Below are 288,358 nucleotides of genomic sequence, written 5' to 3'. Positions count from 1 at the left end.
AATATACTAAACGTTAGTAATTGCCAAGCAAGAAGACAAAGTGTTGTTTGGTTTGGAGTCAGTCCGCTCACATATGCCCTGACACTTTAAATGAGTTCATTGTATTTTATGAGCATTAAAGCTTCCCCCTCCATCAGTCAACTCGTTCTCTTGGTTTAATTTTAATACATGCTGTGAAGCTATATCCCTTGAAATCATTGGCTTGTCTGAAGGTCCCCAGACGCTCCCTTCTCGGTTCTCTCTCTCAGTCCCACTCACTCTACTCCACACACCTCTGATGTCTTTACTTAGCTGGTTCTAGCCCACACAAACATATCAGTCACAACAGTGAGTTCTCTGTCACACATATTCATAATCAGCAGGAGAATATAGAATAAATTTCCTCTACTAATATATACACATATATGTATAGTGCAAATAATATACAAAATTCAGTGATTTTAACTACCTGACTTAGGATTTCCATTAGACCATAAGGTGAGGTTTGGTTTCTTTTTTTTTAATTGCCCACAAGTACTCACTCTGGCCAAGAAGCAGGGAATACAGCTTCTCCCCCATCCCTGACCACAAAGCTGGGCAAGAGTTTCCCATTACATTTATCACATTAGGTTTTCCATTACATCCATAATGTGATCAGCAACTGGCTAAACTTGCACGGACTGCCACACTCTCATAAAACCCACTAATACTAGATATCAGTGTCACTGGAAATTCTTGTGGTTGCAATGGTTTACATCAGGTGGTTCAACCATGGTGTTAGGCAGGTCAGTCAAAATCCTACTGTGATAAGAGAAAATATCCATTTTTCTGTTATACACAAAGTTTCTGATAGTATGTCCTAATAGGGAGTGGTGGGCTATGTTTAGTTACCTAGTTCTCTTGTCAAAAGGAGAGGGATGCCTAAATGTGGCATGTGTATACAAAACCGTGGGAAGGTTTGACTTCCACTCCATTTCAGACAAGAAAGCTTTAGAATATTTTTGTGGTTTTGGACTGGGGAGGAATACAGAATAAAATAGCCATGGAAAAAACAGAGTTTCATTGACTAAGTCATGGCTAAAGCTGCATTTTTTTGTCATGGTTCCTGAGAGAGACAAGGAGCTCATGTTTTTCAGAAAATTATCCATAACTGATGACACTTTGGGACTTTTACATGTGGGTGGGTTGATGCAATGCTAACCAGTTGAATCCATTTCAGAGAAATCCTTTGCTGCTGTCAAATGAAGTCCCAGACTGCAATGGAATATGACAAAGAGCAGGAACCCAGCAACGCCACCACAATGACAGTGTCCTGGAACAGCAAACTCTCCATGAGACTGCCTGGAGCAATAAGCTTTCTCCCTCCCATAAAGAAAACAAAAGGTCTTTTCTTCTTTCTCTCCTGTGCACCCCTCCCCCCCCTTCCCCTCCCCCCCCAGCTCCGTTCCCATATTTATAACCATAGCTTTGTTCAAAGGTTAGTTCTGGCACGGTGACCAATTGGGTCTCCATATGGTATTTATTTACTTATTCTTTGCTAAAATGCTTTTGGCACAACATATTTGCATGAGTTAGATGGTGTTTATAGAGAACCTGAATACTGGAGTTCATAGAAAAGGTCATTGGCTCATTCTTTCTCTTATTTTAATTGAATATTCCTTGCTGTTGTTTCTGCTGCTACTCCTTTTATTTCTTTATAGATACTGATTTCTTTTCCGGATTTGTTTTTGTTTGTTTGTTTGTTTGCTTTTTATTGTTTTGTGGTTGTTGTTGTTGTGGTTAGTTTGTTTTCAGCTTAACCACTCATGAGTTCTCCGTAAAAGATTCAGACAGTCTTATTACAATGGAGGAGTGTGACCTTGTCTACAGACTTGTCACTTGGAGCTAGTGCCCATTCCTTCTCAGCATAGAAGGCTTCCCTTCAGTCTCTCCGAAAGAGGAAAGTTGGTTCTGCTTGAGTTTTCTTATGAAGCACAGCATCATCAGAGGCTGCACTTCCTATTCACTGCCTTTAACACCCTATTTCCTACCTTTAGCTAACAACTGTGCCAAAACTGCTCTCATTTTACCTACTTGCAGTATTTGTGGAAAACCTCACTTAACACATCCTCCCATTCAACAGAGAGCTGTGGCAAAGCTCCAATTCAGAAAAAGCATTAGCTCTGTTTCCTCTCCAAGTGACTCAGACTATGTTCAATTGTGTAGGAAGTCTCTCATACCCAATTCTAAGTAATGCCCAATGGCACTGAGGTTTGATGCTCTGTGGTTGTATCTTCACAGAATCACAGAACCACAGAATCAATCAGGTTGGAAGAGACCTCTGGGATCATCGAGTCCAACCATTGCCCTGACACCACCATGTCATCTAGACCATGGCACTAAGTGCCATGTCCAGTCTTTTCTTAAACACATCCAGAAATGGTGACTCCACCACCTCTCTGGGCAGCCCATTCCAATGTCTAATGACCCTTTCTGAGAAGAAATACTTCCTAATGTCCAACCTGAACCTCCCCTGGCGAAGCTTCTTGGTCTTCAGCAGAGTTATGTGAAGAAATAATTTTTACTGGTCATCTTTTAGGTCATCTTCAAACATTAAGGTTCAGATAAGGAAGTTATGTTTCAAGTAGGCTACTTCGACTCTTTATGTGTATAAATATATATATATATGATATTACATATATCTTATACCATTTTATGTCATTGCTGGTTAATGTCAGATAACAATTTCCTCCAGTTATGCAAACTGTAAAATTTTCCTGAATCCAGATTTGATGGAGCACAGCCGCCTTCAAATGCTTCAGATTTACCCCAAGGCCTCTATCACAACAAGTTCCAAGATCAAGGCAAACCTTGATATGCCGAACAACAGAATTGGCTGTAACCCTTTTAAAATTTGACTTATTACATCTTTATTTCCAGCTGGATTCCTTTGCAGTAACAAAAGGCTTGTTGAGGTCAATATGGCCACCTTGACTGGCTGTTAAGGAAAACCCTGTGGTGCTTCTTCCTAGCCTGAATCCTTTACACTGATGACATTATCATCCATGGGCTTCTTGTATCTGACCCTAACTGACAGCAATATCTTTCAATTTCTATATTATATAACATAGAGATAATCCATGTCAGGAAGGAAAACCCTGGTTTTGAAGTGCTACCTGGAATTGAATGGCATTTCTTAATGAGGACATCATGCTGCATCTGATCTGAGTCAATTTAAGAGAAAAAGCTCTTCCGGTTAATAAGCAGAGCTAATACCCAACATGCAAACTATTATGCCGTATCTGGTGTAGGCTTCTAAAACCCAAATTGCAATCGTTTCCCAGCCTGGCTATATTTTGCTTTATTTTCTGCTAATATAAAGAATGCTGTTTGTCACAGAGACTTCCAGAATGTAACAGTGGGCAAAATGATTGACAAAATCACTAAATGCCTCTGAACTTGTTTTTCAAGAAGTCCTAAGCTGGATTGTCAGGGGATTACGTCTACCTGCTACCACAGGATGTATCACTTGCAGAGAATTTCTCCTGTAGCTTGTTTAAGAAAAAAAAAATCCTGTTAAATATCAGTACATATTCATTCTTTATATTTCATTCTGGATTTCAATTATCTGTGTTTTTTCACTAGTCAGTTTTGTCGTGCCATTAGAAAGGAACTATAAGTGTAACAGCAGCAAATTAAAAAGCAACAACCCAGTGTACATTGTTTGGAAAAAATCCCTCACTATGACAGGTGACAAAGTTTCGCTTTTGTATACATTATGTCTTAAATAAGACATACTTTGCAATTTTACATTACAAATTACTGCTGCGCTGGAAACAAACTAGAGAATGAAGCAGTTTGCCTATTCCAGTGAAATTAGTCCGGTACCTGGGTCATTTAACAAAAACATTCAGAAAATGTAATTAAACCAGAACTCCACTCTGTGAACACCAAGTCTGCTCTTTACAGTAATGTCTACAAGACAGGCATGTGAACACTCTTAATTACTTGCATAGTCCTATTGACTTCAGTAGGAAGAGTTGCAGGCACGGGTCTCTGTAGGACTGCCATTCATACGCCTGCTCCTGGAGCAGGCTAGTTATTAATTTTAGCAACATCTGAGGATACCTGGCATGGTACAGCAGGCACATATCACATTGTGATATTTGAGCTAGAAACATAACCTGTCTCTCTTCCTTAACTTAAAGCACATTTTAAAAACTTACAGACTTAATTTTAATTGGTGTTTCAGTATCATTCCTGAGAGAGGCAGAATGCAAGAAGTGAAGATGCATTTTAGCTGGACAGCCAAGTTCCTCTCAATGTTTTCAGGAGATGAGCAACTTTCAAACTTCAAGTTGACTGTGGCAGACAGAAAGCTTCAAGCAGAGTGAGATTTAAATAGGTCTTAGCGTCAGTGATCTGATGGTTTTAAGAGCCTGTGTCTAAAATGAAAACAGTAATATAAGTCAATTCAACATAGCAGTAAATGAAACTTTTGGCAATCCATATTATTCCATGACTTCAACTGGAAAAACAAACAACACTTAGTATATCAAAACAGCTGTTGTTCTATTTATTGGTGTAACTCATCAGAGGAAAGAAAGATCCTCTACCAGTATTGCCTTCTTGTGCTAGAAAATTGAAAAAATACAATTCTGTTATATACAAAACCATGAAAACCACATGAAATTCTATTTCCTTGTGACAATGGTACAGATAATAATTTTTCAGTAGTCAAAATCACTAATGCATCCTCATTCTTTTATATTTACAAGTAATCAATGAGAAGTAGAATAACAACCAGAAGTTAAGGTTAATGAAATCAAATGGAGAATTTTGAAGTCAGACCTGTTATTGATATGCCTAAATATTGACTTTAGCCCCTATGAATAGATCAGTAGGGTTTAATGTCATAATGGACTTGTCCTAACAAAAGACAACAAAATTCCTTTAAGAAATGCTTTCTTCCACCCAATGTATGCTCTTGAACTACAGTGCACTTTTTTAGGAAAAAAAAAAAAGAAATCTTGACCAAAATAATCCCCCAAGGTGTAAATCATGGCCCCTGTTGTCTCAGTGACTATCACTTTGAAGAACTGTCTTCATTTTAGCCAGAATTTTTCTAACTTCAATTTCCAATCTCTTAATCTTGTTACGAGTTTGGCTAATAGAGAAGATGGTCCTACAGAGTAATCTGCATGTCACTTCACACCGCAGCTTGCCCTCAAGGCCCAGCATCACCTGGGGCCTCTCCCTGAACCTTCTCTGTATCTCAGCTCCCTCTTGGACCATGGGATCAGTGGTGGGCAATATTGCAGCAGGCTCAATGTCAGGCTTACAGGTGCCGAACACAGCACAACTCTCTTTGCTTGTGATGACCACAAGCCACTATGAGTTTTTTCCATAATAGAGTCCCTCAGTTGTAAGACTACTTTTAATGAAAGAGCCATGGAAATGTACGTTGTTTTCTTGCATCCTGGCTATACCAAATAACCAATATCGCTATTTGCTGTCCCCCCCATTATTACAGAATGAGCGGCCATTTATCAGCAACAGTTATGGTCATTGCTCAGGGAAATTTTGAAAAGCATAAGGGTTTCAACCAAATGGCTTGTTAACACAAAATAAAATGCGTCAGAGATTTCTTAGCATATTGGATCAACGTGCTGCTTTATCATACAGCATTTTAGAATGTCACAAGTACACCAGTTATTTCCCCAGATCTATTCTTTTAACCCATGCTGACTGCTCTTAACAGAAATACCATCCTTTTATTTAGGGCCTATGCTGATTTTCCATTATCTTATGTGGCACCAATGTCCAAAACAGCAGGCTTAATAACCCCTTTGTATTCTGATCCCATATTTGCTTTACTCTGTTGAAACGGTTACGAGATATGTTAAGGAAAAAAGTCAATGTTAGTGCCTCGGAGGAGTTCTGAGCCATTTTGTTTAAAATTTGCTGGTATAATTTCTTTCAATATGTGATTAAACAATCTGATTTTCAAAGATGTTCTTTAATATAATCTTTCATTATCACTGGAACTGAGAAATGTTTAGCATTACATGACAGAAGTAGGGGCTTTTATCAAGTCTGTAGCAAAGATATTTATTGAATTGCCATGTCTTCTGCACTATATATAGTAATTTTACCAACTAGCAATGGGTCATTGCAGACTTCTTTTGTTTCTCAGGAGACTTTTTCCATAGACATCTCTCTGTGAACTTTTGCTTCCCTAATCAATTTTCTGTTTTTCCTGCCTTTTAACTTACATTCAGTGATGCTATTTTCTATTTTTCTAATAATTTTTATATCTTTGGGAAAAAAATGTTTACTTTCACCTCTATGCCTAACTTTTAAGAAATAATAATAATAATAATCCTTTTAGACTGTGAGTTTGTTGGGCAGCTAGTGAAATGTTTAATAACAAACAATATTCCTTTTCCTAGATGATATCACTTATAATTGTTTTCAAGTCTGTGAAAATGACCCTTTAACATCCATTTGTACATGTATTGCTGGTTCAGATTGTATTCTGTTTGCACATAACAAATGTAACCAAATCAAGAAAATTCACATCTAAAAAACTGCTGATTTTAAGTTCTGAGATCAACTTCTATTTTTCAAGGTGACATCTACCATAAAGCTCCCTGGACTTGGATGTAACACATATTAAGTTCGAAAATTGATATGTACAATCTTTGGAAATTCCAAAACCAGACTGTGGGACAATGGCAGCATGTCTTACCTGGACCAAAAGTCCCCCACAAGTTATCCATCTATTGAAAACTATGGATTACTCTGCTAAGTGCATTTTCAGCTTCTAGAGCAGTGCTCATAGCAGCTGGTGTCTAGGCAGAGGCCTGGTAACTGCGGAACATGGTAAGAACAGTGAAGAAAACAGCAGCTTTAAAAATGAAGGAAAACTAACAAAACATAATAAAACATAATTAGAAAAGGAATGAGATTTTATTAAAAACTTCACAAAGGAATGTTCTTCAACAGGACAATAGATACTGAAATATTCTTGAAAGTTCTACCTAGCAGCATTATTTACCTGAACAAACCTGCTCATCTGTTCTAATGCAAATGTATGAACCACTCCTCAGCCACTCAGAAAACAATCAAAAAATGTTCCAAGCTTACATGTGCAAGGCTCTTTTAAAACAGCTCCTTTGAAAACATAAAAGTTGTTGTCGAATTGTCAGTTGGAAACATACGATCATATGGAAGGTATGTAAGATTTTAAAAAAGAAAAAGTAATTGAGGAAAACCCAGATACAGACATTAAATTACTTCCTCACAGTGCCATGTGAAGTTGACAACATGCCAGGACTGGTTCCTTGAGAGATGAATAGCAAGTCCAGGTTGCAATTGACACTACAGGTTGAGTTTGTAAATTTTTCAGTCCATATTTATGTGCCATAAAACCAAAAAACTTTTTTTCACATCAGAAAAGTGTCACCTGATTTAACGTTACTTAGTACCTTCTTCTTAGCAAGGTGCTTAGTTTGTAGCATATTCGGTGCCCATCCTAAACAGGGTGGATGAAGAGAGAACACGTCCTCACATCACTCATAACAAATCCGCACCTGTGACTGATCTCAGTGGTTCTAGATTTCCCCAGTGGCTGATGGTGATACACCTGAAAGAATAGCTCTGCAGCACGAGCAGATTAATTTGTAAAAATCCTTTTCAAGGAATTAAGCCCATCACAACAAGAATTACGAATTCACACAGGTCTCCCCACTACTTGAACTCGGCAGTCATGCTTCTATCCACGATATGCTGTCAATGGTGAACTGACAGATGCAAGACTTCAGGCAGGCATGTCGTACCCATACAAACAGCAAATGAAGCCCTGCTGCATGAAAATCATTGAATTGATCTACAGGCAGGCAAGGTCACCACTTTTCCAAAACTTCTTTTGTGTCTTGTAAGTGGAAATGACAAAGGGAAAGCTTCACTAGTGACCTAGCAGTCCCAGACAGACAGGTCAAGGTCCAAGGGCGTTTAAATCCCTCCTGCACATATAGCAGGTAATCAACCAGCAGAGGTGGACTACCATCAGAAGGGGCCTGCACTCATCAGATGCTTTGATGCACCTCATCGCTTCTGCCACAAAAAACAACCATCATCACCATAAGACAGTTCTGGTGTGCCAGCATTGTTGCCAAGCTGGGTTTCAGGCTAGTCTCCCTCCCAAAGTGATTTTTTTGGTTCAGCACAAGGCACCTTCTACCCATGGGTGTTGACAAGAGAGCACACATGACTTACATAACAAATGAAGACAAGACCCTAGCAGAGAGTATGGGATGACTACCTGTTACCCAGCCAGCAGCACCACTGAGCCCTTGCTCAGCACTAAGCTCTGCAGGATGCTGTGGAGCCAGTAGGCTGCAGGGGCCAGCACTTGCTACCAGATCAACAGTGGAGATGTTGGCTACCCATAATCTCAGAAACTTCACTTGATGCCCCAGCATCAGGCATGTGCTTAGAGCCGCTGAACTTGCTTGAAGATCCAGTCTTTGCTGAGGTCTCTGTAAACTTTCTCAGCTTAGATCAAGGGAGGCATTTCTCTGAGGTTACTGGCTTAGCCTGTTCAGTATTTTAAAATACATACTATAATGAATTTTCCATCAAAGCTGTCAATTGCTATCTGCCTTAAGAAGATAAATATAGGAAGAGTGTTGCTATAGGAAAACCCTAACTGGTTTCCCATTTTAAGATAGGCACTATCTATGCTACAATACTTAAATCCTGCATCATCCTTCATGAGACAGGAATGTTTACCAAAACAAACAAACAGCAATTTCTCAATTGCCAGGAGCTCTTTGATGTTACACTCAAAAACTTGCTAGGGGGCAAAAAGGGCAGCACTCCTTATAAGGGCAGCCTAGAATTTCTTGTTAGCGTAATTAAAATCCTACAGTGTAACTAAGCAACAACAAGTAGTTCTAACGAGTAGTCCAGCTAGAACAATGCCAGCACTCATCGTTCAAATGATCTAATTATCACCAAAAAAAAAAATCTCCTTAATAATACAGTTTAAAAATCATCATACAAACCCTCCGACTATCTTCCCCTTTCTCTGATTTTATCCTGACCCTCACACAGTCCCTGCATGTCCTCAGGTCAGCAGCAGCACCTGTGTGACACACTTCTACACTTCGCCATGTCTTTATTGGTCTGGAGCTCATGTTACATCCCAATTTACTCTGTATGGTGTATTTTACACTTGGTAGATAGATACCTGTTGCTTGTTGCTCCTGTGGCTAGTTCTGCTCAGGACCCAGGTCCATGCCTCTTAGCTGACAGCAGTAAGTTGTTTATAGCCCTGGGGTCTCCAGTGCCAGCCTGTTCTCTCTCTCATATCACCCCACACCTGTACACCTCCATGCTGTGCTCCCATTCCCAAGGCCTCTGCTGTCATACCAGGCCTGCATATAATGACATAATAATGACATAATTATGATAGGGTCATAAGTTCTGTGTTCTGTGCAGAGTAACTATACTATAAAATACAAAATTATGACTAAAGTATAAAATATTTTTATACTATAAAGTATAAAATTACGGCTATTCTGTGGTTGTACAAAGATAAGCAAAAGTAAAACAAATCAGGCAACAGTTACCTGATCATTGGAAGAATTGTTGTTACAGCTAAATTAACTAAAACAAAGCTCCAACCAGGCCACTAAGACCCCACGCAAAGCCTGGCAAGCTTGCCTCAGTCCTGAGACCTTGCAAAGTTACTGCAAACTCTACAGACTTTACTGGGCTGTACATGATTACTGAGAGTTTCTTGTCAAGAAAGGAAAAAAAATACCCCAGAGGAAGAGGTATCATTCCAACAAAATGTTAGTGCAATGGGAAAAGTAAACACATGAGTACGTTATCAGGAAAATAAAAGCTGAACTGACACTGACCCGGTTGGTTGCCATTCATGCTCTCCATGGTGTCAGCAAGCTTATTTGCAACAGACAACCCCCCCCTTCCACTCCAAAACACACATTCACTCCCCACATTTCAGATTTTCCTGCTATATTTCCTGTATCATATTAATGGACAAAAGCAGAATTGGCTATGAACACATTTCTGAAACAGTGTCTATAGTGCAGGGGTCTATTCAGCTTCTACTCTACTAACACTCTATTATGAAATAGATTATATTCTATATATATTATATAGAACATATTCTCTCTATATATACTCTATAGATATACTCTATTATGAAACAGATACTTCTGAAAGTGCTGTATATCAACCTGCAAGTGATGAAAATACTTAACAGCTTTATAAAAGCCTCTTTTTGCCTAAAAGATAGAGTGTCCATGTACAGTAGCCCTTGTTAGGCCCAAAACATATTCTTGTTCTACTCTGTGCTTCGTAATGACTCTTGTCTCTTTCAGGCTAGAACAGACCATGTCATTTGGCTTTAGCAGAATGCAATGCCACACAGCACCATGTGTACAGCTTCACAGATCACTGGTAAATATCTGTTTGCATTCCTATAACTTACAAATGAGTACACTGTTATTTTTCTTTACATTTTTCAGAAAGTTCTATATAATATTCTGTACAAAAGGGAGTGCACTCATATGCATAAGCAAACATATGTATCTTAGATGGAGATCTTTGTAAAGTGGATTTTAGCCCAAAGTAAATTTTTGTAATCAGGTTTAAAAGCCTCCAGAATTGGAGATTATAATGGAAATAGTGCAACAGAGCATCTAATATTAGCACTGCAAGATCTCTTCTCTAGAGCAGGACTGGCATTTAGAGTGTGAAACTACAATGTTACAGCAATACTCCACAACTCTCATTTGTACTTTTAACACCAGTTTTGCAGTGAAAAATGGAAACAGTAAACAGCAGCTCAGAATTTCTACTAGCAGTATTAATATCAATGACTCCTGTAAAACCAATAGCATAAATCTTGCTCTTAGCATCATAGCACCATGTTTAATTAATCAGGCCTGCCATCCTCATTTGCCCTTCACTGGGTTTCACTGATGATTACCCAGTGGAAAATTCAGCCCCTTAATGAAAACAATATACTTTTTAACACTTTCTTTCCAGCAGCTGGCTTTTGCAGGTGGCAGAGACATTGTCAGCAAAGGAGGCTGGAACTCCATTCTTGGCTCCAGCCACCCTTCTGTGATTTAACCCTTCATATGGGTTACAAAGCAACTTGGAAGAGGTTTTTTTCTTTCCTCATCCAGTAAGGCTTTTCCTTCCAGACCTCTTTTCTTCTCCTCTCAGCTTTAGTGATAGGATTACAGCCAAATATTTATGCATCCTTGTGAACGTGAGGCAAGAGACGTATTAAGTGCTAAGTTATTCTAATTTATTCTGCTAACGGAACCATGTGAGGTAGCACAAAGCCCTCCCTGATTTTGAATTTTAGGCCAGTTGCAAGTTTTACTTGTAAAGGACACCAGAATTCTATTTTCATGTTGGTAGTGATACCCAGGAATGAGAGAGAAAAATCATCTAAGAAATGAAACACTTGTAAATAAAATACAATTCACAGACAGGAGCAGAATTTTCCTCTGGGTCATTATTAGTGAAACCCAGTGAGGGGATAATAAGGATATGAGACCTGATTAATTAAACATTTGCACTATTGTGTGTAATTATAGTTTTGTGAATCATCCCATGGACATCTGTTCACGCAGGACCGCAGGACCACAGGACCTGCCACACCGAGCTTTGCCGGGACCTCAGGCAGAGCCCAGCATGGGGTACCCATCCGGTGGGGTCCATGGCTCGTTCCCCAGACCATACACCACTTCTGCCTGCCCGGGCAGCACATCACAGCCTGCCAATCTGGCCACGTGTTCACGGCAGCTTCTTCCCAGAGGAAGTCTCCAAACTGGCCTGGTTTAGTGCTCCAAGCTGATCCGCTTATACCCATCAGTATGTGAATTTGCAGCGACACCTGCAAGTTTTCACATTTGGTTACCTGAGTGCACTCTGGCGTTCTCCTAGCATGTGGGATGTATTTCCATTTATCTTACACTTCAATCTACGTTCAAGCCACATACGGCTCACAGGAATTAATACGTCAGGGCATTTACTTGAAACAATTTTTGAAAAGCCTGTGCCACGCCATATTTGCAGTTTAAAGCCTTTTTGCAGTTTTTAGTTGCTAATTAACTTATCTTGGGTTTTGCAACATTCTGACAGAAAAGACTTAAGCTCCTGAACCATAGTAAAAACCTTGGTGCCAGCATTATCAGCTAGATGCTGTGGAGTTACTAATAGAGACAGCATCAGCCTGCCTAAAATTTGCTGTAGTAGAAATATTAAATTGTCATAGCCCACATACACTTCTACGATAATTCTAAGTGGCAGCATGTTTCCACTCCAAACAGTGACCGGGACAACGGCATTTTGGGGATCTGCTTCTCAAAGACGGCTGGGATTGACAGCACTCCAAACAGCCCTGTCACAGCAAAATGATTTCTCTTTCTGGGGAGGCTGAGAACAGCTTTGCTGCCTCTTGGTGACATTACATCCACCTCCCCCAGGATGGGAAAGGGTAACTATCGCGGAAGGCCATTTTCCAGCATTTCTGGAGAAATAAAGGTATTCATGAGAGAAAGTTCAATATTTTGGTTCATTCTTCAGCTTCTGCTTCCTGATGAAATCTGGGGTGTCTGAAAATATCCTGTGTTACTAGAAGTGTGGCTCCCAGCCAGAGCACCCCTAAGGGAGAAGAAGAAACTGCGGGAGTAACATGAAAGAAGAAAATCCTGTTTCATATATATATACTCTTCCATTGATAATTATCTTTGAGTGTTTTTACAGCACTTGTAGCTCTCCTTCCCCTACCCATGTAAGAAGAGATGTTAAATCAGAATATTTCTGAAAAACCCAGACAAAGCGGAACAACCCAGCTAAACAGGCTACTTCTTGCATGATACTTGAAAGGCACAAAAGGCTTCACAGTAACAGAAACCTCGATGTACATGACCAGAAGGGAAAAAGAGAAGAAAGAGTTGTACAGTAGAAAACTTCTGCTGTGTTTTCTGTTGTAAGAGGAACAGGTGTAAAAACCCTGTTAGCAAAATCCTGCCAGGCACTGTGGATCTCAGCATCTTGTATATGCAAACAGATAATTGGGTTGTGTTGAGTGCTACAGAAATCCATCTGTCACAGGTCAAAAACACATGCTGAGTTGGCTCAATGCAATTTTAGAAATTCATTGCTGTCGCTTTTTCCTTGCAGTAAAATACTGTTTGTCACAGCACCACCTCACTTTTGCATTAAATGATAACATTTGTATCAGGTTAGTGCCAGGTTTCCTTTCCGTATGTCTTCTTCAACCTGCACTCCACGTGGCCAGCCCTGGCATCCTGATGCAAAAACAAAAAACTTTTAACGCCCTTCAGGTCTGCCCACTAGTGTGACTGGTTCCTGTGTGGGCATAACAGATAGGAAAAAGCACCTTCTAAACCTTAGAAGATGAGAACATGCTGGTCTGAGGGCCTGGCACTGAAAAGCAAAAATAGACCTGGATCCTTGAGTCACATCTTCAGACAGACAAACACCAGATATACGGCATCTTTGCAAGGAAACACAGTGCCCAAGAGCAACTCCTGCATGTTTTCTCCTTCTTTCTCCACTCTTCCCCCAGACAAGATGGTTTAGTCCTAGGGGCCTCTTCCTCTGAACCGTATGATGCTCAGTAAAGAAATAAATCAGTTGTGAACACTGATTTTTTTTTTTTTTTAAAAACAACAACCCCTGTCTAGTTTTAGTAATTTGCTATATTTCATCCTAATTACTCCTTGCATTAGCCTGATGAACTGTAGGTATATATCTTCAGCAAAAGTAAGATTTGAATACAATATGCCTGAACACCTCCAGTGGGACAAGCTGCAGTGTGTTTCCAGTACAAGAGGGGAGCTTGACAGATACTAGCAGCACAGGCCACTTCTTAACATGACAGAATAAGGAAACCAAACAAAAGGGACAACTGGTGCCAATTTTGTAAGTCGATTTAAAGGGCAAGTAAATGCACTTTTCTCGCTTTCAGAAATGTTTATTCAGCCATCATTTTCAGGCAGTTTATCATAAAAGTCAGATTACACATGTGTTTTCCACCCGTATCTCCTGATGCTTTTCACAAGAAACTAACTAACTTAACTGATGCACTAGGAATGATCCTAGTTCCCTCCTTTATACAATTTCATTTAAAAAAAAAAAAAGAATAGAGGATTAAGATGTTTTACAAATTATAACAAGGCTATGCCAAGGGGTTGGTTCTCTGAACCACTGAAGAAGAAGGGACTGTTCTCATGAACAGATTGCCAGGGTTAGGTTTTGCCTTTCATTTAGCTGCTTGGTTGAAATATTCATCTCTAAGGCCAGCTACAATTCAATTTTGTTTGAAACTGACTAGGAAGAAAATACCACATTTTCTTAGACCTTAGTTTTCTTTGGTCTCAACCATAGATTAATAATGAATTTGTTGCATTTTTTTTGATGAGTGGAAAGCACGTCAAATAGCAACACAAAAACCTTAGTGCAATTTGGTGTCTTGAAAGGGGGCTGAGAACCTGGATCCCATAAGTCTGTTAACATTTACTCTTGACCAGTATTTGGGGCCAGTCACTTAATCGGTCTGTCCCTCAGCTTACTTCTGCAAATGATAGATATTAATATTCCACTGGCTCTAATGCACTAGTAGGCTCTCTGGATGAAAAGCATCAGGTAATGCATGTTATTGTGATAGCAATAATACCATAAACCTGTTCAATTGTCTCATGAGATAGGGTTGCTAATTTGCTAATTGATGCCTTTGGAAATACGTGCCTGAGCACAGTCAGCATGAAGCTCCCCTGCCTGATACATCTTGACATAATATGGAGCAGTGCTAAGTACTGAAAACAGTGTGATAATCAACTTCCTCACTTTTTCAAGGAGCTTGGACAAGAGAAATGGAGAGAAAACTCTGTAGTGATGCTACCACTGCAAATTTGCTATTGAGATCATTGGCTTTGCCAGAAACCTCACTGAATCCTATGTGAAAACAAACAGCAGGGAGTCCTGAGCCGCTTATAGACAAACCAGGGAGTAACCAGGGCAGCATTTTTTTCTTGTTTAAACCTTGCACTGTGCAGTGTTGCAATTGACTGGGTGACGCAGCAGCAGAAATCAATTGAAAACTCTAATAAGGGCATCAGATACGACTGAAGAGAAGCAAGTGAAAAAGATTGCAGATGACATAGCACTGCTGTCTGAATATGTGATGGGAATATAAGAAATGACTAGCAGTTCACAATGGTGTCAGCCCATTTTGGCCTCACTGATACTAGACCAATATGACCCTGTATGGGAGAGCCAGCACTTCAGAGAAGATGATCGGGTGGCCAAGAGAGCCACAGCCTCCTACCTGCAAAGATCTCCGAATGCAAAAATGCTTCAAGGCTTGACTGGAAAAGTGACTGGATGAAGAAGGGATAATTTTGGCAAAGAGCGTGGCCACCACAAATGCCGGTAGTGCATGCTTGTAGCGGCCACTGCAGAAACACTCATTGGTCAGGGTGGCAGGTCTCTCTGCGAGGTGGGTTGGTGCACCAACAAAGGCAACAGAGGGAGGTTGCAGCCCTGCTGTCCTCTCTGGACCTGTGCTGTGGAGATGGCCAAGCTGCAGCTCAGTTTCTGACATTCTGGAACACTTAATTTTTCTTTAAATTCAAAAACAATTACCCAAACTAGCTAGTACACAAAGCTGAATCAACCTTACTTACACAGGTGGAATTTCAATTAAATCTTTTTACTTAAGGACTCTGCTAAACTATAGAAATCCTTCTGTGCTTTCAGCAGATGGCCAGGAGTGACACACTTTTTCTTACTGTATTTCTTTGCTATCTACGCTACAGATCTTTCCTGGTCATAAAACACTTCAGGACAGGATACTCTTTACTGTCAGTAAAACATATTTATAGAAAACACAGAGAAAGAAAAATGGGGAAATATATATATATAACCTGCATCCAAGCTGGGGACACCAAGTAGTCATGAGGCAGACACTGTCCTCTTCACTGAACTCTTCTAATCCAGGTTTCAGTCTTCTAATTTTTAAATTTTATTTTAAGTATTGAAAAGTTTGAGAACAAAATCTGACAGAACCACAGATAAGGGAAATGGGACCCATATAAGATAAGGAGGCAGAATATTTGGCTCTATTTATCTCACAGTAGGGAGTGTTTTACCTTAGACAAGTCCTTTAAAACTTCTTTGGGCTGTGGTTGCAGCAGTCTTAAAATGAGCTAAAGGCACTTTATCAAAGGCTTTCAAAGTCTCAGAGAAAAGAAAAGAAGTGCTGAGAATTGTTACTGTTTCTCCTAGCAAAAAGATCTACACACAAGGCAGGAGAAACGCCGAGAAGCACATGTTGCCTGAGTAACATTCCTTAAAGCACCTGGGCATCCTAGCAGGCAAGTAATCCATCTTGGGCATAACACAGATCTTGATGAATAAAACGTCAAAATTCCTGTTCATTTCAGTAGGGTGAGGACATCACACAGGAGGTACCCCACCTTAGTCTCTGTATGGTTTATTAGTCCTGTTTCCAAAGCACCACCCTTACTGTCCTTTCTCAACAGGACCCTGATGTCTCCATGTCTGTAGGTTTAATCCAAATATTTTATAACTGGTCACATGTGGTTATCAACAGCTGATTAAACTGACACACTTGCCTTTTCTGCATTGTCTGTCCTCATGGAAGACATATTAGGTGTTTCTGGCAAACTTGTACACTTAGGACCTATCTTATCAATCTGCCCACTATGGGTTCCCCATTAAATCAGCAGGAAAACTCAAAATGAAACATCGTGTCTTGCAGTTCCCTTGAGCTGCAAGAAAAGACCCTTTGAAAGGTGATTACTGGTTTACATGGCATAGACCTTTGAAGTACACTCAGTCTGGAATCAATTCAGGAATTTACAGATATGGGTTATCAGCCCTTGCTTATTCACAATGATGAGAAGAGTTTAATTAATACCACACATATTATTCAATTCTTTGCTTTTAAACCTTACCTTTTGCCTATCAGCCAATCAATATGTATTTTAATCTTCTCCCCTTTTCAGGCATGGTTTTAACATCTCACAGAACAGAGTAGCAGACTTCACAATTGTTAATTACTATTATCAGCCCTTTCATTTTCTGAACATCAGCAGTTTCTATAAATTCCACTTTCATCCATGTGTTATATTATTCATTCTTGCTCACTACTTGTTTCTGAAGTATTTTTTTAAAAAAATGCAGAGAGGTTCTATTAACCAGTAATACAACATAATTTTTTATACAATTGCATTACTATTCTCAGAATTTCACATTTGACATGGGAAAACAGGTAAGAATAAACTTCAGCTGTACTGAAGTACAGATACTTCCATATCTATCTGCAAAACCTAAAATACAGATGAGGAAAATATAGCTATTTTCCCTGCTACAAATATAATTAAGCTGTTTATTTTGGGATATAGTCTAACTTTTTAACCCAGGGACTTCTAGGTGACAATTACGTCCACCAAAATGAAAGTCTTTGAAGGTCTGGCAGTTCATTGCCTACCAAAAAGCAGCCATATTTCTGCTCATCTTTGGTCAAATGCAGCACATAGTAGCAGTTAATATGACTTTATATTTGTCCGTCTCTCTGTTAATCAACAAAATCAACAGTTATAGGTAAATGTGGAAGAACAGCTCTCATTGACTTCTTATTTCCATTTTATTCATGCAGTCGAACTCAAACATAAAAGAGAAGTGGGAGCAGGGTCAAGTGACCCAGGAGGAGTATAGTGTTGCTGTCCAGTCGTGCAGGGATGGTGTTAGGAAAGCCAAGGCCCACCTGGAGTTGAATCTGGCAAGGAATATGAAGGACAACAGGAAAATGTTCTCTAAGTACATGAACAGCAAGAGGAAAATGTGAGCCCACTGCTGAATGGAGCTGGGAAACTTGTGACAACTGACATAGAAAAGGACGAAGTGCATGTTGCCTTCTTTGCCTTAGTCTTTACCAGTAAAAACTGCTTTCAGGAATCCCAGGTCCCTGAGACCAGAGGGAATATTTGGAGCAAGGAAGACTTACTTAACCTCAGTGAAGAATGAAGTGTTTGTACATAAGAACAATGGGGCACATGCAGGACAATGGGGGCATTGGGGCCAGCCAACATGAATTCATGAAAGGCAGGTCCTGCTTGACCAACCTGGTCTCCTTCTATGGCCAAGTGACCCGCTTAGTAGATGAGGGCAGGGCTGTGGATGTAGTCTATCTAGACTTCAGTAAGGCATTCGACACTGTCTCCCACAGCATCCTCCTAGACAAACTGGCTGCCTGGGGCTTGGATGGGTGGACTCTTCGATGGGTTAAAAACTGGCTGGATGGCCGAGCCCAGAGAGTGGTGGTGAATGGGGCAAAGTCCAACTGGCGGCCGGTCACTAGCGGTGTTCCCCAGGGCTCAGTTCTCTGGCCGGTGCTGTTCAATATCTTTATAGATGATCTAGACGTAGGGATTGAGTGCACCCTCAGTAAACTTGCAGATGACACCAAGCTGGGTGGGAGTGTCGATCTGCTGGAGGGTAGGAAGGCCCTACAGAGGGATCTGGACAGGTTAGATAGATGGGCCGAGACCAGTGGCATGAGGTTCAACAAGAACAAGTGCCAGGTCTTACACTTCGGCCACAACAACCCCATGCAGTGCTACAGGCTGGAGGAAGAGTGGTTAGAAAGCAGCCCGGCAGAAAGAGACCTGGGGGTGCTGATCGACAGCTGGCTAAACATGAGCCAGCAGCGTGCCCAGGTGACCAAGAAGGCCAATGGCATCCTGGCCTCTATTAGGAAAAGTTGTCCTGGTTTGGCCTAAACCAGGCCAATTTTCCTTTCAGTGATTTTTACTTTCAGCTAAGTCTCCTCTAAGTAACTGCACTTTCTGAAACTAACTGCATGTTTTGCAGACAGTGTCTGCTTCCAGGACTGATAACGCTCGAAGTTTGTAGTTATCACTGAGGCACCAGTAGGGATGTTGTGCAGAAAGGCTCTTGCTCTACTTGTTCTTAGAGAAACCAAGGTCACTGCTGAATTCCTCACTGCTTACGAGTGAAGAGTCGAAGGAGGGTTGCAGCTGCAGGGGGGAGCGGACAGGACAGGTGACCCAAAATTGACCAACGAAAGTATTCCATCCCATACACGTCATTCTCAGTATAAAGCAGGGGGATCATGAGGGTCTCGCTTTTTCTGCTATGGCCGGTGTCCAAGGAGGACTCCGTCTGTTTTCCTGCTGCCCCTGATCCCGATCCGTGCATCCCTGAATCCAGCTCTCGACCGTCGCTAGGCCCAGCCTGGGCCTTCCCGGAGCCTGCCCTGCAGTGCCGGTGGTGACGTGGCTGACTTCAGGGGAGCTCAATCTTGGTTTTGTATATATATTTGTATATATTTGATTATTTCTATTATTATTATTATACTCTTTTTCATTATTATAGTTTATTAAAACTGTTTTAACTTTCCAACCCGGAAGTCTCTCTCCCTTTTCCCTTTCCCTTTGGGGGAAAGGGGGGGGATAACAGAGAGCATCTGCCACAGGTTTAATAGCCGGCCCAGCTTTAAACCGTGACAGATTTATTGGCGCCCAACGTGGGGCACGAGAGAAGCTCCGACAGGTTGCTCTGATAAGTCGAATCCCAGCTCCAGTGGCAGGAGACCCGGAGAGCTCAGCCAAGAGAGTATCAGATTTCTTCCTTTGAGATTTACGAGGGGTTAGAAATTAAAACAGATAGCTAAAATGATAATGTCATTTGTGAACCTTGTGTTACCTCTTTTCTTTATAAAGCTTGTTTGGGAGTTAAGTGTAATAATACCTTACTTGCCATATGCCCTGTGTGTTAGTGCTTACATGTGGTTTAACAGGGCGTGTTGGTCGAAATGTGTCATTTCGGTATGGGTTTTGATACTGATTTATGTCGTGATAAACTGGGCAGTTATTATTCCGATCTCTTATCTCTATGATACAATGATGGGCAGCTTTAATCGCGAATTGGTAGCTGCACACACCGAGCGTCTTTTAACTGATTTTGATAGTATCTGCTCCTTTTTTGCCAAGCTGATCCCTGCAAAATTCGAACAGGGCGTGCTTTTATTTGTGTGTGTCCTGAATGTGTTTCTGGTGTGGTATGTGATTAGATGTCAGTGCAGCAACAGCGGTAGGTATCATGCTGCCCCTGTAACCAGGAGAAAACACTGAAAGAAATCAGCTAGTAAAGTAAAGGATGATGACTCAGAGCCTTCTAAGGCAGAGCCATCACATGACCCAGGTGAGGGCCCTTCTCAGTCAGAGTCAGGGCCTGACACAGATGGGGGTTTCCTTGATCGTCTTTTTAAAGCAGACCCATCACACAAGAAAGGTCCTTCTAAAGCAGAACAATCACAGGAGGACTCGGACTCGGACGTAGAGATAACCTACCACTCCTTATCCCTGAAAGAACTGTGAAGTATAAGGAAAGACTTTAGTCGTTATGACCGTGCGCCAATTATTACCTGGTTGCTCCGATGCTGGGATAATGGGGCGGATAGCATAGAATTGGATGGTAGAGAAGCCAGACAGTTGGGATCCCTGTCCAGAGACGGTGGTATTGATAAGATGCTTCCAAGAAGGTCAAACACTATCAGTCTCTGGAGGTGACTCTTGTCAGCTGTAAAGAGCAGGTATCCCTACAAAGATGATGTTATGAGCCACCTAAGCAAATGGATCACTATAGAAAAAGGTATTAACTACCTTAGAGAACTGGCTGTGCAAGAGATCATTTATAGACACCCACGGGACATTGTAGATCCTGTAAATCCTGATGAAGTGGAATGCAACCGATCCATGTTCCAGAAGGTTGTGAAGAGTGCTCCACCGACACATACCCATACATTGTCAATATTAGTCTGGGGAGAAGATGCTGTGGCACGACCTAGTGTGGGTGAAATGGCTAACTGTATGCAACAGTATGAAGATAGTATTTCTTCCCCACTGCAGGCCTGTGTCTCGGCTGTGGGAAAAGTGACTAAGGAAGACAAGGACTCATTTAAACAACGTCAGAAAAACTGTCCAGGATCGAGAATCAACTTAAATCTCTCCCTACACAGGCCCGCGTTGCAGCCTTTAGGAGGAAACGCCCTCCTACTGGACTGGCTCAAAGGAAACGGAACACGTCACAAGGTATCCTGTGGTTTACCCTGCGTGATTATGGGGAGGACATGAACAGATGGCATGGACAACCTACCAGTACCCTACAGGCACGAGTACGTGAGTTGCAAGCTAAAAGAAATACCAGAGAGAATTTTCCTAGGAGGATGGCTGCTCCAGTTACCAATGAGCAGGACTCCAGTCACGGTAGATGGGCCTCAGGTCCCTATTTCCCAAATATGAATAGGGGAAATGAAGGTCCAATCCCCGTGAGTTGCACGAATCCAATCTTTAATTAGAGGGGCCCTGCCTCCAGCCAGGAGGAGGAGAGGGACAACCAAGTTTATTGGACTGTGTGGATTCGATGGCCTGGCACATTAGAACCACAAAAGTATCGAGCCCTGGTAGACACTGGTGCACAGTGCACCCTAATGCCATCGAATCATAAAGGGACAGAATCTATCAGTATTTCGGGAATAACGGGGGGATCTCAAGAGTTATCTGTATTGGAGGCTGAAGTGAGCCTAACTGAAAATGAATGGAAAAAGCACCCCATTGTGACTGGTCCCGATGCTCCGTGCATCCTTGGCATAGACTACCTCAAGAGAGGGTATTTTAAGGACCCAAAAGGGTATAGATGGGCCTTTGGTGTAGCAGCTGTAGAGACTGAGGACATTAAACAGCTGTCTACCTTGCCTAGCCTCTCAGAGGATCCTTGTGTTGTGGGGTTGCTGAAAGTTGAAGAACAACAGGTGCCAATTGCTACTGCCACAGTCCACCGACAACAATATCGCACCAATCGAGACTCCCTGATCCCCATTCATAAACTGATTAGACAATTAGAAAATCAAGGAGTGATTAGCAAGACTCGCTCACCCTTTAATAGTCCTATATGGCCAGTGCAAAAGTCTAATGGAGAATGGAGATTAACTGTGGACTATCGTGGCCTAAATGAAGTTACGCCACCTCTGAGTGCTGCTGTGCCAGACATGCTAGAACTTCAATACGAACTGGAGTCAAAGGCAGCCAAGTGGTATGCCACCATAGACATTGCTAATGCATTTTTCTCTATTCCCTTGGCACCAAAGTGCAGGCCACAGTTTGCTTTTACCTGGAGAGGTATCCAGTACACCTGGAATCCACTGCCCCAGGGGTGGAAACACAGTCCTACTATTTGCCACGGACTGATCCAGACTGCACTAGAAAAGGGTGGAGCTCCAGAACATTTGCAATATATTGATGACATCATTTTATGGGGTGATACAGCAGCAGAAGTTTTTGACAAAGGGGAGAAAATCATCCAAATTCTTCTGAAAGCTGGTTTTGCCATAAAAAGAGGCAAGGTCAAGGGACCTGCCCGGGAGATCCAGTTTTTAGGGATTAAATAGCAAGATGGGCATCGCCAGATCCCGATAGAGGTGATCAACAAAATAACAGCTATGTCCCCACCAACTAACAAAAAGGAAACACAAGGCTTCTTAGGCGTTGTGGGTTTCTGGAGAATGCATATTCCAGATTACAGCCAGATTGTACGCCCTCTTTACCAAGTGACCAGAAAGAAGAATGATTTTCAGTGGGGCCCTGAACAACAACAGGCTTTTGAACAGATTAAACAAGAGATTGTGCATGCAGTAGCCCTTGGACCAGTCCGTATGGGACAAGATGTTAAAAATGTGCTCTACACCGCAGCTGGGGACAATGGTCCTACCTGGAGCCTCTGGCAGAAAGTGCCAGGGGAGACTCGAGGTCGACCCCTAGGATTTTGGAGTCGAGGATACAAGGGCTCTGAGGCCAATTACACCCCAACTGAAAAAGAGATACTGGCAGCACATGAAGGAGTTAAGAGTTGCCTCAGAGGTAATCGGTACTGAAGCACAACTTCTCCTGGCACCCCGATTACCAGTACTAGGCTGGATGTTCAAGGGTAAGGTTCCTACTACTCATCATGCAACTGATACTACATGGAGTAAATGGATTGCATTAATTACACAGAGGGCTCGAACAGGAAACCCTAATCGCCCAGGAATCTTAGAAGTGATCATGGACTGGCCAGAAGGCAAAGACTTCGGAATGCCACCAGAAAAGGAGGTGACACGTGCTGAAGAAGCCCCACCATATAATGAACTACCAGAGGATGAGAAGCAGTATGCCCTGTTCACCGATGGATCCTGCCGTCTTGTAGGAAAGCATCGGAAGTGGAAAGCTGCTGTATGGAGTCCTATATGACGAGTCACAGAAGCCACAGGAGGACAAGGTGAATCGAGTCAATTCGCAGAGGTAAAAGCCATCCAGCTGGCTTCAGACATTGCTGAACGAGAAAAGTGGCCAAGGCTGTATCTTTATACTGACTCATGGATGGTGGCAAATGCCTTGTGGGGGTGGTTAAAGCAGTGGAAGTGAAGCAACTGGCAGCGTAAAGGGAAACCTATTTGGGCTGCTGAATTGTGGCAAGATATTGCTGCTCGGCTAGAGAAACTAGTTGTGAAGGTACGTCACATAGATGCTCATGTACCTAAAAGTCGGGCAACTGAGGAACATCGAAACAGCCAACAAGCAGATCAGGCTGCTAAAGTGTTCCAAATAGATTTGGACTGGGAACATAAAGGTGAACTATTTTTAGCTCGGTGGGCTCATGACACTTCAGGTCATCAAGGGAGAGATGCAACATATAGATGGGCTCGTGACCGAGGGGTGGACTTAACTATGGACTCTATTGCACAGGTTATCCATGATTGTGAAACGTGTGCTGCAATTAAGCAAGCCAAACGATTAAAACCTTTGTGGTATGGGGGGCGGTGGTTGAAATATAAATATGGGGAGGCCTGGCAAATTGACTACATCACACTCCCTCAAACCCGCCAGGGTAAACGTTATGTGCTTACCATGGTGGAGGCGACCACCGGATGGCTGGAAACATACTCTGTGCCCCATGCCACTGCCCGGAACACTATCCTGGGCCTCGAAAAGCAAATCTTGTGGTGACACGGCACGCCAGAGAGAATTGAGTCGGACAATGGGACTCACTTCAAAAACAGTCTCATAGACAACTGGGCCAAAGAGCATGGCATCGAATGGGTATATCACATCCCCTATCATGCACCAGCATCTGGGAAAATTGAACGGTACAATGGGCTGTTAAAAACTACCCTAAAAGCAATGGAGGGTGGAACCTTTAAAAACTGGGATAAGCATTTGGCACAAGCTACCTGGCTAGTTAACACCAGAGGATCTATCAACCAAGCTGGCCCTGCTCAGTCAGACCTTTTACATACAGTAGAAGGGAATAAAGTCCCTGTGGTGCATGAAAGGAATCTGTTGGGAAAAACTGTCTGGGTTCTTCCTGCTACAGGCAAAGGTAAACCCATTCATGGGATTGCTTTTGCTCAAGGACCTGGATGTACTTGGTGGGTGATGCTGCAGGATGGTGGAGTCCGATGTGTCCCTGAAGGTGATCTGATCCTGGGTGAGAATACTTAATTCTGAACTGCATGATGTTAATTGCTGCATAATACTAACAGTGTTCATAAGTGTCTTTCAGGTTGAAGCAGTGGTGATGAGACTGGAGCTAGCTGCAAGTGGCATCCCGTAACCTCCTCGAGACTGACATCTTTAACCTGTAACCCGTGGGCACGAACTGTGACAAAGCTCATACCATCTCTCCTACCCTGGGAGACTCCTAGCCAGATGGAAACCCACAATCCTGAACTAAATGAACTTGATAAACTTTTTTGTATAGAGATGAATCATAAACTAATGTTATATATTTTAAAATGAAAAGTTAGTGGTGATCTGAGTATGACGTGAATGCTATGGAATAAGGGGTGGAATGTCCTGGTTTGGCCTAAACCAGGCCAATTTTCCTTTCAGTGATTTTTACTTTCAGCTAAGTCTCCTCTAAGTAACTGCACTTTCTGAAACTAACTGCATGTTTTGCAGACAGTGTCTGCTTCCAGGACTGATAACGCTCGAAGTTTGTAGTTATCACTGAGGCACCGGTAGGGATGTTGTGCAGAAAGGCTCTTGCTCTACTTGTTCTTAGAGAAACCAAGGTCACTGCTGAATTCCTCACTGCTTACGAGTGAAGAGTCGAAGGGGGGTTGCAGCTGCAGTGAGGAGCGGACAGGACAGGTGACCCAAAATTGACCAACGAAGGTATTCCATCCCATACACGTCATTCTCAGTATAAAGCGGGGGGATCATGAGGGTCTCGCTTTTTCTGCTATGGCCAGTGTCCAAGGAGGACTCCGTCTGTTTTCCTGCTGCCCCCGATCCCGATCCGTGCATTCCTGAATCCAGCTCCCATCCGTTGCTGGGCCCAGCCTGGGCCTTCCCGGAGCCTGCCCTGGAGTGCCGGTGGTGACGTGGCTGACTTCAGGGGAGCTCAATCTTGGTTTTGTATATATATTTGTATATATTTGATTATTTCTATTATTATTATTATACTCTTTTTCATTATTATAGTTTATTAAAACTGTTTTAACTTTCCAACCCGGAAGTCTCTCTCCCTTTTCCCTTTCCCTTTCCCTTTGGGGGGAGGAGGGGGATAACAGAGAGCATCTGCCACAGGTTTAATAGCCGGCCCAGCTTTAAACCGTGACAATAGTGTAGCCAGCCGGTCTAGGGAAGTGATCGTCCCTCTGTACTCGGCACTGGTGAGGCCGCACCTTGAATACTGTGTCCAGTTCTGGGCCCCGCACTTCAAGAAAGATGTTGAGGTGTTGGAGCGAGTCCAGAGGAGGGCGACCAAGCTGGTGAAGGGTCTGGAGGGTCTGACCAACGAGGAACGGCTGAGGGAGCTGGGGTTGTTTAGCCTGGAGAAGAGAAGGCTCAGAGGTGACCTTATTGCAGTCTACAACTACCTGAAGGGAGGTTGTAGTGGAGTGGGGGTCGGCCTCTTCTCCTGGGCAACTAGCGATAGGGCAAGAGGACATAGCCTCAAGCTTCGCCAGGGGAGGTTCAGGTTGGACATTAGGAAGAATTTCTTCTCAGAAAGGGTCATTAGACATTGGAACGGGCTGCCCAGGGAGGTGGTGGAGTCACCATCTCTGGATGTGTTTAAGAAAAGACTGGACATGGCACTTAGTGCCATGGTCTAGTTGACATGGTGGTGTCAGGACAAAGGTTGGACTCGATGATCCCTGAGGTCTCTTCCAACCTGGTTGATTTTGTGATTCTGTGGTAAGCTCAAAAGTGCTGAGGGAGCTCCTGATGTCACTATGAGGCCACTCTCAATTGTCTTTGAATGGTTTTGGTGACTAGGGGAGGTTCCCAAAGACTGAAACAGAGCAAGTATTGTTCCAATCTTCAAGAAAGGCAAAAAAGGAAGATTTGGAAAACTACAGGCCCTTTGGCATCACCTCAGTCCCTAGGAAGGTGACAAACAACTGCTCCTGGAAAACCATTTCCAGACACATGAATGACAAGAAGGTGATTGGGAATAGTCATCATGGATTTACGAAGGGAAGATAATGCTTGACCAACCTTCTTGCCTTCTACAATGTGGTGACTAGCTTGGTGGATGAAGGACGAACAGTGAATGGTGTTTACCTTGACTTTAGCAAAGTCTTTGACACTGTCTCCTGTAACATCATCATAGACAACCTGACAAAGTACAGGTTAGATAAGTGGACAGCGAAGTGCATTAAAAAGTGGCTGGACAATCAGGCCCAGTGCTGTTCAACGTCTTCATTAATGGCCTGGAGGATGGGATAGGGGGCATCCTCAGTAGGTTCACAGATGATACAAAACTGGGAAGTGTGACTGATGATACACCAGAGCATTTTCCTGCCATTCAGAGAGACTTCAACAAGCCAGAGAACTGGGCAGAGAGGAAACTCCAGAAGCTCAACAAGGAAAAATGGAAAGTCCTGTAACTGGGGAGGGACAACCCCAGGCACCAGTACATGCTGGCCACCCAGCTGGAAAGCAGCTTTGCAGAACGGGGTTTGGGGGTTCTGATGGGCAACAAGCTGACCATGAGGCAGCAATGCATTCTCACAGCACAAAAGGCCAACAGTATCCTGGGCTGCTTTAGGCAGAGCAGTCAGCAGGTCAAGGAAGGTGATCCTTCCACTCTGCTCAGCACTGGTGAGGCCACATCTGGAGGACTGTGTCCAGTTCTGGGCTCCCCGGTACAAAAGAGCATGGACATACTGGAACAACTCCTGTGCAGGGCAACAAAGATGATCAAAATACTGGGGCACCTTTTGTATGAGGAGAGGCTGAGAGAGCTGGGCTTGTTCAGCCTGGAGAAAAGCAGGCTCAGGGGAATCTTATCCGTGTTTATAAATACCCAACAGGAGGGAATGCAGATGAGTGAGCCAGACTCTTTTCTGTGGTGTTCAGTGACAGGACCAGAGCCAATTGGCACAAACTGAAATACAGGAGGCTCCCTCTGAACATCAGAAAACACCTTTTTCACTGTGAGGATGATCGAGCACTGGCACAGGTTGCCCAGAGAGGTTGTAGAGTATCCATCCTTGGAGATATTCAAAACACAACTGAACACAATCCTGGAAAATGTGCTCTAGCTGACCCTGCTCTGAGCAGGGCAGTCAGAACAGATGATTTTCAAAGATTCTTTCCAATCTCAACCATTCTGTGATTTGAACCCTTGCTTGCAATTATTTGATGCAAAAATTTATTAATTTGATGACTTCATTCTGTGACCCATGAGAATGATCACATCACTCATGTGGAGGCATCATGGAATAGATTAAGTCATCATCACAAAACAGGAACAGCGGATATGTTCATTCTCTCATTTGCTGTGGACACAAACCTCAGGTTTCACAATGACAAAGTTCCCCCTCCAACCTTTACTAGACTGATAGCTGTATGGCTGTCTATTGGTGTGTCTCATCATTGTTGCGCATTGCACACTATGTTTTTCATACATGTGCCAAGTGAACGGATTGATTTTAATGACCCTTATTTTTTCTGTCACCTTTGCAGTCCTCTAAGTTCCCATCTTGAAACTTTTTCATTAACATGTATATGGCATAATTTATTTGATTGTTTTAAAACAAGCAGCTGAGCTTGTGTAATAATGGCAAAATAATGCTCTCCTTGGGGACAAGACACCTCTTTTAAGACAAACCTCTCACAATATGAATAACTGGGGCAAAGAAAATGTGTTAAAATATCACTTAGAATTGTCTTATGTTGGTAGTCAGAACAAGAAAACTGTGGTATCAGGTTTACAACCCAGTTGAGTGACCCTGTGTTTCTGACAGAATGTTTAAACACTGCTCTAATTTAGGGACAATTCTAGAAACACTGAAAGCTGTGCTACCTGGATCTATTTTCTTCCTTCCTTCATTCTCACAGACAACTCCTTCATTCTGGAAAAGGCAGAATTTTGATTGTGAAAATAAATATACATACATACACAATAAAAGGAACAAAGCAGATATACAGGAAACTAAGAATTGGAAACTGGAAAAAAAAAAAAGCTTGTGGAAGCCATGGAGAAATTTCTATCATAACACTTTCCTCAACTACAGCCCAGATTCCAGTCTAAAGTCAACCCAAGTAGCTCGCCACATTTCATCTTTATGTCCCTAAGATTTGTCTCTTTCTGAGATCCCCAGACTTGTCGACAAAATCATAGTCTCTAAACTGGATGTGAATTAGACAACTAGTTTAATGAGAAAGAAGACTAGCAGCTGCTCAAAGAAATAAGTTTATATTTGACTAGCTCACATGCTGAACTGTAACTACTCTATGAACTTTGTAAGAGGTTCTTTATTGTAGACTCAGATAGAGGTAGAAACCATTTCAGTTATTAAAAGAAACCAAGTCTTTTTGTGCAGCACCAAAAAAAGAGGAAACTCTTTATAGTGCAATACTTTATGGCTAGGAAGAGGACTTCAGACACTTTTCAAATAACCCCAGACGTTTAATCTGTACCCTTCAGGAAGTCAAGCTGTGTGTGCACGCGAGACAGAAACATTTTTGCTGAAATAGGAAGAATCATACAGTTCTGCTCAGCCCACTGTAAAACTAACTGCTTCTGATAGAGGAAGGAACCTATTTTTCCTTTGCAGAGAATGGCATTATATGGCTTGTGAATCTTCATCCTTTTGTAGTCTGGTCAGAACCTGTGACCACAGGGGACCACTGTAGCCAAATTTCTCCCCAAAAGAAAATGGACAGTAGATCCATTAACAAAGGTATTTAATGCTATTTATGTAGAAAACCAGCAGCTTCTAAGTTTAGTTTAGAGGAAAACAAGCCTGAGCCATTCATAAAAAGTCCTATTTATCACCTCTTTTTAAATGTACTATTACTCCAGAGTCAGTTCAGTCAGGGTGTTCTCTGTTAGGTTTTAAGCAATTTGTTTGAAATTCTAGCAAATCCAGTATCCCAGTAGTAACATTTATTGATTTCCCTACCTTTCCCTGTGCAGTGATCAGCCAATCATATAGGTACAAAAGTGCAGCACAAACAACAAGTATTCCACAAATTCTTAATGAAGACTTTTGATTTAGTTACAGTTGTAAAGGTGTTTCACACTGGAGGAAATATGCATTTTCAGTAAATTACGATACCTTCAGAGACTGCAGGACATTAATACAGTTGAGATGACAATGAATGGACTTTGCAGATAGATAACATTTTTCATCTGAGAATGAAAACATTTCTTAAAAGTACTGGAAAAAAATGGGTAGAAATTCTTACTTAAAAGAATTTACAATCAGGCTCCTGGACAAAAGGATTCCATCTCTAAGGGTAAGCTGGGAATATTTTGTTTGTTTTTTGTTTTTTTTTTTAAAGTAGCAGTTTACATGAAAGATAAAGGGGTTTTTGCTTTTTTTCTTACAGGGATCCACAGCCAGCATTTGGTGTCCAAATCCTAATTTATTGCTAAAATCACACAAACTCCTTCCTTAAAAATAAATAGCCTTTTGCCACTGAACAAGGCTACAAGTTGCCTGATGTCCTCTGAAACTATCCAGAGATTCCCAGGTCTTCTATCCAGAGATTCCCAGGTCTTCTTTTCTTTCCGGTCCTTCACAATTACAGAATCACAGAATCACAGAATCAATCAGGTTGGAAGAGACCTCTGGGATCATCGAGTCCAACCATTGCCCTGACACCACCATGTCAACTAGACCATGGCACTAAGTGCCATGTCCAGTCTTTTCTTAAACACATCCAGAGATGGTGACTCCACCACCTCCCTGGGCAGCCCGTTCCAACATCTAATGACCCTTTCTGAGAAGAAATGCTTCCTAATGTCCAACCTGAACCACCCCTGGCGAAGCTTGGGGCTACGTCCTCTTGTCCTATCTCTAGTTGCCTGGGAGAAGAGGTCGACTCCCACTCCGCTGCAACCTCCCTTCAGGTAGTTGTAGACTGCAATAAGGTCACCTCGGAGCCTCTTCTTCTCCAGGCTAAACAACCCCAGCTCCCTCAGCCGTTCCTCGTAGGTCAGACACTCCAGACCCTTCACCAGCTTGGTCGCCCTCCTCTGGACTCGCTCCAACACCTCAACATCTTCTTGAAGTGCGGGGCCCAGAACTGGACACAGTATTTAAAGTGCGGCCTCACGAGTGCTGAGTACAGAGGGACGATCACTTCCCTAGACCGGCTGGATACACTATTCCTAACAGAGGCCAGGATGCCATTTGCCTTCTTGGTCACCTGGGCACACTGCTGGCTCATGTTTAGCCAGCTGTCAATCAGCACCCCCAGGTCTCTTTCCACCGGGCCGCTTTCTAACCACTCTTCCTCCAGCCTGTAGAGCTGCATGGGGTTGTTGTGGCCGAAGTGTAAGACCCGGCACTTGTTCTTGTTGAACCTCATGCCGTTGGTCTCGGCCCATCTATCTAACCTGCCCAGATCCCTCCGTAGGGCCTTCCTACCCTCCAGCAGATCGACACTCCCACCCAGCTTGGTGTCATCTGCAAATTTACTGAGGGTGCACTCAATCCCTACGTCTAGATCATCTATAAAGATATTGAACAGCACCGGCCCCAGAACTGAGCCCTGGGGAACACCGCCAGTGACCGGCCACAAGTGGGACTTTGCCCCATTCACCACCACTCTGTTCATTAGGAAAATATTAGCACAGTTCTAATTGGTCACCTTTTTGACCAAATGTCTAGCACTGCTTTGCAGTTAGCCTAAGATTGTGATATTTGGCTCACCCATTTAAAAAGGGGTTTATTTACAATGCCAAACAATAAATTCTTCTCAGTTTACTGGTAATCATCAAGTTCCCTCTTCTCTCTTGCTAATAATTTAACACACTCTGCCTTAACAGAGGCTCGAGAGCTCACCAAGCAACAGTTGGTTCTACCTGTTTGTGGTAAGTGCTTCTAGGTAAAATAATGAGTTCAGGGCAATGTGCACAATATGTGTAACAGCACACACACCACAGAGTGCTAAAGAACACATTAAGTAAAATAAAGCATTAACATGTTCAAAAAGCCAATACCCACACATTGCACGGACAATTAGACAGCAGGTTCCCGCAAGTCTCCTTATGGCTTCACCCCTCTGTATTGCTCAGTGCTCTTTGCAGCACGGTTGTGAGTCTCTGGAAGCTGGAAGGATTTATTTTTTGCCCTTGAGCCAGTGGCAGACATGAGAATTAAGTTCCCACAAGTCAAAGCTCTATCGGCTCTGCCTGCCAAACTATATTACTCTCCATAGTATACAAGAGATTCAGTGTAGATCTTGGAAGAAGACATAGAGACATAGAATTGCAAACTTCATCTGTAATTCCTACTGCGAAGTAGTTAATCTGGTTCCAAACACTTTCATGATATCTTAGCCACTAGGAGGAAGCTAAGTATATTTACTTAAACCCATAAAGGCAGATACGTAAATGGGCTGCTGCTTCTAAGAAGCTCTACTACAACTTTCTACAGAAACTCTCTGTGATTTACCACTCACATAGGATTCAAACACTTAGTTATTCCCTTAGGAGCCCAAGTGTGATGTCCCAATGTCATCTAATAAGATAGTATAAGAACCAGGAAGCTCACACACTGCACCAAAAGTTTCACATAAGCTAGGTCCATTTGCAGTTACAGGCTTCAACCTGGCTGGCTGATATCAACTTGAAAAATTACATTGGCTTGCAAAAAATGAAAAAAAAAGTTGTAACTCATGAGCATTTGCAAACTCATTTCCAAGACACAGAATTCTAATGCCTTCCAGAATGTATCCTGCAGTCATGAGAAAAATCCTGGAAAGCACAGAGCCCAAAAGCATAACAAAGCCCTATGGGACTAGACAAACAGCATGCAGACTACTTCAGCCAAAATAAGAAAGTATGTAACAGCTGTCTATATGAGGGCATTTATTTTGGAATAGTTACTCTACCGTGCAAAAGCACAATATGAAATACACCCCACCCATCGTGCACACAAGGTCTTGTAAGCTCACCAGTGTTTATTGCTTCCCATATTCCTCTTCAAAAGTTTTTGTTTGTTTGAGTCCACAATATACAGTATTTTCTATGTCCCACTTGCCAAGTCAGCAACTATTTCCTCCTGAGGGTTTTAGACTGGCATGGAGACTTAACACTGAGAAGTATTCAGAGAAAGAACATGAAGTTATTTTTTCCAAACTTAGGCAAAACCAAGATGAAAAGCCATTGGTGTGTCCTAAGGCAAGCTTATAAAAGCTATCAAAAGGTGCTTCTAAAACAAATCTGCCTTCTGGAGTTGGCTTTGTAATTTTCAAGGCACATTTACTAACTTGTGTGACACACCCGACAAAAAAATCTTGAGATTAATTTATTTATCTAAAGACCCAACAGTTCTGTCTTATCAGTCCTCTCAAGAGACAGTCTGAAAACATATACAAGAAAAAAAACTAGTTCACATTTCTTGTCAGTGTATAATGAATGTTACCACCATTTAGACAGTATAGGATTCCTACTCCAGCAGAGTATGACTGCTCTGTCTTGCACACTATTTTCTATAGCAGCACGATATGTCAGTGTATACTTTGCTGAAGAGAACTTTCTGTCAACAATCAGTGTTTCGTTGGCATTAATGTGCAGTAAAAGACAACGAAGCATGACTCAATTAAACCGCCGAATACTGCATTTAAATAACATTAACCCCTGACATTTTAAAAGAACTGTGCAGGATTTTAGCTGCATGACTCTCATTAAGGTCAGTGCTTTGATATATGCAGCTTCACACCCTAAATGTCTGACATAAACTTGTATCAGTAAGCCAACTGAGAATGAAGCCTGAAACCAGGATTTATCTTCTACTGCAAACATATTGCAACTAAGATTTCTCCCATGCTATTGTTTATGGCAACAACTTTTATTAACCTTCACATGGCAGAGCGATAGGAAAGGATTTCATACTTAATTCCTAGTTCCCTTGCTTTTTTTGATAATTACCTTGTGAACTGAGGATTTGGAAATCTTTTTTAAAAGTTTTTTATTCAGTAAAAATCTCAAATGCTGTCCGAATATCACAGGATGGAGTATAGCTTTGGGTTTCTCCTTGCATGTGCCAGCAGAATCCCACGCATTGGAAAGGCTTTACGTATGAAGTCATGATGGGCTGGCAAATCAATACAGCATACACTGAAAGTGACTGAAACTCCTGCCTGATTCATGCAAAAGTTGCCACGATTTAGACTGGCACTGCTATGCACATGTGCCAGATTCTTACATCTAACAGCATTTTCCCTGTAAAGCGTAAAAGGTGTATGCCTTACTTAACAGACTACTGTTCACAAGTACACAGTCTATGATACTTGTTGCCGGGACTTTTACGGCCACACCACTCCCGTGAACTAAACCATTCAAGCATCTATGAGTCAACAGTTATTTGGCTGCTATATGGCTTAGCTGTGTATCACGCAAAAACGAATGTAAATATGTTATGTATTAAATATAATTAGCATTGTTTTTTTCATTTTGAACAATCTCCCTGTTACCGTTATGCAGTGAGAGATTAAAAAATCTGTTTACCATGAAAAAGAAAGGATACTTACACAATAATGCTCACAATACTTGTGCTTCAAGTAAATACAATGTTCTTAATTTTTTAATTAATGACTTTCATTGAATTAGTCAAAACAAAATTCAACAACTTCTGAAGCTTTAATCAGGCACAGTAGAGCCATGAGAAGGCAATCTATATCAGTAATGATTATTAGTACTATTAGCTTATAAAGAGACAGGAAGTATGGTAAAGTAGAAGTGGTAAACAAAGAACTGCAGAAAAATTATTCAGTGGATCTCCCTACCTCCTGCTGAGCATCCCTTGGAAACAATTTAGTTTTCAGACACTTCCTCATATTTTTCTTTGTCCTTGTTCCATTTTATTAACCCGTCACTGGACACCAGAAACGGCAGACAAAGATTCAGTTTCATGTGCATTGCTGAATGACTGATTCGTAAAGTAAGAACAATTTTTTTTTAACATTAGCATCAAACTACAATACATAAAATTATATAAACTGCACAAAACCCCTACATGATGCTTCCCATGACAGCGATCAGATCCATGTTAGCTTGACAAAGAGCATGTCAACTTCCATCTTCCATTGATATTGAAGGATGATTTGCAGAGATCTAACTGAAAGCCAAGTCTACATCTGTAACATTGAAGTCACAGTAGAGGTAGAGAACCTATCACAGAAAGTAATTATACCAGTTTTAATCCCAAAACACTGTACATAAAGGGGTTACATAATTTAGTCTTAATATACGTAAAGATCACTGTAGATTCCACTGTTGTAGGGGAATATTCAGCAAAGAGGAAAGAAGACAAATACTTTCCAAATAAATAATGAGGTACATTTTTGGGCCATACAGAGAGCATGATATGAAACGATTGTCCAAAAAGAATCAGATTATGAAGACCAAAGTGAAGCCAAGTTAGGCAAAATCTAGTAATTTCATAATGGGCAAGATGAAAGTTGAAAAGATAGGGAAGAGTGTCCTAAAAGATTCATTTTGTGAGTTTGGATTTCAAGGCCAATCAACAAAAAGATGGAGAGATAAACACTGAGTAAGCTTGAAGTTCATCACCAGCAATGGGGGAAAGGTGCTCTTCATATAAAGATTTGTTCCAAACTATGATGCTGCCAAGTGCTTCTTGGGTTTTATTTACTAGAGAATAATCAAACAACAAAAAAACAACAGGAGAAAAATGCTACTAAAGCAATTTTGTATTTCAAAAGAGAGTTTAAACAATTTTTAGGAGCTAGGTTACACCACTGAACATGCAGATTTAAATAAAACTGAAATCCTTGGAAAACTTTTCAAGTATAGAATGACAGCAGTATGGTCAGATGCTGTTGTAAGTGATCAAATAATCAAACTGACCTAATTGACAAACAGGTTATATAAAATATTGCATTTCACTTAATTCAGCGAAGCTAGATTTACCAATGTTTCAGAATTTTGAGAGCCCTTTACACAGCAAAATGGCCCACTGTTGAGTAAGGAAATATGAACTATATACATGGATAGTAAGTCAGTTTCAAAACTGTCTGAACTGGTGGGTTCAAAGGGTGGTGATCAGTGGCACAAAGTCAACCTGGAGGCCAGTCACTAGTGGTGTACCCCAGGGCTCAATACTGGGGCCAATAGTGTTTAATAACTTCATTAATGACCTGGACAATAGGACCCAGTGCACACTCCACAAGCTTGCTGATGATGCAAAGTGGTTGATAGATCAGAAGGATTTGCTGCCTTCCAGAGGGATTTTGACCAGCCACAGAAATGGGCTGACAGGAACTTCATGAAGTTCAAAAAAAGAGAAGAATAAAGCCCTCTACCTGGAGTGGAATAACCTCATGCACCAGGACAGGCTAGGGGCCCAAGACTGACTGGGGACCAATTGATTGGGAAGCAGCTTGGCAGAAAAGTACCTGGAGGTCTTCATAGGCTCCATGCTGACCATGAGGCAGCATTGTGCCCTTGCGGCAAAGCAAGCCAACAGCCTCCTTGGGCTGCATAGGAAGAGAGTTGCCAACAGGCCAGGGGAGGTGATCCTTCCCCTCTATTCAGCACTGATGATGCTATATCTGGAGTAATGGCTCCAGTCCTGAGCTCCCTAGTACAAGAGAGACATGGACATACTGGAGTGAGTCTAGTGGAGCACCACAGACGACTGATAAAGTGACTGAAGCATCTGTCACATGAGCAGAAGCTGATAGCACTGTGATTTTTTTAGCCTGTAGAAGAGATGGCTCAGGGAGATCTTACTGACACATATAAATACCTGCAAAGCAAAGAAGATGGAGCCACACTGTTCTCTGTGGTGCCTAGTGACAGGACAGGAGGCAATGGGCATAAACTGAAACACAGGAAATTTCATTTAAACATAAGAAAAAAACACCTTTACTTTGAGGGTGATTGAACACTGGAACAGGTTGTCAAGAGAGACTCCATCCTTGCAGATATTCAAACCCAGCTGGACATGATGCTCAGCAACCTGTTGTAGCTGAGTGTGTTCACTGGACTACATGATCTCCAGAAGTGCCTTGCAAACTCAGCTGCCCTGGATTAACTTGGTAAAGGAATCCAAGGTCTTTTCCAGCAATGGAGGAGGCTCCCATAACTGTATATGAAACTTCACTGGCAGTAAAGCTGAATTTGCAAGTATGTGTGGGAGACAGGGGGAGCTTAAAAGCCTTTCTGTACTACTAGTGTAACACTGATTTCTTACAGTATGGAGTGATAATACAGTCAGGCCAATAACCAAACTCTTTGCTGAGAAGTATATACACACACATGTGCACACAGGCACACACACAATTTGTACTAACTGCTGTAAAATGTCCTCTTGCAGGGAAGAAATAATATATTCCACAGTCTCTTTTCAGAGATGAGTTGCTTGGTGGGAAAATAAATTAATATGAATTTTGAGACTGATCAGAAGGCAGATCTGTGACCAATTATTTGTTGCAACACATTTCAAAAATGTGGAGAATATTCTAGCCTCACCAAACATGGGCTTTATTCTAAGGAAACTGTTTGGTTGTTCTCATGGAACAGTGCTGATGATAGAGCTGAGGTTATCCAAGTGGAAGCAGTCTTCTTGAAATCCCAGGCCTAAACCATGAAAAGCTCTGAAAGTAAGGATCAAGGTCTCAAGCTCTGCAATTTTTGAAGCAAGCCAGAGAGAGCAGATGGTATAAAACAGTCGGGATGCTCTTTTGGCAGCTGCTGTTACTGAACTGTGTTGCCACATCCTACACAAGCATGATTTTTATTGTGTCCCCAAAAAGGGAAAGAAATGCTTTGGTGGGATCATTTGTAAACTACTAACAGGGGATCCTGCCAGCTGGATTTCTTCTATTCATTTAGAATTTATCACAAACTTCAATTTATCAGATGCCTAGAAAAGTAACACAGGAGTATTTGACTAATGATGATCCAGTTCACTACTCAACAACTTCACAATATGAGAAAGGGGAGCTTTCCTTTACAAATACAACATATGACATCCAAAAAAAAGATATTTTGAAGTCTCTTAAAAGTGGATGAGCTTAAGAAAAACAATCTGTAACTTGCAGTTCATCAATATCTGTAACTTGCAGTCCCATCTGGACCCGGAAGTTCCCGGCAACGAATCAGGCGAGGAGGGGCCGTAGCCGGAGGCACCGCGGGAGATTTGAAGGGACCCTGGGGAGCGCGAGCGACCTGGAGCACAGCAAACGAGCGGGGCAGTTTGCACGGCAGTTCGTGCAGGCACGGCGAGCAGGGTAGGCGGGCAGGAAGGTGCGGTCTCCCTCCCATCAGGGCAAGAGGACAGTCCAGGAATGGTTTCCACTCGGTGGGGCCCTAAGTCCTCTGCGGGTGCCAGAAAGGACATGGCAACCCAAACGGACCTGCCGTGGAAGCATGTGGGGGTGCAGGTGGCAGGCTGCAGGGAGGGCCAGAGCCTGGCCCTGGCACTCGAGGGTAACGGAGACCTCACCTGTGTGAGGTGTGAACAGGTCGACGACCTGATCTCCTTGGTGGCACAACTCAAGGAGGAGGTGGAAAGGTTAACGAGCACAAGAGCATCCCAGGAAGAGATTGGTGGGTAGTGCTGTTCCCTGCCTGCCCTGGGGAAAACGGATGGGCCTAATGCTCCCCAGGAAGAGGAGGATCCTCTTCCTCCTCCACACGGAGCAGGAGGAGACCTAGGGGATGGGGGGAATGGAGGCAGGTCCCTGCTCGGGGTGCTAGGCCAATCCCATCCCGACCTTCCTGCCCTTCCCGTGTCCCCCTGAAGAATAGGTATGAGGTGCTGGAACCTGAGCGTCTTCCTGAGCATCAGGAAGACAGGAATCTAGGTGAGGGACCTTCTAAGGGGCTACGTAAACAGAAGCAACCAACTAGGAGGGTTGCAACCAGCTCCAAAAAGGAGAAAAGAAAAGTAATCGTTACAGGTGACTCCCTGCTAAGGGGAACGGAGGGCCCCATATGTAGGCCAGACCCAACTCACAGGGAAGTCTGCTGCCTCCCTGGGGCTTCGGCGAGGGATGTTGCCAGGAGGCTTCCTGAACTGGTGAGGCCCTCTGGCTACTACCCACTATTAGTATTCCAGGTGGGTAGGGATGAGATTGAAGGGAGAAGCCCCAGGGCAATCAAAAGGGACTTCAGGGCCCTGGGGCGTTTGGTAAAGGGGGTAGGTGCGCAGGTTATATTCTCCTCAATTCCTTCGGTGTTAGGTGAAAATAGGGAAAGGACTATGAAAATACAACAGATTAATATGTGGCTAAGGGACTGGTGCCGTAGGTGGGATTTTGGGTGCATTGATCACGGGGCGGCTTTCATGGCACTGGGCCTGCTTATGCCGGATGGGGAACAGCTGAGTCAGAAGGGGAAAAGGGTTATGGCCCAGAAGTTGGCAGGGCTGATCAAGAGGTCTTTAAACTAGGTTCGATGGGGGAGGGGGATAAGACCAGGGCAACCGCAAATGAACCTAGGGGCAACAGGCCTGCGTCGGGGGCAAGGCCGCTAGCCCAGTTAAAGTGCATTTACACCAATGCACGCAGTATGGGCAACAAACAGGAAGAGCTAGAAGCCACTGTACAGCAGGAAGGTTATGATGTGGTTGCCATCACAGAAACGTGGTGGGGTGACTCTCATGACTGGAGTGCTGCTATGGATGGCTATAAGCTCTTTAAGAGAGACAGGCGAGGCAGGAGAGGCGGTGGGGTAGCGCTGTATGTTAGGGAGTGCTTGGACTGTGTCGAAATTGAGGAAGATGAGGATGACAAGGTTGAATGTCTATGGGTGAAGATCAGGGGGAAGGTTGGCAGGGCGGACATTACGGTGGGAGTCTGTTATAGACCACCCAACCAGGATGAGCAGGCGGATGAGGCGTTTTACAAGTGGCTGTCAGAAGCCGCCTGGTCGCTGGCCCTTGTACTCGTGGGCGAGTTCAACAGTCGGATGTCTGCTGGAAATACAACATGGCAGAGAGGAAGCTATCTAGGAGGTTCCTAGAATGTGTGGAGGACAACTTCCTCATGCAAGTGGTAAATGAGCCCACTAGAGGAGGGACCCTGCTTGACCTGTTGTTTGTGAACAGGGAGGGACTAGTGGGAGATGTGAGGGTCGGTGGCCGTTTTGGGAATAGTGACCATGAAATGTTAGAGTTTTCGATAGTGGGGGAAGTAAGGAGGGGCAAGAGCAGAACTTCTGCCTTAGATTTCCGGCAGGCAGACTGTAGCCTGTTTAAGAGGTTGGTGGACAGAGTCCCTTGGGAGTCGGTCCTGAAGGGCAAAGGAGTCCAGGAAGGCTGGACGTGCTTTAAAAAGGAATTGCTAAATATTCAGGAGCAGGCTGTCCCAGTCTGTAGGAAGACAAGCCGTCGGAGAAAAAGACCGACCTGGTTAAACAGAAAACAGGCTAGAACTTAAGGAAAAAAAAGAGAGCCTGTTTGCTCTGGAAGAAGGGTTGGGTAATTGGGAGGTCTATAGGGATGTTGCCAGGTTGTGTAGGCAGAAGATTAGAAGGGCCAAAGCTCAATTAGAGCTCGATTTGGCTGCTACAGTCAAAGATAACAAAAGGAGTTTCTACAAATACATCAACAGAAAAAGGAGGGTCAAGGAGAGCCTCCACCACTTGCTGAATGAGGAGGGTAGTGTAGTGTCAGGGGATGAGGAGAAGGCAGAGGTGTTCAATGCCTTCTTTGCCTCGGTCTTTAATGTCAAGACCGGTTGTCCTCAGGAGACTCGGCCCCCAGAGCCTGAAGTTAGGGACGGGGGGCTGTGTGAACCCCCCGTAATCCAGGAGGAGATAGTTAATGACCTGCTGTGCCAGTTGGACACCCACAAGGCTATGGGCCCGGATGGCATTCACCCCAGAGTAATGAAGGAACTGGCAAAGGAACTTGCCAAACCACTCTCTATTATCTACCGGCAGTCCTGGTTAACTGGAGAAGTTCCAGATGACTGGAAATTAGCAAATGTAACGCCCATCTACAAGAAGGACCAGAAGGATGATCCAGGGAACTATAGGCCTGTCAGCCTGACCTCGGTGCCAGGCAAGGTGATGGAACAGATCATCCTGAGTGCCATTAATGGCACATGCAGGACAATCGGGGCATCGGGGCCAGCCAACATGGATTCATGAAAGGCAGGTCCTGCTTGACCAACCTGGTCTCCTTCTATGGCCAAGTGACCCGCTTAGTAGATGAGGGCAGGGCTGTGGATGTAGTCTGTCTAGACTTCAGTAAGGCATTCAACACTGTCTCCCACAGCATCCTCCTGGACAAACTGGCTGCCCCGGGCTTGGATGGGTGGACTCTTAAATGGGTTAAAAACTGGCTGGATGGCCGAGCCCAGAGAGTGGTGGTGAATGGGGCAAAGTCCAACTGGCGGCCGGTCACTAGCGGTGTTCCCCAGGGCTCAGTTCTGGGGCCGGTGCTGTTCAATATCTTTATAGATGATCTAGACGTAGGGACTGAGTGCACTCTCAGCAAATTTGCAGATGACACCAAGCTGGGTGGGAGTGTCGATCTGCTGGAGGGTAGGAAGGCCCTACAGAGGGATCTGGGCAGGTTAGATAGATGGGCCGAGACCAACGGCATGAGGTTCAACAGGAACAAGTGCCAGGTCTTACACTTCGGCCACCACAACCCCATGCAGCTCTACAGGCTGGAGGAAGAGTGGTTAGAGAGCGGCCCGGCAGAAAGAGACCTGGGGGTGCTGATCGACAGCTGGCTAAACATGAGCCAGCAGTGTGCCCAGGTGACCAAGAAGGCCAATGGCATCCTGGCCTCTGTTAGGAATAGTGTATCCAGCCGGTCTAGGGAAGTGATCGTCCCTCTGTACTTGGCACTGGTGAGGCCGCACCTTGAGTACTGTGTTCAGTTTTGGGCCCCGCACTTCAAGAAAGATGTTGAGGTGTTGGAGAGAGTCCAGAGGAGGGTGACCAAGCTGGTGAAGGGTCTGGAGTGTATGACCTATGAAGAACGGCTGAGGGAGCTGGGGTTGTTTAGCCTGGAGAAGAGGAGGCTCAGAGGTGACCTTATTGCAGTCTACAACTACCTGAAGGGAGGTTGTAGTGCAGTGGGGGTCGGCCTCTTCTCCCAGGCAACTAGCGATAGGACAAGAGGACATAGCCCCAAGCTTTGCCAGGGGAGGTTCAGGTTGGACATTAGGAAGCATTTCTTCTCAGAAAGGGTCATTAGACATTGGAACGGGCTGCCCAGGGAGGTGGTGGAGTCACCATCTCTGGATGTGTTTAAGAAAAGACTGGACATGGCACTTAGTGCTATGGTCTAGTTGACATGGTGGTGTCAGGGCAATGGTTGGACTCGATGATCCCAGAGGTCTCTTCCAACCTGATTGATTCTGCGATTCTGTAATATTTAAACAGAGTAAATGAGGTAGACATCCTCCTTTCAATGTAAACATACAAGCTAGTTCTTGTGAGAAATGATAGCTCACTAGATTATTCCTATTAACTACACTCAGTTTGCCATCGCTATTGCCCCTGTGAAATCACATGAACCTACTATGCTTGGAGTAGTAACTGGAGGAGATCAGTCCTAGTCTCAGTAAGATACTGATTTCAGAAAGAAATTCTTCTTTTGTCTCTACATGTACAATACCACATGTACTGGGAATGATGGGAAAGGGACAAATATGCTGCAAATTTTCTTCAGTAGTTCAAGGTCACATAGCAAAGAATAGGCACTTTCTCAAACTATAGAGCACCATGAGAACGTATTTTAAAAAGTAAAGTGCATACATGCTTCTACATACCGAGAGAAAAATGCTTGGTAAAATATATTCTTTCATTCTTCATACAAATATAACAGATCTTTGATGTCGCATTTGGGAGAGCAGAATACAGTACTTGCAGTGCCTTTACCAGGAACAGTCACTGTCAGGAAAGAGGAGAGCCAAGAATTTTGGAGGGAAATGAAACTTCTTTCTTCAGTATTCAAGACTAAATACATCATCATAAAGAAAAGGAGTGTTCTTCCTCTATCAGCCAGCTCTTACAAGTGAGAGTTCTGCAGGATTTATTTGGTTTTGCATGGTTCTGTGTTAGTATACATACACACATGCACATCATGGCTGTGAGTAACAGACTTCTGCAATAGGGGAATACCTAAAAACTTGCAGCGACCTTTGATTAAAGTTCTTCTCATGTAAATTTCAGATTTATTTTAGCTTTTTTGAACCTGAAAACAAGGGTATTTGGAAGACTTTGGTCATTGTAAGTTGTGTATTGTCTATGCAAATATTGTTTTCCATCCAAAATGGAACTTCAGTAGTAGTCAGGAGGCTTTAAAATCAAATCCTACATTCGACATATTAGAAGAAATTACAAATTCCATAATGCATAATATTATTTTTCTAATGTATCACTGGCCCATAATGAGAAACAATCTATTATATAGATTTTGCATTCAATCTTTTTGTCAAAAACTACACAGCACATCAAAAGTTAATAGCACTGGGGAGTTCAGTGATTAATATGAAAACAAATGGTATATTACAAATTTTCTTTTGTTCTTCATTCACAATGATGAAACTGCTAGGATTTAACCTTTAAGGGTTAAAGAGTTTAATCAATGTCAATGTCTGATCTTCTGAAGGCGATAAAGAACAGTCTGTCTAGCGATACCCAACAGAACACCACTTTGTCAAGCCACAAAGAGCCCAAAAGCTTGTCAAGTAAGTTACCAGAAACCTCTTTGTGGTTAGAACTCAGCTCCTTCCTGCTTGACCTATTATTTGATATTTGACCACTTGGTTGCAAGACACTTGCTCTTTCCAGCTGAAATGTCACTGGGGCATCTTGTCAGCTCCCCGACATCTCGGCCTGACATACAATTTTACTTTTGTGTGCTACAAGGCAGAAAATGCAGGGCAATGGCCTTGCTTTAAATTCTGTCAGCATCAAAGATGGGCGTCACTCTTGGGTCCTACCAGCAACAAAAAAGGAGTCTATTTGAAGGTCAAAACAGCCATTACTGTAAAGTCTTTCAGCTTAAACTAAATATATTACCCGCAACACTGGTTTGGGAACTGTCCTTATAAAGTGCATAAACATATCATCAGAAATCTTCCCTGCACAATTGTTCTTCTTTCTTATGAAATGCAGACTTGATAAAAGGGTGAGTTTTCAGCGCCTGCAGGGACCAGATTCAGCAGTTAACTTAACTTGTTCAAATAGGCAAGTGGTATCATGTAGCTTTACAAGGAGCAACCTGACCTTCTCACATTGACCAGCAGTGACATTATTGTGCAGGAAGAGAAGCAGTCACATCATTTCTGTTTTGCACAACCTGCTTAAAGTTTGCAACTAAATGCTTGTCTTCAGTTGAGCTGACAAGAGAAAAGAGGGGGCTCAGTGAACCATGGCAGGGCTGCCATGAAATGACAGGAATCATTGGCATACATTTCAAATAGCTCTCTCAATCCTATTAAAGTACTGCAATCCTGCTTTAAAATAGACAAGTATGAAACAACTTTGATAGATAGAGACTAAAATGGCTTATTGATTTTTTTTTTAAGACTGAGGAAAATTACCCAAAATGTGTCATTCTTTAACATTTAAAAATATACTACATAAAAAATGAACAACTGCAAAAAATAAAAGTTTAAAAAATAACTGTTTCGGTATGCAAAGAATGAGAAGCACAGAAATGTGAACATATGAATGTACATTTTCATAAAAATGTAAAATTAACATCAAAAAATGCATACGCTAAACTACAATTCAAAGGTAGCAACAAAATTGCACTTTAATTGTATCATTTTACATTAATGCAATTTTTTCCTCCTAAAAGATTACTGATACAAAGAATCTGAAAATCCATTTTCCATTGTTCTTTTGGGACTGGGTGTGACAGTCAGGCTGAAGGAATAGACTGAAGACTGAGAACTGGCTCTGTTGTGCATAAAACTGTAGGATGTGTCAGGTTCATTTTGGCATTTGCAATGCCAAAAAATCTGGGATACAACTCTGGTCAGGCTGAATTCCTACCTTGAAGCCATGGTGATGTTTGAAATCCCTCTTGATTCCTGGAGTAAAATAAAGTAATAATTAAAAAACAAAACAAAAAAGAATCTACATGTACTGTTGAACAAGCAAGAAAAATAATTTCATTTAGCCTTTCACAAAGGTATGTATATTTATATAACAGTATGATACTATTTGCAAGTGTTTGCTTCTTGTTTCAAACACTTATTTAAAATACATGGTACCTGAATATATATATATTAATCTTTAATAAGCGGGAACAAAGGACATTAGCTAGAGTATTCTGCACTAGTGAGTGTTAGGAAAAAATACCCTTCTTTATTTGAAGTACTACAACTACTTACAGAAGTAAAACCTTTTACCCCTCTTCTTTACCATTTCTACGGTGTGTTTTTTTTAATCAAGTAAATGAACTTATTCTACAGTCTCCCTGGCACTGTTATTAGGAAAAATATGCCATGCTAATCATGGAAGCTATTCACTTACTTTTAAATATATTTTACCATCAATTGAAATCAAACACTTAATACTCTTCAAATACTAGCCTGCTAGAAGACGGACAGAGAATATACAGTGAATGTATTAAATGCTAACTTACTTTGATGGGGAACATGATTCAAATTTCAACAAGTCTCAACATTCAGTCTAACAGTTATAATGGTTAGACCAGTTAAAATCCAACATTAAATAATTTCCAGCACCAAAACATTGTGCATCCTAGTTTGAGAGATTATGGATACTACCAGTATATAAGCATTAATAATTTTTTAAATGCTAAATAAAGACACCTTGTATTCCCTTAAATATCCATAATAATAAACAAACTTAAGAAAACACAATGCCATACTGCTCTTCTGCCCCTTACCAAGGTATTATACCCAATGCACTATACAGCTGTGGAAATAACAGTCAATTATTTCATCAGGTCATAAAATAGGTGAAAGTTTCACATGCAAAGTATAATTACAGAAAAGAGAAAAGTTAAGATACTGAAAGACTGTTACGGTATATTTGAGGTTTTAAACACTCTCTCCTCGGCATTTCAGGAAGAGTATACACGCATATATAAATACCCACACACAGAGGCAGAAATGCATATATACAGAGGCACAGATTCCAATGTACATACTCATAGATATCCAGAGAGAGACAGAAGGGTGTGTGTATATTCATATTTCAACAAATCCAGACTCAATCATATGTATAAAGACACATTCATTAAAGATTCCCCTTTCCTCTGTTACTATTGCTGGAGAAAAATCAATGGTTGCCTCTAACACCTACTTCAACAGTTCCCTTTGATATGGACTCTTTTGATTTCCTGATTCACCACAAGCCATATTGCAGCTACTGTAAACAGCTAGGTTATCTTAGACCTTCAGTAAGAACCCATGCAGTAGCAAATTTAGATGACTTCTTCAAGTAAATAGTTAAAATGAGGTAGTGCCTTGAGTTTTTCTAAACTACAGTGCTAATGAGGATAAGATAACCACCAGAACTGCCAAAATATTATCTGTAACACTCCAGCTTTTCAGTCCTTCTGGGCTCAACACTATGCAGAATGGGAACCACTAAAAACCCAAAGCACATATGAGATTTATTGCATTTGTATCAGCACATCTGAAACGATATCTCAATGAAGGCAGTCACCTATCACACCGTTTAAGTCTGGTATTTGTACACTTCAGTCAGCTGACCACATAGCCAAAATTCTGAGTCATTCATAAAAAAATATTATGACAATATTGAAATATGCAAATAACTTGTGATGTTCTAAAAATAATTCTGTGTGTAAAAAAACAAAATCAGTAAGATATAAGCTATAAACAGGTTTCACTCTGGATAACAAATATTGAAGACAAATTTAAAAATATTGGTTTGTACTGCTTTCTACATCTCAATTAATCAGCATATCACAATGAGTAAAAATCACATGCTACAACTACATTCTCATATTACTCTTTTTCCAGATGTAGTGAGGGTTTTTTTTGAAGAATATGGCATCAAAATCCCAGTAAGGAGATAAGAAATCAGATTTCCTTTGAGAGTTGCAAAAAAAATGTATGAAACAATGATTGGCAGCAAGTCAATAGACTATGTTACAGTAAAAGCTTCACTGTTGGGCGAAAAAAGCTCTGTTTTAGTTATCCAGATCCTGTGCTGTACTTCGTACAAAGAACAGAATACTTTTCATTGAACAGAAGGGAAACTGGATCTAATAGCAATGTGATTGATCTAAAAAACCTCTTGGATGTTACTCACAAGAACTGTTTTGATCCAATATCATTATATATACTCATGATGAATAAGAAAATAGGATTCCATAGGTTAGAAGAAAAAATACTCAGAACTGTTATAACACTCATTGTTTGAACACATACCTGTATGCAGGAATTTTAAAGGCAGTTATAATTTCCCCAACAGACCTCTTTCAACATCATTGTATTTAGACACCTTTCTAAAACATGTATTAAATTGACAAACTCAAATGACTATGCCAGAGCTGTGATGATAATCCATCATATAAATACGCATTTAGGTAATTTTTAAAAGAGGAATTACGTGTCTTAAATAAGGTGACTGTTCAGGTAAATCTTTAGCATAGCACTTTTATTTCCCCAATAGCTGTAAATGATTCCTTCTAAACTGTTACACTTCATCAGGTAAATAGGTATTTAGGACACAATACATCTAGCAAAAATATGCTTTCAAAACATTTACGTAATATAGTAATTGCTCATGTCCTATGGTCATTTTTCAAAGTTTGATAGCCTAACTTCATAAAACATGTTTTCCCAAAGACCAAAATATGAAAGATTAGTCTATATTATGGAATAATTGCTTTCTAAACTATAGTTAACTCAAGCAATTCTTTAGAATTAGACACGGAAAAAGATTTCTAAAACAATTATTCTCTGCAGTTTTTCTTCTGTTACTAACTTATGATCACATCTAGGATATAGTTTACAGGTTGTGTCATGACACATGAGCTGTTTTACCAAAGTTAAAACTGATTTATAGTGGGTTGCTTCATTATATATGATATTGTGGGGAAATATAATACCATCATGTATTATATCCTTATATATGTTTTTATTGCAATGTCAGCCTACTCAAAAGCATCATGTTGTGATCAGAGACACCCCATTCTGCTTTTATATATCAATACTTGTGGAATAATATGCACAGTTAGACACGTGGAATTAAAAGACTATGCACGTCGTGTGACAGTGGTGCAAACAGATAACGACATAAAGAAATTCACTGTTGGAAGTATATTGTTTATCTTCAATTGTAGGAGTAAAATCTATAACCATGCTGAAGCCACAAATCAGTCAGAATGGTTTCAGCCTTCAAAGTCCACATACACAAGGATAATTATACTAGACCACAATTTTCTCTATAATACCACACTACAACTTTTCAATTGCCCTCTACTATTTGCATGTTACAATAACTCCTTCCAATTTTTGGATTTCCTACCACTAATTTTAGTCACTTTAAACTGCTTTCAAATATTCAGTTTCAAAACACAGTAGCCCAAACTTCCCTTCCACTTTCTTATGACATGTAACATTCTATATTATAAAACAATCAGAATAATAAAAAGTGGTATGGTTTTTGTGAGTTAAGGCTTCTGGGTTGTGAATAACAATCTTCCATATATGGCTTCGACTGAGGTAAGAAAGTAATGAAACTGCTTATAATCAGAACAGAAAATGACTGAGTAAGGGACAAAATAAAAGGGCAGAAAGAATAATACTGTAGTTACAACATTACAAAGACTCAGTTACGGGGGTTCCCTCTGTGATGATGCAGATCAGTTCAGTGTTATACCTGAAGGTAAACTAAAGACAATTGTTGAATTACAAGGCCAAAGTGTTATCCGGAAATCAACAGCTTACACGATACTTAGGTGTGTGAAGATGCCTGACAGCAAACAGAATGCAGAGAGAAGAGCAAGCTGTAGTTTCTTCTGAATTCTAGAAACCCCTAAAACCGCTGGAAAGGCTGTAGCACAGTCCCTCAAGAGTAGGAAGAAACATAAGGTAAGCACAGACGCAGAGAGCAATGGGGGGAAAGTGGGAAACAGTCAGTGTATTTCTCCACAACTGATTTCTGATACTATTCCTCTCACCCTAACTCTAGAACACACATATACACAGTAATACCAGTAGACAGCAAATCAAATGGCCAATAATGTTCTTTCCAGCTTCTCCCACCTATTCTATTATTGTAGCTTGCATCATTTCACTGTAGCAATAGCAATTCCAGTAAGTGTTAAAGAAACAACCACTGTCTTTGAGAACCATTTTGCAGCACTTATGTGGAAAACCTATTTCCCTACAGAGAAATGCACATTTTCAAATCACTCACAATCTCCTTCTCAGACTCCTATTTCCAAAACTGAGTTACCTTTTGCCAGACAATGCCAATGGACTTCCAGTATGCTGTTCATTCTTTTGTTGTTAAAAGTGGCTCCAAGAGCCATTTCTCACTCTTAGTGAAATAAATAAAACTGGTGAATATGCTAGAAATTGTTGCTTAAAATGGAAAGTACTACTAGTGGGTGTCAGTGCAATACAGTGCTAGTTAACAAACCTCTTCAAAGCAGGAACGTATGCTGGCCAAAACTGGAAAGTTTGCTTCCCATGTCACTGGTTTTGCAATTCTGTATACTGAGGTAGTAGGACTAAATTGGTGCTCTGACACAAAGTAGGAAAACTGTAACATTCGGTATAAATTTAAATTGTCAGCATTCCTGCCTGGATTCTGCGAACAATTTACTATCACAGAATAATTCAGTGGGCTGCCAACTCACTACATATTAAGTCAGAGAGGTAGACACACAACACACTTTGGATGCTGCTAGCCACCAATACTAATGGCTTTTTTCATTATCAGAGAATTCCCTCTTCCACTTCCAGGAGTTTTTAAACAAACATCTGAGTCTGAAATATCTGGAAATAATTTTTTCCCTGCTTTTCTAATGCTTTAGCATTTAATGCATTCAGTGAAATCACACTGCAGAGTCTCAATTAAAAGCAATTAAGAGAAAGATTTCATAATATTGTATTTGTTTTTCTAAAGAAAATCTTGTTTTATTCAAACATACTTAAACCTGGTATGTTTGAAGAACACATGGGATCGGATGGGTTATCACATCTGATGAACACCTTATCTTCAGTGTTTTGTTGGCTTAAAGACATACAATTTGGTTTTGCACTGCTAATGTTGATGATTTCTAAATGTTTTGGCCAAAATCCACCATATAGCCTATATAGTAAGTTTCTCTTCCAGATGCTTCATTGGAATACACACAGAAGTCTCCCATTTTCAGGTCAAATTCTTTGCACCACAATAATAATATCAAAACATTAGGCAAACTAGGTAGTGAACTATTTTCATGTTGAAATGCTCAGTCTGTACTGATTTCAATCCAAGTTTCCAAATTCTTCAGTAGTTTTTGCCCATGCTGCTTACCACTGTCCACTTTCTCAAGAATGGAAGCAACTTTTATTTATTTATTTCTAATCTGAGTAGCTAACACAAATGGCTATTGGTTTATCTTGTGCTGCATGTTGCAAACAACATGGAAAGGTACACTGTATTCTTACTAAACTATTGTGACACCTCTCCGTGTTTTGCGTCAGTGTATAAGATTGTCGCTATCTTTAACTGATGCTCCTCTTGCTTCCGAGAAAGCCTTCCCTGCTATGTGAGTTTTCCCACAGCTTTTCATCACGTCAGATCAGTATTTCTCTCTCTCATGGTTCCCTCGCAGCTCTTTGTTTCTTTCTGGCACAAACAGGAGGTGCCTATAACCAGAGACTAAAACAGTCGTGACACCATGCTGAGGCACAAGCGGCTCATGAAGTAGTCCTCCCCACTTAGCCTTTTCTTCTGCCAGTGCTAGTGAGAAAACAGTCCCTATCCAACTAGTTAAAGTGTCAAACTTCATATTCTCTTGAGAAATGTATTCAGTCATCAGCTGAATTCCCAGACAGTGTGACTGTCTGACGTAAGCCTTCAAAGTTTCGTCTGAGTTGCATGTATACTGCCGCTCTAGCAGAAAAAGGAAAAAAGTGTATTTGCATTCATTTTGCCAAACATTAGCATCTTCTGTCCAATCATTTGAATGCAGAAGTGTTAGAAGAAAACAGCTTAGAGAACAAGGGTTGACACATACAGTGTGAAATCTTAAGGTGCTTGAATGCAATGAGGGAGAAAGTGAGACAGAACCACATTTCATCTCCCTAGCTGTGCTATAGTCCACATGAACTTTGTGACAGGTCTCTGTCTCTCAGCCACACTTCACTAGCTTCTGCTGACATTCAGCTGTCAGACAGCAACCCTTTACCATGCCCCTAACATGCTCTACAGCTTCACCCAATTAACTCACTTTCACTTGACACTGCAGCAAAAAGCTTCATAATAGGTGGTCAAGGTGCATGGTGTCTGCTTGCCCTCTAACTGCTCACGCACAGCAAAATGCTTAGCTACCTTCCTTTTTGTCTGTTTCCTCCGGTCTGGTGCAACTACAATATAGGCATTCTGCTACTAAACAGACAAGGACAGCAGACCTTTGCCAGTGGTGTATTAATCTATCTTTTACCAAAGTCTAATTTTAATGCAGAATCCTAGAGCTAATCATCATAAACATTTTCGCAAAAAAGAAACTACATTGATTCAGTATATACTTCAATCATTTTTTAATTAATAAAGATCTACTGGATCAGCAATACGGCTACAACAGGGAAAGAGAGAAAAAGTAATTACTTCTAATAGTAACATTTAATGACATAAAGGAGAAAGGTCTAAGAACAATGAAAGTGTCTTTATGATTCAGCTTTCTTGCATTAAAAAATCTTTAGGTATTCAGAAGATTAATTTCTGGTATGCATTTCTGCCAAATATGCAATATATTTGAGTAATAATATTCAGAAATATAAATCTGTGTAGCTAACAAACAAATGAACTATTAAAAAAATGGAAATCAACATTTTAGGATTCTCCTGATAGCTTATATAAAAATGAGAATAAACATGGAACTCACTGTTACTTTGCAGACAGATGACTTGAGAATACTCCAGTTTGCTTACTACTTCTCTCAAACATATTTGTATTAAGTATGTGGAGTAGGTCAGAACAGGCCCTTAAAATCCAATATGCAACAAGTACTGATGATGTTCAAGTGCTCTTTGCTGAAGAGGCACACTGTTAACCAAGAGTGGAACAGTCTGGGTGAACACTGGCGTCTGGACAGTGGAATAAAAAGAGTCGCTGCAGAGAATGCCTTCAAGTGACCTTATGGGTTGCAACTACCAGAACTCCAGCAAGGCAAGACTCAAAAGACTGTCCACGAAGCCCTTTCAGATTCTGGTGTTTGCTAAACTACAGCAAGTTCAAATAGGTTATGTAACCTATTTGCTTTCCCAGCATATCTACAGGGAGAAGTCCCCTTGAAGTTCTCTCTAAAAACCATTGAAAGGGCATTTTTTTCATACAAGAAATCTGATTTTCATAAAGAGAAGCACACATCCAGTTTGTAGAAAGTGGAAGGTCAAGAGAAGCCACAAGCATGAAGGACGGAAAACAAAAAGGAAATATATTGATTGAGGTGTAAAGCAGACACCTCTCTCGACAGGAATTTATGGCAAGGACATACAACCAACTCGTCTTTATGAAATGTGGTGAAAAGAAGCAAGTCACAAAGACTTGGAACTTGCACACCTCTGGCAGATGTTGGTGATGAAAAAATGGTAGTTTTGCAGCAATGAAAAAAAATGTAGTGAACATCTCACTTGGATTTCAAGTAAGAAAATTATATTAATTGGACTTAAAATGAAGTGCCAGGGGCACACAAGGCCTCTTAGTGGAGAATATTATTGCAGATCTCTCAAAAAAAATTTAGGTGAGCAAAAAGTGATTTCGGTCTACTTGGTTGTGAGAATATAATCTGGTGTTGTCCATAATCCTGAAGTGAGAAGGGAAACACTGATCTCATGAATTGACAGCTTTTAGCATCCCCTAACAAACAGCGGATTGATGTTAGCTCTTAGGAGACAACAGAATTAGGTTCATAAACTGGATACAGACATGGTCTATGCAACCTATCTGCACCTATTTGAAAAACAGACTGATTGCAATCTGTTATCCAAAATACAGACAAACACTTGCATGACATCCGCACTTGCATTAGGCTACAGGCTAATCTAAATCTCAGTTCACCTAAATAACTATATTAAACTGAGTAGCCTCTTAAAAAGATCCTCTAATGACAGAGCAAAAAAAAGACTGACTTATACCCCATGCTTATAAGTGAACTATGACTACTGTCACCTTCATTTTATCAAAATGAATGCTTATTATTAAAATCATCAATGTATTAGGAGGACAAAGGGTTCCACTCTTTTAGCACTTGCCAATGCAGTGTACGTTTTCTGGATTGTCTACTGCAGATGTGTACCCTCCTACCTCCCAGCCAAAATCCTGATAAGGGCTCCATCCTCCTCCCCCATAACTAGCTTAGAGAAAGATTCACCAGGAAGAAGTACATTTGGCTCCCTGTAGGTTTGGGATAGTTTTCAAACTTTTGTTTGCTTATCCAAATCAAGCACTTCAATGTTCATTCATCCCCAGTAAAACTTAAAGTAACTTCAGGAGGGAATTACTCCTCCCACAAACTGCATGCAATATCTGAAGCAGTATATATTCAATACAGTTCTGAAGGGTAGTTTTATAACAGTAATGGTCAGGGAAAACAGTTGGCTTTCTGGCAGTATTGCTTATAAAATATCAGTTGATATCTGAATAGCCTAAAAAAAAATATTTTAGGCTCAGTTTCAGTTGATGGCTAACACGTAGATCTTTTGTAAATGCAAGATCCAAATTACACTAACTGGGCAAGGAATCAAGCTTATCAGTTATAAACAATTTGAGTGTGGGTGAGTTAGGTTTACTGTCTCTATTGGTTTTGGCTGAATTTATATATACAATTATACTTCAGACTGAAATTAAATTAAAAAATCTAATAATTACTTCAACAGAACTTTTTATACTTACTAGATTCCTGAGCTCAATCAGCCTCTAAGAACTGCTCTTAACTCAGGTAGTAGATCATCACTTTCTGTGAGACTGAACATGCAGTTCGAGTGAGTTCACTAGGCAAATGGAACTAATATTTCCTGCATACCAATCATACTTTATGTGAATCAACATTAAAAAAATGCTAATGGAATTTCATCCTTTCACATATATTGAAACAGTTGGGGTCCCCAGAGCAAGGGATGTTGAAAATACCTTAGACACTTGATTAACATAGATATACAAAACAAAGGGAAGCTTTTACAATTTGAAGAGTGGTAATGGCTGTAAGATAAGGAGACTCCAGGATGGTCTCACTTCAGATGGCTGGGCCATAGGATGGGCAATGCATGAGATAAGGGAATTGCAACAGCTACCCGAAGGATGTGGCCTACGTGATCCTCAGACTGAGTTTGCGCAGAAGCAGGGGTCAATCAGCGAACACAGTGAGGAAGACTACCGGCCTTCATCTGAAGACCCCCGACGACCACCAGGGAAAACAACTGCGCATGCGAACGGACATTTGCATATCTCATGGCTATGTAAATGACTTCTCGGAAATCCTATGACTATGTATAACGTTATGGTATATATTCTCTGAAAATTTGCCAAACCGGCGGAGCACTCATGGTGGATAATCCCCAGTGCTGCCCAGCGCTGCAATAAAGAATGCCTGCTTAATAACACACTCTGGTGTTATTGAGTTTTCTTTCGGACTCCTTACCCAGCCGCACCTAGCTTCCCACTTCGGTGAGGAAAGTTAGAAAGCAAGGGGGTTTGGAGATCTCCGATTTTTGTATCAGTTTTGGCGAGCCAGGCAGGAGACTCTCTGTCCGGCTGCAGGACCCCTGGGTCGGAGACTCCCTTGGCCGGCCCCGGAGACTTCTCTGGAGGGACTCTCCGATTCGGCGGATCCATGTGGGGACAGACAAGGACCACTGGTAAGAAAAGGCATTCTTTCTGTGTTTGTTTTGTTTTGTTTTTGTTTCTGTTTTTGGGACCGGTCATTTGGAGCTACTCATAAGTCGCGGTTCGTGAGAACCCCGCCGGGTGGCATACATTTGCATGTACGATTTGTATTAATCATACGGTTAGTGCAGTCGTTTGTTTGTGCATTTGTATTTGATTTTGACATTTGCATGTACGATTCGTATTAATCTTCTGGTTAGTGCGATCGTTTGTTTGTGCATTTGTATTTGGGGCTACTCATAAGTCGCGGTTCGTGAGAACCCCGCCGGGTGGCATTTGGTTACATATGCGTAGTAATACGTATGTGTTTGGTATACGCGTATTTGAAAATCTTTGAATAACCTGTGTCGACATTTGTCATCTGAGGAGTAGCAGCTGCTGTTGTTCACTTTGTGATCTCTGTACCTTTGTTGGTCTCCCCGAGGTTTTGGGGGGGGGGGGGGCGAGTGAATGTTCAGAGGAAAATGTGTTTATTGTAACTTGACTTTGTATCTGAACTTGTATGATTGTGTGAGTGAGACGTACAAATACGTACGAAGTGAATGAAATGTGTGCTATAGTAATTGTTAATCGTTGTCTCTGTGTGTGTAAGTGTTCGGGCCCCAGTCCCTGTCTTTGTGTGTTATAAATTTTTGAATGGGAAACCAACAGGGTAGAGTTTTGAAAAAGAGCCCTTTGGGCTGCATTCTGAGTCACTGGAAAGATATTGGGGGACCACCTGGAGGAAGTGCGAGTCGTAAGACTCTGATAAAATATTGTAATCAGTGGTGGCCTTTATACAAGTTATATGATGGAGAAAAATGGCCTGTTAACAGAACTTTAGATTACAATACTTTGTTACAACTTATGTTATTTTTAAGAAGGGAAAGAAAATGGGATGAAGTGGGTTATGCAGATATGTTCTTTACTCTGTGGAATCACCCAGAGTGGCAAAAGGAATGTGGAATTAATTTAGCACCCCAGGACCCTATGGTCCTGGTGATAGGAAAAAAGAAAAAAAAAAAAAAAAAAAAAAAAAAAAAAAAAGGCAAAATGGGAGGTTAAAAGGATGTTGCTTGGCTTGTAGTATTGTACAAAAGTGTTTAAGGGTTGGTGCACAGAATGAAAGATTAGATAGAGAAGGAGATGCTGCTGGGAATTATCAGGATGATCCTGAAAAGGTTGCGAAAGGATCTGAACTAATTGTGAAAACCCAGGAGCCTGACTGGGAGGATGTGGATGCATGTTGGATACTGCGGGAATGCGGTGTTTGTGAAAGTGGCCAGAGCCCAGGTGCAGGCTCTGATTCTGGCTGGAATTCTGCCGGGAACGGTGGATCTCTGTTTTTGAGACAATCGGCAGATGATATTAGGAGAAAGCTACAGAAAGTGCAAGGAATGGATGTGAGAGATTTAGAGAGGTTGCTGGAGACTGCATGACAGGCGTGTCGTAATAGGGAGACTCGGAGGGGGAGAGCGAGGGCGGAGCGGCTGCCGGTGCTGCAGCGGCTGCTCTGCGCACCGCGGGGGGGGCCAGAGACCCTCTTGGAACTTACCGGGAAATAACACTAACGCTGTGAGACGAAGTGCAAGTGCTCCACCGAGGGGAAACCAACCCCTCCTGAAAGATCAGTGTGTGTATGTAAACAGATGGGGCACTGGAAAAGGATTGTCCGAAACTGAAATCGGTAATGGTGTCTGGTATAGGAGCTGACTGACTGGAACCAGGGGAATCTTCCCTAGCAGAACCCTTGGTAAAAATGCAGCTTGGGAAAGGAGAGAAAACTGTAGAATTTCTAGTAGATACATGTGCCACCTTTTTCAGTATTGAATCAGACCTTATTGTCAATAAGCAAACAAAATATTAACATTGTGGGAGCAACTGGGCAGGTTGAGAAAGCTTTCTTTTGAAACCATTAGAATTCAAAATTGGAAAAAGTGTAGGAATTCATAAATTTCTCTACCTGCCTGATGCTCCTAGACCACTTTTGGGAAGAGACTTGTTAGAACAATTGAATGCTGAAATAAAATTTAAAAATGGAGAGATTGAGTTTAAAGTACCAGAAAAGAATCACATTGAAATTTTGTTTGGCTCTCACTGAACCCCAAATTAAGGAAGAAATTATACACGAAATAAAGAACCAGGTATATCCAGGAGTGTGGGCCTCAGGAATGCCTGGAAAAGCTAAAAATGCAGAATGGATTGTTGTTAAACTTAGACAGAACACGGCCTGTTAGGATAAAACAATATCCCCTGAAATTGGAAGATAGGCGAGGAGTGAAAAGTATTATAGAGGACTTGCGTACTTGGCAGGATCCCTTAAAGCGACAGTATCGCCCTCCAGCCCGCTTTAAACTTCAGCTTGCGCCCTTCGCCTGCTTTAACTTTGGCTTGCGCTTCTAATCTGCTTTAACTTTGCCTCGTTTCTCCTGTGTACCCCGGATAGTTCTGATCTGTATCACGTGTCTGTATTACGTGTTCACCTCTCAGGGATGTACGGGGTGGGAGTTCTTGTGTGTGGAGTTCCGGTTTTCTGTGTGTGCCTCTCAGGGACGATTGGGGTGGGGGTTGTGTGACGAAAATCCCTGTTTAGCCAGAGCCTTGTGAAGATTTACGTGCCGCCTCCCTGAGACGATTACCCCCCCCGCTTGTTGTGTTTGTAGACCAGAACTTCATCAGAACTCTGTGGCTTGTGTGCCTGGATTGTGTAACTGGTGCATCCGAATTCTGTGTGGAAAATTACTTGGTAACTAGAATCTTGTGTGAAACCTGTTTGTGCATCCTGATTGTCAGGGTCCTATACTTACTTGCAAGTATCCTTGGTGATCGAAATAACATTGCTAGACATAAAATACATATCTAAAGAATATATCTGTTAGATCTCATTGCACACGTTTTTCCCCAAAACCACGCATGCGCCTTCCAGCTCTTCTGGGAGAAGGTGCTGGAACATTCCTTATTGGGTTGGGGGTGTGGAAATCCATTTTCCTACTGCGTATGCAGACCCCAACTCCAGCAGACCAGGGCAGCGTGACCACCAGTCTCTCGGTCGCAACGCAGGCAGCGAACTCATCTGCGAATAGCCGAACGAATCGTAAGAATTAAAAAGGACAGAATGTGGCTGTCACCAGGAGCTGCAATTACGCTTTTGGTTGCACTCTTCCTTTCAACTTTTATTTTAATCATTCTTGGAATACTTAATCTTCTGGCTTTTTATGGTTATGATTTATCCTGTAATTGTCATTGGCCTTGTGTTTGCAATTGTGGACAAACACCTCCTTCTTCTGATCCCCCAGAACCATAAACCTCCAACATGGCTTGAGATACTTTCTATTCTCTTTCAATTGTTGAGATATTAAGTTTCTGTTCTCTTTAAACTGTTGCTCTTTAGATTGTTAAGATATTGTTAAAAATTTGCCAAGATTGTTAAGATATTGTTAAGATAATTATGTACATATCAAGACGGTGGACAAAGCTGTCCACCCGGTATGTAAGTGTGCCCTGTTTTATTTGTTATGTGGAACAATATTTTAAGTTTGCTTTATTGTTAAAATACAAATTTCCATATGAGGGCTGCCACATTTTTCAATATAACTTTCATGAGAGAGATAAATTATGTTTGCCTACAACTTTCTGTTTGAAAAAGCGATAAGCAGTATTTTTAACTAAGGTCTGAAGACTAATTTTGTTTGAATTTATTTCTGTCTGACAAATTGTCGATTGACATATTTAAGTTGTTAAACAATGAAACAAAGAGGCATTGCCTTCGTGTAGTATTCCTTTCATGACTTCCAAGTGCCCAGTGAATTAAGCACATTCTGTTTTAACATGTTATGTGGTTGTGTAATGTTGTTGTCCTTATTGTGTATTGTCACTGTTAATACTGTACAACTCGTACCTACCTCATCACCGGGTGGCATCGAATACACCAACCAAAGCCATCCGTTGTACAAAGTGTTTGAATCTGTTGATTGTTTGCATTTTAGGATTATAGCCAACTGATTGATTGTAAAAAAGTTCAAATGCTCTTTTCCTACTTTACTATCCTTTTCTTCTCCCACCACCACGGGATCCCGAAGACAGCGATCTGGGACAACATAACAAACTTTGAGCCACGGGGTGGTGTGGAGAACCATAAAATGGACTCTTTGGGGCAGACAGCAGGTGCGTTTAGTTATTTCGGGATAAGTGCGCATGTTCTATCTGCCAGCGACAAGCTCTGTTACCAAGGCCTGTGGACACATATCCATTGGAGGAGACCTACATGGAGACACATGCCCATTGGACAACACGACTCCATGGACTAGCCGCAGGATCCTTACAGCCTCCCTGCTTCCCCCCCTGCTGCTGCTGCTGCTGCTCCCTGCCGCCGCCCGCCTTCTCCTCCAGGCGGTGCCTACTTCTACTTCTTCGTCTGTACACCCCCCACCACCGAGGAAAGAAGACCGACGGCACACCCTTGGATCTGTGGTGGTGACTAACCCTGCTGCTCTCTCCACTCTCCTGCTTAGTTTTCTCCTCTCGCTTCCTACCTTTCCTATTGCTTTGTTTTCTCTCTGCCCTCTCGTTCAATAAAGCGGTCTGAGTGGCAGCATCTGATCTCATTTATGCCTTAATGTCGTTCTCTCTTCAGAGTATAACACACCTATTTTACCTGTTAAAAAATCTGATGGCAAAACTTATCGATGGGTGCAGGATTTGCGAGCAATAAATTAGATACTTAAGGGTTTGTATCCAGTAGTGGAAAACCCATATACTTTGCTGACCAGTTTAAAGGAAACCTATGAATGGCTTATGGTCACCAGTGCATTTGTTTAAACCTGGGAACTGGGTTTACGTTAAAAATATTTCAGGTAACCCTCTCGAAGAGAAATGGAGCAGTCCTTTTCAAGTTTTGCGGTCAAGCTTGAGAAGCACATTGCCTGGATGTACTACTTGAGAATCAAGAAGGCACCCGAAGGACCATGGAAATCCCAGCTCACAGAACCCACATCTGTAAAGTTAACTCGAGACTGTTAATGATTCTGTTTTTGACACCACCTCTGATATTGTTAGTGTTTGTCATTATACTAACAGCTTTAAATTGCCTTTTATGGTATAAATTGAAGAAATTAGCTATGGAAATTTGGATCCTACCTAAGGTAATGAACTATGAAAACTTGGAACCTTTGTAAAAGAATTTACAAGTAACAAGTAAAGGGGGGAATGAAACAGTTGGGGTCCCCAGAGCAAGGGATGTTGAAAATACCTTAGACACTTGATTAACATAGATATACAAAACAAAGGGAAGCTTTTACAATTTGAAGAGTGGTAATGGCTGTAAGATAAGGAGACTCCAGGATGGTCTCACTTCAGATGGCTGGGCCATAGGATGGGCAATGCATGAGATAAGGGAATTGCAACAGCTACCCGAAGGATGTGGCCTACGTGATCCTCAGACTGAGTTTGCGCAGAAGCAGGGGTCAATCAGCGAACACAGTGAGGAAGACTACCGGCCTTCATCTGAAGACCCCCGACGACCACCAGGGAAAACAACTGCGCATGCGAACGGACATTTGCATATCTCATGGCTATGTAAATGACTTCTCGGAAATCCTATGACTATGTATAACGTTATGGTATATATTCTCTGAAAATTTGCCAAACCGGCGGAGCACTCATGGTGGATAATCCCCAGTGCTGCCCAGCGCTGCAATAAAGAATGCCTGCTTAATAACACACTCTGGTGTTATTGAGTTTTCTTTCGGACTCCTTACCCAGCCGCACCTAGCTTCCCACTTCGGTGAGGAAAGTTAGAAAGCAAGGGGGTTTGGAGATCTCCGATTTTTGTATCAATATATGCCAAATGTGTGTTCTGAAAGCACAGTAGAGTTTAAACAAAATAATCCCGAAAAAACAGAACCCACCACCATATAGAACACTACAAACATTCATCAGGCATGTAAAATTTTTATCAGAAGACTCATGAAGAATATAGAAGGAGACTTGGAGAGAGGTTTCTTCAGCTTTTTGGTTTGTAAAACAAGAAAGCTGTAACACAACTTTAAAAAATCGTTTTACACAGGGATGTTTCATTAATTTGGTGTGCCTTGTGCATTCAAGAACAATACCTTAAATTCCTTTACTCAGAGCTCCCAATTAGATATGGTCTTCTAAAAAATCTCTTATTTAAAGTGTAGTAAACTTCAGTAAGTTATCGAATAAAACCAGAAATTCCATAAGCAATAGGATGTTTTGGCGTGCACAATTTAAAATGAAACTGGATGACTTTGCCAGGAAGCTTTGCAAAGTCCTGGTTAAGTTACAATACATGCTCAGGCTCCCAAAAGAGTGGACTGCATTTACTAGAGCCTGTGAAAGAAAATGATGTCACACAGAGTCTGAAACACTAACAGGTCCCTGACTAACAGTGGTATAACTGCCACATGAGCCATTCCTTTTGTGATCAAATGAGACTCTTGGTACCCAACAAAAGCGGAAAAATTAGTGAATTATTTAATTATTGTAGCTCTGGCCTCCAAGGGCTTTCTTTGTTAAATTACCTACAGCACATAGATAGGATAGAAGGCTTTCAAAATTTGGGAACATACACTTTTAAGAGAGGCAAGTATTGCAATGTCAGCTTTATGGTGACATTTACTGAGTGAACTATGGGTTTATGGGCCAGTTTCAGTTGAGGACCTGATCCAAAAGCGTGATGTCTTAAAGCAACGTGGCTTTAAAGGTTCCATGTGTCCCTCTTAAAACCTGTAGGAATTGAAACAGTTACACCATCTGAAAAGGATGAAATGGAATCATTGCATTATCATAATGTCACTTTGCTTTCCTAATATCATCACATGTAGCAGGGAAACTCTGCTGGTTATTAACCACACTATTCTTGCCTACATTTTCAGTAAATTGTATTACTTACTGTGCATTTTAAAGGTACCCTACCTTCCATTAAAAAAAAAAAAAAGACAATTGATTACTTAACAGAAAGAGGGTCCTTCCTTTCCAAAAGGCAGCATTTCTGAAACAAGTAAACAAAAACCAAATTCTTGTAAAATGGGAAAGAAAGATGTAGTTTAAGAAGACATTTGTTTCTACATCTCTTTCTTTAACTGAACCATTGCAGAAACTGAAGAAAAAACAGTTATTTGAAAAATCAAGATTATGATCATGATAACATCCTTTTAAGTGACAATGAAGCTCTTTACCCTACTGTGTACTCATTTCACATTTTTAAAATTTGTTCCAAGTACTAGTTTATTCAACAGGCCAAACTGCTTCAGGGAGCCTTGTCTCTGGAGAAAATAGGTCCTTACTATGATTGATTGGAAAAACTGTGCCTTCACTACATAATGTGGGTTTCACAGACTTCCATGAGAAGTTTTTATACATAATTTAAAAACAACAACAACAAATAAATAAAAATATGTTGGGTAAATATTAAGCAGTGTGATTTAAATATGTAAAATCCAATAAAAATAAACATTAAGATGTAACTTGCTGACTGTACGCCCTTAAATCATGTCAACACTGCAGGAATAAAATTATGAGTTAAGAACAGTGTTATGCTTCTTGCCCTAACTCTGAGTTTCCTGTCTTTTTATCTCTGCAAGTCATACTCCCTAACATATTTTAAAGTTGTTTTTTTTCATTTCTCGCATTAACCTCCATGCTTAAAGTACAAAATGCAAGTAATCAGGCAATGGAAGTAGGTAAACCCTCTGGTGGTGGGGCAGCAGTCGTCTCCTGCCATCCAGAGAGAAACCTAAACCTCTAAACGTGAGATTTTGCTTTACAAACACTTCTTTTGAGGGGAATACTTACTTCCCCACTATTTCAAATGTAGTTTTATGCTTGAATAGATTCTCCAGGCACAATTCAGTTAAATGTCAGCACAAATTTCTTTTTTCTTTTTTTTAAAATGAGTGCATATAGCATTATCCACGCTATATTATAAGAGGGGTCATGCTGCACATATATGCATTTCTCAGGCTGTCTGAGAAAAAGGCAGACTCCTGAAAACACTGCCCTAAGTCTTACTCTCCTGTTTTTTTCCCCGTGAACCGAGTAGTGAGCTAATGGTACAAAGTAAACAGGCAACAACACAAAAGACAAAAAAATCCTTCCACCTATCATCCCGATCAACTGAATTGCAACTCACAGGCAGCATCTATATACATCTTGCACTACTTATCAAAGCTAATGCTGAAGACCAGCACTCAATTTTCTCCTTAGAAACAGTGCTTTACATACTTAGCTTGAAACACAAAACCAAACAGGTGTCAGAACAAGAAAACAATTATTCCCAACAGTATACCTTATAGGATCTAAACTTAAAATGTCAAGAAAATATCAAACAATCTGCATTGCATGGATTCACTTGCCATTTAAGTATCTGAGCTAGACTCATTCAGGCACAGCTATGCTTTAATCCCCTCCAGAAATTTCTCAGCAAATTCATAGTCTCAGAACAAACAGACGTTCCCTTTATGTTTAACTCACAGATTAAGAGGGAATAATAGAAGCTTCCCAGCTCTCTTTCTTGAAATAACTTCTTCAAAAGGCAGGAGGAAGCACCTTCTGGCCTGAGTAAAAGTCCTTGAGTCTGGAAAGAAGTGAATTTGTCTGCCTTTGTAGAGAATATTCCTTTTCTTCTATAAAGCCAGTAAAATTGTGTCATCAGCTCTGTTCTTTTGTAAAACCTTTTTCCCAGAGTTAAATGTTCTGGTCTATAATATCCAGTTCTCAAAATAACAGCCTGTCTAGCACCCCCAATTCTTTTATTTCTACTGCAGTGTTAGCAGCATACGTAATAATATACAAAAGTTTCTTTCAATTTCATGTGCTGAAAATGTCACTCTGAGAGGTGTGGGAAGAAGACAAAAGAAACAGGGATGTGTAGAAAACAAGAAGCAAACGTATGTGACTGGTGAGTAAAACTCATTGCATATTACCAATGAAACACATTTTGAAAGACCACTGCAAAGACATCTAATAACGAAAATGGCATCACATCCTGTCTCTGGACCCACAGTTGCCCTCCAGAGCAACCTGGGGCCTTTTTTAAACATTCAGTTTCAGGAAACCCCACGTACCATTTTGCAAAGAAAATAAGAGACTAGCTCATTCCAGTATTTCTCCTTCAAAAACTGAAGAAAATGAAGCATAGGCATTCACTTCCTTTTTCTCTGTTAATCTGCTGCAGGCAGAGAATGAATGCATGATGATTTTTTTACAGGGCAAACCTGAACCGACACTTTAGACTTGTTTCCTTATCCAAATCATTAGTTTCTCTAAATCAATTTCCAATTAGTTGGTCCGGGAGGTACAATTGTTGCACTGGCCTGTGCATTTAGGATAAGAGATGAATACAGCTTCGGGTTCCAAGTGTCTTGTTTTCAGTCCTGGGAACTGAGGACCCTTGTTTGTGAGCTGGTAGTTCCAGTACCTCACTAGAAACACATTTCTAATGCCATAGAAATGCAAACCATGAAGGAAAAAAAAGGAAAAGAGATTAGCTTCCTGAAAGCATGGCCCTCCTTTTTTGCAACTGAGCCAATGACTTGAAAGATTTGTTTTGTGCTTAACATCAGAACAAACCTGCGGTCATTTATGAATTTCATGGTTTCCATTAAACCGCACAGCATGGGCATTTGGAATTTCATGGCAACTGTGAAGTGAGAGTGCAGATCTCGCTTTTCCAAAGCACCGGCCTCTGCCGAGAGCTAACACCCACACACATTCACTCACATTCTTTAGCCAATTCATGTCATTAAGGAGACTTTATGAACAGACAAAACAAAGAAAAAACAAAACAAAACAAAACAAAAACCAACTCCACTTAAACCTCTTTCTTAAGCACTTTAACGCAAAATACTACAAGTGCAAATGTAATGTTTAAATGCAGCAAAGCATTGTGTCCATCTACAGTGTTTACAGCATTAACTCTGCAACTACACTGAAAAGCTGAAGTATTGGAAACCACCTAATTACCCAAACATTTACCTCTCTGCAGGTGTAAAGACATGGGCCTAATAAGCCTTCCCACTGTGAAAGCAGTTACTTAAATTATATTAAAATATTAAAAACTATTTAATGAGCTTTTTTCCCCTAAAGTAAATTGAGTGTGTGCCTTAACCTGCTTCAGGCAAAGGAAGTTTCAAACATATTGGTTTTGAAACTAGCCATTATTTCCCATGTTGCAAAAATGGCAATTTTATTTCCCAACAGCAAATGAAACTGTCAGGAAAATTTAGATGCAATAAAATTGGGTGGTTAAAGCAACATGCTGGATTTAGAATAAAACTGAATTAAAGGAATTAAAATTAAGCATTATGTCAGTCAAACTTTATAAAAACTATCTGAAATGCAGGGGGGTGATGTTGGCTTTTTTTTTTTTTTTGCAAAAGTTAGGTTTTGGACTTGGTGAAGTCCACCCGTAACTACCCATTTTATGTCCATCAACAGTGTCACATTTGAAATTTGCGCAATGAAAAATATTTTGCATAAAATGTGTTGCTTCTGGCAACATTTCTGCCTAAATAAAAAGTTGTCAGGCAGTGTGTGACTTTAGTGGTACAGAGTTTTAAAATGGTGGCTTCAGTCCAAGGCTAGCTAATAACGGCTGACATGCACTGGAATCTTGAGGCCTAAATCAACATTGTTTTCACAGCTGTAATTAAGCCACCTAATCAGAAGCACATTTTGACGGGACAGTTTCTGGAAGCCAGACATTACAATTTCTTATGCCTGGAGCGCAGTGGCTCATGAGAGGTCCTCATTTAATTTCAGGTTTAAAAAAAAAAATAAAAACAAGGCTGTAAAATGAAAAGACTATAAAAAAAGCAGTGTACGGCTGTTGAAATGAAGCAGGCCTATGTGTTCATGCCTTCACCAACCCTGCATCCCACCCTTCTTCGGCTCTCTGCCGAGTCCCCAGCTCTCAAGTGGCAGCTGCACACAGTGAGATTAAGGGCTTCTGCCAAAGTCAACAGATGAGCTGGTCTGAACTGGCTCTCTGTGTGTTCTGATTGTAAATTGCGCTGGTGATGATTAGAGAACTCTAACACAGGATGTCGACTCTTAAAACTGTCCAGAGAAAATAATTTTTATTTTTTTTTAAGTTCAGGAAATTTTTTTAAACTTCTTTTGTGGCTTGGTACATGGTGTTGTGTCTATAACTTTCAGATGATTCAAACATGAATTCACACAAATTAGGTAACTACATTATTAAGAAAATACACCACTACTTGCTTACAGCAAGATCCTTCATTTGAGGATGTTTACGTAGCAGTGTTGCTGCTGAATGCAATTCTCTGACAAGTACGCTCCAGCAGTCCTGTGCTTCTACCACCTGCCAGTGGATGTTACCCCTAAAACTCAGACTATCAACTATTTTCGTTGTGTGACTATCACTTCAGGACATTGTCATACTTGAAACAGCTAAACTATCTTGCTCTTTTTCTGGAGTGCAGCTACATTAGTAACTTTAACATAAACTTTCAACCCCAGAGGCCGTTGTAAAACTATCAATATGAAGGCACCAGTCACTGGGGTCTGATTACATTTAGTTCTGCATTTTAATTACATATGGATTCTATTAACTGAACCTTTTGCCTTATAGGAAACATTTTAATCAAATTACTATAATTTTCAAATATGTTACAATAGTCCGACAAGTTAAAAGTTCACATACCTAGAATATTGAGTATCAAAAAATTTTTGCATAGAAAAGGAAGTATTCTTTACAAAACAGCGAATGTGTTGTTGGATTACTGTAACTGTTTTTGACACCTTGCCCTAAGTTACATAATGTGATTTATAATATTGGTTTCATAATATTTTTTTTTATTGGTACTACATAATAACCAAATAGTTTAAACGACATGATTTATACTGTTTGGTTACAACTATTACTTGTGTAAGCAATATGACATGACAAGGTGAGTGTTTCCACTAAGATACCTGCATTCCTTGGTTATGCAGTATGGTTGGCAAGTGATGCCCAATTGCTTAAAATCAGGTAAGAAATGCAATACTTCAGTAAAAAAAAAGTTTCTGGAAGATATTACTGCTTTGTGGAATCAGCCTGACAGAGACTTCAAGCTTAGTAAACATTATGAATACAGTTTTTTATTTTTGTCTATACTGGTATTTCTACTCTTTCATATCTATTATCATCTCAATAGTTGGGAAATTCTCCTTGTGGGCCTGCCAGATTTTTCTTTACTTGCTATCACTTTAAGGACATTTATATGTTTCACAATAAATAAACCACACACTGGTAATTAAAATCACTGACCAAAAGTTATGATTATTTGAGGTCTATATCTTACTGAATTCTGTCCTAGACTATTTCCAAGAAAACACTGTAAGACAGAAGATAACAATAAAAATAACAAGTCTGATTATTTTTTGTAAGGCAAATTAAGAACTAGTATCTCCAAATCTCTTAAAAAACCAGTTCCATTCCAAATCTTTCAGAAAATCTTTTCAGTTCAACTGTGCATCAGGCTAGCATGAAGTAGTGGAAAAGCCAGGCAGAGTTTTCATCCAGGACCTATCTGCTTCTTGCAACATCTGGGAAGAATTCCCCCAGCTACATCAGTCATTCCATGTCCTAACACAAGAGATACGGCTCTGGCTCATGAAAGACGCTCTCTGACATTTAACATGACACCGATGGAGTGAGTGCCTTTCTCCTATGCAGCAAGTGAAAAGGCAAATAGGTTTTTTTCTTTCTCGCCAGTTCCATCTTCATAATTCTAAATGTAAGACATTGCATCCCTGTTAGATGCAGGTCTCAGCCTTAAATCACAGATTGAACTGGTGACAAGGAAAGAAAGGGTATGCGGGAAAGACATGTAAAGCCACTGCCCTGACCAGCCTGACTAAGTAGGAAGAAACTGTCAGTAGTGTAGTTAACTGGTAAGTTTGAGTTTTAATCCCCTCCATGAACGGGGTTCAAGTAGATCATAGAACTGAGAGCTGACTGCTCTGATTAGGAAGAGAAGTGTATATTTTGCTTAATGCAGTTTTTCAACACAAAAATATGAGAGCATATGCCAATTACTAGCATCTCAACAACAAATATGGATTTTTCACACATAAGTTCATTCTACTTGCTTCTCCCACCTTTCCAAAACCTACAATTCCTGTATTTTCAGTACTTTAAGTGATATCACTAGGCATTTTCAGACAAAGCACAGACACAGCCACAACTGTGAGGGGAAAAAAACGTAAGGGTGATGCAAAGCCACATAAAGCAATGAGTGATTTCATTTTCAGCATTTTTGTGACAGCAGGCACAAAATCTCAGGGCTAAAAGTTAAAAAACACTTTCTAGAGAAATTTTATAATGAACGGAATTTTGTCAGTTCCTCATTATGTGTCAGGTCACACTTGAAAATACAGTGTCACTGCATCCATTCCCCACAAAACTCTGCTTGCAGCAACAAGCTGTTTTGCAGTACAGACTCCATGGATTCACATGCTTGCCATGTGACTCATATGATGCCACATGTTGCCCCACAGCACCCACAAAGTAATTGCTTATGACTACACTACTGCACGGTACAGCACTTAAAAGCTCTCAGTTCAAAGCCTACTTATTACAGCAACTCTGAATGAAAGTGCAAGTATAGTAATAAACTAATATATCTGAAGAAGTAGTAAAATGGATCAAAGCAGCAGAACCCAGTACTGTTAAAGTAACTGGAAAGTGTTCATTTAATAGGAAAGCTTGAAGCACTGTCCAGCTCATGATGTTTATATTGCTACATGTTGCTGACAAAAACTAGGCAGGAAAAAAAAAATACAACAACATTTTAGCTGGTATCTTCTCTGCTTACACACATATCATGTGTACAATTAGTTCCTACCAGTTAAGTACTTCCACTAAACTCACCTTCTAAGCACATTAAGCTTTCCAAAGGAAAATCATAAGAAGGCATAAAGGCAGAGACATGTAAAGGGAAACAATACAGTTCCTTAAATTTCATGGAGAAAGCGGCAGTGCCAGTCCCGTGCCAGGTCAGTGCTCAGTGAAATAATTCTCCATCTTATTTAATGCTAGAGGTTGACTGCTGACTTCTCTGTTCCTCCTCTGGCAACCTATATCTTTATAGTCAATGCTAGATACGGCCATATCAATGACATCTTCTTAGCTGAACTCTTGCTATTATTAGCTCTACCAATTATAGATACAACCCTTAATGTGGGGATGCAGCAAGTTATGGAGGACAGAATTGTGACTGTGGTACTTGCACTTCAGAGAAAATAAACTTTAAAAAACAAGGAAATGCACAGAAGTGAAACTGCTATGTCTGCAAAGAAAGACTATTATAAAATGTTAGTAGTTTGATAACAGAAATAAAAGAAAAAGACATTTTAGAAATGTAAGGGAAATTTCAGAATCATTTGGTAAAGGAAAAAAAAGACAGGAGAAATTTTAAAAAACAAACAAACAAAAAACCAGAAAAGAGATACAGGAATGGCAACCAATAGGAAAAAAAAAAAAAAAAAAAGAAAATTTAGGCAGAAAACCAATAAGCTGTATTTCAGCCATACTGAATTTTAAAGAGTTGCAAGAATGAAAAATGAACAGGGCCTTTCTCAGCACAGAGGAAGAATCATCAGAGACGAGTACGACAGACAGATAGCTGGACACTAACGAAGAGTACAGAGACATTCTGCTATTGACTCCCCTTCACCCCACATAGTAATTCTCTTCTCTGTAAGCAGTGTCTCCAGTGTTCATCTCACTTCTGTCCATCATAATCATATCCCTTCCTGTTCTTCTCTGTTGGCATTAGCATGAGCACACACAGCAATCTCAGAATCTAAACACTATTGACTAGAAGGAAAGTGGTTGGACTAGAAGCAGAGTGGAGGATGGAGATGTCAATTCAGAGTTTTAACTAAATGATGAGGAGTCAGAATCACTGATGTTGCCTTATGGCATTAGTTTTTTTTTTACAATTATCAGCAAAACCCAAAGCAACAGAAGAGGAAAAAAGTGGTGTGAACAGAAAGGCGATATAGTTAGCAAACTTCAGTACAAAAAGGTCAATTAGGAAAGCAATATCTTCTGAACACGGAAAAGATCCATACTGATGAGTGGCCCAAACTTGGATGCAATGGACAGCTGCGGGGGCAAGAACCTTACACAACTTGCATACAAGACATCAAGAGACAGCCAAAACATAGTGAGATAAAACCCAGTCTTACAAGGTAAGAGTCCACACATGGTATACACCTGAAAGACTTTTCAAAAATGTGTTTCAGCACTGGGCAATAGGTTACTGTTTTAGAAACACAAGCATACATCATATGAAGACCTGCAATTAATACAGTCCAGGTGCTGTGCTTGTCTCCTACATGAAAAGTTTTGCCTGCAATGTTACTAGAACTGGATATGTGATTAAACACAGTGGATTGAAACCAATAAAGTGTGTACAATTCTGAAACCAAACAGACGCTCAAGAAAAGTCATTACTTCCATTCGTTTAAAATAATCAATAAAAAAATTTGTTCTACTTTTTTAATATAGAAAGAAATTTAGTGTAAAACTGCTTCCTCAAGATCAGAACAGAACAGTATCGGCTGAAACTTTATAATGTAAGTCATTCCAGAAAACTGTGATGCCTGAAGTTACTAAAAGTCATGCTTGATGAAACTTTTGCAAATATTAGGGACAAGCTTTACAGAAAACCCAAATACCACAAAATATACCATAAACACTTTTTTTTTTTTCATGGAAACTTGAGAATCTATCGTTCTGAATTTTGTGCCTTTACATTAAAATTTTAAAACACTTTCTATTAATGCTTATGCTTAGGTTCAAATTAAACTGCATCTAAAGGAGGAACTATTCTTCTCCCTAGAGGGTGGTACAGAAGGGCCAGCAGATCATACTGCAATGCAAAAAATATAGTCTTTACATTGATACTGTAGGCAGACAAAAATTACTTAAAAAGCACTGCATTTAATCACAGGCATCGGAGAGCAAGTTGTTTGTTTTCACTGTAACATATCAAGCCACTGTGTAGCCCTTCACAGACAGGACTACCATAACCTTTGCTAAAAACTCTCTCAATCCAAATGAAAGCAAACCTCACTGCAGCAAGTCTGGCAGACTTCCCCATACTTAGTACACAAGTGGTCATGTTGATTTAAACAACAAAAACAATCATAACCGGCAAAGGAGCAACCCAATTACACTGGGCACAGGCTCAGCAGAATACACATAAACCTAGTAGAAAACATAAAGAAAGCCTGGTTGGAGGCAAAAAGAAGCAATTGCAGTGAAGCAATTTCATTTAGTTTCTAGAAAGGTTGTGCAGTCACAAATAAAACAAAGCTTTCATTCAACAAGTATAATCTCAAGGTCTTAAAATTGAAATTCAGCACTGATTAATAAATTTTCTATTTGCACTAATTTAGATCAAATTTAGATCAAATTTAGAAGCAGGGTAAGAAATTAATGTAATTCTGTTGGAAACAACCAAAGTCACATCCACAGTCTCTGAATACACATTTGCCAATGTGCTTATGTCATGTGCATTAGTGATGGCTCTCTTCTTACAGACCTTCTGTTTCAAAAAGAAAGACAAACAATCCTCATTTTCTTTATGGTCCTTTGCTTCACAAGAATAAAAGAAGAGAAAGGAGGAAGGAGAGGAGAACAAAAAAAAAAAACCAAACTCCAAAGCTTTCTCCTTTATGCTATGTGGAAAAGTAAAGAAAGATGGAGAAGTGTGATCAAGTGTGTGCAAGCTGCACAGCTTAGAGAGTCTCATTCTAAACGTACTTGGCTACATATTTATGACAGTTCATGTGTCTGGCCTCCTGCCTGTTTGACACAAATACATCTGCATTCACTAATCCCCCTAGACAGAGATCTCAGATCTGACGAATCACCTTATTAGCCTTAAACAAGTCCAAGTATCTTTGTGGGCAACAACATTTTAGACAAGAAATTATTTCTGAAATTGGATTTTAACCTTGTAACTTTAGTGAGAAGTATTATTCATAACCACAACTGTCTAAAAAAAAATCACGTCTCCTAATAAACATTTTGTTTACATGCACAGTTAATAACATTCTGTTTTAACACGGTGCTATATCTTTAGATGCTTAAATTCTTCAGGTCCAAAATTGACCCATTTACTGTACTGCCAAAACCAAAGAAATCAAAATATATGCTTTTCCAGCGACAGCAGCAATGAACAGGTCCTTGTAGAAGATACAGTAATAAAATTAATCCTTGTGTTAACTTTTACCACCCCTTTTCTCTTCTGAAAAAGTCTCAGGTTTCTGTTGACACTAGTTTTATTGCTCTATTATGTTCATAATGAAATATTATTGTATTTCCCTACAGAAACTATGCAGCATGAAGGGAGATGCTGGCTAGGAAACCACATCCAAATGACAAAAATTACTTGAAAAGCAGACTTACCAATTGTAAGCTCTCACTTTCATGAAGACAAGCTGTTTGGAGCTTAGACTTTAGGGCTGCAGTGGGAAGCTGATGAGATACTGTTTCTCTCACTAACATGTCAATTCTGTAACTTGCAAGTTGGTAGACATCCATAAAACTTTTAATCATGGCCTTTAAAAAGTAAAAGAAATCATCAGTGCCAGGCAGGCTATACTTAAATGCCAAATAGCATACATACAAATTCATTACAGAGGACTTAACTTTTAGTAATCAGAGAAATCAAACAAAGTTTGGAAGCCAGGCAAAATTTCAGTCTCAGGACTTAAACATTACAAAGGTCTAACATGGGATTTTGTACTCCTTCTAAAATCTTAAATATTGATAGCATTGAAGAAAAGCAAATGACTGTGTACCCTAATTAGAAGGTGTTTTGATGAGCTGTTTTCAAACATGCAGTACTGTACTGAGCAGCTGATACAATTTTTCATTGTATTTCAATATAAGATTCAGTGCAAGTTCAATTTCTGTTTACAAAGAATCACTACACAGTTTCAGGTAAATGTTCATACTTTCAAAATGAGTCGAGTTACTAATCCTCCCACTCCATGTTAAAAAAAAAATTAATTTGGCAGAAACAAAAGAAACACAGTAAACCTACAGACCTCTGAAAGTAAATAACCTGATTACAATATAGCTGGGAAAATATAATTGTTTTCATGTATATAGTGGAAGAATGTCCCAACCGTGTAATATTGATCAGACTGATAATAACGTTAGCAGCACAAGAGAGTACAAATGATTTGGCAGTACTGGTAACTTTATATCTACCCTAAATAGTGTAACACTGTTGAGATTATTGGTCTTCTTTACAACTGGTTAATCACATTTTATAAGCTACAGTTTTCCCTTCAGAAAGACCTGTAGTGAGTTTCTACTGTAAGAACATATTGCACATAATATGAAATTGGCCTTTCGAATGTAAGTCTGTGGTACAGGCAAAAATAAACTTAGTACCACAAACAGGCATTCACAAAGACTTTTACCGTCTTCCTTCCTTCCAAAACACTACTGCTTTTCAGAATAAAAGTTAACATAGCTGAAATCAATCAAGTTATTTCATTGTCAAATGTAGAAAACTGCGTTGGCAAATTAACACCTTCATATCTTTTCTCATCAGAAAGAATATTCAAAATGTTTTACATACTATGGTACTAGTCCTAAAAGTGTATTCACATAGCTCTCTCAGTCTGCTGCTGTCAGCTCTGATCCTGCTTTTGAAATTTTTCATCCACATTCAACGTGACTAAAATGCTGCAGCTCTTCACAAACAATACCAAGAAAGAATGTGGACATATCTCACACCCCATATAAAACTGCCTGAGAGTCTTCATATGGCAACTGTCCACATGTTTAAAATTAGACATATGTTGAAATACGTCCATGGACTGGGCCTGTGACTCATAAACAAGGATTATACCAACATGTCATAACGAGCTGTGTCTCAAATCCCACAGAAAAAAATCTTATGTGTTCCTTTGATTACTTCCTACATTACATTTAGAGGTATCACTGAACTAGAATGCATAGAGATGATTCCTTACCTTCTTCCTTTTACCTCTGCTACCACAAACCTAGTGAAGCCACTAACCTATACAGCTTCATCCTACATCTCCAGAGCCACTCTAAGTCCATGCAGTCCTCCGAAACAGCAGTTATCAATTCTTTGTTGTTCAACTCAGCTACTTAATTTGTTCTCTTGGTTAGTGAGTTCAAAAATTATCAGTCATCTAGGAAAAATGTATTCGTTCACGAGCTTTTATTTTCAGACATGGCAAATATTTTTTCTAAGACATCTAGATTTTTTTTTTAGTCCAGAAGGAAGCAGCTTCTCAGCTATTAATGATTCATTACCAATGTGGAAGGTAGCATTTATGCACCCATAGGTACACGCTCCTTCCAGTATACCCCAGATCCCTAGCGAAGAGTCAGGGTCAGTTTAGATTTCTCTCACTCAGGACCAGGTTAGCGAAAACAATATTTTTGGGTCTTCCAGTGCATGATGTGGAATCCTTGATAATGAGTATACACTACATTTATTCTAAATGCCATCTCGAGAAAGGCAAATACTTTGGGTTTTTAGACGTGCCACTGGAAGGCATCCATTTACATACAATTTTACATAGCTCATGTCAGTCACAGATTGAGTCACGGATCTGTTTTCCACAATACAAAAGTTCCACTTATTTGAAAGCTTGATACACAGGGAATGGTCATAGAACTTGGTCGACTGCACGTTATAAGATCTGTCACATAATGATTAAACACATCTCTAAAGGAGTTCAGAACTTTAATTTAGATCCCTATTTGCACGTTACAGATAGATACAAACATATCTGCAGCTCTGGAAACTGTTCCATGATCAACAAAGTCTGTTGACAGAATTTCAGAGAAGGCACATCTAGTTCTGCAGAATTTTTTTGCTCTTCTGCTAAGGAGGAATGTTTTTTTTTGTTTTTAAGTACACATAGCAATAAGATGTATACATAATTTTTAAGTATACATAGCAGTAAGATACTTCAGCAACTCTCCTGATTAATTTTTATAGCATAAAATTTGTCATTCATGTACATCTGCAGGATCTGCATTCAAGTGAGCGCTTCTGGTTTTGAGTGTGTTGGTAATAGTGTGACATGCAAACGGGGAACAGAACATGAAACAATAAAAATTTGTCTTCTGTTACAAATAAGAATTTTTTAAATGTACACACCAGAAAATTACTTCTGTTCAGCAAGGACAGATGTAGTGATCCCTGAACATTATAGGAACCAATATTATTGCAACTCAGACCACTTTAAAAGTTAAAACATTTTCAGACGGATGAGTATTATACAAAAGCTAGTGGGGAGAAGACTTAACCAAGGAGGCCACAACAACAGTGGGACTGAAGAATACTGATCTTAAACATTACTGGCTCTAGGTGTCCCTGCTTGAGCAGGGAGATTGGACCAGAAGACCTCCAGAGGTCCCTTCCAACCTCAACCAGTCTGTAATTCGGTGATTATAAAGTCTTCCTAAGGATGGAACATGATGCAAGTTAATAATGGTTGAAATTTACATAGGACTGTCAATTCTAAGAGCAGAAATTGTAATGAATTACTCTGCATTTATCAAAGAAAAGGAACAATTAATCAGACAGATAAATGGCTTTTTTCAGTGACCTCTTCCCTTTCCTTTTACTCCACAAAATGCCTTATTTTATACAGGATTTCACTATTATTTAAAGTTCTACATCATGTGCTACTGATATGGCAGAAGCAAATTATAATGCTAGGAGTGTTTTCAATGTCCAAAGTCTCTTTAATGTGAGAGGAGATCCATGCTCCAACACTAAGTCAAGCCACAGGCAGCTTCATGGAAACAGATGCATGACTTTCCCAGATAACTGGCTGCAACTTACAAGATAAAAATACATTTATAAGGTTGGCATGGGGAAAGGATGCTTTTATGCTGAAGGTGCTGGACTAGGCACAAAACTGGCAAGAGTGCCCAAGTCCCAGTTTGAAATATAACTTTCAATGGATAAGTTATTTTAAACCTAAGTACTTATAAGGATCTTTTTTTAAGAGAATTTATAAATTTAAAACAGTATCCCCACCTAGAAAATCTCTATGAGCACTCTAACTATCTTTGAATTCAAAGCAACTCAGAAATTTTGAAAAATTCAGGTAAGTGCTATTCACATGATAAAGGAACAAAGCATTTTAAATTTCAGATCCTTATTTATTTTAGAAAATGGGACTCTAAAGATACTGAGCATTGCACACCTGGCCATTTTGCCTGCCTCCCCAGCATAAAAACAAGGCCAGAAGACAGGAGCACTGCAAAATCATTTATGTGCATAGCTATCTACCAATGCGCCAATACGCTGAATATACGTAGATAAGCACATAAATAAGTAAGAGAGAACATATATAAAATCTAACAAAAATTAAAGATGTTTTGTTTTAAGTGAAATTAACAGATGAGGTTTATTTCAAAAGCAGCCATAAGGAAGAAGGTCCTTATGACACCTGTTCAGAGATGTCTCATCTGTAATACAAGGGTACACATAAAAATTTCTGACTACAGGCTGGTGAAGCTGAGAAACCTGAGTTGAGAGTAAAAATGAGACAAACTAATTTGATGCTGTTTATAAACTACAAACCAGTGAACTGCAGAGCTGTCACCAGTTTCTGCAGAGCAGAAATTTAAGCTGTGCTTTCTTTCTCCAGATTAATCTTTAAAAGGACTGGGAACACTTAACATTAGAGACAGTTCTCCAGAGGACATGTAAAAACAATTTTTTTGTAATATTCCTTCCATGTACTTTTGAATAACCAATCACTTCCTTGTTCTGTACAACATTTCTAGAACCAGTAATTTTAAGGTGCACATTGCTATCGATGCTTTAAAACAGCCTTTGCATATGTGACTGGCTACAAATTTACAGGACTCAAAGACTGCAGTCTTCAGGAGTACTTTATTTAAAGTGAAGAATGGCTAATACTGACAAATTACAAAACAATCTTTAAGGAATATGACCCACGAAAAGAAAATAAACCTTTTTAAAAATTAATTTATGAAATTCAAAGGTTACTCAAACTTCAGCTGTTCTCAATTCAGTTACAGTAGAAACATGACAAGAAATATACAGAGAAGCATATGCAAATGAGCTCTCATTAAAGTTTCTATGTATTTATTATACATTATAAAACCAGCATTTTTAATTCCAAATTAAAACACTGTAGATGTTGTCTCCATTGCCCTCAGTGCTTGGCAAATGAGAACAAACACAGTTCAGAACAATTTTTATTTGGTTTATAAATTATAAAGAATTGCGAATGGAAGTTTCCATTTAAAGTTTTAGACTATTCTGAAGTTACAAATAAAATACCAAGTGATTAAGAATCAGTTTCTTTATTTTTATATCCATGTTATACCATTAACTCGGGATCTTATTGGACGTGCTGTTATCATAGAATTGTATCTCCTGTTCAGAAGGAATAAAACTAAAGGAAGCAGACCTTATGTGAAATGATGCTTATTAAAAGCTATCACAGACTAACAGCCTGACAATATAAGCATTGAGTTTGTAACATCAGATGCAGCAGCCAGAATAACAAGACCATCTACTTTACACAATGTGCTTTACAAAAAAAAAAAAAAAGTATTAAAAAAGTAAAAATTAACATTTGACTGTTAGGTTCTCCCTTCAGGAAATTCTTCAACTAAAAAGAATGTTAGCAGGTAGTAAATTGACCTAAGGACAACATATACAAAAAGATGAAAAAGAACAAGAGAAGGAATAATGGATAGGCTTCAGAAGAATGAAAGATTAACTCTACTATAACAAAGTGCTTAGATGAGAATCTGAAAAGACTGAGAATTTCATTTATGGTACAGAATTTGGCTGAAGTGCAGTTCAGGCAAAAGCAACTGGTGTGAAAACAAAACTCCACAGAGTGGAGTTCTGCATGCTTAATGTATAACCTATAGAATGCCTGTCATTACTGCCTTGCTTCAAACTGACATAAATAAGATTAGTTAAAACAAGTCCAGAAAACAAAACACATGTCAATTACTTTTTGTTTTCAGAAGCAAGATTTCAGGATACTTATACATTTAAGAGAGCTATATTTGGGGAAGAAAGGATTAAAATTCTTTTCCCCCATACATTTTAGCATTTGAAAACTTATTTTGGCTTCCTTGACCCATAGTCCAAAATGTCTAGTGACAACATCAGTGCAAGATGTAAATAGAGCAGCTTCTCAGGCATCAGAAGAAACCCTCAAGGGAAATAGCATTCAGCAAAATTGCACTTTTGCAGCTGTTTGGCACTTCTTTAATGATCTATCCTCCTTGCATCTCATTTCGACACTAAACTTTTTGTTGGGTTCCATTCAAGCGTGGCATGCACAATTTAAATGTGCCAAAAAGCAGGTCAGTTCTGTTACAACTTTTTTTTCCCCCAATGAAAGCTGACTCAGTGCCACACATGGGGCCTAACTCTATCCCCTACGCTTCAATAACAATTACTTTACCCCGTAGGTCTCAGAGGACAGCCCAAGGGAATGAAGCTCTAAATAAAAGGCTAGATTCTCTGCAAGAGGTAATGACATGACTTCCTACAAGAAAATTGAAAAGGGAGCATTGAAATTGACAGAGACTGAAAACCACAGTGATGGGCCTAACAATTGCCATGAAAATTATTACAAAGTGCAAGAGTTTCAAAAATAACATTGATCTGCTAGAAACTGATAAATTAAGACCAATGTGTTTATCAGTATGATCAGGTAGAAAGCATCCTGAGAATTTTATAGCAAAGGAGCTATCTGCAGCCTTGACTACTCAGAAGTATCTCTCGACCATGCAAGCAAATTGCCACTTAACAAAATCAAGGAAACGCAGATTTTCATAGGCCAATGTTTACATGCAAAGACCATTCTAACTGGCTGCTGCATGCAAAATGTAAAGGAAAAACAATTGCTGCGCTGAAGAACTTGTACTTTAAGCTAAAGCTATGGGGAAAGTGCTACCAATACATTGTACCTCTTCCCATCTTCTTTTTGATAAAAAAGGAACATTTCAGTCTGTCAGGGAAAGAATGGAAACAGAAAGAAGTTTCAGGCTGGTACCCTTCCTTAAACTTTCTCTTGCAGTGTATATTCTAGACAGGGATGAAAGAAAGGACTAGAAGTCACTGAAAATAATACGAAGTCCATGTTGAAGTGCCTTAACTGTGAGTATGAAAATCTGCTTGGAGTGAGCACAATATATTACCGCTGACAAGAGGAACTAAAAAGCACCAGTCACAACAGAAGAGTCAAGATTCAGTTTTATTTTAAAAATGGCAGTGTCCCATCACACATTCAGTCTTGAGGAGAAACAAGAGAGTAAAACATCTCATCAAAATCCAGGTCAAATGCCAAGTGAAAGTACAAGTTGCCTGTATCTGGATGACATTGCTTTTAGTCTATTGGAGAGACATCTTTGAACCAGAAAAGAGGTACAAAAGCTGAACTACAGAATTCTGTTTTCACAACCAAATTCATAGAACTAAAATCAATTTTAAAAAGCATATTCTTTCTTATTTGTAGGGGACTTCTGCATATGGATAGGATATCCTATATAGGCAATACAATTTTTGTAAATAAATGTTACCTAAACACTAAATCTTAACTGTCTGAAATCTAATGGATTAATTATAGGTATATGTGTATGAGAACCATTTAAGGAGGGGAGTGAAGCAGACATTAATCTATTAAGTAACAAAGTAGGAAAATCTGAAGCAACTTCACATGGAAGGTAAATGTGAGATCTGAAAAACTCTTCCTCTGAAATGCTGTTCAACATAAGTAATTAATTCAACTATTTGCCAATGTAATAGAAACAATGAGTTTACTGACAATTAAAATACAGTTTTTTCATTGGTTCTAAAGAGTGCTCTATTAACTAAGACCAATTTCAATCACTTTTAGTAAAGAAATATGCTTTACAGACAAATAGATGCTGAGACTTTTATGAATCTTTTTAGAAACTCATAAAAAAATACCAATTTAGTTTTAACCAGTGTAGAAAAAGTCTGTCGCTGATTCCAACAGAAGAAAATGATCACCCCACAAAATCGGGGTTCAGCATGCACATTTCCTTAAATATTTTGACTAGACCTATGAAGGGATATAGATTATTCCTTTCTGGCCACAAGAAGCAGCTTTTGAATTTTAGATTAAAACATTTTCAAACTGAACTAGATAAAATATTTTACATATGTTTAGAAGGGGCAAATGTGTCCACTTCGTATTTTCCATGCAAAAAGATTACGACAATCTATGCTGTATTTGCCATTTATTATGAGAGACAAAGGTTCCTTCTGGCAGGTTTAGTCGATATGACAGCTGCGATTATATGGCGCATACATAAACAATCATTACTGAGTCCTAATCTTCGTATCAGATTTTAGGTGAATGCTCAAGTCTAATGGAGACCAGGGGGTAGAAAACTGCACAAAGTTTTGTGATATAGTTACTACATTTCCTTTGCTTTTCTTACGAAATGCTCATGGTAGCACTTCATTTTAATTCAACATAAATATTTCATCTTACATAGAGTAACATTTTGTAGTTTTGTAAAGAAACTCTCAAGTATACCTGTTAGGTTGCATAGCAAACTGATTTTTCATTTTTGCTTCTCAGCAAAACATCAGTTACGTGCACAAATTCATGATGCCAGCGCAGAAAAAACCTCCAGTCAGTCTCTATATAGAAAGTAATGATCTAGAAAAGCTGAACTGCATTCCTCAGGTAAATGGACACAACCTTAATCTAATGTCCACTGTCACATATAGGTTGGACAGGTGTTCTCCCTTCATTCTGCCTAAACTCATATGTTAGTGAGATAACTAGTTTGCTTCATACATCCTTGAACTTTATCAAAATTTGTGTTTAAAAAAACCCAACATACAAATGGCTAGATTTTCAATAAGACTTGTTTTCAAGACCAGATTTATGCCACAAAAATGTTTTATTAAAAATTTCGCGCACAACAGCTCTTGTTCCAAAACCTGAAGAGTCAAAGGAAATTTAAAGAGCATAGTACACCTGCTATGACCTTCACAATGAGCATACACATCAGCATCCCTCTTTGCAAAGCAAAAGTTGAAGAAAATTGGCAACATCTGTCAAAAGTGGTACTGACACTGAGCTTGACAATTTGCTATCCTTAAGCTTAGTATGAAATACAGAAAATATTCTCCTACCAAAGTTTGCTTTTAACCACCATAATCTGAGGAAGAAGAACAAATAAAGTTACCCCTGTCATCTCTGAATATCTAGTTCTACTAACAATGGATGTACAGCTGAAGACAACCCTTGCTGGGAAAAACTGAGTCTGTGTCTATTTTTTTTGCATTTGTCATATAGATGACACATTAGCTCAACTCAGAAAGGTAAAAATCCCAATCAAAACATGCTAAAACTGGTGGATGAGTGAGACTCCACTATATTGAAGTCTGGGCCTCTTCTATGCAAGCGGTCAACAAAATAAGTGAGAAAGCTGTTCACTTGGAACAGCCTGAATGACAAAGAGAAGACACTAACTTTTCTGTTGGCATAGCTCTGGCTGTCCTTATTCAGACCAACAATTCAAAGATGTGTTGTTACCCGATGAGCTTTTTTAGATAATATTTTGGAAGACACTGATTTTCTCCTTTGTCTCCAGCAAATGCTCCAAGTGTCTTTTCATTAATGGAAACTTATAATCAGATTGCAGAATAGGATTCCAATTATTAGGTTGAGAGCCTAGTAAGTAAGGAACTGGCTGTTAGGGTCCATTCTCCTGACTGGCCAACAGTCAACGATTAGATCTAATTCCTCAGAAGCATAAGAGATAAAGTGACTTTCTGAATTCTGTTTATAAAACTAGATGCTTATAGCAACACTGAAAGGAGAAAACTAAGGAGAATAGGCACTGGTGAGATGAGTTTGCCTAGAAAGCATAAAGTATTCTTCAACAATGGGATCAGAAGTAAAATACCCCATATCATAGGGTATCGTAACTAGATTGAGAAAGCCCTTTTAGTCTTCCTTTTTTATTGGATTTGGTAATGACAACAGGCACTGCAACATCATGTGCTTGAGTGGTGACCTTAATGGTGGATCAACAAAAGCGGCTGGCTCTTGTCCAACGATCCCAGGCTATCCTAACTTATAAAGACCCTAGAGGACAGCGTTTTCCAGGGTACCTTTGATGTTAATTGGTTACTACTTCCTTATGCATTTTTCAGAGCTGGACCACTACTTGCAGTTAGGTCATTTATGAGCAATTGTGTCTATGGATGTTGGTAACATAGAGAAATTACTTCCACAGCCTACCCAATCTAGAAACTATGGATGATTTCTACTGTTTTTCACCTTCTTATAGTTTGGAAATGAGGAAAGTAACCTGAAAAGAAACAAGTACTGATGGAATGGCAGAGAATGGGAGGTGATTATGACAGATGATGCCACAGCATGATTAGTATAAAGAAGGTAAACTGGGAATATTTGTTAACATGTCAACATTGAAAGAAGTAGCAGAAATCATTTTCAAAACAAATATCATAGAATCATAGAATGGTTTCAGTTGGAAGGGACCTTAAAGATCATCTAGTTCCAACTCCCCTGCCACAAGCAGGGACACCTTCTACTAGACCAGGTTGCTCAAAGCCCCATCCAATCTGGCCTTCAACACTGCCAGGGAGGGGGCAGCCACAACTTCTCTGGGCTACCTGTTCCAGTGTCTCACTACCCTCATGGTAAAGAATTTCTTCCTAATATCTAATCTAAATCTACCCTCTTTCAGTTTAAAACCATTACTCCTCGTCCTATCACTTACATGCCCTTGTAAAAAGTCCCTATAGAAAATAGTTTTTCAGCAGGGCAAAAGCCCTTTCCACAGTCATGTGAATGCTTAACTTTAGATGGGTTCAAAAAGCAATGGGACAATAAATGGCTGTTGAATACAAAATTATGAATTTTGTTTCAGGAGGTCCTTGAACTAAAATGGTGGAAGCTGGGAGAAATTCTGGAGATACTTTAGCCCTGTTTCTTATACTCTTTTCTTACTTTCCCCTGTCCAACCTGTTTTTAAGCAGGAACAAATGGATTTGCTGCTATTCTATGTGCCCTCTAGGCATTAATTGTTTACTCAGTCCCACAGTCTATTTCCCAAAGGAGTAAAATTTGCAGCAAGTCTCACATGGAGTAAATGCAGAACAAATCAAGCATCTAGAATAGTAACCTTTGCCAAGGTACAGACACACATCACATTTTGACATGTAGGAGACTCACTGGTCTTTGCAAGCATTTGTAAAAACTTTAGAATTTAAACTTCATCTTGCAATCTTTAGCTTGCAAAATACTAATTTAATTTCTAAAAAAAAGTTATTCCTTTGAGAATGGGAAACTAGATGGAGAGAAAGTCTGGCACTACAGGCAGTAGCAATGGCATGATGCTTGTTCTCTAATCTCTCCCTTTACTATTTGTCAATTATGATACAATCAGGAAGAGGGGGACCTACAAATGGGTGCTGGTCTTGGAAAAGAACAGACAATCTGCCTCTGAACAGACATAAGTCAGAACTAAGATATAGTCTTCAGGCATTAAACGGGCATTACAAGTTTGCCTCACAGGTGGAATGGGTGACTGTTTCCTCCCGATCTTTACTTTAGAACTGCACTTCTGCCAAAAAAGATCATGATGTGGAAGCAATCCTAAGGAATCTAAGTTCTATCAAGGTTCCAGGAGGAATAAACAAATGGTGGTCTTTCCATGGATATTATCTTTTTAAAAGCCATGAAAGACTCAATCACTTTGCAGGTAAAGTTGCCAACATGCAGGCTCTGTATCCCTATTATTCAGGTTTAGAAAACAGTTCCACATTCACCCTCTTTCCACTACTTTAGCACCCTCTAGCCCTCTCCATTTTTCTCCTCACCCCCTAATTTCTTACCACCTTTTTGCTTCTAACAGGAAGAGACCTTAATGAGGGAAGAGACCATAATGAAGGGAGAGTTAAAGAAGACTATAATGAAATTGGGTACTGCAATGGACAAGTATTTGTTAAAAATGAATGCCCTCTTTCAAGTGTATCTGTCCTGGAACACCTACAGCAATAGACCTTATCAATCCTAAGAATTTATGCTTTTCACAGTTCAATATGTGTGTTGGAACTTGTGACCTTAGGATTCTGTCAGCACATATCACTAGACGGATCAATCAATTCAGTAACCAAAAAATCAAGACAACAGCTTCAAAGTAGTTCATTGTGATTCCTGCAAGATAACAATGTAAAAAAGAAAATTCGCAGGTAGCAACATATGCGAATTTATGAGCCACAATTTACCATGCCTTCCCCCGCAAAAAAAAAACACAAACCCCAAAATGTATTAGTAGCAAATTGGTAGAATTTGGTAAAAAGCAGGTTAACTTTTAATGCTTTCAAAACTCATCCTCTTCAAATTTCACTTCAGTGGTATACCCCACTTGGGATGCTATCCCAGTCTATTCCTTCAATAAAGGACAACTGTGGAATTAACAAAACAGCCTGTTTTTTTATGCCTGTTTTTATATTCTGAAAGGTTTACTGTGTTTTTCTTAATCCTTAAGTTGCATATTCATTGCTATATTTTCGTCTAACTGCTGTCACTTATATTGTCATGCAGAAGGGCAAATCGGGGTCAGTTTATGTAAGCGGCATCAATCTGAAAAACTTCATCGGTCTTTATTTCAAGGCATTATGCAAAGAAAGCTGACATTAAGAGAGCCTTAACTGACAGCATATGAAATCAATCAGCAAATCACTAAGCCATAATAAACTCGCTCAGGTTGTAGATAACCCTTCCTCTTCCAGGTCTTTAACCACAAGGACCACCAAATGCCGTATCTGGGCAGAAATGTCTCCCTTGATTCCATTAAAAAAATCTTGCACTAATATAGTGCATTAATTAATAATTTTTTCTTGCTCTGTAAGCTATCAATAAGAATAACAAACAGATAGAGATATGTTCTATAATAATGGAATACTAAGCAGATAAGTGAAAAAAGACTACAAAAGATTCAGCATTTGAAGAAGTTTCTTTTTTTAGTTTAAATGTAATTAAGAATAGAAAATCGTTTGATTCTGTTTCTGCTACTAAGATATCTGTGTAATAAAGTCTATTGCCTTATTAACTCCTATGCTTAGACTCACTTGCTCAGCATTTCTTCTTAGTTTTTGAAATTAAAAGGACCAGTACAAAAAAAACTAAGACTTCAGACAATTCCTAATCTTTCATGGTATTCACTTCATGAATTCATTTTGTAACCAATGTGATTATCAACAGTTTAATAGCTATGCTTCTGAATGGGCTTATCTGTGTTACAACAGTACACACTGCAGACAATATCAAACAATACAGTCACATCCAAGCTACACAGTGGTTATCTGTAAAACTACTCCTTTTCTGAAGATACTGCACACAGATAATCCCATGCAGTTCTGAAAGACGGGATTTCTGAACTAAGAAAAATTGCCTAACAAACAAGGTGCTGTGAAAACTATATTTGTTATTTTCTGTTATTGAATGATGCTTTATTTTTGTAGTTACAGCATTTAGGAGTCTGCCCTTATTCACTGAGGCAGGTTTGGGTACATCCTGAGATCACCATGTCTCTAGAGTAATTCTTCTCATAAAAGAATAGTGACTAGAAGTGAATAAAGATGCTTCCTGTTGGGTTCTTATGCTATAAGATGCAGCAACCTGGTAAGCAGCTGGAAAGAAAAACCATACCAGGATTACAAGCAGAAGCAAAACTAAATAAATAAACTTGGTGAATTAAGATCATATTTTACACAGTTCTTATAGAGCTTTCTTGCATATCAACACAGATCATTCATAAGAGATTACTCACATGCAACAGATACAAATGCATGAAAAAGTCTAAGTGGACAAAGGCAGATAGTTACACGATTGCTTGACAGGGTCAAGAAAGAAAACTTTCCATTAAGAAAGGTTACTGAAAGGGTGAATGTTTATATACAAACTTTAGCATTCAAGATAATCAGCAGCAGATCTTAACTGAGAGTTTTTACAAAACTAGTAATGGCTGGACAAAAGTCAGTAGTTTCACAGGCATAAAGAGACAGCTTTCAGTAATTGATTAACTGGTGATTACAGATACTGATTTTGATATATATGGTCCCACAGTGCCAAAGACTTAACAAGGTTGGGGTGCAGTGTACCAGCTAACTACAAAGTCTTCTGAGAAGGGTTCTTCATCTAATCTCTATTAGTTTACCAGAATGAAGAAAGGCAAGGGAAGAAACAAAAAAGCAAAAGGGTGGCTGAGAAAGTGAGGGAAAGAGGCTAATGATAAGGAGGGGGGAAATGAGGGAAGGAGAGAGAGCAATAAAAAGCCCTTAGAGGACAGGGAGGAAAAGACTGCTAAAAGAAATGCTGTGAAGAGGAGTGGAAGCTGGGATCACAGTTAACCTGCAGAAAAGAGAAGGGGTTTGAAATTCAAATTATAAAAGGCAAATTTCCAACATAACTGGCATTTTGAAGATGCCTCACTTCTTATATTTTAAATTGTGTTTTGCTATTATACATTAATGTTATGTTTTAAAGGAATTATAGTTAAAATAAAGTATGCTAAAACAGCTAAATATTTATCGTCATGATACAGCCTATCTGGAGACATGACTACAGATACCAGCTGAACACATTCAAGGAGATTAGAGTTCTTCACATCACATCTCTTCAATCTGGTTATTCAGATTTTACTTAGTTGTTAATTATTGTTGTGCACCAACTTTATTTTTGACAAATTGAAGTTTGCAGAAGGTCAGGGTTGCAAGAGGTGTCATCCCACTCTAATGAATATAAAACCCTTATATTTATAGGTATTTCAACTCAAGGTGCAAGTGCAAAGCATAATTATATCAATAAAGAATCACTTCTCTCTTTAAACAGTATATTGGAAGGCAGGCTCATGGTCAGTCCAGAAGCAGCATATTTTGACAATAGGTAGGAAATTAGTCCTTTTGGAGAGGAGGGCAGCCCAGGTGCTGTTGACAGCAGCTGTTGAACTCCTGGAGAATGAAGACCGCGTTTTACTCAACAAGAAGCATCAGCCCAATTCCAGAGGAGGCAGCATTCTGACCTCTGTAATGAAACGGATAGTTCCTTCTGTGGGTGAAACAGTGGAAGTAAAAAGAAAATACTAGAAGTGTGTTCGAGTTGGGTGCATGTATATATAAATGCACTATCTTCAAGACTCTCTTAAAAAGGTTTCTTCTTTCTCAAGTATTAAGAGAAAAAAAACACAGTTATTTGTTCTTTTAACACCCATGCCATTAAAAAAAAAAGGGGCTCCAAAACAGAAGTAAAAGATTTAAAATACTAATAAATTCCATTTTTGAGCAGCTACTCAATTAATTCATCCCATTAAGTCCTCATACCAGAAGTGATTTATGTTTGAAAGACTTGCCCTATGCAGTGGATAAAATCTGATGCCAAAATTATGTTACCTTTGAAATCACTTGCTTCCTCAATTTTCTAAGAACTTTTTTATTGTCAAGTAAACATGGGAATGAGAAAGTGTTTATTATTTTGAGAAAAATTATCAGCAGAATTATGCATATCTTTTACCTTCTAATCTATCACGCGTAAACCTAAAATTCATGAACAAGCAAAAATAAATACAAAATAAGAAGCTCCTAACACTTTAAACTACATTTATGTTTGCCCAATTAATTAGAAAAAGCAGACCTACAACACAATGAGATAATGCATGACTAAATCATACATGAATACATGATTTACATAAAATAAAAGGTAAGAACCTACTCCTTCATACATTTATAATGATTATACGCTAACACTGAAGATGTCAGTACTTGACTATATTACTACCACCACTATAAGTCTTCATGTTATTACTGCACTTTTCATTTCAAATTACCTCAAAACACCTGAGAAACGCAAAGAAGTACATATAAATCCCATGTGGACTTCCTAAACCTGCATGAACAGATGGACACATGCTGAAGACAGAGACGGAGGGAGCACAAGATGGATTGGCTGGGCAGGGTGACAGAAAGACAGAGAGAGAGCCAGAGTGAGCAAGACAGAGCCAGAGTGGGGAAGACAGGCACAGGGAGCAGGAGAGAGGGGTAAAGACTGAGAGAGAGAGATGGAGGCAGGGCAGCAGGCAGAAATGGACCAAGGGAAAGTACGAGCGTGTGTACAGCAGAGAGAGCAGGCACGGCAGGGAGACGGAGAGCAAGAGCGGCAGAGAGTGCACACATGTGCAGCAGTGTGCACACAGCAGCGAGCAAGCATGCAGGGGAGTGTGCACACAGGACACGGAGAAACAGCGTGCAGCAGGGAACGACAGCGTGTGGCAGAGGGACAGGGAAAGAAAAAAAGAGGGAGACAGAGATAGACAGGACAAAGTGAACACTTGTCCATCCATCCCAAACCCACCTGGAGGACAGAAAGCACACCACAAGTGTATAGTATGTTTCAAAATTAAGGGAGAGCTTAGTAATGAAAAATACAGTTTTACCTACTCAAGTCGTTGGTTATAATAAAAATTTTCTTAACACACAAAGGATTTCCAACAGTCAGGTCAATCTCACACCTCAGATGAAGGGCAGCACACAAAGAAATGCTTTCTCCTAAGACCTATAAATACTGACAAATACAGATACATGTACATGCACCCCTTTTACACCAGAAGCCTGCCTACAGTCTCATCCTTACATCTCCTTTTTCATATACCACATAAATGCATTAAATATTCACATCCTCATTAAAGGCACTCACAAAACTTGCCCATTTGGATTCTCTAATTCATAGAAGTCCTGTAAAACAGCAACACAAGCTCATCTGTGAATAGCAGTTCTCTTCCAAACCGACATCCAGAAGTCACATAATATCCTTTAGCAACCAGATACTAGAAGAGGAAGAGGCCCACCATGCCAAATACTGACCAAAAGCAACCACCACAAATTAACAGGGCCAATTAATAAAATATGCAAATGGAGACTTTGAAGATAGAGGTCAAGGTAGTTCCCATGACACATAAAATGATTACTCTTTCCCTAATTGCACATCTGCAGGCAGCTACCACGTGTGAACATCAGTGGCTGTCTGATCACACAGCCATATGCATGTCTTTTGGACACGCAACGGATGTGATTCTGACAACCACAGCTAGTTTCTTGTTGCCACCGTTTTTCACTGACAGTGCCTAAATAAATCTGTTACTTCTGTGTATTAGAGCATCTGGGACATCCTCCATAAAGACAGTGCTCCTCTACTTTGTTTAAACAGCTCCTGTACCTCCTGTAAAACCAACCTGCAACAGTAAATACAGAGCATAACCTAGGTACACAGGGCAAAGCCACTGCTTTATATGTTGTTAGCCTTTCCCTGTTTGGGAATCAAGCACTTATACATCAAGTATACATTACACATCCTATTGCTATTGCAAAACTAAATTTGCTTCAAGAAGTTTCCTTCATACCAGTTCTTACCATTCTGTGTCTACAACTCCAAATAGGAGACACTTATTGTGAAAGTACACTAATGCTTAATCATTTCTACATCAACGTTTAAACCTTATCTGGTTTATTTGGGGACATTATGCATTGGTTTTTAGGTCAAACTGGTTGCCCAGAGTATTAATTACATATTTGATACAAAAGTACTTGAGATAATTCAGAATTAATCTTCTGAACGACCACTTTTTCTGTGAGTCAATAACTTCTTTCAGGAGAGAGTTAAGAGAACATTATCCTCTTCCTAAAGGTGTAGCACAACTCAACTTTGTATTTTATAAAGAGTTGATAACATTTTCTGGTTAATTTAAATAGTCATCTGCCAAGCAAGACTACTAGAATTATGAATCTGATGAATTATGAATTATTTCAGTTGCTCTTTTTCACCGTTCCTGGATTTACTGGAGGCTTCACATATGGTTCCACTTCTGTCTTCAGTGGGAATTTCCAGGCATGGCCAGAACTACACACCTTAAATCCTGTTCTCGTGTGTTTCAGGTGCTTGAAAATAATACTATATTTTCCACTTTCAAACTTAACTAAGTAACAAACAGTACAACTTTGTGACATAATGTCCTTCACAGCAATGAAATACCTGGTGAGAGAATTTCAAAGCTATAGCAATCATACCATTTTACTCTTTGAGATATTGCACTTTTTTCATTACTTATCCATCTCAAGTGACATTTTCAAACTATTATAGCAATTCTTGTTACAGTTTCCAAGAATCTAACAAATGCCTACAAATTAAGTCTTACTTTCACTACTTGCATGGGGCCTTAGAAGACACTTGGTGCAAGGACATTCTTGTTGAGTAACTTACATTTCAATCTATTATGTAATTTTGCAATTCAAGAGCCATTACATAAAGTGCAGGCTTTGGACAAGATACACAGAACTTTGTGCCCCAAATATTGCGTTTCCTTAGGTAAAGGTCTACCACTAGAGTGTACAACACATTCTTTAAAAGATGCACACCACTTCCTATACAGGTGAACAATTATTTCACTTGGGAATGACAGGGGGTTTATTTGTGTTTGTTTGATCAGCCCTGTAAGCATTCATGGTATTTGGAATGTCCATTTGCTAGAAAAAACAACCTTCTGGCTTTACATGATAATTGATTAAGTATGCCACAAAAAAAGCAAATCTCTGATAGCTTAGCTCAGAGTCAAGCAACTCAGGTCATTATGACAATGTTCTTTGCACTTGTTTCCTATAAAGAAGGCTTATTTTTTCCCAAGAAACATTCATATAGAGATAACAGCAATTTAAAAATTTCAAGACTTCCTATATTCCCAATGACAAGGAACATAGATCCCTAATGCTGCTGAGCCTATCAAGTAAATTAAGGACAGCAGATTTCATTCAAAACACCTTTAAGAGGCACTTGCTTTCCGAAAAATTTGGAAGAAACATAACCTATGCCGATATGTATGTACATACAAACTACTAGCTTTTTTTCTTCCTCTCATATGATGAAAAAGTGATACACACTGAACCAATGGATATAAAATTATTATTAATTACTGATTCCAGCCCTACTATGAACTGGATGCATGAATAATAAAAACAAAACAATGCAATCTTCTGTGAGTACTCAACAGTTCTGATAGCCTGTGCTTCATCCCTGTCATACTGTCTAATTTAGGATCTTAATTTTTATGCAATTTTTTAAAAGAAACCATCAAATATCAATAAATTTAGACTTGGAAAAAAACTCCTTATGTCTAACACTTGCAGACAACAAGACCTTTAACTGAAATGTTCTTGTCACAGACTAACTATAAAACACACGTAGTAGTAGTAGTGGTTATAGAGACCATGCATGCAAACAATTTCACTGGTTTTAATAAGACGTGTCCATAAAGTGATTACTAACTGCTTACCTCATTCAAGATTGCAGGATTGCACTTAATATAGTTTTGCATACAGTGAAATTAAAATCAATTAGCTGGCTCTCAGCTATAAAAGGAAAATTTTATAATAAAATCTTTATAATCTATTTAGAAAGTTATCAAACAGACACTATGTAACTAGAGACGAAGAGGGGAGAAGGAAAGACAATGGCAAAGGAAAGGGAAAGGGGAAGGGAAAGGGAAAGGGAAAGGGAAAGGGAAAGGGAAAGGGAAAGGGAAAGGGAAAGGGAAAGGGAAAGGGAAAGGGAAAGGGAAAGGGAAAGGGAACTGCACAGTGAGATAGACTGTGAACCATTGATGCTGTTTCTGTACTTACAGAGTAACCATGTGTAATTGGAGCTGTCGGGTGAACAGAAAGTATGTTTACAATACTGCACCACCAGTAAGCTACCCAGCACATACATTGCTATCTGTTAGGTATACCACAAGCATCATGTACAAATGTGAAATGCAACTTTTTATACTTCTGTTTCTCTTCATCTGAGAAAGAAAGAAGGAATAGGCTGTCTTGCAAATGCTTCTACAATCATTCTGAGGTCAAAAAAGAACACGAGTTGCACTGGGACCAAAAAAAAAATGGCAGCTATCACTGAACAGGCCACTTAATTAGAAAAGCAGTATTTGAAAGCTAGTGATTTCCATGACACCTTCTTTGAAAAGATGCCACCTGTGGAACCTTTTGCACAGCCTTAAAAGTGATCATTACTGTACTGGGGAAACATTTGCAACATGACCCTCTGCTAGAGCCATACAGCTCTGTTAACTGCTGTTCACGGGAATCTCAGGTGTTACATATTACTACTTTATTATGGAAACATGATAATACACACATAATTTAAATCTGTCATATCAAAACACATGCATGCAAGAGGGCAACAGTGAGAAATGTCCAGTTTAGAACTGCCTTTCTTGAATGTTTGATCTTGTGACCCTGTTCCTGCAATTATATACTGCATCTAGAACAGAAAATCTACAATCAATTAAAAAAGATTACTACAGAAATGTACACACACTATGCAATACTTGCATTGCATGACTTCCTTGCACTTTACATGACTAGCTTTCCTCTCTCTGATTCACACAGAAGAGCACAATGAAAGGAGTATGTACTCACTCTGCCTTTCATTCTCTCATTGAGAAAACAAAATGTTCTGTATTTAGAAATAATGTATCACAAGAATGAAGTAATTCTGCACAGCTATAAAGACTAAGGGATAGTTTGTGTATAAGAAGACATAACAAACTTAAAACCAGTAAGAAGGTATTTCACAGAATCCATTTTCAGAGCTCAAAATATGTACATTTTCAGTTCATTTCTCTTTTTTCCCCATTGTTTCCTCCTAATGAGATTAGCATTTTGAAACATACAAGTCTTTAAACCTACAAGAACAAAATAGCTTCTACATTTAAGTATGCAAAATAGCAGTTTCTTTTAAATTAGGAACGCTCAAAAATCACTATTACTTCTATAACTGTAATATGGAAAAATTTGATACTGACCAAGAAGTAGCCTAAAAATCACGTCTTTTTTTTTTTTCCTATTTCATTTGTCTTGCTTAAATTAAGAGAGGGAGGAAAGGGGACAGAGTGGGATAGAGTGATATTAATTTTCAAATATAATATTTGCATTTTTCCGTGGTCATATTCCCATCAGCTATTTAACATTATAACTGCAAAATTATAAGTTTGTATCATCTCTGAAATAGTGTATTCAAGAGCATATATCGAAGTTATTTCTTTTTCAACTGTTGATTGACTGCAATAGTTTTGATGCTTTTTGTTCTCCACACATTCAGAGCAGTCTAGCTGCTTGTGCTAACTAAGATGCAAAAAAGGAAAACGAGAAACAGGATTATTTTAGACTCTAACCTCAAATGCTACAACCTCTGGCCTGCCCTTCAGCCCTTCCACTGCAATGGTCTCTAGGTGCAGTCTGGGTAGCTGCAGGGTGAAGTCATTCCTGGTTGCCGCAGTCCGTGACAGCAAGGTCTGATCTCTGACCTAAAGGGAAAAAAACAGCATCAATGGTAATTCCCCTTCAGACACATTAACTGGGATGAACCGGGTCCCCTTGAGCCCACTGAGTGGACTTGCATTGATCGCTGGACCTGAAATCCATGAATAAATTTAGGACTAATTGATTTTTCGTTGCAAATAAATCTCTAATTCAGAGTTCTGGGAGAGAATGTTAAGAAGAAAAAGCATCTTCCCCTGGTCTGAAATGAGAAGGCAAGAAAAGACACTAAGGGCTCCCAAGCCCGTCTGGTATATACATGTCACAGATCTGTCCCTTGTAAAAACCTCGTAAGAAAAGAAATAGTAGTTGTACTTCTGACTCAAGTTCATGTGTTCACACAAACAAGGAGCTGGCATGTGAGTTCTGCCTACTGTACGGAGATCGTATCAGTCCTCAACAATAAGGTTCATTTAATATCAATTCAGTTAAACCCCAGATTAAAATGAATTATCCTCAAACAAAGCAAAATCAACCAACCTGTAGCTCTGTAATTACCAGAAGGAGAAAAAAAACCCCACCACCCTGCTACTAAATTCCGTATTGAGGACCCGCTGTAAGAAATACCGCACTAGTTGGTGTTAATCGACATTTATACAGTTTCTAACTACGCCAGTTTGGAGCGGGAAAGGCTGCACCGTGCCCAAACCCGGGCGCTTTGCGGGCGGCGGACACAGCAGGGCCAGGCGAGCCCCGCGGACACCGCCGCCACGCCCGCGCGCCGCCCCGCCGCCGCCGCCGCCGGCCGTTGGTGCCACAGCGCCACCTGCTGACCGCTCCATGCACTGGTGGCGACCGAGACGCTCGCGCCTCCGGAGCGCCACGGACGCACCGGTAAACCCTCAGCGGCGGGACGGGACCGACGCTTTTGTCTTTGAACACAGCCAGTCCCACCGCTGTGGCACACGGGACGAATGTTGTCGTCGTTATCTAAAATGCAACATCTTACAGGTGTTTTCCCACCTAAACGGTTCTATGATTTCCCCACATACTACAGCACGTAATTAGTCTGTCAGCGTGCATGTGGTATTATACATATGTAACACATAACTTCCATGGACACATCACATACAGAGATACACCATATGCTGCCACGCACCCATTTTTCATTCTGTTTAATACAAAAATTATCATGTCCACCTCCAGGAGATCTCAGTAGTCAGATTAGATTCTAATACAGATGGACAGACACACGTACAAACATGTATTAGTGCAAACGAATAGGTGAAATACCTTCATTTGGCATACACTGTTATCTGTTGAGTAGCAATAGCTAGTACTGCAAAAATAATTTACTGTCTTTAACAACAATACATAGTCTGATACTAAAACATGTACTAAACATATACTAAATACATATAAATCAACAGATACACCATTTACCAAATACTATTTAAAATAATTTCAGTTTTTCTTAGAGCCTCCTGTGCCCAAAAGAACTCACCAAACATGAATCAAAATGTATGTCCATTCATTTTAAATCCCAGATTACTCTTTTGTAACCACTTACAAAATTAGGTATTTGTAAAATGTTGATTATGAACGAGCATATTTCAAATAACAGTACAGCCTTTGAAATCTGCTTTGATTGAAAGAAGCATGCATGTGTAAACCTACTGATACAAAGAAGAAAAGATTTTATTTTATTCGTTGCTCTGTTCTGTGGGAATAGGGAGCCCTACATTTCCCAAGTTGACCTAAAGAATTCCTGTCAATACCTGTGGCTGCCAAACATATGCACTATGATGCAATTTTTATAACAGGAAAGGTCCTCTACACATTTTTTGCACACATAGTGCACTAGGTTCAGGATATACAGTCCTGTGGAACAAACATACTCTCTAGAGTGTTCTGTCAGCATGGGTAATTCCGGTCAGATGTTAACCTCGCTGAATATAACAAAATGCATTATTTTACACACACATACATATATACACATACACACACATACGTACACTTGATTTACATTTTTATAGCTTATATATCCCAACTTTTCGGTGTCTATGCTGCCAGTATGCACACAGATAAAAGAAAACATTAATGTGGATTAAGGTACTAAGAATTTATCAACATCAAACCACCAGTGTTTTGCCTTCTACCCTTCTGAACCATAGTCAATAGATCTAAATATTTTACTGCACCCTGGCCAATTCATTGTTTGATGTTTAAAAACTCACCCAGAATCAAAGAAAATTTATTAAATTTCAGCCCCCAAATGAGATACTATTAGCTTTGAAAGTCAAGTTTAACTGCGATATTGATGATTCTCTTTTTTCTGTGACAAAATTCACAAGGGAAATCCCTATGTCAAAGTACAAAAGCAGATTGCTAATACTAGGGGGAAAAAAACAGTGTATAAGCAATGTAGGTATAATACACACACAATACAGACAGTGGAAGTCCTTTTAACCCTATTAGTTTCAAACTCTCCATTTCAGTATTGGGGCCTGACACTCAGTGAACAACAAAATACAAAAGCCACTTTTTGAAATGGCTGAATTGTGGTAAACATATGCCATTAATATCACCGCACCAGGAAAGTACATATTAGCTCCTTAAAGAGTGTGATACATGATATGGCGATTCACAACTAAAAAAACAACCCTAAAACTTTTTCTGTTTGTATATACTTAGATCATAGTGAATCTTATTAACTCAATGCATACTGAGAAACAGAAAACGAAGCTAGACTTTTCCGTTGAAAAACACTCACAAGGGTTCAGGAAAAATTATAGCAACAAAAGACTCTGCATATACTGCACAAATTGTCATTACACTGTTTCACTAAAAGTGAAAAGAGTCTTCAAGTTGGCTACCTGTTCAAGGTATGGAAAGATATAATGGCCATGCCTACCTGGAATCACGCTGGATAGGCTGTACCTATATGAAATCTTAGTTAAGAACTAATCTCACCACTTCCTGGCTATTTGCTTTTTGAGATCCAGAAGGATAACGACAGGAGTTGGGAGACTATGATTATTTCCTCATTCTCTAAGGAAGCAAGCACAGTACTCACATACACACTTACATTACAGAATTATTAGGCAAAGGTAAAACTGCTAATTTTATTTTAAAAACCTTTTTTTTGACAGCTTGACAGAGAGGAAAACCATCCTATGTAGTTAAGCTTCACGATGCAAGTTTCAGAGCATTTTTGTATTTAATGACACTTCTTTTTTTCTCCACGTGAAATCTAAAGCAAGACTATTTTATCTGAGAGGTCTCGTTAGGCTGGAGACCTAAGGCTATAATCTAAAAAAACTACTCAGCTGATCAGGCCTATTGCAATCATTAAAAATGTCTAAAACCAGTTTCACCTCCCTATGCCCAAAAATTAATAGAGACAAAAAAACAGAAATGTACTATATGCAGTGTTAGTGAAGATTTCGGCTATTTCTGATTTTGGTAAATGTAATTTTGTCTGAGACTGTGAAAAGTTGTAAGTGTGATTTTATATGGAGCATAGTAAGTACTGCAACAGTGGGCTGCTAAGTATGGTTATTACATTTTTCAGCTTAGCCTTACATAAATGCTGTCTGAGAACAGGCAAAATCACAAATGGATCCACACAACTCTACAACAATACTCAAAACATTTTAAAACAAAGGGGCATAGTGACTTATGAAAGTGTTTAACTTTTTAATTAATTAAGAGAGCAACACAGAAGACACCACTATAGCCACTCAATTTAAAATCAATAAAGTACTCATGAATTCAGATCAAAGCTGAAACTGAATAATAAACTGAAGTTACATTATTGACTGAACCAAGGTGTAGAATTTGATGGGCTAAATTCTACATGTCCAAAAATGATATTAAAAATTCTCTGCTGATCAGAGATAACAATAATTTTGTCTACAGCCCACTTGTGTGCTGACTTTTTTGTTTTGCCTCTGCACAGTTTGAGCTCGTACGTCCAGTTATGCCAAAAGAGACACGGTACTAAATGCTAGCAAGTTGTAAATGGTATTAAGATGTGCTTACCCCTCCCTAATGTGTTTGCCCGGTTACTGTATGACTGGTACAACAAACCTGAGATTTTAGTTCCTTATTTTGGGCCTACCTCAATGCTTTCTTGTGGTGAAAAGAAAGATTATTTATGGATATAAACTTCACTATGTAAACTATACAGAAGAACCTTTTATAAGTACAAAGTTCATCAATTCTACATAAAAAATAGTACCTAGAAAGTAAAATAATTTGGGCTTATTTTACTTTCATTTCCTACTATTTTTAATAGTATATCACCTGCAATTTAAACAGTGGAACAAAAACTACAATGATGCAGTGATTTGGTGATAAGTGAATGGCAGACAATGATTTTGTCTGCTTGACTTTGAGATGACCATACTGCTGAGATAACAGAGGCTACAAATATGTTATGCAAATCGTTCCAAAAGAGTGCAAGCAAAATGGTTTCTACTGCACCATTAGGTGTTCTGCATGTGACATATAATTAACCATATAATATACCACAGCACCCTGTGGGATCCAAGAGACAATCTGCTAATATCAGTTGCTCATAAACACCAGAGTCTAAGTCTGCCCTGAAAATGAGCAAATCATTCAAATAAGTGTATATGCATCTTATTGAATGAGGGCCTATATAATCACAGACAATCTTGCTTCAAGAATCAAGGATCACTCCAGAAGTAGAGAGACTGCCTGTAACAACATTGCCTTGCTTAAACTGAAGCACTTTAAATCAAACACCTGAAAACTGGAAAACTATAGCCACAATTAGAGCAAAACAAGTGAGGAATGATGCTGGGAATCAACCCAGTCAATTGAACTGCAAAAAAACCCCCTCAAACTATTTTTTCTTTTTTTTTTTTTTTTTTCCAAGAAGGTCACACCAAACTACACCAAATCACAACGTATCTTGCTTAGACAAAATAGGATCTCATAGAAGGGAAAGAGAAGAAGAGCTACATGGTGCAGTTCAATGGATACTTGTTAAATGGCCGTCACAGTTAGGTTTGAGTACTTGTGAAAGGCCAGCAGATCGTTGCATACTCTTTCATCATAACCCAGGGTCTGACTTCTGTTGATAGTGGAGGTTTTAAATAGCATTTGCACATACTCTGCTGTAGGTAGCCATACATTAATGTAATTAGGTATACCAAATATTTCACTTAACTGAAAATCTACTAAAAATTTCTGTATTAGCATACAGATTTAGTGACTGTCCTTTTTGATTACTGCCATGGAAATCTGTATTTAATTACAATACAAGTCATTTCATAGGTGGTTTTTAAAAGAATATTAATTGCTGAATAACAGCATTTGTGTAAGGAGACATATATCTCACAAAACTGATGTTTTGGGTATGCTTGGCTTTTTCCTTTTTGTTTTTTTTTTGTTTGTTTTTTTTTTAAAGACTAGTCAAGATTCTGAAAATTAATTTTCATAGTAGAATACCATCCCAGGTTTACCTGTAAGTTTAATTCAAGCTTTCTCATATTACTACACACTACATGCTCTGTTGAATAAGATGTTAATTTGATCCAGAGTTGTTTTTCGCAGACATTGACCACTGCACCTAAGCTTCACTGTAGCTGCAGGATGTGCACTATAATACATTCCCTCTGAATGGATTTCAGTGACCTTGGGCTGAAAATGAACCTCTGTCTGGAGAAAATAACAGCTAATGTATTCAGTAATTCCACAATTCTCCAAACAAGGATTTTTCATTACTGAAGGCAAACTACACAAAAGTATTCGGCCTTTTTTTTTAAAAAAAAAAAACAAAAAAAAACAAAAGAGAAAGAAGAAAAATGCACCCTGAAATCAGTTATTTAGATATGTCTAAGCAGAAAACAGTTAAGCACGTGGATATGACATTCGGCAATGTCTTATCTTTAGTTTGTCAAGGTTTTTAAATCCCTCTTGAGCTCAAGTACCATTTTTAGCTTTGCTAGGTCAGAATGACACTGAACAGTATGAATGATGACACACTAGACAGCTATATGGACGGAGTTGTCATCAGCGAGCCAGCTGTGCTAACACCTGTATGTCCTGCACAACTGATCTTTAGGAACAAGGATCAAGAAAGTCAGATTACTTGGGGGGGAAAGAAAAGTCATTCATAAAACATTGAAATGAAGAGGTGCTAATTTGAGATGGAAGAGGAGAAAAAGTAATCTTTTTATGTCATTTTTTTCTTATCACAGAGAAATAATAGCTTGTTTCCTACTATACACTTTCTACAGCAGTAATTGAGAATTTTAATATTCTAACTGGGTTTTCCTTGTGATTTTATTGCATGTACACATTCCCACTGTTTCAATAGGCTTGTGATAGTGTCAGTTTAGAACAACCAAGGACCACAGTGATGAACAGACCCTGAGCACATGCACAAGCAGGCTTCACTCGGTTAATGCACCTAAACACACAGAAGAACCAGCTCTGGGAGTGACATTAGGCTAGGGAAAAATTTAAGAGCTTTTAAATCATTATTGAGATAACTAAACAATATGATAGACTACAGATCCCAGTTAACTCAGAGAAATGTGGCTGATCAGTACACCTAAAAGTATCAGGTCACATCTCTTGAAGTCTGATTGTGGCAGCTAACTTAAGTCTCACAACTGTTCTGTTTTTCAAGGCCTGATCAATTCGTGGTCTTCTTGTTGAGACTAACAATTATTGCCACTTACACTGAGTGTTTTTACTGACGTAGTCACTTGCATATGGACTTAAACCTATGGTAAATTAATTTCTCACAGGCAAAAAAACAACCATGATAAGGAAACGTATTTTATTGCCATGGACCGCATCAGAAATAGCAATCTAATGCTACCACGTTACTAATTCTCAAGTCTTCAATGGTCTCACCCCATCTCCAACTGTCTCTTTGTCCTGTATTAAAAACACCATTACCTTGGATTAAGAAAGATAATTTTGTCTTTGTATTTTACAAGTGTATAACAGGACAGATCATAAAGTATTCAGATTTTTTTCAACTGATAGATCTGTGGGGCCCAAATCTCAGGCATAGCCAGTTTAGGGACATTTTGGAGAAGACAACAGGTGTGGAAGGGGAGCAGCAGTGAGACAATGAAACACAACAGTGGAAGGAACGGCTCTCTGTGGAACCTGTTCTGCCAGCTGGCGTACAAACCTTTCAATCAGCAGAAATGAAATGCATTGTAGAAATGGATGAAGAATAATTTTTCTGACCACGTGCCAAAAGGAAAGGAGCACAGTGGATATGTGCTTTGATCCCTGAACTGTCCCAAAATGTCAGAATGAGTGAGTTGCTACCTGGTGTTGGGAAAAAGATTTTTTGGGGGGAGGTTTTTTGTGATTTTTACTGACTCATTATCACAGCTCATCAGCCTCACAGGGTAGCAGGTAACAGCCTAAACTTGTGAAGACACAGTACTTTATTAACCTGTTAAAATGGCCAAAACCTAAGCAGCTGGGGCTGGGACAGGCTGAAAACTCTGCCAGCCCATAAAGCTTGTCAAGACTTTAATAGTTAAGAGTACGAGGGGAAAGAGAAACAATTTTCTGTCTCTGTACAGGCTGACTCGCTGGGATGACCTCCCACAGTGGTGTTCTGCACAGGCAGAGTTTAGAGAACAGGGATTTAGGGAGGCTGAAGAAGGTGTAGTTAGAGCACTGTACTGGGTGCAGGTGCCCAGGCGCTGGCAGTGGGGGCTGCAGGGTGGTCTTTGTGAGGAGAGGCTGGGGCTCCCCGTGCTGGACACAGCCAGCTCCAACCAACCCACCTGCAGGGCACAGCTGAGCCCTGCAGCCATGATGGTGGCGCCTCTGTGAAAATGTATTTAAGAAAGGGAAAAAAACACCACACAGGCAGAGGAGGAGGGAAGAAGAAGAGTGAGAAACAGCCCTGTGAACACCAAAGTTAGAGAAGAAGCAGGGTTGGGGGGAGTGTTTGTGGCACCAGCTCAGGTATTTCCCTGGAGCTCATGAAAGAGACCATGCTGGAGCACATGTCCACACTGTAGCCCATAAAGGACCCCACACCGGAGCAAGTGGGTAGTTCCTGAAGGAACCGAAGTCCATGGAGAGCCCATGCCAGAGCAGGTATTCTTGAAGGACTGCATCCCATGTGAAGAGCCCACAGTGGAGCAGGGGAACAGCGTGAGGAGGAAGGAGCGGCAAAGACTAGTTGTTATGGACTGACTGCAATCCCCTGCCCCTTTTCCCCCTGCACCTCAGGGCATGGACAGAGGAGTCAGGAGCGAAGCGGAGCATAAAAGGCAGGAGGATGCTAACTTTTTTGTCTTTGTTTCTCACTATCCAAATCTATTTTAATAAATAAATTAAAACAATTCTTCCCAAGACAACTCTGTTTTACCTGTGACAGTAACTAGCACGCAATCTAGTGGAACATCTCCCTTATGAGGAGAGGCTGAGGGAGCTGGGTTTCTTTAGCTTGGAGAAGAGGAGACTGAGGGGTGACCTCATTAATGTTTATAAATATGGAAAGGGCAAGTGTCATGAGGATGGAGCCAGGCTCTTCTCAGTGACATCCATTGACAGGACAAGAGGCAACGGGTGCAAGCTGGAACACAGGAGGTTCCACATAAATATGAGGAAAAACTTCCTTACAGTGAGGGTAACTGAACACTGGAACAGGCTGCCCAGAGAGGTTGTGGAGTCTCCTTCTCTGGAGACATTCAAAACCCGCCTGGACGCGTTCCTGTGTGATATGGCCTAGGTAATCCTGCTGCGGCAGGGGGATTGGACTAGATGATATTTCGAGGTCCCTTCCAATCCCTAACATTCTGTGACTCTGTGAATCTCCCTATCTATATCTCAACACACAAGCCTTCTCATCCTATTTTGTCCCCCTGGCCTGCTGAGGGGGAGTGAGAGAGCGGCTGGGTGGGCATCTGGCTGCTGGCCAAGGCTAACCCACCACAAGCACTCAAACTGAGAGGCGACACAAATGGAAGGCTGAAGATTTTAGCAGAGACAGTTTAAAAGGATTTCTTCCAATGATGGGATTACCATAACTAATAAGGCATTAACTACACACGCTAAAGAATCTAGTTGTATAAAATGAACAGATTTAATGTCTCTTACTCTATTACACAAACATGATATTAAGAAGTACAGAAGAAATTAATAATAAAATACAGTTTATCAACAAGTATAACAAGGGTATATTTATAAGAAAAAACAACATATTTTTGAGAGGAAAGAGTTTCAAGAAATCATTTATTTTTCATACATAAAAAAGAGCTGCAGATGGGTTTTAAAATAAGAGATTTACTTAAATGCTTTTTCCCTTGATGAGAAGACTTTTAAAGAAAACTTTATGTTTGAACTTCAAGCAGATGGAATTTCTCCTACGAACTCTTCCAGTAAAAATTAATTTATTTCTGTTACCATTTTGCATCTTACATTGGGCTTTTTTTTTAAAAGGAATTGGTCAAGTTACAGACACAAATCCTCTAAGCAGCCAATGTTTAAACCTGTTCTACTTTGCTAAGTTTTTCAGTTTAAGGCTACATAAGAGATCCTAGGGAAGAAAAAAAATATGGCATCTGTTTTCTGAACCTAGATTTTAAAAAAATTCAGCTATTACCTTTTGGTCATCTTTAATATTATGAGAATAAAACTGAACCAACCCAAAATCTTCTTGAGGTCCTTTGTTTGCCCTTGGTGGTGGGTTTTGTTTTTTAAATTTGGTAAAATATTCACTTTGCACTTTGATATTTGTCTTCAATACTTAGATGGTATAAAACCAAGAAAGATCTCTTATTTTAATGGTATCAGGAATTCTTGTGCAAATAACCCAGCTTCAGAAGTCAGATGAAGGTAGCTAACATGACAAGACCCACCAGGATAAGACAAAAAATAACCTCCTAAAGAGTATCTTGCAGGTTATGAAGGATATGGAACTAGCTGCTAAAATATTTTCTCTCAGCAGAGCACATGCTCAAGTTCTTCAACATTTATCCTTCATAAATATTCATGATGATTTAAAAAGGTGGCTCTGAAACGGTCTTAAAAGAATCATTCTGGGCACAAGTATGGCCAAGCACTTCTTGACAAAGCCAATGTATAGTAGATTTTCCATCCAGTCACAAGGGGGGAAGTGTTGTAAATGATCCCTTGTCTAGAGCTGTTTTAGAAGCATGCACAGAGTTTGCCTCCCTCAGCTCTGCTTCTTCTTGCTTTGTTTGCTGAATGTTACATTCAAGTATACACAAAGGCAGATGATCTAGTACCTACACTGCTGCCTCCTAGAATTCTTGTAGTGATAGAGTACAGAAAAGAATGAGGTCACTTTAATGGGTATCAGTGTATACTGTCTTACCCTGAGTCTAAGATTACCAAGCATGTCTGTAAAATCCCTCTGAGCTCTATAGGCAAAAATTTAGCATTACGTATTGATAACACAGATTCTGCAAGTGATGCAGTGGAATTTTGTGGATATTTGCTCATGAATACATCAACGTAGAAATACCACAATGTTCAATTTCAAACTCCCATAAATATATCTGCAGCTAATAGCAATACTTTTTCAAGTCCAAATGATTCTGAACTTTATCCATTTTCTTTTGATTCCTTTTTTGAAAACAAAAGCAGTTCCCAGAATTTCTATGGGGGGAAAGACAGGCTTGTGGTTCCTTTACTAGTACTTCATCTACTTCATCATGTTCTGATTGTTCACTGTGTGAGAAAACCTTTAAGAATAACAGTGTAAACTTGATAGTTTACACATAAGCCATGTTCATTCATGTTACTTAATTAGCTACCATTATGAGGTAGGGTTTACATTTCAGATATTTCCCAAAGATCAATAATTTCCCTTTGTTCTTCTAGGAGAAATGATATGTCAAATTATGAATGATTTACAATCAATTCTTTTTAGCTCCTGCTGAAAGGAGCATCCTGACATTTCTAATTCTTATGTTTTTCTCATTTTTTAGGTTGACAAACCAGAAAGGATAAATTACTCTGCTACTCAAGCTATTTGGGCCTAACAACTACGTACATCAAGAACTAAGAAGCAGATGTGGCAACTAAAATTCTCAAAGAAAGATGGCAGTTTCACAATCCATTCACTGCATCAGGAAAATCAGTACTAAGTATGTGACCCTCCCTGTAAGCTTTCCCCAAACATTTCAATCCTTGGACATATACAGCACTGCCTTCTAAATCAAAATGTAAACTTGCAATCCAGAACAATAAATTCTCAAGGCCAAGGACATTACATGTATATGTTACTGTAAAAACACAGCACTTTCAGCATTACATAGATTTCCCAAGCTTAAAAGAAGCCAGTATGAAGAAGATGGGGACACAAAGGAAGACAAGACCTATCAGCACAGTTTGCAGCAGCTAAAACACACAGTTTAGGTACTGTCACTTTCTGTGAACATTAAAGGAAACAGATGCTTGAAAAAGGTATCTGAAAATTAAATTAACAGCAGTTTTGGTGGAGACAGAAACTAAAAGAAGGAATAGATTCCATGTTGTTGGGAATTCAAGATGTGATAAGGGAAATGAACACTCCAAGGTAATAAGAACACTTCTTTTGCTCTGTGTTGCTCTGGCCTAAAAACAGTTATAAACCAATCAGCCACTAGAGCTACAGTTAAAAAAAAAGCTCTTTCTTCCAAATAATTAACATATACAGTTCTCTTGGACCTTCAAAGAATATATACCAGGGCAAAATAGTACAATTCAAAGAGACAAATTGAGATTATTACTCAATTTAAAAAAAAGGTTTTAAAAAAAAACATGTTAAGTTTTTGATTACAGGTTAATACTTACTGTCTTTTCCTTATTTTATTCATCATGTATCAAAGATTAAAGCAGGACGCACAAAGCCAAATGTCTTATGGCCACCACGTATGTGGCCTCACCAGATGACCTCCACCTTACTCAGGACACAGAGTTAACTCAGCAGCAATTACAAATTGTTTGGATGATCAATAGTCTTCACTTGGTAACCAAAAATAGTGCTCAGTGATTGAGGGAAGGAAGGTGAATTTTGTAATAAGTTTTATATTAAAAATAAGAAGTCCGTGTACTACAAAACTGTATTTTATTTCACTAAATATGAATAGCTTTTGGAGATGAAAGAAGCTGAAGATGGAAACTTAAACGCTAAGGAAAGGAAGTTGCTTTACAACAACTTCTACTCCCCTCCCTCCCTGAGAATAAGCAGTTGTAAAACCTTGATGCATTTGGAAATACAAATGCAGAGGGAACACTTCAAATTCTTACCTTATGAAGAGTGGCTTCCACAAATTTCATGTGCCTGATAATTAATTCTTTGTCTCTATTACAAGAGGAAAAAAAAGGAGTAGTTAATAGAACTGGAGCTCTACTGATATAGAAATTAATTTTCTGCTTCCTTATAACCATCATGTCTTTAAAAATAATTGTTGATAACTCAAACTGTTACATTTGTATCTTATATCTGCAATGCAAACCCTAAGAAATAGTTCATGGACCACTATTTGGCATGTTTCCATATGAAAAATATTTCTGTTATGGATAAGCAGTTAAACTAGCTGTATTTATAGGCATATCAATGAATAACTATCACGTTCTTGGAGAAGAAATCTGCAGTCTTGGATAAAAAGGGCATGTTGAACGGAGTCCAGGCTCTAGCAGGAAGAGATTACATTCTCATACTGGAAAACACTGACAAATTCTATGTTTTTCATTGATTATATGGGCCTAACAACTATGTACTTCTATGCATATGTCTTCCTGTCTTCTCTAAACCTGAACACTCCATTGGTTCTTTTCCAAAAGAAGTCCAGTCAAGGATCCTATCCTTATGAAACAGAAGTTTGGAGAATGAAATACTAATCTTATGCCTTTTTGTAGATTAGGGCTTCAGTAAGAAAGACAGCTTTGATTAGTTAGGCTGCCATAAAAAACCTCATCTGATGTGTTGACAGAAATGGAATTAAAGTTGTGTAATACCATATGACTAAGGAGAACAGGATGGCATGACCAACAGAACACCACAGGAAATCAAATGGAATCTACACCAGAAAAGCTGATACACCTTAATATTCCAGGACTGTCTTTTACGTTGCCAGCTATGTGAATATTTTGTTTGAGCACTTACAGTTCCTAAAACAGCAAAACCATGGTGTTCTTTTGCCTGGAATGACCACTGCTTCCTCATTTCTTCATTCATGCTATCCTAACAGCAAATACAGTAAGGTGGCCAGAAGAGTAAGATTGGGTTTTACACTCTTAGCAAAGCTGTCACACAGATTTTTCTCTTTTCAGGATCCTGCCTTTCTTTGGACTAGATTGACAGGGACACGCTGTTCAACTTCTCTGTTGGTCTCATTTATGTAGTGACTGCTATTTGTCTGGGTGAAGTCAGTTCTACAGAGCCAGTTCAACACCACTAATTTCTAAGTTAGTTACTGACATAGAAGTCAGTCTGTTCCTCACATGTTCTCAGGTATTCATCATAAAAAGGGAAGTACCTTTAGATGGAATTTCAGATCCAGGTTAATAGGTGGTCCCCAGGTTCTTATTTTTGTGAACAGAAAGCCCTTGACTACAGTTGATTTATTATCTTAAATAACATCTTAAAATAAATGTCTGGTAATATTTGTTTATAGCACCTAGGAACAAAAGTTTAAAAAATGAATCTATTGCACCTCTACATGCCAGGATCCACATTTTATTCAATCGTTATTTCATATATTCATCAGCTTCTACAGGTGTAAGGGAAATAGGAACTGGATCATAGAACTATTCTTTAGGATTACTATCCAGAAATGTATTTCAGGCATGAGGAACATGCTTTACATCATCTTTTACACAATAGCTGGGGTGAAGGTTTGACAAAGAGTTTCTATCTAGCAGAGAAATGACCAAAAGGCTACTAAATTTCTGTCAAGTGCACTGCTATCAGACACTTTTATTAATACTGCTTCCTACTCTGGAGGAAAGTGGAACGGAAATGCTGGCCACTACTGCAAGAATATCAAGACAGACATTCCCAGAATGAGCTAGCCATCTTGCTACCTTTTAAAGCTGTACAAAAGATTAGGAAAGAACTTGAAAGACAGCCATGCATTCCTTACATTCACTCAAGTTATAGAAGAGGTATTAAAATAAGATTTTCTGGACAAAAGAAAGTCTATTTCACTTACTTTGCTTATGTGTTCCAAAGGGAAAAAAAGACATTTGTTATGAAGAGTTGGTAGAACAATAACTGGTATAGGTTTTTTCTTCGTCAATATTCAACTGCTATATACAGAAATAAAGCCAATTTTAAAACCACTCCATGTTAAAATAACCTTTTCTGAATAGAAGAAGGGCTACAGGGAATGATCTTTACTGGAGTGCATAAAATAGGTTGGGGCAGGGTGAAAAGGGGCAAGCTTTCCACAACAAGTCCTTCTTCAGGTGACATCTGCTTTAGTACACTCATACTAAATAACATTTATCATTTTAATTAGCTTGTTAAACATTTCACTGATAACTATATTAATTACATTATTTCACTTCTGCATAAAACCCTCAAAGCTTCTAAGCTATTGTTCTTCAGAGGTCAAATGTATCCCAGGTATAATGAGAAATTTTAATTTTAAATTAAACTTTTTTTTAAATCTTAGCCATGGACCAACAATATGCAAAGTACATACTACAGTAAGAGTAATAGGTAACAGAGTCTGCAAAGATTTATCTTTTTATCTGACTATACGACTGTAAGAGGTTAGTAATAATCTCATTCAAGTCAATGGAACACCTTTTGACTACCAGTCTCTTCAAGATTGGTCCCTGAACATTTCCTTCCACTCTCCAGGTTATGGTATAAAAAGGCATGGGTTTTATGTCTAAATCCAAAACTCTCTGAAATCAGTTGAAAGGTCTATCCTGTTCCACAGATAAGGCTAGGTCCAAATTGGGTTTCAGCCCCCTTGGCAGCTAAGATCTGTCACCTAGTTGACGTTTCTGTATTTATTATAAATAAATTGTATCTCTCCATAAAAAGATAAGGAGGAAATAGAGAAAACAAGTAATCATTTCTTAAATAAACAGAGCGTTAGGGATCTGCCAAAGAGATGTTGTCAAACCAGCAAGATAATTGGCAAACAAAAATGCCCATGCTATTTCATGACCCAGAATTTGGAGCACTATTATAGGATAACTACAGAAAACATACCATCTAGTGTCTTGAACTAACAGTTTTCTTTTTAGAAGGCTATCACTGAATTTCAAAGAGAGACAGATGTACTTTTGTTTTCTAGCATTACATTAGCCAGGGTGAAAATCCTGTGCATGAAAGTAGGAATTGATCTTTTGTCCGTTTTAAGTGATCTCCCCAAGGTCCCAGCGCTCACTTTGCTGCCATGCAGAGGGCACTCTCTGCATCATGGATGCTCTCTTTCAGTCGACGCTTGTCCTGCTCCAGCTGGGTAAGAAGTCTATTGAGCTGACGCAGAGATTGATCTTTCCTTCTCAGCTCCATCTTTGCCTCGGAGAGTCTCTGCAAGCAGACAGAAAGCAGAGTTACTTGTCAGCCCAAATAATTAACTTCAATTTATGCCACAGGCTATTAAACAAAGTGGAAAACAGACTGACTGCAAAGTAGATTTGGACCATTACATAGTAAGGTTTTAAAATTCTCTAGCAAAAACATTACTAACTCAGAATCCTCCAGTTTTTAGTATATTGCCTATGTACAAATATGTTTTATAAAATAAAGTCATCTGTTGATCAAACAGGTATATATACTATGCTACAGGTACTGTATCTACGAATATCACATCTAAACACAGTAGAAATAGTCAAGAGTACAGCATTAAAGAGAACAGGATAGTCTCAAAACTTAATTTAAAATGAACATTAAAGAAAATTCACAAAGAAACAAAGGGAATAAAGAAAGTAGCATTTATTTAAATATTCTGCACTACTCAAATTTCACAATTAAAAAGAAAAAAGAATCTAATATTCTCTGTTAGTGCATTAAGTACAGTTTTGCTGCAATTCTTGCTAAGAATAAATCACTATTTTATGGTGCTTTCACTATTTTAACATTAGTTTTCCAATATGCAAAATAGTACATGTACTATTTTAGTGTTTCTCTCCAGCTTAGAATTAACGCAACGTGCTTTAAATCAATTCAGATTAATCCAATAGATGACAAATAGCACACAGAACTAATTAATACAGAACCTGGCTAGTTGCTACTCCTTTCTGCTGCGATAAATCAATACTTTTATAGACTAGAATATTAATAATGTGATTTCATAGGTTGCTAAGTGTTACATTTTACTTACAGCTGTTAACTGCCTTTTTAGAAAGAAATTACAATAGGTGGCTATAAACATTCTTTTACAAAATTCAAATGCCCTGACAGATTCTAAACTAATACAGAAGGATAGAGAAGGCTGCACAAGTTGCAAGACTGAGCCTTTGCACCTTGCTTTCAAAATTTATGGATATGTTTTCTGCTTCAGTTCTAAGAATGCTCTGCATAATTTGTACTCAAGAGTACTTGACCTGGACTGTGGAACACGGAGAATATGTATTATGCTGTGGATATGTATTAAGAACAGTCTATAAAAAAGGCTGATAAAAATTTGGAGGGCACTGAAAACTGAACTAATCTGAAAAAAAGTTTAGACCTAGCCAAGAGTCAAAGGCACTTCAAAAAACCAATATGCTAGAGAAAATGTCTATAAAATAACAAAGTACAGCATAAAACTGCATAATCCTGCAAAATAAACTGAAATCTGTGGAGTGGCATAAGTTTTCTTCAAATATTTCTCACGACAAAAAAGCAACCAGTTATTTCAAAGGTGCATTTGGAAGGTACAGCACCACCACCTGAACTTTCTGTTCAGCAATTTACAAAATCCAGGCTAAGATTAATCACTGCTGTAAGAAAAAAAAAAACATCAGGAGTTTATTTAAGAAACTCTAAACCCCAGAAATGTTAGTATTAGTCTTGCTCAAATTACTGCAGGTTGAGTAACTCTATTCTGCCTCTTATGTCATTATTTTCAAGGAAGAATGCTATTTTTCACGTAAGAAAAGATAAACACACTCATGCTTCCACTGCTTTATTAGCATAAAGATATCCAAAACCAGAAGTGTTGCTTTCAGAAATTCTACCCTAATGCTACTGGCAGCTATCAAAGCCCTGCCTGAACAGCTGAATTTGTGAATTGTCAGATTTTCAGAAAAGTTATTTCCAAGAAACCAGATGTGGATTAACAAGGATAAAAGGAGACGCCTTTAATTTGAGAACAAAGAACATTATCTTCTTTCATTTATTGTGTTTATTGTTTGTGTGTTTTAGGCTAAGTCAGCATTGAGGAAACAGCTCTGAAAACCAACTCGAGTCTCCCCTCCTCACCCATCTTTTGACAAACAAAATTTACTGAACAGAACAATGTCTCTGGTGCCAATGGTTTGTTCACCCCACTTTCCCATCTGACTGAAAAATCTGTTCTTAAGATGCAGTCACAGAACTGAGCTCTGGCCGATGTAGAATATACAACTCAGCTAATATTTTGATGCAAGCAAATTTTGCTGTAGAGGCTGCTGGAACAGAGTCTGGCTCCGAGATTCTAGTGGTCTAAATGAGTGAAGAAAGATAGGATAATAGGAATATTATGCACATTTATTTCATTTTTATTAGATAGCTATCCTTCTACAGGGGCCAGAGAGTTGTCTGCTCCCACATAAAGCTTTCATCACTGACTACAAATGGTGAAGAGACCCACCAGGTGTCAAAATGTTCTGGGAGCTGCTAACTAATCTTGCCTACCAATTGCAAGCACAGGCCTATTAATGAGGCTATAACAGGGATGAAAGCATGAAGCCTAACTCTTTGAGAGGCATGGCCAGCAATCCACACTAGCTGGTGATGAAGCAATATAGAAATTATTAAATCAAATACCTGAACAGCTGCTTTATTATATTCAAAACTTTCACCATTATTTGCAGAAATCTCCAAAGGATTGAGACTTTACCTATCAATAATATTGCAATATCGAAGCACAATGTAAACTGATTTTAGCTCTCTAAAAGCAGTTTCAGCATTCTCTTGAAGCTCCTCGCTACTGTCGGTTAAAGTCAAGCCTTGGAAATTGCTCAAATACAGTGTGGAGTATTCTAAAGTAATGGCTGCTAAGCCTCTCTTTTTTCCCTTCTTCAGACTGATCTAATTAAAACCCTTGATAAACTTTATGGACTCTAATATTTCCAGCTGAGTGACTGAAACCAAGACGGTGTGCCTCAAGGCAGCAAGGCAACAATGATAAGCAGCAGGTTAGCCACTAATTTCTCAGCCAGGGTAGATCGTGAAAGTGTGATGTTCTGATATCCAAGAAAGTGTTCAGGAGAGAATAGGATAAATCAAGTTTAATAACTCTGCTCCTAATTGTTCCCTCAATGCTCCACTCTAATTACTTGGAGAACTCTCCTGACTGTCACCTGATATTAAGTTGTTGGAGGCTGAGTGTGGAGCAGTGAGATAATCAATAAATATTTAGTGGGGAGAAGAATGAAGATCCCGTTAAGCAGTGGGAACCTGCAGCACCCAAAGCCCTTCTGCTCATGAGAAAACCTATGGGAGAGCCATAGTGATTGCAAAGCAATAATCCAAAGCACTGTTTTTAGGCCTTGAGGCCTTTAGGCAACAGTACATTTGAGAAAAAAAGGTTAACACGGTCACCCTAATTACAGCCCATTTTCACATTCTTCATATATAAGCGCAGACAAGCCAATTAGGTAGAAAGGAAGATAAGGGAAGTTTTATTTGTATACTAATTAAACCCCTGATGAAATTAAAGGAAAAACATACAGCTCTGTAATTGTGTCTGAGAAAGGTCACTTCAGGTTCAGTTATCAGAAAAGCACAGCCTTGAGATATTTCACTTAATCCACAATATAGCCCTTATTTTGCCCCCCAGGTCTTAGTATTTACAAAAATAAGAAAATTTCAAAACCTGATAATGCATTTATCTTGAAATGTTTTCTGTGGACAATTACAACTGTTAGAAAGTTGAGGCTAAATATGATAAGAAGAACGAAGGTTTTAAAAACCTGCTATGTCTGCACATAGTTCTGTGAAGATGCTGAGCTTTCACTTTCAAGCACAAGTGATTCTGAACCAACTTAGAAGCCAAACTAAAATCTATTGACACTCCATAAAATGACAGTTATCTGTTTAGTTCAGATGTTTAGGCATTCCAGTGCTAATTCAGACATCACTGCACTCCTGCCTCTACAGTCCACAAAAATCTCACAGACCAGTTGAGTTTTCATCAGAATCTTTAGAAGGGGTTCCCTTTAGAGATATTTTAGATTTAGGCTTTTTTTCCCCATAAACTGAGCATGAAAAACCATTTGTTGGAGAGAACAGCAAGTAACTGATAGCACTGAAGAAAAAAATCTCATTGGATGTCTGTCGGCTGGGTCCCTCCACAAGTAATTTTAATAAGCTTAGGCTTTGCAGTGAGGAATCTCTTTCTTCAAAACCAGTTACAAAAATAAATCAAGTTTAACATTGTCATTTTTTTACACACGATAAAGCACTCTATTCAAAAGATAACAGATGGACAATAATTCTAGATGAACGATGACAATCATACAGTTTAAATTCATGCAAAGCATGTGTGACACATTTACACTGAGAGCATATTTTCCAAGATAACTAAAGCTAGATCAAACTGCTTACTAAATTACATTTAAATTACGCAGACACAACACAGCACTACAAGATATGCAAATATACTGCAATATGTGTATTATGCACTAATCTGTGAAATTAAAGATTTTGTCTTCAGGATGAAGTTTTAGATGTATATTTTCCATTTAGATCCAAAAAAACTTTTTAAAAGATCTGTACACTGAATAAATCCTGAAAACTGTCCCATACACATAACTAATAAAATTCCACAATGAAAAAAAGAATACAAAGTTTAGCCAGCATCCATTCCCCAACCAGCTGAAACATACTTCCCATTGTCCCTGTTAGCAAATACGATCTTCAGGATGGTCTCTGAGTGCCCCTCAAAAGACAGTCTACAGATAACCTAGAGAAGTCTTGCATCTTCAAAAGGTCCAAATCCAAAAGGTACAAGAAGTCATATTAATATTTAATGTCAACTGTATTTTTAGTGTGCATGACTGCAATGCAAACCAAATTACACTAGCTCAAACTATAGAGCTGAATTTCCACAGGAAGTTTTCTAAAAAGAATTCTTACTTATCAATAGCAACTCAAAATGAAACTACTTCTATCAAAATAGATTAAAAATCTCAGGAAAAAATGTTCTGTGGAAAAAAAAATTCATAACAGACTTCTCATCAACACACAAAAAAAAACCAGAACATCTAAGACATACATTTAGACCCATATCAACAAATAAGATGGATTTACACTTCTCAACTGCAAAACAAACTGCAATATCAACATACTATATCTGGATTCACTGTGTTTCATAGTGGCTGCAGTAGTGTCTTAAAATAGTTTTAAATGAACTTCATATGGCTCTTGCAAAGCAGAGCTAACCTGAGGCTGACCACCCATGACACCCCTTCAATAGCAAATGCTTTCACATGCCCTTTAAATTTCTCTAGGAAAAGAAATATGAGTACTCAAAAGGACATTTGAATGAGCTGAATCTGCTTTGCAGACAAAGCAGTGATTTTTATAACCTCTTTGCTACTGGACCCTCATCCTGACAGCAGCAATCTTCTCATATGCTGGCTTTCTGAGAAAGGACATACCTGATGACTCTTCGCTGAAGTATGTGGTGTAGCATGGAAGCAGGTAAACATAGCTTACAGATCACAGTGTATCTAACAAGATGGAAAACAGCTCTTCATGTCCTTGAAAGTGCCCTGTGTAATGAGGTCACACAGCACGAGTGGGTCTACTAAGCGTAACAGTAACACCAACCAGCACAATGATTTTAATAAACAACCAACAAAATACTGGTGAATGAAGGGATACTTGCAGACATATTTTCACATTTCTGACACAATGTCAAATACAATCGCTTGTGATTGCTTTACATAAGAAACCCGTATAATACTGGAGCACAAACTATGCTAATAGCAGAAAGCTTTAGCCAAATCAGTATCATAAAGTCAAGCAATCATCTAAAGACAATTTTAACTTAAATGATGGTGCAAGTAGCATAAAAAGCAGCTGTGATATAGTTACTCTGCAAGATCTAGAACCTAAGTATTAAGAAACATTTCAATAAAAATTTATTCAAGAGTCACTCAATGGATTGGATGAGGAAAATGCATGTTTTCATCTTGCAAGAGATTTTTCTTACAAAAGTCATTTGAAATTGTAAGTGTTCTCATTGTGAGAGCGAATGGTATTACCTATGTATGTCTAGACAACAGTCCATTTATTGACTGAAGCATAGCCCTCAGACATCCAAGCAAGTTTAGGTACCACAAGCATTTTACCTGCAGTGGTTCAGGCCGAATTACAGTGCCTCAAAGACTTAAAGCTACATTTAATATCTCTGTGCTACAATACAGACTTGTTTCTCAAGAGAAAATCTATTCTGATCAACAAGAAAGGAATGCATTCTTCAATTGCATTAGCTGAAAATGTTTAGCAAAGGATGACTGGAAATGCTTTATGACGTCACTGAGCTTTGTGTGCTTTAAAGTTATTGTGAATTAAAAGAGCTTATTAATTTAAACACAGTAGCTATTCCTGAATAATTCCACATAATAACACTTCTTCCAGAAGAGACATCCTATGTTCACATGTCACACAGCTTCAAAGTAAGTAAAACTAAACAAAACTTTGACAGTTTTTATAGGAAGTGATCACAAAATATAAACTGCCCACAGACAGGCTAGATCCTGACGGACTGTTAGTATTAACAAACAAAAGCATCAGTGTTAAAATGCATTGGCTAGGTACACTGCTGCATTTGAAGAGAAACAGAAGTTGAAAAAGTTGAGGGACACCCTTTTGAACACCAAGATGCACTGGGCCTTCCAGACATACACTAATCCAATCAGAGATAATAAGTAAGCCCTACTTTTAAACAATGTTTTGGAAAATGTTAAAGTAAATAATAAAATTTATGCACGTGACAATCTAGAAATTATTACCACCTTCTGAGCTAAGTGAATTATGTTAGTATTACTGGAAAGCTTCAGAGAAGGATTATACCACCTTAATGGAACAAAGACAATTTTAGAAAAACTCAGGCTTTACCACTGTGAATTCTAAGTGAATTAGAAAAACCCTTTATCTTAAATGAGAATAAATTTTTGGAATCATATGCATGGTGGCATGAGTGCATGATCATTCATTCCTCATTCACCTCTGACATGCTACCTCAGGACTGAGGTTTCTTTTTTCTCCCTAGAAAATAAATTCCTCTCCCACCACAATACCTAACCCTGTGCAACTGCACACTAGACAAGATCCAGTCCTCCAGTTTCTCTGTGCTTTGGCAGTGTCAGGACTTTAAACGAGTTACTTAAGTGCCACAGAAAAGAAATAATCCTTTTTTTTTTTCACTGATACACTTTTTACCCTGATAGACCCCCAGCCTTACAGTTGTTACAGTTCCAAGATTCCAAAAAGATGGTTTATACCTGATACTGCAAAAGAGGACTTTTCATAACACTCTCATGTACCTGTACGTAAGTGAGGCACCTAACTTCAGAGGGAAACTGAATAGCTTAATTATATTCCAATAGGTATTTGAGAGTTAGTTACTTATGGTTTCACAAGAAAATATAAACATCTTTACAGAGTTAGCTTCACAGAAATAGAAAGGGAGATCATGGGAAAACCTGACTAAGGTTAAAAAATGATGGGGACCTAGAGATATCCTAGATAAAGAGCAGCAAGAAGCAAATCTGTGTATAAAGGACTTGTATATCAAGAACCTGTATAGCAGAATGTCCTAGGCATTGATATCTAAACTGCTAGGAAAAATAAGGTTTAGAACATTTCTTTAAAAACATCACATGCTGTTTTAAAGATCTATTGATCCCCTCTACACATCTCAAAGTAACAAAGTTACTTTGTAGTTGACCCAATAATATAACAAAGATCTCCCAGGCACTAGATTTACCAAGAAGCCTTTCTGTATTTTTGAGCAAAAACTGAAACATAGTTGAAGGTCTTGAAATAACAGGGATAAACTTTATGTAAGTACATATGCTGAATAACCACACACTGTAATTACACAATAATCCCATTTTTCTTCCAAATTACATGTCAATAAATCTTTCTCACTGCACTATAAATTCCAAGGTCATGGACAGAGGTGTTTATTAGTATAATTACAATGCAGCAATAAACCCATTAAGCTTTCAGATCCCGATATTGTTCCATTTATTCTCCGCTCCCGCTAAGGGAGGCGAATAGTTCCTACAAATGGAATACCCAGAAAATATTAGAAGTTACTTTTAAAAGACTACAAAAATGCTCCGGTTCATGCAATTATTTTGTTAAACTTTTCCTTTTTCTTTATTTAACCTTTGACAGAATGTCAGAATTTCTTTTTTTTTTTAATAGCACAGTGCAGCAAACAGACTCAAGATAAAAAGTATTCTCTGAAAGAGGCAACACTACTACACTGTAAAGATACAACTAAAGCATTCTAGATTTCACTGTGTGCCAGTCATTAAAACATCAGATCAAAAACCCCAAGATCTTAGCCATCTGTTGAGAAGTAACTTGCAGTCCAAGTTATTGACTCTTGCTTCCACATTAGTTTCATTATTCCTGGGCACAATTCTACCTGTCTTGGTTACTTGCCTTGCTCTGCAAACTACCAAAAAAGGCACTTAGGTGCATGATCAGTAAAATGACTGTTGAAATCAGACTACTGAATTAGACGAGCATGATCAAACTTACTGCATAATTTCCTATAGAAGGAAAAACCTATTCTTACTTGGAAATTAACTCCTAGTCATAATTAGCTTTCAAAGATTAAAGTGATGTTCTGTAATCATGACTTATTCCAGTGCTCTCTTTCAGTGCCTACATTACACCCAAATTGTTGTAACAGTGAGAGCATCCTCAGTTATCTTAAACTCTTTGACACGTTAAAAATAAAAGTATGAATTTTTCTAACATAGGGATGTCTTTTCTTATTAGATAAATAATGTTTACACCTGACTAGACTGAACATAAATGTAACAAACTGACAATTCCTTTCACTCTTCTCTCAATGTAATGTAGAAGCAATTTTGGAGATTATTTTATTATTTTCTTACTCTACAAAAATAGTAAAGAATTTGCCTGACAAAAACAGCCTGAATAATATTCTTACTACTAACCAATAAAATATTTTGTAGTAGAATAATTTAAAGAATAACAAAAAAAGTTCACCTGGTAAGAATACATTTTCAAATTCCAATGTAAAATCTTAACATTGCTCAAATTACAATGAACTATTACTGACATTCAACTTGCAAAACTGTACAAAAGAGGAACTGAAGAGGAATGAAACAGCAACACAATGGTAACGCGAATATCCTTTCAAAATAAGAGCTTCTAATTAAGTTATGTTTGTGTGACTCATACTGCAAAATTTTGAATTGTTGTATTGAACTTCACGTTAATGCAAACACCTAACCAGTTCATAGCCACAAATTTTAACTTTACTCTTTCTTCTATTCTGCTCTCTGCTTACATATTTTCAAGAAAGGCTGACTCAGAAAAGTTAAGGCAGACCTTCAATAACTTGGTTGCTAGTTGCTTGGTTGCTTCATTGATGACTATGGAGCAAATACAATACTTTTCTAAAGGCCATGTACTGGCCTCAGCCCCTCCAGACTACTCATGCTGATACTGATGAATGTTCTTGGCACAGAACAAAGGAAATACTCAGACCTAACAACCTGGCTGGAAATAAGTTAGTTCAGCAAGGAAACACAGGGATCAATATTCCTAATGAGGTGATCTCTAAAGTGGAAAAAGAACAGGGTGACCCTTGGACCCTGAATCTTAGAAGCTAACCAGCACCACAATATAAAGAGCTGCTTTCAAAGTGCCAAAAAGAATAGAGTACAATTATTTATCTCCAAGAGAAGATTTAATGCACAAGTTTGTGATCTTAAAAAAATAAGGTAATAAAGTAAACAGTAAGATGATAAAACAAATGAACTTCATGAACAAAACACAGACGAGAGTAATTTAAGGTGATGTTTAAGTTTAGATATCTGAAGTGCACATTGAGTAATAGAATGCAGGCTTCGTCACAGTCTTCGCTTTTCTTCTGTGAAGAGAAGGTCTAAGGTCCAGTCCACAACAGGGTGCCTTCTATGTGTCTCTCCTATTATGTAAAAATCACAGCTGCTAGAAGGAAGCCTGGGAAGACTATCCCTTCCGTCTACCTAAATTCCACGTACAATGCATTGCAATCTTTAAACAAGAAACCACGAAGGACCAGCTCCAGGGCAAGTCTTTAGTTGACCTAACTCTTTGAAGACTATCTATCTAAGAAGTTTGCAGCAGTAGAAGTTATGTAACAGAGAAGGAGAATGAGCAGGCTTACTTATTTTAAAAATTGTGTTAACACAAACTGAAATACATGACAAAACTGTTTAACCTGTAACTTACAGTAATAAGAAGACATATGACCTCTTTTGACTAAGAATAGGGCAGACAGCGATGCTAATCCATTCTTACCTACTTTATAAATTATTTAGGTGTTCAGAACATAAGGAGTATGGAAATGAAAAAGAACCCATTTAATTAATGAATTCTGAATTTTAGTTTCTGACCTATTCAGAGGGGAGCTTGCTTCTCTTTAACATGCTAAACTTGATTAATACAAATTCTATATTAAGACAGATGCTAATGGTAATCAGTTACACTGCTTTCTTTAAAGAACAGACTTCAATTTAATCAGGCAATGCACAGAAGTGCTGTTTCTTGACAAAGTGACAAACAAGTATTTGGGAATCAACAGTATCCCGCAGCGCACCCAAATCCTAACAGTCTTTCCAACTTAACACGTCAGAGAGTTTAAAAAAAAAATTCAAAACCTACTTCTGTTCTTATAGTGACTGTAATCTTTGCTGTTCTATTTGAGAAGCATGAAAATCACTTGGTCTTCCTCATATGAGTCAGGCCTTTTAACTTTCCTGTAAGTTAGAATACTGCATCATTTGCAGAAATAGCCAACTATAAAACTGACTTGCAAAGTGTGTGCAATGGTATTAATAAAAGAAATTGTACAAATAATTTGAATGATTTTTCAGGGAAAAAGTGTGGCTATAAACGTAGGAAGAGGAAAAGCAACCAAAAGCAGCAAATTGTGTACCACCTTCACCTGAAATCCACACCAAAAAGAGAGAGCCTGCTCAGGGAAAACATCCACTTCTAACAAACCTAGACATCCCAATCTCCATCAGAATCTAATTCTTCTCATAGAATAACAGAATCATAGAACAGTTTGGGTTGGAAGGGACCTCAAAGATCATCTAGTTCCAACCTCCCTGCCATGGGCAGGGAGACCTTCCACTAGACCAGGCCGCTGAAAGCCCCATCCAGCCTGGCCTTGAACACTTCGAGGGAGGGGGCATCCACAGCTACTCTCGGCAACCTGCTCCAGTACTTAATTCAGATGCATCTGTTTAGCAAAGGATATTACACTTGCTGAACACAGAATATGCATATAACGATTTACATGAAATAGCTAGTGAAAATAAACACTCCAAACCTTACCATCAGAAAAAAAATTTCTGTGAGCATTATCAAAGCACTTGGATGAGATTCTTTTCTCACTTATGCTGTCATAAATCAATGGCAGCTTCACTAAAATCAGCCGAGTAAATAAACCCAAAATTTAGGGTACCTTCTTCTAAAACATGTATTGAAGACTATTTTGAGGCAGATCAGTAGCAAGTTACAGGATTTAACATATATTGCACTTGAAATGCAAACCAAGTTATTCATTAAAAATTTATAGGACGTGCTCCATAAATTAAACCTTAAAAAGATATTGTTTTTATTACAGGTACTAACATTCCTAAAAGGGAGTAAAAGCACACAGTGCCTGTCAATAGGAAGAAAAAGTATTTTACTGGAATTAAGACATGCTTGTATAAGCAGTAAAAATTTTGTCTCTATAAATGCTGCTATAGATGTCTGTTTAGCATTTGCATAGAAGTTTCTCTTTAAAGACAGGGGAATCAGAGCTACTGATTTACCTCACTCAATAAAAAAGGTGATGTAAAGAGTTGCTTAGTTCCAGCTGACCTTGAATGTAATTGGCTACCTTGAATGTCTCTATGGTATACGCCATTAAGAAGATAAAAATATACAGGATTAAAATCTGAACCGATAAAGCTAAGAAATTAAGTATTACTCCTTTAATAAGCCTACTTTATGAAGTACATGAATACCAAAATATCTCCTTAATGATTGCTGTTGAAGTGTGACTAAGTTTAAAAATAAGTTATCAAAAGTAAAAGTATCTAATATTTTTTTCTCCCTCCTACCTCTTTAAAAACTATGAATAAAGAATTCAAAGCAATTTTTTTTACTCCATGACACTCTACTCCATCCAAAATGACTTGTACACCACCACATTCTCCAATGTTTTACATATAATTAGTTTAGGCTGATAGATTATCTTGTATCTTAAGATGAAGATGGAGGCATATTTTTTCTATTACATTTTTTCAGTGCAACGGTTCTTCTTTTCCATACCTCTATACTACTTAAGAGTTTAAAAGCTTATGCAATTGTAAAAACACTGTTTTACAAGGTCAGGGTTCATTATTACAGAGGTGAGATTGTTCCAGCAAAAAAACAGCTGCAAAAAAAAAAATTTAAGTCACAAAAAACGATTAGCCAAAAGAAAAATGTCTGTCAGTTAAAACACCAGGGCAAAGGCAGACACCATTTCTACCTGTCATGAAGAAAGTGGGATTGTAGTAAACTGTGGGAGAAAAAAAGCTTATGAAAGACTTTTTCTTAAATTTTAAAAACCCAAACATGTAGAGCTCAAAATAAAAAAAAATCCTTTTACCCCTTGGTATCAAAGTAGTTTATGTTAGACTGCTGCTTGAATTTAGGAAGCACTTATTCAGCACAGGTTTGGAACTGTTAAAAAACAATGATAAAAACTGAAGGTGAAATGATGATTTAGAAAGTATACATTATAAAATCACATATGCATGATAGAAATTCAAGAAACACTAGACCATGAATGCATGTTGCCATGCTACCACAACTGATTTTGTTTCCTTCCTTGATACAGACACAGGCTGTTACAACCACAATGCAATTTTGTGCTAATTACTGTAGTAAACATCATGAAGGAATTAAGAGACATAGATCAACCTTCTCGTATTTAAACAAGTTTAGGGACAGTACATGGCAACAAGTCTACAACTTAAATTTGGTTCAAAACTCCTGCACAGAAAGGATTGAGAATTATGGAGTAACACATTTAGAAAACCAAATCAGTGTAATTGTAAGTGGTAAGTTTCAACTCTAAGGCTTATTTTGTCAACTCTCTTCACCTCCATCCTATCACAACAGCTATATTACTACATTGTATTGTATCTTTACAGCTTTCAACTATAATCAAGCATTTTACACTAAATCAAGTTGTTCCAGTAGCAAAAAACTGCTAGGGGGTTGCAGAATTAGGATGCATTTTAGGATCACTGCTGTCTCAAAAAAATTGTATCTAGCCTCTAATTAATAAAAAACAAAAGCTGTGAAATCTAATTCAGTATCCAATAACCCATGTAATAGATTTGTTTAAAACTCCATCCTATATTTTAAATGCCTGCAATTGATTTTTTGTTTCATTTCCTCTGAACAAATGTAAACGTATGTTTCATATATAAAGTAAAACACAGTGAAATACAATGCATGAATGTATAAAGAGTAGACCCCAATGAAGATTTCAAATAACTTGTCTTCCATTCATTCCCTTCTTTATGATCCTAATATCCATTTAAAAATCTTGAATCAAGTATTTCCCAAAGAAATCAAACGCAAGTCTAATGGCTTATAAATACTGCAGCTCTATGTAAAACAATAAAGCAATAGTATTAGCAAGCAACCTGACTTAAACATTAGACGAGTTTATTCTTACATTGAAATGAAACACCCAAAGTTAGGGGACCAGGAGGGAGAAAAAACATAAAAACCAACAGGTAAATTGGAAATGTAGTTGTCTTTCACCCTTGGTGAGGTAAGGCATTTTTAGTAAATAATACTGCTAATGAAAACCCTCCTTAATAAATTTAACAACATCCTTCAGCTTCCTCCACTGTACATCACTTCAAACTTCAACTCTGCTGCAAGTCATCCTCCTTGACATCCATTTTCACCATTGTATTTTCAACAATGGTTTCTGACATTTCCACTAGTTTTGTAGCTTTCATCTTTTTGGTTCTCTTTCCGTCTTTTGATATTTCTTATCACTTCCTCCGTAAATCTTCCTCAGAAGCACAAGTCCTTCTACTTCTCAAAATACCGGTGAAGCAGTCTTTTGCTCAACTATCAATTCACAGAAGAATACTGGTAGGTGGAAAGACAGTAGTAGGGATGAAGAGCAGACACAAGCAGCAAAGCTTGCTTTAAACAAAAAAATAAATAAAAGCTGCAGATCTAAATCACCACATATCACCGCCCTGCCATTCTTTTCTTCTCTTCCCATGTTAGATATCCACCTTTTTTCAAACCTCTTACACTCTCTCTGCTCCTTGATTTGCTATCAGAGATTCTGATAACATCTTTTCCCTCATTACTTGTTATGTCTAGAGAAAATTCTAAATCCTGATGAAAAAGGATCTTTCTGTACTCTCACCTAGCATATTCCAAACTGACAAATGCATTCTCTACCCTCAGATTATATTCAGCTAATCCAGGTTTTAAAATATTCTTATGATCTCTATCAAAAATAAAAGTATTCCTGTATTTCTGCCTTCATTTTTCCTATAGTCTGCAAACACCTCATGATAGCTATAACTGGTGTCTCTTATGTATCATGTAAAATCCAGACACTTCACAGATTACAGATATTGGTGTACACTGCCCAGTCCCAAAAGCAAAAAAGGGAAGTTATACCTTGAAGTTTCATCTTCAAAGCATTTTCTGAGTACCCTAAAATTTCAATGGACTGAGTAGTATGTCTGCATTTACTCCTATAATTTTATTTGCACAAGAACTGAAAGATTTATAAATATGTATATATGTGTGTGTATATATATATATGTATGTATATATATGTATATATATATGTTTATAAATATGTAAAGGGCAAGTGCCATGAGGATGGAGCCAGGCTCTTCTCAGTGACATCCCCTGACAGGACAAGGGGCAATGGGTGCAAGCTGGAACACAGGAGGTTCCACATAAATATGAGGAAAAACTTCTTTACGATGAGGGTGACTGAACATGGAACAGGCTGCCCAGAGAGGTTGTGGAGTCTCCTTCTCTGGAGACATTCAAAACCCGCCTGGACGCGTTCCTGTGTGATATGGTCTAGGTAATCCTGCTGCGGCAGGGGGATTGGACTAGATGATCTTTCGAGGTCCCTTCCAATCCCTAACATTCTGTGATTCTGTGATTTTGTGATTTGGCTTATTCATCAGAAAGTAAATTTCTGGTACCTATTTCAGAAGGATAATCATCTTACCTTTACAGTTTCACTTAAGACTTGGTTTTTATCCGCTTCTTCACTGGAGTGCAATTCTAGTTTATTATTTAACTCCTGTAGCTGTTGCGCCTGTTCATTCAAAAGCACTTGTGCCTGATGCTCCCGATGTAATGCATTATTTAATTCTTCACATGCACTTTCAAACTGCTCATGTGTGATCAATTTCTGATAAGAGAAATAAATTGTGTTTGATTGTGTGACTGTATTCACTTGTTTACATGCTTGACTTCTAGAGTTCCACTTGCAAACATATCAAATTCTAAAACAAAAGCATGCTAAAGATGAATATTTAGGGTTTTTAACATGAAGACAGATCACCAACAATAAAATGGCAGACAACTTTATTCACTGTATTTTTTCCGCAGTATGCATTCATTGTTCTACTCAAATTAGCACCCCAAGGTGTAAAGAACCACTATTTAGAAGTAAATATGCAGATCAATGACCCATATTTCAGTGCATATCTTATTAACCCTAGTAAATGTCTTCCTGGACTCTTTCTCCCCTCCCCAAAATGTTCCAGGAAGAAGAAATAATTCTTCAAGGAATATCATCATCATCTACATTTGAACAACAATCTAAAATGTGACAATTTCATCTAACTGCCCCAGAACTGTAAGGGAATAAAACCCATTAAGAACAAAACTGAAGATGATTAGAAATAACCTTGTCCATTTTGAAAAAAAAATCCATTTTACCAGCTAGGAACAGGAAGGAGAAAGGATGTGAAATCATCTATTAAATATTCTCTGTTTGGAAGTGTTTTGATGGGACACACTGACAGGTCTAGCAAGTAGGCCTCAGGATCAACATTGGGCACAGCTACAGAAAATGCTTCTCGTTCTGGGACACAACCCCTTCAGTTATACTATGCACATGTAAAGCATATGTAAGAATCCTTATCCATTCACTTTCTCAGATAGCTCAAATATGAGCCAATTCTGAATGTAACCTACAGAAAATAAGCATAGGAGGAAAGGCGAACCTCCAGCATGCTAAAGCAAAACAAGTTTCTTCCCCTCCAATAAGGACGGAATGCACAGCTCCATGAGTATGATAGGGAAAAAAACGACAACGCACAAAATGGCATCAATCCCTCAAACACCATGTCTATTACTCGCTATACCATGGCTTCAAGTGGTTAAGGAACCTTTTTGTTGTCTCTTGTCATTCCTGCCAGACAGTGCTATTTACAGGTTAGTGAACACAGAGTGTTTAAGTAAATCGATCAGCGACAGCAAAAGGTCAGTGGAATTTGGTGCATATGTGCTACTGAGAATGTAGAAGAGGGCTTTTGTTTCCCTTGCCATAAACTTACTGCTTCATGAAAACAGCTACACTAAAGTTTGCACTTACTAGCTCAGGATATAACCCATACTCAAAGACGCAGTAAAATGTCTATCATAATACTCAGCAATATCCATTTAGAGTTTAAAATACTACATTTATGCTTTATGAACTTCTCATGAACATCCTTATTGGATACCCTCATTCCATCTGACTTTACTCTGTTGAAGTGAAATCTATAAATCCTTTCAGAGTATACAAATCACACCAACATTTTCAACATATGGAAGAAAACCTGTGTTGCTGAAAAGCTAACATGTAATTTACACAGAATACCTCATTCTACAAATCAAAGAGAAACTCCTGTGGAAAGGAGATAGTTCTAAATACATCTGACTTATGGTTTAGTGACATTTACAAGGCAAGTTTTCTGGAAAATTCTGTTAATAGTAGATTGATTTTATACTTGTTTTTCTAAAGAACACGAATTAAAAAATGTGTAAAAAGGAGGATCTCTTGTAAGCAGTCTCCTCTAAATCAAATATACTTACAGATTGCTTAAACATGTCGAATTGCTCTTGCAGGCTCTGGGCTTTGTCAGCTTTTTTTTTCATCTCAGTGAAATTCCATTCGAATTCCGAAACTTTTAGGCGCAGCGAGAGGCGTTCCACCTCTGCTGTATGAAATCTTTGTGTAAATTCATATATTTGCTTCTTCAAGGATTCTATGCTTTTCTGTTAGTAAACAAACAAATTCATGTGCTATAAAATGTGCTGTTTTAGCAATAAAATCAATCACTTTTAACACCCAGGCAAAAAACTGTCATTTTGACCTCCATCTCTAAAAGACACACACGAGTGCCAAAATATGAACCTGTTTCACCTGCTGTTGAGGGCCACTGAAAATTCTGTTTTCAAGGAAGGACCTGTTTTCATGTAAGGCCCACAATAAAAGACACCTTATTTGAGAAAGAGTTTATCTTTCCATTTTGGTTAAAGGGAAGAAGGTTGTCTTTACTGAAAGATGGAACAGTAAGCAGGAGAAAAAGGGGCGGGGGGGGATGACACCAAAATGAATGTTAACATTTAGTTAAAGCCAAAAGCAAGTTTGTTCTCATGAAGTACGTACAATTTTGATAGAACTTTAAAAAATCTTTTTCTTGGTTACATCAAATCTCTTCTTAAAATTCTTTGACAATAAAAGAAAAGATCTATTAATGCACTAATACTTTTGGGTGTTGCAAATCAACTTCTGATTCTCTATAGAGTTGACTTCAATGTAACACACTCATAAACAATCTGAAACAAAATTAATGATACTATCAACAGTGCTTTATCATAACACTTATGCTGTGAACCTACTGTTTACATGAAGTAGCACTATAGATATGCATACCGTAATGGGTAGTCTGTCACACAATCCAGCTTCCAGGGCCTGGGTATTTATTTTATGAAGTCCATGAGCCAACCTCTGTACCACGGAGTCTTTCTCCAGATAAGTAATGCTCCTGCTGCTGTCTAGTGGAACAGTCTCCATAATTACATTCAGCTTGTCCATAAGTTTTGAAAAGGAGTTCCTGGCTGCACTTACAAGTAAGTGTCCAGAAGGCCAAGGCTTTGGCTCTTTAAGAAAAAACAACAAAAAAGAAACACCAAGTAGGTTATTAGTTTCATTTTTTTTCTGTGGGGAAAAAAGCAACAAGACCAAATAGCATCTTTAAAATACTCAGTAGGAAATTTCCATTAAAGAGTGGAAGATTGAGCTGACAGGAATATCTCAGAGAGACGTGGGGACAAATTCTGTATCTAGCAATGAACACTCTACTCCTATCAATCTTTAGATGGAAGAGTAGGATAGGATTCTGAAGAACAGGATTTGTTTGTCAAAGAATAATTTTCCAGTTGTTTTTAAGTTCTCCTCCAATACTGTACTTTCTTAAGTCTTTCTTGGGTGTTCTAATTTTGTAATTCAGAAAACATGTAAGAGGGATGCAAGCAAATGCAAGCCAGGTCAAGTATGTCAGATGTGATAGCACATGGTAAATCACTTTATTGCAATATTTACAATGCAAATTTCTGAGGGTTTCCTGACTCCTCTTCCTTCCCCTCTATAGATGTCTAAATCATTTGCTGTTCAAAATTAGTGAGGCTTGGTACCTTAATGCCATACTATTTATATTCTGAGACAGGAGAACATAATTTACCTTATTCCAAGGCAATTAAAATTTTACAGCTACAATTACTTATTGCCCCATAGGATTTTGGTAATCATCCTTCTCATATAATGGACTTAAGGCCCCAGCACACCCAACATGTCCTGCTTACTGCTAGATTCGTCAGGTCTGTAATTAATAATTGTGTTTAATGTTGATAAATAAAATTGTCAGTGCTCCTTCCACTAATTGGTATTCCAGATAACAGTTAATAGGTTTATTTATGCCTTAATAAAAGTCTTGTAATTTAGTTTTCCCTCTGCTAGGCAGGTCTTAATCTGTCATTACTTGTCTTATGATACTATCAGTGTAAGATGACAAGCATGGAAGAGCTTATTTACATTCAGTAGCACAGCAGATCTCCTGTTGCTGCAGTGAATTAAAATATTTCCTTAAGAGTATAAACAGAAAAAAATAACTATAGCTTTTTTAAGTTAAAGAATTTCTTTTCATACATTGTGAGGATAAAGTCAAAGGTTTGAAGCAAACAAAACATGATTATTGATACTTTTAGATTACTATTCTCATCATAAAGAATTCATCATTTACACATATGAGATGAAATTTATCTGTAAGCAAACAAAAGAAAAAGCACATGATAAAGTCAAATATTCTTTTTTCAGAGCCATTCTCCTGCTTGGTTTCAAAATGCCACCATTCCAATGATTCCAGTGCTTAATTAGAGTACCATTTTTGAGTACCTGCTCTCCATAACCCCAGCCAGTAGTGAAACTGTCTTTTCTTTATGTCTAAGATAGTACTCTTTCTACTCATCTTTAAAGCTAAAAATCTTATCCAGTATTTTTATCTTCCACTTCAACTAATAAAACATCCTTTGAAACAAAAAAAAAAAATTATTCTTCTCATACACAGAAGAAACTCCTATTGTAATGCTCTGTCTACTTTGGCCAAGGCTCCTCTCTTTTCCTTATGTTGGTTCTCTATTACTGATCACATAAAGGATAAGCTACCCTCACCATTTTAACTCATCACAGGTTATCCTGTCCTATCTGTCAAAGATCACTTCTTTTCTCCAGTCATGATGCATTCACTAGTTTGACTGTTTAGTTAAATTAACCTAAAATTTAACCTTGAACATTTGTACTGCCTTCCATGTAAGATGACACCAAAACGTTCTAAAAAACTCTCCTTTGCTATGATTTTTGGTAAATATCAAAACAAGGATATTGTCAATGAGCTACTGTTTCTTCATTTTTTCCTATGATTTCCACCTGGTATCTCATTTTACACAAGATTGTTTGCCTGCCAGAAAACACAGTATTTCTCCATATGTGCAGTACCTAGGATGGCAGCCCCCTTCCCTGTGTCTAGAACCTTCAGTTTAACTGTATTTAAAAAAAAAATAACAACAGTTCAGGTAATTGTGTTGTAGCACTTTGAAACGATCATTCCACTTCATAACTAGAATTCCTATTACTCAGTACAGTTCAGCACCTGAAACTTATGGCACTTTCTTGGGATGAGGAATAAAAAAGCAAATCATCACCCCTGTTTATTTTTTTTATCAAGAGCAGTTTGGAGTAAATACACAGAAATATGTTGAAGTAAGTTACTGAGTGCTTCAAAAAAAAGAAATGTGAATATAATGCAATTCCACAAGGAACTGTATCTATAATCATTGGGGAGAGAATATACAGTTTAAGTATACACATTTTGCTACTCAGCCAGCCATCCTCAGTCCAGGAGGTTCCTCCAGTGCATTGATGATAACTTTCTGATGCAAATGGTGGATGAGACAACTAGGAGAGGAGCATTGTCAGGGACTAATTAAGCAATCTGGACATCCATAAATTCATGGGCCCTGATGGGATGCACCCGCGGGTGCTGAGGGAGCTGGCGGAAGGCATTGCTAGGCCACTCTCCGTCATCTTTGCTAAGTCGTGGGCAACGGGAGAGGTGCCTGAGGACTGGAGGAAAGCGAATGTCACTCCAGTCTTCAAAAAGGGCAAGAAGGAGGACCCGGGTAACTATAGACCGGTCAGCCTCACCTCCATCCCTGGAAAGGTGATGGAACAACTTGTCCTTGGTGCTGTCTCTAGGCACATCAAGGATAGGGGGATCATTAGGGGCACTCAGCATGGCTTCACCAACGGGAAGTCATGCTTAACCAACTTGATAGCCTTTTATGAGGACATAAGCCGGTGGATAGATGATGGTAAAGCTGTGGATGTGGTCTATCTCGATTTCAGTAAAGCGTTTGACACGGTCTCCCACAGCATCCTTGCAGCTAAACTGAGGAAGTGTGGAGATGGATTGGGAACTGGCTGAAGGAAAGAAGCAGAGAGTGGTGGTCAATGGGACAGAGTCCAGTTGGAGGCCTGTGTCTAGTGGAGTCCCTCAAGGGTCGGTACTGGGACCAGTACTATTCAATATATTCATTAATGACTTGGATGAGGGAATAGAGTGCACTGTCAGCAAGTTCGCTGATGACACAAAACTGGGAGGAGTGGCTGACACACCGGAAGGCTGCGCAGCCATTCAGAGAGACCTAGACAGGCTGGAGAGTTGGGTGGGGAGAAATTTAATGAAATATAACAAGGGCAAGTGTAGAGTCCTGCATCTGGGCAAGAACAACCCCATGTACCAGTACAAGTTGGGGACAGACCTGTTGGAGAGCAGCGGAGGGGAAAGGGATCTGGGGGTGCTAGTGGACAACAGGATGACCATGAGCCAGCAGTGTGCCCTTGTGGCCAAGAAGGCCAATGGCATCCTGGGGTGTATTAGAAGGGCTGTGGTTAGTAGGTCAAGAGAGGTTCTCCTCCCCCTCTACTCTGCCCTGGTGAGGCCGCATCTGGAATATTGTGTCCAGTTCTGGGCCTCTCAGTTCAAGAAGGACAGGGAACTGCTAGAGAGAGTCCAGTGCAGAGCCACAAAAATGATTAAGGGAGTGGAACATCTCCCTCATGAGGAGAGGCTGAGGGAGCTGAGTCTCTTTAGCTTGGAGAGGAGGAGACTGAGGGGTGACCTCATTAATGTTTATAAATATGGAAAGGGCAAGTGTCATGAGGATGGAGCCAGGCTCTTCTCAGTGACATCCACTGACAGGACAAGGGGCAACGGGTGCAAGCTGGAACACAGGAGGTTCCACATAAATATGAGGAAAAACTTCTTTACGGTGAGGGTAACTGAACACTGGAACAGGCTGCCCAGAGAGGTTGTGGAGTCTCCTTCTCTGGAGACATTCAAAACCCGCCTGGACGCGTTCCTGTGTGACATGATCTAGGTAATCCTGCTGCGGCAGGGGGATTGGACTAGATGATCTTTCGAGGTCCCTTCCAATCCCTAACATTCTGTGATTCTGTGATTCTGTGATTTTAAGTACCTGCCCACGAAGGATCAAGGAATTACAATAAAACATTAAATGATGTACATTGTGATTTGTATAAGAAATTACTAACACAAATACAGGTATATCACAAAGCAATTAATTCATACATTAAACAAATGAAGAAAAAGACAATGAAAAGTGACAAATCTTACTTCAATGACAGACGAAAAAAGAACTCTTTTTTACTCTGTTTTGGTGAAATACAATAGTCAGCAGGATGAACTTGGTAGTACTACACAAGACTAAAATTTTCATGCTAAGCTTCAAAAGCTTTGTGTATGTAACAGCTGATGATATTTGTATTCAAAAAGGTTGACCTTTACATTCTCTGATTTATCACTGTACAGATTCTGTCCAAACAAACCTACAAAACTAACCTTACAAAAAACCAAACAAAACCAAATCAAAAAACCCCAACACCTTCATGAATTTGTATTCAAATTGAAGCTAAGAGATCATTCCAAGACATGGTGGAATGAGAACCAAACTAATGCACAGTGTGAAGGGAAATGATCATGAATGTCAAACCAAACAACACTTTCAAAAAAGCTAAAAGCTCAAGAAATGTGCCTTAAATCACCAGAGCGCACAAGCCTGAAAGTTCCAGTGTTATCTGAGTGATTTGGATTTGGTTTCTTTCAGCTGCCTCAAATGGTTCCTCAGAACCTATCCATCTTTAAAAGCCATTTTTAAGACACCAAACCATTCCATATTGTAGATCCAGCTAGCACCTTCTTGTGCCTACTCTCTCCTGTGATGTGCAGTCTAATCTGGAACTGCCATTATTTCAAGATCTAAAGAGAGCAGATGCCTCTCAGATTGCCTATTTACATTTTAAAAAATTTCAAAATCATTTAAGTCAGTTTGAAGGTTTAAATCCTATTTGAAATATGACTTACAGAACATAAAATAATTTCCTAAGTGTGCAAAACTTTCTTTCAAATATATTCCTTCAGAGTCTTATCACTTTGATACTTCTGGAAATTCCATGTCAAACTTTAAATTATTTATTTATTTTTTGAACCAAACTATTTTTTGAACCAAAGTTCTTGGGAGACTTTTGATCTCATGAGCAACAGAATTCCAAGTAATACATGATCAGTTAGATCTTGAGGTTATGTGAAAATGACTTAAAATAGAGATAAGCTATGAACGAATCACCAAACTGACTGTGGCCATAACATTCTCAGCATGGCTTTTCCTAATTCTCAAAATCAAAATTGTGTTGAGTGCAGAGATATCAAGTAAACAAAGTCCACCAGATTTCTCGTATACTTCAATACTGGCAAAATATCATGAGGTTTAGTGTATTCTAAGTAGTCACTTCAGCACATTGATGCTGCTGTAAAGTTCCTCTTGATTCTTTTTCAATTTGCTGTTCTTACTCGATACTCTATGCAGAGGAACACTGGCAGTATAAACCCTGTAAATATTCTGAAACACAGTTAAAACTTTGTTTTGTAAGGATGTAAATTTAAGTTACTGAAAACAGGATGATCAAAGAAAAGAGCACCTCAAACTGAATCAAATGACTTTTGATTCAATGGCTGACTTCTGGTACCAGTTTACTCTTCAGGCTTCTGGGAAACGTATCACCTTCTCTCTGTCCTGCTATTTCCCTTTATTATCCTTTCTTTAATATCCTTTATTTTGTAACAGAATTGTTGTGACTTTGAAACTACCAGGGACCAAAGAGCTAAGGATGACAGCAATGCAGAGGAACCAAGTGAGATCTTACATGAGTTCTCATTGCAAAGAAATCAAGAAAGAAATTAAGGATGATAGTTAATAGCCGGGAATCAATAGGTGACACTTCCAAAGATTGGCACTAAAATTTTCCATAGGCATAGCAGATTTCTATACAAGGAGAGACTGAGAAAATTAGGGAATCTAGACACAAATCTAATTAAGCAGATACTTAGAGAGGTAACACAGCAGAGACATAAAATAATGACTGCTATACATTGTGTAAATTGAGAGCATTTTATTTCTCTCTTAAAAACCACACGACAGCAAGTAAATCAGATGAAAATAGCATCCATCAAATTCAATTGTTTTCCAGATTTGGAAATTCTAGATTCATATAATGTCACAGAATCAGAGAATCAACAAGGTTGGAAGAGACCTCAGGGATCACTGAGTCCAACTGTTGCCCTGACACCACCCAGTCTTTTCTTAAACACATCCAGAGATGGTGACTCCACCACCTCCCTGGGCAGTCCATTCCAATGTCTAATAACCCTTTCTGAAAAGAAATTCTTCCTAATGTCCAACCTGAACCTCCCCTGGCAAAGCTTGAGGCTGTGTCCTCTTGTCCTATCGCTAGTTGCCTCGGAGAAGAGGTCAACTCCCACTTCACTACAACCTCCCTTCAGGTAGTTGCAATAAGGTCACCTCGGAGCCTCCTCTTCTCCAGGCTAAACAACCCCAGCTCCCTCAGCCGTTCCTCGTAGGTCAGACCCTCCAGACCCTTCACCAGCTTGGTCACCCTCCTCTGGACTCGCTCCAACACCTCAACATCTTCTTGAAGTGTGGGGCCCAGAACTGGACACAGTACTCAAGGTGCGGCCTCACCAGTGCCGAGTACAGAGGGACGATCACTTCCCTAGACCGGCTGGATACACTATTCTTAATAGAGGCCAGGATGCCATTGGCCTTCTTGGTCACCTGGGCACACTGCTGGCTCATGTTTAGCTGGCTGTTGATCAGCACCCCCAAGTCTCTTTCCACCGGGCCGCTCTCTAACCACTCTTCCCCCAGCCTGTAGAGCTGCATGGGGTTGTTGTGGCTGAAGTGTAAGACCCGGCACTTGTTCTTGTTGAACCTCATGTCGTTGGTCTCGGCCCATCTATCTAACCTGCCCAGATCCCTCTGTAGGGCCTTCCTACCCTCCAGTAGATCGGCACTCCCACCCAGCTTGGTGTCATCTGCAAATTTGCTGAGGGTGCACTCAATCCCTACGTCTAGATCATCTATAAAGATATTGAACAGCACCGTTCAATATATACACAATATAAATTAAATATTAAATTAAAATTCAATATAAAACACAGCAGGAAATTATTTCCTTTCAGTCAGCAGTGGTAATGTCCCAGCTTGAATATGTCCCAGTTTTAGGGCCTGCACTTAAGAAATGCACAGATCAAATAGACAGAAATGTCATAGATTTTCTCTATGGAAAAAAATTAGGTTGAGCTTCAGTAAAATGCTTCTCAAATATTAGAACAGTAGAATAAGATGGCTAGGAAGCTTGTAAGTATTAATTCATTGGAAGGTTTTAAGAACAGGCTAGCCAGACATCTATTGGTGTGGTGTAGATGGTTTTTTTTCCTATCTCAAAACAAAGCAGGCAAAACTGTTCACATGCTTTCTAGAAGCACTCTCCAGCCTTCCATTTTCATTACTCTATATACCGAAATGATCAAGTATCATATCACCAGTTAAAGAAAATTAATCTGTTCCAACAATACAGCTCTCCAGATTTGATCCAGAAGAGTTTAGATAAAATCCTAAAAATGGAAATTATGTAACCACTGATTTTTTTTTTTAATCTTCTACTACAAGAATATGCTTTTTAAATTACCTGTTTTATTAACAACATCCTGTAGTTCACTGACAGAACTGACTATTGCAGCAAGGAGGTTAGAACTAGTAAACCAGTTCAGTGCTTCAACACAGTGAATTTGTTCCTTTTCACAACCTGTGGAACAGAATTGTAGCTATCAATAAAACTGGATAACTTAGATAAAGCACACTACTATCTCCAGCTCTTTCAGAAATTGACCAAAACTAAGTATAAAAGCCACAAACTAATTCTTCTTTCAGGACAATTTAGACTGTATTAAATGTGCTTCCAGAACTACTAAAACAGAAAAGTAGGTGGATCTTCTAGTTTGGGAAACATTTTTTATACCATTTATCCTTGTAGAAGGAAGCATGAGCTGGTCTGGTAACAGAAAGGGACAGGAAGACTACATAATTACTAAAGAAAAATTTAGAAATCCTATACTAATATTTTACCTAAATCAGAAAGCAACTTTTTGCATTTTTCATAGGAAATAAATATTAAAAGATTAATAAAAGGAAATTTCTTTTTGAAAAATTTAGGAGCATTACAAGATATTTACCACAGAGAAGATGCAGTAGCACCTAGTTCTGACATCCATAATGCAAATGTCAAGGATATCAAGCAGTATGAGTTCATGTGTGTAGTTTTAACTTTCTTTCCCAAGCTTAACAGACTAAGGATTTCCTTTTAGAGGAAACTGCATTTGTCAAGAAATCCAGAAATCACAAATCCAGAAATTACATTTGTCGAAATGTCATTGAATTTGCCTTTACACTCTACTAATACTAACATTACTATTCGTTATTCACTAAGCATGTAATTTGACATTACACTTAACAAAGAAGAAAACAATTAGCTTACTTGATAGATTATGCTTGCCTTTGGAGTCTCCTATACAAACTAGAATTCTAAGGCCGCCTTTGAAAACATTCACCCAGGAGAAGAGGGAACTAGAAGACTGGGCTAAAACTTTAAGTCTGTTAGCTGCCAAAACTGCTATCACACCTCTTCGGAATACATGAATCAGGCCTTTGAATTTTCTTTTCTTCAGTTTTGCTTCATCTTGATTGTCTTCCTCCACATCAGAGAGAGTATGAACTAGGGTCCTAATCTCCTGGTTCACTAATTCATAAATGTTGATCTGATTCTGGAGAAGGTTTCTTTGGGAAGACATAGCACACACTCGGCCATAGAGAGGGTAGAGGGCACCTGCCAACAGCGCACAGGCTGCCAGGAGAGATGAACGCTCCTTCTGAACCTGCGTCAATGTATTTTTCACAGAAACATTTTCAAGGGCCAATTTCTCCCATCTTTTTTCAAGGACATAAATTTTTTCCTTGTTTTTCGCTGCTGTTTCTTGGTATTCCTGGGATAAGGGCAAAAAACAAAAACTAGAAGAAATAGTAACTAGAACATATTTTTTAAAATAACAAAAACATTTTTACCTAGACAAAAGCTAAAAGAAAATTAATTTTTTTTTAGATTCAAAATAACATTAACGGAGCAAAAGTTATTAGTAATGACTGTCAAAGTATCTCTCCTAGCAAACAGTTACAAAACCAGTTATATGAAAACAAATCAATAGTTCGAGGAAAATTTGCACAATCTTCAACTATAAATGGACTCCAGACTTCTGACAGTAATCCACTAGTACTGCGATAGCCCAAAGAAGGTCCAACAGTACCTGGTTATCCACAATACAGTTTTATGAGCTGGCTTAACGATAAGCAATTATATGCTCCAATTTAAGAAAGAACATTGCTCTTCAAAGCAGAAAAGAAAATTAATGTAAGAGAGAGGAAAAAAAGAAGGAAGACTCTGGAAGATAAACCTAGACAGATTGGCAGCAGCTGGGAAAGGGGAAGTAAAGGTGATCTCTTAATTACTTTGTAATCAACCCCCTACTTATATATTCGCAGATTAATGACATCTCACACAGAATTGAGTTTTCAAAAGAACAATGTAATACAGGTATTTTTATTTTGACTAGTGACATTACAGATTTTTTTCAACTTGCAAAACATTTCTTCTTTTCCTCTATATGCCCTGAAATAGGGTGCATAGATTTAAAACAGTAAACCGGTGTAGCAAAATGAAGACACTAATAAGCCAGGGAATGCCAGGACTAAGTTAGACCATGCAGACTGGTTGCTTTTGATAACATACAGTTCTTGTACAGGAATCAAGATACTACACTGGGACTGGCTTCTTGATGCATGAGAGTCCTCTGTGATTGCAACAACCACTTGAGTCTACAGTCAAACAGGATCCAGTGGTATTAGGAGATAATAACTTTTAGGCACTGCTCACAAAGAACCCACAAGCTCAAGTTAAATGCTTATGCTCCAGTTACAATACATGGACACAAAAAGGCAAACATGAATGGAATGATAAGTCCGTACAATGAAGAAATGACAGGATTATGCTAAACTTCAGCTACCTCTCTTAGAGCTATAAGCAATTTTGTTAAAAATGGGGTGAGGTTATTCCTGTTGGCAGTGCCCAAAAGAGAAGTAAAACGGTGTCATCCAGCCACATTCCCATGTCTTCTATTTGTTACAGGTCCCAAGCAAGTGGCAAGGGGGGCACCATAGTTTCTTCTCCCTCTTCCATTCTGCAAGTACAACAGGGGAAAAAAAATACATAGCTATCCCTAGAATGGACATAAAAGATTCCACACTTCTATAGAGATGCACCCTAGTCAGTTCAGAATGTCTTTGACCAAATAAATATTTTTTTTTTTTTTTGGAAGAGGAAGAATTTGTAGTGTTATTAAAATACTGATACAAAAATAGAGTAGGTAACTAAAAAATTTAATTACAAAATGGAATTTACGGGCCTCATATGTCACATACTACTCTAAGTATGAACATGTACAATACTTTCAGTCCTACTGCATTATTTACAGTGTTTAATTTTTATAGAAAAAAAACCCTGATAGCATGACTGGAAGGAACTGAAAAGGTAAGCTGAATTTAGAAAACAAGTTATGGTTTCTGGCCATCACAGGTGAAAGGCCAATATCCAAGTAAACAAAGTGTGATCCCTATAGGGCTGTTGGGCAGCAATACTAACATTCAGTGCTCTGGCCAATTAAAGCTTATTTTTTAAAAAAGCTTAGTGTTTTCATGCTTATGGTTATATGGTAATAAGCAAAAGTGAACAAGACAATCTCTGATTATAGAAATGTATAAGTTTTGTAAGAAAATACACCTTCTTGTTTTTACCAGCTAATAATTGCTTTTGTCTTGCCCAACACTGTTTCTAGTGTTTTCTTCGAAGTTTAAAGCACAATTTTTTGAAAGGGACATAGAATTCTCTTCCTAAACATTGGCAAGCCAGCTTCCTTTGATGTTTGAGATTTGAGGGACACCTCACTGGGTTGCAGAGCTTGGTGGATTCCAAGAATCCTTAACAAAAATTCAGGTGCTACTAGCATCACTGTTTTATCTTGCTTCTTATGGGTCCTTACCCTTTATTCTGACACGAAAACAGAACTGGAAAGTAGATATACAATGACACTATGACTTCAAAACTTTTTGCTGTATTTCAGCTGTTTTATTTTTCTAAATATATACATCTATACACCTAAATAAACATCAACACCACTGTCCTCCATTTCTTTCCTGTGTTTTAAGTACATGGGCCAGACATGTCTATCAAAGAGAACTGGTGGGTCAGCAACAGTATAGTTGTGCGTACTTCTCCTTTTGCATTGATTACACTGACTTTTGATACAATTGCAAGGTACCACAACCTTTAGCTAATTCACCTGCCTTGCTGTGAAAGCAAGGCTTTCAAACAAAAAAAAAAAAGCCAATGAAAGATTTTTTTTCTCCCTAGAGGACTTTTTCCCTTTTCTATTTAGCAAATCTTTTATTTTTCTGTTGAAATTAACATTTTTAAAGTGGTTACAGGATTTTTCTGTTACAACATGTTTTTGCATATCAGAACAAAACCCTTCTATTTTAAGTGGTTGCCACAAAAAATGGGGACAGATTAATAAATGTCTATATAATAAACAAACAACAACTGATAGTTAAAATTCAGAGGACATTTCCTATGAGACTGTGCACAGCCTGAATAAACAATTTGTGTGAGGCTAAGGAACAGGCATAGTAATGTTTTCAAAATGGCACACTATCAAATCAAGAGGACTGCACTCCTGCTACAAAAGGCAAGGAAAAAGGATATGCGTTTTAAGCTCCATTGACTTTCCAAACATGGAGACCCCGGACAAAGATGAGCGGTATCTACAGAGTGCCTTGTTTATTGCTGATCTGTGATAAGGCCACTCTGGGAATTTCTGCCCTACAGAAAAACAGTGAAGCTGCTTTCTGATTACACCATCCATCTGACCTACAGTAACAGCTGTGAAGTAGTACCTATTAACATCCACAGATCCTATCAGAGTCAGGGACCCTGAACAGTACTGGCTGGGGACAAAAGCAGCGGTAGGTGTCATTGCTACTAAAACCTCCAGATTTTGCAATGTTACATTTCAATCATGAGGAGACCATTCTGAAAAGCCCTAACTCTCTACTGCAGTTCTAAGAAAACAAAACAATAATTTCCAAGACACATTATTCACATTGCTGTGCAGTTACAGCTCTCAGTTAACTCCCAGGAGTCTGAATTGAGTCTTCTATTTGCCTCTGCACATGTACCAGCAATTGGAAAAATTAAAGAAGTCTCAAACCAGGAGCTTTGAGGAGAAAATGGCTAGAAGGCAGCATGGAACACTGGCTGAAGACAAAGTTACAAAAGAAAGGATGCATCCTATGATGTACCATTAGCTTGGTGCAGGACAGCAAAAATCACTCATCTTCCCTTTCCAGAAAGGAACTAACACGTACAAGGGATTAGCTCATTAAACTGCTTGTAGTTAACACTCAGACCTTGGGACGGAAAATACAGCCAACTGCTACAGTTCCCTTGTAGCGCTAGAATAAACAACCTAGAGTGATGAGATCCACAATTCAAGAATGAAATACAGAATGTTGGCAAATTATATTCCACTTACACTGATTATATGTTTCCTACAAAATTTAATGAATAAAGCCTGTTAAAATGATTAAATATTGCATTCTGTATCTGTATGTAAACACTGGCACTCAGTAATATCTAAAAGACCCTCTGAAGACATTCTGTAACTTGTGGCACATTTTTCCTTGTTTCCTGTGGAAATAATGCTATAACATTAGTCTGTCTGCACACCTCTGATCCCACAGAGCAGTGACCTTACAGACAAATATGGCTAACAGGCCCAAATGCAATAGGTAAAAGACAGACAAATCTTACGAAAAACAAGCAATCAAGATTAGGACAGCCCTAACAGCAGACATCCACGGACCCTATGGATCCCAGAAAAGAAAAGGCCTAATCTGGTATTTTCAGGTCCAAAGTCAGTCACCAACCAGAAATCCAGAAGAAATTTGACTGTCTTCTTCCCAGATTGACACTGAATGGTAAGAAAGGCAAACTGGAACACGGGATGGAAAAAAGATAAGATAAAGTTTTGTTGCATCATCTAAGTGTATACAGACATTGCACTGCCTAGATTACAACACTAATAGCTTGTACTCCAACACTACATAACCTGTGTTAGAAAACATGCTTAGAGGTTTCTAAGGGAAAGTATTTTCCTTTTAGAAAACCAGAAGTCTTGTACAGCAAGTTGACAGATAAAGTCTTTTCCAGAAGACATGCCTAATGCCTGCTCCACAAAAGAGCGCCATGTTTTCAGTACACACTCTGCTTGCTGTCTACACAATTCAGCTGAGAAGACCATCAGGTTCAGTGCCATCCCAAAGAACGGGCACTACTGCACAGCACCAATTCTCCACAATATGCCAGAGTTCTGAAAGAGGTGACTCAGACCTTTCTTTCGAGCAGCATCCACAGGAGGTAGAAATCTAAATTGTGTAACTCCACTTTTTCTTTAAGAAGGCAAAGTCAGTTTTAAAACTAAAATTAAGCTTCCTCATTTCATCATTCTTTTTGTTGGCAATGATTTCATAAGATGAAACTACAGAATGTTGGGGGAACTTAATATAAGTCTGGATGCCACTTATTCCACTCATAGGGATGTTTTTAGCATTGCCAAGATCCAATGTGAAATGTAAGCATCGAGCAAAAACTATATGCAAGGTTTTAACTAATTCCCAAGAAATTACCATAAATCACTCTGTCTAAAGAATACTTCATAAATACACTTTTCGGAGTGCAAAGACTTCCAAGCCCAAAATCTGAGTCAAATACAGCATTCTTCTGATTAACTAAGTTTCAGATGGCAGTCACAAATAACAAGGCATAGCTTATTTCCTCTATTTCACAACACTTTTAACTGAAACACATGTAAAAGAATGTGACCGTAAAGACAGAGAATTTTGGCTGTAGAATAACAGTGAAAATTATAGATTGTAAATAACTTTCCTAACAAACAGCAACAACAGTTTTACACCACTGCTCACTGTAGTATCTGTATAACAAAGTCCTTTAATGCTGTTGCAATCTACCACTGGAACTGCTAATTGGTTCTTAGAGTCAGAATGTACATACCTAAATTTATCCCCAGATGACATCACATTACTGTTACTCTACAGAGTCTTTGCTGCGAAGCATGACACTGAAAAAGTAACTGCTGCCCTATATAATTCTTAAAATAAGCAATTTCAATCTTACAGCTTTAACTTTCTCATAAAAAATCACTAGCAACTGCTATACCAAATTAAGCAATTCATTTCTGGAATGTTTTAACAAAGTAATTTATTTTGCATTATAAGTGAAGGTAATACTAACACAGTGTTGGGTTTTTTAATTTTAAAGAGATACTAAAATTCCCAAACAACCTTAAATTGGTTAGGAGCTTAAACTACTGAAATAATCCGTTAAATATTTACAAGAAAAAAAATCTGAAGTTCACAGCACCATACCTGTGCCCTTGCATGAACTTCCGCAAGGAGACCTGAGCACTGCTGTTCCAGATACTTTTTGTGTTTCTGCCAGCAGCTTTCTTGTGCTTTCATCTGTTCAGCCATTTTGCTAAAAGCATCTTCCTGGCTCTGCTGAAGCTCCTTCATAGTATCAGACTTGTTCTTACAAACATATTCTAGGTGAGATACCTGTGTGACAGGCATTTAACAAGAAATTCTTTTACCTCTCAAAACACCTTTTACTTTAACTGTAAATATTAATTTAAGCACAGACTATTCCAGGATAAAATCTAAATTGTCATCTCTTCAACATATTTATTAAAACTAAGTAAAAGCCTTTCACAACAGATTACTTACTTGAATCTTGCAACAAAACTTAGACATTTTGGAACAATGAATTTTCCTTGGTTTCAATTTTGCCATCCTTACATCACCTTGCAGATATCTGTTTGTCACCTTTGTTGGAAACCTGAACTGGACACTTCCCATATTTTTTTAAAACAAGTGTATTAAATCTTGTGCTGCTAAATTAGTAATCTGAGTATACCAGTCCTTTATGAATTTGCAAGGATTACAAGTGAAAATGAAAAAAACAGCACTTAATTTTATTTTTTGTTTTATTGGAATGTCAAGACATTCCATATTAAAATAATTTCAGAAAATTTTAGCGTACAGAATGTTTTTCTCACAAGTTGCTCATTAGTTTATGATGTTTTCAACTAGCATGAAGGGATTCACGCTCTGGTTTAACTTTGCAGCTCCCATGCAAACTAAATGGAGGAATGAATCAAGCTAACAATGACCCCTAAATACACATGCCTACACTTTGTTACTCGAGAATATCAGCAAGATACCTTCCAAATAGATCACACAAAACTGCAGGAGAAAAATTTTGTTCTCAGAAAGCAGGTACAACACAGGTAACAACACTGCCCCAATTCCCTGAAAAGCTGGTAAGTACATGAAACGAGCCCTGGAGACCTCACAATCAATCTCAATAACCATACTAAATTAAAAAGCAAGAAACAGTAAGACATGACCCCTCCAAACACTGCCAACAATGTTCACTCCCTTCCTTTCCATTCCCTTTCCTTCTCTACTTCAAAAGGAAAACAGAAATTTACATCGATCTGCATTATCCAGATTTTATACTATCCCTCTTTAGTAACTTCCATTGATTGCTGGGGTATTTACTAAATGATGAGCAGAGTCAAAGCGATTCACTGTAACCAGCCCTGTCCCTTACTCAGGCCAGAAGAGTGGCCACAATTCCAGCAGATGAGCAACGTCCGAAAGAGCTTTTCCCTTCCTATGCCTCAAGAAGAAAATGTCAGGGCAGCCACAACTTGGAGTAGCTCTACTAGACTGTGGGACTGGCCTGATCAACAGAGCAAGAACATGAACTGAAATCCTAAAGAGTGGCATACGTTCGTCTGCGGAGCCAATTTAAGTTATTTAAAAAGAGGTCTCTTCTTTCCTAAAAACGCAGGGATCACTGGGGAGAAGGGCCACATAAGCTTATTCACATTAAAATCATACAGAAATGTACAGCTTCTCCTTTAAACAAATAATGAGTTGTTTTATAAAAATAAGTATTTTCTATTGTATTTCTGAACACAAATTTCATAATCCAAAAGTTACAATTAAACGAAAAAACCACATTTTTTCAGATAGTGCCTCTGAATCATAAACAATGTAATTTAAAGACTGTGTTCCTGGAGTAAGTGCATTTTTTTTCTGTTTTATGCTAAAATAAAGACTTGCTTTATTAGTGTAAATGACTAAGTTCTTTGAATTGCCTCATCAGTAAGATTAATTTATTTTCTTTTAATTAGGTCCCTGTGGCTAATATTGGCTAGTACTATTAGCATGTCCTGAACAGAAAGTAGAGCTCAGAGACTTCATACAGACTTCAGTCACATTTACATGCCCACAGCAATGGCATCAAACTGAGTTGTAGACAAGCCATAATTAATGGTATTGAATTATTAACGTCCAAATTCTTTTTGAAATAAGATGAATGTCAGTCCTTTTTAATGATACTGTGATGTGGACAAATGTCACTGAATTTAATAGAGGTAGCTAGTGCCTAAGGACACTTACCTTCTCATTAGCCCTGTTGAGGTCTAAGATCAGGACATCAACATTCTCCTGCAAGACTGCACAAAGCTCAGACCAAGAGAATCTATCTAGGATGCCTTCTGGTTGTTTTATAAGCACACAGCCTGCTACCAAATGCTGGTATAAGCTATGGAGGAAGGTTAGCTTCTCCTGAGACAAAAAGAAAAATTAACTGTTAGATCTGAACAGTGTTAGAATTCAAAGAGATGCATCGTATGTGTAGTAATGTGAGCTGCACGCAGATGAAAAAAACCCACAAAGCTCATTCTCAAAGCTTTTCAAAACTCCTCAATTCCTTGTTAATATTTGCAGTCATACATATTAAAGCGAGAGTAAGAACACAATTTTTACAAAATTTGTCTAATTAGACATAGTACATAAATAAAGAAAACCCAATCCTGCAGCGGTCACAACCATAACCTGTTACAGATAAAAATTTCCCTGCTATTATGAGATGCAATTTAATCATTCACATTAACACTTTCAGGTACATTCAAATTGTACCCACTTCCAATATCCACACAACACACAGAAAATTGTCGATTGGCTTGGCAGTTTACAATACACTGTTTATACAACTATCACTCTGAAGTCTTTTAAAAATTGTTTTTTGCATGGATTATGTATGACTAAATAGCTAGACAACATAGGCTTACAGCTTCATCTGTTAAATTCCACAAGCCATGCCTCATTCATTTACACTGATTTTAGTCAGGAGTATAATAAACTGATGCAAGTTATAAATAAACTTTGGCAACAATAGCATGGACCAGAAATTCCAGCCTTCATCCTTTTACTACATATATGCAACTTAGCAACCTTGATTAAGACAACAATAGAAAGCTGCACGTCAAAAGCCACAAGAAACAAAGCCTTTATTCAAAGTCAGTAAACCATTGTAAAGGTTCCCATTGTTTTCCAGGGGCTTTGGATGTGGCTTTACATTAAGAAATTGTGGATGACCGAGATGGGGAACTATGTTTTTTCTGAGCCCTTTCCATTATACTTAGGTGCAATTTTTCTCACAATTATTTCGTGGTATTTTAGGCAACAAAAAACTGTAGTTTAGTTTAACTCTGTTTCTAGCAGATCTCCTCATTTCCCAGAGAAAATCCAGTGTGCCACCATCATTACATTTTTGCTTGAGCTGTGATAAACCAAGGACTATAATTATCCATTTGGCATGAAAAAAGGGATCCCAAAACCCAAAAACATTTCACACATGTTGAATGCAACCACAGCATTGTAGACATGCTGACTTTACAATATAGCCAGGCTTCTAGATTCCTTCACTTTAATCATTATCTGATGTGTATAACAATTCCAGCTGCTTCATGTGGACACTATTTAAATACCAGACTGTAAAAGAGGTGGAAAGAATGTTTTCATTTTACTCAGTTGGCATCCATGTCCAAATTTGTGGAAGTAATGAGCTCAATATGCAGGACAACTATGATACAGAATATCATTGCTATTGCTAGTACGTAACAGCTGTATTAGGAGGGAAAAAGCAACAAAATTAACATCTGTAAACAAATACAAGGAAATAGATAATAGTTCTGAAATAAAGACTTTGTGAAGCAGTTCCTACATATAGCACACCATGATGAGCTAAAAGGGTACAAGTAAGAGTTTCTAGGTTTTTGTGGCACGCAGGCAAAACTACCTCAATTCCACATTTGCTATCTAGCAATTGCCATGTGAATCAGTAATTAACAACACATGATGATGATACTATTGTATGTTCCAATTGTAAAATATTTTTGTTAACTTTCAATTTGAAAGAAAGAAATAATTGTTCGTCAGGCGTAGCTCTTTAAATAAACTCAGTTGTTCAAAAGTTCAAAATACTGGAAGGGTTAAGCTAGTTAAGTTCTGATATAGAAGGAAGGAGAACAAATATGTGCTGAGATCTTGTAGATATTAAATACATATTTCAAAATACGTATCTTAAAATCATATTTTGTGGATAAATCTGTTAAGACTAAGAGTAACCATCTGATGTATGTAAATGTATAAAGTTGAGATTAAATAAAGACTCTATTTGACAGTCATCTTGTCTCTGGTAATACCTCCATATCCTTCTGGTAAGCCCTGGTAAGCTTCTGGATTTCATTTTCAGATTCTGTGGCACGTACTTTCTCCCTCTCCCAGCACTGCCGTACATTCTGTAGTTCCATTTCTAAAGTTCGTATAGAAGTCTCTCTGTCTGCACACTTAATGTGCAGATGGCTTAACTCTTTATTGGCATCAGCCAGGTTATCCTGAGCTTCCTGCAGAACAGAGCAGAAAAGCTCATAAGAATTTTACTCTATGAAATGTTACCTTAGTCCAGTGCTCAGCGTCTGAGGAAGTGAACAGTCATATAGCCACATGTGTTCAGAAGGCTCCAGGCTAAGCTGACTGTATCTTGTCAATAACAGAATTTCAAAACTCACAATAGTTCTTCTCCACAGCTTGTAACTAGACGGCATCAGAAATCCACCTCTGAGAGTTAAAAGCTCCATGACGCAGCAACCTTCAGAGTCCCCTCTACCCCCACAACTGAGATGAAGAATGCATGGATGCAAGTTATCCTCTGCAGAGTGGAGAGCTCTCAGAGCTAGTGAAAAGATACATTATTTTCCTAAGTAAAGCTCTGATCCGTTACAGCTGAGTTGGTAAGCAACACAGCTGTTGTTACCCACTGTATTATTCTTTATCTGCATGATAAAAAAATGTGAGGGCTCTCTTTGGAGGTTTGACCATGGGAAGAACTAATAATCAGAAATGGTCATAAATACAGTCATTATGTTACCACTACCATATCTCACAAGGTAAACAAAGAACTTAACACACTATCCCTTTTCAGCCAAAAGATTGATGAGGTGGAGTGGACAGATACACGTGCTTTCCTCTCTTACAAGCACTGGACGTCTAGCACTGATAAAGTTTGCTAAAAGTCAAACTGAAAACGTTGTTTGTTTTTCATAAAATCATAGCTGCTTATACAGCAAATATAATCGGAAAGATACTCTGAAACTCATCAGACAATGACAACTTTTATTCTTCTTAATGAAAATATTAAAATATTAAAGCAATGTTAAATTTCTAACACAAATGTTTTCAGACTGGATCTAGTTTTCACTCACATATACAATTTTATTACCAAAAATTTAAAAAGCTCAGAAACTGGTGTACTGCATAAAAACCAGTACTGTCTTTGTGTAGCAAATTCAGTTTTTGCATGAAGAATACAAGTATCTGCTGCAATGGGTTGCTAAATTTTTAGGTGCCTTACAAAGGTGCTGCAAAAGAAGAAGTAGTCTTAAGACTTCTGAACATAAATTAGTAAAGAAAGTTCAGATCAGATGACAAGAGATCATGTGCAAGTATCAATTAATATGAAGATTAAATGAGTGTTGCAGCAGTATCTGTGACTAAACTGAAGTGATAAAGCAGCATATCCCCAGCAAAAGAATCTGAGAAACACTAGCAGTAGAGACATTCTATTTTGGCAATAATATAATACACTGCTAGTTGGTAGATTGTTTAACCATGACCTCAGGACTTCCTCACTCCATTGGCCACCGATGTAACTAGATAGGACATTACGTAACTGGTGTGTCAGCCAAAAACAGACAAAAAAAATTCTTGTTCAGAAACTAAAGAAAAGTTCTCAAGTGTTTTTATCAGCTCCCAGGTAGATTTTACTCTAAGAAATTTTAGGCTGCACATTGTACAATTGTTAAGGATGACCTGATGCTTCATACATGCATTAACTTGTCTGATAAACACAAACAAAAAAAATAATTAACAAAGGAAAGGACATCTTTAATAAAATGTGCTTGCATATGAACAGAGGTAATTAAATTCTCTTCTCCTTTTCTTGAGAAAACAGCTAAGAGAAAAAAAATTACTGATGCTGATTTCAATGTAAAACAATACTTTGCAAATTGATAAATCTATTTCAAATTATTTCAGAAGTGCAATCATTGAAATGATCAGGTATGTAGTCTAAGGTCATCACCAGAATAAAGCAGCATGGTTTCACACAAGCCTGCAACGTAAACTAGTCTGCTGAAAAGAATACAATGATACAGAGACTTATTCTGGTAAGAAAAAAAGATACCTTAAATCCAGAAAGACACTTTCTGCAGAACTTTCAAATTTTACGTTAAGTTCATGAAACCATACCTTAAGGTCTTGACTTAAAGCACACATTTTCTCTTTGGATATCGCAAGTTCTTTTGTCATCTTTTCACACAAAGCCTTCGTTTTCCCAAGCTGTGAAAAATACGGAGGTTAAACAGGCATTTACAGAAAGGCTACATAACCACTTGAATATAAAGGAAGAATTCTGTATATAAATATTAAAAAAAAAATGTTTTCAATTCTTTTGACAATATTTATAACTCCATACAATCTAAATAATGTACCATTACAAAAGCACTAAATAACTCTCTTAAAATTATTTAAGATAAATAGCAGTGGCAGAATCCCCAAACTCAGTCCACTATTAACTTTCCCATTAACTCTCAAAATATGTGACAAAAACACAGACTTTGAAATGCATTTGAAAATGTAATAAATTCAGATTATGATTTGGGGAGTGGTTTGAGAAAACAAGTTTTCAAAGTCAGTGGCCATTTGCAGAAACTGTCCAGCTACGAGCACGGTCTCTACTTTTGACTGAGCACTGGACAGTACTTGCACACCCGTAAAAAATCAGCAATGTTTCCAAGAGGCATAGTGACTACTGAACTGTTTGTGGTGTTACAAGCAACCACCTTAGAGGTAGCTCATGACCATAATGTGTACTAGCTTCACTTTCCACTTTCAAAAAAGATAACAACACATCATTATAATCGGTATCTTTTTTAACCTGATGATGAGGTTAGCAATATAAACGTCTGAGAGAAAGCATTGAATAGAAATGTATTATAGTGCAGGTTACTGCTGGCACTTGAGCACTGAGCAGCAATTCAGAAGTAAAAAATCCCATTTACAAAATTTACAAATTACTTTGGAAATCATATTTTTGTTTGATCTCAAATCAGGAGACCTGGCAGAACCCTTAGAAATAATTACAGTAAATTACAGAATGTTACTGGAATATTTCCAGTCTTTTTGTTGGTTTACTAGCCTTCTCTGTCTCCCCAAATGTATTCGAGCCTCTGTGCTATACAGAAAGTCATAAGTTTGTTATCTGTCAAAAATAGAACACTTATAGACCTTTCAGTCGCACAAATGAACTAGATTGTTTAATCTAATGTTTAACACAGTAAGTTAAAGGTGACAGATGACAAGTTCACCAGCATATTTAATGTATACATACAGGTGTACATGTGTATTAATAACTCCATCAATATGTGGGGTCTTGTTAAAAATCTCTCTATAAAAAGAACCACTACATAATTACTCAAACCTAAACCCTTACTGCTCTGTATTAAAACATCCTGTTTTTATTGCACAGTGCCCTTCATAGTCCCTTTGTGCATTATTGTATTATTAAAAAGTTTTATTACTAAACATATCTAATATATAAAAAGCCAAAAGCGGCGTTATCTATGGGGGCAGGGGTAATCAAGAAGGACAGAGCACTGCACCATGAAGGTGCTTGGTGATCTCTGGCTCCGTATGACAACTCTGGGGTCAGTCACACGCAGTCCTACTGGGAAGTCTTGTGGCAGGTCATCAGTTGGTCCTGCTCTGCTTGTGATTAATTTTCCTGGACAGTTCATTCTTCTTTCTGTCAGAATACTCTCTTTGATTTCTTAGCAGCCACCCCCTTGGTCTCCCCACTGCTGTCTCTGGCACAGTTTCACAACAAAGCACATCACTAAGCCAAAGCCTGCTGAGTCGACTTTTCAACTGTGCTGCCTATCACGTGACATTCCTCCTCCCAAATAACAATTCGCTGTGGGTAATATGTTCCTACTTACTCTGCAGCTTCCAGACTTGGGTCTCAGAAGAGTTTCTTAATGACTATACACATCGGTTCTCTTATCTCACTGGGAAAGACCTAACAGTGCTTGCTGTTTACAAAAGTATAATTGTTTCTGTGGTCACTTATTTTTGCGCCCATTGAACAAACTCAAAGGTCTTGCGGGAAACCGTGCTTTTCCCAATAAAAGGGGCAAAGCCAATATACTTTTCTTCTGTTTTTTCCTTTTTTTTTTTTTCCTTTTTAAACTTTCTGAGTGACTAGCTAGACTATGTATTTGTCAAAACAAAAGACAAAACCTAGAAATGAAAAAACAGTACTGGCATTTTTACAATCTTATCACACCTTACCTTTCTGTATTTGTCAATTTTATCCAAAGATAAGCTAATCACAAGTTTGTACAGAAAGCTTTAACAGTGCAGTTAACTTCTCTCTGCAGCCTTAAAAGCCACAAATTCATAGAACACACACACCAAGAGGATTAATTTAATCACATTAGCAATACAAATGAGAAAATACATGCAAGATTGTGACTTTTCAGTCAGTGAAATAAAAGGCCAGTAGGACTGCATGGAAAACATTTGGTTTTTTCCAAGGGTAAGACTTCCAAAACTGAAATATTTCCATTATTGTCTTAGATAACTTAAAGTAAGTATTGTCACAATCCTATTTTACTTGAAAAGACCTCAAAATAGCATCAAAAGAGATTTCACCATAAACACACTCATCTCAGAAAATTATGCCACTTTTTAAATGTACAAGGGCATGTACATTTACTTAACTGATACCAATGACTGTTGAGGCTCAAGTGTGGCGTATTTAGGAATATTGCAGTATACACTGCCCAACTCTTAAATCACCTTTTAACTGAAATCCTAGATAAGAATGGCTCATTTTCCTGAATGTTTATTGAAAATAATAACCCCAACAGGTTTCATAAGAAAATAAAAACAAATTAAACTACAAAGAAAAAAAGAAAAAACCTCTTCTCCCTGTCCCCCCAAATGTAAGTGAAACTTCACTGTAGGGCAAGCTTAGAGAAATAGTAGTGACAGAGATTATCTCTTTGGGTATACATGAAACTGTCAACTCAACATTCCCACTCTTCCGACCTTTTCTACAAGCAAAGCGTACGTACGGCTGCAGGCCAAAGGCAATACATACAGAACCAAACAGTGCAAGTGTTACCTCATTAGATGTATCTTCCAGCTTGTTCTGGTAAGCTGTCAAGGTACACCTCAAAGTCTCAAGGACAGAGGGGCTCAGAGGTTTATCTTTGTCCTTACAAGTGCCTGAAGAAAAATACAGAATGAAAATTAAGCCTTAAAGCCATAGAGACAAAACTACTCACCCTGGATGAGAGGTATTAAAATTAGTTAGGGCTTCAGTAACAATATGAAACACTGAACAGCAGTCTTGTTTGCCACAGGAGACGCAGAGATGCAGCTGAATAGCCATACTTTCACAGCAAATACAGCTGAAAGACATTTGTATAAAAGCTTTAATACAAGATACTGAACTGTAAATTCTGGATTACATTTCTACCTAATGTATTTGGTATGCAGTCTCGCATATAATTTCTACTGTGGTCAAGTCTGTGTCATTCAGTCAGACCAGCCAACTTTAAAACCACACAATAATACACTTTGAAAAACATGTTGCCTGAAAGTTAAGTATGTTACACTTTCCCTGCCGTTATTTTGATGTTGTGACTAAGCATGCATATTATAATGCAGTACTTCATTTACTCAAAGCTTTACTAAGCCAAAGATCACGTGACTATGTTATGCTTGGAGAGGTCTTAAAAACCTTTTAAATGATCTTGAATTTCTTTCCAAAGGAAATAATAAAAAAATTTATTATCTGTCTTCAGAGTCCTACATAATGTTTCAATTATAAAACTTAAAGCTGATATATCCATTATATACACACTACACTTATTTATTAAACCTTTAGACAGAGACTTCTGATCTGGTTGCCTTAATTAGGGACATATGAACAAGTTTGAGCATTCCAAAGCCCGTAGTACAATGTGCTAAGAAAGCAAAACAATACTGTATTGATCAAGAGGTCACAAGAGGTCAGCTGATATTAAATTTCCAAGAAGAAGCTATTCATTTTTTTCTGGTGTTACAGCAAAATACCAGGTTATTGACAGATTCTTCTTCTCAGCATTATTTATATTAGTATGCAGCATTTACAAACTTATTTTGTAAGAAATTATAGTATCCTCTGTTCCATGAGTCTTAACATGTTCTATAAGCAAAACTAACTTTACCAATGCTTATTTTGCAAAAAGAATTAAAAAAATCTGTGGCATTTGAACTCCAGAGAGCCTAAGCAATCAAAACTCCCAGCAGAACTAAATGATGATACAGGTGTTTATCACCTCTGAAAGGTCAGTGTCACTAAGCAATTTACCTAGGGTGACTCATAAAGTCAAATCAGATACTAAACTCTAAGCCTTTTTGTCTCTCCATAACACTTTGTCAGCTAGAGGAGGTGCACTTACAGACTTGCAGATTGTTTGTTTGGTTTTTTTTTTAAGAACCCTGTGGTTAGTGTTATGTAATAAGCATTATATTCTACTCAAAGCATTACACAAAAATGATAGATTTGTCCTGTAGGCTATACATAATGCATCAATGGTAGTCAGTGGAAAACTTACACATATGCACAAGTTGGAAAGTATTGCCAACAGCCGTTCCAAAAGTTTTTTCAATTAATTAGCCTCCTCTCTCCCAACCCTTAATAACAAAAAGCATAGAGTACTATTTAGGTTGGACACTAACTTTTCACTTTGACTTATCAGCCAGCTGTTACTGCCAAAGTCACACCTAAGTCACACCAATGCAGTTTTGCAAGATTGCTTTCAGAAATCTGGAGCAAGATCTGCTCTACAGCACACGACTGAATTTAAAAAGAACACACATCCCAGTGACAGACTTTTGCTCTATCCTATCAGCCACTCCAGTGGACACCTATTTACCACAGTTTCTAAAGGTCTACAGAGCCAGGGAAAAGCAAAATCTTAATGAGACTCCAGTGCCTTTAACCAAACTTCTGAGTCCTAGAGGTGTCCCAAATAGCAATGTTACACTTAGAATCAACCTAATAAGAACTGGTAAAGTCTGACCTTTTGTGAGAAGTTTACATTTCACATTTAAGAAAGATACTAGTAACACCTTACTATAATTTTTACCACTTAACCACAGCTATAGTTAAGGATGCACAAAGGTCCAGTCCTGTCTTCTCAATTACAAGAGCGACTTCTCACTAATACCCATTGTAGGAACATTTCGCTCTGATTTTGTTGCACAGAAAAAAGAAAATACTATTATTCCATACTTCTATCTCTAGAGAAGTTATAACTCACAATTCTCATTCAGTTGAAAATAATACCTATTAAGTCAATCTAGGGGTTGTCTTCAATACCATAGTTTTCATCAAGCTGTCGAAATAATGTATCTTCATTTCTAAAGTCTCAATCTGAAATGCTGTCACTGAAACATGCCTCTTAATTTACATCATGTTTGCCAAAACCAGACTTTTGCCAGTAAACTTTCCATGCTGGCATTCCGTGCCTTTGCTGCAGGTCTGTTTTCTAGGCAGCCCAGTCTGCCCACATAAATCATAGAACCATAGAATGGTTTGGGTTGGAAGGGACCTTAAAGATCATCTAGTTCCAACCCCACTGTCACAGGCAGGGACACCTTTCCTCTAGACCAGGTTGCTCAAAGCCCAATCCTATCTAGCCTTAAACACTGCCAGGGAGGGGACATCCACAACTTCTCTGGGCAACCTGTTCCAGTGTCTCACCACCTACACAGTAAAGAATTTCTTCCTAATATCTAATCTAAATCTACCCTCTTTCAGTTTAAAACCATTCCCCCTCGTCCTGTCACTCCATGCCCTTGTAAAAAGCCCCTCTCCTGCTTTCCTGTAGGCCCCCTTCAGATACTGGAAGGCTATGAGGTGTCCCTGGAGCCTTCTCTTCTCCAGGCTGAAAAGCCCCAACTCTCTCAGCCTGTCTTCATGGGAGAGGTGCTCCAGCCCTCTGATCATCTTCGTGGCCCTCCTCTGGACTCACTCCAACAACTCCATGTCCTTCTTCTGTTGGGGGCCCCAGAGCTGGATGCACTACTCCAGGTGGGGTCTCAAGAGAGCAGAGTAAAGGGGCAGAATCACCTGCCTTGACCTGCTCGTCACGCTGCTTTTGATGCAGCCCAGGATACGGTTGGCCTTCTGGGCTGCAAGTGCACATTGCCAGATCATGTTGAGCTTTTCGTCAACCATCATCCCCAACTCCTTGTCGTCAGGACTGCTCTCAATCCATTCTCCACCCAGCCTGTATTTGTGCTTGGGATTGCCCTGACCCACATGCGGGACTTTGCACTTGGCCTTGTTGAACTTCATGCGGTTCGAACAGGCCCAGCTCTCAAGCCTGTCAAGGTCCCTCTGGATGGCATCCCTTCCCTCCAGTGTGTCGACCACACCACACAGCTTGGTGTTGTCAGCAGACTTGCTGAGGGCACACTCAATCCCACTGTCCATGTTGCCGACGAAGATGTTAAACAGGACTGGTCCCCATACTGACCCCTGAGGAACGCCACTTGTAGTGACAACTCGGATATTGAGCCATTGACCGTAACTCTTTGAGTGCGACCAACCAGCCAATTCTTTATCCACCGAGTGGTCCATCTGTCAAGTTCATGGCTCTCCAATTTAGAGACAAGGATGTCATGAGAGACAGTGTCAAATGCTTTGCACAAGTCCAGGTAGATGACATCAGTTGCTCTTCCCCTATCCACCAGTGCTGTAACCACGTCGTAGACGGCCATCAAATTTGTCAGGTTCCACCTTCCTGCACCAGCTGAAAACAAGCCTGTGGCTTTAATACTGGCCAAATGTTGTCTGTCTTCATACAACTATGCAGGAGACCTGCAACATAATCCAAAAGCACTCTCTTGCTGGAAAGGTTCTACTTCAGCAATGAGGGAAAAACAACCCAATGCTTGAAGCTAAGGCCTCCTTGGAATTAAACCTTGCAAGAGAGGTCAAGGACAACAGAAAGGGCTTCTTCAAATACATTGCAGGTAAAACCAACACTAGAGGCAATGTAGGCCCACTGACGAATGAGGTGGGTGCCCTGGAGACAGAGTATAAAAAGAAGGCAGAGTTACTGAATGCCTTCTTTGCCTCTGTCTATACTGTTGGAGGCTGTCCTGAGGAGCCCCGGACCCCTGAGGCCCCAGGAGAAGTCAGGATAGAGGAAGAGTCTGTCTTGGTTGATGAGGGCTGGGTCAGGGACCAATTAAGCAACCTGGACATCTATAAATCCATGGGCCCTGATGGGATGCATCCGCGGGTGCTGAGGGAGCTGGCAGAAGTCATTGCTAGGCCACTCTCCATCATCTTTGCTAAGTCACGGGGAACGGGAGAGGTGCCTGAGGACTGGAGGAAAGCGAATGTCACTCCAGTCTTCAAAAAGGGCAAGAAGGAGGACCCGGGTAACTATAGACCGGTCAGCCTCACCTCCATCCCTGGAAAGGTAATGGAAAAACTTGTACTTGGTGCTGTCTCTAGGCACATCAAGGATAGGGGGATCATTAGGGGCAGTCAACATGGCTTCACCAAGGGGAAGTCATGCTTCACCAACTTGATAGCCTTTTATGAGGACATAACCCGGTGGATAGATGATGGTAAAGCTGTGGATGTGGTCTATCTCGATTTCAGTAAAGCATTTGACACAGTCTCCCACAGCATCCTCGCAGCTAAACTGAGGAAGTGTGGTCTGGATGATCAGGTAGTGAGGTGGATTGGGAACTGGCTGAAGGAAAGAAGCCAGAGAGTGGTGGTCAGTGGGACTGAGTCCAGTTGGAGTGTCTAGCGGAGTCCCTTAAGGGTCGGTACTGGGACCAGTACTATTCAATATATTCATTAATGACTTGGATGAGGGAATAGAGTGCGCTGTCAGCAAGTTCGCTGATGACACAAAACTGGGAGGAGTGGCTGACACAACGGAAGGCTGCGCAGCCATTCAGAGAGACCTGGACAGGCTGGAGAGTTGGGTGGGGAGAAATTTAATGAAATATAACAAGGGCAAGTGTAGAGTCCTGCATCTGGGCAAGAACAACCCTATGTACCAGTACAAGTTGGGGACAGACCTGTTGGAGAGCAGCGTAGGGGAAAGGGATCTGGGGGTCCTAGTGGACAACAGGATGACCATGAGCCAGCAATGTGCCCTTGTGGCCAAGAAGGCCAATGGCATCGTGGGGTGTATTAGAAGGGCTGTGGTTAGCAGGTCGAGAGAGGTTCTCCTCCCCCTCTACTCTGCCCTGGTGAGGCCGCATCTGGAGTATTGTGTCCAGTTCTGGGCCTCTCAGTTCAAGAAGGACAGGGAACTGCTAGAGAGAGTCCAGCGCAGAGCCACGAAGAAGATTAAGAGGTGGAACATCTCCCTTATGAGGAGAGGCTGAGGGAGCTGGGTCTCTTTAGCTTAGAGAAGAGGAGACTGAGGGGTGACCTCATTAATGTTTATAAATATGGAAAGGGCAAGTGTCATGAGGATGGAGCCAGGCTCTTCTCAGTGACATCCCTTGACAGGACAAGGGGCAATGGGTGCAAGCTGGAACACAGGAGGTTCCGCATAAATATGAGGAAAAACTTCCTTACAGTGAGGGTAACTGAACACTGGAACAGGCTGCCCAGAGAGGTTGTGGAGTCTCCTTCTCTGGAGACATTCAAAACCCGCCTGGACACGTTCCTGTGTGATATGGTCTAGGTAATCCTCCTCCAGCAGGGGGATTGGACTAGATGATCTTTCGAGGTCCCTTCCAATCCCTAACATTCTGTGATTCTGTGATTTGCCCAGTATCACCTCAGAGTTTGGGGGAAGAATTCTGGGAAAATGCCAGGTTCAATAGGAGTCTGACAGGAAGTATACAAGTGAGTAAACTCTTAAACCTGCTGCTTCAGTCTTTCTACTAACATTATTGGGCCTGGCTAGGATAGAGTTAATTTTCTTCATAGCAGCTCTTATGGTGCTGTGTTTTAGATTTTTGACCCAAACAGTACTGATGGCCTTCATTAAACAGTGATACTAACTCAAAGCAGCTAAGACTCTTAGCACTTTAAACTCAGTTCACTTTTTTTTCAGATTACTACAACCACAAATTTTTTTTCTGAAATGAACGTGATCTTCCCTGAGCACAAACCCTGTTGCTGAATAACTGCAAAATATGATAAACTGAACAGGGACAAACTGAAATCATGCAAATTGCCCAATAAGAGTAACAATACTGCGGAAAATTATAAAGGTCACTTAAAAAGGAGGAGACATGGATTTATGCTCGTTCTTTTGGAATGTATAAAGAAAAAAATAACTTTTTAAAATACCTTGGTTTTTAATCTTAAAAATATAAAGTCTTCTCTTCTTTTTCCTGTATAGCCCAATAATCACAGCCCAAGCAGCACTTAAATGAAGGGGCTGAACCTGTAATATTGACAGATTTTTAAATACATCTCTCAACCACTTGAGCTGAAAGTTAAAAACAAAAACAACAAAGAAAGACTGCCCAGACAGCTGTGGCTCATGTAGCCCCTCATCTGCTAATTAGACTACAAAGATTTATTTAAGATTTTTACTCTTATTGGCATCTAGGCCTTCCCATTTCAATATGATTACATTAAATATTTTTTTTGAAAATTGAAAAACATACTGTTACATAATAAATTTGTAAATACAACACAGTAAGGCAATAGCATTAAAAATTTAAGTTTAAAACTTAGAAGTGTAGTAAATACGTAGAACAAATGTCTTAGTCAATGTTCATTTTAATATTAGTCATACAGACTTAATCCACAGCAGAGTTAAATTTTACTTTCTGCCTCAACTGAGCCTCTGCAGAGATGCTGAAGCTTAAAAAAAAGATCTCTTTAAATAAAAATCTTCTAAAGTTTACCTTTAACAAAGCAAATTAATACTGAAGTTACTGTTATTGAATCCCTAATATTACAGAAACAGGTCAAAGCTGTTCTCTGCGAGGTTTACTACTAGGGAGAACAGAAATCCTACCCAAAAGACAATTACTGCTTTGAAAACTACACTTTGGCAGCAGCATCCAGCTCCCCCCAGAATTGCTGAAGCCCCTCTGGGCATGTAGAACTTTGCAAGATTGAGGAAAACATACAGTTTTGAAGAGCTTTTCAGTCTGATATATCTACAGTAAACCTACAGGTATTACCCACAGGAATTACATTCATAATTACAGAATAAAACTGACAACAGTTCCCAAATAAAAAAATCACATAGCCCATGTGAGAAAATCAATGCATCACAGATTCAAGGCTAAGCTTTTAGGAAAATAGAAATTTCCAGAAGTTCCTTTATTCAATTTTAACAGTACCAGGTCCCCCAAGAAAAATCTTTTTGTGAAGGTACAAAAAAAACGCATCTTCATTTAAAGGTGCTAAACAACCCATTTAAGACTACTGTTGGTAAAAAGTGCAGAAACATATAATCACAGTTTACATAAAATAAACCCATTTGCTCTTTAAGCAACATTTTGCCTGTTTTTTTCCAGTTTACTTGCACTGTAAGTTGGAAGCATTTTGTGTCTAGTATGTCATTTTCTAACAGGAACCACACAGAGAAAACTTTTATAGATAGTTTTAAATGAAGATTTTTAAAAGTGTACTATTTTCACCTTTAAAAAATTACTAGCTTTGATGTTAAAGTTTAGCTTGCTTATGTTAGCCACTATTTCAAAAGCTTAAGCAGGGAGCAGTTTGTTGAGTTTGGTACAATAACTATGTATAAAGCTAGGCAGCAGAGTCACAACCACTTACTTACAATTAATTTTAATGAAAACAAGAGAAATATTTGTTCTGTATTAGATCAAATGAATGCAATATTGTACTAGTCCACAATCAACAGTAAAAACTATTGTGTTGTACCATGTATCCTACACAACCTTTTTGAATATATGACCTTTAAGTTGCTGAAGGTTGCCTCAGAATTTGGCTCAGTTCAGGCAAAACATCTGTTCCCTTTGCAGGTATACTGTAAGGACTTTTTTCTCAGTTGGATTTAGAGCACAGCAAGTAAGCCCTTTTCTGACCAATCATATACACCCCAGCATTTGTAAATCAAGCTCTGGGCTGACAACAGCAGGTCCACATTCCGTCACCCTTTCTCAGCTAGCAAGGCCATTTGACTGCTGTGAGAACTGCTCTTATCATGTCATCAAATCAAAGCATGTTGAGAAGAGGGAATGCAAGAGGCATCTGCAGAATTCCCACAATGTAGTGACTTTGGAACATTGACAGATGCATCTGTCATTTTATACCTTCAACTAACCTGCTGTCCGCTGGCCTGACATAGCAAAGCTGTCCAAGAGTAACTCCAGCTCTCTCACGTTGTTTTCATACGTCTCTGTTAGAAAGACCCAGTGTTTCTTGGCCTATATTTGACAGGAGATACAGACAAGACAAGAAGGGAAAAAAGGCAGCCCATTAAAATAGTAAACAGAAGAAATACAGATCACAATGGTATTTTTGTTCCCCTTTAAATCTAAATTCCTGCTATGTTTCTTATTACTCCTTTTCTTGAGCCAAGAGACCTAACATGACATCACAAATAAGTAACACAGAACCCTGAAACACACTTAAAATAGAACTAAAGGCTTCAGGTAGTCAAAAGAAAAAAATGGTTGTGCTAAAACCTAGTCTTGATCTTCTTCTGCTTTAAAAATATCTTAATGAACATTAATTAGCTGCTGCCCATCTATGCAAGCAACAAAATCTATTGTTACACCCTACAAGGGCATCCAGAAAGACACTGAACTACTGGCAGACAGGCTAGAAATTCATGATTTGGCACTCAGTCAAATCCCACACCTATTCTCATTGCAAACCTGCCTACTTTAATTGTTAGTATCTTCCATGCTTGATAGTGATTTCTTCAATATCAAAAACTCCTCCTTACGCATGGAATATAAAGCAGCAGAGTCCTTCAGCTCCTATCACTGAATTTTCTTAAAGAAAGCTGTTCACTAAGTGCAGCCTATTGTTCAAATGAAGACACCAGCTTTATTCTGAGGGCAGAAAGGTCTTACAGCAGATTTTTTAAACACTACAATAGAAAGACTATATCAAATCATTCCTTCAACTTATATCTGATATTAAAGCTTGCAATTTTCAAAGACACGCATCCGTAATTTCAGAAAAGTCCAAGGTCCTCTTGGACATACGTAGTTCTGACTTCTCAAAGAAATGTACAATTTTAGCAGCTGACTGACAAAAAGTAATACATCTCAGCAGTTTATAAAACAAAAAAAAACACCATCAAAACCTCCCAACAACCCCTCCCCCCAAATCAAGAGGAAACTAGATTTTAAAAACATCACAGTTTTTTTTATGACAAAGGTTCTGCTCAAAGATCTCTTATTACTTTTTATTACTCCATTTATTTTTATTCTAAATTCTAACACCTGTTTGAGTAATTTCCACTTCTACTTGGTAATAGAAGGTTACCTTTTTTGTATTGAGAAAAATCTTATTGTTTTCTATCATATCTATACACTATTGCTTTAGTTATGTTTGACTGCATGTGTAAGGATCCCATCAATTTGTCATGTGTGGGAAACATCCTCCCCATGAAAACTGCTACATACTGGTAGCATATAACTGTCAGGCTAAAAAACCAAGAAATGCATTTAATTCTCTGCAGTGTTCTTCACTACTCAGTTTAAATATTTTATGAATTTGCTTTACTCTTTCAATTTTAATTATATGTACTGTATATCAACTAATATATTATTCATATGTGTATTTCAATGTTAGGTCCCCTGTAGCATTTACACGCCTTTCCTTGTGTGAGAGTTTGTACTACACTTCATAAAGAATTTCCAAACCACTTCTACATATTCAAAAATAACTGGTTTAATTCTTACTATATAAAATTATTTATATAAATAGAGCTTGTAATTGCTGAGCTCCAGTAAAAATATTTTATGGGATGCAAACACATTAAAATAATTTACTCATGTACTGATATCATCAGACCTCACATACTACAAATAAGAAAATATAAAAATATGATGAGCCTTACAACAAAATAAATACTCTTTTTACATAAACCACTCCAGCACAAGGTCAGACTAAATCTTCCCAAAAAACCTTTTCCCATAGAAAAGACAAATGTGAGAATTTTCTTCAATCTCCTCATCCAATTTTTTCATTTGGTTTAGTTAATTTGCCACTATTTAGTCAGTATATTCCAGTCTATTCAGCCTTCATCACTTCTCTGTGCTTTATTTGCTAACTGCATCTACACTTCCTAAGCCAATTTCAGTCTCTTTTTCAACAGCAATAAAGATCAAAAGGAAGTTCCTTACACTAGCCAGTTGTTCTACACTTCAGCTGAAAAGTGTTTAGCATCTTTCCTTTCTAACTCCCATTTTCAATCGCTGTCCCATTATCAGAAATTGAAGAAAAATACTGTAAACTACAGTGCTGGAAATCCAGGCACAAGTTAAGAGTCCAAAAGGGTCTGAACAAATCGATCTAATTTCTTATGTCTCACTGACATGTATCTGATAACAATGTGTGTGTAGAGTGCTAAAATCACGGACTAATTTAAGCTGACAGGACCTCTGTAGGTCATCTGGTCCCACTCCCCACTCAAAGCAGGGCCATGCTTGAAGTCAGGTTAGGTTGCTCAGAGCCTTGTCCAGTCAAGTTTTGAGTATCCTCAAGGATGGAGTTTCAACAACCCCCCCAGGCAACCTGCTCCAATAGCGCACAATCCTCACTGTGAAGCTTTTTTTTTCCTCTTATAGGTAATTAGAATTTCCCTAAAACTTCTGTTTCCTCTCATACTTTCACTGCACAGTTCTAAGGAGAGTGTAGCTCCATCTTCTCCGTAAACACCCACTTGATAGTTCATGGCAGTAGCTATAACTCTCTTAAGTTTTCTTTTCTTCAGTCTGAATAAACACAGAAAGTATACATAACTCTTTACTTTGAAAAGGAAAATGGAGTCCACAAGTGTAGAAGTCAAACATAACCCATCGAAGCTGCTGAAAGATATCATAGAACCATAGAATGGTTCGGGTTGGAAGGGAGGGACCTTAAAGATCATCTAGTTCCAACCCCACTGTCACAGGCAGGGACACCTTTCCTCTAGACCAGGTTGCTCAAAGCCCAATCCTATCTAGCCTTAAACACTGCCAGGGAGGGGGCAGCCACAACCTCTCTGGGCAACCTGTTCCAGTGTCTCACCACCTACACAGTAAAGAATTTCTTCCTAATATCTATTCTAAATCTACCCTCTTTCAGTTTAAAACCATTCCCCCTCGTCCTGTCACTCCATGCCCTTGTAAAAAGCCCTTCTCCTGCTTTCCTGTAGGCTCCCTTCAGATACTGGAAGGCTATGAGGTGTCCCTGGAGCCTTCTCTTCTCCAGGCTGAAAAGCCCCAACTCTCTCAGCCTGTCTTCATGGGAGAGGTGCTCCAGCCCTCTGATCATCTTCGTGGCCCTCCTCTGGACTCACTCCAACAGCTTCATATCCTTCTTCTGTTGGGAGCCCCAGAGCTGGATGCACTACTCCAGGTGGGGTCTCAAGAGAGCAGAGTAGAGGTCACCTGCCTTGACCTGCTGGCCACGCTGCTTTTGATGCAGCCCAGGATACGGTTGGCCTTCTGGGCTGCAAGTGCACATTGCCAGATCATGTTGAGCTTTTCGTCAACCATCACCCCCAAGTCCTTCTCCTCAGGGCTGCTCTCAATCCATTCTCCGCCCAGCCTGTGTTTATGCTTGGGATTGCCCCGACCCACGTGCAGGACCTTGCACTTGGCCTTGTTGAACTTCATGCGGTTCGCACAGGCCCAGCTCTCAAGCCTGTCAGGGTCCCTCTGGATGGCATCCCTTCCCTCCAGCGTGTCGACCACACCACACAGCTTGGTGTCGTCGGCAAACTTGCTGAGGGCACACTCAATCCCACTGTCCATGTTGCCGACGAAGATGTTAAACAGGACTGGTCCCCATACCGACCCCTTATGAACACCACTTGTCACTGGTGTCCACTTGGACATCGAGCTGTTGACCATAACTCTTTGAGTGCAACCATCCAGCCATTTCCTTATCCACCGAGTGGTCCATCTGTCAAGTTCATGGCTCTCCAATTTAGAGATAAGGATGTCATGCGGGACAGTGTCAAATGCTTTGCACAAGTCCAGGTAGATGACATCAGTTGCTCTTCCCCTATCCACCAGTGCTGTAACCCCGTTGTAGAAGGCCACCAAATTTGTCAGGCATGATTTGCCCTTAGTGAAGCCATATTGGCTGTCACCAATCACCTCCTTGATTTCCGTGTGCCTCAGTATAGTTTCCAGGAGGATCTGCTCTATGATCTTGCCAGGCACAGAGGTGAGACTGACTGGACTCTAGTTCCCGAGTCTTCCTTTTTGCCCTTCTTGAAAATGGGGGTTATGTTTCCCCTTTTCCAGTCAGTGGGAACTTCACCAGACCGCCACAACTTCTCAAAAATGATGGATAGTAGCTTAGCAACTTCATCTGCCAGTTCCCTCAGGACCCATGGATGCACCTCATCAGGTCCCATGGACTTGTGCACCTTCAGGTTCCCTAGATGGTCTCGAACCTGATCTTCTCCTACGTATATTCTGCCAGATCCAGCTATTCCAGGAGATGAGATTACTTTCCTCTCAGCAACTCCATCCATCATCATATTTGTGTTAGGGGATGCCATTCCTATAGAACTACTGGAAAGGTACTGGTGTGAGTGTTCCCTAGATTACTTCAAATGGGAAATCAGGTGACAAAGTGCTAAAGCCTTTACTTTAAAGATCCTGACCAAATTCAAATATTAACAGGAAGCATGAAGGAGGTGGAAGCAGGCATAGGTGACCTGGAAGAAACATAGAGACACTGTCCAAGCATGGGGAGATGTGCTTAGGAAAGCCAAAATCCACGTAAAATTGAATCCGGAAGGGATGTGAAGGGCAACAGGAAAGGCTTCCTGAAGTATGCTGCTAACAAAAGGAAGACTAGGCAAAATGTGGGCCCACTGCTGAATGGGGCAGGCGATCTGGTGACTAGGACAGAGAAAAGGCCATCTCAATGCCTTTTTCACCTCAGTCTTTACTGGTAGAACCTGCCTTCAGGAATCCCAGGTCCCTGAGATCAGTGGTAAAGTCTTCTTGTGAAGTCTGCACGAACACTTGAGAATTTAAAATTCTCAAAATATATTAGGAGTATTTCCTATACCCCCCAAACACAATTCCCTCCCTCACAAAATATTCAGAATAGGAGGCTAGAAACCAAACAATATGGCAGCAAAGTCATACTTTCTGAACCCAGAATATATGCTGAATTGTAGCATATACAATGCTTCCCCAAGTCAAACTTCATATCTTTAAGAAGGTTCCTACTATCACAAAACACCCCTCGAGGACAAAAGAATTTTTGGTAGAAAAATGTGTTTGGCAACATATTTACTTAACCATCAATTCTAAAACACAACCACACTTTTAAAAAAATTAAAGAGAAGCCAAGTATTTTTCATTTCAAGTACTGTAGGCTCCAACCAGGAGAAAATCTTTTTTCCAAATGCTTTGTATCCTTATCTGTAAGGATAACCAGAATTATTAGGAAAACCTACTACTTATAAAAATTATTCCGCCCACTGCCAGAATTATGCTAATCTTCCAGAAGTAGAGTATTTGCATTTATCTGGGCAATTCCCTACCATCTGGGTTGCAGAGATACTTTCCTTAACTATTAGTATTCAATTTTGGTATCATTCCATTGCCTGTTCCACGACAGAAATGAAGTCCCATTGTTTTTTTAGCACTTTCCAAAAGCCATTGTTGAATAAAATAAATGCAAACTCTACGCACGCTTCCAGAATAGCCCACATGACCTGATGCTGCAAATGTGCATCTGTATCCCAAGTTCAATAATGCTGAAAAAATAAAACATGTAGGCAGCAGTTTGAGGCCTTTTCAAAATTAGCTTATCAAAACCCCAGTACTACTATGCAAGGAACTTGGGTCTGGTCCTGCAAAGAACTGCCATTATTCCAAGAGGAATTTTCTCTCCATTGTTTACAGTTACAGGGATTTTCCTGTGGGGCTTTCTTGCACAAGGACTAATTCACCCACTCAGTCCACAGTACAAATCCCATCTGGTGATGGCAGAGCAAGAGCCAAAGGCAGAACTATCTACACAGACACCAAAAAGCAGTACGTTCAGATACTGCTTGAAAAGCATTTGGGTAAATTCTTTACAAAAGCATCAGAATGTTCACCAGGAATGACCTTGGGGGAACCAAATCAAAGCATTTACAGAAACAGGCTCCAAATGACTGCTTGACAGTTAACACAAAATGGGTTTTACTTGAGTGATGTTCTGTAAAGCAGAATAGTGACACAGATCTTAAGCAACCAAGCATAAATTGCAGTATAAAAACCAAAACAAAACCCTTACTGACAATCTTCCTCCTTAGGCTACTACTTATTTTTGCTCAAGTTATCTAACTATTCAATACTTAATAGTTTCTTTATTTTCTTACATTAGCTAGAATTTTCCCAAGTCTATAAAGGGGTCTTTAAAAAAGTGTCTAACCAGGTGTAAATTAAATACAATTTCTCAAGAAATTTAGTGTCTCAATGACCTGAAATAAAATTAATCAAAAATGCTCAAGTTTTATATGGAACTATTCTAGTCCCCTAAAGAGAGATTTGTAACAACCTTTTGGTGGGAGAGAACGTTTTGAAGTATCTGTTTGGTTTTTTGCATTTGTTTTTTTTTTTAGTCAGAGAAACTTTTTTGAGAACTGGTAAATTTAAAAGCATTTTTTAGAGGCCTATCTTCAAACACTGGGACATCACAGCTTGAGTGTCCTCTTGACAGAATTGGTTTCTTTGTAGAAGATCATTTAAGCATATGCTTCAGACTGGTCCTCTTAAATTAGAACAATAACAGAAGTAGCATCTGGGTAGGAACACTCCACCTCTGAGTTAAGGCAAGCAAAACAAGAATCAAGGTAACATAACATTTAACAATCATTAGCACAAAACTAAAGACGACTTTACTCGATTTCAGTAAAGCGTTTGACACAGTCTCCCACAGCATCCTCGCAGCTAAACTGGGGAAGTGTGGTCTGGATGATCGGGTAGTGAGGTGGATTGTGAACTGGCTGAAGGAAAGAAGCCAGAGAGTAGTGGTCAGCGGGACAGAGTCCAGTTGGAGGTCTGTGTCTAGCGGAGTTCCGCAAGGGTCGGTACTGGGACCAGTTCTATTCAATATATTCATTAATGACTTGGATGAGGGATTAGAGTGCGCTGTCAGCAAGTTCGCTGATGACACAAAACTGGGAGGAGTGGCTGAGATGCCGGAAGGCTGTGCAGCCATTCAGAGAGACCTGGACAGGCTGGAGAGTTGGGCGGGGAGAAATTTAATGAAATATAACAAGGGCAAGTGTAGAGTCCTGCATCTGGGCAAGAACAACCCCATGTACCAGTACAAGTTGGGGACAGAGCTGTTGGAGACCAGCGTAGGGGAAAGGGACCTGGGGGTCCTAGTGGACAACAGGATGACCATGAGCCAGCAGTGTGCCCTTGTGGCCAAGAAGGCCAATGGCATCCTGGGGTGTATTAGAAGGGGTGTGGTCAGCAGGTCGAGAGAGGTTCTCCTCCCCCTCTACTCTGCCCTGGTGAGGCCGCATCTGGAGTATTGTGTCCAGTTCTGGGCCTCTCAGTTCAAGAAGGACAGGGAACTGCTAGAGAGAGTCCAGCGCAGAGCCACAAAGATGATTAAGGGAGTGGAACATCTCCCTTATGAGGAGAGGCTGAGGGAGCTGGGTCTCTTTAGCTTAGAGAAGAGGAGACTGAGGGGTGACCTCATTAATGTTTATAAATATGGAAAGGGCAAGTGTCATGAGGATGGAGCCAGGCTCTTCTCAGTGACATCCCTTGACAGGACAAGGGGCAATGGGTGCAAGCTGGAACACAGGAGGTTCCACTTAAATTTGAGGAAAAACTTCTTTACTGTAAGGGTGACTGAACACTGGAACAGGCTGCCCAGAGAGCTTGTGGAGTCTCCTTCTCTGGAGACATTCAAAACCCGCCTGGACGCGTTCCTGTGTGATATGGTCTAGGCAATCCTGCCCCGGCAGGGGGATTGGACTAGATGATCTTTCGAGGTCCCTTCCAATCCCTAACATTCTGTGATTCTGTGATTCATTCTGTGATTCTGTGACTGTATCTCAGTTCTTCTAAATTGAAAGCAAAGGCTCTGTTCACAATAAATTGTCTAGATGAGATTTGCATCTTTGCCATTGAGTACCAGATTCTACTCCATGGAATTTGTAGAACAGCACCATAATCTTCACGGTGTTTCATTGTCTGTTCAGTCAACACTTAAGACACTTCTCTTAAAGAATAATGGTTAATGCCTATGTCCAGGAACTAGTTTCTCAAACACTTCTGTTCTGACTTTCAGCGTACAATAACCTACAAGGTTATTACAGCTAGCCGATATGTATACAGCGTGTGACTGCATGCATGGCTGTAAGAGAAAGATTTATATGCCACACAGAAAAAGACAGGCTCTGGGTGTAATCTATTACACTACTTATACACTAATTATGCTACTCCTGATAGTATCCCTACAAATGGGAGGAAATGAATACACAGTTCTTCCCAATTAAAGGCATTTATACTAAAATACTATTTTTAATTACTTCAATTTCCTAATATGCATTCTGGTGAATTGGCAAGTTCCCCAAATTTCAATATACATTTCTCAAAAAATAAAGGTTCAATGTCTTCCACTTGTCCGGTACTAAGAATTAAAGGTCATCCACTACTAGGTGCCAGATATGTAAATACGCTGAGTAACTTCTAAAACTACAACAGACACCTCTTATTCTTTCCAAGGGGCAGGAATACAGCTAGGGCTGTTTCAATTCAAAAAAAGTTCTGAATCACAATGGCCATTCTTCCAAATTCCTATTTTTCAAGCTAAAAATTTCTAAAAACCCTAGCTGGAAATAATGACAAGCTTGAGACAAATTTCCTCAGAAAAACATAATGGAAATTTTGAGACCCTGTTCATGCTGAACATTCATAAGCAGTTTTGTTTGATACCAACAGATCCTATCACATTTGATCCGTGGAAGTTTCTGGCAAACTTCTGCCACATGCTGATATTTAAAACTAAAGCAGCATAACTACTTTACTGTACATTCAACTGAGCCATTAAGAAAAAGAAAAAAAAAAAGGTTTTTTTCATATAAAGTTTCCAAAGAATGTATTTCACCCCTGTATAAGTCTGCTTCTCCAAAAACAAAGAGCCTTCACTGGTTTGGTTATATTTCCCAAATATTTTACAAACAAAAACATTAACTTGTATTACAGCAGTACAGTGAGAAACCAATATAAGATTACCAGACTGGAGTGGAAAGTACATATTCATGATGTCTAATAATAGTATAAAATACAAAAAAAGTAATGAATAGAGCAAGAAAACAGGAGAGGGAAATGAAGAGAAGGGAACACACTGACATTTTCACACAATTTTAGTATGGGTATAGGAAAGCCTAATAACAGTATATGAAATGTTATCTATACTTAGTTTCTGCTAGAGTCAGTGTTCTGCTTTTTCATTTTGGAAAGAAAAATAACAAAAAGCTGTTCAGACTAGTAAACAAGACCACACACAGGCACTCCTGCTTCCCAAACAAATACAAAAGTCTTCAGGAAAAATACAAAGCCATCCAAGGTGATAAAAATCTAATCCCATAGGGGACCACTAATACAACTCCTCAGAAAATGAGTATTTTTATTACCTGTTCAAGACAGTCTCGTGGTTTGAAATCATTCCAGCAAAACAATTAAAACAACCGGCTCTATGAATAAGACAGTTCTTTTAACCGAAACAATCTATTCTGCTTTTTACCTTTCCGTAATGTAATGTCCATTTTAAGTACACCACCTCATACTGTTGCTATTACCAGAAACCTTGATCATGAACAGAATTTTGTCCTGAATTCTTGTCACGTTTAACATACATTTTACCAAGGAACACAAACAAAAGGCAAACTCATATCACAGCGATAGCTAGCAAACACTCAAGATTTCTAGTAGAAAATTTCAGCTTGAAATTGTATTTTATATTAATAAATAGCAATCATTATTGACTGTAGTTAGGGGAGAAAGTTGCTTTTGTCTCTTTGTATTCCTTTTGTGCCTGTTAAGATGACTTTTTCAGGTTAACTAGACCAGCAAATGCCTTTTAACACATTAATGCTTGCACGTAAGAACCTGTGATTCTCCCAGAAGGAAGAAGCGGTTTTGATTTGATTTTTCATCAATTTATTACTTACTAATCTGTCTTGGAAGTGGATAACACTAAGAAAATGTATGGAATAACTCCATCAACTGAACAGAAGACACCAACAAGTCTGAAGACCCTGTGATGCGGGTCTCTGCTCCTGCTCACTGATGAGCACAATGCCTGTCAGCAGCAGGGAACAGACCACATTGACCTTCAGCTCCAAGACAGAGAAAGAGGAGAAATTTGCAGGCCAGTATCAAAAAAAAAGTTTACATGGGCTAAGTATAGAAATACTGCAAATGGAACTACACAATGGAACAACAGAGGGTTTTCTAGATATCCTAAGATCTTTGCTTTGTCCCTGCTGCTATCCAACAGGATGGCAAAGTTGTTATTCAAAGCTGACGAGGGGAGAGACAGTAGGAAGGTCCCAGCTGGTCATTTCAAAGGAGAAAGATTTTAGAAAATAATCCAGTAAAATCATCCAACATGCCAAATCCACACCAAAACAAAAAAAAAATCCCTCTGCTTTGTCACCTTCGAACAAGCAATTTTCAAGCAATTTTTACAGTCAAATGCTTGCACTAAAACCAGAATGCTATGTGAAATAAACATATGTAACATAAGTAAAATCAGAGTAACACAAAAGCAGAGCTCTTCCACAGCTCAGCACAGCAAATGCAGATTATGTTCACAGTATGTTTAAAAACCTCTAAACAGTGAGTGCCACAGGCCTTTGGTCTTACCATTGCAAGTTCCTCCTGTAATTCTCTGCAGGTTTTTTCATTATTCCCTAGTCTCTCAGAGAGGTCTTTAATTACCTTCTTCTTTTCCTCTATCTTCTCGTTCATTTTCTTCTTTGTGGAGAAACACTCTCTTTCTAATCTGGAAAGTTTCAGTATTAGAAAATATTTATCAAAAATACTTTTGCCAAGTATACTATATACTTTTAAAGATAAACAATGGATATGGCACATATCATGTTAGCACATCATACGGCTTCTGAAGTTGCTTTTTTTTTTTTAACTGAATAGACTTATATATTCTTTCTGAGAAAGGCTTTTCAATAAATGGTTATGTTTTTTTTCAGTTACCAACGCTTGTGTTAGGCTTCCAGTCATAAATCCATTTGGTCATTTGGACATGGCCTCCAAATTACATATAATAAACAGAATTCATCATATTTTAATTAATACAGTAACTCTCTTCAGAAAGATCATGTCACATGTTGCATAATCAACCCTAGTTTCAAGTACAAAGCTTGCTCCTAAAGTTTCCACATACCTGACTATATTTTACTCAGAATGGTATGACTTCAAATTTTTCCATCAGCAGACTGTTCCCAAAATTTCAAACAGTTCTTGAATCAGTGCTCCTGGTACTCAGGAAAACAGGTATCTAAAGAGCCTGGTGTGGCTAAACAGGCAACTCATAAGAAAGCTACACAGCCAAATAACAGCATACAAGAGACAGAAGCAGGGACAGGAATCCAAGGAGGAATTTAGAAATATTGTCTGAGTATGTAGGCATGGTGTCAGAAAAGCCAAAAACTCACCTACAATTGATGTTTGTGAAGCATGACAAAGACAACACTTTACCACTACATTAAGAGAGGAAAGAAAACATGCACCTGCTTCTACACAGACCAGGTAATTTACCAACAGTAGACACAGAGAAGGTCACCACACTCAATGCCTTTTTTGCCCTTGTCTTCCCTGACAAGGTCTCCCAAGCCTCTATGATCAGTAAAAGGGCTCGAAGAGAAGAACAACTGCCAGCAGTAGGTGAGGATTCAGTCCGGGATTACCTGTAAGAACTCAATCCATAGAAATTGAAGAGGCTAGCTCACCTACACTCAAAGGTTCTGACAGAGATGGCCAATGTCAGAGCGAGGCTGCTCATTATCATCTTTGAAAGGTCACAGAGATTGGGGAAGGTCCCTGGCAAACGGAGAAAGGCAAATGTCACACTCATATTTGGAAAAGGGCAAGAGGACAAGCCAAGGAACTATAGACCAGTTAGCTTAATTTCAGTCCCAGGAAGGTCATGAAGCCAGTCCTCTTGGAACAAAGTTCTGGGCTCATGAAAAAGAAAAAGGTGATTGGGAACAGTCAGTGAGGATCTACCAAGGCTAAATCATGTCTGGTCAACCCAGTTATATTCCATGATAAAACAACCAGATCTGTGGACAAAAGGAGAGCAAGTAGATTTAATATAACAACTTTAGTAAGGCTTTTGGCACTGCCTCACACAGTATTTTTATAGCCAAATTAGGACTTCAGTCTAGATGCAAACTACATTGATAAAAATGGTTTGATGGTAAAGTTCATATGGTAGTAGCTAGTAACAACTGGAATACTGTAGGAGTCTGTATTAGAATCTGTTTAACATCCTTATCCATCACTTGGATTAGGCCAAGAGTGCAATCTCACCAAGTTTGCAGATAACAGTGAACTGGGTGGAAGTAGGTCAAGACACAACACAATTGATACACTCAAGAGACAGACTGCCATTTCCTAGAACCTAGACAGGGAGGAGGTACAGGCCAGCATGAACATTCTGAGATTCTACAATGACACCTGCAAAGATCTGAATTCAGGAGGCAAGAGCCCCCTGAAGTGATATGGCTGGTTACTGGCTGGGAAGTAGCTATGCTCAAAAAGGACCTGGTAATCTTGGTAGACAGCAAGCTAGCCACAAACCAGCAGCATGGCATACAAGAAGAGATAGCTAACAGCATCCTGGGCTATATTAGTAGTAGCATAGCCAGAAGATCAAGGGAAGTGATTAATCACCTTTTATTTGGCACTCATTACAACACATCTAGGATAAGGACCAGCTTTAAGGACACAACTCCCCTGTAACAAAGGAAAAAAGTTGGAGTGAGCTCAGGGGAGGATCACCAACATGGCTGGGGTCTGAAGTACATATAAGAAGTGAGGGAACTTCGTATGTTCAGGCTGGAGAAGAGATAACAGGAAGAGAAGAGTGTATGACAGGCCCCGCAATACCTAAAAGGAGGTCATCAAGAAGATGCAGCTAGTCACTTCACAGCAATGTATGGCTAGAGGACAAGAGACAAGAATCACAAATTGAATCCAAAGAGGTTCAGACAAGGAGAAACTTTTTCCACCTTAATGTCAGTCAAACAGTGGAGCAGGTTCCTAGAGAAGTTGTGCCATCTAAATTCTTGGAGGTTTTCAAGACCCAACTGGATGAAGCCCTGAGCAACCTGATCTCATAGCTGGTCCTGGTTTGAGCAGAAGGTTGGACTATAGATCTCCTGCAATCCCTTTCAACCTGAACTATTGTTTCATGTAACTCTTAGCAGTGGGAACATCCAGGTGTCTCTCATTTCTTTGTCTCTTCTATCACTTCTGTCTCACTAGAACTGAAAGTAATGCAAAGGGCTCAAAGCTCTTCCAACTTTGAAACTTTTAAATTAATATTGTCACTTCCTGACTTTGACTTATTTCTTATAGATCAACATATCATTTTAGCTGAAAGACTACTTTATCAATCCTCCAAATACCTACGTGCTTCTGCTTCAGCCTGTCTGATTTTTCTTCTAGCTGTAGATGGTTATTTCTTATTCTTAGAGAAAGAACTTGCCTGTTTCAGTCCCCCAAAGTAGCTTCTACTCCCACAGCTTTCAGAAACACAGGAAAAGCAGTTCCAATGTATTCTATGTCATGCTCTCACTCTTCAAGAAAAGTAAATTCACACGGAGACTCAAATCCCATGTTGCTTCCAATTTACATAGTGCTACTCGGTTCAGAGCTAATTAATAAATTATGCAACCCAGAAAAGACTGTTTGCTTGGTTTCAGTTATTACAACCATCTTTTTCTGAGAAAATAAATTCTCACAGCTTTGTATAGCTTCCAACTTTGGTATAATTTACCCTATGTAAAGTTCAGCTAAAAAGACATACAAGTGTTCTAGCACAACAAATGAAAGTCTCCAAGACTTTTCAAAGACTAAGGCTTAAAGACGAACTCATGGTATACCTCCAGAAAAAGGGAAAACATGTTAGGATGCCAAATCATGGCTTAAAAGAAAAAGCCAAGCTCCTAACATTGTCTGGAGTCCAAGGACCACAGCCTTCAAGGGTAAGTAGATCAAAGGCCCTTGTATTCTCTCTGAAGGGATCCGGTGAAAGCAATTACTGATATTCACCAATGTTACTGATACTTGTATGCTTCAAAGAATAAAAAAGGCACAGGAAACAGACAAGACAGTACATGCCCACCCCATGTAATTACCTCAAGGGAACTGAGTATATTGATGTCCCTCTCAGATAAAGCTTCACCTTCACTACCTATCTTTATGGAGATCTGGAAATTTAGGTGTCTGGACTAACAAAATTGTAAGGATAGTCTGTTTCTGTTTCTTCAGGCTCTATTAACAAAAACACCAACTGTTTAACTGTGTTAACTTTCATGGAAAGGTTTGCATTCTCTGAAATCACAAAAGATAATTTGTTTTCAAAAAAACTCAGCTGGTAGAAGCTGCTAGGAGTAATTGCCTGAATCAACAGATGATTGCAAGTAGTGAGAAGAACTGTTTGGATATTAGACAAAGTTTATTCTGATATCCAATTAACACATAGAACAGATGCTTTAAGTAGGCATAAATTCTTTTTTGTACGAAAAAAATCCCAGAATAGGGCAAATCCGCTGTCCGGGGAAAGAACTGTTGAACAGAATTACACAGTTTAGCGGAAAAGGGGAAGGCTGTTTAAGGTTCTTGTTGCCTTATAGTAACACAAGTACTTACTTCACTGTAAGCACTAATATCGAAGTTCCTAATGCAACTGGTACCATAACTGTATTTCCTAGTCTTGGCCACAACAAATACATATATTCAAGTATTTCCTACAGCAATTCTAGACAAAGAATTGCTTTGTCCTTAAAAAAAAGAATTGCTAGTCCTTAAAAAACAACTCTTTTTTTTTGAGGGTTTTTGTTTAACAGTTCTTCCCATTTTTCCAAAATCTAATTTTTGTGGACCAGAACTACCCTAAACACAAAAAACTTCTCAAAGAAATAGCTTCATACATCTAGATAAAAGATTCTCACAAGGAACAAAACATTATTGAATGCAGCAATGTTATTCAATATTTAACCATCATCCTTATGCTGGTCTGAATAATCTAATACAGAAAAGTATCTTTAAGAGTCTCTCAAAGACTTAGCTGCAAAATTACTACTTACAGATTTTCACAATTTTTAACTAACATTACTAATTTAAAATTTAAAAAGCCAATCTTGTGGTAAAACTTGTAAAGTTCTAATGGTTTGGAAAATTCCTAAACAGATGTTTAAGCTACCATCAAAAATGCTTCTAATTAGCTTACATTTTATCCCTATTATCATCCCTTGATTCTCAGAATATATTCATACTAATAAGAGAATAATTCAGGCCTTAAAAGACTCACATCTCTGTCACTAACTTAGTGGAGTGTAATTTGCAATTTCTAAGTGTTTAAAAAGAATACAGAGTTGTTGAAAGAGTGCTCACGTTCAACACCTAAAGGAGTAGTGGAGCTCCACATGGTAACAATTGGACAGCATTATTCCATGTGCAGGCAGTACTCCAGACTACTTCTTGATACAGAGGGTCTTTGCTCATCTGAGAAACTAATACAATTCACAGAATGAAATGCTCCAACAACCTCTGTTTGTTAAGGAAACTTAAGCGCACATACATACCCCTTGGGGGGACAGAGGTCCAGCGTGACGAAATCAATCAACCAAAATTGTTCTAAAAAATGTAGGTGAGGAACTCATATATTTTATGAATTTTCTGTGGGGCCAAAAGGAATTTTCATGAGAGGATCTAGTACTGAAAATTATTACTGGGCACAGATATCTAAGAGAAAACATCTTGTAGCAACATGAAAATAAGAATTCACTAAAACAGAGAGAAGTACCTGAGAGAACAGTTGTGATGAAAGTTAAAAAGAACAACTGAAGACAGACAAATAAAAGCATTAAAATGCCAAACATACTAGAAACCCTGAGAATCAAATTGGTTTACCACTATGTAACTCTCAGTGTAAAGCATTAACACCCCTTTCAGGACCTACTATGTTTGCATAATGTGTGGTTTACATTTTTTGGTGCGTGTGTAGCACTTAAACATGTTACTGTATTTTTAAAACTCATTTATGCAGAATTCATGACTCCACATTTATGTTGCATCAAATAATAAAATCAGAACAGGCAATCTTCTGTAATTTTAACCCTTTATTTGTGACTACACCAAAGCTGAACATGACCCATGTGTTCAGACTCACATTCATTTTCTAAAGAGCTATAAAGATAAGAAACAGTGCAGTTCTGTATTTCAAAAGTTAAGTACTTTCAAAAATCATAGATATAATTTTTACAAGACTATTAACTCCCCAGATGGACTGACTGCACCCTTAAATTTAACACTATCTGTGGATTCACCGATCCCATTACCTTGAACTTCAGAAGCAAAAGCTACAGGTCAGACGCACTTGTTTTCTCTAAGAATGCAAGAGACATAGTAACAGATATGAGGACAGACATGATTGCTTCTACAGTTCAAGGGCTAGTTTTTGAGCTTGGACAGAAACAACAGGAGAAAAATTCCTGAAACTTCCAGAAGGAAGGAGGAAATGGTATCTGGAGATTCTTAGAAGGTTAACAGCTCCCTGACTGATTACAGAAAGCCATGTCATGGTAGCCATATTGACAGGATAGGAGAAATTTTTCTAGACTGAAAACTACTCCAGCTTAACAGGTATTAGCCAGAAAAACTAAAAAAGCCCCAATGTTTCACTTGAGGATGGTGAATTTGGCTGGTCTAACCTTAAACACAAAGACGGACCTTGGAATATAGACCTTGGAAGGATTGAAGAAACGGTTCAAGAACAAGCACTGGAAGAACACTAGTTCAAGAAAACTTTTAAGTCTGAGGGGAAGAGAAAGATTTTATCTGTAACATGAATTTTCCATATTTCTGGACCACTCGAATACAGAAACCTACTAGACAGGAGAGAAAAAAAAACATGAACCGTATTCTCTGTAAGAATAAGAAGTTACATACAAGAAAAACGCACAGTGCAAAGTAGCTTGTTATGTAAAACTTCTGATCCAACAGACATTCCTCCAAACAAGGCTGTTTTGAACACAAAGGAGCTTTTTTAAAACAAAAAACAAATAAGATGTCAAACCAATGGTACAGGCTCTCTCCAGTTCACAGAATGGCAAAGAACTTAGTTTAGTGCCATGTATGTTGCTGCCATAGAACTCATGCTCAAAGGAAAAACAACCAGGCCGGACAAGATTACAGTTTAATTAACTGATGTTATTTTAGGACCATAGAGAATCTTGAAATATACTTATTCAGTTTCCCAGCTGTGAAGACTGCAGTCTTCCTGAAGCATTATATTAGATTACTATCATAATGTATTTCACACATTTCCACAAATTTTTAACATAAAAATTATTTCATTTTCTTTGAGAAAAAAGCTAATTTTTAATATGACTCTGGTTAACCTAAATGCACAATCTTACATTCAGATGTCTTCTGGCCTTATTTCAATGAAGAGCGCTAAGGTGTTTATAATACAGCACAGATTTCAACTATGTTACTAAAAACATCTCTGTAACCATGTATATAGAAAGACTCTCTCAGGCCCACAAGCTTCCTTACTTGTAGGAAAACCAGTTTATTTTGTTCTCCACTATTGCTTGTGTGAATAAGTCAACATAAATACCTATGTGTACAGACCCATATAATCCTAGACTGAAAGAGATGCCACCTCTGTCTTTTTCCAGCCCATTCTACTAGCTTAAGTCTCTTCCCACACCCTCACGGTGTGCCACCCACTTTAAGTCTTCTTAAACCTCCTCTTTCCCTAAACTTCACCTACTACTATCCTTTATTTCACTTACTCCTCAGTTCTCTGTCTTCCATCACCATTCTTCTTCCTGACATTTTCTCGCCCCAATATATATTTGATTCAGCCAGGGAAGAACACTCAGTCTGTGCATCCTGTATCTGCCTCAGGAATATAACAAAGCCTTTCTTCCAAAAACTGTCTGTTACCACACACACAGCAGATTGTGCTGAGCAAGAAAGGAATCCCAAGTAATTTCATCTGCTCTCATACACTTCACCCCTTTTTCTATTTTTCATTACCAAGGTAAAACTTTCCACAATTATTCAAAAGCTGAAAACAAAGATTATCCAGTATGAATTATAAACAAATCTTCTAGACTTCTAGAAGTCTTAAAGATTCATCTAGCTCATTGAAGTGAAAAGTAATGTTTTCATAATAATATAAGTGTACACATAAAAAAAAAATCTGTCACAAACCTGACGCATGTTTTCCTACACTCCACCCAAACACTACTGGAGACAGGACCCTATCTTAACTATTATTTTCAACATTTTTGCTTTGAAAAATACTTTATAATAGATCAGTTATTTTGTCTACCTACCCATAACATGTATGGTTACTGATATGGACCCATTATTAATGGAATGCCAGGTTCTGAACCTTGGCTTGGTTTGGCAAATTGCATCAGATTGTATTTTTTTCTAATGACTGAAAACTACAGAGAATGTAAACTGTAACTGGTACTCAAGCTGTCTACTGCCATTTTACAATGAATTTAAAAGGTAACTTACGCATTGAGTTTTTCCAAGTTCTCTTGGGCATTGTGTTTTTCTCTCTCATATGCATTTTCTACCTCTTTGAACTCTTTCTTGATCATTTCTAAATCCGAAAGAGCTTCTGCTTGCCTGGCTTTTTCCACCTGCAAAACTCCTTCAAGGTCTTGAATTCTTAACTACCAAGTGATAAGAAAGCAATTAAAGCAAGTTAGGAAAAAACATCATGGTCTTTAATGCTGTTCTATGTTCTGTTCTGCTTTATAGGTAACTATATTCTATTAATTCTATATGCAAGTATATACACAGAAAGCATTGAACACATGTAAAAATTTATGAATACATACAGATCAAAACAGAGACAAATAAATATGCTGACCAAAAGCTCCTTTTATTCTCTGTTGGTGGTGTCTGGATTTTTCCTTTTTCAGTTACTACTAAAGCTTTCCAGGGGAATTCTATTTTTTAAGTAGACTCATGAAAGTATGGGATTAACAGTAAGGGTACACTGCCACTCAGCACAAAGCACACTTGAAGCTTGTTCATGTATATGAACAAGGAAGAGAACCTTACGAGTCATTCACTCATAAAAGATGTCTCTAACTTTAAGGAATGTTACCCTCTCAGTTCCTTTATATGTTGTAAAAGTAGAGAAAGGAAATTAAGAAAATTAAATATTTCCTTTCTACTAGTTTAATCATCACTTTAAAAAATTTAAGTGCCTGTACATAGAGAAGATCATGAGATTAAGAAAATCGACTGCAGAATGGCAATACTTATTTTGGTTACTCGGAAAAAAATATATACCGAAATTCCTTTTTTTTTTTGCTTAGTTTTTCAAAAGTCCAGTGTGAAGAGCTTGTTAGTTAGTATGAGATTATTAAGCAATCATCATTTAACTTTTTCTCACTTTCTTTTTAAAATAAACTGTAATTGCCTTACTGGGTCAAACTCCATGTGATACAGTTTAATAATACAAAGATTTAATATTCAAGTATATATACTACATTTTTTCACATAATCAATCTTTACTGGTAACTGCAAATATCATAACTTTGTTTGAAGCTGAAATGTACTCTGAATAATTATAGTTGGAACTGTAGTTTCAGGATACCTTAAGCTCTCACTCCTAGAGAGACTGGATGCATGCACTGTATCTCCAAATAGCTCTAAGTGCCCATTCAAAATATAGTGTTTAACTGTTGTGAAACATTTCCTTTCCCCTCACTGTTTAAATGCTAGTGGGAATTCTCAAACTTACCAATGTGACATTTTATTTTATTATTTATTCTAGTAACTTTAATGTTCCCTGAAAGCAGATATTTTTCTATTCTCTCCTTTTATATATCAGCTATTACAATTTTGACACTCGTTGCAAAAAAACTATTTAGTGTTTTCATTGAAGCAAGTAAGGGGTCTTAATGTTTTTAGAAGACTGTATATTTACAACTTCATCAACTGTTTTACCATAAAATTCTACAAAATATTTAACAAAAAGTTTACCTGGATGATGTCTGAATTGAATTTGGATTCCAAATGAGCTGCTCTCTCTGCTTCAATGTTTTCTTCCAGTTTCTTTATTCTCACTGTAGCTGCCTAAAAGTACATTTTGAAGAAATTTTAAGTCTGGAGAGATGTTAAACATGACACAAAGACTGCTCTATTCATTCAGTATATTAGGACTCCATACACCAACCTGATGTATCTGAACTACTCGTACTTTGGAACTGTGAGAACTCATACCAAGAAATACATATAAAAATAAGTTTTACGTATCTAGAATATTCTTTTCTATTTAGTGGAAGAAATTGATGTAGCATTATGTTATTGCTGCATTTTTTGCAATCAAGAAAACTGCAGCTGGAGTCAGAAAGCAGAAAGACCAAGTTAAATATTCTACTTATTCCCTTACTATTTGCTTTTTCACCAAGGTTGTCACCTGAGGCAACATAACCCCACCCTGTATGTTCCAAAATACAATGGGGTATCAACAGAGTATCTACAATTTCTGTGATGAGATGAAGCACAGAGAAGATACAGAATTCCTCAAAAATATGTTGGCTTTGGCACCTGATTTCCAATTAAGGTGCCCAGAACAGATTGTTCTGCAGCCCTAGACTAGTCATAGTTTCCCTACAACAAAAACCTGTAAACTCTGTAATATTTTAAAGCACTAACTTAGTATTTTTTTACTGCTCTGTTCCTTGACCTGCAACTATTCTGTTATGTTTTTGTCTAGCAATTATCAGGATGTTCATGATCTCTTTTAACAAATATCTTGACCACTTTAGTCAGTTACTACATCTCATTACACAGAACACCTGTACATGCATAGATAGTTTAAGCAAAATGGGGATTCTCTGAATTAAACTGTTGCATCTTTCTTATCCATTCTTACAACATTTTAAAACCACAAAAATGCAAATTATGCTAAGAATCTACTTGGAAATTTAGATTGCCTACAAAAAGTTCAAGAAGTAGCCTACATTTTTACTAAACTTTTTTTTAAAGTGATTTTAAAGTGAATTAACAAACTACCTCCTGCTTCAGTTTGGAAGGACTCCTTAGCATCCTCCAACAGGTCAACATCTGTCAACAGGATGGTGTTACACAAGAATACTGTCAGCCTAGTAAAAGTAGTTGGTGAACAATAAATCTAAGTGTTGTGGATTTCATTTCTATTTTAAAAGTCAGCCTGAAAATAATTCTATTTTAAGTTTGAGGAGAAGAATAAAGTAAACAGTGAGGAAGGTCCCTATCACAATATTTAAGAGTGGAAAACATAATTTTTAAAAAATAAAATTAAGAAATAGAAACTTCACTGAGAATATTTCACTGCATACCCTCAAGAGCAAAAATGCTTTTATGTCTTTGGCTGGTTTGTTCAACTGTCTATCCTTATAGCAAACACTGACATGGAAAAAGAATAAAAAGTGATTCTGCAAGTAAAGTTTTGAGGCATAACTTACTAATTCACAAGCTCTGTACTACATTTGACTTCTAAGTCTTATTTTATTTCCTGAGCACCAACCCAAAGTAGAACTATGCCTCCATCTCAGCTTCTCTGCAGCTGAAACAAGAGATCCAAGACACTACCAAAATGGTTAAATTATCCTCTCAAATGGAGCCCCCTAGAACTGTTAGATTTCACCAGACCTAAGCAGAAAAATAAAACCAGAAAGAATAAATAACAGCTTAAGTGAGGGCATCTGCAAGAATGAAAAACTGGAGCAATCACATTCTCCCAAACAGAGCATGCAGGTAACAGTTCTTGGTATAGTTGTGTAAGTAGAGTCTACCTCCTTGAGCCGACATGATGGACACTAACTGCACAGACAAGAGACATGGTCCAAAGGAAACACAAAGTCCCAGAAATATAGAAACTTCAGTCCAAAGAAAATCCTGGGACAATGAGGGAAGAGAGGCAGGAGCAAGCAGACACATGTAAGAAGTGCCAAAATATGACTCTTTTGCTGTCTGAAGTAAGAACAATTCCATTTAAAAATGGAGGTATTTGCAGATGGTTCATTTGCTTGAGTTGCCACAAGTCACTGACAAATTAACTTGTAGAATTAGCTTGCCTATAAAAAGAGAAGCACTGGGAAAACTAGTGTTTCAGCTACAAAGATTCCTGATGATCTCTGGAGAAACAGGCTCCTAATTGCAAACAGGACAGTGTATCTAGCCAACTGTAAAAGAGGCATGAACCCTAGGCACTGACCAAAGAAGAGCTAGATATACCTGACAGGTATACAATGGAAAGTATTCAGATAGATTCAAGACAGTACACCCAGGGAAATTAAATCAGAAACTAGAAATCAAATTAGCTGTTTGACAGGTAAGCATTATCTTACAGATCATATCCCCATAAAAAGGCATAAGAAAACTGACTTGTTCAAAACTGGGGTTTCTTCACAAGGCTAGGAATCTCAACACCCTATTCTTGTTTTTAAAACTCATCTTCTTCTAGAGTTTGATTCTTTAAAGCTTTGCGTCATACCACTAGTTTGTTACAATTTCGATTTTCAAAATCACTGGACCTTCAAATACAAAGACCTATGGAGAGAAATAAAATGTATTTTCATTCAAGACAAGTCACTGTCAGAGACTTGACAGGAACTGCACTAATTTCTTGTATTGCTAGAAGCCAAAGATGATGAGTGAACTATGTTCTCCTCAAAAGTCTCAGAAGATTACTCAGGTAAACCTTAATCTTAGTTTACCAGTATAAGCAGCTGTCTTACCCACAAGAGATTCAGATGCTGAAAAGAGCTTGCAGAAAAATTACATATGTAAATCGAGGAAGTCATGTAGATGCTGTCTGCGACTGGTGGAGCAATGAATATTCTTTTTCCTGGGTTCTGTGATTTGATTGCTGAAGCTTATGGCTCACCATACATCTAACAAATTTAAACAAAGTCAGATGCTGGGAAATTAGTAGGAAAACAAAAACTTCATGTGAGATATCTAACCAGCCATTAGCACATAAGCCTTGCTAAGCAATACAGATTTGCTTAGACTGCTCTAAGGACAAGAATCTTGGAATCACTGTTTATCTAAGTGCAGATCAGTCATAAAAGTTGCACCTGGATTCCAAGCTGAGTCTGAAGTTGTATTTGGGAAGAACACAGCTGCAAAAAACCACTATATAAAAAATCTTGTCTATTTTGCTAGTAAAGGTTCAAACAGGCTTTATTTATATTTGTATGCACTTCCCTTCACAGTGAGAAGCTGCATGCTCTACCGGTGAGAATGATCCATTACACTCTCCGTGAGGGAAAGAAAGAAATGTCAGGTTTGAGTCTAACCTGTAACACCATACTAACAATTCCAAAAAGAGAAATGGGATGAGGAGAGGAGTTCTATGTTCCTGTCTCACAAACAGAAGGACACTGGCACCAGAATCATGTTAGCCAGGCAAACCTCTCTGAATCAGACGAAAGGTGAGAATCAGTATCCTTACTGAACCACATCTGCTTGAAAACTTTACACAATGCCTGTCTAGAAAGAAGAAGCTGTTATAGAGAAAATATGTTATAGAGAAAGGTTGCAGGCCACAGACATCCAGACCACAGTCTCTCAACTGGGAGTCAAATAGGAATACTTTCTGGTTTAGCCTGGAAAGTATCAGGGCCAAGTCACAGAGATCAATCTCAGGGATGGATCCAAAAAGTTGGGTTCTCCAGTGGTTACAAAGAGTTTGCTCACCCAACATTGAAAACATTGGTTATTCAACAAGATTCAGTCACTTGTTACTTCCATGTGCACCTAACAGCACATACAAAGGCAGACATCTTAAAAGTAAGATACGACACACAAGCTCATGGAACGTCCAAAGTTTCCTTAGATATTCAAGCTCAGTCAATTTCAGTCTTGATTTAAAGAACAAAGATATCTGGGATCTGTTTACCTGATAGCACACACAGAACTGTGACTTTTGAGAAACAGCAAATAAAAATGACTAAGAAACTGCAATGCCAGCCTTAGAACTTGTGGGCAACCATGCTATATGTTTACTCAAATCTCTTAAGGTTCAGTCACTTTTTCCACTGTCTTGTTGCATGTCAATGCTAATGTGGTTTCTAGGAGACATTTTCTGCATGCTAACAGTTTGCAACACCATCTTCCAAATAGGCTTTTGTGGCTTCCACTTTTCTCAGCCCCTCACACTTGCTCTCAGTATTGCAATATTTACGAATACTGGGGCACTCTGTACTGAAAGAGTAATTCAGTGTCCTACATTTGTGCAGTGCCACAGCCACAAATATGTAATCATTTGACATTTGCATTTACATCAAAATACCCTTTATCAGATAAGCAACAAAGAAAACAATAGGAAAAAAGAGAAAAGTACATTTACAACAGTTACTACACTTAGATGCAGTAACAGAAGTAATTTCTCTCTTCTCTGCTTCTATTTAGACTACTTCTGCAACATTTTTCAGTTTCATTTTACTAACAAGTTATCAGGATACTTACACTTCCCCATAGCTGAGGTCCAATCTGTATGTGAAATTCTCAGCCAAGATAAAGTTTTAAGTGAAGAGGACACACCTGTACCTCATACCTGGATCATCATCCACCCACTCTGTTTGTGTGCTTCCATATTCAGTGTAAGATCTTACTTCCTCCTACTTAAAAGCATTTCCCTGTGACTCATAACTCAAATCAGGAGGTCAGGTCTAAACGCATCTTTGGGAGATGTGCTGACCACTTCCACCTACTGTTAGAAATGCTGATGCCTCTTGATCATGGTAAGGTGGAGCCATCTCCTGTCTGGATAATAAACAACCTTTTAGTAACTATAAAGTTACTTAACTACAAACCACTTAAGTAAACGTTCTTTCAGCCTGACGGAGTGCGGTCAACCCTCACTATACACATTTCCTGTATATGAAGTCTAGAGTAGCACGTCTCATTGACAGAGAAGCCATACTTGACCACCACAACACCGTATAAAAAACTACACTGGCATGGGGGCTACAAGATAAGCTATACGCTTGGCTTTAGGTAAAAAACAAAACAAAACAAAAACAACAACTAGGACTGCTAAACTGATATAGTTTGGTTACCTTTGGATAAAATCAAAGTCCACTCCAATCTGCAACTGAGTTGCAGTTGGCAAACCCATTCGAACTGCTCTCCCTTTCTACAGTACCTTAAGGGGAAAAAGATAAAAAGATGTCCTTTTTGGTTCTCATGCTCAGTAGCTGGTAAACCCCTTAAGAGTACATGAACTGACACTGTTGCTTTATACAGGCACGAAGACAAGATTAACGTGTGACTTGTTACTAACTCCTGGTGAGGGGTACATAAGACAGTACTCAAATAACTTCGGTCTGATAGCAAGGTAAGAGTGAACAGCCTTCAAACAGAACTTGAATTATATGATGACATGGGAGGTGATAAAGCAGGAGCCCGTCTCAGAGAGCAAGTCCATTTTATCAGTGAACTTGTCACTGGAGAAACATGAACTTTGGAGCCACCACAGAGATACCATTATGAAAAGTGCAGTGCTTAGAGAATATACAAGACAGTCACAGTAGCCAGAACTCCTAGATGCCAGTTGTGCATTGCAGAGACACTAGAAAGCAGAGGATTAAGTATGGGTAAGCCATCCAGAAGTGTGTAGTCATAGAAGACAAAAGTAGTTTAACATTTAACCAGTAACACTGTTAACTGGCTAAGGAATGTGTCTTCTCTTACACTGCTTGGAGCTTTTTCAAGTCTGTCTTATAAGAACTACAAATTACCTAATGCTGGTGAAATTAAGAACAAGGAGGGGAAAAAAAAAAAGCACGTCTGTGGGTTTGGGAGGTTTTGTTTTATTTTCAGCTGGAACCTAAATTTCATGTTTCACTGACTTAGATACAGTAAGAAATTTAATACACCCACAGCCTTAAACTATTGCATGTACATATACCTTCTGCAAATACAAATAAGAACCATCACTCAAGTCATCTTTGCAGCCATCTCTCCATCACAGCAGCATTACCAAGCTAATACAAGATGACACATTTAGCAGGACATGAAAAGGTCAATATACTTACAGGCAGGGGAACAGGAAAGGGAACATGAAAGGTAAGGGCACGGTCTTTAAATGGTAACTCAAAGTCTCAGAAATATGGCAACATACTCAGTCTCAGAAATAAAAAGTAAGAAGTTATGGGACATTCTTCAGGCCTCATGAGAAAGGCTTAAAAACTTTGAGAGACCTTGAGCTCCAGCTTACTAAGAGTTGGCAGCCTCAAACACATAAAACAAACAATAGAAAATCACTACATTTCTGTGAGCAAGACAAAGAGTTTGAAATTTATGAACTAATAATTCTGTTTCTCATGGTAAAATCCACATTTCCCTTCCCTCCACCGTTTGTGAAACAGCTTTCCCACCCAGCTTTTTGGCAGCTAGACACATCACAAGAAACACTATTTTTATATACAAATTGCTCTATACTCCCCAAGAAATCATCTTTCCAGAGCAATGGAGCTAAAAGCTAAAATAAAAGCCACTGATTCCAGGAAACTGATTATCATAAATAGTAATATCTTGATGAGTTCAATACAAATACATCAATAATTTGTCTACCGAATCTTAGGCTAAAGAGGCAGAATGATAATAAGGTTTCCAATCTAAATTTTTTTGTACTGTATGTATTCCACTTCAGAAGGACTCCATGTCCATTCAATGGTACACTACATTGGTATCACTGCAAACTGGAAAGCTAGCAGGTTAGACACTGTAGCAGCAGCTATCTTTCAACTGAAGAGTTCACAGAAACTTGCCGTTATTCTTCCTCTTCATTTCTAGTTCCAGAAACTAGAAATGTCCTGTTTTAGACCATGTTCAGAATAATGATTGAAGGATAAATCCATACTAATATTAAAAAAAAAAAAGAAGGGAGGGCAGACTTTTTTTACCTTCCCTTCTTTGTAATATAACCTATTAGATACAATTCTTCATAAGAGTGCCATCGTACAAAAAGACTCCACAATTATCATTTCCTTTCATTACTGAAACACAAATATATTCCCATGGACTTCTTCCTTATGTCCAGCAGAGGGTAGTAAAGGAACATCTTTGTGAACTCCAAAAAAAGTTCATTCTCATTGGATATCAAGAAGTAGTGTATAACAAAAGGCTGTAGAATAACACTATTCTTCACACAAATCACCTTAACAAGTTCGCTGCCATCATCAAGAACTTAAATATACATTTTCTAACCAAATATCCATTAACACAAGGTACTCTGCATGGAAATTGAAATAAGACATGTCTCCTGTGTCCATCTTCTCACAAAAAGCAAATTTCAATCTATAAGCTAAAAATTCCATGAAAAGATATAAAGAAATATAGATCTACTTCATGAAAAAAAGTAGACCATTCTGTCTGGGGTGTACTACTATAAGGCTTCTATATCTGAATGGAAATCCATCTCAAATACTGACATCAAAGGTAAAAATAAGAGTAGTATTTAACCACAGCTGGAAGTACAAGACTGGTTATCAGAATTTTATCCATATTTCTAACACGGGTTATACTTATTCCTACACATTAAGGAGTTTTAAATTGACAGCTAGAACACCACAGAACTATGTGACAGTAATACCAGATGGGCAGAAACACAAGGAGACTTTCGCACGTTGGTACATAGTGAAAACTACTGCCCAGGCTTTAGTGCCCTTCTTTAATGACTCTTCCACAATGTATGGGAAGAATTTGGCAACTAAGAATGTGATCCACAGAAGCTAGCATGCTAGTGAGGCAGCTGTTAAGGCAGAGAGGAGGAAATTCTACTGACAGCAATGTGTTTAAACCCCAACAATCTCCAGGCTTCACAGAAGCACTTCCTTCTACTTGGGACTGCAGCATGCCCTTTTAAAAGGGCATGTCCTTTCTTTCAAACACAATTAGAAGGGAAGATTGTGCTCATTTCCCCTCCTTTATGCAACAAGTCTGCCTCCAAGACCAAAGTTTCAATAACTGAGCTATAGAGGTGAAGAGCCGCTTATCTGGTCCCTTTGGTTGAGGTCTTACCACTCCGTTTCAGCATGAAGGACAGGTAGTACCTCTGATAGAGCTCCAGAAGGTAAGAGAGGAAGCATAATGACAAACTTATACATCAAAGAAAAGTTGTAATTAGATTTCAAACTCTGTTAATACTAAGCTGTTCCTCGGTATATAATTTTGGGGGGAGAGGATTATGGGTGAGAGAGCAACTTAAAATAAATTAACCTAAATTTTGAACTTCAAAAAACCCTGCAGCCTTTCATGACCACAGAAAAGTTTGCTCCACAAACAACAATGCACAGCATCAGTACCTTATAAGATGCAGATGTAGCTGTCATTACAAACTCTGGAGTTTGAGTCCACTATCCAGTATGAAGTCTACAGTAATCAATACTGTCTACAGTAATCAATATTGAAAGCTTAAAATATCTAGTGCTTTTGCTTCTTAAAGAATAAAGGTATTTTCAGAGATGCTCATTAGTTAACCTCTATTTGTCTTGAAGTATAGAATAGGTAAGTTATTGTTGTAGGCCCTTTCAGACACTTACACAAATGCAATTTACTTTTGAGATGGTAGAGTAAAATGCAAGCTGACTAAAGCATATGCATTGCAGTCTAACAGACTTTTTTTTTTAATCCACTGGGACTTGTGCTAATTTGCTTAAATTTTCAAATGCAAGAGGTTTCATCACATACTTTCCTTAATCACTGCTTAAATAGCTATACTTACAAGTACCCCGAGATGATTTTTCTGTAGTCTGAATATGTTGTTTTCTCATGACATTGTTAAGAGATTCAATAAGTTAAAAGAACTTATTAAAAACCAAGCAGCAGTTAAAATATCTTAGATGACTGTGGTTAATATATAGCATTCCCTGATAAAACCATCTCCAGGGCATAGCAGCTATATATTTTCAAGGAACTGAGTGCTTCCTTTTCAAATTTACAGATGGTGAGTATGCCAAATCAAAATATTTAGAAAGATAAATAATTTGCTGCCTTGCTCCTCCTCCTTTCAGCTCATGATTCCTATGTTAACAGATCAAAAGCTATGAAGTCACAAAAAAAGCCCTTGTTCAAGTACTTGGAAGCAAAAATCTTTGTTTTTCAAAGGGCTACTGGAACTTCCCAGTACACAGCACTTTCCAACTGAAGGTAATTCTGCCTAGGACAATATGTGCAGCTCGCAATATCTGACTATAGATTTCCTGTAGATCTCTTAGAGGGCACAAAAGTCTACCTTGCCAGCCAAAATGTCAGTGGTTTTAGTTGATGAGCTTTGATCTTACCTGTAGCAAATTTCTTTTGCACTTCGTCTTTAATGCAGGGCTCTACCTACCTAGCAATCAATGCTTTAAACACTTTTTTTGCCTTTAAGGGAAAAATAACAGAGAACAAACACAGCTGAAAACTGTATGTCACTTATTCCTTTAAGGGCTCTCAATATCCTGCAAGTGCCAATTCTTTAAAATTTGTTGCAGAAAATATTTAAAGCTGCCTTTCCTAAAGTGAAGTTAGTCTTGTTTTCACGCTTACATAAACCTCCCATCTGCTGTTCAAACACCAGACTCAAGTCAGGCACACAGTGTAAGCGGCATTCGCCTGTTCAGCCTTTTCTGAGAAACAGATGTTCAACATTTTGTTAATCCAGTACACAGAGTTCACAGCCTAACTGGGAGGTTCCACCCCTCAAAAATGAAATTTCTCGGTGTCAGCACTTGTTGAGACTAATAGCAATAGTCAAAAGCCTTACTTCAAGTTCTTTTTTAAGTCGCTCCTCTCGTTCAGTGCTGTGTTCAAGTTCATTGGCCTGGCGCCTCAGCAGCTCAGTACAGCCATTGTGTTCCACCTGCATATCTTTCATTTTCTTGCATATATTTTGCAGTACATTATCCTTCTCCTAGAAAAAATAAAATGTTAAGAGATACTTTTACTAAGATGAAGTATTACAGTAAAGACTTCAAAAGAGGAATACTTTCTGAATGGAGACTGCATTAGAACGGGTTATTAAAATTAACACGTTAGTACGCATCAACCGAACCGTTTATCCAAATGGCAGACATGCTCTTCATTCACCACCAGGTAAAATGTGTTGGTTCAAATACCACTACGAACATGACCTTCTGTGGTAATACTAAAATCAAGAGCCAATTCCCGACAGGAAATCTTACTCTTCAAAGAGTACAAGGCTGCTCTTCCAATCTCTTCTCTCTCTCAGATCAATGGCAATGATGGACAGCGAAATAGTTAAGTGCATTCAACAAAATGATACATAGGGACAGAAGTTCTATTTTGTTCCAGTTTGAGTTTTTAGAACTTGAAATCAAATCAGACATTTTTTGGAAATAGTTACTCCTGTAGACTAAATAATCTTCATTTCTGTTATTCTGAGAATTTCTTCTGTCTAGAAACTTAACTACTTTAAAAAATTATCTACATGAACTACAACGTTCTCAGCAGAAAAAAAAAAACAATCTGTTCCCCAATTCCATTTCTGCATTCAGAAGTTGAACCAAGCTACAGGCTGGGATAATTACTAACACTACTGCACTCCGCAGCTCTGTGGAGTCACTGCTACAAAATCCACATTCACACCAAACCAGGCTCGCAGGAAAGTAGCCAAATAATGAACTCCCAGTAGTCTAGCGCATACTTCAGCTGGAGATCCCAGAAGTCTCAGGAAGAATAGCTTTGGTCTAGTGGACAGGAATAAGCTTTTCCGTAACCAGCATCAGAAACAAGCTATAAATCCAGTGATTTAGTTGGAGGACCTTTGGAGACCCAATTTGTTAAAATTACTTTCTGTGCAAAACACAGGAAGATTACAGTAAGTCCTCCTGTTCATTTACTCCTATTCAATATCATGGCAAGAGACATTTGTGAAAATAAACCAGCTAGTCTGCAAATTCTGCTATTACCCTTACATCACATAACCTTGTTCCTAGAAATTACTAATCATAAGCCATCTGCACAGCGAGGAGGAGAAGAAAATGAATTATTCATACAGAATGATTCTTTGGAAGATTGAAGTCTGACAGAACTATGTTTATACATGAAGATCAAAGAAATATGAGTATTTTCCAAAGTCAGGAAAACGATTTTTAGATGTTCCTCCAGACTGAGGGTAGAAAGTTTTGGCCACTCAAACATGACAACAAGGGAATCATGACCCTTCTACAGTGCTAAGTGTTACCAATCACTAACTGAAAAAAATAAGTTTATTTTCTCTCTTCTTTCATGCGCAGGCATTATGGCACAATTTTTTGGCATCCTCTGAAAAGATAATGAGAAGCATGCATGTGAAACACATGTGAAGAAAAAAATGGGAACCTCAGTAAATCAAAATATTGCAAAAATAGTATACCTGGATATGGACTAAATTTAAGCTAATACCCTAACTTTGCCTGTAATGTCAAGCCAATGCACAGGTTTCTTCCCATCAGAATGCCAAAAAAAAATTTTAACCATTTTTATAGAAATATACAACTACTCCCACTCTCTTGAAACTGGAAAGCTACAGAGATATTTATCTTTTCAGGTATATCATTCAGACATTAACAAAAGTGAGCTGGGAAAAGCGCACATGAAATAATTAATACATAGTTTGCTGGAAAATACTACATCAAGACTTAAAAACATTTTATACTGGAAATGTAGTGAACATTTAGCAGACTAAAATTGACTTGAATACATCAAGCTTGTTATACAAGTCAACACGAGTTGTAGGATTTCAGAATCTTAAAGGAGTCTCTGAACTTTTCAAACTTGGTATGAAACTGTGCAAGATTATCCCATCAGTCACCTGCAGTTAGAAGGTTCAAAGAGAAACACACTTCACCATGTAAAAAAAAAAAATATATATATACATGTGTACCTGCCTGTCATATACACACCTACTACATATATCTGCATATGAAAAATACGGCTGATTTTTTCAAAAAGTGTATAAAAAACACAATTTCAAAAGCAGCCTAAGGAAAAACTGAGTGCCTTTGTGAAGAAATATTATATTCTGACTAACCACAAGGTGCTGCTATTGCACTTACTATTGAACTCCAAGACCTTTTATTATGAAGCAGATGGCACGCTAAGCACACCCAATACAGCGTGCTACAAACCTCTGTTAGAAAGCAGAGAGGATTAGTTTCCCTCCATATCTTAGAGACACATTTCAATGGGTTAAGCTGACTTCATTTCCATGCCTACCTCAGCATTTTCATAGCCAAGTTCATGAAGCGCTTTTCCAACCTTTTCCTACATGCTTAGGATCTCACTTCTATGTATGTATTAAGAAAAAAACTAAATCCACTTTGTCTAGCTTTCAACTCATAACTCAGAATAACTATAAAAGTATTTAAAACAGGTCTGTAAATACACAACACAAGACTGGAATACATCTGAAGTTATAATCTATAAATTATGTCAGATCCTTCTTACGTTCTTCTTACGTTCTTCCAAGTTTAAATCAACTAAGCTTTCAAGCAACAACTAAGGCTGTCAAGACCATATTTAACATTTATTTATGTCTTTTTAATTTGTTGAAAAAGTCCATATTTAACATCTACATATTTATTTTTAACTTGCTGGAATTTTGTAACTCTACATAAAACCTATAACTAGGGTGATGGGCAGGGGAACAGCTACAAAAGCGAAGTGGGAAAATAGAATGTTTTTACCACTGAAAGCGGGTTAGGAATTGAAACCTAGTAGTGAATCACATGTACCTTAGGCATGAACAATTTTCTAGCTTTAATACATTTACCAATCAAACATTTACCTCTGCAGATCACCTTTACTTCTGAACATACATTCATTGATAGAGAACACAATGTCTCAAGCAATCCACTGCTCCTTTTGATCTGAGGCCAAACATCACTTGAGAGAGCATACCTCTCCAACATTGCTCTTTATAAAGAGTATTAAACAGTATTAAACTCACTGAATGTGGCTTCGCCAAAACACTGTACAGAAAGGAAGACAAGTCCATTTCAAAGCCTCCTCAACCTAACTCAGCCTACTGTTAGCCAGAACTCAAGAGCCAAAGCTCCACTCTTAGCCTGCTTTACCTGGCAACTTGAAAAGAAAACTGGATCCAAAAATAGGTTTCTTCATAGCCTATACCTAACCCTACTTTTTTAAACATCAAGTTTGAACAAAAACTGAATCTGTTGGTTTGAGAAGGACCTTAGGGTCCTTTCACTCCCTGAAACCTTCTCTTTCCTTGGCTTTCTCTTTCTGTTGTTTTTTTGTTTGGTTTGGTTTGGGGTTTTTTTGTTTGTTTAACTATTCCTTTATGGTTCTCCTAAGTGTTCCTTCAAAGCACTGTTCAACATATCCACAAAATTACTGGGGAAAGGGGAGAGAAGAACTTCCTTTTTGTCCTTCATTCAGAGAAAATCCAGTTTAGGGGGATCCTTCTCGACAATCAGGGCTCCTGGTCATTAAGATAACAACAGAGTGCAATTTCTTTTGCAAGCCATGCACACAAACACTACATAACCACACCCTATCTGTCTTCTACTTCAGGTCTCATTATGCCACCTCTCTTTCCAGATCTTCCCTTCAAACAAACAGCTGCAGAGTCACTACACAGTACTTTTGCAATATATGTAATTAAGGGATCTCTGCCCTGTTTTTTTAAGCGCTGCTCCTACAGGTGCCGTATAGAATCCAGACAACAGCACCATGACGTAGTACAACAGGTAGGTTTGCTGTCAGAACTTGCCTATCAAGCTGCCAGGCAAGGACTGTTTTGTGACATTTGGGAAAACTGTTTGGCACTGTCCCAGGCTTGGAGCTGACCGAGTGGGAAGAAAGTAGGGCTAATTTTCTGCTGCTTGACCAGTGCCCAGACCAACTGAAATAAGTCTGCCACATCTTAAAGGGAGCTATAAAAGAAGAAAACAGGAATATAAAAACCAGAAAAAGTCTCGGTGAACAAAAGAAAGTGAATCTCTTAGTAGCAATCTGTTCTCTGCATACGTAATGCACATGAATAATTGGCTATCAGTCTTAACAGAGCCTCTGCACTACACTTCTTCAAAAGCATAAAGGATAACTACAGCCGAATACATTCTTCATTTTCCTCAGATGGTATTATTACATTGCTAATACATAAAGTAACTCCGTTGTCAATTAGCAAGATTAAAATTATTAAATTAACGTTATGTAATTGTTTGTGTCCCCATGGAGCAGGTAAAAGTTGGGTACGTTAACTGAGCACTTCCACACCATAATACTAATAGATGTCTTTGAAACATAATTCAGTTTTGGATAGCTTGACTGTGGAAAAAAAAGTGTAAAAAAAGTTCTTCCTTTTATTATTTTTTACACATTTAACATTAAGGGATTTATGCATATGAGTGCAACTCAACTTTGAAATTACGTTTTTCATTAAATACAATGAAATGAATTATCTGAAGAATAAAAATCTAAAACATTATAAGGCCATCTCTTAACATTAAATGATTTTTTCCTAACCAAATAGCAGAATTTCCAACAACGGTCATTTTTCATATGTGGCATGGAGTCAATAATGTACAATGCACAGCTGAAAATCCCATCATCATTGTTTGGGCTCCCTGGCAGTGTGTAGTCTCCATATTATACAAACGATTTGCATGTTCACAGGCTATTAGATGTCAGACTGGAGGAGGTAAGAGGGAAATGGAGTCAGAAGCTACGTGTTGAGTGTCCCTGATTTTACTAACTCGGCTTTGCATGACAGTGAAAATGGGCCTCACTACACTGTGCACCAGTAACTTCGTTTAAGTGTTTACCATGAAGATCAGTCACAACACATTCCATCAAAGCAAGAAAGACTGTGACACAGTAAATGTAACTTTATAAAGCTATATTCTTCAGAAATATTCTGCAGTATTTAGCTATTTGGGCAACTTTTTCCCTAAACCAGAAAAATCCCAACCCACCACAACACTTCGCAACAAAAAAGTTCTAGCCATCATCTCATGCAACTTTCCAACTATTAATACACCATACCTGCAACACACTTTCTAATCTGGTGCTTTCCTTAAGAAGCAATTCATATTCACTGTTGCAAGTTCTGCGGATATCATCCTTCTCACTTGCAAGTCTGTGCTGCTCTTCTTTCCACTTCTGCTGAGCAATGTGAAAAGCTTTCTCAGTCTCTGCCACCTTCTGCTGAAGTTTTTCATTCAATACTATTGTTTACAGAAAAAAAGAAAGAAAGAAGACAAGTAGCACTGCAAAGCATGTTCAGAAAAAAACATATAACAATCATCAGTTCTTCTGTGTATCCTGATATCTCGTGGAACACTGGGACATTAACACTTCCAGAACTGGAGACCACCACCTTTACTACAAAGAAACAATTAAATTTTGTGTTCTTATAGCATCTTTCACTTGAGGACATAGGAATGCTTTAGAGATTTCTCCTCTTGGAAAAGAATAAAACCTTGAGCTAACTCTTTGAAGTGAGGTCTCTATAGCATGGGGGACTCCATTTCAGCTTTCTACGCTTGGCCAACTTATTCCCAAGTGTCTATTTGATGTAGATATTAGTCTGTTATCAATTAATTTTGAGCTCAGTTTAAGTGACACTAAAGCTAGGCACCTGCCCCATGAAATGGACTATAGGAAAACCTAAGGCAGGTTGGGCTAGCGGGCAAAGGCTCAGCTGTTCAAAGGAAATTTACTGCTGCTCAAGAAATTTAAACCTTGAGCCCAGCAAATGCTTTGAGACAGGGGAACACTGTATATACTCTTCTGCAACAGCTTAAATGCCGTGGAAACTTGACTACCTATACCTATTTATTTAAGCAGTTTGACTAGGAACTTTCCTTTATTTTACAAACTGGCTTTCAGATGAAAGTACGTTGTATCAGCTTTTCATTTTGTGAAATACAACTAGCTACACTGGCCTTTAAGTAATCACCTCTTTTTAACAGATTTCTATTTCAAATTCATCTTTCTGAAATTTCTTCCCAGTTGGGGAACAATAAAACGAACAGAAGAGACACATTAAGACGACATAGAGAATCAGTGGACACAATGATGGGAAAGGACTGTCAGAGAGCAGAAAGTCAAGCCTCACTGAGAACAGCAGAAAAACAATTTGGAGGAAATACTGAAGAGGACAAGCCACAAATGAGGCCTCTGTCCAATGAGCTAAAGCAGGGTCACATCAAAGCACCAAGAGGCAAGGAAGGCTCCAAGTGACCAGGGAAAACAAGCGTTGTTATAAACTGCAAAAGAATTGAGAAGCAACACCATGATGATTTGACTTCTTCAGCACCTGTCACAGAAAAAAAAAAACAACACAGTTTGAGGAATTTCAACCAAGGTAATTACTGTCAGTTAACAGACTTCTAATTACTGACTCTGGTATTGAAAGAAATTAACACGCACACACACATACATTTAGGAAAACAACTCTTGCCTCTGCAAAACCTCTCCTACCCACTTTTTGTTCTCCAGTCCCCTCACCGCATTAGCCCAGTCCCTCCAGGAAGGTGACAGGTAGCGCAGCAGACTGGGGTCACTGTACTGTGGTTCCTCCATCAGCAAGTCCCTTTTGAGTCCTGCCTCTTGGTGCCTGCATGGGCTGTCACTACTTTGGCCCCAGCCCCTGCTGAGGCTGCTGCTCTGCTCCTGTCTCTTCTGCTGTTTCTTTTTTCCTCTTCTTTTTCCCTTCCTATCGGCATTTATCACCCTTTCTGAAACAGGTTTTGGCAGAGGCGCCCTGCACTCTCTGGTGGGCACTTTGGCGTGGAGCGGTGGGTGGGTTTGCCCATTGTGGAGCTGGCCAGGACCAGCTCCAGGCAGACCCAGACCTCTTTCCTCCCGCGTAGGTTGCCCTGCAGACCCGCACCCAGCACCAACACCTGCCAGCTGTGCCCAATACAGCAGTCATTGAGTTTTCTAAATTATAAAGTGAATCACAAAATGAGATTTAAAGTATTTAAAATACACACACTACGCACTTCTAAACTGGCAAGCAAACTAGTAGTAAAGTGAGCATGCACAGAAAGAAACATAGCTTTCCTCTAAGTGAGAAACTAGCAGTTAAAGTCTTCAGCTTGCAATCACAGGGGAATTTCCAAAGGGAAAAAAATGCCTTCTTCCAGTTTGCAATCCATAAGACTGGGGGTTTTTTTTGGTGTTCTCCAAAGGAGTGAAAAGTTCAGCTTCCTAATTATCTTAAAAACACCTGGTACTTCAAGTACTTGCAAGTTTCCAAGTCTCCTTCCATTCTTGAAAGGATAAAATCTCCACAAGGAGAGCTCTAAACTCTTCATGGAACATCAAAGGTTTGGCAAACTCACAAATGCATCTCCTGTAGGTTATAAAGCTATTATACTTACTTAGGTAACTAAAAATGCATCTCACTTAACTCGTAAGAATGAGAAATCTCTCTCTGTTGAGGAGGATCAAGAAAATCTGAGTTTCTGAACGCAAAACTAGTAGGAAAAAAATGTCTAGGTAAAAACCTTCCCTTCCACATACTACTGTCACAACATACATGTTCCCTTCCCTATAAAAAGAGAGACAAGGATGATAAAAAAAGAAACAGGACATGAGCAATGAAAAGCTTGAAACCTTTGAAAAGATGAAAGAAAGAAAGTAGTAGTATGATGAGAACTTCTGGAACTGAAAATAGTGCAAACAAATGAACAGGAATGGACTTTTTCTTTTTTTTCCCTGAAATGGAAAAGGAAGAACTGCTGGACACAGTGATAATCAGGATGTGGAGACAGCCACTGTGATGACAACTCTGTACAAGGACTGCAGTGAAAGAGGGAACAACAGAAGGTAAGGGGCAAGAGGAAAAAGTGTTGATAGGTTTAGCAGGTTAGTTTTAATTCACACGAGACAGCAAGAGTTTTGTAAGCTCTTACAAGTTTACAAAAGCAGATGGAAAAGAGGTGGGAAAGATAAGAGAGATCCAAGAAAAACAGCAATAACTAAAAGATTTAATTAAGTCACCACTTCTAACTTGTCTTCCTGACTTGGAACTGACGTAGTCTTTGTTCCACTTTGCTTTTTTGAAACATACCTTGCAGTTCCACAAGTTTGTTTTTTGCATCACTTAACTCCTCTTCTGCAGCATACGTTTTCAGACAAGCATCTTTTCTGGCAATTAACAACTCATACTCCAGACTTTGTCGAACAGCCTCTCCTTTCTCAACTTCTGACCGTAATTTGACTATCTGGCTTTCATAGTTGGACAGCTAGAAAATAAATTTGTTTCAGAAAACTAGCAACAATGCTCCTTTGAAAAAAATGCAACGTTATAGAAATACATCTACAGAATATTTGTAAAAGATATTTTGAACTGCATTTACACCTGCCTTCTTATTCCACTTGAATTGGAAATACAGTCTTGCAAATGCACATTTATGTACATTCACTGTTTTTTATGCAATTTTTTCTTATTCCTAGATTAAATTCATGTCCCTTAAACATACCTCTCCATTTTTCCAAAAGTACACTATCTTAAGAAAATAAAAGTCATAATACTGTCATATTCTTGCACATCAAAGGAAAAACTGCAGCAACAGAAACATATTCCACAAGCAATTTTCTGGTAACTTTCTTTAAATTTAACACTTACAAAAACAGTCACATTGGGATGCTAGTCTATCAGACATCTAATAACTCACAAGTATATGTATGAACATAAAACTCAGTCCAATAATGCTCTGTAGTCAAACAGAATGCTACTAAATTTAACAGACAACAAACTAAAAATTGTAAATGCTTCAAAGTGATCTTATCCAGATTAAGAAACATAGTTTAGTCACTGCTGCCAAAAACGGGGGCCAGAAAATGAAGTTCAAGCTATTTCAACACAAGAAGGTGGAAAGTAAAGTATTTATTTCTTCAGAACATCTATGAAGCAGTCCCTTGACTTCAGTAATACCACATGTAGGTAACCTGAGCACTTCCATTACCTGTAACTATATAGTAAATGGATAGGGAAAAAAGCAGTCTCTCAAGTAGGTTACCTACTTAAAATTCAACCTGACTTTGTGGTGCAAACCACGACAGCAAAATCGTGCAGGAGATCCTTGTGCACACCCAGCTTTCAAATTCTCAATGTAAGAGGTGGTTTGTTTGGGTTTTTTTTTTTAAAACAGGTAACTCCAGGAATCCATTTTACAGAATCACCCCACAGTTGATGGGGTAATGGGAAAATAATGAATTAACTGCAGCACAAGAGCAAGTCGTTGTGGGAGAAGCAGAAATCTCTTAATTTGTGTACACACCCCAATAATAAACGGATATGGAACAGCAAAATTGGTTTATTGGCTGGACTTAGGCCAAAACAGATGAATGAGCACCCACAACAACTGCCCCTAGCAAACTGCTAACAGCAGAATTGTTACCTGTAGTAGTAGTAATACCTCTGCACCAGCACAGTTTAAACGAGGATATCAGCTGCCAGACTGGCATTAGCAAGCGCAGGAAGTGTTCCTAGTAGCAACAAATCTGAAGCGGATTACAACTGCTGCTGTATTCTAAAATACCCTTTCCTTATGTATACTAGTGTGAAAACTGGTATTCAAGCTAAATACTATTAAGTATTTTCTTTCTCCTACCTCATTTCAATACTAGCTTGCTACAACAGCATCAGGAAAAACCTTTGTAATGCGGACAGATTACTTCCCTATGAATGAAGTTCTCATTAACAAGTGTGAAATTACTGATGAACCCATCACCACATTTGTACATTATACATTGTTATAGTTATTGAAAACTGCAAATTTGCACAAGCTGAGACACTGCAAGATCACTAAAGGATAACCTAGATGGATTTGGTGTACACACACAGAAAAATACTGTACTAAGTTTATGAGTTGCAAATTATTTCTGCAGAATTAAAATGATACTCTAATACCCTGCAAAAAAATATAAAGAAGAACTAAGATGTTCTTATGAGGCTAGATTCAAGCTGTGGCTTTTATTTATTTGTGTCACCAGCCAATTTTATCTAACAAACTACTGGTAGGGGCAGTGACTTCTTTCCCTGCAGAAAATTTGTGCTCTGCTTGGTGCAAGTTTAACTATTCACAATGCCAGCAGAGGTGCTAAGAGTTCCCGTGAACAGGTATGAGAGGCCTGTACAGTGTCACCTTCCTTGTTATTTTTCAGCTAATATCTGTGCTTTTGATACACCACGTGAGAGTATTATTTTCATGAAACAAGATTACATTTATTCCAAGAGTAAATTAAAGCAAACAAAAAAGTTCTTACTTCTTGATTGTGTTTAATGGTTAAGGCTAATTTTTCTTTTTTAGCTTGACAGAGTTTCCTTCTCAGATCTTCAGCAGTGTCCAATTCTGATTCATTGCTATTTTGTAGCAACTGTGACTCACACTTGGCATTATGTAAGCTGCAAAATATGAATGTTTTCAGAAAACATGAGTTTTAAGTTTTAATGCTTCCATATTTCAACAATCAGATTGTGAGCCCAAAGTTCTAGACATTCACTTAAGTAAAATTATGCCATGCAGTTGTCATCATACTACTGCTCTTTGAAAAAAGTTATATAGAATTGCTCATTGTGCAAGATCTGAGAGATGCAGCAGCAGGAACCTAAAAAAGATATACACTTTTTGGATTTCCCGAAGTTGATTTAGGCATAACATGTTTTTTATTATTTTTCGTTATCTCTATTACTGATTCAGTAAACTTTCAGGATGCTTAAAAAACATAATTCCAATCACTTACATGAAAATGACTAGCAAGTTTTTGTTTGTCTCCTGCGGTAAGGCTTATTTTTTAAACATTGATTACCATCTCAAAATCACCTCTGTCATGAAACAAATGCACATACGTGGTACAAAAAACAACTTTTCCACATTTTTTCTTTGAAGATATAAACATTTAAACCACACACAAGCAACTGATCGCAAACACAATCCAAATTAAAGGTCTAGCCCTCTAAAATATCCAGTATCTTCATTTCCACTACTATTTCAGTTAAAAGAAAATCTACTTGGCAGTAGCAGCATCAGCTCTTGAGCACAAGCAATATTTAAATAATCAAAACAAGCTTTTCTACGTAGAGTGAAAAATCGGTACAAAAATGCATATTTAATTAACACACACTAGTTCAATAATCTTACGTGCAATTATTCTAACTTCAAACTGGATAACTTCTAAATTATTTCAAGAGTTAAAAATCCATTTTCACTTTATTTTATATGGCTGGCTGCAATAATTAGTTGCTCCACATAAAAGCACAAGTTGTCAGAACCACTAAACATGAAATATACTATAAAAAGAAACACAATTAAATTAACCACAAAGTTGGCATCATTTCATACAGAACTGAAAATACTAAAATAGCTTACCTTTGTCTACATGAAGTCTTAAGTATTAATTAGAGAAATGAGAGTCTACCAGGATTTAATTATTTGTTTTTTCTAAATAAAAAATGACCACTTTACCCCTAGGTTTGTGCACAGGCACCATTAACATTTTCCACGACTGAGACTCTACCTGATGATATATGTTTTCTCACATGAGTTCACCAGCAAGAAAGACAAAAATGTCATCAACAAGGGGAGCAGTAATTTAGATTAAGTGTTGCCTTTAAAGACATTACTAATAACAAAGGATGAAATTTCAGGTTTTTTAGCTGCAGCCTATATATATTTTAGAATTTAATAAATACTAAGTCTAGTTCCACTTAAAAACAAGATGAACTTCATCTATGAGATCAGAATAATTGTATGCCATTGGTAATTGTTCCACAGGGTGCCATGTACTTAACACATTTTAAATATTTAATAAATGTAGGAGATGAGGATCATTAAAAACTGCATGTACTGCAAGAAAATCACAGGCACATTATTAGCTTTCAGTGTTTACTATGGGAGCCATACCCAAAGGAATCAACATGACTCAACGGGCAGAAGATCAGCAACAAGGTAAGTAAGATCACGTATCATTATTTCATGCAACTCAGATACTGCAATAAGAAGATATGGTGGTAAGTCAAGCAGCAAATAAGAAGGATCTGAACAGCTGGAGCACCTGTAAACAGTATAAAAGCTTGTTTGTGGACACCATTGTCTGGTTTCGCTGATATAGAATCACAGAATCAATTTTCTGTCTAGAAAAGCTGCGCTTTTGCGATGACTGCAGCACCCAATATGGCAGGAACATAGTTGATAAGACACTTTGTTTTAGTTCATGGCCAGCCATGGTATGCAGGTCTCCATGGTGATCAAGGCTGTCAGCAGCTTTGAGTTAGCCAGGTGCTAAAGCTAGGAGGAGCGAAAGCCAGGGCAGCTGACCCAGGCTGGCCAACAGAAGTGTTCTACCCCATGAACATCACATTCACTAGAAATTGGAAAGTTTGCTGGGGACACTCTCTCTTCTCAATGGTCGCCATCCCTGGAGAGTCTCGCCCATCATTCTGCTCCCCAGGCCTGCTTTCCCATTTGTTGTGACCATCGTGATGTCGCTGGAGCCGTGGTGCTCGCAGTGTTCAACATCTGGCATTCACTGCTGGGAGTGTGCAGCTCGCAGCCACTATATGGGCTGCGTATAACTGCATTTATTTTATATTAGCATTAGTATTGATATTGGTTTTCTTATTTTTACTAAAACTGTTTCCATTTCAGCCCACGAGTCTCATTCCCTTTTCCCAATTCCCCTTCTCAGCTGGGGAGGGGTCACCAGGTGACAAAACAGATGGCCATTGTTTAGCCCCGGATGCAGGGTAAACGCAAACAATCATAGGTTTGGGACTTTTATTTTTCTGTGGCTGGGGAAAACAGAGATGAAAGAAAGGCAAGTCATCTTATTCAGAGATGATGCAAGAAGTATCAATCTCAACTAAAGATAGCTAAAGGCCAGATAGCACTAAAGTTAGCAAACCATGGGTGAGGAAGAAAAAGAGAATCCAAATTGAAAACCAGGGAGGACCAGGGCAAAGAAACAAGGGTTATGAAACAGGCAAACATTATGTTAGTTTGCAGGCAGCAGGGGAGGTCATTTTGCTTCTTTAAACCTGGTAATATTTAATACTTCTTGCATGGAGAGCACACTGAATGCAAGCAAGGGAATGAGTACTTTTTGTAAAGGAAATAAACCAGCCTTAAATCTTTAAGTAAATTACATTGGTTTGTATGGCAATCAGCTTTCAAGAAAACTGTTCTTTCCAACTCCTCTATTAAGTATCCAGGAAAAAATAAGACAGCACAATGGAGATATCTACGCAATAAAACTTACTCAGAGGAAAATTTAACTATGTGATTAGCTGTTCTACTTAACTGGATCAGTGGAAAACAAACAAGCCACAAAACACAACTAATAGAAAATTAGGGACATTGGTGGGAAATGATACTCTGTACCCGAACTGAGGAAGAGTTAGATATAAAAGTTTAGGAGGAAAAAAAATACATGTATGCACTAAAGAAATTATGTCCGTCAGGGCAACGGCTGGACTCGATGATCCCAGGGGTCTCTTCCAACCTGATTGATTCTGTGATTCTGTGTGACTATAGAAATGAAAAATGTGTATAACAGCATTCAGACACAAAAGCACAACAGTAACTACTGGTGGAAAAAAGCATTAAACACCTTTTTAAAATAGCATTTTCTGCACAGCTTCTAAACCCACAATGCCATTATTGAAAAATTTAAAATACAAAGCAGAAAATGCTATTTTTGTTCTTAGTATAGAATTAAATTGAATCAGCTACTTTAAAAAAAAAAAAAAAAAAATCAAGGGAATATTACTATGTGAACTACTTCATCACTTTATTTGTCCACTTAAACATTTTCAAATAAAATAGTGATTGGCCTTAAGAATTCTTATTTTTGTGGTATTTTCTTTAATCACCACAGCATCGCCAGCACACACAGTACTTTATTAAACCTTCATACTGTCTATTGTAGGAGATTCTTCCTTCCATATTCATGTTACAAGAAGTGAAACATGCATAAAGCTCTCGGAAGCTTAAATCAAAGACAAAACCACACAAAATCCCTGGAAAGTTTCACAGCATGTATGATTTCCAGTCTAAAAGGAATTCAGAGAATGCTTTGTACTTCCACTTTCATACATTAACAGGTCATCGATCATAGGTTTTGAAATAAAATACATATTTTACCAACTACAGCTTCTAAGACATCATTTTTAGTAGTACTGTAAGATTCTTGAAGAAAGCATATAAGCATGTGAAACAGCTTTTGAGTTCTACATTGCAGAATGACTTTTTGTAACACAAAAACTTTAAATTCAGATTCACTTCACAAGTCAGCTAGTTACAGTGAACATAGAACATCACAGAAAAACAGTTCTTTAGTAGCTTTTCTTCCACATCTGGCAGAATCTAATTTTGTAACAGAGAGAAATTTTCTTTCATTTATTACCTAGCAGTGGAATTTTGCTAAACATCCCCAGCTGAAGGAATAGTCTGATTTCCTAATCAAAGTTCATGTTCGTGGAATTTTGCTGATCCTATATAACTGGCAGTTTTGTATAATCAGACTTTGAATAGCGACAAATAGGTCTCACAGCTAAGATGATACAAATGAATTAAAGCTTACTTTAATTGTGCCAAAGATCAAACACATATCAGATCATAAAAAATAAGAGCCATGTGCAAGACTTAAAGCTGACCTCTACCACCGCAGCTAATGCAGAAAACCATTCTCTAACTCCAGGTCAGCGTTCCTAACTGCAGGCAGGAACTCTATCTCTAAGTCACGTCTCCTATGGCCCTGTGAGAATTCTTGCACATGGTATGGCCAGTATGCATGCCTTCAAGTAAATCTTTTCACCTCAGAACCACACTGACATGGCACAGCTTGCATGCATCACACCATATCTGGTTCTTCTTCAGTCTGAACGACATAATTTCAGGTATCTAAGAAATAAACCACAAAAACATAAACCATATTACTAGACTTAAAAACACAGAAGTGGAGCTCACCATTTAGCTTCCATGACAGCGTGGCTGACGGGAGAGGACAAACTCATGACTACCAATATGCAGCTTTTCAAGTCTATAAACTCTGGAGAATGAACTTCATCTTCGACCATATATACTTCTACTTGACAAGCTTCAAAAATTACTCTTTTCCATATCATAAAAATATTAAAGCCTGTAACAGACACATGCTTTAGTTTATTTGGCAACATAATAATGGAATCATTTGTTAACCACTCATGAACAGTTACCAAACAGTGTTACTACAATGTTGTGTGAACAATTATCACCAACTGCAATCTGATATCAGTTTTAGTCAACAGAAAATTGTGCTGCTATGAATACTGCAGATAAAAATATATATATATATATATATTTTGTAGAATATCCACTGCCAGGGTTTTCAGAAGAATGTCAATAAAAAATTTTATATTTGCATAGATTGTTCCCCTACATTCTCTATTCTCCTAAGAGGATCACAAACTCCATTTCTCTTCAAAATAATTCTAAGGGAGATAAATGCATGTACTACGATTTTTTAAACAGGTCAACATCCAAGCTTCGCTGTCTGATAGCAGCCTTTAACAGAGCAAGTCTTCTAACTGTTTCATAAACCTGGAATTTTCTACTTGAACATATTTTTATTGTATTAGATATGTCAGCAATATTTAGGGGGAATATTAAATTGAACTATAACTCAGTTCACCTTCAGAAAAAACTCACTAATGTAGTGTTTTTAACAAAAAGAAATCAATACAGATAACATATTTATAACATAGACCTTAGAAAAACTCCAAGATTTACTTCAAGTTGAATAGCAAACTCATTTATGAGTTCTTCCCATTAATTAAAGCAAGGTAACATGAAGAATAAGCTGGATTCAACAGTCCAGATTAATGAGCTATGAAGGTTTGCTTTTGAACTCCACAGCAGATGGACATCTATACTAACATCCAAAACAAGAAATCAGCCTGGATCCCACCTTTACCATCTCTGGCTTGCCGACATGTTTGTCACAATCTATTTCTGTTGGACTAAACACAGAAGTACTTGGTGTAATATATTAACCATAAACTGATTTTGTTCATTCCAGTAGCTAATAATCTTCACTAGAAGTATGGAGAAGAAAAAATGCATTTCTGCTTCAAACTGTAATTAGAACAGAGCATGCAGCAAGAATAAACCTATTATTTCTAAAAACTTTTTTTTTAAAGCTTAACAACTGGTGCCCAGGACTATCATACTGCTTTATATTCAAGCAGTAGTTATTCCAAGGTGTCTTCAAAATCAAATGGAGTAACATGGGAAAAAAAGCTAATGAAGGTTAACAGTTTGCTTCAGTTTATTAATAAATATCTAGATGTATCATTTGTGATTGTTAAGATCTACCCATCAGAATTCACCTTGGTACATGTGTTCATAAGCCCCAAAACACATAACTACCATGCACCTGTCACTCACTCATAGAGAAAGCGACACAGCTTGCTTTCTATCTCAACTGAGAAAATAGCTGAAGACCTCATTTTCAAAGTATAGACAAGTCTGTGGTATAATTGTTAGGCACATGATAAGGCCCATTAAATTATTAGTAGCTTGCAAACCAAAACCTCCAACTTTACATGAGTAAAGAACAATCCTGACAGATCATTTGTAGTATTGCACTCAATAAAAATCAGTTGCTTGGATGAAAAAAAAATCGTGCTGTTGGGGTACAGGAAACTGTACCTCTATCAATTGTGCCCAATTTTCACATTAAGATGTAGCTCTGAACACTGCGAAACTAGTTTTTCATACCACCCTTTTAAGCTTTATTGCAATCTACACCAAAATCTCATAATGAACAATGGGAAAAAAAATAGGTACTAAAAGACTTTCTCAGACATCTGTTTTCACCTGAAGAACAGAATTCACTAACTCTACCTCATAACCAATAGCTGCAGTGAAAAAAAATCTTAGTCTTAAAACATAATCAAAATGTACTATCACATCCACATCATTCTGCAGTCTTAAAACTTCCTGAAATTACTCTGAATACACATCGAGGCGGGGGGGGCGGGGGGGGGAGGGGGGCGGGATCCAAAGAATGTTTTCTGGGAATGCTAATGATTCTGAATATACAACCTTCTTCTGTTAAAATATGTATCAATAGCTAGTTTCTCAGCACACAAATGGATACGCTCCAAAAGTATGCTATTTCACTTACAGAAGAAAAGTGTTCAGGTGGCATGGAACGGCTCATAGGAGCCCCGTAATTAAACAAAACAGTGTAAGTGTTCGTTAGAGAGTTAATACATCTGTGATGGGTGCTACCTACAAAACTTGTGTCCTATTCTCCTCATGAACTTCCGAATATGCTTAACTAACTTTATCAAGCACATTGATTTAGATTGGATATAATAAAGAAGTTTTTTCCTGTGAGGGTGGTCAGACACTGGAACAGGTTGCCCAGAGAAGTTGTGGCTGTCCCCTCCCTGGCAGTGTTCAAGGCCAGGTTGGATGAGGCTTTGAGCAACCTGGTCTAGTGGAACGGGTTGGAACTAGATGATCTTTGAAGGTCCAGCCCAAACTGGTCCATGATTGAGACTACTCAAAATAAATCTAACGATGATCTTAAGATATACTACTTTAAAACACACAAAGCCAACCTTAACTAACATATCTGCACTAGAACTGATAAAAACTCACCAGCAGCTGTTTCGGCTGAAAGAATCACCAGATTTTCATTAACGTAGACCAAAAATTTTATGCAAGCTAAAAATCAAAGCAACAGCATCCCTTCACTACGCTTACACCACAGATGTCACTTGTTCCATCGCAGGCCGCAGCAGTGGCTCAGGCGGTGTACCTGGCGGCCCGAAGCGAAGCGCGGCGGGCTGGTGGCAGAAGAGAATGCGCCGGCGGGTGCGCCCGGCTGCACCGCAAGCTCCCAGCGCAGCTGCAGGGAGCCACCCAACAGCCGCCGTCACCGAGAAACGAGCACAAAGCTCCGTCGCCACGGCCGGACTCTTCGTTCACCGGGCGCCGCCAGCCTGCTGCCTCCGGGCTGAACGGCTTCGCGGCCCTCCTCACCGCCCAGGCTGGGCGCCCGGCAGCGTGCCGCCGCCGGCGGGCGGCCAAAGGCACTAGCAGTGCCGCGCCGGCGGCCCCCAGAGGCGCCGGACGCAGCAGTGGCACTCCCGCGCCGTGCGCGAGGCAGCCGCCCCTCCCGCCGTCGCCCCACCCGTGCGCGCCGCCGACGGCCCGCCCGGTTGTCAGGGCCGGCGGGGCCTTGCCAACGGCGACTTCCGGCTGCGGCAGCAGGGCCCTGGCAACGCCCACGCCTGGAAGGTGGCGCGCGGCTGGGCGCGCAGAGTGCCCTGGCAACGGCGCCGCTCGGCGCTGGCGGGCGGTGCGCCGCGCATGCGCGGGGCGGGGGTGAAGATGGGGTGCGCCCGTGCAGCCACCGGGTGTCGCCTCAGGCTCCCGCCCCACGCTTCCGCTTCGCCGCCTTTCCGCCAGCCGGCCCCGCAGCAGCCCGCCCGTCGCCAAGCCCTCCGCCCCGCGGTGGTTCTCAGCGCCCTGGGAAGCAGAGGCGTGACCGCTCTCCATCGCAGCGGCGGCCTGCGCGAAGCGGGCCGCACCGCTGGGGAGGCCGGGCGGAGAGGCCTGGTCCTCCCGCGGGGTCTGCCGCCCTCTCTCCCTGAGGACTTGCGCCTCGCGTAACTTGGGAGTTGTTTCGAGCCACCCGAGAGTGCCGGGTGCGCGCAAGTCTCTTCAGCCCAGACCGGTTGCCCACAGCGAGCCCGCCCCGCACCTGGCTGGGCATGTGGCGTGGAGCACCCAGCGCGGCTCCCCGCCGCGGCCCGCCCAGCAGCCACCCCGGGAACATCATCTCCATCGGGCGGTTACTGGCAGCGCAGGTGGCATCCCCAAACACCTCTCTGCATGGACAGGAGGGCAGCCTTACCCTCCTTCCCAGAGCTGCTGGCATGTGACATGCACGTTTGCAGCTGGGCAATCCCAGCCATATGTTACGGTACTGAATCCCTAAAATAGATAATAGGGAAAATATGTATAGGAAATGAAAATGACCAACTAACGTTGAAAGCCAGATTGAGACTTGGCTGTCCTCAAATACTGGGCAGCACATTCTTCACCCAGATTATCAAGAAAAACAGGTAATGATTTTGAAAGACCATGGGACAAAAACACAGCAGGGTCGATGGGGGAGACCAGTAACAAGGTTGCCGTTCCCCTTCTGTTTGCCTCACTGCACAAATGGAAAGGTTCTTGTGACATATATTCTCAACTGAGAGATTTCAAGCCCCAGATGTAAGCATATCTGATGACAAACAACAGTAGCACAAGAGGTGGAATAAAAACCACCCTACAATATCCTAGGAAAGTGGACAAGGTATTCTGGAAAGTGTGTCACAGGCTGAAGGGAGTTAAAACAATTTTAAGTTAACACGTTCAATAACTACCACTGATAGTGTCATAAGTAGATCAACATTAAGATGTTAGTAATAAGTAATTTGGAAGGCACTTTTTATACATATTCTTTTACTTTGATAGGTGACCTGAATTTCCACAGGCCATGAGAAATCCGGCTCCTCTTGCACGAGAAAGATTGTATTAAAGCTATCACGAACCACACTTTGAAAAGCATCAGTAAGATAGTCTCTTACATGAACATTGCTCTGCATCTGAGGAAGTAAAATGTATCGCAATGTTCACAGATTACCAGGTTATCTAGGAAAATATATAATCCACAAATGACCAGGTTAATCTTAGAAAATAGACAGTTCAAAAATTACCAGGTTATTTGAGAACACAGTTCAGAAGATGAACAAGTCACTTAAGAGACTGTAATATACTGATGGGTAGTGCACAGAATGGGAAATATGGAAACACAGAAAAAAAATCTGTGGGAAACTCAATTATCCTTGTCTATAGAAGGGATTACATAATTTAACTGTAGTCAAAGTTGACCCCAAGCAATAGCGCAGGTGGAGACACGTGAAGATTGGATATATAAGACTCCAGCAAGCTTACACAACTCTCTGAGTTGTATAAGGTGCCGTGTTTCTTCAGCACTGGGTATGCAGCACCCATCAGTCTGACAGGCTGCATGTACTGTACTGCTGCTTATGTAAGTACTGTCTTCTTATCACTACGGGGAGCTGTGTTGCATTACCTGTTCTCAGGTTTTCTAGGTTGTATTCAGTTTGGTAACCCCCTCTCCATCTTTGGTGTGACTGTTTAATCTGGATGCAACAACTGGAAACAAGCAGAACAAGTCTTAACCTTTCGTTAATTCAGACTTTTGAATCTAAAGGTCTCAGATTTTATAATGTCAAAAAATCTACAGAGAAATACTATTAGCAGTTTAAATTAAAACATAGTTTATATTTCTTTATAGATATTTATATTTACAAAAACACATTAAAATGGTTGGGGTTTTTATTCTAGTTGGAATTCCCCAGTAGGAGCAAAATTACGCTAAAGATAGTTAGTTATGAAGTTAACATCAGTTTATATTAACCACAGAGCTGCAGTTGGTCCTCACTCAGGAAAACACTCATACTGAATTCAAAGTACAGCTAATTGCTTTGGCTTACAGGTCATCATGACTGACTTCATGATTGCTAGTACTGCCACAGCACTTAAGGTGCCCTGTCACTTTTTATTCCAAAGTTGTTTCCTCTTGCTTACAACTGCAAAAATACCACTTTGGGCTAAGATTTTCTAAGATGTGTGGTGAAGTATAGCCTGATACCGATGCCCTTCAAGGTACAAGACTTAAGTTTTAATTGCAAGAGACAAAAAGCTCCATAATATTTTATGCCCCCTGAGATAAGTCTCAAAACTTTATTTCTACTTGGTGATCTGATCTATATAATTGGCTTTTAACTGTTGTTTTGCTACTTTCTGTATTATGCAGTTATTTTAAATGTCTCATGCCAAATCAAAGAAGTTTTTTGCCCAGGTGCACAAAATCGCAAGATTTCATTAAGTTGCAGTTCTTTTAATAACAGCATGGCATTTTTTTTCTGATCAAAAACACAATAGGGAACCAGGCTTCCTCCCTGCTGTTGTCTGATGAATAGTCAAAAATTGAACATGATTTAAAATGGCCTTGGCTAATAAAGAAATACAAATTATGGGATAATATAGAAGGAATCATAAAGACTTAACACCATGTCTGCAAGTTGTCATGTGTTTTGGCACCATAGTAACTTACCAGATACTGAACCAATGAGTTTATCTGCCCAAAATAACACATGTATCATTTTTTACCTTGATTCACAAAACTTTATTTAGACACAATATTCCTGCTGCATGCATGTAGCTAAACGAACACCTACATCTCATATATACGCTGTCTTCAGCATTTCTTCACAGTTCAAGGAATATTTTGGTCTAAAATCTACATATGTTCAGGATATATGGGGTTTTTTTTTTAGAAAGGAGGAAATAAATCAGAGTTGTAGCACACATGGAATTCAACATTAACTTATTTATTATTCTTCAGAGATACCTTCTCATGATGTGTTTAGAAAGACTGCTTGACATTCAGGAAAAAGGAGGGGAGAACATGGTACTCCACTGTGGGTCTGGCCTTGGCAAAGCAAGAAGCAACTTCTTCACTTGCAGAGAGTATACCAGCGTGCTGTTTGCAATGCGACCTAACCCACACCTGCAGGAAATCAGTTGGAACGGCTGTTTCAAACAAGCAAGCTCAAGACATACAACCCCTCACAGGAAGAACTCAAAAAAACCCTTATTTTTTTTCCTGTCTATTGTGTTGATGATCTGTTTTCAGATGAGCTCTTGTCTAACCCTGTAGAAACTTGATACTTATGTCAGGGATACGAGCTTTACTACCTCCAAGAAAATCAACCAAATTTGACTGGTTTGAGCCACTGGAAAACTGCAGTTTGTTCCTGCTCAACACAGGTGAAGCAAAGTTTTGTAGTTAACATTTATAAATGACCATTTTGCATTTGAGGAGAAGAGAGCCTCAAACAAAGCACAACTTGCTCTGTAGCAACTGCAGTGGGTCTTTTGGGCCTGACTTGAGTTTCAGTATCAAAACTATGACAGAAATAGTGGGCTTTGTTTGTTCTAGGAGAGGATGTACTAAAATAGGCCAACTGGAGACCCTGATTTAACAAACAAGGAGCCAAAGGGTCTGAAGGTGATAACAGATGCTCCTATATCTTGTACATCCTTGACTGGCTCAGATAGTCTCCCAAATTAGCACATCATCAAAAAGAGCAATAAAGCAAACTTTGAATTAACTAGTCTCATTAGCATGGTAACACCACATCTCTAGAGGAGAAAAAGCCCCTTACCCACATAAACCCACCCCTCACAGAGCATGTGTGGTAAATTTAAAGACTGCTGTACCTTTAAAGCAACATAAAAACTAAACTAACCAATGATTATAGGGTAGGTGTTACCAGTAGGCATTACTAATCGTTTGGAACTGTGTAACCGTGAATCCCAGTGGCATTCTGGTGTGCTATAGCTTTGTGGAATTACCACGTCACACCCACCTCTGTGCAGATGCAGAATAAAAGAAATACCTCTATCCTGTGTGTATTGGCTTGCATACCAGGCGAAGATCCCACTTTTTGGGCAACAAAAGCTAAAAGCAGTAAGATGATTCTTCTCACAAGGACTTCTCTGTGTGCAAGCGGCACAAAGGGCAGTGGGCAAAAAACTCGCCTGTAAAACTTGTGCACGAGGCCACACACCGAGGATGAGCACTCCAGCACCAAATGGTTAGGTCTGCCCTTATGAGACAATGTAATTGTGTAAGATGTAACTTTTTGTGGCACTACTCTTACAGCTTTTTGCTGGTTTTGGCACCCTTGTTAGCGCAAACATACAGTACGTTGACTTGCAGGGTGTGCTGTGTGGGACCATCAGATAGGGCCAAAGCCACAGAGGCTGACAGGCCAGCTGATTTTCGATGCAGAGGGGGGAGAACTAGAAGCAGACCCAACAGGATGGGCAAGCAGGCAGAAAGATGCTGTTCAGTTACGATCTGGATCTGAGGGCTTCTGTTAGAAGAAAGGTATTTGTAGGGGAAAGGGAGGGCCTCTGTAACAGGGCTTGTGGGGCGGGAGAAACACGAAGAGACCAGCGGGGACAAACGCGCCCGTCCATCTCACAAGCGAGGGTGGTGATAATGAGCGACTTCCAGTGCGTGGATGAGGCCGCACTGACGGCCGGGAAGGGCCCCAGCGCGGGGCCATCGGGTTCAGCGTAGGTGAAAACGACGCTCGCCAGCACGTATGCCTGAAGCGGCGCATGGCCGCAGGGCAGGCCCGGCCCCAGGCTGGCCGCAGCCGGCACCGGCGCCACCTGAGACAGCCCGCCTCATTCTCAAGGCAGCGCGGGGCGAAGGGCGGGTGTGACTGGCAAAGCGGTCGCGGCTTGGAACGGGAGAGAAAGCGCGTCGGCACCCGGCCGTGGGGCTCCGCGCTTCACCCCGCCCCCGCTGCTGCCGAGGGCGGCCCGCGGGGCCCCGCCGCTCCAGCTCCTCCTCCCCCTCCGCCCCCCGCAGCGCCGCGGCCGCCCCGCCCCCGCGGAAGGAGGAATGAGCCACTTCCACGGCTGAGGGGAGAGTGGGTGACTGAGGCTCGCTCGGTTCCTTCCTCCCTGCCTCCCTTCCTCAGGGCGGGCGGCATCTTCTCGTGGGTGCCCCCGTTCGCCTTCAGACGCGGGGGCGGAAGCGGAGCTGTCTGTTTTCGGCAGGGCCTGCGCTGGTTCCCCCTGCTTCCCTGCCACCTAGATTGCGGCGTGCCGGTTGGTACCGCCCCGCCTGGCGGGAGGAGGGAGCGCGGCCGTGTCTCTCGCGGCGGTGGCAGTTGCTGCTGCTGCTGCAGGCGGAGGGGGGCTGCGGGCCGAGCGCCAGCGCGGTGGGTAGCGAGACGCCAGACCGCCGCAGCTAAGGCGGCGGGCGGGTGGGAGGGAAGGAGGGAGAGAGACGGGCAGAGTTTCACTTCCGCGCCCCCCGCGCCGCTTCCGCGCCATCGCGCCTTATCTGTGGGGGAGCGGGCGGGTGGCATGTCCTTGTGGCGGGAGCCGTGCCTGCTGGGGAAGGGGGAGCTCCGGCCGCGGCGGGCGAGCGGAGCCGAGCCGTGTGCGTCCCCGCGGGGGTGGGCGAGCGGCGGGCAGGCGCGCCTGGCTGCGAGCGCGCGGCCGTTGGGCGTCCCGGGGGGCTTCCGGCGGGGTGAGGGGCGGGGGCCGCACGCCCTCGCGGGGCGCGCTGTTGATGGTCCCTACTGTGTTGCCCTTGTCTCCGCTCCCCCACCCCGCTGTGTTTACCCCGGCAGCGGTACCTCGGGCGGCCGGCAGTGCCTCGGTGGCGGGGGGCGGAGGTGCGGACCCCCCCTCGGCCCAGCTCGCCTGGCGACAGCAGGCGTCACGTCGGTGAGAAAACATGAGCCGAGATTTCAAACCCGGAGACCTGATCTTTGCCAAGATGAAAGGTTATCCCCATTGGCCAGCCAGGGTAAGGCACCCCCTCCCCCGCAGGCCGCAACTCCCCCCCGGCTCGGTACCTGTCCTCCGCGCTCCCCGGCTCCCCCGGCCTCCCTCCCCTCCTGCTGTTCCAGCTTTGTCTTGCAAGAAGGGCGTTCAGACACCTGTGGAGAGCAATGCGGTTAAATCCGGCTGCGCCGTCAGCCTGCCCTCGGGTGAGGGAGGGCACGGTGGTGCGCCCGTGGTGGGAAGTGACTCCTGAATCGCGTTGCAGATCCCGTGCTCTGGTTTGCCGTTGCCCCGTCCTTGCCTGGGGGTCGCTTCTCCTGTAACAAGTAGCCCTCTCCAGCAGTCTTAGTTGTCCTAATTTGCACAACTTAACTTTTAGAAATAAAGGCAGCTGTATGGTAGCATGATGCTGGAGCTGTGCAAGCACCTAACTGTACAAAAATACTGTTCCTGAATAACTGCGCTTTTTTTGACAAAAGAAAGCCACGAAGTTATGGCAGAGTTACTCTTTACTTTTAAAGTCAGCTATTCCTGTAGTACTTCCTGTAGCATAAGCTGAGTGTATGTGATAAGTTGTCCAGTCCTATTTCACATTCTCTAGGCTCCCTTGGAAGAGGCATGGCAAGTTCTGTGACTGCTGTAGGTCATTTGACAGTTGTCGGAATGTAGATAAAAGATTAATTATGAGATATTTAGCTAACAAACTGGCTAAGAATTTTTTTAAAGTTTCACCTTTCCTTTTTGTAGCACTTGACGTTTGGGCTTGGGCAAGTTATTAGCTCAGCGTTGAGAGTAAGAAGTCTTGCTATTGCGTATGCTGAAGGAGGGACGGTATTTGGATGAAACTGAATTGTGCTTTTTACCTGTAGTGCATCATGCCTCTCCTTTTAAAGAAAGTGGTCGTGTGAAAAGTGTTGCTCTAATGGGAGGAGTGCTGTCATTTCCTGTTGTTGCTAATACTGTTTTTGATTCTGTTGTATTTTTTAACATGCAGCTAAAAAGACATCTCGGGACCTGATTGACTTCTCTATAGTTTTTTTTTTTTCTTTTTTAATGCTTAGCACTTTTACTTATTTCTCCCTAGACTGTTCTTAACTTTTACTTGACTTGAATTACAGTCTGTCTTTTCCTTAGGTGGATGAAGTTCCTGATGGAGCAGTAAAGCCTCCTACGAATAAAATGCCCATTTTCTTTTTTGGCACCCATGAGACGTAAGTCCTTTATGTTTAAGGGTCGTATTTTTTTCATTTTAGAATGCTGTGACAAGAAGTTAATGGGTTGTTTGAATGTAGTGTATTTTAAACTATAGCATTCAGTAGGAGACCAGCTCTTTCTAAATTAATCTCTTTTGACAAGACATGCCTCTCTTAGCATTTGCTTAAGCTATTCAAGGGAATGGTAGACCATAACCATACCATGTACACTTTCCTCATCAGAAAGAAAAAAAAAATCCTGCCCACAGTGGCATGACTGATAGGTTTTTCTTTCTTCAGTAATGAACTTCAATTATAGTCTTGTATAGCCTCAAAATTCTCAACAATGTATTCTCAAAGGCAGTGAAATAAGGCTGAGAACAATGAAATAGGCAAAATTTGAGAAATGGACAAATAATCATGTATTGGTTTGGGGTTTTTATCTGGAGAGGTTTGAGGTTGTGGGTGTTGGGTTTTTTTATACGATCTGGAGAGAAAAATGAGGAAGTGCAGTTAGCTTTATACCTGTCAACCTGCAAAATATTTATCTTTGGGTACTTACAGCAATGCCAGCATTTTGCATAGAACGTTTGTCATACAGCGTTTGCTTTGAGGGACTATTTCTTCCACTACTCATATTTGATTGTAAATATGCTGGGTTTTATTCAGTTCTGTCTTTTTGAAAATTATATGTTACTTGATAGCATGACTGGTTGTTCTAGTGGGGATTTCCAAGACTTCAAATTCAGTGCTACGTTTTTTGTCTGGTTGGTTTGTTTGTTTTTTTTTTTTAAAAAAAAGAACCAAAACCTATAATTGTGTTGTTTTAATTCTGCTGTTTTTCTAATAGAATGGCAAATGGTAATTAAGCAGGTCAGAGATATAAGTATGTATACCAGTACTATGTTTCTTGCATTTTGTGGAAAGGGCTTTTTTTCTTCATTTTACTAAATACCTATTGAAATTGCTTTAATCTGGTACTTCGCGTCTATGTTTTAGTAAGCCATGCTAAGACAAGATATATTGTGCTGTTGAATTAACCGGTAAGCATGTTCTGCTCTCTCTGACATTACTTGTTCCTTGGTTCTTTTTTAAGTTATTTCCCTGTGAAAAAGATTTCTATATGCTTGGCTCATGCACCCATGCATTTCTTTAACTTTTCTCATCTTTCAGTAGATCTTGCAATGGCTCAGGTTTTTTAGTTTGTTTTGTCTTGTGTGTATGTAGTTTTGTAGGTAAAGAGGGATTCTTGGAATTCAGTTCATGGTTGCAAGGTTTGAATCTTGTACACTTTTTTAAAAATGGTAATTTTAAACAATGCAGCAGTTCACCTTTTTTATTTTTTTTTTTTCTCCACCTGATTTTTTTTTGGTATCTGAAAGCACAATATTGCTTTGATCCTGCCCTTGGTAATGTGCGTGTGTCATTCTGGATTGTACTGGGCTTTTGTGCAGTTGTAAATAAGTTCAGGGACACAGATTGAATATGAGGGAGACAGAAATAACTCCTTATCTGAAGCTTTAAAAATACCTTTGCGAATTTTGAGAAGCATCATGGCCAATTTTAAATTTAGCTTACACTCCTAAGACTGCTTGGGTTTGGAAGCTTTCTTTTTTTTTGTAGTTCACATGGGTAAATTTGAATTCCTCACTCTTTGGTATTATTACAAAATAAAAGTTTTACTGGGATCTGGTTTTTGTTAAGCTGTAGGTTCAGGGTTACTACATTTCAGAGATCCATACAATATGAGAGAAACTTCTTATCTCTCTTTCATACACGTTACAAAGTACAGGATGTTCCATGATCCAGCTGTCTTGTCTTGTGGCATTTATTCTTTAAGTGTGTCAGTTAACCTTGTGCTCGTTACAGTGGTAACAGGTGAAACTCCCATGCTTCTTGACCTTACTTATTGTTGCTTACAGCAGATACCCATAGCTAACAATAGGAAGGAGCAGGTCAGGTAAAAAAGGAGAATGCTGTACCATGGCATGTAATTTTGTTCAGGTTTGTAGCTGTAAATGTGACTCAGTGGTCCATCAGGAATTAGGTAGAGCTAACAATTTTCTGTACGTTTTCATGGGAATTAAAATAAATTTGGGAAACTTGTTCTCTGCTGTGCTTCTAACAGTTAAGAGTTACACACCTGTGCAAAGTTAGACACTATGTATCTTCAGCATGTTAGTAGTCTGTTCGTGTACAGCCTACCTTACTGTAAGTAGTGGCAACTCTGAAAATCCATATAATGAGTTTAATCATGCTAAAAAGTCCTTCTGTATAAAGGATTATGTTTTCTAGCTGTGTGGACAGCCACTGTAAGAGAAGAGATGCCATGCGGAAGAATGAAAACAAGACTGGCTTGGGAATAATTCTTACTTAACTTTTAGGAATAATGTTCATTCGGTTCTGCAGATTACTATAAACAAATATAAACTTCTACTTTGATTGCTGTTGTTGATTTTTCTCTTAAGTTTTGTCAAAAACGCAACTAAGTGTATTCCTGCCTGTTGCGGTGAACAGATACATGCTTCTTAAAATATGTTTGGGGAATTTAGTTGGGGTTTGTTTTGTTTACTTCCATACTGCCTTAGTGCAGGAACAGTACCCTTTCCGAAAACACACTAATAAAATAGAAACTATTTTAATAAAAGCTTTATTTGGCTGTGTTGTGCCAGTAAATCACATCAGTGCAAATTTTGGTTGGTCACAGATGAACAGAAGGTAACACTGAACTCTAGTTCCTGGACCCTGTGTATTAGAGTAATCTCTCTTCATTTGATTTTCTTGTTCCTTTTTCTTTTTGGTACATGAGGGTTTAACTACAGCAACCCGCTAAGCTACATGACCTTTTCACAGTAGCCAGTTCCTGGTGTTTTTCAAAGCCTGAGCAATATGGGTAGAGGCTTACCAACTCTGGAAAAATGCTTCCCGTCAGGGGACAGGAAACACTGCCTGCTTTCTTCCCTGTTTTGTCTGTTCTGTTTTCTGTTTGTCTCCCTCCCCATCCTTTTGGTCTGGTTAAGTAGGCTTTGCAGGTGCACATTTCCCGCACTGGCTGAATCCTCTCTGACCATCTCTTGCAAGGAGGTGGATGATTTGCAGGCTGATCTGTCTCAGTGGCTTACTTTGTACACATACGTGAGTGTTTTACTGCTGGAGTAGGAAACGCTTAAGCTGTCTAGATGATGATACATTCTGGTTTGTTTTGTTTGGAAGGGTGTAAGTCTCAACTAGTTCTTTTTTAAAGATGATGAAGAAAATAGGAGGGTAGCTTAGAAGTGTCTATTTAACTTTTCCATGACCCAGTACTTCAGAAAGCAAGTATGTGCAACTTTTCAAATAGTTGGATCTAACATGTATACGATCAGACGAAGCTGTGTCTAGCCACAGATTGAAAAGAAGAATGTACTACCAAAGTGTTGTCTTTTTCTGTTAGCAGCATATGGATTGCTACAGTGAAATCCTAACTTGAAAGGTCATGAGAGTAGGAGTTAAACAGTCTTTGAAGTTCTTCAGCATAAACCAGAATATTGGTTCTCAGTAATATGTTACCTTATTTCCACAAGTCTAACTTAGAGAAGCTAGTAGTGTGGATGCTGTGACTTTGACATATGAGAAAAGCTGCTAGGCTAAAAGCTTTACTTACACACTTACAGTAGGGGTAGCGCTATGCCGGTGTGTTGTTTGTCTGACAAAGATATGCAGGCAGTGTTAAGACCTTTACTACAGGAGTAGCTTAAATAAAAATGAAATATTTTTAATGTTTACTTCATCAAGAAAAGGATTGGAAGAGAAACTTCAGGAACAGGTTAAAGCTTTTGTTGGTTAAGTTCAGTAAATGAAGTTGTGTGGTCCTGTTGTCACACACTGAAAACTACTGAGTTAATGCTGAATTACATAGTGTTCTTACAAAGACGTGGGCAGTCCGTGTATTTAAGTGTTGCTTTTTCTTGTCCAATAAACTAAAAATTGTTTTTAAATTTTGTATTTTTAATTTAATAACTTCGAAAGATTTGCTTTGTTAGTGTGGATCCATTTCTTCTCCTTTAAATTGTTCTCCTGCCTTACATTGTCTGTATTCAAGGATTCTTTATTCTTAATGTTTAAGCCTGATTTTTTTTCTAAGAATGCAATTGTTCTTTCTGTTTGTTTGCAAGCTACTCAGTTTTTAATTGTTCTGGTTCACAGTAGCTGGTTGTCCTGTCAGCTGCAATCTTAAAATGCAGCATCGTCTGTTTCTTGCCCAGACACTCCATGTCCTGGGAAGGAGGGACTCCATATGTGTGGTAGTAGTAAGGGAAAATGTGGGCTGTTGAAGGCAAAAGTTGAAAAAACTAAAGTTTATGTAGCAGAATTAGATGTTGCAGTAGTAATGAATTCCATATCTTAGTAACGTTTGGTGCTTACTTCTTTGAAAAGACTAACCATTTAAAACGTGAAATTTTGTTCTTTTTGTTCTTTTTCTCCTTAAGGGCATTTTTGGGACCAAAGGACATATTCCCATACTCTGAAAATAAAGATAAATATGGCAAACCAAATAAAAGAAAGGGTTTTAATGAAGGGTTGTGGGAAATTGACAACAATCCCAAAGTGAAGTTCTCTCATCAGCAGGTAAGTTATGTGGAGTCTGCAAATCTTTGTTGCTATACTGTTGGGAAAAAGGCAGTGAGTGCTTCCCTGCTATAGGGTAATGAATTATTGCTGTCATTCAGCTGTGAGTTAGACCAATTTTTATTTTTTGTTAAAATTTTTTATTTTATTTTTAATCTCTAGTATTAATAGCATAAAAGAGATGGGGGGAGTTGTTTAACTGGGGATATCTTTATTACAGCATGCTCATGAGGGATCATGTTGACAGTTTCAGAGCACAAGGCTAAAAGTTTAACACTTTTTACAGTACACATCAAGTTTTACTTACAGATATATATAATTATTTATTTATACTTATAACTGTATATATTCCTAAAATACTTATCTTTGGAACTGTATGACTGTGCTCGAAAAGTAGTGGTTTTTTGGAATCTCAGTCACTCTTCTTTCTGTCCTCTAAACCCAAGCGCTTTTCTCCACAAGTATCCTTGTAAGATTCAGTACATGCTTTCTTAGCGTACACTATTTTCCTTCTAGCGGTTGGAAGCAATGTGATGCTTGCCTTTTGCCCCCAAACTGTCTCGTAACTTGCTTCATTCAGTTTTTGTCCATTAGTAGTTCCTTGTTTCTTGCCCTCTCAATAAATCTTGCAAGCTTAAACTGGAATTATGCAGCGCTACCCGTAAAAAGACCCAAATTTAATCTGAAGACAAAGAAATTGTCTTGTTTTGTCTTTGCCTGCCTGCTCTGAACATTCTGTATCCTCTTGGTTTTGTGATGTACACTGGACATACACCAGACCCTGATCACATGTTAAGCCTTCTAGGCAACGCTGCAGCAATAATAAAAAGAATTGGTATCTTTTGGTATTGTTTGCTGCTCTTACACAACATGCCAGATTGCCATTTCAGCACCAGTTAGTCCTTGCATCATAAGATATCCCAAGTTACTGTGTTTCTAGTTTGAAGGAGAACATGGATAAAGAGTTAAGGAGTTTCTGAAGTAGAGTCGACAGATAAGGTGATGATAAGGGGCAAAAGGGTTCTGGGACAGGAATTAGCAGGGCTCATTCGGAGAGCTTTAAACTAGATTCGAAGGGGGATGGGGTAGTAGCTGGGCTTGCACCACTGGGGCAACGCTCTAGTGTTGAGGTAGACCAGGAGGCCCCCCATCCCCCTGGGGTGAAATCAGGGGGTGTATCTGGGATGAAACCGGTGTGCCCAGCTCGCTCCCTGAAATGCCTGTACACCAATGCACGCAGCATGGGGAATAAGCAGGAGGAGTTAGAAATCCGTGTTCGGTCGGGGGGCTATGATCTAGTGGCAATTACAGAGACTTGGTGGGATGCCTCGCATGACTGGAATGTGGTCATGGATGGCTATGTCCTGTTCAGGAAAGACAGGCCGCTAAGGAGAGGTGGTGGAGTTGCTCTTTATGTGAGTGAGCAGCTAGAATGTGTTGAGTTCTGTCCAGAGGCGGATCAGGAGCGAGTTGAGAGTTTGTGGGTGCGAATTAAGGGGCAGGCTGGCAGGGGTGATACTGTTGTGGGTGTCTATTACAGGCCACCGGATCAGGATGAGGAGGGTGATGAGGCCTTCTACAGGCAGCTGAGAGCAGTCTCGCAATTACAGGGCCTGGTTGTTATGGGGGATTTCAACTACCCTGATATTTGCTGGGAGGCCTACTCAGCCAGCCGTCCCCAGTCCAGGAGGTTCCTCCAGTGCGTTGATGATAACTTTCTGATGCAAATGGTGGATGAGCCAACTAGGAGAGGAGCGCTGCTGGATCTGATCCTCACTAACAAGGAGGGTCTGGTTGAAGAGGTGAAGGTTGAGGGCAGCCTTGGTTGTAGTGACCATGAGATGGTAGAGTTCAGGATCTCATGTGGCAGGAACAGAATAGCTAGCAGAATCACAACCCTGAACTTCAGGAGGGCCAACTTTGGCCTTTTCAAGCAATTGCTAGGGGAAATCCCATGGGACAGGGTACTAGAAGGTAAGGGGGCCCAAGATAGTTGGCTAGCATTCAAGGACTGCTTCTTCCGAGCTCAAGATCAGAGCATCCCAACAGGTAGGAAGTCAAGGAAGGGTACCAGGAGACCTGCATGGTTGAACAGGGAACTGCTGGGCAAACTCAAGTGGAAGAAGAGGGTGTACAGATCGTGGAAGGAGGGTCTGGCCACTTGGGAGGAATATAAGTCTGTTGTCAGAGGATGTAGGGAGGCAACTAGGAAAGCTAAGGCCTCCTTGGAATTAAACCTTGCAAGAGAGGTCAAGGACAACAGAAAGGGCTTCTTCAAATACATTGCAGGTAAAGCCAACACTAGAGGCAATGTAGGCCCACTGATGAATGAGGTGGGTGCCCTGGAGACAGAGTATAAAAAGAAGGCGGAGTTACTGAATGCCTTCTTTGCCTCTGTCTATACTGTTGGAGGCTGTCCTGAGGAGCCCCGGACCCCTGCGGCCCCAGAAGAAGTCAGGATAGAGGAGGAATCTGTCTTGGTTGATGAGGGCTGGGTCAGGGACCAATTAAGCAACCTGGACGTCCATAAATCCATGGGCCCTGATGGGATGCACCCGCGGGTGCTGAGGGAGCTGGCGGAAGGCATTGCTAGGCCACTCTCCATCATCTTTGCTAAGTCGTGGGCAACGGGAGAGGTGCCTGAGGACTGGAGGAAAGCAAATGTCACTCCAGTCTTCAAAAAGGGCAAGAAGGAGGACCCGGGTAACTATAGACCGGTCAGCCTCACCTCCATCCCCGGAAAGGTGATGGAGCAACTTGTTCTTGGTGCTGTCTCTAGGCACATCAAGGATAGGGGTATCATTAGGGGCACTCAGCATGGCTTCACCAACGGGAAGTCTTGCTCAACCAACTTGATAGCCTTTTATGAGGATGTTACCCGGTGGATAGATGATGGTAAAGCTGTGGATGTGGTCTATCTCGATTTCAGTAAAGCGTTTGACACGGTCTCCCACAGCATCCTCGCAGCTAAACTGAGGAAGTGTGGTCTGGATGATCGGGTAGTGAGGTGGATTGTGAACTGGCTGAAGGAAAGAAGCCAGAGAGTGGTGGTCAATGGGACAGAGTCCAGTTGGAGGTCTGTGTCTAGCGGAGTTCCGCAAGGATCGGTTCTGGGACCAGTTCTATTCAATATATTCATTAATGACTTGGATGAGGGATTAGAGTGCGCTGTCAGCAAGTTCGCTGATGACACAAAACTGGGAGGAGTGGCTGACACAACAGAAGGCTGCGCAGCCATTCAGAGAGACCTGGACAGGCTGGAGAGTTGGGCGGGGAGAAATTTAATGAAATATAACAAGGGCAAGTGTAGAGTCCTGCATCTGGGCAAGAACAACCCCATGTACCAGTACAAGTTGGGGGCAGAGCTGTTGGAGAGCAGTGTAGGGGAAAGGGACCTGGGGGTCCTAGTGGACAACAGGATGACCATGAGCCAGCAGTGTGCCCTTGTGGCCAAGAAGGCCAATGGCATCGTGGGGTGTATTAGAAGGGGTGTGGTTAGCAGGTCGAGAGAGGTTCTCCTCCCCCTCTACTCTGCCCTGGTGAGACCGCATCTGGAGTATTGTGTCCGGTTCTGGGCCCCTCAGTTCAAGAAGGACAGGGAACTGCTAGAGAGAGTCCAGCGCAGAGCCACAAAGATGATTAAGGGAGTGGAACATCTCCCTTCTGAGGAGAGGCTGAGGGAGCTGGGTCTCTTTAGCTTGGAGAAGAGGAGACCGAGGGGTGACCTCATTAATGTTTATAAATATGGAAAGGGCAAGTGTCAAGAGGATGGAGCCAGGCTCTTCTCAGTGACATCCCTTGACAGGACAAGGGGCAATGGGTGCAAGCTGGAACACAGGAGGTTCCACTTAAATTTGAGGAAAAACTTCTTTACGGTGAGGGTGACCGAACACTGGAACAGGCTGCCCAGAGAGGTTGTGGAGTCTCCTTCTCTGGAGACATTCAAAAACCGCCTGGACGCGTTCCTGTGTGATATGGTCTAGGCAATCCTGCTGCGGCAGGGGGATTGGACTAGATGATCTTTCGAGGTCCCTTCCAATCCCTAACATTCTGTGATTCTGTGATTCTGTACTCCAGATGCACACTTTTTGTGCTCCAGGTTACACAAATCCCCTCATCACAGTGGGAAGGACTGTATTAATAAGGGACAGATCTTTCTGCTACCATAAAATGTGAGTGTGTATACTTTCTCGCTGGTTTCTTTGTGACAGTGTAGGAGAGATGCTCTGTGGATGGCAGTTGTGAACCATAACTGAGTTATATGTTACCAGTCATTCTAACAAGGTGAAAATCAAGATATAAACAACCAGCAGTAACAAGTTTGTCTAATATTTTGTTTCACAGAAGGAATCAGTAACTTCAATTAAGCAGTGCTCTGGGTTGCTTTCATAGCATCTCAGACAGTCCTAAATACATTTCCAATTGAAAATACACAAAATATGCTAGCAAGAGATACATACAGACTGTTCTGTTAGTCTAGCAGTTTTTCTGCAGGGTAGTACTTTCTGCCTTTTGAGTTACGTTCAGATACTTCACTTAAGCTTTGGTGATAGCTATTTCATATGGTCTTTCTTTGAACTGGTCAGGTTCTGTCTAGAGCCAATTTCTTTATTTAAAAAAAGAAAAGTTTTTTCTTTCCACAAGTCATATTTAAAATCTCTTTCCTATAAGTGAGCCTTAAAATTACTGGAGGAAGAAACTTTTCTTAGTAGGGATGTTTTAAACTGGAGTACTGTGTCCAGTTCTGGGCTACTCAGTACGAAAGCGACATGGACATACTGGAGAGAGTCCCATGAAGGTCCATGAAGATGATGGACTGGAGCATCTCTGCTATGAGGAAAGGCTGAGAGAGCTTGGACTGTTCAGCCCCAGGGGACTCAGGGGTGATCTCATCAATGTATACAAATACCTGCAGCAGGGGTGCAAAGAGACTGAGCCAGGCTCTATTCAGTGATGCCCACTAACAAGAGAAGAGGCAGTAAGCACAAACTGAAACACAGGAGGTTCCCTCTGAACATTGGGAAGCATTTTTTTTCTGTGAGGGTGCTGGCACGTGTTGCCCAGGGAGGCTGTGGAGTCTCCACCCTTGGAGATACTCAGAAGCCATCTGGACATGGTCCTGGTCAGCTGACTCTGGGTGCCCCTGCTTGAGCAGGAGGGTTGGACCAGACAGAATTACAGAACGAATGAAGTAATGCAGTGAAGTTGGGCAAATTTTCTTCTGAGTTTTCACCTTAACTTTAGAAAGCCTTTCTTTTGATAGCCTTATCTTTCTATCCTGTGCTATGCATTGTTAAAAGCAAGTTTTATTTGGAGCATATCAAGCCCTTAGGACTTAGCCAGCTCTTGTTTTTACTTGCAGGCAGTTCTTGTTGGTGCTAAAGAAGTACATCTGCAAATGGCTGACTAGATTTGACATTCTGTAAAATAAATCAGGATGTAAAACAGAACAAGCGTTACTTGATCTGAAATAAAATGGACAGTAAGGGTCTACTTCAGGGATAGTTTCTTTGAGCGTCTTTGATGTCAGGTCAATCAGTCATGGATCTTCCATGTTTTTCCACAAAGCACTACCTTTTGGGTTTAGTTCTTAGGATGGAGATACTATGTCACTGTTCCCCCAAAGATTATAAATAAGATGGAGGAACATCCCACTTTTCCAAGAATAAAAGATTGTACTGTGATGTTTGTTTTTTGTTTTGATTTTACTTGTTTCGGCTGATGTACTGAAATGAGCTATATTTCTTCAGTACTTTGCAGGATAGCGTACAGTGCACAGTGATGAGACTTCCGAGGTACCTTATTTCATGTTCTTGTTATTTCCCTTGGCGTTTGACTATGTTGCAGCTTTCCTATTCATGAGGATGTTGCCTTAGCATCCTGTTCTCAAAGCTGGAGAAACAAGTGCATAGTTTTGCCCTACTAGTAATAAAGGAAGGATGCTTATCTGCTTGCTAACAGTCTCTGTGACTGTCTTAATTAAAAGCTAAGGGTTTTTTGGGGGGTAGGGCTTCTGGATGTTTTAGTCAGGGTGGGAAGGGAAGTTTAAGAGTGCTTGATGTAGATATTTAGTTTTATTCAGAGTTTATGGGAAAGCTTGTACCTGTTTTAAGGGTAGCAGAGTGGTTGAAATCAGCTTCTGCGGCCCCACCTTCCCATTTTTGCCAAAGAGGTGTATGGTACAGGCAACAAAACTCATGTCAGGGAATTTGGCACAATTTACCCAATTGACATAAGCTTTTTGTTACTGATTCTGGTAATGAGAAACAAAGACAAATACTTAGAGAAACACACCTCAGTTCCCTCGGGCCACCCCTGCTCCCCCCTGGCTGGTCTCCAGTCCCCTCACTGCACATCACAGTCAGTCCCTTGGGGGAGGCGATGGCAGCACAGGAGACTGAAAACAGTGTGTTAGTGATTACTTTGCTTTTGCTGTTCCTTGTTTCTTACTCGGCGGCTTGGGTGTGGGCTCCTCCTTGGGATGCAGTGCCCTTCTCTGCCCCTGCTCAGGCAGCTCCTCTGGGTTGGAGCTGGGCTTGGACGAGTCCTCATGTGCCTCCTCTTTCCAGCGTCCCTCCTGCTGTGGCGTCTCTGGCCTCGATGTCCCTCGTGGCCGCATGTGTGTCTTCTCTGTGCGTCAGCATCCCTCTTCTGCAGCATCTCTCCAGCCCTTCTCAGGCAGTGCTGTCCTCCTCAGTGACCCTTTCCCACAGCCGTGTTGGTGGAGGCCCATGTGCTCTGCGCTGGCCGCCGTTTGGCGTGTGGGTGCGTTTGCCAGTTCCCAAGCCAGCTGGGCCTGGTTGTGTTGGGCTTGGGGAAGTCCCAGGCTGGGTTCCCCACTGGGCACTGCAGCCCGCACCGGCACTTCCAGCTGTTTTCCCGGTGTGGTGTGTGAGCGCAGGCAGCAAGTGATCTCGGAAGTGAGGACAAGTAGCTGGTTATGAAGACTGAGAGGAAAGGCAACATAAGTGTACTGATCAGTGAAGACAGTCTTCTTCCCACAATATTTTAAAGTAGAATCGTGTATTGTGGCCTATTAATGTGTTGCAGTATTCAGTACACATTTGTGAATGGATAAATTTCTTAGCTTAGGTCTTGGAGACGAATGAATGTATCTTCAGATATTCCTTGACTTCTATATTTGATCTACATACAATTCTTTAATTTTAAAAAAGATTCTTAGAGTTAAGTGAAGCACAGTTACTGGACAGCAGCAGGGAGGACAGTTCAGTTGTCAGAGCCTAAAAATTTAGGGTGAATAGATAATTTTGTGTTTGGCCACACAGCAGGTAAGGTCCCAGGGGAGTTGGTAGTCACATGGAGATGTGGGCAAAATCGAGCTTTTATTCTGGATACAAGATAATGTTAAAGTGACAGACTTGTCAGCTATTAATATAGAGGGATTTGCTTGCAATTTTTTTTTTTTTCCCTGTGCTTTTAATGGGCGTATTTTGTCTTGATAACTCCTTCTGAGAGTCACGTTTTCTGCTTAACTGCCAGAACTGGCTGGAATGTTCTGAAAGCGGTATTTATATTTTGCAGATGTTGCTTATAACTGCTAGTAAGGGAGGTGGAGGGCAGAAGGGAGCTTGTGGCTTGGGCATAAATCCAAAATCACTTCCTCAGTGGGGGAAAAATTAAAAGAGCCAGGGGAGTACTGCCAGCTTTGTTTGAAGGAGCTAATATTTAAGAGTGAGAATGCTATCCACAATGTAATGGAATAAAGAAGAGTAATTCTGGCTTTACCTTTTCTATTTCCTTGTTTTTAACTTTAATTCTTTGGCCTTTATTATAAATTTTTTTTCTGCTTATGTTTTCAGGAACAGGTAGTTGGCTCACTTAGGATCGATAGCTCATTTAAAAATACACTTCTTGGTAATAGCATCACAAGCTGTATTTGACCAAAAAACAACTGTTTTTTTTAATTATACATAAGAAAAACCTTACATTGCAGTATTTTTAGTGTGAAAATAAGTTGTTATAGGATTAGAGCTTGAAAGTTTGATAATGAAAATGCAATTTAATTATATAATATTAATTTAAAATATATCTTATTTCATTAATTTCCACACTTTTCAGTTTCAATTGCATTTAAAGTTTCTTCAGTAACTAACAGGTGGAAGAACACTTCTCCGTATTGTTACTCTGTAGTTCAGGAAGGGATTCAGATCTCAGTTTTGATGTTTTTATATTGAAGTCCCATCCAGCTGTTAACACTCCTATTAAAGAAGCTGTTCAAGAAAGCAGTCAGGAGCCTGCTGAGGGTAGTGAAGAAAAAGCAGGAGCCAAAAGAAGAAAGTCTTCTGTCCCAAAAGTAAGTGACTGAATTAGTATTTTGTTCTAACAGAAACGTTTTTTAAGTCAGAACTGTGTTGCCAAGTTTTTACTTAAATACTTCAAACAAACGAATAGTGTTTTACTGTTGAAACTGCCTTGCCTTTGCTGCTTCTCAGACTTACATAGAGTAATATTTTTGTCCTTCTGTACTCCTTTTAAGGCGCTGTACGTGTTTTAAAAATAAATTTCTTTACCAGTCTGTGTTTTTAATACACTTAAACACGATTCATAGAGTACTCCTAGGCAGGGCAAGGTGGAAATGATCACCAAGACTTAGCTTTAAGTTTCCGTTTCTGTTTTGAAGACTATTATCATAGACAGGTATGATTATCTCTTTCAATTATGACCGTTTGTGTTGAAAAGCCTGACAGCATTAGGTTCTGTCTGGGCTGAAAGAGTTAAAATACACTGGTATTTGCCTGAACAGATTATAAGAAACAGCTTGAATTAGGCCATATTCCTAATGGACTAATTAGGATGTAAATGGATATAAAGGATTTCATAGCTGTATCAGCTGAACTCTTGAGTCAGAAAAGTATCTGAGTAATCGCTATACAGTAGTTTATATAGACAGAGTTTAGCTTCTTTGCTTTGTAAATGTGTGTGTACCTTAGAATCCTTCCGAAACAAGATTGTGTTGTCTTCAAATACATTGTATTAATACTAAGAAAATGCATTTCTGTCTGAAACATCTTTGTTTCAGCTTACTGGTGCAGTACATAGTTTGTACTGTAAGAGGTGAACCTTCCTAGCTTACTGTACACTTGATAATAGTATAGGACACTGCTTTGAACTTTCTCTGTCCTTGAATGTTTTGTTCATGTGAGGTTATTTTTCATACGGCATGGAGGAGTTGTTTTGTGTCATCTCTTCTCATTTTTGTTAAGGAGAATAGAATCCTAAAATGACAAAAATTGTGATGGAAATGGGATTGATGGCATAAATGTATCTCATTTATTTCTAACTCATTTCTGGAAATTACTGCTCTGCAGGATGATCAGTGCCTTTAAATGTCAAACTATTTTGAATAATATGCCTTAATTCCAACTGTTTTCCTTTTGATTATTTGCCAAGATCTAATGTTTTTCTGTAGGTGTAGCTGACTGTCCTTTTGTATTGATTCACAGTTGCAACTGAAGAATTTTCAATGTGTCAGATCCATAGTGGATGTTCCTTATGTAGGATTAGTATCTAGTAGCTGTAATAGTTTGTTTTTTCAAAAGGAAAAAGGACCTTTCATTGGAAAAAAAGTCAGTGTGCTGGTAGTACATCGATAGATGATGTCAAGAGTTGTTTTGATGAGTTGGAGACTCTGGAGTTATTGATGGGTTATTTCTCCCAACTTCTCATTGCTTAGAGTGTTCCTTAATTTAGTACTTCCACATGTGGAAGGTCAGGTGATTTGGGTTCTGTCAGCTGTACTTTAGGAGCACTCTTCAATATGAAATTTCCTGTAGTATTAGTAAAGCAGTGCTCTTCTTCCTTCTTGCTCATGCACCCTGCTGATAAAAGCATTTGTTCCTCACCATTTGCTATTGCAAGGGGAAAACTTCTTTTAAACTGAACTGGTTCATCAGTTTGCTACACTGTGAGTTTATGCAGCAAGCAGCATGTGCTAGTGGGGATGGCAATGATTTAAGCTTCACTTTTCTCCTGAGAAGTGCTTTCAGGCTGTCCTGAGCTGGCACTGTGAAACAGAAGCAGGAAGACATAAGAGCTGCTTAAACACAAAGATGGAATGGAGGATCCTAAGGGGTCCTCTTACATAGATTTCTGTAATTAGTCTCAATCAGTTAATTAGTTTAAGGCAAAATATGGAGCAAATTTACTCCTTTTCTTTTGATACTAATGTAGCTGTAACATTCTTTTAACTGGTCATTATACTCTGGTTTCCTGTGGTTTTAGTGTAACAGTGATTCTTCTGTATTGAAGTTGTAATCTGTAAAAAGACTCAGTGATAGTACATGTCTTCAAGTAATTAGGAATATTGCATGATATCCTTGTGCCTGAGTTGCTGTGTTCAGTGTTGAGGTTTTAAGAACCGTAGCAGCTTTATAAAAGGGAATTTCACAAAAGGTGCTTGCAAGTCGGACAGGGCAATAGCATTAAAGCTGAGAAAATTAATTGAAGATCTAAAAAAAATGCGCATGCATAGGCTGCAAGAAAATGTTGATTATTTTCAAGTAAATTATTACAAACTTGATTTTTTTCAAGACTTAACTGCTCATCTAAACCAAAAACTAGTATTTAAGGTTTAAAAAAACACCAACAAACAAGAAAAAAGGCATAGATTAGGTGACGCCAATTATCCCTAATTACCGTCTCACACATGATAAAACAACTTGCTTTGGTCTGTTTACTATATTAAGTCGAATGAGTAGAATGATACTCTCTGCTAAATGTGGTCTGTGATTCGGATATCCATCTGTCTGTAATAGATAAACAGTGATGGAAATAAATCTTGAATGTTGGCATGAACACTTAGAAGTTCTCATGTAATGGTGATACGGTGAAAAAGTGTAGTTATCTTATCATAAACACAAAGTGGAATTTAAGTTCCACCATAGTACATTGCTGTATTTCAACCTGTTCTGACAACCATCTGCAATCATGTACTGGAGAAAGTGGTCCTGCCTTAGGCTTTTAATGTGTACCTAAGAAAGGAGTGTATCTGCAGACTTAAGCTATTTAAAGTGAAAAGCAGCCTGATGGTTATTAGCGTGTTCTCTTTTCACTATGAAATACTTTTTAATGCATTTTTTTCTATATGTTGACTCCCTTTGCAGTTATCCCCTAAAGGGGATAATAACTTACATACAGAAGCTGAAACAGAAGAAAAGGAGATGGATACTTCAAAGGAAGATGATCTACCTTCTGAAAAAAACAGTAAAGAGGTATGTGAAAGCTTTTTCTGCATACCGAAGAACATCTTAGTATTATGTTGATAGACGTAAATCTATTACTAAGAAGCTACAGTTATTACTACTGTGACAGTCTCAGGAGCTGTTTAATTATATAAAACTTCCTATGTGTTCATTCATGTTTATACCTCTCATGGAAGCTAACAGGAATTGAAGCTTTCATCAGAGAGGAAACTTTTAGTGTGGCTTGTCTATAAGTTCAGTTAAAATAGGTGGAACAGTGTGTTTTTACCACTTACTCTCTATTGCAAATGTACTTTTTCAAAGGACTAGATAAAGAGTTCAGACAGACTAAAACATGACTACATACCTTTATTTAAAACAGAATATTGTTTAGTACTTATTTTCTTTCAGAAAAAAGTCCTGATTAACAGATAATCAGGATTTTAATAATTTAAAAGCAGGAAGTGTCTTCATATATATATTGTGTGATTCTTGTCTAAATTATGTGCCACAGGCTTCAGTTGTGGAAAAAATGTAGAATCATTTAAAATACTTTCGTTTTATTAAGACTCTTAGCACCATTTTTAATATTCTCAGGATGTGGTGAAAACAAATGATGCTTCTATTCCTAAAGTTGCTAGAAGAGGAAGAAAAAGAAAGGTAAAAATATGTTTAATGACTTCACCTTACTGGAGTTCTTGAATGTGATGATACTGTATATTACTTTCTTTAGTGACAGATTATGCGTAAGTTGAAGTACTTGACACTGTCCTCCCCCCTTTCAAATGGCTGAAAGATTTGTAGGAATGAAAGTTTTCCCAGAGGGTGTTCTACACGTCTTAATTCTGTTTGAACTTGATGTAGAGTAGGGAGTTCCCATCTTTTCCCAAACAGTCCATTGCAAGTAAGGAAAACCAAGATACAAACTGTTGCTAGACTGCTAACAAAATAGTCTGGTTTGAAGCTCTGAAAAATTTCTTTTAAGGTATTCATCACACTGAACTAACACCTGAAATACTCCCCCTTTTCATAAGGCTGTGATTTTGTGGTCTCTTCAACTTGGGAAAAATTGGAGTTACTTTGAAAGAGGCAGTTCCAGCTGCTTGCTCAGCATAATCTGACCTTAATGTTCATGTGGTCACACAGCAAGCCAGATTGGGGCACTGACCCAACTGAACTAGATTAAAGTGGGGCAAAGTTTAATTTTAATTTGAAACCATTGAACGTGTAACATTAGTGCTCACAGCAGGGATGGGATGAGTGCAAAGTAACTGTGACCTTAGTGTGTTTGGCACAGGTAAGTAGCATGCTGAGTATCCTTTGCTTCATGAAAAAGAAAGAAAGGTATTTGGATGCTCCTACAAAAATTACTTGAATGTTTAAAAAATATAATTTAGAGAATACCTTATTTTTTTAAAAAAAAAAAATTTATAAAAATCTAAAATAAAATTCAAAGAAGCTTCTAGTCTGAAACAGCAAGAAGTTGAAAAAATATCTGTGACTACACATACATGTGATTTCAGCTTATAAATGGGAGAGAAGCCTCACAGGTGACACACACAAAAAAAATCTCATTCTTTGCTTTTTCAAAAAGCACTCAAATCCTATGGTTGTGGTGTTTTTTCTTTTGTTTTGTTTGAGGTGGGGGGTTTCTTGGCATCATAAGGCACTGCAGACCTAAGATTTCCTCTGTCACATTTATTAGCTTCAGCTGACAGACTTGTGTTTGGCATGTGCTGTGTGTGGCAAGGGGTTTAACCAGAAATTTGCATTAGTACAGGCCATTGCTGAACAGAAAAACATACTATTTCAAGGGATGTGGTGTGTGCTTGTGTGTCAGAAAAGAGGGTTGGCTGTGCAGCTGTATGACTTGGAATGTGTTTCTCGTTTGCCTTGAGAAACATGGTGTGTTCTTTTTCTGGGATTGTAAAAAAGCATTCTAACAGGTATTTTTGTGTCTTCATTTAAACAGTCTGTAGGCTGATGGAAAGCACACTTATATTATGAGAGATGTACCTCTGCCCTGCTCTAGATTTAAATTTGTCTCTGTTTTTTAAAATTGTCTTTTATTATAGGAGCCCACAAAGAATATTAAGATAAATATGTATTTGCCCATAGCTTTTCTTTTGCTGCTTGCTGATGCTCCTGCATCCAGGACACTAAATTCTGTGAATATTTTTTCCAGTTGGGATTCTTCTCAATTCTTTTTATCTGTATTTATGGATATGGAATGTTTCTGCAGGGAGATATGTATCCTTTCATCAAGATCTTCTTTTGTTGTACGTTCTATCTGTCTTTACAACCCAGCCCCCCTAAAATGACTATGTAGATGAAGGTTATTATGTCCAGTTAGTGCAGTTTAACATAAAATTTTTCATTGTGAATAATTGGCTATAGAGCTAGAAGCAGGTGTTTTTCTGAATAGCTCCCTCTACTGTCTTGATCCTTTGCAGCTAGCAGAGATGATAGCACCTAGAAGAAGAGTATTTGTATATGTTGGAAAAAATATGAACTTACCTGCTTGAAACTGGGTTTTGGCATGCTGTTGTGGTAATCTTAAAAGTGCTTACAAATAATCTTTTTCCTTTGTTGTACCAAGTTAGTTTATTGTTCTGAAGATGAATGGACTGGTTGAAATTATATGAAGCATTACTATATCAGGTTGTGATGGTCTGGAGAGGGTGAAATTAGTGATATTTAAATATACTCTGTTACTAAAGTTGGAAACTTTTCATGTGTAGAAGCAATGGCATAATAATGCATGTCTAGAAGTTTAAATTGTTTGAGAAGGTCATTGAGATAGTGGTGCCCTGTGTTTTTTCACTTGTGAAATTCATTCTTTAAATTAGGCTGAAAAACAAGCTGAAGCTGAAGAAGCAGCAGCAGTGGCATCAGCAGCCGTGGCAGCAGCCATGGCAGCAGCTGTGGCCGCAGCAGCTCCTGTGCCACTGTCTCCAAAAGTAAGCCCCAAAAGAGGAAGACCAGCAGGTAACTTTAAAAGAAAGATTTAAATTTTTTCACCACCGAAATATCTTAGTAGAGTTAGTCAGAGAGCTGTCTCTTTCCCCTAAAGTACCGCAGAGTATTTTCTCATGCTAAAGACAGTCTTTGCTAATAGATTGTAATGAGAAAACACTTCATCTCAAACTGACGAATTTAGGACGTAAATGGATTTAAATTGTTAGCATTAATGCTCACTCCTCTAAATAAGAGTAATGGTTTTTGGGTACAAGTATCATCTTTAGAGAAGCCTTCTACATAGAATGCTGTTAAACTATAGATATACAATGAGAACTCTTTGTGCATTGTTGCTCCATAAAAGGTTATATTCATTAAAGGTCTATTAAATACTTTCATTGTGTTAGAATACCCATAAAACACAAGGAAGAGAACTGAGGGGACACAGAGCCTGTAGGTGGAGCTCAGAGGACAGTAAAAAGAGCTGTAGAGACTTGCTTAAAAAGATGTTTAAGGCAGTCTGTGTAGATTTGATAGACAAATGAATATATAACTGCTTTTTAAAAAATGTATAATTAGAACCATTTGGTGATAATTCTGCAGTGCTTGTTTCTTTCAAAGTAGCAATGATCTAATTCATTGGAATTTTTGTGGTAAGCTTGCAGATATTCTTGAATTGATCGTTAACTACTACATCGGAAAACAGTTCTTGCAGCAGTTAAGTACGTTGTATGAGCATCTAGTCTGGGAAACAATTTATACTCATCTGTACCTGCTGACAATATGAAAATAACTTTCAGAAAGTGCAGCCACAGTTAACTACTACGCTTAATTACTTTTGCCTTGGAAGCTGCGAGGAAATTAAGTATTACTTCAACTCCCCTTCTCCGCCCCCCCAATCCTGTTTCATTACATGTACTAAATGTACATTTTTAATATTTGTATGTGTTTTTGTCTTTACAATTTGTTTGTTTTTACTAACTACGGTCTGTAAGAGCAGGAAAGGATCTATAAGAGATGTTTTCATCTCCTGTATAAAATACTTCTTATAGGACGTACTATGCAGCCTTTTCAGGTGTTGTTATGATGCATGCATCTCTTGCTTAACAGTTCTCCATGCTAACACCAACAAGAGTTTAAACGCTGAGTATTAGGTTTCCTAGCCACACGTTCACTGTGGTATCAGACAAGTATGTGAAGGATATAAGTGCCAAGAAGGCAGATACACTATTTGTCTTACTCCTAACAACATGGTGAATCTGAGGAAATGCAAAGTTTCAGTCTGTATTGCAGTGTGGTGGTAGAACTTCTTGACAGTGGTTTGTTATCCAGAAAAGTGATGGATGCCCCATGATACATCTAAAAATAATGGCAAACAGACTGCATAAATGTAGACACTAAATTACTTCTTCCCATTCTCTAATTTGAGCATTGTTCATATCAGTTAATGCAATGTGTGAAACAAATCCTAACTGCACAGAGTGAAAAAAACACAACAATTAGTAGTTGGAGCCTGTGGTAAAAAACCACCAAGCTATTTAATTTACCAATCAGCTAAAAAAACCTACAAACACTTTAATTTTTCACAGAGATCTTGATTAAAGTTTGGTACTCACTTAACACTTGAATTTTGTATAATAATAAAGTTAGAGTATATATTTTTATTTAAGTGTAGCCTCTGTTGAGTAAGAATCTTTCCTCATAGACAAGGAGCAGATGGTGGCTGTGAACTAACCTGTTATTTCTGTATAAATACTAGCTTCTGAAGTAAAGGTTCCAAAACCAAGAGGGAGACCCAAGCTGGTGAAACCACCTTGTCTTTCAGAGAATGACTCGTGAGTTGTTCTGTTTCGTTTCTTAATATAAAGCTTCTTCATTGTAAACCATGTTGTTCCTTATGTTAAGACTTCATAATTAGTACTGAGACAGGTTTTTGCCCCTTTAGTATTCAGTATGAGTTACTGTTTGCTTTGATGTTCTTATTTGCAGGCCAGGTAGTTAATACACAGTACCTCAAGGTAGTATATTTCTGGAATAAGAGACAGAAGATCTTAACCTTTGTAACTTGTAAAATCTGTGCAAAATTCCTTATATAATTGTATGCTGAGTGAAGAGGAAAAGATATTTATTAAGAAAAAAGACAAGATCATGCAAAACTATAATATTGACATTTTTGTTTCAGAAATCTCTTCTGTTGGAATTCCAACACTGTTAGCAAAGTTTTGTTTTTACCCTTTTCAGTTCTTGTGTCAAGTCCTTAGGAACTGAAGGAAAAGTTGAGCATTAGCGTAGTTTTCTATAGATTAGCAGATGCACAGTTTCAGTATATGTACACCTTAAATAAGAATACTTTATAAAACTAGTTTACAGTGTATGCGCTCTTGGTCCTGCAGACACATATGTGTGTGGAGAACTTCTGAGCATTAGACTTACTGGTTTTGGATCTATGTACATATATTGTTAGCTTCCTTAGGGCCTCCATGCTATTATTAATTTCTTTTTTTGCATAGGTATTGGGCTCTAATTTTAGAAGAAGAATGAGTATTTTTTTGAAGAGTCATTAATTAAACTGAGAGTGAATTAACTTCATAATTTTTAATATTCTGTGGTTAAAAAAAATCAGCTTCCTGAGTTAGAAGAATGTGATGTTTTAAACTCACTGTAGATAATGAATATGATGCCTAAATACAGTTCATGTTTTAGTGTTAATGAGGAGGAGAAGGCAAAGAAAAAAGGACCAGAAGAAAAGCCCAAAAAGCAAGGGAAAAAAGATGAGGAAAGTCAGAAGGAAGAGGAGAAATCAAAGAAGGAATTTGACAAAAAGGAAGGAAAGAAAGAGGCTGAAACAAAAAGGAAAAATGCTGCAAAACTGGGTTCTGCATCAGCTTCTGATTCTGAAGATGATGGAGAAGACCAAGAAGGCGACAAGGTATAATTTTGCTTTCCTGATACATTTATTATAGAGGAAAGTAGTGTCACTGAAGATCTTCCTTGAAGCTAATGCTAGATCTTAGTAAAGGTTGGGAGCCCTGTGCCAGGCTAATATAGAAACATAGAATAAAAGTTGCATAACTTCCATTTTGTCAAATAATTCTTTCAGGAACTTCTTTGGTATTTGCTAAGAAAAGCATCTTTTCTAAGGCACTTTTTAACAAAGGACTTAAATGTAGCAGTTATTTATTTTGTCAAAAGGCCTTTTCCATCTGTGTTCTTTGGAATACAGACTTTTTTTTCCTTGGGTGTGTCTAAGAGAACATTTGGCTTGAAATCAAGTTTTCAAAAGGTATAAAGCTGTCCTTAGCCAGTCATTTGGAATGTATTCATTTTTTTCTGGTGCTTAGGATATTTGCCTTCTATTAGAAAAGGAAAAAGGGAGCAAGGACTAAAGAAATTCAGAACTTCTCAACATGTGGAGGTCTTATATTTAGTTGTGGGGAAAGCCAACTCTTGTCAGGTTGTCCCATGGAGCAGAGTTGCTTCAAAGATACTTAGTGTAGGTAGGTCTACCTGTTTACAGAAACAGTGATTTAATAATCTTGCTTTTCTCTTTCCAATCCTAAATAAAAACAGAAGAAAAAAGGGGGGAGAAGCTTTCAGGCAGCTCATAGAAGAAACATTGTAAGAGGCCAACATGAGAGAGAAGTAACAGAAAGAAAGCGTAAGCAAGAGGAACAGACAGAATCTGAATTGTGAGTATGTTTTAACATGTGATGTCCGCAAGTTGTAGGAGTACTTTGAAACTAACAGGAGGCGGCAATATCTGAAAAAATTCCAAGCTGGTTTGCACTGTCTTCTGTTGTTTTGTCCCCGCACCCTTTTTTTTGACTGTTTTAACTTCTTTTAAGTGGAAAGTAAAAAGCTGCTCAAAACCAGTATGCTCTGTTGTGGGAGGATGGGAAGAATTGAACCTAGAAATTAAGCAATGTCAGTCTTTCAGTGACTTAGAATTTCTAGCAGAAGACAGCTGGTGGGTTCTGTTTAGAAGTAACCTAAGAATATCCATGTGAAAAGAGATCAGTGTGAAAAACTGTTCAGGACAGCTATATATTTTTCTTTAACTTTTGGATACATTAGATTGAGAACTGGTAGGGCCTATTAATCCATGGTTATGGATTTTTGATCAGGTTGTGGAATGCATAGGGTTACCTGGAAAACATTTCCTTCTCTGTCTGGCAGCTGGAGCACACACCATCAGACAGAACAAGGAAAAAATTAAGAATTATTCTACTCTAGCACTGCAAAGCCAGTTGAGTGATATCAAGAGCAGTCTGCATTCAGAAGATAAATTATCACAAATGAATCAAGCATAAGAATGGAGAGAAGATCCTGCCAGAAACTGGGGGGGTGGGACAATAGGAAGAAATCTGACTCATTCTCAAGAGCTATTCTGCCAATGGGTGAAGAAGCCGCCACCCGGAGAGCATGATGTTCCCACCCCCACAGTTGGTGGGAGGGCAGAAGAAAGGGAGAACAAGGTAAAAATTCAGGGATAAAGGAGGAGGATAATGGTCCCCTTCACCTGTAACAACAAAATTCTACCTTTTTCACATTCATTAACTAGAATCTAGTTTGGGGTTTTTTTTATCCTCTAGCCCTTTCTTCTCCTCTTCCTCCTGTCACTCCTTCTCTGGAAACCTAAAATAATTACTCTGCTTGCCTGTAGCAAACCTAAGTGTTTCCAGCTCCAGATATACTAAATTGTCCTTAGTATCTTTGCAGCTCTTAATATATCACTATTTAAATCTGACATATACTGATTGATTTCTGTAATCAAACTATCATATATTGATTTGGTTATAATAATCAAATCTCCTCTACTTTTAAATAGCTGTCATTTTATGCATTTGAGGGTAGACAGAGCTTTGTTTCAGTAAGATAAAGGAGTAGCAGTTAATGAATGCATAATGAATTTAATTATAGCTGATGACTAATACCACAAAACTCAATATTGATAAAAAGTAAAAAGACTTCTTTTTGTGCTGTCTTTCAAGTTCCTCTACTAATACACTGAATATAGGCTGATATCTTTTTTTGGTTACTTTTGTCATCAGCATAGTTTTCATATTCTGGTCTCTTTAGCTACTTCGTTAATACATAAGTCCAATAACAGTGCTTTGTGCACAGTTCTGTACATATGCAAAGTTTTCATGTACCATTTAAACAGCATGAGCTTGTGCTGCCAGTTGAAGTAAAATAGTCTTACGTACTTTAAAACTGTTGATTCTCTAACTGGATAGAGTATGAAAGGAACATGGACGATGATAAATGTGCAGGCCTGGATATTTTATGGATTCATATTACTATGACAGGAAGAAAATTAGTCACAGAATATTTAGTCATGATGTGCTGAAATATGGAAATTCTAAAATGAGGGCTTGAAACCCTTCAGTAAGACAAGACTGAGAAATTGCTAAATTTCATGATCTTCATAAATTTCATAAAGGTTCATGATCTTCTTTGAATAAAGTGTTCAAAAGCTTTTGTTTGAAAGATTTCTGCCTGACTTCATCCTGTAACTGAGATGGAGACAAGTTTTGTTTTGGTTTGGTTTTTTGAGTCCCAGCTTTATTTTTAGTGATACAGTTAGAGTAAGAGCCAGGAGATTTCAATGACCTTGTAATAATTTTTTTCCTTTATTACTGTTTGCTTCAAGAATATTTAAATTATCACTGATATGTTTCTGGTCAGTTGTAGGATACTTATACTGTTACAATTAATTATATGAGAAAATAAGTCACATAGGAACTGATTATGACTAATTGATCTCTCTGTAATTCCCCATGGTAATATTAAATAGTTTTACTCTTTTTGTCATCATAAAATATTTTCTTTGTCCATAAGTTAGGTCCATGCAATTGCCATTTTACCAATTTGTACATGCAGCCAAAACAAAATACAGTTTGGAAATGTGACTTGTTTTTCAAATCCTTTAATTTGCTGCTTCTAGGGAAAACTGTCGGTACAGAGGATTTATCAGCAGTATCTCAGCTAACTAATTTTGTTAATTTATTTCAGTATTTGAAAACCAGGGTTTGGATCTTTGTGGTTTTTGCATGCTGATGTTTTGCTGAGATAATAGCTCAAAACGTTGCATCTCATCTGAAAACTGGAAAAAAAAGTGAAAAACAGACTTTACAATATTGTGAAAACTCTTTTAACATTTTTGATAGGCAGAGTAAAGAAGAAGGCAAGAAAACAGAAGTTAAGAAGATGGAGAAGAAGAGAGGTTAGTTTAAAGAAGCTAAACAGTATTTTTGGTTGTCTTAAATTTTGAACAGAATTATCTGCCTGAATAAGATAATTTACTGCTCAGGGTGGCTGTGGGGTGTCAGTCCAAGATGTTTTGATCCATGACTGCTTCCTTCAGGTCTGTGAAGCAGTGCATTCTTGTTTTTCTGTGCTTGCTCTTTCTTCGGTGCATTAGAACAGGTCTTTGTTATTCCCATTTTACAGTCATTCGAGCTTTTAAACCTTCATGATCCCTTCTGTTTGTGAACAAGAAACAAAAGCTCTTACTCTTTGAACTGAATCACTTCAGTTCTTCCCTTCATTTTTTTCCTTTCTGTCTTCTCATAACACAATAATCTGAGGGACCTCTTGAAAGTACTTATATACTACTGCTTGCTAAGCTAGAGGCTTGTTCTTCCTAAGCAAGAGGCTTAGATTCAGATTACTGTGGTCTTGTCTACTAACCCACACTTGCAAACTGACCTTTATAGGGATAAGTCATTCCTTTTTTAGTAGTCTCATCTTTAAGGGCAATCCAAACCACTGGCTGTAATTTGCAGTATAGTACAGATCCAGTGGCGTGGACTCCAACCAAGCCAGTGTTGGCAGGGGAAAAAAAAATTTCCAAACCCATCCAAGATGGATTGAACTTGAAGAAAATTTTGTTTCCTTGCAGTATTGTTCAGAATATGTACCACTTGTAACTCTTGGTATTTATTGAATCTTCCTTTTAACCTGGCCCACAAGTAGAGGGTGACAGCTGTATATTGAAATAGAAAATTATTTTCAGTTTGTAACTCATAAGGAGAAAACTATGTAGGCTGCTAATAGTGTCCATTTTTAAAAAGCTGCATACTTTATTTCTGATAGAAAGCACTGTGGGTGTATTTATGTGTGCACCTGCATCGTTACCTGATGTAGAGTGCCTGCCTAGATTTTTCTGCATTCTATGTGAAGTTGAGATTTGTAGAAAGGTTTATACAAAAACAAACCTGATGTGATTATCAAGTATTCATGCATACTATTTTTAATCTTCAGAAACATCAGTGGATTCTAGGCTTCAAAGGATACATGCAGAAATTAAGAACTCTCTGAAAATTGACAATCTTGTAAGTATATTTTTTTAAAATTATTTATGTGTATAATTCTAGTAGGAAATATTTGGCATGCATGTTTGTTTTTAATATTCTGAGAATGAGTGGATTTTTTTCACTTTGAAAGATAACTGCTGCTTAAATGAGGTTACTACGGACATTAAAAGATAATGTCAGCAAGTAAAATTGGTTTTGTTTGAAAATACTTCATAATAAATTATGTGCTGGAAACATTCAGAGAGAATTCTGTCAAATGAAGCATCTGTGCCAGCTCAGCATGAGCCATGCAGAAGCACCAGAAGGACACAATAAATAGTAGTGGCAGGCTCCCTGATGCAAGGGATGGAGGCCCCCATCTGCTGACCTCACTCATTGTCGAGGGAAGTCTGCTGCTTGCTGGGGACTGAGATTTGGAACATTACTGACAGATGGTTGAGGCTTGTCTGGCCTTTAGACTATTTATTAACTGCTGCTGGCTTTTTATTTTGGGCACCAACAGTACGGTCAGGGGAGACCTGCAAAGTATCAAGCATGACTGCATGACTCTGAGGATGATGGTGAAGGTATGGGGACCCAGGTGGTGGTCCCTTTCTTGAGGAAAGGACTTGTGAAGGAATGGATAGGACTGCTACGTGGTGGCAGGATCCACCCAAAAGTAGTGCTGCCAGGAGAGTAGTTGCTGGCCAACCTGGTTAAAGAGCTTTAAACTAGGAACAGTAGTGGAGGAGAAAGTGAGGAGGTTATGGATCAGGATGGCAATCAAATTTATCAAGTAAACGTGATAATAAGAATTCTGCTGAGCATAGTCCTGATATGTCGTGGTTTGTTTTTTTTTTTAATACTAATTTCCCTTGAGAACAGGAGCTACAACTTTATACAAAATGCAGAATATTATTATGACCTGTGCTGGCGATAAATCTTGTTAGTTCTAAATAGGGAGTAAAATAAGCAAGAGTAGCTGAAGTTAAGGAAATTGAGAACTAAGTATTACAGGAAGAAGACTTTAGTACAATGGTTCTTAGAAATGGATCAGAAGCTTACATTATTACTTCTGGGTGTCCTGCATAGTGTGGCATTCATCAAATTTTTAACTGAAAAATCTACAAAGATACAGTTCTATATATTAACTGCAGTCCACTTAAGATGCTTTGCTACCTTCTCTGTGGCAAGTCACTTGGGGAAAAATTGTGTATGGAAAAGTTTGACTATGGAAAACTGTTTCAAGTATGGAAGTACAAGAATTGTGAAAGCGGCATAAAGCTTGAGTTTGTATTTTGAAAGTATAAAGTATTTTTTTAAATGATAAGGTATTCAAATACCATCTGCTTTTTGTTATGGAAGTAGCTGAAAGGCAACTGATAGTAATTTTTGTTTGCAAGTTTGACTGTATAAATTGTTCTAAAATTAAGTACATAGTCAAATTAAGGATATTATAGGAAGGTACCACTGAGCATGGAAATGAATTTATTATGGCTAATTAAGGATTATTTAAATGTAAGTTAAGGCTTCAAACTAATTTCTTATTTATATACAGGATGTGAGCAGGTGTATTGAGGCTCTTGATGAGCTTGCATCCCTTCAAGTCACAATGCAACAAGCTCAGAAACATACAGAGATGATTCTGACTCTAAAGAAGGTGAGATCTGCAGTGTTAATCAAAGTAACATGTCTGTTTCTTAAATTTTATATCAGCATTAGTTACTGCTGGAGTACTGGTCCCGACAATCCAAGAACAATGCAGGCAGACGGGAGAGGGTCCAGAGGAGGGCCATGAAGAAGATCAAAGGGCTGGAGAACCTGCCCTATTAAGGAAAGACTGAAGGGGTTAGGTCTTTTCTTCCTGGGGAGTTGCATTATCATTGCAGTATTCCAGCACTTAAAGGGCAGCTACAAAGAGGACGGAGGCTCTCCCTCACAAGGAGCCACACGGAGAAGACAAGGGGCAATGGGTATAAGTTGCACTGGGAGGGGTTTTGTCTTGATATAATAAGGAAATTTTTTTACAGTGAGAACCATTGTTCACAGGAACAACCTCCCCGGGGACATGGTAGAGTCCTTGTCACTGGAAGTTTTCAAGATGTGATTGGACAGGGTGCTTGATAATCTCATCCAGGCTCCCTTTCCCACAAAGGCTTGGATCAGATGATCTTTTGAGGTCCTTTCCAATCTGGGCTGTTCTGTGATTCTGTGATAACTTCAGGGAGTATAAAAGTCTATGATCTCATTTCAGGTTAAATTAAGAATTTCATGTAGCATGTGATGAAATTACGTAGGTATTTAAATACCTAAGTGGAGCTCATTATTTTATTACTTTGATTTCAGATACGGAAATTCAAAGTTAGCCAAGTTATCATGGAGAAATCTACAATGCTATATAACAAGTTCAAGACCATGTTTCTGGTTGGGGAAGGTGATTCTGTTCTTTCCCAAGTACTAAATAAATCACTTGCTGAGCAGAAGCAGCACGAGGAAGCCAACAAAACCAAAGAACAGTGGAAGAAAGGAGCAAGCAAAAAAACAGAGAAGGAAAAGGACCAAACAGGTAAGTCACTGTGTTTTTAGTTTCTTTGTCATATAAAAGGCCTAGTCTCCATTCATTTCTGAGCCAGCTTCAGAAAATCCTTGATGTAGGAATTCTACCCATCTATTAAAACCTTTACATATCTGAAATAGTCAAGGATAATACTGCTATAACCAAGTTTCAAGTTCAAGGGTATAATGTTTTCCATGGCTATTTTACCTTTATTGTCTGAAGGGAAGGGCTTTTGCAAGAACTGAGTTCAGCATTTTTACTTCTTTGTAAATGTTCTAATTTCATTACCTCATGGAATAAAAAACATTAAACGTGAGGTAGAATAAAATACTAGCTTCCATTCCTCAAGTAGCCTTGTGGTGCCTAGACTTCCACCTATGCTTCAACTACTTAATTTCCTTCACTAGCCTCTTCCTGTATCATGGATGCTACTATGTGTAGCAGCAGCTTATAACCACTTACCGTGTGACTTCTGTGATGTAACTTTAGTAGCTCAGTCTAACAGTAAAGAAATAATCATCACTGAGGGGAGAATAGGCCTTTATGGTCTTAGCAGTGCTATTCCAGAGTAATAATGAGCGCTTGTACAAGTACACCACGATAGTGAAAGCTTTCCATAGTAAGTATGCTCTACAATAACTTGGGTCAGTTACTTAAAAAAAAAAAAAAATGAAATAAATGTAGTAAAACAGACGCTTGTATTTTTAGGTAGAGGAACAAAATGAGACAGAGACACTGGAAAGCTGTATTGCAAACGAATTTTAAATCCTTGAAGATACAGGAGTTCTACCCATCTATTAAAATTATTTAGATACTTGCTCTCCGCAAGCACTGGAGAGAAATTATATTTACTTTGAACTTGAATCCTGGGAGCAAAACTGTTTCAGAAAACTGTGAAAGTTACGGCACCCGGATCTGGATTAAAGTTACTGTTACTGAGGTGATTGAGGATGCCAAGGATTCAGAATAACTGTAGGCAAAATGCCACTGTATTTGTAACTGCTAAGAAAGCAAGGATGATGATAAAATCCAACCATTTTATGGTGAGAGAAGTATGTACGATGTAGAGGTTCGACACAGATCTTTCCTCAACACAGTGATCAGCACAGCTAATACTTGAACAAAGAATCTAAACTGAAAGGCTTCCTACACATAGTCTAATACAGCTATTCTGGATAAGGTTACAACTAGACTTAACAGAACATGCTGAAATGCCATGTTGTTGCCTAGTCAAATGGAGAATGGTAAGAAGTTTATCACAGTTGTAAGATATTTCATGGAAGTGGATTTTTATTTGCTACAAAGAGAAATTCTGGTTCCTTACGTTTGTACTTCTGCACTTTTTAAAACTGAACTGCTGAACTCCAACTATCTTTACGAAGCACAACAATTACAGCAGTTTGTACTTCAGCTGAAGTACGGCTTCAGACTATTTACTTTGTAACAAGGGATTATAGTTTTCATTGTTTCATTTAATCCCTCCCGTGGCGTTCAAGTTCAGAACTGATTCAGAGCATGTCTAAATAGATCAACTACTAGAATGTAATCTTAAAATGATCTTGTCTGCTTTTTAGCATTTCTTTGCCTGTAAGTATTCAGATGAGTAATGTCTTGTATTTTTTTTCTTGCTGTAGCACAGTAGTTTAATAGGGGTTTTTTTTGATAAACCTGTAACTTCAAATAAACGGACTGTCAATTCTGACTTAAAGTGACATTCCTCAACAATTCACTCAAAATTCACTGGCTTGTAATACCAGAGCAAAACATGTATTCATTATAGAAATTTTAAAGAGGTTAAATATTCCTACTTTGACTTCACAAAAAACAGCGTCTACATAGTGCTTTGTTTTCCTGCTTGACAACTGCATGCTGTAACTAAACACTTTTACTCTATTTATAGACACTGTCATATTTTGATTATATACATATTCGTTAGAGTTGAGAGTAAACGAGAATCCATGGAACTACTAACTTCTCCAGTTACAATATCAGACATCCCCCAAAATTGTCTGACCAGGTTAGAATGGTAAACAGAATTTACTGCTGAAGTATATTCTTTCACTGCTTAGAATACAAATAAGCATTAGTCCTATTATCTGTAGTCTAGCAAGCACAAGAAGAACTTGAAATCGCATGAAATATATACTCTGTTCACTTCCCATTATTTAAGTTATGAGGTGAGGCTCATTGCATGGAATTTTCAGAAGCTGTAAGCCGTATCAGTTATGCTTTCTATATTGTTTCAGCTGTTGGGTATTAAGGTGAGGGGAAAACATTTATAGTGTTCGAGTTGATGAAGATAAATTCTCTGGAGCTTTTCACAACATGGTTTGCTGCCTGCAGTACTGTTTTCTTTCCCTGCCTTTTCATTTTAAAGGTTCAAAGGTTCTGAATGGAGGGTCTGAAGCTCAAGACACCAACCAGTCACAACACAATGGAGAGAACACTGAGGAAAAGAAAGACAGGCATGAAGGTGGCAGTAAGAAAAAGTGAGTTAATAACTTTACTGAGCTAAGGATCTGTTTTGCTTTAGAAAAATGATGTAAAATAGGACAGCAGTAGATTGAAGTTTCTTCACCATGTTGAGGTACTGTTTTCTTCACAGAGTTTTCTTCACAAACTTTAGAGGATGGTAATAGCATGCAAATCTTCTGTTAAAGTTTTGAATGAACATTTTAAAAGTTACTTCACTCACTGCTATGGTGGAGACTTAAAAAAAAATAAAATTACAGGACATCCTGTTAGGAGAAAATCAGCATGTGGTCAGACAGGGCAAAGTATAAGCTTTCTCCTATGTTTTGGACTACTTGATGCTGTTAAGTTGGAAGCAAAGGATGCCTGTACCAAGTCTTACAGAAACTAATAGTACAGAAACTAATAGTATTTATCAATTTTTTTTGTGAGTCATGTATTCTAATCAATAGCCAAGCCACTTTAATTAGTGTTCTGTAGTGTAGTGGTAGAATTGCCCAAATGCAGGTAAATGGCAGGCTAGAACTTAGACCTATGAAATTTCAGAACTCTGAACGCTTTATAGAGGTTGATGCATTTACCTTTTCCAAACAAGAAGTCAGAAGAACAATTGAATTTGTCAGGAGGTAAGTATTTAAGCCTTAGCCTCACTGAAAAATGCTGTTTTGTAAACAAGAACAATAGGCAGTGAATCTCTTGTAGAACATGAGAATTACTGAATAAAATTTAGTAAACAGTGAGGAGAAGGCCTAGAATTATCCTTGAGCTGAATTGTTTTGTTGAAGTACCACTTCGTTTTCTCTGAGCACTCATGCAACTTGTGCTCAGGGGTTCTTTTAGTCCAGCAGTATGTATTGAAGCAAACTCTCCTTTCATCAGTCTTCATGCAGGCCAGGAGAAACTGCAGTTGCCTGGCATTCTTTTGGCTGTCTGCCAAGTTAAAACAGTATGAGTGGAATATTGACCATTACTTACAATAAGGTAAACTTAAACAGAACAAAATGAAAAAAACCCTTAAGATGAAAATTAACTTGATACTTGCTGAGGTAGCCTCAGAACTACTGTCTTCTGATTACACAGCTTTCAGGAGTGACATTTGGGAGTTTCCAGCCGCTGATGCCATATGCTCATTTGGTCTGAACAAGCAGCATGTTGTGGGAACATAGTGAAGGCACCAGTGTAGGTTCCTAACACAGGTTACACAGCCCAGCACACTGCTTAAATAGGTGATTTGGCCAAATCACAATATGGTACTAACAAAGTGCAACACCCGAGTTACTTGAAATCAATAGCAAGGCAGTTCAGTAATAATAGAATATACTTGGCTAAGTATTTAAATATAAATGACTACTAAACTGGTTCTCCAAGGTAGAATTCTTTCATGGCCTGCTCCTTCCCTTGTTCCTGCGCAACCTGACAACAGTTGGGTTTTTGAGTGTCAGAGAGGCAATCTCAGTCAGATTGCCCTTTATATTTGTGATTCAAAAAATTAGGAATATTTGGGTGCATGCATAACACCTCAATGGACAGTGGTCAAAAGAAATTTAAGGCAGATACTTCAGACAGTTATGCAACATGCCTGGAAAAGGCTGTCGAATATAAAGTGTCTCAGAAAAGCAACTTTGAGGCAAGACAATTTATATTTTTAATACTTCAGTAACAGTGATTGTAAACCTTGCAAATGTATCTTCCATAAATGAGCTAGTGAGGGTGTCATGTTCTGCTAATAAACATTTATCTCTGTAAGTCTGTGTGGTGTTTGCTATGGCCTTGAATGCTACACTCCAACACATTATTGGACAAACACACTTTACAAAAACACTTGTTACGGCTACTTGGGAGCAGTTTTCCTAGACTTACTCTCACTCTTGGCTAACAGCTATAAACCAGATTTTGTAAAACCCCTTGCACATACCTTGCATGTTGAGAAGTGCATCCACATACTTGTTATAAATTCAAGCAAGTTACAGACTCGTGTCTGTCCATCATACAAACTTCTTTCATTCACTATTTTTTTATACATTTTTATTTGCAGTATTCAGTTTCTTGGAAGTGAGAAACCAGTAAGCAAAATAAATATGAACAAATCATCAGTGTTCAAAACACCCCTGCAGTTCCCACTACTGACTCTAAGCAAATACTTTGTAAACTTATCAAATCACAGAGCTGTCTATTCAGTTCTGAACTTTATACTCCCTTTGATAATTTTTGACCACGGGGCGGCTTTCATGGCACTGGGCCTGCTTATGATGGATAGGGAACACCTGCGTCAGAAGGGGAAAAGGGTTATGGCCCAGAAGCTGGCAGGGCTGATCAAGAGGCCTTTAAACTAGGTTCGATGGGGGAGGGGGATAAGACCAGGGCAACCGCAAATGAACCTACGGGTGACAGGCCTGCGTCGGGGGCAAGGCTGCTAGCCCAGCTGAAGTGCATTTACACCAATGCACGCAGTGTGGGCAACAAACAGGAAGAGCTAGAAGCCACTGTACAGCAGGAAGGTTATGATGTGGTTGCCATCACAGAAACGTGGTGGGGTGACTCTCATGACTGGAGTGCTGCTATGGATGGCTATAAGCTCTTTAAGAGGGACAGGCGAAGCAGGAGAGGCGGTGGGGTAGCGTTGTATGTTAGGGAGGGCTTGGACTGTGTTGAAATTGAGGAAGATGATGGTGAGGATGACAAGGTTGAATGTTTATGGGTGAAGATCAGGGGGAAGGTCGGCAGGGCGGACATTACGGTGGGAGTCTGTTATAGACCACCCAACCAGGATGAGCAGGCGGATGAGGCGTTTTACAAGTGGCTGTCAGAAGCCGCCAGGTCGCTGGCTCTTGTACTCGTGGGCGACTTCAACTTGCCGGATGTCTGCTGGAAATACAACATGGCAGAGAGGAAGCAATCTAGGAGGTTCCTAGAATGTGTGGAGGACAACTTCCTCATGCAAGTGGTAAATGAGCCCACTAGAGGAGGGGCCCTGCTTGACCTGTTGTTTGTGAACAGGGAGGGACTAGTGGGAGATGTGAGGGTCGGTGGCCATCTTGGGGAATAGTGACCACGAAATGTTAGAGTTTTCGATAGTGGGGGAAGTAAGGAGGGGCAAGAGCAGAACTTCTGCCTTAGATTTCCGGCAGGCAGGCTTTAGCCTGTTTAAGAGGTTGGTGGACAGAGTCCCTTGGGAGTCGGTCCTGAAGGGCAAAAGAGTCCAGGAAGGCTGGACGTGCTTTAAAAAGGAATTGCTAAATATTCAGGAGCAGGCTGTCCCTGTGTGTAGGAAGACAAGCCGTTGGGGGAAAAGACTGGCCTGGTTAAACAGAGAACTTAGGCTAGAACTTAAGGAAAAAAAAGAGAGCCTATTTGCTCTGGAAGGAGGGTCGGGTAATTTGGGAGGTCTGTAGGGATGTTGCCAGGTCGTGTAGGGAGAAGGTTAGAAGGGCCAAAGCTCAATTAGAGCTTGATTTGGCTGCTACAGTCAAAGATAACAAAAGGAGTTTCTACAAATACATCAACAGCAAAAGGAGGGTCAAGGAGAGCCTCCACCACTTGCTGAATGAGGAGGGTAGTGTAGTGTCAGGGGATGAGGAAAAGGCAGAGGTGCTCAATGCCTTCTTTGCCTCAGTCTTTAATGGAAAGACCGGTTGTCCTCAGGAGACTCAGCCCCCAGAGCCTGAAGTTAGGGGCGAGGGGCTGTGTGAACCTCCCATGATCCAGGAGGAGACGGTTAGTGACCTGCTCTGCCAGCTGGACACCCACAAGGCTATGGGCCCAGATGGGATTCACCCCAGAGTAATGAAGGAACTGGCAAATGAACTTGCCAAACCACTCTCTATTATCTACCGGCAGTCCCAGTTAACTGGAGAAGTTCCAGCTGACTGGAAATTAGCAAATGTAATGCCCATCTACACGAAGGGTCGGAAGGATGATCCAGGGAACTATAGGCCTGTCAGCCTGACCTCGGTGCCAGGCAAGGTGATGGAACAGATCATCCTGAGTGCCATTACACAGCACATGCAGGACAATCGGGGCATCGGGGCCAGCCAACATGGATTCATGAAAGGCAGGTCCTGCTTGACCAACCTGGTCTCCTTCTATGGCCAAGTGACCCGCTTAGTAGATGAGGGCAGGGCTGTGGATGTAGTCTGTCTAGACTTCAGTAAGGCATTCGACACTGTCTCCCACAGCATCCTCCTGGACAAACTGTCTGCCCGGGGCTTGGATGGGTGGACTCTTCGATGGGTTAAAAACTGGCTGAATGGCCGAGCCCAGAGAGTGGTGGTGAATGGGGCAAAGTCCAACTGGCGGCCGGTCACTGGCGGTGTTCCCCAGGGCTCAGTTCTGGGGCCGGTGCTGTCCAATATCTTTATAGATGATCTAGACATAGGGATTGAGTGCACTCTCAGCGAATTTGCAGATGACACCAAGCTGGGTGGGAGTGTTGATCTACTGGAGGGTAGGAAGGCCCTACAGAGGCATCTGGGCAGGTTAGATAGATGGGCTGAGACCAACAGCATGAGGTTCAACAAGAACAAGTGCCGGGTCTTACACTTCAGCCACAACAACCCCATGCAGCTCTACAGGCTGGGGGAAGAGTGGTTAGAGAGCGGCCCGGCGGAAAGAGACTTGGGGGTGCTGATCGACAGCTGGCTAAACATGAGCCAGCAGTGTGCCCAGGTGGCCAAGAAGGCCAATGGCATCCTGGCCTCTATTAAGAATAGTGTAGCCAGCCCATCTAGGGAAGTGATCGTCCCTCTGTACTCGGCACTGGTGAGGCCGCACCTTGAGTACTGTGTCCAGTTCTGGGCCCCGCACTTCCAGAAAGATGTTGAGGTGTTGGAACGAGTCCAGAGGAGGGAGACCAAGCTGGTGAAGGGTCTGGAGGGTATGACCTATGAGGAACGGCTGAGGGAGCTGGGGTTGTTTAGCCTGGAGAAGAGGAGGCTCAGAGGTGACCTTATTGCAGTCTACAACTACCTGAAGGGAGGTTGTAGTGCAGTGGGGGTCGGCCTCTTCTCCCAGGCAACTAGCAATAGGACAAGAGGACACAGCCTCAAGCTTCGCCAGGGGAGGTTCAGGTTGGACATTAGGAAGTCAGAAAGGGTCATTAGACATTGGAATGGGCTGCCCAGGGAGGTGGTGGAGTCACCATCTCTGGATGTATTTAAGAAAAGACTGGACATGGCACTTAGTGCCATGGTCTAGTTGACATGGTAGTGTCAGGGCTCGATGATCCCAGAGGTCTCTTCCAACCTGATTGATTCTGTGATTCTGTAATTAGAGGCAAGACATGTCTGTACCTTTCTGAAGATGTACTTCAGAAATTTTGGAAGACAGAAGTTGTGTAAATTCGTACTTCTGATGTGATTAGCACTTCAGAACATCTTTCTGTTCTCATTTGGTAAAAATATATACTGCTTCCTGAGGTTATCTCAGTGTTTGGGACACATAGTGCATTATCTCTGGCTACTAAGAAAAGTTACATTTGGTAAGGTAAGGTAAGTTAAGCCAGAGCACTTTTCCACCTGGGCTGACCTATGTTTGGCAGCAGACTGGGGAGGACTGCCTGAAGGGAACACGAACTACTTCTGAATGACTGCCATTCACAGCTGGTCACATACAGGAACATCAAGTTAATCAGTACCAGCTTAACTTCACATTTGGGGACAGTCAATGTAAGAGAGAAGCTAGACACCTGGCATCACCCCCTGCTTCAGTTCTACAGACTTCATCTGCTGCTGAATGTACATCAGCATCACTTACTCTAGACTGTACAAATTCATCTCAAGTAAGTCTTGCTCTCTGCATTTTTATATGGTCGTTAATGCTGCTTTATTTTGTTTCTAGGACATGTGGTGAAGAGAGAGAGCTTGACAAGCCAGCAAAAGATTCTGCCTTTGAAAGCAAATGACACTACTGGAGTCTTTTTTAAAGTACAAATTACAGGGGATCGTTAAGTTTTGCATTTGAAATCTATAAACTGCTGAAAGTTTTAAATAATTTTATAAGCATAGTATTTTAAAGTTAAATTCTGTGGAATAAAAGCCCCTTTAATCTTGGTTTAAAAGTATTTAAACACTTTTGCCAATAGTTTTGTCCAGTATTAACAGGTAACACATTTCAAAAGATGAAAATTCCAGTTAGAAAACAAATGCTTACATGTTACAGGACTTAGAGTTGTAGTATATTTTTATTTGACTACTGTATGTTTGTCTAGCTAATAGCAGGAAAAAGTGTAAATACTTTTAACTGTCCAATTGCTTCATTTGTATAAAACCTACTCTCCTCCTATGATACTGACCTCTGTTTGTGCATAGTTTTTCAACTCCTGTTGGGATGTCTTTTCACTGTGTTTTGTAGGAGTTCGAAGCAGCGTTTTATAGCTGTTAAAATGTTAATGTACAAGTATACTTAATCACTTTTTTAAACAAGTTTAGTTCTGTTCTTGCAAAACTCATTGTGCCAATTTACTTCAATGTGACTCTATGGTATGCTTTTGGTATAATAAGTATACTAGAAAGAAATGTGTTTTCATGTCAACAACCTGTTGATGCACACTGCTCACTGTCTTCAACAATTTACGAAATTAAAGAATTTAAACTGATAAAAGAGAGACTGGTTCTTAATACTAACTTGTATAGACAAAAACATTCATAGGAACAGCAAGTGTCTGGTTTTAGTACTATTTCGATTTTATTGCCTTGGCATTCAAATGGGGATTTCTAATTTGAATTTTAACAGAAACACTGGTAAAGTATTTTAAGAAAAACTCCTGAAGGCATGAAAGGGAGTAAAAGAGGTACAAGCTCCTCTGAAAATTCTTTCTTGAAACACACACTTTGCCTAACATCAGAACTAGGAACAACTTGTATGCAACTGGAAAACAGTATTTGACAATAGGCCGGCCAGGTTAGAAACTAGAGTTTAATAGTCCTAAGAATCTTGTGAGGGGGTATCAGGGAAGGTGACTGTTCTACGTATACATATCACCCTGTATTGTGTCAGCTTCAAGGCAGCAACAGAAAAACATGATTACAGCCTGGTGGAGACAAGTGCTTCTGAAGCTTTAACTCACACCATTTAACAAGGAGGAGTTTTCAGTACTGCAGCCTGACCAAAACAGCATGGTATCAAATACAGAGAAGTGGAATTATTTCTTGTGTACATGCCTTGTAAATTGCTGCCATGACTTCAGTCAGCCCACCTGGGTTTTTGTTGTTCTTTTGTTCTTACCCAGAGTAGTACGGAGAAAAGGCATTTCCCATGTATAAAAGAAGGTATATAGCTTTTCCTCATTTCAGGTTCAACAACTTGGTACGATCTTTACTTTTGTTTGCAGTTCTGCTCTTCCAGTAGTGCCAAGCAGCAGGAACAGGAAAAAGGAACTTCGACACTCAATATGTCATGATCAGGTGAAGGTCAGTAACTTCAGCACTGCTTTCAAAATTCCCTGTTTTCCAGACTCTGTGTGTGACACTTATCCTGAGGATAATGCTTTTTTTCACTGAAATAGCGCACTACTATGAAGTAACTCCTCCTTACTCAGCCTCCTAATTCTGAAAAATTTTTTTCCCTAGCACTACCTTCTTGCTTTTTTTCCCCCCCCTTCCTAACAGACTAGAATAGCAACCTGCATAAGTTTTAGGATCATAGCCCTAGCCTCCCCGTCTCTTCACTTGCATGGTTTAAGTAACAACAAAGAAATCCTCCCTACAGTGACCAGAGGCACAGAAAAAAAGAATGATCTAGTTACTCCCTGCACAAGCAGTATTACATTTATTGTGTTCAGAACTGCCACTTGGTCATCTTTGCTAATTTGTGCTAGTTAGTATTTTTTTAATGTAATTGCCAGAATTCATAACAGTGAATGTTTTTCTCCCTGCTAAATACACCAGTCTTTCAGAGACCTTGTGTGAAACATGTGGTCACTGCATGTAAGCTGCTGCTAACGCCTGTTTGAAGTAGTGTGACCAACTTTTAACTGTCTGTTTACATAGTGGTACACCTAGATGATGTTAACCGCTTCTATAGGTTGTCCTTCAGCAGAACCCATTACGTTTATTTTTGCTCTCAAGAGTCTCTAAACTAGCTGTAATGTTAAGATGAGGCAGGATTATAGGTTTGGTAATGTGGGAAAGCCAACAGGAGAGTATTTACTTGAACATTCAACAACAGCATTGTTCACCAGCAGCTGAATTTGTGGAGCCTGTTTTGTTGCATTTGTACAGGAGACTTTTTAATATTAGAATATGCTGCATGCTTTCTAAAGACTTCTTCACTATATTGAGTACTTTTATAGATGCAAACATATTTTTTACCATTTCTTATTACTCCTCTATCATTTATGTCAATGAATAGAAGCACATGCATGTGCATCCATCTGTACTGATCTTAACAACATGATGTTTGCGTATTTACCACAATGGTTCTACTTCTGCTCTACCTGCCTGCCTGAAGTGGCAAGCAGCCGAATACCCTCTGTTCTCACTTCACAGCCCTGTTAGTCAATGGGAGAAGAGATGTGAAGAGTGCCTGGGGGAAGACCTCCACATTAAAGAAGCACGCTCATAAATGGCTTTTTGCACAAAACAGTGTGGCACTGTTACAGCAGCACTTTGTAGTAACACGCTGGCTGCCTTGGGAAATTAAAGTGTACCAAGCTACAAGCATTTAAAAAGGTTAATGATGAAATATTGAAGCCTATATTTACAAAGCAGAATCCACTCATATGATTACTGGAAGTTAAAACTGCATGGAAAGAGGTTTTAGTTTGCAGCAATAAAGTTAAGATTTTGAACACAGCAATCTCCCACGCAAAGGTAAAACCACACAAGTAGTTGCTAAATGCTAAAATTGCTTGCAAAGCTTTTCATGTGCATAATGAGTATGTACTTGTGTAATGAAATGGAAGGTGTTCATATACCAAAACTGAATAGCTTTCAGATCTTGAAGACAGTACCTCAAGTTAAACCTGGAAGACTGATAGCCATGGCAGCTGCTGGTATGAAACTATCCTCCGCAGATGGCCCTGTTGTTTAGCCTCCATAGATCCTGAGACCCCACGTGCATCCAGCTCTGGGGCCCCAACATAAGAAGGACATGGAGCTGTTGGAGTGAGTCCAGAGTAGGGCCACGAAGATGATCAGAGGGATGGAGCACCTCTCCTATGAAGACAGGCTGAGAGAGTTGGGGTTGTTCAGCCTGGAGAAGAGAAGGCTCTGGGGACACCTTATAGCAGCCTTCCTGTACCTGAAGGGCCTACAGGAAAGCGGGAGAGGGACTTTTTCAAGGCCATGGAGTGACAGGATGAGGGGGAATGGTTTTAAACTGAAAGAGGGTAGATTTAGATGAGATATTAGGAAGAAATTCTTCACTGTGAGGGTGGTGAGACACTGGAACAGGTTGCCCAGAGAAGTTGTGGCTGCCCCCTCCCTGGCAGTGTTCAAGGGCAGGATGGATGGGGCTTTGAGCAACCTGGTCTAGTGGAAAGGTGTCCCTGCCCGTGGCAGGGGGGTTGGAACTAGATGGTCTTTAAGGTCCCTTCCAACCCAAATCATTCTATGATCCCAAGTTTCGTCAGTCTCTAGCATTCCACAACAGACTGCTGTTAAGGGAAGAGACTAACACGGCCATACAGCTAGACCATCCAACCGCAGCATTCTAATTCTGCTTCCAAATAAATCATAGAACCATAGAATGTCCTGAGTTGGAAGGGACCCATAAGGATCATCGAGTCCAACTCCTGTCCCAGCCTAGGACAGCCCCAGAATTCATGTGTCTGAGGGCATTGTCCAAATGCTTCTTGAATGCTGTCAGGCTTGGCGCCATGACTGCTTCCCTGGGGAGCCTGTTCCACTGCTCCACCACCCTCTGGGTGAAGAACCTTTTCCTAATATTCAACCTAAACCTCCCCTGGCATATCTTCCTGCCATTCCCTTGAGTTCTGTCACTGGTCGCCAGGGTGAAGAGGTCAGTGCCTACCCCTCCACTTCCCCTTGTGAGGAAGTTACAGACCGCAATGAGGTCTCCCCTCAGTCTTCTCTTCTCCAGGCAGAACAGACCTAGTGACTTCAGACGCTCCTCGTACGGTTTCCCCTCTAAACCCTTCACCATCTTTGTGGCTCTCCTCTGGACACACTCTAGTATCTTCATACCCTTTTTATACTGTGGCGGCCAAAACTGCACACAGTACTCAAGGTGAGGCCGCACCAATGCACACTAGAGCGGGACAGTCACCTCCCTCGACCAGCTTGATGCACCCCAGGACACGGTTGGCCCTCTTGGCTGCCAGGGCACACTGTTGGCTCATGTTCAACTTGCCGTCGACCAGAACCCCCAGATCCCTTTCCGCGGGGCTGCTCTCATTCCCCAGTCTGTATGTACATCCAGGGTTGCCACATCCCAGGTGCAAAATCCGGCACTTTCCCTTGTTAAACTTCATGCAGCTGGTGATTGCCCACCTTTCTAATTTATCTAGGTCTCTCTCAGGGCCTATCTGCCCTCAGGAGTGTCAACAGCTCCTCACAATTTTGTGTCATCAGTAAACTTGTAGTCCTTCAAGTCCTGTGTCCAAATCATTAATGAAGATCACTGGCCCCAAGATGGATCCCTGAGGAACCCCACTAGCGACCAGTCACCAGCCCAATGTAACCCCATTTACTATAACTCTTTGAGCCCTACCTGTCAGCCAGTTGCTCACCCATTGCATTATGTGTTTATCCAGCTGTATGCTGGACATTTTGCCGAGGAGGATACTGGGTGAGACAGTATCAAAAGCTTTTTTTTTAAAGGTAGTTACTGTACACTGGAATTTGCGTATTTCTACATACAGTTAGGCACAAGATGTATTTTATTGCTTTAGGAAACTAAAACAACTTTCACTCTCAGAAGTGTTCCTGTAAAGATGTTAATTCAAAATAAACAGGAATTCTCATATAGGCATTTCTAAATTTTGACCATTCCTTTGTATCAAACCCCCTTTTACCAAAAAAAGGAGGTACTGTGTATTTGACAAGTATGCCAAATCCACCTTGTTTTCACACAAGTGTTGATGACGTAACACATGTCTGCCTTTCACAACTGTTTCAGAGATAATGGGTCAACCGTGCCACGACTTCAAAGGGTTAATGAGATGGATGCAGAGGTGAACCTCCTGACAGTGTGCTGCAAGTCACTGAGGTCATGCCCTATCCATTCAGCTGCTTGGGCTTTTACCATCTGAGTTTACTGCCCATTTACAAGCCAGAAGTAACCTCAATTCACAGCATCTCACTGACTGCACAAATGGTCATCCGACCTTCCAAGATGCCTCAGTGTCCATGAGCTGTGCCTCTTGAAAGACACAAATACTATTTCTGACAGCTAAGAACTGACTAGGCAGTCACACTGAAGTCTCCCAAGGAATAAGGCTGATACTTTTTGCAGAAAGGAAACAAACCGCAGTCAATGTACAAAATTTAAAGCGGAGTTAGTTTTGACAGTAGCATCCCTACTTCAAGAGTCAAGTTTACCACAGCTTAAAATAGTGTGCAGCCCTGTTGAGTTGCTCATCATTCAAGTGCACAGGGGGGGCTGTTGTGATAATGTTACAAGTGCTCAGCTAGCAATGGAAATTGACACTGTCTGTATAAATCAGATTTTGCTTTGGAACTTTACACCATGGAGGGGCCTCTCTTCCTCAACACAAGAAACAGCGTTCTGGGTTGCCATCTGGTCAGCAAGGCAAAAACTTTAATTAAGGAGAGAATCTCCAAGACCTTTTGGAAGTTTGAAATAAGTTACAAAGGCTCATACTGCCAAATCACTATGCGTTTAAAAAAGATCAAAGTAAAAAGCCAAGCACAGATTCAGGTCAATCCTTTCTTAGATTCAACTACAGTTTTTAATACTCTAGCCTTTTTGCTTCCTCTGCTAATTACAGACACAAGTCTTCACATATCAGCAGGCATGGCCCTTAAATTTTCATTTAAATATAACTCAAATAATCTCAAAGTTCCACACCCTTATATCCAGTTTATTATAACAGGTATTTATAAGAAAAAAATGCCGATTGTCTTGCTTTAAAAAAAAAAAAAAAAAAGAAAAGAAAAAGAAACGGATATAAATACCAAACACACAGACAAGGGATTATTAAAAAAATTATTTTCTCATTTTTCATCATGAGGTAATAAACCTACTTGGAAGTTTTGATCACTGAAACACTAACAGCATTTAACAAGTAGCCAGAACACAAATATCCAGCTGGTGTCATAGAAATTTAATTACAAATGGGCAGCTGGGTGCAATGCTGAATTTCACTCAAAAGGACTCATTCAGAAAGACACATTAAATGAAGACCAGACCCAGCCGTCCTTGTGACAGCTCCTGGGAACTAACGTATCTTTAAAGACTATGATTTAGTGTAACCTTTTTGTACCATTTGTCATTTAAGTTGAATTTTTCTATATGAAATAGGACCAGAACACACAAACTGCAGCTTCTAGTATGAGTGCTTCTCTGTTCTGTAGTTGAGCACAGGATGCACTCAACTCCCACACCCAGACTGTGGCCAGCTTCTCTTGGCCTTATTGGAAGTAAGGGACTGGCCCAAGCAAAATTTCTTAATCTGCAGGGACAGCGATTTTGAAATATATTTGATCACAACTTTTTACTGGAAAAAAAGTAAACGGGTTGGGTGAAAGATAGCATACTGAGGCAGAAGTAGTTTAATGAAAGAATAAATTCATATTTTGGCCACTCCCTTCTCCCTGCTGCTAAAGAAAGAAAAAAAAAAAAACCAACACAAAAAGTCTGCTGACTGTTGCCTTAGAACTCAACATACAAAGCCATGAAACAAGCAAATGCTATCTTTAGAAATTATGTCAGCTGTCTACACGATCTCAGTTCCAATACTGAAGAGGACTGGGAAGCCCGTACATTACCAGGAGACAGGTGAAAGGAGGACATTGGGGAAAGATGAAGAGTAGCAACTTATGAGGCAAATACTAAAGTTGCAACCAGAGCTGTCTGTACTGTGCAGGATCTTTAAAGCAGCTGCTACAGCACCACAAAGCAATCCAGCCCTCGCAGTTTAACCCATGACAGTTGTGGTGGGCAGGGCACTGCCTCTTTTGCAGATTCCTGAAGGGTGACAGAACTATCACTGCCTGCTGTTACAAGTGCTTGGTTCACTACTGTGTTTTCAAAATACACAGGCCAACAGCTGGCTGACTTACAAGACCAAAAAAAAAATCACCTTTTTGTCAAAAAAAGGCACAGATTTATATTCACATGACCTAAGACACCACCAGAAAGCTGTTGGGAAACGGTAAATGATGATTGGAATCCTGCAAATGCTCAAGACACTTTTGTTTCAAGACATCTAAGAGAATCAAGTAAGCACTTGCAGGATCTGCAGCCACAGGACCTGAATAGAATTCAATCTGTCAAATACATTTCTGTATACAGGTTATCAGAGTCAGCTGTCTTTTACACCAACCAGAACTATTTTTTTTCAAGAAATAGCTGCAGCTTTCAAAAGAAAAGCAGTTAGCGCTACTAGCTTTCCTAAACAGCAAAGATCTCCACTAAAATCCCTGAATTGCAGATGACTTTAAAAACCAAGGCACTGAGTATATTCTGTCTCAGCAAGCACGGTTTCAACTTAACATCAGACTAGCAAGTACAAATTGGTCACGTTTTAATAAAAAACAATACTTACAGTAACAGAATGATACTAAAAAAAAAGAAGTGCACAATGAACGCTACTTTATCAACAGTTAAACCTGCATGCACTGTAAACAGTTAACAAAGTTATTTGAAAGGCAGGCTGCAATTTAGTAATATGTGAAATGTAGTTTACTCTTCACAGAATCAGTGCTCAGAGTCAGAACACACGGACAGCAGTAGCTTGCACATGCAAGCACTCCCATGTTTGCAGGAAAGACCTTAGAAGTTAACAAGCACTCTGAACTTCTCTGTCAGAAAGCATTTTCCTCTCCACAAATTCAGTGCTATCCACCCTTGTTCAGAGATGACAACTGCCAGAGTTTTCAAGGTAAGATGGCCCAAAGACCACGTTCTTATCCTTTGAGGTTAACAGAGCTTTGGGTGCACAGAACTTCTCAAATTCACGGCTGCTTTTGCAAGGTATTCTCTCTTTAAACGACCGTATTTTTAGAATCCATAGTCTCCAAACTACTGTATTGTTGTCAAAAGTGTATTAAAAAATTTAACTGATTACAATAAAATGGATGTCTGAGCATATTTTTCCATCCTAACTTATCTTTTAAAATCATACTTACTGAGAAAAGTACACCAGAAAGACTTCAAGTGCAAAGGGCTCGATCCACCTCAGGGGAGAGGATTAAAAGCCTAACCCAAAACCCAGCAGCATGTTCAAAACTCAAGCCATTTGGTGGTTTTAACAGCCAGAGATTCACCAATGTAGTTCATTGAATTCATGCTGGCTCATGGCAGTTTCAGTTGAAAATCCCAGGATCGACATAAGGATATGCAAGAAACTCCCCCAGTTTATTGCCTTCCACATCATAATGGAGCATCCGAAAACAAACATCACAGAAGAAACAAGGATCCTCTGGTGCCAGACTGTCTTTGTTGGTTACCCACCTGCAGGTTACAACAGACAAGCGTTTTCCATGTGAGTCCAACACATTTGTGACAAACATCTCAACATTTTACTCAAGAGTCAGGCATGGCAGCACCAAACATCAGTAATAATGTTATACTGACCAGGTACTACGTATATGGCATATCTCCCACCCCAGGCATACAGCTCTTTTCCATATTCTACACCTATTCAGCGTCAATCCCAGCTGCTATCTTACACTGCTATAGCAGCAGCTCCCGAGGAACTCCTCAAACCTGTGTAGCTGGTACAGTGCATAACCAAAAAAAAAATCGACAGGGATCTTCTGTCCACCCTACGGCCATTTAAGTCATAAAAGAGAAATCCTTTTTCCTTTAAGGTAAGAAACTGTGATACAGAGCAGACATGTGACTGACCCAAACCACTCTGAGTAATATCCAAATCCATTTACAAGTGCAAAAGAAGGGCCTGGATGATGCAGACAAGACAAGGAGAGGATTGTTGCACACTCCAGCAAGCAGTGAAGTTACCATGAACACAGCTGCCTGTACAAGGAAGACCTGTCGTGTCACTGAGCAATTATTTATGGTAGCACTCAGAGGCCATGACAGCTCAAGGCCTCTAGCGATTAAAGATGCTACCTGCACAGATTAGAACATACAGGACAGCCAGCCAAAGCAGCTCTGCTATCCATGGTTTAGCATCTCCCCACTTAGTGCTTAATCCTGATTTTAATTTAATGCATTTACATCACCTCTGGTCATGCCCTCCCCATCCCATCTTTCCCCCATATTGACCCTTTGGCTCTACCTCCCCTTATGGCCAAACGCCTCACAGATTATAGCCACTCGTGAAGGCATTCCAGAGGCTCCACTAGGAACACTACGATGGGCTCCCATCACGAGGGGAATTGGCTCTTTGCCTGATTCCGCGGAAGTCTAAGGCCAAACAAACAAGATAACAAGGACACAGCTGCTGTGTCAAACTGAAGCTGAGTGTAAGCTGCTCTAGGGGAAAAAAAGGGCAGTGGGTATTTTGTAAATAAATCGTTCAGACCTATAAAATCAGGGAGCCCAGCCTAGTCTGTAGAATTCCTTTGGAGAAATTTCTACTGTGTCTATTGAAAGGCTTTCTCATGTCTAAGTAAACAGCACTAAAAAGTATAAAGAGCACACATTCTCCTCTCTTAACTGCAGAAAATCTGTGCATCACAAAAAGTTCTTTCAAGTACAGCTGCACAGCACAATTTTCAGGAAGAGGTTAGGAGTTTACCTGTGGAGAAAGCTATACATCTTTTAAAAATCTCCAGATTTTACTGTATTAAAGTTGGACGGATCCATACTTCCTTCTGCTTAGATGCTGGATTTTATGAAAGCTCTGTACGACTTCTGGCAAATGAATTTGAATCACATGTCTTGTCACAGGGGAAAAATGCAGCATTTTTCTCCAAAAGTAAGATTTTTCAAAAGTAACTGATTGAGAGCCGAGCTCTATGTATGCAAAAGAACCTGAGCCAAATAATTAACCTCTTCATCGTTTCAGTTCTTTTGATCATCCTGAATCATCATCTCCAAATGAATGCTACCTGCAGGAGGCCTTTTCCTGGGTAGGGAGAGGACAACTGCCTGAACAGTAAGATCTCAGAATACTTGCATGAAGATTATTCACGCACCTGATCAAATACGTACAGAGCTTTGATTTTTTTTTAAGTTAGTAGCAGCACCTAGAAAGACTTATTTAAGAAGACAACTTAAAGGGATCGAGAATGTAGCATACCTGGCTGTATACATTTTGCACACAAAGCATTTTCTGGTACATAACCAGTGTTTCTTGATTAGCAAGGGATAGAGGTTCCTGTCCAGGCAGTCATCATGATGAATGAGCCTTGAGGGAAATAAATGTATGCATAAAATACAATAAATACTCACCCATACTAGAATTCATCTGAACATAAGCATGGACACTGAAGATAAATTTAAATTCCTGTGTAAACTATGACTAGACTTCTGCTTAGCATTTCTTAACACAGATGAAGACCTAGAGATAGATCGCTAGTTGTACCATTTGTGGATTTTATGGTCAGGAGTAAATTCAATTTGTGTAGTAACTCAGAAGTCTTCAGACCATCTACTTTAGACAGTCTTTTCAAAGCTTTTATTTCCTACACATACTAACAGGCAAAAACATCACCAGCTGAACCTTTAGAGGCACATAATCCTGATATCATCTACTTGCAACATCTATGCCCTTCTTTGGGTTGTATTCCTCTTGGAAGGCACCATTTATTAACAATGCTTAGGTACATCAGGCTTCTGGCAACCGACAATGATCTGTCACCCACTTCAGACAATCAAAGGACTGCTCTCTCCACCCCTTACACACTGAACAGAGTACACACAATACTATTGATGTGGTTGCCACCTCACACCCACTATCACCTCCTCCTTCTTGCCCTTTCCTATCCATGTCAGCCCACTATTTCCATGCCTCTGTTCTCTTTTTAGTTCCTCCCCCTTGGCACCAAGTCTGAACTAACAAGTCCAGCTGACTCCCATTAGAACCATTAACACCATTCTGCTCCCTGGTGCTCCAGATTCAGTATGTAAATCTGCCACACATGGGCTTCACATAGAAAGAGCTTTTCACTGTGGGTGCTATTCCTCCCATACCACAGTTATGCCATGCTAGTTAGAAAGCAGCCTTTTTATGCAAATTATTAAAAAAAAAAATGCAAGGGAGATTACTTTCTTCCTGGCTGAGGTAGTCACATGTATGTGGAATAAAATCTTTAAAAAGCCCTGCAGAAAGCAACGGAATAATCTTAAAGTTAGTCTAACAAATATTCAGCATTTAACGTCTGAAGTTTGTCCACAGAAGGCCTGCTTTCAACTGCCTAAGGACTCCCAAAGAGCAGTAACTTACCTTATACCTGTGATGATAATGATGTGCTCACAGTTCCCTTGGTGGCAAAAAAGGTATGGAAAGCCAATTTTGAGTGACAAGTCATTAAATGTGTAGTCCTCCATTTTCACAGACTGAAGATTTCCATAGCCTCTGTCATGTGATTCTGACCACTCAATAATAGTTCTGAAAACAGAAAGGTCATCAGCGTAGCAATGCTATAAACTATGAATGCACAGAAAATGAAGGCCTTGGGGAACACGCAAAACTCTTCACTGAGACACAGTTTAAAAGATGGAACTCAAAACAGCTCACAACATTTTGTACTAATTTAAGGTAATTTCACAGCAATACCACAACCTCACAGAACTGTGCACTGTTCTTGCAGAACACCTGCCTTTAAATCCCCACCAGCCAGCTTCCCCAGGAGTTCTAGTCAGAGTATACTCTCCTGATGGCACCCATTCAGGTCAAGTTGTTTGCAGCACGACACTTCTCCAGCATTCCAATAATTCAACTTACCAGCAGGTCATTTTTGCTCCCTTGGTCAATGACTTTGTTCTAAAGTGTTATAAAGCTTTTTTTGGTTTTGCCAAGGAGAAACACAAAGCTGACAACTGCATTCCCAAAACATAGCACTGGAAGGGCACTGGCCACTGCTGCAATTATTCCTTGGCTTTTCAGTACACTCCTATGTACAAGTCATTTCACTTCTAGTATCTACGTATTTATCAAAAGCCCTTCCATGAAGATCATTGTTGCTCACAGACAGAAAGAGAAGGAGCAAAATAATTAATTTCTCTAAAGTCACACACTATGTCTGGCATAACAAGAACAGAGGCCAATCTCACAGCTCTTCCATGCCATCCATTTTAACATCTCGATCTCCTAAATCTCACTGGTGTGTCAGCAAGCCCGTACTTCCTTAAAATAAACTACTATGTAGAGTTTAAATGGGTATGACTTGTGCTTAACCAGTATGAGCTATAGTTCCAAAGAAGAGACACCTAAGACTCTTGGCAATGTCATCTCAGATTTCTTTTCCCAACTGTCACACAGCCCCCTTGCTGACTTCACCATGAAGGCATTCAGCATATTTTCAAGACTGAACAGAACAACTGACTTCCCACACAGCTGAACTTGTCGTCTTTCTGACCCATCTTCTACCTCACAGGCAAGTCTTTTGGTGGTCATAAAAACTAGGGAGAGCACTTAAAAAGCCAGTACAGACTGGCACCTGGCACCTTCCACAGCAATCCCACCCCAACAGAGGATTTGCAGGGAAAAAAATGCGTTCATCCCCTTTTCACAAGGAGAGTGGAAGGAATAAGTAGAGCAAGTAAAGTTAAACTTCTATGTAAAAATCAATTCAACATGAAAAGATAGTAAGAAAAGTCCATTCTAGCTTCATAGACTAGGCATTCCAGTCTTAAAAACACCAAAAATTATAAACAAAATGGAATAAATTTCCTGTCCCTTAAGGTTTTCCTTAGTCAACATCTACAAATACTGTACCTGCTCAGATCTCTGCACTCTGTGTATCTTTTATCATTATAAAAGATGCCTTCAAAGTAAAAGAAAGCAGATTTGTAGAGATCCTGAGAGAGAAAAAGAGATAAGTCTGCATTAGTGTTATGAGAGATTAAACACCTTAAACAAGAACATATCAAAAACCAAGCACTTCAGGTATCTAAATTATATTAAGACACCTCATTCTACAGGTTTGTAAGAAAAGCTTTGCACTGGTTTTACATGCTGATGTGACAACAAGGCTTATACGACTGCCGGCTATGCAGTAGCTCTGCTAATATTCTCAAGCCATTACAGGTTATTTTAGTGCTCTTCTCTTATTATTATCCCCATCATAGCAGTTACAGGTTTCTACAAAAACACAAAACAAGAACACAAGCATCATTGCACAAATTGCACAAACTAAGTAACTGCACAGCATTGACTTAAAAAAGACTAATATTTTAAAAAATTAGCAAGATGTAGTGGGTTGACCTTGGCTGGCTGCCAGTCCCTCCACCCAGTTGTTCTCTCACTGACACCCCTCAACAGGACAGGGGGAAGAAAATAAAGATGGGCAAGTTTGTGGGTTGAGATAAATGTAGTTTAATGAGAAAAGCAAAAGCCGTGCACAGAAGCAAAGCAAAAAGAGGAGATTTATGCTCTACTTTCCATCAGTGATGGGAATGTCCAGCCACTTCCTGGGCAGCAGGGCCTCAGCACACATTGTTGCTGCTTTGGAAGACAAATGCCTTAACCATGAATGGCCCCCCTCCTCCTCTCCTCCGGCTGTTACTGCTGAGCACAACACTGCCTGGCATGGGATATTCCTTTGGCTAGTTTGGGTCAGCTGTCCCAGCTGCGTGCCCTCCCAGCCTCTGGCCCACCCCCAGCCCACTGGCCTTGGGGGGTCCTGGAGAGACAGCCTTGAGGCTGTGCAAGCACTGCTCAGCAATAGCCAAAACACTGGTGTGTGTTATCGACCCTGCCTAGCCAAAATTGCAAAGCACCGCACTACATGAGCTGCTGTGAGGAAAGTTAATTCCATCCCAGCCAGACCCAGTATACCTGATCAGGACAGACCACACCACAAAATACTTTTTGCTGGAATGACAGAGAATTATTGCAGTCCTGTCCCCTATACATGTGCACACACACACACACACACCAGCCATGTGGCAACAGTCCCTGGTCACATCTATATAAACAGCACAGGCATGCAATTTTGGAAGGTCCAATCACCTCACTTCTGGGGGCTCAGAAGAAAATCTAGCATCCTTCAAAATTCCCCCTTAATTACAAAATTTGTCACATACAGACAGGCCATCTGTACCAGTCTTCTCTATCAAAGGTAATTAACAATTGATGGCACTTATACCAGCAATGCAAGACTCATCAGATTCCAAATTATCTGAAGAAACTGAGCTAACCCATGAGCCTCCATTACACATGTAATAAAATCTGCAGCGGGACTACAGAACTGTTCAGGTAAAATCATATCCATCCATAAAAAAACAGACTCCAGCTGCATGCATCTCCTTGAGAAGGAACAAAATAAATAAGAACATGAAAACACCTTGTTGAAATAGCACAATCAATCAAGTCTTTCTGTTTATCTATCCAGACTGCTTGCACAACAACATTCACAGAGCTGTTGTCTCCCAAAGCTAAAAATTAGAGACATATCATATTTTTACAAATTGAAGGATGAGAGGCTGGAGAGAAGAACCAAGAAAAGAGATATGGGGGTTTGGGTTGATGGCAAGTTGAATATGAGTCAACAGTGTGCCCTGGCAGCCAAAAGGGCCAACCATGTCCTTGGGTGCATCAAGCACAGCACAGCCAGTCAGTCGAGGGAGGCGATTGTCCCACTCTTCGCTGGTGTGCCCCACCTCCAGCACTGTGTGCAGTTTTGGGCACCTCACTGTAAGCAGGACATCAAACTCTTAGAGTGTGTGCAGAGGGCGACCAAGATGGTGAAAGGCCTTGAGGGCAAGACGTACAAGGAGTGGCTAAGGTCACTTAGTTTGTTCAGCTTGGAGAGAAGAAGCCTGAGGGGCAATCCCATCGCAGTCTATACCTTCCTCAAGGTGGGCAGCGGAGGGGGAGGTGCTGATCTCCTCTCTCTGGTGACCAGCAACAGGACACGAGGAAATGGAATGAAGCTGCGTCAGGGGAAGTTCAGATTGGACATTAGGAAAAGGTTCTTCACTGAGAGGGTGGTTGGTCACTGGAACAGCTTCCTCAGGGAAGTGGTCACAGCACCAAGCCTATCAGAGTTCAAGGAGCATCTGGATGATGCTCTTAGTCATATGGTTTAATTTTAGGTAGTCCTGTGAGGAGCAGGGAGTTGCATTCAATGATCCTTATGGGTCCCTTCCAACTCAAGGTATTCTGTGATTCTATGCAAAATATTGTGTGTGGTTTTGCAACTTAGAAACAGCTATACAGTAGGAGAAAGAAATGGAACAGATTGACATGATATATATATATAGCCAAAATTAAGAGGGGAAAAAACATACAAACTTTTTATTTAGATACAAATGTTATTTAACATCTAAGAAAGGAGTAGTTGTTTAATTAAGTCATACATCTGTTTCCCATAATTTCCATCTCTGTTGTTGCTGTCAGAACAGCCCTTATATAAACAAGTAACTCAAGCAGAGAGAAGACGACCAGGAAAGGTTGTGCTTTTTTATCCGTATGACTTTTTTACCTTTAAATTGTGCTCTTCCAAGTTCTTTCTGGCATATGAGAGGGTGCTGGTTTGGTTTCTGCTATAACTCCTTAAAGACTGAGGCCAGATAGCAGTGAATATTATCAAACTGATCACAACACATGATATGATCAGTTTGAAGCAGCAGCAACATGAACATTCACAGCTACTGCGGCGAAGTAACACCTCCGCGACATTCCTCAGAACAAGCAAGCATAGATTGTGAAAACCAGTCAGCGCCTGAGCTCCATCCAGCCCGCATCAACATCGGAAAGCAGTCCACGACAGTTTGATAATGTACAGGGCTTAAGAGACAGTTACAAGAAGTGGGAGATAGCCTTCTGCAGTGGACCTTGAAGCAGGGAGATGCCTCAGATCAAAAACCCACAGCAAGCTGGGAACCATATTGTTCAGGTACTTTATTGCAGAAGAAAAAAAACAGAAAAAAAAAAAATCACCTTTGTTGCAAGAGCAATACAGCTAGCACGCAAGTCTGTCCTAGGCTGGGGAAAACAGGTCAGCTACTTTACACAGCATTCATTACTGGAAGTGAGGAGTGGTTGAAGGACATAGACTAAACCCTCTCAAACCACTTCGGAGTGGAACACTTCCATGCTGACTGCTGCTCAGGGGAGCCATTGTGCATATGCTGTATATGGAACCGTCCACAGCTACAACACATACAAGTGATGATAAGACAACACTGTATACACACACAGCTGACGTGTAAGTTACAGCATACAATTTTTTCCATATTTTCAATTGCACTTTGAAGAAAAACAGTGCTTCATGATCTTCCAGAAAAAAAACCTTATCTGCAATTATACACTGGCATTCAGGTATTGCACAAAGCCTATTTAAATCCTGTATTTTCTTCAAGTATATAGAAAACTGCAAGAAATCCTTCATTCATGGGCCTTAGGAGTGTTTTGATAAAGTATCTTTCCAATAGTTTTATCACAGTGAAGTGGTCCTATCCTTTACAATTCTAATTACACTGTGTGCCAGCTCTCAGAGAAGTAAAAGTTATATTTATTCATCAACAGATGCGTGTTCAGGCAGGTCAAACAGATAATGACTTGGGAAGGCTGACTTTAAGGAGCTTGGTTCCTTTCCATGGTGGATTAACATGGTGACTGGCTCACTCCATTTCTATAACTTGGTGTTTGGACTAAGACAGAAGCAATTCTCCCGTCAGTGATTTTTACTTTCAGCTAAGTTTCTTTGAAGTAACTGCACTTTCTGAAACTAACTGCGTGTTTTGCAGACAGTGTCTCCTTCTAGGACTGATAACACGTGAAGTTTATAGTTATCACTGAGGCACCGGTAGGGATGTTATGCAGAAAGGCTCTTGCTGTACTTGTTCTTAGAGAAACCAAGGTCACTGCTGAATTCCTCATTAATTACAAGTGAAGAGCCGAAGGGGGGGTCACACCTGCAGGGAGGAGTGGACAGGACAGGTGATCCAAAATTGACCAACAAAGTATTCCATCCCATACATGTCATTCTCAGTATAAAGCTGAGGGATCACAAGGGTCTCGGTCTCTTCTTCTATGGCCAGCGTCCGAAGAGGACTCTTTTTCTTGTGCCCTGGATCCCAATCCATGCGTTCCTGAATCCAGTTCTTGCCTGTGGCTGAGCCCAGTCTGGGCCTTCCTGGAGCCTGCCGTGCAGCGCCATTGGTGACATTGACCATCATCGGGGGAGCTCAGTCTTGGGTTTGTATATATTTAATTATTTTCATTATTATTATTATTATTGTACTCTTTTTCATTGTTATAGTTTATTCAAACCATTTTAACTTTCCAAGTCATAACTCTCTCTCCCTTTTCTCTTTTCTTTCCCCTTCTGTCAGGGGGGGAAGGTGTTCCTTCCAGAGAGAGTCTGCCATCAATTTAATAGCCAGCCCAGCTTTAATCTCTGACAGATGTATTGGCACCCAACATGGAGCTAGGCTTGAGAGGGCTCTGACAGGTTGCCCTGATAAGTTTGAATCCCAGCTCCAGAGGGAAGAGACCCGGATAGCTTAGTTGAGAGTATTAGATTTCTTCCTTTGAGGGGCTGAAAATTAAAACAGACAGCTCACATCATGTAGTTTTTGAGCAAAGTGTTATCTCATGTTTTTATAGAGCTTTTCTCAGAGATGAGTATTGTAATGCTGCCTTACCTGCCATATGTGCTGTGTTACTGCTTATTCCGTGTTAGGGTTTATGTGTGGTTTAGCAGTGGGTGCTGGTCAAAATGCATTGTTCTGCTATGGGGTTTGATACTGAGTTATGCTGTGATAAACTGGGCCGTTACCATTCCAATTCTCTTATCTCTCTGACACAATGATGGGCAGCTTTAACCGTGAATCAGTAGCAGCGACTTCATCTGCGTACTCCAGGCATCTTTTAGCTGATTGTTAATAATTACACTTTGAATTTTACTTTGGGAAACAGTACTATTCCCTTTTCTGCCAAGCTGATTCCGGCAGATTTTTGAGAATGGTCGGGGCTATCTAAATGACATTGATTTTTCTGGATGTGTTTCAGGTGTGCTATAAAATTAAGTATTGGTGCAGGTGTAGGTGTTACGTAGCCACCTCAGCCGCTGCAGCCCCCACAATGGCCACTACATCTACTCAAACCCCAGCAAGGATGAGGGCCAGGCACTCAACCCCCCCGCCGCCCCAGTGAGCTTCAGCACCCCCACGACAGCCACTGCACCCCTCACAACAGCCACTGCCTCTACTCGACTTCTGCAGCTACTCCAGCTCCCACGATGGCACCACAGCTACACCAGCCTCAGCAACCTGCACCACAGCCACTGCAGCCCCTGTGATGGCCACTGCTTCCATTCTACCCCCAGCAATGGGTCCTGTAGCCATACCAACTCCGATAATAGATACTGCAATCACTACAACTCCAACAACAGGCACTGCAGTTACACCAACCCTGATGATGCATTCTGCAGTCACTCCAACTCCAGCAACGGGCACTGTAGTTACTTTAACCTCAACGATGGGCACTGCAGCTACATCAGCCCTGGTGTCTGCCATGGTGATTCTACCCCCATCTGCTACTAGTGCTCAGTACAGATGCAGGTGCTTTATGGTTACTCCAACCCCATTGGGAAGCACCACAGATGGACCAGAGAACTAACCTGTGCCATTATGAGTCGCCCCTGTAACTGGGAAGAAATACCGTAAGAAATCAGTTTGCGTAGTAAGAGATGACAATGGAGGTGAGGGTCCTTCTCAAGCAGAGCCATCACAGGGGAAGAGTGACACCTGGGAGTTGCTCGCTGCTCATTAAGTCACAGAATCCTGACAAACTTCTTACATGTCTGTCGGGAGGTAGCCTATGACCTGCCCAAGATTACAGTGGAAAAGAAAAGGCAAAGAAAGAGTGGAAGACAAGAAGTGAGCATGAACTATTTTACAGGCTGAGTACAGAGGCATAAGCTGGCTAAATACGATTCAAATAGCAAAACCGTAGACAACGAGGCACTCTGGATCCCCAGGCCAGCCTTATGTGTGTTTATTAACAGAGAATGAATGCTCATTTATGCCCAGAGGTCTCTTTGAGCTATTAACTCTAAGGTGTCAAAAGACAAGAAATGCAGACACTGGGGCCAGAGATGGGACTCATGACTGGAGATGACCTGCACGAAGCCACAGTGGTAGGAAAGTGTTTCATATTCAGACAATTTGTTTCAGTTCTGTTATTGACGCCCTCTGTGGCTCTCCAACCACAAAGTCTAAGTACTGCCATGCTCTGGCAACTCCTTACCTACTTTTGTGGGTCACAGCAGTTCTGAGTTAGCCAGGCCCTTAAAGCTGCTCTAAACTTCATAAACCAGCTGTTCGTCATAGTGAACAGAAGGCCAAGGGAGCCACTGTTACAAATATCTTGGGCATCTGAGTCAGGTCTTTCCTGATTAATGCTGGCCAGAGGTATGACTCAGACATTCCTTCCTCCCAGACTTTTCATTATCCTTCAGTTTGCAAGGAGGGATGCCCTATTATGTTTCTCCAGGGAATCCCAATAGTAGTAGTAACCACATAAAAGATCCCGGATCCTTGTTAAAAGTATCCATATCTGTGTAATAAAATACCGCAATATTGCCCAGTTCTCTTAAACATCCCCTTGATGTTGGTTTGACTAAGGTGCTTGTTTACAACGAAACCAAACCAAACCAAAAAAAGAGCACAGAATAGAATAGAACAGAATACTTAAGCTGGAGGGGACCTACAACAATCATATAGTCCAACTGCCTGACCAATTCAGGGCTGACCAAAAATTAAAGCATGTTATTAAGGGCATTGTGCAAATGCCTATTAAACACTGACAGACATGAGGCATCTACCACCTCTCTAGGAAGCCTGTTTCAGTGTTTGACCACCCTCTTGGTAAAGAAATGGTTCCTAATGTCCAGTCTAAACCTCCCCTGGTGCAGCTTTGAGCCATTCCCACGCGTCCTGCTGCTGGATCCCAGGGAGAAGACATCAGCAGCTCCCTCTCCACTTCCCCTCCTCAGGAAGCTGGAGAGAGCAATAAGGTCGCCCCAGACTCCTTTTTCTCCAAACTAGACAAACCCAGAGTCCTCAGCTGCTCCTCATAGGACATGCCGTCAAGCCCTGTAACCAGCTTTGTTGCACTCCTCTGGAGGCACTCAAAGACCTTTACATCCTTCTTAAATTGTGGGACCCAGAGCTGCACACAGCACTCAAGGTGAGGCCACACAATGCTAAATACAGTGGGATAATCCCCTCTTTTGACCGGCTGGTTATGCTGTGTTGCACCCCAGAATGTGGTTTGCCCTCTTGGCTGCCAGGGCACACTGCTAACTCACACTGAGCCTGCTGTCAATCAGGCCCCCCAGATCTGCAGGGCTGCTCTCCAGCCACTCCTCTCTCAGTCTATACTTGCGTCCGGCATTCTTCCGTCCCAGGTGCTACATCCGACATTTGGACTTGTTAGATTTCATCCCATTAATCAATGCCCAATGAACAAAAAGCAAAGAATAAAATCACAAAACCCAAAAGTAGCAGGAATGAAAGAAGTTAAGTCTATTTATGCCAATAAAATAAAAAAAGTCTCTTTTACTCTCTATCAGCTGACAAGCTACACTTGTTTACTTAACCAATGAGAGCAGCAATTTGATCCTTTCACTGTGTACTCAAACTGCACTTCAAGAGAAGCGAAAGCTGGCATCAAGAGCTAACTTACACAGTCTCTTTCCTGCAGACTCTCAGAGCACCATTCTGATTTAAAGCAGACTCTAGGATCCTTAAATTAGTCAGAGGTTATTTTCTCTATTTGGAAAAGCTAACATACTTCTGTCAGGTCATGGTGCCACTTCCTTCCTAGACTGAAAGGAAGAAAATTCTACCCCACTGATGGCTGATTACCTGTATGCTGAAGCAACACGTGAATTTTATTGTGAAGACTTACACACACTGAGCCTATACTTTAATGCAAGTTGTAAATTCATAATCATGCTTGATACAAACAAATGGAATAAATGCACACCACTCATTAAAGCTCCTGCTGGGAGGCTAGGCATGGCGGCATGCACTTACTTTGGGGAAGTTACTGGTGTGAGGAAGCCTATTCTCAACCTGTTGAGGCCATGACAGCCTCACATGACTCCTCTGCATGCCCAGGAGGACAGTCTCAGAACAATCTGGTCTCAGAACAAATCAGCTAGTGCTTTACTACATAGTGATAGAAAGACTTTTCCATTTACTGCATATAAATGAAAAGACCAGTATCTGAGATGTCTTTCAGTGTCCTTAAACAAGAATGTGCCATCTTTTCACTATTTTGTATACAAATACGTAACATCTTCTGGTTTCTCTCAGATTGTACTTCATATATTATTTGATTTATAGTATATTGATAATATACTATATTATTAATATATAATATTGATGGAGCAGCTAGGTCCCAAGGGTGATAATCAGTGGTACAAAGTCTAGTTGGAGGCTAGTAACTACTGGAGTACCCCCAGGGGCCGATACAGGGTTCAGCCCTGTTCAACATCTTCATTAATGATCTAGATGATGAGGCAGCACGTACCCTCAGCAAGTCTGCAGATGACACAAAACTTAGAGGAGCGGCTGATATACCAGACGATAAAGCTGCTGTCGAGAGGGACCTTGACAGGCTGGAGAAACAGGCTGACAGCAACTTCATGAAGTTCAACAAGGAGAAGTGCAAAGCCCTGCACCTGGGGAGGCACCACTACATGCTGGGGACCGCCCAGCTGGAAAGCAGCTTGGCAGAAAAGGACCTGAGGGTCTTGTGGACATCAAGCTGACCATGAGCCAGCAATGTGCCGTTGCAGCAAAGAAGGTAAATTGGATCCTGTGCTGCATGAGACAAAGTACTGCCAGCAGGTCATAGAATCATAGAATGGTTTGGGTTGGAAGGGACCTTAAAGATCATCTAGTCCCAACCTCCCAGCCACAAGCAGGGACACCTTCCACTAGACCAGGCTGCTCAAAGCCCCATCCAGCCTGGCCTTGAACACTGCCAGGGAGGGGGCAGACACAGCTTCTCTAGGCAACCTGTTCCAGTGTCTCACCACCCTCACAGTAAAGAATTTCTTCCTAATATCTAATCTAAATCTACCCTCTTTCAGTTTAAAACTGTTACCCCTTGTTCTATCACTACATGCCCTTGTAAAAAGTAACTCTCCAGCTTTCTTGTAGGCCCCCTTCGGGTACTGGAAGGCTGCTAGAAGGTCTCCCCAGAGCCTTCTCTTCTCCAGGCTGAACAACCCCAACTCTCTCAGCCTGTCTTCATAGGAGAGGTGCTCCATCCCTCTGATCATCTTCCTGGCTCTCCTCTGGACTCGCTCCAACAGCTCCATGTCCTTCTTATGTTGGGGGCCCCAGAGCTGGATGCAGTACTCCAGGTGGGGTCTCACAAGAGCGGAGCAGAGGGGCAGAATCCCCTCCCTCGACCTGCTGGCCACGTTTCTTTTGACGCAGCCCAGGATACGGTTGGCCTTCCGGGCTGCAAGCGCACACTGCCGGCTCATGTTGAGCTTCTCATCAACCATCACCCCCAAGTCCTTCTCGTCAGGGCTGCTCTCAGTCGATTCTCTGCTCAGCCTGTATTTGTGCTTATGATTGCCCCGACCCATGTGGGAGTGCCTTGACCCAGGCCAAGGCGGGTGATCCTTCCCCTCTACTCAGCACTAGTGAGGCCACACCTGGAATAGTGTCCAGTTCTGAGCTCCTCAGTACAACAGAGACATGGACATACTGCAGAGACAGTCCCTCAAGGGCCATGAAGATGAAGGGACTAGAGCATCTCTCCTGTGAGGAGAGGATAAGAGAGCTGGAACTGTTCAGCCTGAAGAAGAAAAGCTTCAAGGGGGATCTTATGAACATATACAAACACCTCTATGGAGGGTGCAAAGAGGACGGAGCCAGGGTCTTTTCAGTGGTGCCCAGTGACAGGACAAAAGGCAATGTGCACGAACTCAAACACAGGAGGTGCTCTCTGAGCATCGGGAAACAGTTTTCATTGTGAGTGTGACCACGCACTGGCACATGTTGCCCAGGGAGGTTGTGGAATCTCCCTCCTAGGAGACATCCAAAAGCCATCTGGACACAGTCCTGAACAACTAGCTGTAGGTGGCCTTGCTTGAGCTGGGGGGTTGAACCAGATGACCTCCAGAGGTCCCTTCCAACCTCAACTATTCTGTGATATGATATATACTAAATGTGATATAATATATTATCAAAATGATGAAATTTCAGTATTTTCAATTAGAGTACTTTTTCTTTATTGTCTCCTTTTGCACACCCCCAGAGAACACCTGGCAATTGTGGGAGAGGGGAATAATCTTCATTCCTACTTTTGATCAGTACCCAGTTGCAAACACCAAAGCATGTAAGTTCAGAGGGGGATGGCCTACATTTAGCTTTCTATTACCTCTGGTGTCTTAGAATACAGCTCAAAGTAAAGTCAGTCCACAGGGATCCATCTATGCAAGAACTCACTGCCAGTGTTACTACTTCCCAGTGGTAGCATTAATGATGTTTTTCTTGACATCGCACAAAACAGGTCAGCTTGGTAATGCCACCAAGAATTATTTACTTGCAGTGCGACCGACAGGCAGAAGCAATGCAGCTGAATTTAGTACTGAAGAAAAACCAACAAAACAAAACTCTGCCTCCCTCTCTCCTGTATTGTCATGGTTTAACGCCAGCCAGCAACTAAGCACCATGCAGCTGCTTGCTCACTCCCCCCACAGTGGGATGGGGGGAGAGAATCAGAAGGGTAAAAGTGAGAAAAATCGTGTGTTGAGATAAAGACAGTTTAATAGGTAAAGCAAAAACTGCATATGCAAGCAAAGCAAAACAAGGAATTAATTTGCTACTTCCCATGGGCAGGCAGGTGTTCAGCCATCTCCAGGAAAGCAGGGCTCCATCACCTTAACAGTTACTTGGGAAGACAAATGCCATCACTCCGAATGTCCCTGCCCTTCCTTCTTCTTCCCCCGTCATATGCTATGGGATATCCCTTTCGTCAGGTGGGGTCAGCTGTCCCGGCTGTGTCCCCTCCCAACACCTTGTGCACCTCCAGCCTAGTTGCTGGTGGGGTGGTGTGAGAAGCAGAAAAGGCCTTGACTCTGTGTAAGTACTGCTCAGCAATAATGAAAACATCACTGCATTATCAATACTATATCCAGCACAAATCCAAAACATAGCCCCAATCTAGCTACTGTGAAGAAAATTAACTCTATACCAGCCAAAACCAGCACATGTATGTTTTCAAAGCTCCTACACATGTAGACAGTTCCACATGGAAGGTTTTACCTTGCTGATGTGCTCTGGTGCTTGATCTGGCTGACTGCTGAACTCACCACCTATCTGGAGGTCACTGACGCAGGAAATCGAGTCTCTCAGCTCGGTGAGCTTCTGGCTGCCCAGTACAAGGACTGTCTGATAGGGTTTGTGGTCTTTATGCTGCAAAGAAAACAACATAAAAGCTTCAAATAAAAATCAATTGTCAACATCAGTACTGCTCTTTGGTTGATAGCTTCAGGTCTTTAAAGGCAGCTTATGGCACATCGCCTCTCTGTACAAGATTTTAAACAGCATCTTGCCTCAGCCTCTCCTAAGGCTGCCATTTATTAGTTTTATTTAGAAACTCAAAAGTCACATACCTCACCAGAACGTGTAGGAAAGACAGAAAGTCTGAGCACACGTATCCCAAATCCAGAAAGAGTAGTTTAGTTTTCATTTATTTAATGTCAGATTTTGAGCTTTCTGTGAAATCAATTAACTGCTAAGTAATTATTGTAAAAATTTTCTTCTGCAAACCACTAACAGAATGAAAACCAGATTCCAAAAAAGCCTCAAGAAGTTACCACAGTTGAAGCGTTTACCATGCTCCCTCAGTGGACTCACTGATTTTAACTGCTTGGGAAGGCAAGATATTACCTGAGTAGGGAAGAGACATCAGAATACAACCTAGAGAATTTAGTACCAACCTTTTGAAATATGACAGGATAGAAGATGTTCAGAGTTAAAAGTAGTTCTCCCTCCTCAACTAGATCTGTTGGATTGTCTGGCCTCTTTCCAATTGCATGTGACTCCTGGAAAAATAAAGATATATATATTATATTGGTAACCACTTATATATCATAGCCCCTGGATAAAACTCTGAGAAACATTCTAACTGTAACTCGTTCTTGAGTGTGTAGAATTCTGAATTGATAATAGCCTACTTCCTCCAAGACGAAAGGTAAAACTGCTGTAATTACTGATTTCAAGCATTTTCCTTCATTCCTCAGCTCTGGAGAAGCTGAGGTGCTTTCAGCAATTACGAGATAGCTGGCTACTCCTTGGCTACTGAGAGGCCCTGCATAAAGGAATTAAAGCACGCTGCCACTCTGCCCTCATGGAACGCAGCTGCTACCAACTTCCATCACTTAATGCTTTGAAATGCTCTTTGAATGCTTTCACATGTAAAGGCAGATTGCAACCCTCAACTTGAGAAAGACTGACCTAGAAGCTACCCATAGGATGAAGTATATGAAAATAAAAATTAGTGCAACAATTCCTCTTATTAGGGAAGCTTGACACAGATGGAGGTCTCAATTTCTCAAAAATTCAAAACCAAAATCTGGCATTGCCCTTGTCACACTACTATGTTTTAGAAGAGAAGTGAAAGCATTTCCGTATTTTCATCCTAATTTTTGTTTAAGACATAGCCCAGCTGTGAGAATGAGGGAAGGACTTTTCTGTGGCAGTCAGTTTCCTCCTTTTTCAACAAATTAAGAAAGAATATTGACTGCACAAACACTTCCCACCAGCACAAAGTGTTCTTCAGGTTTAACAACAGCAGTGCGTACCGCTGTGAGACTTCAGTTCAAAGATACTTGTACTCTGTCCCTTGCATCTCCCTTCTTCATGTGACACATTCCAAACTCATGTTTCTTACTGCTCTCATCCTGTTCTAGGACACCATGGTCACAACCAGCTCTGACACTCAAACCAATTACCACAGCTTCCTTAAAGGATTCAGTAACTGACCACATGCTTGTCTTCAGAAACAGAAGACATCACTCCCTGAGACCCTTTATCAAAATTTTTGTTGCAAATATTTTCTCAGATATGCCCTAGGCTAAGAGCCCAACACAGCTGTTGCATCTCAGCTGATGCACGATGTTTACATCATGTGCCGGGGCCTCTGGACAGTTGAAACAAGATCACTCATGACAGACCAGGAAACCTCAAGCGGAAAAAATGTTTAATAGTCACAAGTGAGGCTCCTTCCTCACTACACCTCCATCCCTGATTTCTACAGTAGTTCATCGTTTCCTTGTTCAAGCCATGGACTCCAGCACTGCGAAATTTAAGAACTTAAGTATTCCTGTTTAGGACTTTAATGGTTGTGAATAAATCTTAAAAAAAAGAGGTACTAAGCATAAACGAATTCCAAGATGGCTTTTGAGGGGCTGATCACTACACTCCTAGTTCCTGACAGCTCAGAATGGCTGAGAAACTTGAGTTACAAAGCTCAGAATTAGGAACTTACTGCCACCATGCTCCTACTGTCTTCCTCTTTCAGCCTTACAGAAACTAGCTCACAATCTTTTACACGTTAAAGCTTAGATTCCAACACAGGACTCCAGAGGCAAAAACATTACGCATTTTGTCTAGCTCTCCGATAAGTTCACACGATGCTCAGTACCCTTGATCCCCTACAGAATGCTTTAGTAGCAACCAAATAAAAGTAGTCATAGTGATAAACGGGAGTTCCTCCTTACTACATCCGGTACTAATAGACTGTAAGAGCAGAGTTCCTGTCCTATCTTTCTATAAAATGTCTTTAATCTTAATCATTACCAGCAAACTCATATCTGCAAACATTTACAGTGTACAGAGATTCATAGTGATGAAATAAAAAAAGCAACCAGAAATTGGATTTTGGCTGTGCTGAACTGTCTGGAGATTGTATGAGATGACAGGGAACTTACCATCTCATAAGCAAGAGTTTCTTGCCTGCAAGCTCGATCCACAATAATTGTTTCTTCTCTCCTTTCTAATGCCTTCTTCCTGATTCTGAGGGGCAGGAACACAGGACAAAATTTAATTCAACAACTTCCATGCAGAATCTCTAGGTATACTTTTAAACAACACAAGCTACTACAGTGCACCTTTTGAACAGCAGGATTCCTGGCTGTCTTGGTATGACAGACTAATTTACAATACTCTCGTCTCCTGACTCCCATAAAATCTGGTAGTACACAGGCCAGCTTGTGGACTTCAGCTTGTGTTTTTCTTTCCCCTTATGGGCAAACTACAGGTTGTTTGTGGGCAGTTTAACACTTACGAGAAAAAACAACAAAATGTTGTCTGAAGAGGCTCTCCTAGAAAGAACACTTGGCTACCTTTGATGAAGCTGTTTCAACTATCCCTCCCACTTCAGAGAACTTCAATTCACGTTCAAGAAAAAAACAAGAAAAAAACTACAAATATTCTCAACGCCATGACATAGATACTTTTCTTAAAAAAGTCAGTATCATTTGTAGAATAGTGTCATACATAGAATATCTACTAAAATACATGTATTTAACCACTGCATGAGCACCAAATCCTTTTTAACTTCCAGAATAAGTCTATTTTCCCTCCAGACCTTCCTGAAGGTTTTCAGCAACAATCAAACTTAACACTGATCACAACCTTAACACATTTCTTTACATTAGTACTACACAAACTGAAATTCAAGTACAGCAAAGGCCCAAACTAGCCAAGTATGAGTTCAAAGTTCACTAAATGATAGAAACTTAACATATGTTGCTTAACCTCTGAAATGCACCAGTAGTATCAATGAACTCTATAAAGAGTGGGTTCAGACTAACAGTATCTGGCTACAACTTCAGTACTTACACTTTGGCTGTTACAATGTGACTGTGGGTTACCACAGGTAAGAGCTACAGATTTCTTTCACAGAGCTTTGGAGAAACTTCCTGCACACCATTATGAGAAGTCCCTGCACACTCCAAATTTAGGTGCTAGTTCAGAAGTACCCAGGTCCAGAAATGCTAAGTTCTTCCAAGAAAGATGGCATATTCTGTATATCTTAATAAAAAAATTCCTAAGTAAGATTCAAGCAGAAGGCTCATACCAATTATCATATCATAAGCTGGTGTTTCTGCCCTTAGAGTACTTCTGGACACTGCTTCAGAAAGTACACCATTGCCTGGAAAGGGAACAAGCAGCCAGCTGTGCTTTTGTGCTTGTTTCCCAACCCACCCCATGTCAGGGTACTGTGAGTGCACCATCACAACATACCGAAGAGTCAGCAGACTGCTGTCTTCAGGAATAACATCTGGGTCCTCTTCTTTATCAGAAGACATTAATGCGTCAATGCTGGGACAATAAAGAAAATAACTTTTATACATTTTTTCATACTTCATAACGAAAATCAGTTAAGCTATTCTTAAAAAGGAACAAAGACAGCAAAATGTGAATAAACAAGATATAGCTTGCATAGCCTAAAACAGGGCAAAAGGGCAGTATGGTTGTTAAGCTAAAGAACCAGAAGACAAAGGCTCCTGGTGTTTATATCTGGCTTTCACAGAGATTGGGTAAATTTTACCTTTATTTTGCATTCTGCCTAATGGAGCATACCTGCCTAGAGAGATTTAACAAGCCCCATTCAAAATGTGTGTCCAATACTTTTTATAAACTAGAAACGCCACTTGACTTTTTCAACTGTCATCCATCTACTCTGATTTTCTGATGATATATGACAAAATAGATTCAACCAAAAGGAACTGTCAACCTCAACCCACATGATAAAGCTAACACCACCTCTCAGGTACAAACATGGGCAAGCCACCACATTTGCACGAGCTGTCATCGCTGTATTAAGGCATTAATTTATGCCACATTTCTTCCAGTGGGAATAAGACAACGCTTCTGCCAGAACTGACAGGTCCACTCTTCCTTGTATCCTTCTTTCCATTGTCAGACCCTCTTCAACCTCACTCTTGGGTTTGCACAGAATCCAAAGCTAACCATAGCTTTCTGCTGTAGTGCAAATCACTGCAGGATGTGGGAAGGAAAAGTGGAACTGCTTTTGGCTGCAGCAATGATTTAAACTGATCATACAAATGTTAGGTTTTCATAACATAAATAAAGATGGAATTTCTCATAAACACACCACAAAAACGTGAATCCTGTGGGACACCATATCTGCTCCCTTGCCACAGTTCTATAACATGAGGTTCCCCCATGCCGTTCCACAACGGCAGACCAAATGATCCATCTGAGGGCTTCAGGTTAAACACTATAATAGTATCAATTACCTTTTTAGAAACACAGAATAATGCTGACTCAAAGACAGTAATAATTTTGTACTAATCACAAAAGAATTTTATCCAATTTATAAACAGTCTGAGGAAATATTATTTAAAATAAGGAAGTATCACCCGCTTGAATCAGACTTGATCTCTTGTTTCTCTACTGTTCGCAGACTATACAAAGGCATGGCTTATACCACTGCCTTGGTCCACATGCAGTTTGAATCCCAGCAAACTTTTGTGCAAACCCATCTCTTTATGGGACAAACAAACCATCGGTGAAGTCCAGGAAAAATTTTTGGAGTGTACCATTTATTCTGAATATAATTTATGATTTGATTTTATTATTTTTCATTATAATCTTATAAAGTTCCTCATAATCTTACCATGTTCCCTATGTCAACAATACCAAGCTAGGTAACACTAGCACTGCAGTAAGGAATAAGCCTTTAGGATGGAACTGCATAGGAATACACAGTAACTAAGAAATAGAAGTCTGGAATCAACTGGTATCAGCTGACAGTAAGCAAAAGTCAAAGACAAAATTTTAGTTGTGGGTAGATGGCCTAGTTCTGACTAAAGTCACTCTGTATTGAAGATAATTTGAGTTTACTACTGTTTAGTTAGTTTCTTACCCTCCAGCAGTACACTAAGAGTTTTAACCCTCCTGTCTTACAAATTTCATCCCAAACAGAAAATTGTTCTTTTTAAGTTACTGAAAAAAGGAGATTTCTCCAGAAGCACCATTTTAAAAGAAACTAAGCAGCAATTAATTACAATCTTTTGGAAATACAATCCACCTTAGCTTTAGATTCCCACTTCAGGAAGTGGAGGGAGAGACAACTGAGTCAAATGCAGACTGAACCACTGCTGAGGAATAGTGATTTAAATAATGCAAAGGAGGAGAACAGCCCTTTGGAGAACACAGAGCAAGCATTAGCCTTTTAGATGGGGCTTTTCTCCATTCAGCATAAGTTAGTGTTATGAATACCCCACCTAATGAAGTAACATATAGCCCCTGACAGGTAAAGCAACCCACGCCTCACCCTTCTGTGGAATCAACATCCCACCAGCATGGCCAGACTATTTATCTACGTCTTCCTGCACATGGGTCAGTGACCCCATCCACCAAAAAGCCCCGAGTCACTTGAAGACTTGCCATTTTGAAGAACTGACCATGTATTTTGCTCTTTAAACACCACACATGTTATTTAGAGGGAAAACATCTATTACCTACCATTGTGAAGTTCCACCTGCATCAAAAGTGACAGCTTCCCATTTCCCTTCTATGCACACATACGATGTTAGTATTCCAACAATACTTCTGCTTTCTTTCCTTCCCTCCCACAGCTCTAAGCCAGGGATCTCTGGCTGTGGTATCCACACCATGCCCACTAATCGCCTGCTGCAGGAAAAAACCTAACATTTCACAAAAAGCAGCTCCAAGCAGACACTGTGTAAAATAGCTGGCATGTAAGCTGCTTCATGTTTTTCCTTTTAAGGACAGAAAGGTAGCTATTACAAAGAGAAACCACCCGGTGGTTTGTTTTTTTTTTTTTCCCTGACAAGTTCTGTGGACCCTTGTGAGCCCAGATACTGCCATTTCTCACTCCTGGAAAGTCAGAAACCATCAGTTTCTAAAGGAACATTACACACAGAGCACCTTTTTCTATATTTTGAATCAGTCAAATAATTCATGACATGTGTCATTGTTTCACATGCACTGAAGCTTTGAAAGGCTTCGCTGTATGGCCTTTTAACACAGGCCACGCCGGAGCTCCTACTGGGTAACTCCACTGCAGCCAGGTGGAACCACATCACTAATATCTGGCCCAGGGTCCTGAGGAAATCAGGCTTTACAAATGGAAAGTATATGCTAATCCCTCCAGAAATTAAGGCTAAGTAGTCAGTGTCATACACCTAACAGAAAAAAGTGCCAGCAATATAAAGTTGGCACTGAGCACACCTCACTCCTGACAGCCACGAGCGTGGGATTCCACCATGTCCCCACACAGAATATTCCCTGCACGCAACACAAATACACTCACTGCACTCAGTTATGGTAGAGGAGAAAACACTGGCCATAGTGTGTGATGGACACTGAGGTGAACTGTAGGAGAGTGATGAGGAACAATAATTGAAGGTCTCACTTGAAAAAAGCATGCGGTGTTCTATGAAATTTATGTTTCGTAGAAAGATATTTTAAGGCGGCTAGAAATAAAAAGGCCAAAGGCAAGTCTGTGGAAATTTGGACATGGATATAGACTATCAGTGAAGCCTTTAATCACTGTTACTTTACTTTTCCCAGAATATTCTGGCAGCACGATGAGCTTTCTCAGTTTTAGAAATTAGAAGTTTCTTCAGTATCTTGCCTGATATTTTCACAGTAAGCAGTGATTTATATTACTCTTCATTTTTGCATATACTTTAAGGGCAGTACTTTCATCACCTTTGAGACACTAATACCACAAGACGACAAATACTAATACGATAAGACGCTAATGCTAGCTTAATGCACCTTTCTAACACGTCCCTACAGATATTTACAACTACCCCTTCTAATAAAACAAGAAGGTGAATTAGGGCTGAAGAGGAATAGCGTACCTGTAAGCCTCACGTCCCTTGACCTACGCAAAATCCACATTGAATCTTAGCCTGTCCTACATGTACACAACAAACCACTCAAAAGGCAAAACAAAATTAACATTAACTTAGCAGCTCCAACATTCAAGCCCTTCAATTGCTCAAAGACCAATAATGAATCCCAAGGTAAACCTCTGTGCTCACAGACTGTTAAGGCATTTGAACAAAACTTAAAACTTTAGCCTCCCAACACCTTGGTTATTTAAGAGAACTACTGATGGAATCTCCTAGCTAAGGACACCATTTCATAGTTGTTTAAAATCTGATTAAAACCCAAGCCTTTTCTGTAACAATTGTCTGCATAGAACTTGAGCAGTATGCAAAGCATTCTTACTAAGTCAAATTCAAGTGAGTGAAGACAGAATTTTTTCCCTACATTCTATTTGTAGGAATGTATTACAGGAAGAAAAGAGAGAAAGAAAAAAAAAAATCAACCACAACACACTGAAAGCACAAAGAGTTAAACACCATTTAAACATCATACCATTTCTCCTCACCAGAAAACTCTACGTTGTCAAGAATACTTAAAACATACACTATGCCACTGTATTCTAAAAAAGATTAACTATGGATATTGAAAAACTTAATCCTAAGTCTATGAAAGATTCTCGTAACCTATTTCTATTTTAAAAATAGTTACAGGAGGAGTATCCACATCTTCCCATCTCTCCTCTACCCAAAGAAAACTACCTTAACTTGGCAGAAGTTCTCTTACAAGTAGTTCAGAGTCAGAAAAATCTGTGTTTACACCCAGGATGTGTTCACTTCAGCACCTAGAAAACTATATTTATGCCAACAATAAATGTGACCCCAAGACACCATAACACAGATCTTGGTGTAGTCCAGTGTTTTCATGTCTTCTCAAGGGAGCAATACAAACCGCTCAGAGCAGGTGAGTGAAAGTGATCAGAGGTAGCGATCTGAGGTTGGCTGATGTTAAGGAGAGACACAAGAGGCTCGGACTATTTAATTTAAAAGCAAAAGTACATGGAGATTAGGGATTGGGATTTCCAGCCTGCATAGGGGAAAGGTCACACCAGGATATGCATGTTTATCTTCATTCTCCTGCAAAGCCAACAAGCAGCTGCCAGATGAACTGCCCCTCATAGACTGCCTGTGCTTTTTTTCTTTCCCAAACCTTTTCACTACACAGTACCACTTTCCACAGTACAATGAGCAGCAAACAGACAGCACTGCTCTGTAACACCAACAAATGCAGACAGCAGATGAAATGGAGCAGTCATACATTGAAGAAAGCAGAACAGAATTAAAAACAGAATGAATGAAGGGAAAAATAAAGAAAGCATAGAGAATCTGCTTGGAATTCAAGTGAAAATAGCAATAGACAGGCTCAAGCAACAGGGTCACTGCAGAGACTAAGCCACAGCATAGGAGCACTCAGAGATTACATCTGCACTGGGAAAGCTTACAGAATAATTCCCCCAGTTACTACCACACAAGAATACATGAACTGTTTTTAATACTAACATCAGCCTCTAGCCTTTTTACTGAGCCTACTAATGGTAGAAAATTATCCTTGTCACAGAAATATGACAGGTGAAGTAAAGCATTGTTTTAGTTCAGCTAGTATCAGAAAAAGCGAGAATGCCTGGCAAATTTCTTCTCCTTTGGCAAGGCAAGATATAATTCAGTAAGTGTTGCTTTCTTACTCATTAAAAATGCCCCTAAAAGTCTTGATTTCTGAATGGCTTACTAAGCTCTCACTGTTACATACAACACATATGCAGGCATACTTTGGCTCAGACGCTGAACTCCATGCTCTGGGGCTCCTATTCCTATTCTGTTTGTTCCTTGCCTTTTACTAAAGTAACAAATGTTCCTACCCATCTTCCCCCTTTCTCTCAGACCCCCATCATCATTTAAACAAAGAATAATTACCAAATGAACTTTGTCCAGTTAATTACTTAATCTCAAATAATGTTGCTAATGTTGTTTTTGTTGTCAAGTTATCCCCATAATTTGGGGTATAACTCTGAAAACATTTAGAAGGACAAGCTCATGACACAACACTGTCATTTTTCATACTTTGATGAAACAATAGTTGAAGAACAGAACTTGTACAAAGCAATACTGACATGAACAGAACTCTAGCACATCTTCCTTACGGATGAGCTATAGACAAATCATCAACTGTGATGCTTTCTGCAGGAATTACTGCCTGAAATCGGGCCTTTCCTACAGGTGAGAGATGATTCTCACTATTCATGTGACCTGAAAGCCCTCCAGCTTTAGCACATTAGGTCCCGCTGCTTCAACCCCTAGATGGTTCTCTCGTTCTTTCAACACCAGTTTGCAATTCACTGGCTCATAAATACGAGTGAAGTTACAAGTGCAAAACAGACTTTTTCTCTTTCCCAGCCCTAGTGCCACCTGGGCTGCCTGGGTGAACAGCACTACACCCAGCACAAAGAAGCACTCGCATAGCTTTGACTTCACCACCAGCCCTGACAGAAAGTTCGTAGAGGCTAAGGACCCAGACAAGCTCAACAGTTAAATTACGTTGCCAGTTACCAGAACTCATCTAAACGATGTTAATGCAAACACATGCCTCGCTCTTTCCTTCATATAAGGTATGCCTTTCATTTTGCAGCTGGGGGCCTCCTAAAACCATGTATGTGCTCAGATACCATAAGTTTTACCTAATAAGTAATATGTAGCTAAGTATTTACTTAAGCAACTTGAAGTACTGAACTGTTTGTTCATGAGTTCAAGGCCATAACATAAAGCTCCGGCCAGCCGAGCGTTACCCTGCAGAAACATCGTGTTTTCTCCCCCACTAGTCTTTCTCCACGCGGGAGATAAAAAACCCGCATGGGCCAGACCCGGAAAAGACCGTTCAGAAGCGGTTTTGCACGGGCACCTCCCACCACTCTTGAGGAACCGGTGCAGCGTCTGAGCGACAGCATTTACCATCCCCGGGCCGAGGCGGCCTCCCCTGCACCAGCACCAAGCGAGGCCCAAAGCCTCCCGCTCGGACCGGGGCCGTAAAGCCCCGCCTGAAGAAAGCCGGTGGCTCCAACCCCTCCTCGGGCTGAGCAGCGTCAGGCGGAGCCGGTCCGCACACCGCCGCGCAGCCCCGCCAGGAGCCCCGGCTCTCGGCGGGGCTCCGCGGGCGGCCCCCGCCCGCCGCCAGCCCCGCGGCCACCTGCACACGGCCCGCAGCTCGGCCGCCGTCGCCGCCGCGCAGCCCAGCTCCGCCGCTACGGCCGCCTCCGCCGCCTCCGCCTCCACCGCCAGCGAGAGGTCGGGCGGCCCCAGCTGCTGCCGCCAGCAGCGGCCAAGGGCGCCCACGCGGAAGACGCGGGTGTACAGCTCCGCCGCCTCGTAGTCGGGCGCAGTCCCCGCCACCTCGGCCGCCGCCATGGCCGCCGAGCCCGCGCGCGGCCCGCTGGGGCCTGTAGTCCGCCGGGACGACCGTGACGCGTTTTCGCCGCGGCCGGCTGCGCGGCCCTGTGGGCGGGCGCGCGGGGCGGCGGGGCCCTCCCGCGGCGGGTCTCTGGAGGCGGGCGGCGGGGGTGGAGGCAGGCTGCCGGGGACGGTGCTAGCCGCTCGCCGCTGGCGGGAGCGCTGTGGGTGCGGGCTGGGCGATCTGAGGGGGAGGAGTGGCGGGAAAGCTGCCGCCCCGGCGGCGGCACGGCCTGAGCGGCTGCCGTCGGTGGGGAGCCAGGGGAGGGACGCTACCGGCAGGTGCCGGGCCTCCGGGCCCGAGGGGCGCCGTGCCGGGCAGGGGGGCGGTCACGGGAGGGGAGAGCGGTAGCAATGCTCCTCCTGCGACGCTGGGAAGTGCCTGGCAGCGTTCCTTAAAAAATACTAAAAAAAAATCTCAAGTTATTAAAAATGCACTGTGTCCGTGGTTTTACAGCGGTACAAATTCCTTCGTCGTGCTTTATTGAAAAATTGCATTTTCTCCTACCAAAGCAAAAACTTAATGCTTGCCAACCCTTTCTTTTCTAGCATTGGGGTGTTTAATAATACAATGAACAAGGTTCCTGATATAGATGACAATTTACTAGCACCACTTAAGCCATCACTTTACAAAAATATATCTGTTGGCCTCCACCTTTATTCCTAGCCATGTGGGATTAATGATGCACTCCAGTTGCTCCAGGAGCAATCTTTTAGGGAATATACAAAGAATGACACATTGGACAATTGCAGAATATTGTTGTGTTAGAGCATCTGGGCATGCCGCACTGGAACAGTGTGACACAGCTGGCATGAGAAAAACCTGTTAAGAAAGAGGGAGAGGTAATTCTGCACTGAGCTAGCCTGGTATACCTGTTGCACGTCCCAGTTGAACCTCAGCCGCCTCACTCTCTTCAAGCCAAAATATCCTATTACATCTTTAAATATGAAAATAACACTCGAAAAGAAGCTGTGTTGGCAGGTGGTTTGTCAGAGCAGAGGGTGAATATAAGACCAGAAAAAGTTCATGAGACTGGTCTTTGCAAGCTGCGTGGAAGGGGTAGGATGCTGAGAGTAAAAGGAGGTCACAACACTTGCCTGCCGCTTTCGCAAAGGAAAGTAGTTAAGGGAGGGTTAGAATGTAATAGCACAGCCCTATTATATAAGAGCATGTTTTGGTTCATTTAGCAATAACAGCATGGTGTAAAGCCCTCATACCTCCCCCAGTTATATTTAGACTTGCACTTCATTTCAATGCCAAATTATTTTATTAGCTCTCACTCACCTTTGCCTCTTAATTGCAGTTATTATTCCTCATTATGGAAGTTTTGCTAAGCTTCAGCCCATTTTTCCTGTAGTTACTAACAGTCTCCGTTTCCTTCTTCAGCAACACCCTCTGCTTTCTT

General features: G+C 39.7%; 3 protein-coding genes across 5 annotated transcripts; 1 reads left to right on the top strand and 2 right to left on the bottom strand.

Moving 5' to 3' along the window:
• Positions 1-70,801: 70,801 nt before the first annotated feature.
• On the bottom strand, positions 70,802-206,325 carry CCDC171 (coiled-coil domain containing 171). Its single transcript, XM_068423283.1, has 25 exons — positions 206,274-206,325; positions 203,592-203,763; positions 198,892-199,030; positions 196,691-196,865; positions 193,654-193,835; positions 188,408-188,554; positions 178,648-178,740; positions 177,163-177,323; positions 169,240-169,378; positions 158,493-158,595; positions 150,320-150,423; positions 147,382-147,471; positions 145,278-145,478; positions 143,188-143,355; positions 141,085-141,273; positions 135,011-135,515; positions 134,165-134,281; positions 126,416-126,642; positions 125,572-125,754; positions 123,713-123,898; positions 108,428-108,573; positions 105,327-105,381; positions 92,963-93,094; positions 72,071-72,223; positions 70,802-70,864 (listed from the first exon to the last, which is right to left on the bottom strand). The coding sequence occupies exons 2-25, from the start codon at positions 203,747-203,749 to the stop codon at positions 70,802-70,804; spliced, it is 3,816 nt and encodes a 1,271-aa protein (XP_068279384.1). The 5' UTR covers positions 203,750-203,763; positions 206,274-206,325.
• Positions 206,326-212,213: 5,888 nt separating this feature from the next.
• PSIP1 (PC4 and SRSF1 interacting protein 1) lies at positions 212,214-251,425 on the top strand. Of its 2 annotated transcripts, none has more exons than XM_068423759.1 (17): positions 212,214-212,387; positions 212,918-213,096; positions 214,209-214,285; positions 218,737-218,875; positions 227,073-227,189; positions 229,999-230,106; positions 230,674-230,736; positions 232,926-233,064; positions 234,794-234,869; positions 235,738-235,963; positions 236,605-236,723; positions 239,205-239,260; positions 240,301-240,371; positions 241,891-241,992; positions 242,679-242,898; positions 245,267-245,378; positions 251,197-251,425. In XM_068423759.1, exons 2-17 carry the CDS (start codon positions 213,025-213,027, stop codon positions 251,258-251,260), a joined length of 1,761 nt encoding a protein of 586 aa, XP_068279860.1. In that variant the 5' UTR covers positions 212,214-212,387; positions 212,918-213,024; the 3' UTR covers positions 251,261-251,425. The 2 variants fall into 2 exon arrangements, with proteins under 2 accessions (XP_068279860.1, XP_068279859.1); XM_068423758.1 differs by lacking the exon at positions 212,214-212,387 and adding an exon at positions 212,413-212,500.
• A 593-nt stretch (positions 251,426-252,018) lies between these two features.
• SNAPC3 (small nuclear RNA activating complex polypeptide 3) lies at positions 252,019-286,913 on the bottom strand. Of its 2 annotated transcripts, none has more exons than XM_068422269.1 (9): positions 286,693-286,913; positions 279,871-279,948; positions 278,553-278,637; positions 276,561-276,665; positions 275,884-276,033; positions 264,353-264,435; positions 262,859-263,023; positions 261,713-261,820; positions 252,019-259,956 (listed from the first exon to the last, which is right to left on the bottom strand). In XM_068422269.1, exons 1-9 carry the CDS (start codon positions 286,908-286,910, stop codon positions 259,809-259,811), a joined length of 1,140 nt encoding a protein of 379 aa, XP_068278370.1. In that variant the 5' UTR covers positions 286,911-286,913; the 3' UTR covers positions 252,019-259,808. The 2 variants fall into 2 exon arrangements, with proteins under 2 accessions (XP_068278370.1, XP_068278371.1); XM_068422270.1 differs by lacking the exon at positions 286,693-286,913 and adding an exon at positions 282,121-285,753.
• Between the last annotated feature and the right edge of the window lie 1,445 nt (positions 286,914-288,358).

The sequence above is a fragment of the Nyctibius grandis genome, chromosome Z (genome assembly GCF_013368605.1).
Source record: "Nyctibius grandis isolate bNycGra1 chromosome Z, bNycGra1.pri, whole genome shotgun sequence".
In the NCBI taxonomy this organism is placed as follows: Eukaryota; Metazoa; Chordata; class Aves; order Nyctibiiformes; family Nyctibiidae; genus Nyctibius; species Nyctibius grandis.
Note: the sequence above shows the minus strand (reverse complement) of the source record. Positions and strands in the feature narration are given on the sequence as shown.

Coding starts and splice junctions, on each gene's coding strand:
- CCDC171 (XM_068423283.1), bottom strand. CDS start 203,749: ATGATATGGAAAAGAGTAATTTTTGAAGCTTGTCAAGTAGAAGTATAT. Junction 134,282..135,010: donor AGGCAAGCATAATCTATCAA/GTAAGCTAATTG, acceptor TCTGTTCCACAG/GTTGTGAAAAGGAACAAATT. Junction 123,899..125,571: donor TCGACATGTTTAAGCAATCT/GTAAGTATATTT, acceptor TTCTCTTATCAG/AAATTGATCACACATGAGCA.
- PSIP1 (XM_068423759.1), top strand. CDS start 213,025: ATGAGCCGAGATTTCAAACCCGGAGACCTGATCTTTGCCAAGATGAAA. Junction 227,190..229,998: donor GAAAGTCTTCTGTCCCAAAA/GTAAGTGACTGA, acceptor CTCCCTTTGCAG/TTATCCCCTAAAGGGGATAA. Junction 240,372..241,890: donor CTCTGAAAATTGACAATCTT/GTAAGTATATTT, acceptor ATTTATATACAG/GATGTGAGCAGGTGTATTGA.
- SNAPC3 (XM_068422269.1), bottom strand. CDS start 286,910: ATGGCGGCGGCCGAGGTGGCGGGGACTGCGCCCGACTACGAGGCGGCG. Junction 279,949..286,692: donor GAGCTGCGGGCCGTGTGCAG/GTGGCCGCGGGG, acceptor TTATTGTCCCAG/CATTGACGCATTAATGTCTT. Junction 278,638..279,870: donor AGCAGTCTGCTGACTCTTCG/GTATGTTGTGAT, acceptor CCTGCCCCTCAG/AATCAGGAAGAAGGCATTAG.